Here is a 288,358-nt window from a genome sequence, read left to right on the forward strand (position 1 = left end):
AATCACTCTTTCAGTAACAAAATGTTTCCTAATATCCAATCTAAACCTCCCCTGAAACAACTTTAAGCTAGTTTCACTTGTCCTATCATTAGTAACCTGAGACAAGAGATTCATCCCCACCTCACCACAACCTCCTTTCAGGAAGTTGAAGAGAGCAGTAAGGTCTCCCCTCAGCGTCCTTTTCTCCAGACTAGACAACCCCAGTTTCCTCAGCTGCCTCTCAGACCTGTTCTCCAGACCCCTCACCAGCTTCATTACCCTGCTCTGGACATGCTCCATCAGCTCAATGCCATTCTTGTATTGATGAGCCCAAAACTGAACCCAGTACTCACAGTGTGGCTTCACCAGTGCCAAGTACAGGGGCACAATCACTTCCCTAGTGCTGCTGGACACAGGATTCCTGACACAGGCCAGGATGCTCATGTGCCTCTAGCCACCTGAATACACTGCTGGCTCATATTCAGCTGGCTGTACACCAGTACCCCCATGTCCTTTTCTGCCAGGAAAGAAAGAGGGAACAAACAAAATGTGTCAATAGCGATGGGCACAAAAAGGCACAACTTTTCTGGACTTGTGCCTGTGCCAGTCGCCGTAATTATATGGCAGGACAAAGCTGCCAGCAGCAATGTTTGTTTTCTGTGTAAGAGCCAGGCTGTGATACACATAATTAGTAAGCAGATGGCTGGAGCCTCACAGGGACCACAGTTTGTGAAGACTTTTGCACTCCACTGCTTGTGCCATAACATTCCTTTTAAAGTACTTCATGTGCTGGGTCTGGGTAATGGTTTAACAGATGCTTTATCCTGGTTTCAGGATAGCAAATGTAGAAAAGTTTCACTGAGAGCCAGGAAGGAAACGTTCATGAAACTATGGATGTTCCAGTATGTACGACCTTGTACAGCTCCTTCAGCCCTGAAAGTGCCAGGGACATATTGATTAAATGTGGAACATCAAGGAGGAGAAGGGTGTAGAAGACATTGTGCTCATCTTTTCTCTTGGGTGCCAGTACTTTGTGGCTCACCTTATACAGTGAATTGACAGATTTGCTTTAGATTTCTTTTGGACAGGGGAATTTGGATCTGAGATCTGAAGGCCAGATGCCGGGTTTTAGATGAAACGGGAAGGTTGGACAGGAACGGGCACAATGTACCTCATTTACATGGGCCCTCTTACAGAAATGTGAAGGGTCCTCCAGCAAAAGTGTTATTGATAACATCCTATGTCTAATAGTATTTTTCTTATTTTCAGAGTAAATTGAATTAATCAACTACAATATCTCTCAAGCAAATGATCTTGCTCAGGGAATGAGATAAGTAAGAATGAACTGGCAAAGGACAGTTAGTCAGGAGGTTTTGGCATGCTTTGATTCAATACTTGTGTACAACTACAGTTGTGGCCTCTCATTTAAATGTCTCTTTCATGTGCCAGTGTTAAATCTGACCTGTTCAAGCCATTTCATTCAGGAAACACAGCTATTACTGCAACCCTTACAGACTGCTCTACCTCTTATTTTTTCCTCACAAGCCTCTGTTCAAGCCCTCAGTTAACTCCTCATCTTTTCTTTGTAGCTGTATTCTAACCTCAGTATTATAACCTGAAGTTTCACTGTTTCTCCGTGTTCCTCACACTGCCCAAAGCTTTGAGGTTTAACTGTCTTATCCTTACCTTAAAGTCAGCATGCTTAATCTCTAAAGTGAGTTGAATAAGAGTATGAATTACATGAAAAAAGCTCTGAAAACAGACAAAATTTAAATATTCTGGGCAAGAATTCCTTCCTTCCAGCCTTGATCTTTTGCTATCAATTTTCAGTAATTTTACGGTTGTAACAAGCACTCAATTCAGCTGCATCACCAGGAAACGTCTTATCCTACAAGTCTCCTCTGACCCAGCTTTATTCAGAGTTTTTTCTGTCCTGCTTTGTGCCCAGCTCAGTATGGTCAGAGGTAGCATTTGAAAAGAAACACCACTCTGATTCTCACTCAAATGTACTGAAAAACATTTGCCGCTTCTCCAGACCAGGATGTCCTTACTCCATCCCCTCCTTCCCTTACTTTACTCCTACAAGGTCCCTCTTGCTGACCCCACATCATCTAGTTCCAATCCCTCTGCCACGGGCAGGAACACCTGCCAGTAGACCTGGCTGATTTAACCATGAACAAGTTATACTTCATGTTAGTTAGACAAATATCCTTTAGTTAAAGTATTTCCAGTTTGTAGAACTATCTACCAAACCATCAGACTGGTGTAGGTTTGCAGAATGGACCTGGAGCTGCTGAGAGGACAAGAAATTATTGATCTGCAAATCTGAGCTTGGTGCAGCTTCTGAGGTAAGAAAGGGTGAACTTTTAGACCAGCTACCTCTGTGTGGGGTAGGCAATAAGTATTTAATGCAATGGGAGTTTCACAGATGGCAGGGATGCTGAAGAAGTCATCTTAGGCTCCTCTTGCTCTACTTTTGACACCATCAAGTAAATTTCTCCTTCAGAATCATAAAAGCTGCACCTGAATCATTAACCAAGGCTTCATATGAACAATACAGTCCAACTCTCAGAATAAAAAAAAAAAAAGGAAGACAACCACTTCTCTTTGGGTATTTAAAAATTAACCTACCCATTTCTCCATCAGACACAAGGCCTCCAGTCCTAAGCTCATGGGCTGCAGCGACACCTGACTATGACCTAGTTTAATGAAAGTGAACTTTGAAAAACAACTCTTTTTTTCAGGAAAAGGTAGGAAGTTTACAACTAACAGCAACTAGCATTAAAGATCCTTAGAACAAAGGAAATATTATTAGTTTAATATTACCCACTGTCAAAACACCTTTTTTTCCTGCAGTTGAAAAATAAACACTTTTTTCTCTAATCGGTAGGAATTTTCTTGTCTCTTGAGCTACACACTGCAGAAAATAACTCAGCTCTGTCATTCCAAGCATGAAGTAGAACAAACCATCTGAAATAGTTAATATAATTTAGTGCAAAGCAATTACCTCCATTGCCATGAGAAGCACAATTTACTACCACAGGGAAGTGAAATAGTCCAACATGTCATAGTAAAATGCAATTTAAGCTGCATATAAATGAGACCTTTCTCACATCTCGGCATTTTCCTCTGGAAAGGGGACCAGAGATCAGGATTACACCTCCCCAGGTGGATGCCCTGCACGCCAGTTTACAGAAGTTTGCACTTTAATCTGTGCTTTGCCTGCCTCCTCCACTAAACAGCAGCACAATCACAGCAGGAGGCACATTCACAGCAACCTCTTGAGACAAAAGGCTACAGCTAAGGACATTGCTTACACTGAAGGGCTTTGGCCATCCTGCATTGCTGCTGCTGCTCAAAGGCCAGCCTACTTGGCACTGGTGAGGCCACACCTTGAGTACTGGATTCTATTTTCTGGCCTTCACTACAAGGAAGACATTGAGGTGCTGGAGCGAGTCCAGAGAAGGGCAACGAAGCTGGTGGAGGGTCTGGAGAACAGATCTGGTGAGGAGCTGTGGTTGTTTAGCCTGGAGAAAAGGAGACTGGTGGGAGACTTTATTGGTCTTTACAACTGCCTGGAAGGAGGTCCCTTTTCCCTAGCAACTAGCAATAGATAGGATGAGAGGAAGTGGCCTAGAGTTGCACCAGGGGAGGCTTAGGTTGGATATTAGAAGAAACTTCTTGACTGAAAGGGTTCTCAAAGAGTGAAACGGGCTCCCCAGGGAGGTTGTTGAATCCCCCTCCCTGCAGGTGTTTAAAATGTAGATAGAGATGTGGTGCTGAGGGACATGGTTTAGCACCAAACATGGTCGAGTTAGATAATGGGTGGACTTGATGATCTTAAAGACCTTTTCCAACTGAAACAGTTCTGTGATTCTACTATTTCAACTGTCTGCATTTAAAATACGGGAAGTAGAAGTGCTTCCACTTCCTTATTCCAGATTACAGACAAAGGCCAGATCCTGGCTCCAACTTGTCCCGTTCAAGACTAGGAATGCTTCTTATGTATCCCTGTCTCCATACCTTGACCTCCATGGCCAAAACAGGTCTTCATGGCTGAAGGAAGCTGCTGTAGTCAGGTCCCCTGGCCGATCATGAGGAGGACTGTGGGCTGCATTATGATCACTCATAGGCTTTGAGAGGAACTGGATCAAGCCAACAATTAATTATTAAATGGAAGATGAAGCGTGACTAAGCCCTTTCCTGATCAAATTACACAATTTTCATTTTAAAATGTAACAAACCCACCAAAACACTAATGATAAAATACAAACCTCACATAGCTGCTAAGAAATCCCTTATATTTATTTCATAAATGAGAAAAAAGCCCACCAATGAGCAGTATATTATTTATTCCAAAACATCTATACAAAATAACACTCTTGGAGATAAACACTATTACATTTTTAAAGTGCATCTCTTCATTGCTACAATTTTGGATTTTCTAATTTACAACTGTACATTCATAATTTATAAAAAAAATAATTGGTGAATATTTTTCAAGTATGATGTTAATGACAGTGACAGGGAGCACATCTTCCATTTTAGAAATCACTTTCAAAGTGTGTACATATACAAAGAAGTCATATCCAGATGTAAACACAACACTGTGACAATATCAAGAATATCACTAGAAAATGGAATTACAGCATACTGTATGATAATAGGTTCTCTTGTTATAAAAGGTTATTTAAAAGTGCAAAATATATACACTCTGCCTTTATATTACTTTCTAGTTTAATCTTTGCTACTTATTAAATCCCTTTTTTTGGCTTCCTGAAGTGAGTAGATAAAAGTACAGTAGTTTTATACTATGTAAATCTACAATCATGCACATGTTGCAAGGCTGCATTTACAATTAAAAAAACCCCACACAAACAAACAAACCCAACCAAACAAAAAAACCCAATGACAAGAAAAAAACCCAAGAAACCCCAACCCAAACCAGCAACACACCCCAAGACACAACCCCTCCCCAAAACCCCCAAGTCTACACATACAAAAAAAATTACATTTCAGGTGCCTTTTTTTAATTTGCTAACTGAAATACATAAAATGTATTTTAAAACACATTTAGATATGAAACATTACGTGTATGAAAAAATACTGTGAATTTGTCTTTGTTAACTACAGAATTACCTACAGGTAGTTCTCTATACTAAGATGATCAGACTTATGGCATCATGGTTTTGCAGAATATTTTGACCCTCAGTACAACCTTCAAAGAAGGCTGCAAAAATTTAAAGAAAGTGAGTTTTTCTCATTTCTCATAAGACCTGGAGAGCAGGTCTTCTGAAGAGTGGCTGAGGGATTGCTTAGCCTGGAGAACAGGAGGCTGAGGGGTGACAACTCCCTGAAAAGAGGTTGGAGCCAGGTAGCTGTTGGTCTCTTCTCACTAGTAACAAGTGATAGTAACCAGAGGAGATTTAGGTTTGATATTAGAAGAGACTTCTCAAGTGAAAGCTTTCTCACAGACTGGAACAGGCTCCCCAGGAAGGTGGTTGAACCCTCATCCCTGGAGGTGTTTCAAACAGGCAAAGATGTGGTGCTGAGGGACATGGTTTAGCACCAGACTCAGCAGAGTTAGAAAAAGGTTGGACTCTATTATCTTAAATTCTTTTCTCACTGAAATAATTCTATGATTCTGTAAACTCAACATTTAATTGCCACATGGTCAAGATGAACAACATTCAAACAGTCTCTATGTGTCTCCACAGAATTTTGATATCTATTTAGTTCTGGCTTTATTACGAACTGCTGAACTAGTGTATTTTTAGGACAAAGCTAATGAACTGTAAAGAAACATTTAATAAATTATAGATATTGGCTGCAACAGAGTATAATAATTAAAAGGTTGTTGGTTTTTTTTTTTTTTTAAGAAGAAAAAGTTTTAATGATGTATAAGACTTTCAAACTGAAAATCTTGTTATAATTACCTGGTGGTACCTGTTGATTTGTTTTCTTGTGCCAGAGATTACAGTATACTTGATCTTTCAAAATTTATGCTAATTATTAAAGGAAAGATGATCTTTCCTTTTCGACAAAGAAAGTTTTACAGGGTGGAAATAAGAACAAATGAAAATTACATAGGAAAACCTGAGCATTAATATCATCACTGATAATTTGATCCTAGAAGCCCTGAGTTCTTGGGAATTCCAATTCAAAGGCATTTCTGGAAGTGGTCTAAACCAGTTCCTATAAACTATTCACTGGATATTCATGTACCTTTTTCTTGTTTTGGTGAGAAAAAGAAGACATTAAAAAGAATGAGCTGCCCAGGGGGCATGTGGAGTCTCCTTCTCTGGTGATATTCAAGACCCACCTGGATGAGTTCCTGTGTGATCTACTCTAGGTGATCCTGCTCTGGCAGGGTGGTTGGTCTGGATGATCTTTTGAGGTCCCTTCCAACCCCTAACATTCTGTGATTCTGTGAAGAATATCTGAAATACACACTTTGCCCAATGATCAACAGTATATAGCAATCGGCTGTATGTGACTTGCTGATGAGAAGGGGAAGCAACTCTAGACATCATTGCCAGTGACACTTATACACAGGAGAAAAGCATCCATTCCATTAAAACCCTCCACATTTCACATCCCTAATGCATTTTGGCAAGTTTTCCCCAAGAAGTGACAAGTCTTTCAATTTCTTATGATGGAGGGGAGAAGCAATAGATGCATGATCAAACTGATCACTTTGGGACGGGAATTCCCCAAACTGTAGCACGTGACTTTGTTACTAATGGTGTTTGCCACCCACAGTGGATAAATTTATTGTGGTATTTGACATAGAAATTTCTGGTTTATATAAAAGCATGTGTGGGAATGCTATTAACACAAATTTCCAGGATACATAGCAACTATTTATTTCAAACAGGGAGAGGTCATTCAGCTTTTTCCACTTTCACAAAGAATAATTTTTTACAGCTAAGTGAACCCTGAGCACATTCTGAGAATTTCAAATTTCCCTTAATTTGAAATCATAAGTGATTTATGGAATGTTATCCTTACCAACTGAAGGCATTAGTCATGTTTCTATTGAAACAGGATTAGCATTAGACTAATATACTATGAAATATGCCAAAAAAACTTGAATTAAAGACTTCAATCTTATTGAATGTTTAATTAATTTTCTTGACTTTAGAAGTGGACATAAAGGGAAATACAGATATGGGTATTTAACTTCATAAATTGCTATTCCCCTTTTTTCTTGTTATTATAATCATGGCTTGTTTAACAAACACCATTTTTTTTAAATGTAGTAGAATTAAAATAATGCAATTAGCATAAATTATTAATCCTTTCTGTATACCAAGTGATGTTATTTGAAAGCAAAATTTTGAAAAATTCCATTTTATATTGTCAATACAGTGAGATACCAGAAAGTTCTAAAAAAAAAAAAAAAAAAAAAAAAAAGGAAGGGAAGGTTAAACTCCTATCTTTGAGAGATCTAAGAGCTCCAAAATATGGGTTGGAAATAAGAAATTTTGAACAAATTAATTATCAGAACATAACATTTGATTTCCAAAGGGAATAGACACTAGATCAGATATGGAAAACCCCCAACAACCCAAGTATGTTGGTAGAGGTAAAAAAAAGACAATAAACAGCAGAAATATGACTTGTGAACAAGCACCTGCTGCGGGATGAGCAAACACAAAGGGATGAGATGAGATGAGAAAACATTCAGTGCCCAGGAACGATCTGACCTCCTCAAGAATGGAATTTCATCATCTGAGAGAATGTGAATAACATTTCCCAAAAGGGATGGGAAATAGAACAGTGAGATATACACTTACATGTTTCAAGAACAAATACAGAAAGGACTTGCATTTGCAAAATCACTCACTAGCATAAATGGGAAAAAACCCTAAAGCAAACAAGTTATCAGTGTCACTGGTAGGAGTTCTGATACTTAATAATTGAATGGTACTTCTGCTCATGCTGAGTAAGGAATTTTTCCATAGTTCTTTCCTGCTCTTCTCATATTTGTAAATCTGTACACTGACAACTCTAGTCTGCAGAACAGCTTCCTAGGATGTACCCAGCATACTCCCAAGTGCCTGGCTTCATGTTATTCCAGTGGAGTCCACTGGTTTGCTTCTTTTTTTTCTGTTTACATCCCAAGTTTTTAATTTGAGAGAGTACTTTTATAGTTTAAACATGTTTTTTCCTCCCACCATTGAATTAACATTCAAAATTACTTCTGAATATTAGTGCCCTAACTGACCATTTATAGAGGGAAGGATGCAGTTCTGATCTCTATTACAATACTGCACAGCATGAAGAGCAGGAATTCAGCAGGAACAAGTTGCCCATGTGTAAGAGGAGAACCTGAGTACTTGTATTTTGACAAATCCTATGTTATAAAGACAAGAGCCTTGTGAATGTAGTTAGCTCATTTCCATGATGGTTTTACTCAAGTTTTGTCTTGCTGACTGTAATGAAATGCTGCATCACAAATACTGTTTTGTCATTAAAAAGATATTTGAAACTAAAAGTCATTCCAATACACTTGTCTGCTACTAAAAACTTCAAATTAGCCCCATTTTTGTTTGCACATGGTGAAAAAGAGACAAGTGCATGAATTTTAGGTAGTCAATTAACCCAAGAAGTTTCACTCTGTAGGTCTTCTGCTTGAGTAGATACCATGTTCAAAGCAGAGAAAACACAGGTAAAATTGTGGAGTAATATGGAGTCCAGATGATTTGGGAACACAAGGAGAAAAAAGAAAATCAAATGTCTCCCATTTTCATGCTTATTTTCTGCCCTGATCTGTAGTACAGGAATTTTTAAGTAGATCTGGATTTTCTACATGCCTGGCTGGCCACCCCGATAGTTCTGATATCACTAAAACAGAAGAACCTGAAAGCATCTTTCAATCCTTATAAACTTTTGTCTCCCGCAGAAGATCTGTGCTGTACTTGCTATTGTCAACAATCTTTCTGACCCTTGGCAGTCTTTCACTCCAGGACATGGTTTAGTGGCCATGGTGATTTTAGGCTGACAGTTGGACTCAATGATCTTAGAGGTATTCTCCAAATAAAACAATTCTATGATTCTATCTTGTTTGTGCTACAGAAAGCCACTGAACAAGTTCCTGTGCTTTTCTACTGTAAATGAGCTGTTAATTGAAACATTTTATGTAAAGTTCAGGCTCAGACTTCCATTCCTTGTATTTGTGTGGGGACAATTCCACTTGCCCTTTAAATCTAGTACTGTGGCATCAAGTTCGCTATTCCTTACTGAATTTCACCAGAATGGTATTAATTCATTTGATGAGAGAGAACAAGGGATCCAGCAGCCTGCTGAATACATATTACTGCTGGGGGGTGAAATTACTTTGTGTGTGTAGAAGACTGGGGCTCAGGCCACACTTGCTTGCTAGCACTTTGCTGTTGTAAATGCTTCTAATCCTTTTTGGCTAACCAAGGTTCGAGGAAGGTGTAGAAAAGATTTAGGAATGCTGTGTTGAAAGAAAGGATTTTTTTTTTTCCCTCAAAGAGAGCTTTTCAGAATATCTGCCCCATTTAATTTCATTTTTAATTCAAGGAAGGAAAGCGTTTTTCTTCTGGATCTAAATAAAAAACTGTTTCTCACCCTCAAACACAAATCCGAGACAAAATATTTATAAGAAATGGTGAATCTTTGCTTTCTGACATGGCAACACGCAGGAGGCTCTAGCAGTAAGAGTGGTGGTGGCTCTGGATACAGCCGAAAGCGGTTAGGCATGCATTTAAAAAGAGAAACATTAAGCAATGGTGCAACTGAACAGGTAAATGCTCTGAATGACCTCTCACATTTGAAAATGCTACAATTACAATTTAAAGTCTGACTTTCCTACTCTGCATGTTTGCATGAAAATGAATGCATGACTTGCTTTGATATGATCAAAAAATAATTAGAATTTAAAAAAAAGATTTAATAGACTTTTCAAGAGCATTGTGTTACTATTTTCTTATTGTTCTTCTACTCATAATGCAACTGCTTCTGCTTGTTCCTGTCATGCCAAAAATATGTTGCAGAAATTTGTCTACATTCTTAATTCCATTTCAAACCCACACTTCTAGTGAGGCTAATCTATTTGACCCAGAAAGTCAAGGGCTAGATTCCCAGATAAACAGCCACAGGTAACCAAGCAATTACAGCTTAATGACTGAGGCGCAGCAATCAGCTGTAGGCAGATATTAAATGAAACAGGCTCAGTAAACCACTGTGAGGATACAGGAATTCAAAGTGAGCGTTCATAGGGTGTAGATGGTTGCATGTTTAGCAAATTTTTACTATTAGTTTAATTCTGGAGAAATTTAAATGATGACTTACATGCAATAGTAGAGCATCTAAATCTTTTTCCCGCTGCAAGATCTGTTCACAGCAAGAGGGAAGCTAGCTATGGATATCTGTCTCCCAAGCTGCCTTTAAAAGAATCCCTAAAGATATTCAACAGCTGAGAGTCTGGTCTCCAATGCTGTCACTAACTACAGTTCACAGAAGAACTGCAATTTCATCCATACCTTACCCTGCTTCCTAGCTATGTATCCTTTATGTGAGTGTTTAATGACACCATCTTCCTGGGTTGTGTTAAGGGAAGGTTGCTCTCTGTGGTGAAATCCTTCAGGCAGTCTGCAAACAGATTGCAAATAGCACACAGTGAATGGTGCTGGGTTATACTGTTCGGTGCTAGAGTTCAGCTCTTAGAAATCTTATATACAGTAATTTAAAATGATGGGGATAAAAGATCTCTCTCTGTAAGAGAATTTTTGAAGAGTTGAATCAGTGTAGAAAATGCCTTCCAAAATATTGGATACCTCTCTGGCTTTTGTAGGTTATGCAAATCTTAGCCAGACACAAAACAGTAATTCTTACATCCATATGGTTTGGATACTGTCGTTATATATATAAAGTACATCTGATACTATCTCTCTTCCTTATGTCATTAATATCTTCTTAGTTTTTGCAATGCTTAATGAAGCACTTGTTCCCTCAGTTTCAACTTTATTTGGAATTCAGACTAATCCATGTGTATCTGCACAAAGTTCTGGCAATTTCCAAACCCTGTGGTGCTGAAGAATAGTGAACACTGACCTGCCCCATGTAAATATCTGTGGGCTTTTCTCACACAGTTTGAACTCTTAACATTTGAGTTTTGAAGAGAGGTTTTCCTGCCACAGAGACATAATTAGTCCAATTTGTCTTCTAGAAAATGCTGGCTGTGCTGTAAATGTGATATTTAGGAAAAAAAGGAATGTGGAAAAAGGAAGAGTAAGATGGAACATCCTACTAAAATTTAAAGTTCTTAACTTTCTACTCATTTTTAATTAAAAAGAAAAAAAAAGAAAAAATCAGTATCAATGAAGCAAATTGTTGGAGAACAACTAAAGAGATTTTTTCCTTTCAAGCAGTTGAATTTTTTCAGACCAAGAGATGAGAATGAACTATACAAGAACAAAGGTAGGTTGATTTTGTTAAAAGAGCTATGGCAAATGAAAACAACATATAACCTTTCAGCAAAAAAGACTTTGCAAAACCTGTGAAGTGGTATGATAAATCAAAGGGGAGTGTGTATCGCAGATAAAGATGCATCCACAAAATGGAAGTGAATGATTAGCAAGCCTTAGGCAAAAATGGGACCCAGTATTAGCCACAGTTTAACACAGGGACATTCTCATCCAAAATACTTTTTGCAAGCACTGTTGTAACAGCAGGACATCCATGGATATTAGAGAAAACACTGTGATTATTAAAAAGGATATTGAAAGTATTTTTTCTTTTAAATAACACCTATACATTGCCTACTTGCCTGTATTGTTACAAAACAAAATTACCAGTCATGTCAAACTAGGAGAATGTTTCCTCTGAGGGCAAGGGAGCTAAGCGCTTCTGAGTGCAAAGAAATTCTTGAAGATGTTTGGCAAAGCTATTTCAACAAAACAAGCAAACAAACAAAATACCCCAACAAACCAAAATGCATATTAAATAAAGTAAAATCATAATGGAACGTACCATATATTGGATGAAAGGGCATCCATTGCTGAGGGATGTACACAAAGGAACAAGGGAAAAGACGTACCACACTGCTGTGCCTACTGCAGTATAGCAGACAAGAATGAAGGATGGGGTAAGTAAATCAGTAAAAGAACTTAATGATTAAAACAAAGAAACTATTTAAATGTTTTTCATATGAGCATTCAAAAACTATGGGGTTTGGGATGATTGCAATTGCAGATCTTTCTCCACATGATATAAAAATAGCGTGTGAGATTTAAGAGAGTATAAAGAAAATGTTGAGAGAATCGAAGTGGTTAGTGTGGTAACAAAGGCATTAGAAGTACTTAGCTTTACAGGAGTAGGTGACAAAGACTGTAATGAAACAAAAAATATTTAAGAGTATTTTGAGACGTTAGTAAAACTCTAAAAAATCAAAGTGCAAACTAAAGCAATCAGCAAATAAACTCAGGGATTTTTAACAGCAGGACTAACTCTGTGTAGGTTAAAATAACTGTGAATTCAGAATCTGATGCCATCATAACAGCATTCTTCTCACCTACTCTATGGACAGAGTAAACTCTTCAGTGCCTTGATCCAAAAGAAGATGAAGAGCAAATTAAATACACATTTGGTTATGAATCTAATTCCTTTTCCTTTCATCCTGCAATGAGTATCCTGGTGATAGGGAGAAATAAATCTGTAATAATGCTAAAAATGCTGATAAAACCATCACTGACTGCCACAAAGAATTGAAGCCCAGAAATGTCATTGCTATTAAGCCCTGCACCCGTTTTGGGGTTACTAAAGTTTCCTACTTCTCTCTGGCTATTTCCCTATCTGGGTTCTATGAAAAGCATGAGTATATCTCAAACTCAAAGGTGCAATATGTGCTAGTAAGCGCTGGAGCCTTTATGGAAGCCACAGTGCTTTTAGTAGCAGGCATGTGGGAAAACTGCTACCTTTACTCTGAAAATTCTTCACAATATTGGATATAATTGAGTACAAGAAAAAGACAAGTCATAGCACTCCTCCAAGTCTTCATGTGAAACATTTGGACTCGACAATCTTAGAGATCTTTTCCAACCCTAAGGACTATGATTTAAGGAACGTGTTTTTTTCCACTTTTATCCAACACTAAAATTATCTAACTGAACACATTGGTTCAGCAAAGGATTTCTACTTTAACACACAGGGAAAGTCTTATCCCTAAAATCAGTAAAATACTGATACTAACTGTACTGGGGAATGTTTGTCCAGCTTCTGTGCAAAAAGAAAACAGTTAGCTCATTACATACTCTGCTTCTGGATTTTGTAGGGCAGCAATTTAGCTCAGTTCTGAGTGTTAATTGAGCAAAATGCTTAAAGACACAGTAGCTTGATGTTCCAAGAGTCAGTATATCCCCTGGGACACAGACCTCATTCATAAATTAATACCATTTCTACTGCCTCATTTTGGAAATGTAACTACTAGCTAGAAAAAGAGGCTCAGGCTTTTTCTCCATGCCTCTACCTGTTTTGGGGGATGACAGACTCCTCATTTACACTCCATTCACTTCAGGATTGTTTTGTTTTATTTTATTCTCATAATCCTTGCACGTTTTTCATGATTGCTACTTTTTATTGCATTGGTCTATAAATCTGACACTAATGCAATCTATAGGAAACTGAGCTATCAAAAGACTACGCTACAGCATAGGAAAATTTAGGCTGTTCAATGAAGAAAGATGAGTGCCTTGTCAGAAGCTGATTCAATATACTGGTTTCAGGCACCTTTTGCAGGAGGCAGTAAAGCACTCCCTGGAACTGCCAGTCTCTTTCCATCGATTACAGTGTTCATATTAACTGCTCAGCACAGGCTGGACACCTAATTTCTACATTAATTCATTAATAAGCATATATATATATTCATAACAAGCATGATGTTTCCATCGTAGTTGAGAATTTAGAGAGGTGTAAAAACCTGGCAACTACTTACAGCTAGAAATGTAACTGAAATAATGTTCCAAAAATAGTTTTTAACCAGGAAAGAAAAAAAAAGTTCCTAGAATCATAGAATGCACTGGCTTTGAAATGACCTTCAAAGATCATCTAGTCCAATTCCCCTGCAGGAAGCACAAGTTTCCCCAACTAGATCAGGTTGCCCAAAGCCCCATCAAGCCTGACCTTGAATATCTCCAAAGACAGGGTCTTCACCACCTCCCTGGGCAACCTGTTCCAGTGTTGCACCATACTTATAGTAAAGAGCTTCCTAATGTCCAATCTAAATCTAGCTTTCTCTAGTTTAAAACCATTGCCCCTTGTCCTAGTGTTATATACCCTTGTAAACAATCCCTCCCCAGCTTTCTTATAGGCTCCCTCATATTTAACTTCCTTTGTTTTCAGTTTCCTATGCCTGCTTGGTTGTCTGGCAGATAAATGCAGCAGAGATCCTCCTGCTACTCAGAATTCCTGATGTAAGTAGACCTGCACAATAGATCATGTTTTGGGGCTGAAAAAATTATTCTAAGATACATCTAGACTTGAGGTGGGAATATGTGCATAACTGAAACTCTTCCATGGTACCTTGGCAGCCTTTCCAAAACAAAGATTACAACTTTCAGACCAAACCATTTGAGTTTGATTCATTATTGAAAAGTCAGTAGCTTTTCAGTAGGAATGAATCCCTGACAATGTGGGCAGCTATGTACCAGCTGAAGCAGAAAAGAAGAAAAGAGCTTTTCTTCCCCTGTGGATTAGTTAAAATTTTATATCTTTTTGTCATTTTTCAGGTTAAGTACCATTAAAATCACTGGGACTTAAAACAGCAGTGGATTTTGGCTCAAGTCCATGGAATTTAAGAATTTAAAATTTAATGAAAAGATTTTACTTGTAGACTTTTTATATATAAACCAGATTAAAAACATCTTCAATTTCATCTTGCATGTTACACAAATCCCTTTTGTACTTCCTAACAAATTTACTACAAGGTCTTTTATTTCACATAAGAAAATCCCTTCTCTACATGCCTCAACACAAAAGTAGCTAAACATTTTTGAAGCATACGTTAAGAAAAAAAAAAGGGGGGGAGGAAGCATGATTATATATTTTACATTATATTCTTTGAATTATTTTCCTATTCAGCAGCCATCACTCAATTAGTAGCAATTGAAAGTAAGAGAAGAACACTGAAAGAAGAATTTCTAGATGAAATGCCAAGAGTGATAGGTTTTTAAGACTGCACAATCTGTCCATCTGCCCGCCCCTCCCCTGCTTCCGTTTTTGCACTGTTTGGTCCATTTCTCATCCCATTGGAATGAGAGACAGCAACCACCACTGACTTCTCTTTGCTTCTCACAAATGAAGGATGGTGAGGAGGTGTTCAAAAGTACTGACAGCATTTTAGTAGAAGCGTTTATAAGAAATGCACTTCAAAAGAAATTCAGGCATTTTTAAAATACTGCTTACACCACAAGGCAGATCAGACTACACATTAAAGGCTTTGTGGTAAAAGCATGCCTTGTCTGAAGTTACTTATGAATTAATGTACTTTGGATATAAGATTGGATTTTAGATTTATGGTCTCAAAGTTTGTCAGAGCTTAGCTCCCGCCTCCAATTCTTGTTTAATCTTCAGGCTTACTGGCTCAAGGGTGGAAATCACTTTGAAATACTTTTTCTAAGATCCTAGCGCGAAAGGAATTAAATCAGATTTCCAGAATCTGGGCTTTGGATCAGCCTCAATATTATAGTTCTATGCTTTATGATTATAAGAAAAAAAAAATACAGGTCAGATGTCAGTGACATTCTCTGGCAACACCTAAATTTGTAACTAAAAATGTTGTGGGCTTTATTTCTATGCCTGAGGCTATTTGGCAGGGTCTACCCACAAAGCCCTTGCTGGACACTGGTGTTTTAAACAGGGTAACGCAAGCAAGACAATCCCTGGGAACAGACCTGAGCTGACTCTAGCTCAGCTGTGCACAGGATTTTTTTCTGCAGATTTTAGTCATTGCAGAACAAAAAAATGCCTGCAATTATTTTATCAAACCAATAGTGTGATTCAAGTCCAGTGCCCAAGTCCAAGATATGTCACTGATGAGCCTTGCTCTAAGTCAACAGTACTACCCTTTTGCTCAAAATCATATGTGTAAATAGGATTCTTTTTACCCTTCACAATTTTCTGACTTTATGTTTGCATTCCAGACTGCTGTTTAGGGCTCTGCTGTAGCACATACCTGTCTTCTGCTACCCTTTATTTAGTTGTGGCTCCACTTCCTCTTCCTAGAAAAAATAAAACTATACACAAATTAATAATGAGGTAGTAAGACAAAAAGCTTAATATATCAGAAGTATATAACAAAGATCTGATTTCTGGTTTGATTTGCAGTTAAATAATTGATCCTGCTCTAGCATGGGGGGGGTTGGAGTAGATGATCTTCAGAGGTTCGTTCCACTCCCTACCATTCTGTGATTCTGTGACATTCCAGCTGCCCAACCACCATAAAGCAACCATCTTCTGACTCAGTGTGTGATTTCTGAGGGATTACTGTGGAAGGTGCCTTCCCACCAGCATCAAATCCTACTAATTTGAGGTCTTTAGTAAGCTGGAAAGTGGTGTAAATTCTCAATAATTTTGGTGGGGAAAAAATATCTGCATGTTTATATGCATATTCTGAAATTAATGGTTAAAAACAAAACCTAAAAACCTAACAATTGAACATAAGCAACCAAACAAATTAGAAGTGCAACATTTTCATATATGAGGTATATTTTATCCTGTGAAGAGAACTGCAAAGAAAAACAAAGGTGCTATGGAAGTTACATGCAATCTGTAGAATCCTATACAATCTATGTAACAGCTGAGCAACTAGCAAACTATTAACTTTTACCAGCTTTGGCAATTTTCATGAAGATTGGGCTCTAGTCTCTGCCTTGAGACTGTGGCAGGATCTAAAAGGAAGGAAAAAGAAGGTGAACTAAGAAGGATCTGCAGACTCTTCATGAAAGAATTATTTATGAAACATAACCCTAAGACCTTGAGGGTGAGTATAAGAATTTTTTCACTAGTGTTCCTTGAGATTGATCTGGACATACCAGAAGAAAACTACTAACTCAAAAAAAAAAAAATAGTAGAGAAGATAGCTCACCAAAAAACTAAAAGAATTCAGAAATTCCATGAAACAAATAACAATTACTTCTGATCAGTGTGAACAACTTCTTCCAAAAAATCTGAAGTTGGCTAATCAAAATGACCAAAATGGGCAACATTCAGTTGCTATTGCCAAAGGGGAAAAAAAAAGAAAAGAAAATGAATGTGTGTTTTGAATTACAGAAGGTTTTTGTAAGAAGAAAGTGTTATTTAATAAACTAAGTTAAATTTCTTTAAAATGTTTGTTTACAGTATCTGGGGAGATACACTGTGTTTTAGATCACTTGGTACTTATAAAGCATTAAGTCTGGAGTCCTGACTGTAGTATCAATGAAGTACTACCGGGTAGAGTTTTCTCATGCTCCCTCTAAATGTTGAATTCCACATACGAGAAAAGAGCATTCCTAAAGACATTGTCATTTATAATTGCTCATGCTAACAACTGAGAACTGATTGTAAGAATGTGATTCCAGTTCTAATACTATAATTTGTGAATGCTAAAAATCTCAGTAAATACAAAGAGCTGAAATTAAAACTGAAAGTTTAAAATGTTTTGAACAAAATGTTTGAGAATGACAATTCTTTGATTGATTTTTTGAAAAACTGTAATAGAGATTACATTTGCTAAAAAATAAAATATAATGGTTATAAATATTTATTTATAACTAAGAAAAATATTTTCCCCATTTGATAAATACTGTTTTAACATGAGTTGACACTTTTACTATACCTCCTTGCAAACAACATTAGACCTTTAAACAACACAGGAATTGTAGAATTCCTGTTGTTAAAATCAGTGGATATGTTATGTGGATATGCATATGTTATCTATGGATAGCATTTCGCAACAGGTAATTCTGACAGCAGGATCAAACCACTTACTTTAAGCACTTTATTTATGTCTAAGCTATAGGTGGAACAGAAAAACATCTATTTAACCTAAGTACCTGAAGCCCCATTATGGTCTCCCAAAGACATAAACTACCTCAAGACCCGAGGGGGGCAAATTCTCTGATCAAACTTAAGCATTGATGTTACAAAATATACCTCCTCACCTGAGAACTGCCAAAGGCACCTACCTCTTTTCCTTAAGATACAGTACCTTCAGGTTTTTACTTTTAGCAGGACACTTTACTAAACTCCTAAAACTTAGGGAAGACTGATGAAATTGCTCCATATCGCTTGCATCTGTTTAGGATATTCTTCTTACTTGATTTTTTGATTGTTTTGTTTTCTCAAAAAAAATAAAATCGCCTGATTCTGTGTCAAAACTGTACTTGAGAACTGAGACATCTATCAGAGAAACCCCAAACATTTGTTATTACTTAAAGGGAATATACCCCATGATTAAAATGTCTTATTTTTAAAGAATTTTTCAATAGCAGGCAGCATTATCTGTGCATATAAGAAGATGATTTCAGAAGGAAGGCTAGGAATATGTCAAAAGCAGAACCATATTATTTCCTTAGCAAGGACAAAACCATTTCACTTGTGTATAAGTCAGGGTTACAGCTGTAGGGAAAAAAAAAAACGGCAGATGGCCCAGAAAAATCTTTATGTTTTGTTATGTTCACCCTGCACTGGCAGCATCCATACAGAGCATCACATCAAAGGATAGTGTCAAGGCAATTTATGGATGAATAAATGAATGATTCACAGAAGCTTTATTAATAGATAAGAAAACCCTATGGCAAGTTTTCTAAAATTGAGTGCCTATAGTTAGGCTTCTTAGCAGAATCTAAAGCTCTTCAGTTGATCTACCACGATATTTAAACACAATCTGAACATTACCTTATGCATACACTGATGCTACTTAATATGCTTAGAGTCAAGTGTGTGCTTAGGTCTTTTCCTTGATCTGAAATAGAGTACTTAGTGCTTTCCCAGAGCTAAACTCTGAGGCGTCAAAAGAACTGGACCGTGGAACTAAAATTTTTCAAACATATAAAGGCGAGATAAAAGTTCAATTCCTAAAGTAGTTATCTTCAATAATTAGTTTTTTTCTTTCTACAGCTAAAACTGTAGAAATAGTCTGTGTGCTGAGCACTTTTCAAAACAGACATAGAAGCCAAATTTTGGACACACACTTTTGAAATGCTATTCCACATTTCTGTCTAATGAGGAGCATGTATGAACACAAGAGCAGAAATCAGAGTGACACCACAAATATTATCAACTGAAAATTCACTTAGAATTTCATATTAATGCTAAAGATGACAAACTGATTCAGTTTGACTTAATATTTGAAAACCTGTGAATTCAAAATGTTTAACAGATTGTGAAAACTCTTTGCGTTACAGATAATACAACTTTAGACCTCTTGTAAAATCACAAAGTTGCAATATTGTGCATGAAATAATTACTTTCTTTAAGAAAATAATTTATTTTCCATAGTCACAACATAAAAACTGGAATCAGTTAGTGTACATATACTTTCTTGCAATACTCTGACTGTCTACGAATACTGGATCCACAGACGCCACTTTTGCTGCTATAAAGGAGTGAATACAGTGCAAAACTGCCGTCAAATCCTGAAATTCAAGTTCCTAAAAGAGGAAGTAAGAGGAAAAAAAAAAAGAGAGAGAGAAAATGTGAAATCATATTCAGGTTGATAAACACTTAATATAAATACAGAACAGACTAGTCAGCAAAGGACAATGGACTTTACATGAAAATGTGAATCTTTATCCATGATGATGAAGTTAAAGTTGTTAAGAATAAAAGATTTATGTCTGTACCTTGTTCACTGACAGCGCTGCATGAAAATTTAGTTCTTACTCTGTGTTATTTCTTACTTTTCACTTAGCTTGGAGAATGAAAGAGTTGAACTTGCAAGAATATTCAAATATAGCAACATATTTTAAAGTATTTGATAAGTTAAGGATGCTTGTTGATGATGTGGTGTCAAGGCACAACTGAGGAGGGTGAAGAGGATGCATACTTCATCAGTCTCTGAAGGAGTCTGACAAGTAAGCTAGGAGGCCAATGGCAGGGTGCAGGCTAAGGTAAAGTCACTCCACAAGCTACATGTAGAAACATGGCTGGGTGTGAAATTCACATGACTAAATTCACAAAGGCAGAGTCAATCCTAACTAGTTCTCAGATTCCCTTGACTTTTTATAACATACTTCATCTTCTGAGCACAAGTTAAGTTTTTTTTCCCAATCTGCCCAGACAGAAGCCGTGATATTTTGACAATGACAACAAATACAATACGAGAAACAGGTTCAATTTACATGATACTACTAGCAGTAAAGTCTGCATCTGATAAATATTGTGGAGATGTTTGGGTCAGTTTTTGGTTTGGGGAGAAGACATTTGTTTCAATATGTTGGCTAAATTATGGTCCATCAAGGCACACTCTCTATGCTTGCCTTTAAACAAAAGGCAAAGCACTGGACTTCTGCTTTTCCTATAACAGTATTTTACAGTATCATCTCAAGAAAAATCTCTGCCTCGAACAGAATATTTAGATTTCAAGTAAATTCCCCCCCAAAAGGCAACAAGGCCAGTGTAGTAGGAGGTAGAGCAGGTACTACCACAACTCATGGAGGAGTCACGCTTCTCTAAAGAAGAAACGAGTAAGAAAAGAGGAAAAGAGAAACAGAAAGTGACCAAAAAAAAAAAAACAACAACACCCAAACAACCCCCCCAACCAACCAAACAAAAAACCAAACAAAAAACCCACCCCAAATATTATACTCTGACAATATTTGAAGGCTCTACTTCACTATAAGGAGATTCTACTGAATGGGGGGTTTTTTTGAATTGTGTACTTCCTTTACAACATCAGACATACATAGTTTATTATCTCTGGGATTTTATTTCCCACTAAGCAAATGTATTAATTCTCAGAAAAATGTAATTTCCATTACCATCTGCTCTCCTCAGCATAAGGGGACAATAACCCATATTACTGGACAATGAAAGTAATAGAATGATATTCAACAAGGTCCCAAGATATGCACTCTTCTTGTGGTGTCAGGGGTCTTACAAATACCTTTATCCTGTATGAAACATCCACAAAAACTATAGGGAAAGACCTTCTCGGACTTGATAGACTTACAACAGCAAACTGTCCTCATAGTGCTTGCTCAGTGCACAAAGAAGCCTAACAGAACAATGCCTTCAGCCCCTACATCTTGCAAAGAATATGCAAGCAGACATTTTTTGACTAGCACAATATTTTTTCTGGGTGGGTCATCATAAGACAAACCAATTTTAACTGCTTACAGAAGCTGGAAACACAAGAATTTCTCAATTAAAAAGATTTGAGAATGCATTAACATAAAGGAAATTACGCTTCTCTCCCTTGAAAATTCTTCTTTGAAATTTTGGAGTGGTTTTCCTACAACTTTCTAAGAAAAAAAAATATCTGAATTAAGAGACACTGCACAGCCAGTTCTAACACCAACAGTTGAAGCAATAAGCAATTCAAAACAGATTACTATGCCTTGACACATAATACAATATACAGACGTTTCCAGCGTTACAAAAGCAAATACAAAGCACTCCTAATTAAAAAAGATAGGGGTATAAACCAATATGATCAATAAGCAGAATATGCTATTTGCTATTATTCCTAAGTAGTTAAATAAGGAGAAAATCTGCTAACAATGTGGGAAGATGCAAAAGTCTCTCATACTTCTGCTTTTGCACTCCTGCTGCTGAACAAATTAAAAGATAATTACCCTAAAAGAAGGAAGATTGCTTGAGAACTTGTATCAAACTAAGCACTTAGGTAACTGCTAATAACTAGCATTTGGTTGCTGAAGTAATCATTTGAGCCTTACATTCAAAATTAGATCTCATTGTGAAAGAAAAATGAAGGGTTATTATTGGTTATAATCCTTTGATGAATTTAAGCCCCTGTAATCCTTACTCTGATATTTTAGATAATAAAACCTCTGCTCTTTCTATTCTGATTGATAGCTTTGGTATGGAGCAAGTTTCTTAAACATATTCTCTTGACAGTAGTTGTGTACTCTAAATGTTAGTATGAAATTAATATAAACACTTCCAGAAAAAGAAGAAAATGCCATTAATTAACTCTCATTGTCTAAGCTTTACAAAATTAAAATGAAGTACACTCTTGTGATTATTAATGAAATACAACTCAGTATGAAACTGAGGTCTCAGTATACCAATTCTCAGCTCAAGTAAAGGGTTTATCATACAATAAAATCGTTTTCATTGGAAAAGACCTTTAAGATTATCAAGTCTAACTACCAAGTCCAGTGCTACACCATGTCCCTTAGCTCCTAAATGACCATCTTTAAAAACAATACATTCTAAAGATATAAACCCACTCACATTAATCTTAGATTTCCTCCAAAATCAACTGAAGTCATCCAACAATTCCAGCTCAGGTTCTGATATTCAAGATTGACCAAATGTAGCCAAATGAAGTGACAGAACAGAGCCTTTCACAAAGCCTTATATTTTTCTACATTGGTTCTACACACTTCTAACTTATACAGAGTTCTTATCTGTGAGTGCTGCTTCTTTCTGTAATTAAATTAACATTGTCAATTTATTTTTGGTGTATTTAAAAGAATCTGTGCACATCTAATATTTCCTTAACCAAAGCTACTTCAGTAGTGGATTAGGTGCAATAAAAGCACCAAAAGGAAGGCAGGAAGAGGAGAACATAGAGGATTGGATTAAAGCAGTGGAAGAACAAGACTGAAAAGCTGCCTGCTGGTACTGAGAATATAAAAAATGTGCACATTGCACTGACCTCAATCAGCATATGTACACAGCCAAGTAAGAAAAATATATGTCCTTGTTTCAGCTGCCCACCTACATGAGATAGAATTATTACATATCATAAAGAGCTTGACAAGTCTTTTGCATCATTACCACACACACACTTAATTTTATTGATTGCTTCCCAGAGCTGTTGAGTCTTTGAACAAGCCTGTGTCACATAAAAAGCAGATAATGGAGACACTGAGAAATAGCGTTATTGTGCCAAGTGCATGTCATGGTTTCTTTAAAGATATGAGTAAGCCTCAGAGTTTATTAGTCATTGATAAAAGCACAACTATTACGGTATTCTTCAGCATATTGCTTAAATCAGATTGAAATGATAACCATATCTTTTGTTAAAAAAAAAGAACAAGTAAAGAGATCTAGGTTTTTGCTCCAGTCCACATGGAAGTCAGAATGGGAAAGGAAATCCTAAATTTGGTTCCATAGCTCAGCAAATATACCAGGGCTTGGTTGCCATATGATGGATGAGAAGAACAAATGCATTAGTATTGTACAGCTCAGTTAAGACTGTGATGAACATGAAAAGATAAATTATCTGCTATCTGCTATGGTATGAAAGTTTCTTCAGCTTAGAACTTATATTTAGCCTCCTCTTTGTGACAGTCGTTTGCACAAAGAACAGAAAGACAAGCTAGAAAGGTACTCTTACCCTGCAAGCATAAGAACTACATCTATGATGCCAACATTCGGTGCCAGCATTGCAACTCTATCAGTTGTACTTAAGTCTTCTAGCAGTGTTCTACAGGGATCTGGAAGAGCCAGATGGCTTTTGGCTTTCAGCTTGAATGATTCCAAATGCCACTAACTATTGTTAAATCTAAAACACTTTCAAATGTTGCACTGGCGGATGCAAACTTTGCTAATGCACAAGAAGCTCATCTGAGAAGTTGTTCTCAAGTCACTTGTCTAAGAGCAGCCAAGTAAACTCATTCATTCCAGCAAATATTAGAGTTGATTGCCAACAGCAATCAGACTGTCCAATACTGTCACACAGGTAAAACCTCAACTCTACCATCATCTTGCAAACATTGTCCAAGATCTCAAGATGTTCAGTAATAAATTGCCAAAACTCCAGAAGCAAAAGACCCATGTTAATAAAAATAAAGAAGGACTTGAGTGCTAGATTTTGGCTTATTGATGCTAGAGATTAATGTTGCTGGAGAGAGAGAACTCTGATTGCCCTCTCTGCAATTTGCTGTATGCCAACAGTACTAATATGGAATAAACATCCTCTCAGATGAATGCAATAAATCTAAAGAAAAAATATTGTTGTTGACCTGTCCTTGATCACCCTCCTGAAGTTGTCCTGTTTTAAAGAGAATAGGATTCACTGCAAATATGCTGCAGTCTAATTGCAAAATCAGATCACACCGCACCACTGTATTTATTTATTTTTTAAAGCAACCTTGAAAATTCTGGGTATATGTCATGTAGGCTAAGAATACCTACTACTATCTAGATTACTTGTAATCTGTATTCAGATACATAAATTATATACAACTTTGGCAAATTGAAAGTATTTTGGCTGATATTTACCACACCAGTTTCTGCAACAGATTCTTTTCAAGACCATGAGCCAGCAATATGCACTTTCAGCCCAAAAAGCCAACCATATCCTGGGCTGTATCAAAAAAGCTGTGGTCATCAGGTCGAGGGAGGATTTTCCCCCTTTACTCTGCTCTCATGAGAACCCACACAGAGTACTGTGTCCAGCTCTGGAGCTCCCAGCACAAGTCAAGGAACTATTAGAGTGAGTCCAGAGAAGGACCATGAAGATGGACAGAGGACTAGAGCACCTCTCCTATAAAGATAGGTTGAGAGAACTGGGGTTCAGCCTAGAGAAGGCCCTGAGGAGACCACAGAGCATCCTTCCAGTAATGAAGTTGATTACAGGAGAACCATAGAGGGACTTTTTACAAAGGCATGTAGTGACAAGATGAGGAGTAAGAAGCTCAGTTTAAACATTAGGAAATTCTTCCCCATGAGGGTGGTGAGGCACTTGAACAGGTTGCCCGGAGAAAGTTGTGAAGGCTCCAAGCCTGGAAGCATTCAAAGGCAGGTTGGATGGGGCCTTGAGAATCTGGTGTAGTAGGAGTTGTCCCTGCCCATGGCAGGTGGGTTGGAACTAGGTCATCTTCAAGGTCCCTTCCAGCCCAAACCATTCTATGATTCTGTAGTAGTGACTAGATGTCTCCACAGCTTAATTCCTGTGCAAAGCGCTGAGTGCTCTTAATTCATGGTAGAACCAATAGGTTTCAGGGATTGTTTGGCCTCTTGCAAGAATACTCCCTTTTCTAAAGATACTAAATATCAGACATTCTTTTATGTTATTGGCAAACCTTAAGCACATATTTTCTTAAAATTTTAAGTCTATAACAGCTTAAAACTGTATTTGGCATTTAAAAAGTTTTATTGTTCCTCTACTCTTTTTAAAATAGGTTTTAGATACAGTAAAGCACCATCATAACACAACTCAGCAACAGGCTTAAACAAACAGTGTAACCAAACTATAGATACTGCATCAACTTCTGTTTATTATGGAGTTTCTAGAGAATAGCAAGAAAAAAACTCTGTGATGAGGAGCTCCCCATATGTATGTCCAGCAGTAAATGAAATTTTGGATGCCTTGATAGTAATTGTGTGCCATTTTTTAGTAGACTGAGAATGAAGATGTTGCTTACCTTTGTCTCAATTTGTTTGGTGTCCAGATTCTGAAAAAGCAGTTTTACTCTTGTTTTCCCATCATCTGAAGAACCTTTGAGCTGAGAGAATTTGAACCTCCACAGGACGTTCTAAAGAGAGAAAAAAAACTGATTAAGGACTGTTACATGCTCTTATCTAGAACTACAGATTGATGATCAATGTTTATATATTAGAGCAATAAACATAGAGCATGATATCAGGCTGGTTGCGGAGCTAATAAAATTATCAACTCTATCATAGATGAAAGCAAAAGATGCAGCATTAGTGTTCACTAATTAATTATTTAGAAATTCTCTGTACATGTTTCAGTTGCCTATGTACTATGAAAATCCATGGCAAAAGCTTAATTCTAGAAAGATCCATGAGGATATTTGTATCAGTTTTACTATGAAGGCAATTCCATACCATATCTTCATCTTTCATATTTCAGCTGGCTCATCTGCATAACATCTTACACAGCTGTTGCAAAGCTGAATTTAGTGATGTGTGTAGTGTGCTTCAAAACTCTCAGGTAAAATAAGCCATAGAAATGCAAAAATGAATGTAGTCCCACAAAGCACAAAAACATGCTCTATGTTACTTGTAGTTGCTTGTAAAATATATAAGAATTTTAGCCTTCTTGGTCTCCTACAGGTTTATGCTCAGCATCTCAGTACTGTTGGCAAATCCATGATTGTCAGGTATGCATTAATAGTTATGGAGATAAATTAAAAAAAAAAATTGGGAAATTATTTTTGAAACCAAAGTAATTTTCTGTATTTATTTGAATGTTTTCTATTGATCCCTTGAAAATAAAAATTGTAAAAAAACACAAGGTAACAACTTGCATCCAGACTTCCTGCTGTTTCCTGAATGTCTATAATCTTGATGAAAATTCTCTGAATGTTTTGAAACGTGATTCAGTACCCAGACACTGCTGAGGAAACACAGGAACTGGAACTTAGGAAGTTCCATCTACACATGTGGAGGAACTTCTTAATTTTGAGGGCAACACAGGGGACAGGCTGCTCTGAGAGGTGGTGGAGTCACTGTCTTTGGAGGCATTCAAAACCTGCTTGGACACCATCCTGTGCAACCTGCTCTAGGTGAACTTGACCTGGCACAGGGTTGAACTGACCTGGCACGGGGTTGAACTTGATGCTCTTCAGAGGTCCCTTCCAACCCCTATCATTCTGTGATTCTGTAACTTACTTTAAAGGCTACTTCAAAAGCACATACAGAAAAGGTTTGCTATGTTCCTTCTACCAATATACATCATTGCAAAATACTTTTCCCATGTAGATCAGTGCTATCAGTGGCCTTCAGAACCCTACTCATAGTTTGAAAAGGAATATTCTATAAACAGAATAGAAGACACCAATTTCCTCAAGTCAAGACTGGTTTGCCCATGACAGTGACTGATGAGACATCTCACTGTTCTTACTGCAACTCATGAGCCTTGTGTTATATTTTCTCTCCCTCTTCCAGCTAAGGAGGGGAGTGACAGAGCAGCTTTGGTGGGCACCTGGTGTCTATCCAGGGTCAACCCACCACAAAAGCTCTTGTCCTTTTTATTTTGTCATTTGTAATAAGAAAGCCCTTTTCATATTACTTTCTAGTCTGGAAAAAAGAGCAGTTTTTAATGAGTACATGCATGAGCTGGTTACTCCACAGCTCAGAGTCATAGATGGGGGACTGACCTTCATTTTAATAAGGCTGTATGGCCACCTGCTGTGGTGTCAGAGCATTCTTTACATCAATAGGTGACTATAATTAGTCACCTATAGTCTAATTAGACACTGTGGGTTTTGGTCTCTTCTCCTAGCAAAAAGTGATAGGACAAAAGAAAATGGCCTCAAGTTGCACCAAGGGAGGTTTAGGCTGGATATTAGAAGGAACTTCTTGACTGAAAGGGTTCTCATAAACTGGAGGAACCCCAGGAAGGTGGTTGAATCCTCATCCCTGGAGGTGCTTAAAAGATGCAGAGGTGTGATGCAAAGGGACATGGTTTAGCAGCAGACTTGGTCAAGTTAGATAATGTTTGGACTTGATCTTCAAGGCTTTTTCCAACCAAAACAAGTCTATGATAATATGAAATTTATTATCTTGAGGAAAAAAAAAAGCCATCAAAATTTAGTTGCTTGACCACTTCAACCAGCTATACAGTGTTGGTAGGAAATATTCTGAAAAAGTTATAAGCATGGAGAAACACAGTTCTAGCTAACAATTATATGAAGGTGAACTGCAGAAGCCATCCATTACTGCCTCACTCGGTGAGAATGCAGAGAACATCTTTAGCTCTCACACAGATGAGCAATAAATGTACTTGAGGTCTCCAGATTTTCACAGTTTAACAACAGAATAAATCTGTCTGATGGCATTTCTCCTTAGGCAAGCAACAAATAACCTTCTCCTCATCAATACTGAAGGTAGGCACTTTAGCTCAAAGTCCTGTCAGTAGAGAACTGTATAATTCTAGAGGTGTGAGTACACCAAATCAGTTTTTTCTATAGGCTGTTTTCTATAGTCTAAACTGAGATTACTTTTTATTGTTAATTTCTGGCTACCTGCAAAATACGTACAATTGTGCAAACAGCCCAATTTCAGAATGCAGCATCACTTGAGGCAGAGAAGGGTATTCAAATGGAGTTCCTGAATTGATATGCTATCTCATAGGATAGCATACTTAATGAAATTAATCAAAGTTTTCAAACAACAACGAACTTCTAGTCATTAATTCCCTGCACAAAGATTTCAATAAAGTTGTGCAGCAGCCCAAAATAGCAACACACAAAACTTAGGTCTTGTGTCAATATTTCAAAATGCAGTATGTTTCCTCTTAACTCAGAATGACTGACTGAAATGTCTTTAGTACATATTTTTTAAAAAATCCTTTGAAGTTGAAGATCACAGAATTATAAAGGTTGGAAAAGACCTCTAAGATCCTCAAGTCCAAGTGACAAAAGTCAACACCACCATGCCCACTAAACCATGTCCTGAAGTGTCATTGTCTACCTGTTTTTTTGAACACCTCCAGGGATGGTGACTCCAACACCTCCCTGGGCAGTCTGTTCCAATGCCTCATATTTCAAGAGTGCTAATGTAACAGTACTATTAATGCAGAAACATTTTTCTTGCATGTATGTTTCCTTCTACTAGCAAATAAATTTATAAATCCATTTAGAATAACTTAAAGTATTGTCAAATAGCATATAAAATAGGAAAACTACAGAAAAGGCTTGGAAGTTGACACCTCATAAAACATTCCCTGTAGGTGCTTTATACATAGCCACTGTTTTGGAAGATAACTGAATTTAATCTTATAGATTATGACTTTGAAATGCATTTGCCCTTATTCTGTTTATTGTAGACATGGCCTAAATTCCTTCTGATGGAAAAAATTATTAATCCTATTTGATATCTGTAGCTTCAAACCAAATAGAATCAGGTAACACTTCTTTTGTTTTTGATGATTTATATTCTTTATAAAATTTTAAAGTTTCTTCATTATAAGAAACCAAGTTCTCTGCTAAATATAACCTTCCTTTGTTTTTAATACTTGAAAGAAAATTACCTTTTTAATATCTTTCTCTAAAATGTACCTTTGCTAAGGTAAAACTATAATTGTCTCTTTCAAGTCTCAAACTGACTACACTTCAATTTGTGGTATATAAATAAAAAGTACAGTACATTTGAATAAGAAATAACATCAACACAAAAATTTACTGTTACTGATCAACATAAACTAGCTACTGACAATTTCAGTAAAATCAAAACAAAAGTTTTCTTTTGTTTTTCCTCTTACCTTGGTTTTACTGTCAAAACAGGTAAATCCCAGAGCAAAGTCAACTGTGAAACACAGACTATCCCCTTGCCAACTGCACATATAAGTTTTAGACTGGAAAACAAAAGGCATCATGTTTGAGAGAACAATCATTATTGGCACTTACCATATAAAAATAAGATTTTATGCAGTGTTTTGTGTGATAAGACACTCAGCTGGCAACAGTGGTACTGCTTTATATTATTACATTTTACAACTGTCACAAAATCTGACTGGCAGTATCAGATCTGTCAGCCAAACATCTACTGGAGATCTTCCGTATCTTGAGTTGGTCTTCTACCAATTAAATACCATATTCTTGGAAACCATCCCTTAGAAAGTGAAACACAAAGCAAACAAAGCCAAATCTGACTATTTCAAACATCCAAGTGGGTTTTGAATGCCTCCAGAGAAGGAAACTCCACAACCTCTCTGGGCAGCCTGGTCCAGTGCTCTGCCCCCCTCAATGGGAAGAATTTTTTCCTTATGTTTACATGCAACCTCCTGTGTTCCATTTTGTGTCTACTACCCTTTACCCCACCACTGAACACCACTGACAAGTCTGGCTCCATCCTCCTGATACTTGCCCTCTAGATATTGATCATGATATTGAAATCCTCCCTCAGCCTCCTCTGGACTAAACAGCCCCAGCTCGCTCAGTCTGTCCTCATAAGGTTCCAGTCCCTCCATCATCTTAGTGACTCTCTGAAGTAGCTCCTTGTCTTTTTTGTACTATACAACAACTCTCTGGTCACCTCTCAGGCTAGAAAGAAAACAGTTTCATTAACAAAGCACAGAAATTATGTTTAAACTACTGAATGGATTTACAGTAAAAAGTAATTTTCATTCTTTATATGTGTTTTTAAGACCAGGAAAGTTTGGTGTATGATGGATTCTGAAAGCACCTGAAAAATCTTCTAAACAGCTTCACATTCACCATTCCCAGTTAACATCAAAAAGACCACAGCCTTCAGCACGAGTAGAGCTCAGATCCTATCTCCAGCTTTTTCTCACCTCACCAGCCATTGTAAGAATGATACCCTCATGACTTGGGAAAACTTTGACCTTTTTTTTTTTTTTTTTTCTTCCAAGGGAGTATTACTTTGCTCTCATTAATGTTTCATAAGCTGCAATGTTGCTTCACACTCAGAGATGTGATTTTATAAAAGTTTTGTATCTGGATAGTTTCTTTAAATTCCCCCTCAAAATGGTTTTAACACAAGAAGGGCCTAGGGGGCCTTGTTTAATAAACTTGCTTAAGTTGAAAATTGTCCTTTTAATTTAAGATTTTTAGCACAATCTCAAACATTTAGTAATTGTAAAGGTTTCCTCATTCCACTGTTACTAAAAATATTTACAGTTATAGTAAAATAAGCAACATACTAAAACAAACAAAAAGGATATAAAATAATTTTATATTAAGTTTTATTCAAATAATATTTATAATAAAATATGCATTTCTGAGTTACAAATATGACATTTTATAAAGGATTTTGAAAAAGGGTTGGAATTAATTTATTAGTATAGATAATAAATGACAAATATGTATATTGCTTTGCTTATTGGTGTTATATTTGGCATTTAAAAATTATTTTATTATTATTATTTGGCATTTAAAAGATTATATTATTTGGCATTTAAAAATATTTCAGTGACTGATATTCAATTGGAATATTCAAATATCCCTACATTTTATTCAGTAATTGTAAATGATATTAAGCATCAGTCACATATTATTCTTCATTATTTTCCACTTCAAAAGGTTATATATTAGCTGGGCTCTGACTTAGCAAAGCAATTTATGAAACATATTTGATTTCCCCAATGGGTAAGCATCTAATTGCTCAGCCACAAATGGTGAATACTAAAATGAACTATGAATAAATAATTAGCCTGGAGTATTTTACAAATAGTCAATATTTGCAAATAATAGAACTGATTTGGAAATTACTTGCAGAGAAATACTAGAGAAACAGAATATGTTTATATGGAAGTTTAGCATAAGAGATCTAGGCTTAGCTGTCTGTTAGAGAATCTTTCAGAACAGAAAACAGCACTGCATATCAGCCAGCTTGAGAACTCACAGTTTAAGCAACAGGATAGACTGTTAAAAAAAAAATCTTCCTTACCAAGTATAAATGACATTTTTTTCTGTGATTAGGTCTAATATAAGCTTATCACAAAAGATTTGGGGATTGTAAGCAGAGGTAGATGACAATATACAAGGTCATCAACCTTAAGACATGCATTAAAATATTTCCAGTCATATAGCTGTACCCTAATAGCCACATTAATTTATACAACTCATACATGTATGAAAATTTGCAACTTCAGCAAATGTGGTAGAGTGGCCATCTTTGGCTTGCCCTGCTCCAGACAGGATGAAAAAGTTTTTCCAGCTCTAACCTTGGTGATGGGGAGGTAGACTGTGAGTTTAAGCCTGATGAGATTCTTGAGTCGAAGCACTAAGAATTAAGCCATTAAAATGAAGACCTCATGCCTGAACTGCAACAGGTAAGAAAACTATACTATACTTTACATTTGAGATCAATTCTTCAATGTTTTCCAAGCAATGATGAAATGATGTGTAGAATAATTATTTGTAATAAAAGGCAATTACAAAACTCTTATCTGTGCAATTGTTCAGGTATCACAACATGTACACCTTTAACTCATGAAAAGATCATTAAGTTGACAAAGTTAGATCATCAGATGATGACTAATCGCTCAAGTAGCAGAAGAAGACCTGTTCAGAAGCATGGTCTATCTTTGGCACTGTTATCTGTCCTCTCAGGCTCTGATACAGGTTAATACTTAAAATAACTAAACTCCAGGAGTGTTAAAAAGGTGTAGACATGGCACCTTGGGACATGCTTTAATGGCCAATGGTGGTCTTAGGTTAATGGGTGGACACAATAATCTTAGAGGTCTTTCCCAACCTTAATGGTTCTATGATATACACACTATCTTTCCCATAGGTATAGAAATTTCACAGAAGTAATTCAGCTTTGGCCTATCCTCCTCATTTAACAGACTATCTCATGATTCTGGACATCTTGCCTTCACAGTAGCAGATTCCATTGAAGCCATCCTGAAGAAGCAATGGGTCTTACAGTTTCTTCTTCGGGCAGACTTGTGGTGTCCAGCATGACACTACCACAGTACCACTGCACAGTACTAATTCATCATGCACTAATAAGCATTATCTCACATACTGACAATACCAGGCCTGAGCAGTCCTGAACACATGCACTTTCTGCCTATCTCGTCCATGCCTCCACACTGGATCCCGTTGACCACTCATGTGAGAGTGAGCAAGCCTCTTTGCTCCAAAAGCAGAAGGGGAAGGTAAAAAGCAAGCCACAGTGTTTCCTTCTTGCTATAAAATCCCTCCCTGTCTTTGGTAAATCACAGATAGAAAGCTGAGCTCTTTTCTGTGCATGAACGTCAGGGGGCTGAGCTTTCTGGAGGAGGGTAAGAAAGCTGGATAAGGCAGAGAGGGAGGGAAAAGAAAGTCCTGGAAGCTAAATGGTGGGAATAGAGAGCCTGCATCTAGGAGCAGGAGGTGTTGGCAAAAGTGTGTAAGTACCTTTCTACTGCAACCTTCAGAAATAAATTAAGTCACAGAATCACAGAATGGTGGGGGGGTTGGAAGGGATATATGAAGATCATCTAGTCCAACCCCATGTTAAAGCAGGATCACCTGCTTTACAGGGAATCACACAGGAACAGGTCCAGGCAGGTTTTGAAAGTCTCCAGAGAAGGAGACTCTACAACCTCCTTGTGCATCCTGTTCCAGTGCTCTGGCGCTCTCAAAGAAAAGAAGTTTTTCCTTAAATTTAGGTGGAAATTTTGGTGCTCTAATTTGTACCAATTGCCCCTTGTGCTTTCACTGGGTACCACTGAAAAGAGTCTAGCCCCATCCTCTTGACACTCTCCCTTGAGACATTCATAAGCCTTTACATTTATCCTAGGGCAGAATTTCAGCCCTCTAAACAAAGTCACATCAGCTGGTCAGTAGCTTGTCTTTTTCACACCCATCTACAAAACTCTTGACACTTTGATTCTAGCATGATCCTATAGTTAACTAATACTGTGAGGCTTGGGGAACTTAGTACTTTCTGTTGTTGTTGTTCTTGCTATCCACTTTAATTAGTATCTTCCATGACTATGCACACATCTCAGAATCTGCAGAAGGTAATTAGCATTGAAGGCCTGGGTTAATTACCTCTTAATGAATAAAATAAAATTTTAAAAAGACAGGATTATTTTGTGTTTATATTATTAGCTCTCTCAATAGAGAGAGGTCAAGAGACAGGTTGCTTCAGTACTCTGAAACAAATGGTGATGCAGGATTTTGTCTAACAACAAGAGACTTTACAAATATGCTCAATGACAGGCCAGTTAATTTCAAACCCAGCATTTATGATTATCACTTATGATAACTCTTTTCCTCAGAAGAAGGGAATGTGTAGATCTGCTAACCTAAAAAAAAGGCATTAAACTTGGTTCATGGGTATTAGGCACCCAAGTGAAGAAGCAAGTAAAAATCTCAAACAGAACAACTGAGCACTTTTCCCTGTTAAAGGATTTGTCTTTTCAAAGTGCATGATCTTACAAAGACTTTGTGATGTATAGAAATGACTACAAAGAGAGGAATTGTAATGGGCTAAATGTATATGAAACTATTAGTTTTCATTCTTATTAAATTGTACATTAAAATAATAATTGGATTCAATTATGAGAGTTTTCCATAGAAATCAGTTACTGGTCAATGGATCAATTACATTAACAGAAAGCTCCAGGCCTGCCAATTTGAAGGGAAAAAAAAAAACAGAGAAAGCCTCAGAGAAAAGGAGGCTAAGGGAATACCTTCTCATATTCTACAACTACCTGAAATGAGGTTTGAGCAAGGTGGGGGTAGTTCTCCTCTCCCTAGTAACAAGTTATAGGACAAGAGGAAATGGTCTCAAGTTGCATCAGGGGAGGTTTAGGTCAGATATTAGAAGAAACTTCTTGACTGAAATGTTTCTCAAACACTGAAACAGTCTCCCCAGAGAGGAGGTTGAATCCCCCTTCCTGGAGGTGCTTCAAAGACAAAGAGATGTGGCACTGAGGGACGTGGTTTAGCACCAGACTTAGATAATAGTTAGATAATGATTGGACTCAATGATCTTAAAGGTCTTTTCCCGCCAAAACAATTCTATGATTCTATGCTGTGCTCTTTTATTATAAATTACAAATAAAATAATGCACCAACAGCATTTAAAATACAATGAGGTTAAGGGGAAAAAAAATACACCAACACAGACAGACTAGAACACCAATTCTTGCTCTATGACTTAAAGCAGCAACATTTTACAAGGTATTAAGCCATACACAAGTGGAAGGAGTAAGGATTTTTAATGCATCCACTGTACTTACCAAAACACAGAGTTTGGTAAGAGCCTTATTATGGGAGCAGCCAGGTCAAGACTAAGATTAAAAAAAAAAAAAAAAAGAAAAATCCACTTTTAATGTTAAAAACCTAGGAATAGGATGTGGAGCTAATGATAAGAGCAACCAGAGTTGCTACGGTTGGTTGTACTGGGAAATGTATCTCTGCCCACACACAGAGAGTGTACTAGGAGGCATACAAAATTAAATCCCTTAATTCTGAAGAAAGCCTAAAAATCCTCGTCAACAGACTTTTCTTCTCATAGAATTCCTTGAGCTACATAGAAGTGTTCTCAAAGTCATTGAAATTCCAAAATGGTTTAATTAAAAAATTAAAAATACTTCAACTTGTTCATATTTTAAATTTTTGATTGTTGTTTGTTTTTAAGCAGAACTTTTGGAATGCTTTTATAAAGTACACTGAAAGCATTCTCACTCTGAATCCACATTACATAAAATGATGATGAAATCTGAAATTCATCAAAAACGTAAGAGTTTTCAGAAATTTCATCCAGAACAGCTTTCTCAACCTCTGGTGTGTTCCTCTCTCAGATAACTGTGCAAAAGGATCTGTGAAATAATTTGTGAGAGTGAAAATGTGACAGATCCACTCACCTGGTCATATCTTCAAGGAATTCATCATGTCACAATTAAAATGTTATGGAACCATGGTAAATATGGATAGATACAATTAAATCCACCTTATAGAAACAAACCAGATCTGATTAAAATTCTTGTACATTCCTTTCAGATCTGCAGTTGCAGAAGAATGTACAAGTTCTCTTTTTACATACTTGACTGGCTCTTAGTATAAAAAAAAAGGACATTCTCTTACAAAAGATGGTACTGTAACCTGATAATTTCAAGAAGACATTATGGGTTTTTTTTAAACATTGATGCACATCTGTGATTCAGCATTTATGTATGCAAGAGACACTAGCACTAGAAGAAAGATTTTTCAGAGGACTCTAATGATGTCCCATTATAGTTTCACTGAAGTTCAAAGAAAGCTTCTATCGATTTCAGCAGCAGCGAAGCTAGCATGGGTCTCCATGCTTAAGAAAGTAACACCTATGTTGAGCACATTCATTTTTTAAATGCTGGCTTGCTCAAGATACTGCTACACTTGAAACTTTTGCCTTTAGGTCATCTATTACAATCTGAGGCAGGTTCATAAGTAAAATTCCTGCCACATGACAGCTGTTCTAACTGATATAAATATCTGATCTAATCTATTTACAATTTGTAATGCTCACAACATTATAGCAGCAAATCTCAAAAATGGTTTTCTCAGTAGAGCTCTCATTGGACAGATTGGCATTTCAGAACATTTAAGCATAACTGGAATTAAGCATTAAATCACTATTGCACAGAGACTAGAGCTACATGCACATGCAGCCTGAAGCAAATGCTTCTCTGCAGGAAGACAGATAGGTCAACTAATGTCTCATGAACTGTTGATCTCATGAACAAGATACTACTTGTCAAGGTGAGTAGATACTGCAGTTATGGAGATGAGTGCCCCTCTACTCAGCACTGGTGAGGCCACACCTTGAATACTGTATTCAGTTTGGGGCCTTTCACTACAAGAAAACACTGAGATGCTGGACTGTGTTCAAAGAAGAGCAACCAAGCTGGCGACAGGCTTTGAATACAACTCTTATGAGGAATGCCTTAGGGAACTGAGGTTGCTTAGTCTTCAGAAGAGGAGGGTGAGAAGAGACCTCCTTGCCCTCTACCTCAAAGGATGCTAGAGTAATGTGGGGGTTGGTCTCTTCTCACATGCAACAAGTGACAGGACAGAAAGGAAATGGCCCTAAATTGTGCCAGGTTCAGGCTGGATGTTAGGAAAAACTTCACAGAAAGGGTTAGTGGGCATTGGAACAGGCTGCCCAGAGAGGTGGTCATCCCTGGAGGTATTTAAAAGAGATGTGGATGTGGTGCTCAGGGACATGGTTTCATGGTATTGTTTTAGAAGTAGTCATTGGACTGTGAGCTCTAGGTGAGAGGTTGAATGTGATGATCTCAAAGGTCTCTTCTAAGCTTGGCAGTTCTATGATTCCATAGCCATATCAATCCCTCCGCAATGTGCACCCATAGCTAATGAAAATCTGACAGAACAAATAAGGGTTGTTACCTCCTCTGCTGAACAGGCAGACTATGGCTCAAATTGGTTATAGGAAAAGTTCAGGAGAAAAATGGAGGCAAGAGGACAAAATCAAAGGCAAGCAGCTTAGAAGTGGTCATCCTCTAGCACTGAAATTTCAAAGAACATTTTTTTTAGCCTTAGCTTATATGTCAGGAGCCGATTGTGCTTCCTCATCTCTGTGCCTGAGCAACATATTTGTGATTTTGCACCAACTCATTCTTCCATAAAGAAAAGCAAGATATAACAGTGATTTGAATCGTTAACAGTTCATACCTGTAGATTGTCCCAAGTATATTTTCAGATCATCATTAGCAATCACAGTAATCAGGCTGCAACCACTCATCTTAGTGGAAAACTGCTGGATTACTTCAGCAAAGGCACTGACTTGTTTTTTATGTAGCTTGTTATTAATATAATAAAGGATTTTTTTCCTTTTCTGGTGATCTATAAATTCTGCAATTTTGCAGCTGAAAAAGGGTTTTAATTAGAAATGTCAACAAGAAACATTACTGAGTACAAATTTAACATCTGAATCAATGATGTTTGCACTGGGATTCTGTTTTTCTGCCCTATTCTTAAAAAGGAATCATAGGTAGAAAATTAAATAGAGAACACTAATCTTTGAAAATATAAAATATAAAAAGGTAATATTACTCCATAAATCTGAAATTCCATGAGAGTTACTTTCTCATACCTTAGTAGTTTCACCCTTGCTCAAGCCTGTAAGACTGTCTGGAAACTAATAGCAAAGCTATATGTGCACTACATAATTGTTATCTAAATCTTTGAGGTTAAAAACAAATATAAATGTATTTATATATATATACATACACACACATATATATACACAAACATATATATATATGTTCATATATATGTAGATGTGTGTGTCTTTGGATTTACCCATTCAATATGAATAATTTTTAATTTTAAGAATATATGACTGTTTTCAGAAATATTGGTGTAGCTTCATGAAAATCAACAGCTTTGTATTAAACATGTTGAAAAATACAGAATACAAGATTTTGTTCAATAGCCTTGTAAACTGGTATATTCTCTTGTTTTTTTTTTTTTTTTTACAAATTTTAATAGGTGCATTGCTCAGTTCTCACCTGGTATCTGAACTGTTGAATTATTAATAATTTTTACAAATGCATTTACAATTAAACCATATGGTTCTCAGCATCCTGCTTTGAATTGTAAATTGGTGGGGGTTTTGCATCAATGCAAAAATTAATTAAGATCTAATAGCACTTCTAAAGACAATGGGTTAATTGGAAGTGTAACAAGCTTTCTGTAAATAATGAAGACAATCTAAATCTTAATTGCGTAATTAAACTGAGTGCTTCTGATAAGAAAATGACAACTATCTTTTAAATGATTGCATAAACCTAACCTAATCTAACTGCTATTTAATACCTCATCTGAACTTCAGGATTATTTTCACTCTGATTATTTGTTTCAGCAATTAGTTCTGAAATTTGGATATTCACAGATTCAGATTGCATCATGTTGGAATGGACCCTCAAAGGTCATCTTGTCCAACCCTCCTGCAGTGAGCAGGGACCCCTCCAACTAGATCAGGCTGCCCAGGGCCACATTGAGTCTGATCTTGAATGTCTCCAGGGATGGGGCCTCAACCACATCCCTGGGCAACTTATTCCAGTGTTGTACCACTCTCCTTGTGAAGAACTTCCTCCTATGTCCAACCTAAATGTACCCTACTCCACTTTAAAACCCCTTTAGGTATAAGGTCTCCTCTGAGCCCTTCCGTCTCCAGGCTGAACAGCCACAATTCTTTCACCCTGTCTTCATAGGAGAGGTGTTCTAACCCTTTGATCATCTTTGTGGCCCTCCTCTGGATCCATTCCAGCAGGTCTATGTCTCTCTTGTGTTGAGGTCCCATAGCTGGACACATTACTCCAGGTGAGGTCTCAGGAAAGCAGAGTAAAGGGGCCTCTTGATCTGCTGGCCGTGCTTCTTTTAATATGGCCCAGGATGCCAGTGGCCTTCTGGGTTGCAAGTGTGCATTTTTGGCTCCACATCCACCAGCTTCTCATCCACCAGTATCCCAACACCCTTTTCTGCAGTGCTGCTCTCAATTTCACTATCTCCAAGGCTGTATTGATATTGAGATTGCCCTGGGCTAGGTGCAAGACCCTGCACTTTGACTTACTGAACCTCATGAGATTGGGTGTGGTGAAGTTTCCAGTTTTAAAGAGATTCCTATATATAATTCTCTTTCACATATGCTTTGTCATTGACATAATATAAAATTAAGATAGCATTGCCAACTATGTTTCACCTTTTTGTATTTTAAGTACAAAAACTTGATTAATTTGGTATGAGTGAGTGGAGTCCAGAATCTGATCTATTTCAATCTTTGCACTAACTCTTACTAAACAATTTATTTTGTCCAAGCAAAGCAGAGTCTCATGAAACTAGGTTATTCAGCTTCACAAGGACTGCAAAGAGCTTGAAGCATCTGCATCACAGCTGGAAACACAAAAGGAAAACTTTTCTTTGTGTTTAGAAGTTGCTAGATAAATGAGGAGAGTATGTCTCTCCTCACTCTATATAACCTGCAGGTATTTTAGAGACACTGCAGTAGATAACTTTCCTCCTGAATGTTCTTTTGAGTCTCCTGAGAGCTCTTCCATCTTGTGAAGTAGATTCTTCTTCTCTGGCTCCTGACATCCATTTAACAACATTTTAAGATACCAAACCAGTAGCTGCAACTTTTCTGCAGCTGACAGTGGAATATATTACTATAATTCTTTCCTCTGCCCACTGCCAATACCCTCTTCTTCCCTCCTGTTGAACGATACTGAAGACCCCAAAGACTCAAATCACCCTTTCAAAATGTTTCTGCATTAATGTAACAATTGTATCCAAGACTCAGATTAGTCAAGATATTTTCCTTTGGAAAGAACAGCTTGAGAAGAAGAAAAAATATTGGGGTTTTTTAGATGTTGTGGGGGTTTTGTTTGGGTTTTTGTTTTGTTTCTATTTTGTTTTGGTTTGTTTGTTTTTTAAGAAAAGGCTCTACTTTATCAGAGCATCATTATTAGCCTTGTACTGTTTAGGATGCTCCAGGTGAGACAGAGAGGCTCACAGAGATTTGTGGGAGATGACTGAACTTCTAGTTATGATTCAGAGGACTTCACTGCCTCTTTCTCCATTTCAATGTGAATTTTCCACAAGCTCAGGGAAATACTTTTTAACAACACTTTTTCTGCCTTTTAGCTGCTTTCTTGCCCTACTTCTATTGTATATTTATTGCCCATATCTGTCAGAATTATGCCATCAGTGACTACAATACTTTTTCTAGGAAGAAAATACAGACATTTAACATAGGTTTGTTTCCTATCACTGCAAATAGATTTATTTCATCAGTTTCTGAGCAGACTCCTTTTTGGAAGCATTAGCAGCTCAAAGTATGCTTTAAGACAGCTGAAAGGGGAATGATACTGTGAGGGGTATTTCTTCCTGCTTTATTATATTCTATCATTCAATGCTGCAGTTTTCAGATGAGATGTATAAGTGTCACACGATATAGGCAGGCAAAATTCAAAAGCACCTTTGAACATACCATTGCACCACAATACTTTTCATAAACTGTGATGGGACAGAATATTGTCAGAAATACAACTCTTCTTCTAGAAACTCCTACTAGAAAGAACACGTACAGGGGTAATGGTGAAAACAGCTCCATCATATTCAAGAACTTGAGGGCCCTCAATGGTAAACTCATTTAAATGGGGATGTTTAGACTGGGTATTAGGAAAAATTTCTTTACTGAAAAGGTGGTGAGGCATTGGAACAGGCTGCCTAGGGAGGTGGTGCAGTGACCAACATTGGAGGTGTTCAGAACACGTGGAGCACATCAATCCCACACAATTATTAAACATACAAATAATCTAAAAACTTGTTGTATCGATTTTACCACTTAATTGGTTCCAGGATTTAAACCATTCATTACTTACCCCTGTTCTTTGAACTTCCAAGAAAATCGCTCTTTGAAATGATTTCTCCCACACTGCCAACTCACTGCCCAGCTCTACATTGAAATAATGACTCTTGCCATGTCCAACCATAACGCTGAAACAATATGGCCTCTGGTCTTCAAGATCATAGTCTTGATGAATACCTAAATACAAGTTTGCTTGTAGCCAGTAATCATCAGCAAGCCAGAGCTGAAAGACACGTTCCAGTATTTGATTCTTCATCTATCAAAAAGTATCTGGATATGTTATGTCATTATGTTAATAATTACCCTGAAGAAATGCTCTAATAATTAGTAACTTCAAAGAGAGCTTCTCTCTTTGCTTCTGATTCACTTTACCCTGTGCCCTGTAATCCAAGCTGCTTCAGTAGTTCCAAAATATTGTCAAAGTAACCTAAGTAATACATACCTAATCTAAAAGGAGTTTACAGTGAAAAGGAAGGAAATCCCCATGTTGGCTGAATACAACTCAAGAACTATGTACCAGCTTTACAGGAGAATATTATGCCATTCCAATAGGGTTCCAAAATGCTAAACACTAAGAAATGCATTCTCTTATCAAGCACCTAACTCTGGATATGACGATGTGAATTTTTAAATGTCCCCTAATAGCTGCCTATGCTGCTCTGCAACTGCAAGAGGGGATGAAGTTCAATCTTGCCGTCATCTTCAAGATGGAGAAATGTCACATTAGTCTTTCATAACAAAAAATATCCCTGTAACAGAATGCTTTGTAAATGGAAACAAATTCTTACAATGAATGTTCCTAATCTTTCAAGACTTCATTTATTTATATAAATATAGACAAAAAAAGCAAACCAAATAAAAAAAGCTACTGCTTATACATCTGACTAATTTCAGTGACTGAATTCCCATTCTGTGCATTCTTTAAATTTAAATCCCCATTTATCTAAGATTGTGGGACAGAGAAGATTGAAAGAACAGAAAAAGTAATTTGCAAAGTAATTCATAAGTAGATTTTTCTCTCTCTAACAATCCAGGTTGGGTTTAGGAAACCTGACTTCACCTGAAAAGATCTGTTTGACTGGACTGGTTTTGAAAAGGCTAGAATGCAGCTTTGTAGTAGTACCCAAGTCCTAGAATCTTACAGTCAAGATATGCCTTATAAAGATTTAAAGATTTATGTATGTTTAGATGATGAAGATTTAGAATTTAGTTTCCTAGAACCTCTGATATAATCCATTCATGAGGCCATAGTTGAAAGTCCATGCACACAATAACAAACAACTGGAATCTGAGCATCCAAATGTAACGAAAAATATTCTGACATATGTAAAAAAAACATTTAAATGTTCAGGGTCTTGTGTCCTTCCTGTTGTAGATGCACACACCACTGTCCTCATTGGGCAGCAGTGAAAATTCACTTTTTAGTAATGAAAGGCAGAGGAAACAAATACTCTGCTAGCACAGCTCACCATGTACTGCTTTCATATTCATAAACAGGATCAAAACACTCACATGGGAACTGAAATTTTACTTGTGCTGGTGAATTACTGATTATCATAAGCTGGAAGTTTAATCTTATGCAATTTAATCATGTTTGGTCTGGTAAACTTATGGATGGTGTTCTGTGGGGTACCTCAGAAGCTGCACATAATACCACCAGGGTACAAAGCACTTTGTTGTCAAAATGGTCCTGAAGCTACCTGAGGAGAGAACAGCCTTGAGGAAGTTCAGAGTCATATTACAGTGCTTCCTAGAGTGTTGAAAAGGAATTTGAACAAAATACCTGCATATAATCTGGTGTGCAGGACTGACAAGCATTGCCGTCTACATCTGCTTCAAGACCCAGTGATGCTCATCCTGGCTTGCAGACAGCTATATTAATATTTTTTATTCTGTATGTAAAATTGTGATGTGTGAAAACACCAGGCAATGAAAGAAAAAAATGTTTTTAAGATGGTTGCTTTTAAAAGTGCATCTAATATTCTTGCCCCTGAAAAACACAGATTTTCAGTAACAGTTCCAGAAAATATGGAATATGAGGCAAGGTATAGAAAGAAAAACATATGATAAAGGAGATTACATTCTCAATCACCTGGTTGTTACTACTACATGTCCATGAATATTCAAGTACATTTATTTATATTTATATATATATATATGTATGTATCTCTATATATATCTGTATTGTAAATATATATATAGCAAAGATATATATACACATTTAGTAAATATAGAAATATAAAAAGAGAGTAATTGACATATCTGAACATGTATGTTTGTATATGCAAATAACAGAATCACAAACTTGATATAGATAATGGTTGGACTCAATGATTTTAAATGTCTTTTTCAATCCAAACCATTTCTATGATTCTATGCAAACAGGTATTTTTATGTATGCATATGAAGAAAAAAAAAAGTCTAAAAGAGAATAAACATTTTGTTTTAAAATCTAATTTCCCTATTAGATTCTTATTTTTCACTTTTAACTTGTTTCACAATAAACATAGATGAGAAGTTTACGAGTAGGTAACACGCTCACCTCTCCTTAAAACTCACTTTTAATGAGAAGATACAATAGCACTCTCCATCACAGCTTTGCGCTTATTCTAACTGGGTTCTGAAAATCCTTACCAACACTCTCCCCAAAGGGAGGTTTTTACAACATAAACTCCACCATTCAGTCTGCAACACAGAAATCTGAATCTCAAGATTTTTTCCCAGCTTTTCGAATTTGCTCAGTTTGCCTTATTGTCATTTATACCAAAGAATCTACAGAAAAGAGGCGAAAGAGTTAAATCTGAGTTTTTGCACTTTAGCTAATGTATTCATGAAGACTGGTAATTAAGAATTCATTGACCAAAATGTCAAGAACAGTAGAGAGTTGAATCTTGGGTAGTTTATTTCCACTTATTTTTCTTAACAAACAAGTACCAGAATTTACTTGAAATTACCAGAATATTCAAGGAAGGACTGAGCTTCAAATCGGTAGTAACGTTTAAAGCAGAAAAAAAAAAAAATAACCCCACGCCCAATTTTCCTTATGTAAATTGTCCTCAATAACTGTGCTACAGCAGGAAAAACAAACAAACAGAAAAAAACCCACATACAAGCAAACAAAAAATCGCACCACTAAAAAACATCTAAACCCAAAAGCCAAGCAGTTCTCTTTCATCCCAATATTAACTGAGGATCTGTACAGGTAACAGAGCAACAAATTTTCTGCTGCCCAACATTAGTAAAATAGTTAAAGGAAAAACAGCAAAGAAGAGAGCAGTTAGTAAGAACTAAAGTTGGTCTGCAATTTTTCAGTGAAACAGCATTTCATCTGAAAAGACTATTTTTTCAACTTATTTGTCTGTGGGATTTTGTGTGGGGTGGAGTGGGAGGGGTTTGCCCCTTTTCTTTGCTCTTTCAGGCAAGCAGGCTCTCACCTAGCCTTACCTTACCTGCAAAGTGGCTTTTAAATAGATGGTAGACCACTAAATTAATCTACCTGATGCAACTTCTAAGAAAGTAACTTCTGTCAGATATTTAGTTAAACAGAGTGCTAATGTTTTTCCCATAATCTTTGCTTGGGAGAAGTTAAAAAAATCAAACCCAAACCTGACACTGTTTTTAGGTTGTGGGGGAAAAAAAGTGAAGAATTCCCTGGCACATAAATGCATCATATTGCCCCTTGTATGATAAAAACCTACTATAGTATTTGCAAATTACACATGATGAGGACATAATTTTATACTTCCAAGCAGTGATATTAAAGTACCTTCATACAGATTCAGGAGCTACAGTGAAAGCATTCCTTATCTCCATTCACTTAAAAATCTGACTTCAGAAAAAACAATATCCAGCTTCATTATGCCAAGCTGTATGTCTCACTCATACTTCATACAACCAGGTCTAACACCTAATATTTTCTTCACCATGGAAGCATTTTAGGAACTTGCTCACTTAGAACTTAATCACTTGCAGAACTTGACATTAATTGGACTAAATAATCTCAAAGGTCTTTTCCAACCAAAACGATTCTATGATTCTATTAATCTGTTTTCCATATTCTCTTACACTTGCAGAGCCAATGCACTATCAATTACACATAGGATTTTTTTAACAACAGATGAACTATTTTGATGTTACCTACTCTTAGTTATGGTTGACTTCAGCTTATTAAAAGGAAAAGGCAAGCTTTCTTTACCAAATAGCATCATTGTAATCATTAAGAAACCTACCTTGTGAATTTTAAATAGAACCTCACAGAGGTTGTAGATTTTTTCAGCTCGCACCCAGTCTAGTGTGCTTACCTATAGCATCAAAAGAAAATATTAAAAACACATTCTTTATTCTAAAATCATGGACGGATGAGAAAAATTATAAAGATTTCATGCATAATTATTCTATTGGATGCTCTAAATAGAAAAGACTGTCAAAATAGTGTTCAGCTCCTGAGATTGTGATACAGTATAAGCCTAAAGATGATCAAATCAACTCAAAATTGATGGCCCAAAGCAGACTCTAAAGAGCAATCAGGTCCTAGGAAATACATGAACAAAATCAATAAATACTTGTGTGTAAAGTTCACCAAAAGCATCCATGGTCAAGTCTATGCCCTGCAACTCATTGCCATCTCTTTCATAATATATTACATTGATGCTACATATAATGCAAATTACAATACAAGTTGTTAGAACTTATACAGCAGTACTTTCTAACATTCAAAGCACTACTAATGCTAATTACAGTATGCAAGCTTTTCCTCTCTGCATTGGTTTTCAAAGGTGGAATTACTTCTGTTACTTTCACATTATTCTTGTATTTATTGCTTTTCTTAAAACTATAAGCAGCACATGCAGTGATTGCTTAGCTGCTTTCATATGAACAGCTTTTAACTGTGTTGAAAAAGGTAGTTTTGTAATTAAGGATAACACAAGCTCCAAAGGTCTAGTTACTGGAAGACTCAAATTAAAAACTACACTGAACTACAAGGAAGAAAAATCAACCAGTACAATCCTCCCTTACACAAAAACCATATCTGTTTTGAAAATACTATTTTAAAAATTCCTGTGGGTTTGTTTTGTTGGGTTTTTTTTTTCATTTTCAGTGGCATAAAAAATAGTTTGGTTTTTGAATGAAATTTTCAATATTGTCTTCCAAATTTCTTGGGGGATATGAATTCAGAACCTTCTGAAGATCTGAAAATTGATGAGAAGGTATAAGATGCTTTTAGAATACAGTAAAATAATGCTTGCACATCGACATAAGAATAATTTCCATTTGTTCAGTGGTATTTTGTACATACACAGTTTTCAGAAACATGCCACAATTCTAACACAGCAATCTAAAATACAGCAAATGAAATCTGTATATTTGTTAAACCCAGTCAGATTAAACTCTTTAGGGATGCAGAAAGCCCATTTTCTGTTAATCACACTGTTCTTGATATTTACTTCTATAGTGAAGCTTTTACATTTTTGGAAACACCATCTGAGATATTATTGAAACAGAGCATAAATAGAATATTACTTGTCATAGTAATTTCTTTCATATTATAATATACACATTTTACACTATTTTCTTTATTTTTGCCTCTGGGTGACTGTTTTCCAGTCTTATGAAAGTTAGCAGCTGTATTTACATTCATATCATCTTTTATACACAATGAAATAAAATAAAGAGTAGAAATTGTACCAGATGGTTTAAGCAGTAGTTGTAAATTTATGTGTAAGGTCATTACAACTAAAGATAACTGCATGACTTGTAGGTTATCTACACTGTCCAAACTACAGCGATACACCAATACACTACATCAGCTCTGCATACAAACAGCAATCACATCATAGAAAAATCTCTGGGAAAAAAAAAAAAACAAAACAGATTAGACTCATCAAGAGTCTATATCAAGCAAGTTAATATATCTGTACTTCTGGGATAAAACAATTAATTCTTTAATGTTTCACTTAACATAGCAGAAAAAAGTGAACCAGCTCCACGCACGGCTTTGCATGGGGACCTGTGCTTCCAGCTACAGAGCTAGGACATGTGGCAGAGAACCTGTGTCAGGGCACAGTCTGGATTGGTGGCTTTCCAGGTGCCATGGGAGCTCCCCTGGAGTCTGGCAGGGAAGGGTCTATCAGGTCAGGGCACCCTGAAAGAGTGGTCAAGCATTGGAACAGGCTGCCCAGGGAGGCGGTGGAGTGACCGTTCCTGGAGTTGTTAACAACCCCCCTTAGTAAACACAATGCTTAGGCACACGGTTTAGTGGGCATGATGGTGTTGGGTTCATGGTTGGACTTGATCTTAGAGGTCTTTTCCAGCCTTAATGATTCTATGATTCTATCCTATCATTCTGCTGTGGAATGACCTCGTCCAACAGCTAAGCACCCACACAGTCATTTGCTAACTCTGTGTGTCCCTGCAGTGGTGTAGGGAAGAGGAAAGGAATACCAAAAATGAGGAAAACATGTGAGTCACGCTACAGACACAACGGAAAGAGGGAAAAAAACCAGCTGATGCAAAGGTGATTGTACCCTGCCTTCTCCAAGCAGACCAATGCACAGCCAGTCTGCAAGCAGTGGCTACTTTTGAAGAACAAATTCCTGGTTTTTATTGCTGAACATGATGTTTCACAGTGTGTAATATCCCTTTTGGACTGTTTGGGTTGCCCTTGCTATGAGCACCAGTTAACTCCCTGGGGAAAGAGGTGAGCAGAGGTTGGTCTTGAACATGGATCTGTGGATAGACCTGGCTTTTTGGGAGCCATGGCTGGGTAGGATGGGGGTATGGGAAGCTGGAGATAAGTCCTGCTGCATTGCTGAAGCAGAGGCTGACAGCCATGGGGCAGTTGCAATGGTGTCATGGATTGTGGAAAGGGTGAAGGGAACCCTAAGGAAGGGGATCATGGACAGCCATGGCTTGAGGTGCCCTCAGGACACTGATAAGCAGTTTCCAAAATGTGGCTTTAGGTCCAGGTTTGAATTCTCCAGGTGGGTGGTTGCTGAAAATTGCCAAATTCCTGGTTTAATTTTTTTCTCTGACATAAAACATCTGGGGAATGATTAAATAGGAAGAAAACTGGTCAACAGGTTTTATGATTTACTGGTATATCTGAATACACAATGACCAAAGGGGTCCCCTTGTTTTTTTTGGGTTTTTTTTTGTTTGTTTGTTTTATTGTTGTTCTTAAAGCTACTCTTTCTACAAAACAATTGTGAAGAAACAGAGTGTAGTAGATGTACAGGAAACACAGTATGAGTGCTACCAAACATTCATTCTCACTTTTCTGTTCACTGCAGACTGCCAAACATGATAAATGAAGTAATTTAGCTCCAATTAGTATCATGTAGATTGATAGTTCTAATTATATCAAAAATGTTTTTTCAAAAACTGGTCTGAAAATAATAATCAAAATTTATAAAGGAGAAACATGCATGTAGTGTGTTATTAATTTGTTTAATATCTTTGTATTCTTTTTGCATTTTAATTGGATTGTAGTAATTTAATCAAATTTTAGTTTCTTGACTTAACATATAGATGAATAATTGTTTAGAGGGGGAAACAAAAAACACTTTTCTCAGATTTGTTGCATCATTTAAAATATAATACTATTGGCCATTTAAAAATGCCTGAAATTAATAGGAATAATTTGATTTAGAATTTTGATTTGGAGAGAGAAAATGCTACTGATTTCTTCTCTCTGAGGTTCATAATTAAGGTTTGAAGAGTATGTATTTTCCAAAGGATTTGCAAATGGTACGCATGTTAAGAATCAGATTTGCTTTGGATCAGCTGATAAAATTGGTAGACTGATCACCTTCTGAGCAGAACCATGACCAACTTGTACAATGAAACAATTGCATTCTAATTCCACATTTTATTATTTTTGATTTGTTCAAAGCAAACACCCTCTGGAGAAAAAACAGAAGGATAAAACAATACCATGTGGTAGGCATGGATCGCTTTTAAAGAGTTTAGAATTTCACAGCTCATTTCTAATTTAATCTTTGGGGTTTTTTTTAGGGGGGTGGGGCAGGGATTGCAAAGAGGTCATCTTGGAATCCTTTTTCCTAGCTCTGTCAATTATCAAAGCAACATGATGTAATTTCTGCAAACTGAACATTTGGCATTGGATTCCCTGCAACTATTCAGTTCCTTTCCTGTGTGCACAATCCACAAGTATCTACTAACAGTATGAACCGTAACATATCTTGTCTTCGAGAAAACAGAGTAACTACCAACCTATTACATCTAGAAAATACTGTAGAATAAATGAGGAAAGAAATATTTAGCCTAATTAATGAGAAGGAAAAACACAAACTGGACAACTTTAAAAATAAACCACTTCTACCCCATTAGAATTCTTAGAACTACTCAAGTATGAAAATATTTTCACAGGACCTTGAAAGAGGTTTAATATCTGAAGCTTATTGAAATTCAGTGGCATCTATGTATTTAGCCTCTATTGAAATCTCAGCTAACAACTTCATTTGGTAAGGAAAACAAACATAACAAACAGGTTTCCATTTACAAACTGTCACAATGTAGTATTGTTTTACCGGTGGAGTGCTGAAAATGTAAAAGGAAGAACCCTTCAGCGCTAGAAATTTGGATTTGTAGAGCTGTGATGAATCAATTCCATCAAGTCTCTCATTTACCCATCCCATGTGTATGATCTGTAAAAAACAATAAGTGAGAATTAAAGCTCTGTTTTTCAGAAGAGCATAAGAGACAGACGAATAGGTCATTTCCACAATGAAGAGTGGTCATATGGGAACAGGATGCAACATCCACTTCTTCATATTTGCCTTCCCACTACTCCCATATTCTTGGAAGTGTATCATGCCAGTGTGCCAGAAGTTCTTGAAGAGGCTTACAGTAGAGATTGTCTAAATCTTGTCTGAAATAGCTACCATTTAAAAAGCCACCTATATATCTCAGCAGACTCTAACTTGAAGCAGAATACCTAGGCATGCTAAAGTACTCCAGCCAGCAGTTCATAAAAGCCATGCTCCTATATTATCTACCTACTGAAATTTCTGTTACATATACCTCTAAAGAAATACATTTGACCAAATCACCATATAAATCTGAGCTCTCATATTTATGAGCTGTCTTTATGCTTACCACACTTAACCAAGTGTCTCTGTCATGATCATCTTCTAGACTTCATATATTTTGTGTATATACTCTTTATCTCATGATGATTTAGGTTCTTGTAGAATTAGATGTCTAACTGATTTGTTACACAACTTTACCTTAATATTGCATCATCAACTTGAAATTGCTATTTGAAACTGCACCACTTTATCCACACATCCAAATTATCCACACATCTGAAAAAATTACCCACACATCATGGATGTATTATTAAGTTTCTAACATGTTCCAGTACACTTTCCAAAACTTCCAGTAGGCACGAAATTAATATCATTCATTATGAGGAGATAAAACAAGTCACTAACAAAATGCCAAAAGTTTGCATGCATTACCTTAATGGTTTCCATTGTATATCAACTAGATTTGGGACTCTCACTACAAGAGTGAAGTGTAGGTACAGGACCAGGGAAGGGCAACAAAGCTGATGAAGGGTCTGAAGAACAAGTCTTGTGTGGAGAGGCTCAGGGAACTGGGGTTTTAGTCTCTACAACTCCCTGAAAGGAGTCAGGTGGGGATTGGTCTCTTCTCCCTAGTAACAAGCGATAGGAGAGAAAATGGCCTAAAGTTGCACCAGGGGAAGTTTAGATTGGACATTAGAAGAATCTTCCTTGACTAAAAAGGTTTTCAAAGATTGGTTCCCCAGGGAGGTGGTTGAATACCTGTGTCTGGAAGTGTTCCAAAGAAGCAGAGATGTGGTTTTGAGCACGGTTTATCATCAGACTTGGTCGAGTTAGATAATGGTTGGACTCAACGATCTTAAAGGTCTTTTCCAACCATAACAATTCTATGATCTGGGATGACCTTTCTAGGTCCTGGCAAAGTAAAGGAGGATGGATCAAACTTTCCTAACAGAATTCATATCCCCAGATAATTTTCAAGTATTTTCACAGGATAACAGAAAACAGGTTGGAAAAGACCCTCAAGATCACCAAGTCCAACCAATAACCCTACTCTACAAGGTTCACTCCTAATCCGTATCCCTAAGCACCACATCCAAATGACCTTGAAACACATCCAGGGTTGGTGACTCAATCACCTCCCTGGGCAGCACAGTCCAACGCCTTACCACACTTTGCCCTAAAAAATTTTTCGTAATGTCTAGTCTAAACCTACCCAATTGCAGCTTGAGGCCATTCCCTCTTCTATCGCTGATTACTTGTGAAAAGAGACCAGCACCAGCCTCTCCACAACATCCTTTCAGGTAGTTGTAGAGAGTGATGAGGTCTCCCCTCAGCCTCCTCTTTTTCAAACTAAACAGCCCCAGCCCCTTCAGTCACTGTTGTTTCTAGTAACAACTTGCCCAGTTGTTTCCCCCATATACTTGATTTCTCACATATATTGGCTTCATCCTGTGTTTCAGACTCATTCTTCAACCTGTCAAGACCATTCTTATGTCTAACACCACATTTTAAAGCTTCATATCTGCAAAACTAGGAAGCCTGCTTTTGCTAACACACCATAAAGGAAGTATTGAAGGAAACTGGATCCAGGACAGACCTTTTGAAGACTTCTAGTCAATATGTCAATTTTGAAAGTGAACCATTTATACCTATTATTGGATTATCCAACAAAGTCTCTAGGATCAAATCCATATAATACTTAAAATATTTTAATGTCAAGAAATGTCAAAAATCTTACTGGAATCAAGACATGTTGCAGCAACTGCCTGTCACCCATTCATAAAATGTGCTATACTACCACACGAAGAAATTAGACTGATTGTCACTATTTACTCTGGAGAAATCCTTCGGGGCAGTAATTCCTTTTTTATCTCACAGCTGCATACAAATATTTTGGTTGTTTATTTCAAATTTCTTTCTAGAGATTGAAGTCAAATTGTCTAGTCTCTAATTCTTCAGGTTCTCTTTCCATTAACACTCATGATATTTGCCCTTTCCTAATCTTTTGATATACCACCTAGCAGGCACAAATTCCCTGAAATATCTTGATAATAGCTCTGAGATTACATGGACCAGTTTTTCAAATATCACCAGGCATTTTAATGCTGACATACTACCAAAATCTCCCTTTGTGTTTTAATCTGAGATTTTATTGGGTTTTGCTAGTATTATTTGCAATAACCATCTTTTGCTGTTGATCTTCTCAGTGAAGGCTGACCTCTGATAGCTGAGTAGAACACAAATATTTTGCTTTGTCTTGCTGCTATTAGTGCACTTAGAGAGTAGATTTTTGTTACTGGTCTACCTCTTGCTGGTTGCATCTTAATTTGTGTCCTGGCCTTCCTGGCACTATCCCTTGCTATGCTTTCAGAATCTTTCTGTCTAGATTTCATTTTCTGTATGTTTTCCTTTATAGCTTAATGAAGAGGGCACTGCAAAAATGAAAACAAACAAAGGAACGTATATCATAGAAAGTTGAAAAAAATCTGTTAATACAGCATCACAAGAAAAAAAAACATAGTCTTAATTAATATACTGATATAATGGAATTGCAGAATGGTTTGAGTTGGAAGGAATCTTAAATATCATTTAGTTCGAACCCCTCCTGCCACAGGCAGGGACACTCCCTACTAGACTAGGCTGCTCAAGGGACTCATCCAACCTGGCTTCTATCACTTCCAGGATTGGAATCTCTATAAATTTTTGGGTAACCTGCTCCAGTGCCTCATCACCTTTGTGGTGAAGAATTTCTTCTTAATGTCTAATCTAAATCCAGCTTCTTCCAGTTTGAAGCCATTACCTCTTGTCCTTTCACTACATGCCTTTATAAAATGTCCCTCTCAAGCTGTACTGTAGACCCCCTTCAAATATTGGAAGGATGATCTAAGGTCTCCCGGGGGCCTTATCTTCTCCAGGCTGAACAAGCCCAACTCTCTCAGCCGGTCTTCAGGAGAGCTGCTCCAGCCCTCTAATCATCTTCATGGCCCTCCTCTGGACCTTCCCTAACTCTTCCATGTCCTTCTTGTGCTGGGGGCTCCAGAGCTGGACACAGTACTCCAAGAGTGTCTTGAAAGGGCAGAGTAGAGGAGGAGAATTTCCTCCATCGACCTGCTGGTTATGCTTCTTTTCATGTGGTCCAGGATACGGTTGGCTTTCTGGACTGCAAACATGTTTCTGCAAACATGTTGATCTCATCAACCAGCACCCCCAAGTCTTTCTCATCAAAACTGCTCTATATCCATTCTCTGCACAGCCTGTATTCCCTGTGCTTGGGATTGCCCTGACCCAAATGCAGGATCTATCTGATCAATATTTTCCTATTTCTGTTAAGAAACTGTGTTGGTTTAGTGGAGGACAGGAAATATTCATATTCATATTAAAAACACAAAAAATTACCCAGCAAACAAAATAACAAAACCTTATTTTTCTCTGTATGGTTTTTCTGTACAGAGAATTGCCTAAGTTATTGTTTCATAAACAAATATAGAGCAATCCAGCATTGTGGATCTTTTGGAAAACTGAATCCCAAACCTAAGTGTCTACTGATAACACAGAGTCAAGTGCTTTCTAGTCTCCAGAGTACTATAATAAGTTGGATAAAGCAGAAGACAAAATTACAATATTTGAAGAACAGTGACTGTAAACATCCTCCACACTCAATATAATATTTTAAAACCTGGTTCAATCCCCCTCTCCTTGGTGGGCACCAATGTGCTCTAAAAGCATTCAGGGTGTAGATGCTGTGTGCTCTGTCATCTACACAGGTTACATATGTACTTGGAGACAGCTTCAGTGGTTGCACTCAGATATATATGGAGATAACTAGATCTCTTTTAACAATTCCCAAGGGCAGTAGTTCAAGGACAGTCCCACAGTCTGTAGAACAGAGATTGCTCAGGTATGTTTTTTTCCAAAGTACTGACCCCCTTGTGTAAGAAAATGTCAATGTTGCAATATTTTCAATAACTTCTAGAAAAATCTATAAATATCCAACTACTTTTTACAGATAAGATGACAAAATGGTGACATTTGAAAGAATACACAGGCTGTCAAACTAGTAAATGTTTATGAAAGAATACACAAGCTGTGAAACTTGTAAATGTGTATTTGATTCCAATATAGAAAATCTTTTGACTTGGTCTTTGACATCTACATTAAAATTCCTTAATAAATTTCTGCAGTAAGAGACTACAAAAGACATCTTGCCTCATTTGCACTTTTACAATCTACAAACCCAGCATTTTTAGAAAAAGAAGGGATTGGGCTCTGTTCTTGAGTAATGATTCCAAGCCAGACTGATGCAATGAAAGCACATGTGAGTGAAACTCATTACTTTTATATTGCAAGCTTCAAAGTGCTTCCCAGAATTACACAATTAGCCTGGAAAATGCTATTATATTTCACAAAGTAAATTTCTTTTTTTCAGTGTTACGAGAAGTGAGAATAATTCCCAATGCACTAAACTCATTTAGGCCTTCAGGACATTTGGCTAGTAGGAGCACAACACATCAAGCTGCTGAGCTCCAGAAGTCCTAGACAGTCATGGGAAATATAGTCTACACAGCATAACAGGTATAAATAAGATTGGATTAGCAGTACACTTCTTGTCTATCAGTGCACTATATGTGAGGTGAATACAGAGTTAACTTGTCACAGTTACTGCTTCAATATTGCATGCAAACATACATCACACTTTCCAAGACCCGGTTGTGAGTTCCATTGCTCTACTCTCATTTGTTTCATGGCTACATTGAATTCCCTTTTTACGTCTACAGGGGAGGATTCTACTCATTACTGTGGATTAGTAAGAATCTGCTATATTAAGTAGGTAACTTCAGAATTTCAAACCATAGAAAACTTGGGTTTAGAATTTTAAAACTGACTAAACATGTATGTATGCTCTACAAATTTTGCAACTTATCACAATGACAAGAACTAAAAATGCTGGACAATATAATGGAAGTCTTACCTGGTCTGAGGGAGAACAGCATTTATTTGCCATTTTCATCTATGAAAGAGAGATGGTATAATACACAGAGTTACTAAGATGCTGAGAAGCCTCTGTAATATAATTAGCATTGACTTATTAAAAACTGTATTAATACTTCCAAATCATAAGAAATTAAATCATTTAGTGCTTAAATATTAGACTTTTACTATTACACTAAACATACAGCAGTGAGGACTCAAAAGATGAAAAGTCTTTTATCATGGATTCCATTAAATCCTTCATATAAAGATTTGCATTTATGAATTTAACTGCTCCACTCTGAGTGAAAATAGTATACTGTACTGTATAAACCTCACTTGGGTTTCAGTGAAACAATTGCTTAAGCAGATCTATAAATGAGGTATGTAATTTAATCCCCATCCCAAGAGGTGCTTAAAAGATGCAGAGATGTGGTGCTGAGGAACATGCATTAGCACCAGACTTGGTAGAGTTAGATAATAGTTGGACCTCAAAGGTCTTTTCCAACCAAAATGATTAAGTACTTGTGAAATGAAGGTCTCAGACTGTAAAATGTATTTACAGATTAAAGGAATATTGTTTAGGCTTTCCTTTTATTCTTCAAGAAAAACTTACATCTCTTTCTTCTTACTGTTTGTTCATCTACTGAAATGTTTTATTGATTTTGGCTATTTTTGGCAGTCATAGTTTGCATAGATGAGTGGTGGTCAAACATATACCCTTAAAGTGAAACACTTCTTTAAACAGCAATATTAGTAAGTGCAGTAATACAGAATCTAGACAGAAAAAGTAAGAATAGAAGGACAGACTCCCCTATATTGTAGAATCATGCTGCAAACTGTCCTACAGATGACGAGTACTTCCAAAAGATCTAATAATCAAAACCTCTGTTTTATAACAAATGAAAGGCTTGTGATAGAAACTTGGCCAAAAGCTCTAGCTTTGCACAGGGGAATCGACAAAAGCTACAGGAAAAGAGCTTAAGAAATTCAGGGCTCATGTCCTGGCCATTCCAGATTTGTAAAATCAGATCTGTGGGTAATCTTTGGAAGCAGAACATGTCCACAGCCACGCAGCTCAGTAAACATGGTGATGACATTGCCTGTTGTGATGTGTTGACTCTAGCCAGCAGCGGAGCACCCACACAGCTGATTGTTCCCTACCTCCTTCCCAACAGGAAGGGTGAGAGAAGAAGAGCAAAAGCAAGAAAACTCACTGGTCAAGACAGAGTGAAGGAAGTAGGAAAATAAGTGACATAAAGGCATCACTCACTGCCTCCCAGAAGCAGACTGATGCTCAACCAGTCTCCAAGCAACAGCCACCTTAGAAGACAAACTCGCCTTTGTCCACTATGTCACTTCTTCCACTGAGCACAATATTATATGGTATGGAACATCAGTTTTGTCCAGCTGGGTCCCTTGCTAATTACTTGCTCATCCCTTGATGAAAGGATGGAGTGTGTCAGAGTGAGATAACAAAAAAAAAAAAAAAAAAAGAAAAAATCAAAGTCTTGATGCTGTAGAAGCAGTATTCAGCAACAGCCACACATTGATGTGTTACTAACACTGTTTTAGCCACAAAATACAAACCACAACAATATATGGTTGCTATGAAGACAGTTACCTCCATCCCAGCCAGATGCAGCATACCCAGACAAGGCTCTTTGCAGGGAGGTTGGACTAGATGATCCCCAGAGATCCCTTCCCTCCCCTGTCACTCTTTGCTTCTGTGCTAAGCTAATGACAAGCCTCTCAGTATTTGTCAAGGTTTCTCTGAACTTGTCTTGGATCTGCACTACAGCTTGTTTATCCATAAAACAAACATCTAATGACCAGGAGAATATTGCCTCCTTGGTTTTGGCAAAGTACAGGTGTGGGATGCAATGATACATAAAATGTACAGGTATATAAAGCATATAAAGTGTGCATGTGTACACAGGCACTCTTCTAACTAATAAATGGCAATCAAGTCATTATTCTGCTCAGAGCGAATTATCTACAACCATAAAAAAAAGTCACCGCAGGGCAAAATGCAATGTGGAGGAGCACAGGATGACAGAAGAAGCCCTCACTACATGGACACAGGGTGATAACAAGGCTCAGGGCTGTAGGAGCTCGCTATTCAGTCCTAACCATTAGGGCTCCCTCTTCCACATATGCTCATGTTTGAATTGAGAAGTGTGGTCAAACGGTGCAGGTGTGCTGCTCAGAGTTACTGCGGTTGTGAGGACAAGGTGGCCAGAGCTGCTGAGATCCTGTGGCATCTGCCAGACTCAGCTGTCACCTTGAGCAGAGTGCTGGGAGACCCTGCCAGCCCATTGGATGGACTCTGAAATGCTCCCTATCACCTCCCTGACACCACAGAGGTGGAATGAGAACACAACAGAGGCAGGTCATAGCTTACAGGTGCTGGCACCTGCACCATAACACAAATGAGGACCATTACTGAGGATGGACCTGACATACAGCTGCCAAATGGATGAGGGGCCCCCAGCAACGTTCCTCACAGTTCTTCCACAGACATCTGCCTACAGCAGTCTGACTCCAGGCTACATGGGCTGTACCACACCAGTGGTGGCCAGTAGCATGTTGGGAGTGGGAAGAGGTGGCAGAGCTTCTCAGTGCTCTTAGGCTCCCAACAGTAACAAACCAACAGGAATTCAAGAATCCCATTCTGTGACTTGGATAAAACAAACTGGTGACATGCTTAGTGCTGCAGAAGGTAGCAGACCTCACCAGTCTGTTTTGGTAATAGGCTTAATCCAGAGCAATTGTGCAGGACACAGCGAAAAGGCACCTGGAATACTCTAAGGTCAACAGGAAAGCCGTCACACCCTGCCGAGACTCAGCTCTAACTTTTCTCCAGTGCTTCAAACACAAATACATAGACAAGGTAACTGCAGAAGCTGTGTCATACACATAAAAAATACTATTTTCTTGCAGGCAGCAAAAGACATGCTCAATAATAAGATCACTACAGTATAAAGCATGGCAAGTAAACAGGGTTAGCTAGGATTCTGTCTCCTTTTACCCTCTTTTTTGGTTGAGTCAAGCTACTTAAGCTTACTCTACGCTAGGAAAAAAAAAATGTTATCCAACTTATTTTATTGTGCTTAGACGTTCCTGGAAAAATGTGTGTGAGACTAGCCATACAGGTTCTTTGCAGAATGAGGGTATTGCAAAGATCATCCTCATAAGTAATCCAGCTTCCTAATGGTAAGGGCAACAGGGAAGAATGCTTTGGACTCCACAGTTATTCACTGCACAGCTTCATCTCCTTCCTTATTCAAAGCACAGATGGCTGCAGCCTTGATGAAACTGGGGGGAGAAGAAAGATTCCTTCTGCACCGCATTACATCCCTACATCATGAGGTTGAAGTGACAGAAGTATGCACTCTCCATGTCACCTGGCAGATGACTCTACAGCTGGTGCAGAGAGAGAGGAATATAAATGGAAGATGCTACACCTTGCTGGCAGTGCCTGAGCTTTCAGCACTGCAGCACAGTAATGGGGGTTGGAGACAGCAGGGGAACTAGAACCAAAAACCTGGACCTGCAAAGCCTGCAGGCAACTTGGAAAAGGAACTATGAAGCAATTGCAATCCCTGCACTCTGTTCTAAATGAATACAAACAGGGAAGGAACAAAATGGGGTAGAAATGATTCAGAACCATATACCTAACTCTAAATCTCCCAAGCTGGGATTTATCTCACTTAACTTTGGCAAGCCATAAAGGAAATCATTACATAGCTAATATATCTATATTCTCTTTCCAGACAGGGAATAGGGGAAAGGATCTTGACAGACACTTATTATACACCTGGCTATTAGAGAATCTTATGCACATTGTGTGTTCCTTGGCTAAATTTAAATGATGAGATTCCTACCCTTACTGACTTCCCCAATATAACCTCAACCTCTGTAGTACTTCCAGATGAAAATGTTTGAGTTTAAAGACAACCACAAAACAAAACACATACAGCAGCTAAGAAATATTATCATATGCTTTCACCCTGGGAACAGACACAAGGATATTGTTTCCATCTACCCCACATTCTGCTGTGTAAAGAAAACAGTAACTTCTTTATTCTCTTGCTTTCTTAATATGTGTTTTCAAAGCTCATATTTAATATGTCTCTCCCTATTCAAACAGAAACTTCACTTCACTGATAAAGGGAGTATAACTTGGATATGTATGTACACAAAGGTATAAAAGAATGACAGATGATTTTATATGTCATTACACAGAATAACAGCTATCAAAGCTATCAAAGACAAAAATATGATCTGGATTAATAATCCAGATTTAAATATTTGAAGCCAAATTTTAAGTTTCTACAATCCTCCAATGAAACTGCTGGAATGATTCACAATGTTTAAAGTGGAATAACTGCATCTTAACTTGTTCTCCTACATGCTCATGAAATAGTATTTTATTAGGTTTTAGATTTTGTTGGGGAGGGGTTGTTTGTTTGGTTGGTGGTGTTTTTCTTAAAATTTCTTTTAATAACACAATTAGAATATACAGAGGGGGAGAAAAACCCTAGAGGAAGTTGTAAATATAAGTAATAAGTCTTTATAATATAAATGAACTGGCAGCATTACCTTTAGATGATTCTACTGATCATGACGGCATGAAAACACTTAAGATCCATGAGAAAAGCTGCACATATTTAATAGCTAGCTATCTGAATGGTGGAAAACAGAGAGAAGTAAGTTACTCTGAAGAACTTTGTCCCCCCAAAAAACCCAAAAACATCTCCAGCATATCATTGCTACTTCAGTCTACAAAGAACCCTCTAGCTGAACAAATTAAGAACAGGAGCAGCAAGAAGCACACACAGATCAACTTGTTTCCTGTGCTTGTTTTATCATGGCAGTTTCAATGTCAGTTTCTGCTCCCTCTCTCCCCTCAATTTCTTCAACTGTACCTCCTCCTGTGAGAAGAGAGGTGTGCTAAGAAATAAAAGAGATGTGCTGATTCATCTCTATTTATTTCTGCTAAAAGGAGATGTGAAGAGCTTTGAGAACATTGAGAAGATTTGGGATTGAATCACAAAAGAAGATGGTAGGGAAGTTTCATGCTGCTAGAAAAGTATGAGAAAAACAAGAATACGAACAAAGCGATGAATAGTTTGGGACAAGGGTACTTAGGGGAAAGAAAAAAGAATGTAATCCATCCTGCCTGCAAAGCTGACTGTTAATAGGAGATTTTATGAGTTAGGGATACAAGGTATGTATAACTAAGGAAGGTTGAAAAAACACCTTTACATCTTTCTCCATGTTGCAGTACTCCCTCTGCTCCTATGTCTTATAAGAACTATCTCCAAGCTAGTATCAGAGTCATTTCTCATCTACCAAGTAACACATATTAGACATGCTAACATCCAGAAGAAGCATTCTTAGGCAGTGACAATCTCTGACATCTTCATTATTGGAAGATGATTCCTCCCTTACAAGCACAGAGAGCTTGCCTTTGCACAGAAGTTAGATGTTTCAGTACTTCAGAAGCAGAGTCTGACACCAGCAGAAGTGTCACATTGTGGCAGAGCTATTTTTGTACTGTCTATATTAGGATTGTCTTCTGGTATCAGCAGGAGATCTGACAAAGAGCTGCCAGTAGATGAATGAGACTGGATTAGGGAAAAACAGCAAAATAAAGCATGTTAAGATAAAGTGATACATGAAAGATAGGGTGCACTGTAAGAAAAAATTACTATGTATCAGGAGCTCTTTAGAAACAAAAATTCTAGAAGAAATTATCCAAACTTATATACAAATGTATATGACAGTGCATGTATATAAGAATAGCACCAACAGGCACAGATGAAGTAAGAATGACTAAGATGCAGGAAAAGATGCTGAAGTCAAGAAACAAGTATCAGCACAAGATCCAAAAATGTGCAGAAGCAAAAAAAGTGAACAGTGGAAAGTATTGCTGAAATGCTTAGTAATAGATCAGGTGAGAATGCTGACATTCTTTATGCCAATAGTATCAGCAAGCAGGTCCATTGTAGCCACTTATCTAACAATTAATTTAGGTACAGAGATGATGGCATAGCGGAGAACAAGGCATGAATAGTTTAAATATTTGCAGAAGCAATTGAACTTGAAGTCAGCAAGGACTGAAGAAACTAACCCCTTAAACAGATAAGGAATTATCTCAAATAATCTCTCAACCAAAACCGTCTTCAGGTCCTACTGGAGAATGGAGAGGACACTCCACGGAAGTGGAGAAGCAAATAATCATGAAAAACCTCTGAGGACCTACAGATCCATTCCCTAACATCAATTTCAGTATAAGAGAAGAATAATTTTGTGAAAGGTAGAACAAAGGTAGAACAATGAGGGTATAACAGAACATTCAAAATGAATTTTCAAGAAAACTAATCCAAAGTCCCAAAGCACTCTGGCTGTTGGTTCTCTGGCCACCCAGAGAGCAAGTGCATGCTCCAGCCTTCTTCTTGCTGTGTGCTTTAGTTGCACTCCAGCCTTACAGCCTCACAGTCCTGGTCCAACATACTGGTTGCAACAAAAAACATTCTCACTGATTACAACATCTCCTGTTCTGACAGTCTGTAATTGAAATAATGCTCTGAATGGAATTTTCCAGTTGCACCACAGCCTACACATCTGGCAAAACCTGTAAAGCATTAAGTCCAAGCAAAAACTGTAATCGCTTCTCATATGATCCATGCACAGTTTACTCTGTATCTCATTAAGAACCAGTACTCGGTACATAATAACATATTATTGCAGACAGGTCACAACAGAGTGAAGATATGCTACAAGCAGGATCAGAGAAGTGATTGCCCCGATGTACTCAGCACTGGCAAGGCCACACATTGAGAACCGGTTCCGTTTTAGGGTCCTCACTACAAGAAAGACACTGAGGTACTGGAGCATGTCCAGAGAAGGGCAAAGATACTGAACAGGTCTTGTGAGAAGCAGCTGACAGAACTGGGGTTATTTATTCTTCCTAGTAGCAGATTATAGGATGAGAGTAAATGGCCTCAAGTTGAACCAGGGGAGGTTTAGATTGGATATTAGAAGAAACTTCTTCATTGAAAGCGTTCTTAAAGAACGGAACAGTCTCCCTCAGGGAGGTGGTTGAATCCCCACACCTGGATGTGTTTCAAAGACACAGAGATGTGGTGTTGAAGGGTGTTTAGCATCAGACTTGGGAGAATTAGATAATGGTTGGACTCAATGATCTTAAAGGTCTTTTCCAACCAAAACCATTCCATGATTCTATTATGTCAGGACACGTGCTACTGCAGATAGTACATTTGAAAAAAGACTTCTAGAATACTACATTTAAGGCCACTTACTATTATCTTATTCACCTATATCCTTGGAGGAAGTTTTATAAAATGGATTTCTTTCAAAAGCAAAAGAATTTGGCTCAGTAACTATAAACTGGAATTACTCTAAAAATATTGCTACATACTTTTTTGCTAGTCACAGAGAAGTTATGAAATTTGCTGAATAATTTGAATTGCTGTCTTACAATTGCCATGTAATAATAGCTTATAAATCATGTAAGTTACTAAATAAAAAGAATATTACTATAGAATTCATCACAAGAAAAAACGTTCAATTTTGTCAAAAATATTGCTTAAGCAATTGAATGTAAAAATACCCCAACAATCAGGATAAATGAACTATTGCAATCAAATTTTTGAAAACCAGAAAAATAAATTCAAATTATAATCTGTTTTGACCAAGGATTTTGGTTGAAATCCAATACAAAAAAGGAAAAATTAAGTATTTGCTCATATCTAAAGCTCTGTGAAATGACCAGAAAGTATTTTGCTTTAAAAAATTCTTTAAAATAATAAATGCAGTCTGATTTTCTCTGTTCTATAATACCACCATAAGTTTTGAAAACCTCCTTGTTCTTTTCATTGACCAGATTACCTCTCCCTGCTCTTTCCTTTCTCCTCCTCCTCCCCAAAAACATGCGTTTGATGTGTGGTATCTTAACTGTGACTTATTTTGTACCTTTGGAAAATTAGAAATAGTTTTACAATAGCACAGACAAGAAAATATGCAGAAAGTAACATACATTTTGAAGTGTCAAATCACTGATGTTAGTTGATATTGCTCTCAGCCAGTCAGCACTCTCCTGGGCTGTATAAAACTGAAGTATCCCAGTACTAACTCCATCGAGTGCCAGCACTTCAAATGCGTTAGATCTGCAGTAAGAAGAAATATATCCGTAAAGGAAGATATGTCAATTTGCTGAAACTGCCCAATATTTCTCAGTGTTTCAGTGATTTTTTTTATGTCTTTTGAGAAGTTTTGAGTCTGAACTTTACAGATCAAAAGAAAGGCAACAAGAAGGAAGATAATAATGGGCAGTTCCAGGAGCACCACATGCAAAATATATTTTCTCTATACCAGTGTATCTATGTGCTGATCATTTACTCCTCATGAGTATGCAAATTATGTTCATCATTATGGAACTTCAAGTAGTGCATTTAGGAAATATGTATTAGATTTTCTTTAACTTTTTTTTTTTTCTCCATGGAGAAAGTTCTTCATGGAGAGAGTTTTTAGCCGTTGGAATGTGCTGCCCAGAGAGGTGGTGGAGTCACCATCCCTGGAGGTGTTCAAGAGGGGATTGGATGTGGCACTTGGTGCCATAGTTTAGTAATCATGAGGTCTTGGGTGACAGGTTGGACTCGATGATCTTTGAGGTCTTTTCCAACCTTATTGATTCTGTAATTCTGTGAAAATCTATTTCTTTTATCGCATTTTGGTTTCATTTACTAAGAATGTATTAAGCTACAAACTGCCATCTCTGGCTTTAATTTCTTACATTTTCTACATATCATAGAATAGAATGCTAGGGGTTGGATGAGAGAAAATGGCCTCAAGTTGCACCAGGGGAGGTTTAGGTTGGAGATTAGCAGAAACTTCTTCCCTGAAAAGGGTGGGTTCCAAAAGACTGGATTTTGTCCCCCAGGGAGGTGATTAAATCCCCATCCCTGCAGGTGTTTAGAAGAGGCAGAGATGTGGTGCTGAGGGGCATGGGTTTTGCACCAGGCTTGGTAGAATTAGACAATGGTTGCACTTGATCTCAAAGGTCTTTACCACCTGAACTGATTCTATGATTCAACATACTATTGTGAAAGAGATTTTTAAGTATTTCAGTGATTGCACATGTACTTGTTTTGTGTACAATATAGAGAATACCACTGCTACCTACTACATTTACAAATTAGAGCTTTATACTTATATGCTATATTGCTATCTTTTTGGTATTAACCTAGAAGAAATGAAACTATTGAATTGAGAATACTGATCCATGAAATTGCTGGGTTTTCCTGGGATTCTCTGATGTAAGGTGAAGTCCTCTGGTGTATAATATATGATACATGCCAACATGAGCATTCAAAATGACACACAGAAGTTAATAAGCAGTTATTAATTCCTGATTTAGTGAAAAAGTTATTAACCTAACATTTGTCATTTGTAGGCATTTTGATGGTGAACATGAATACTGGAATCTACATACTTGCTAGTAAGGGTCATGTAAAATACCCATCACACATAATATTGAATAGACAAAGTGTCCTAGCAGATATATATCAGCTGATATGCTTCAGTGCTAAAGGAGTTGTAAAGTGTTGTATTTGCTCTTTGCAAAATAACTTTCTTGGCCTGAAGACTTGAACATATATCGGTTGATTTGCTTATTTTCCTTTCATGATTGAATTATTGTGGTAACTAATAAAAGCTGATGACAAGGGCACAATTCTGTGTCACTTTCATTTCAGAAAATCTGTTTGATCTCTTCAGAAAGAAAGAAAAGGTCAAAACAAATCCTTTTATTTTCTTCTGGTAAACTGAGTGGAATAATCACTTTTCAAGCATAGTGTTCCTCCCACCTACAACTCTGACAAAGATCCTAACAGTGCCATAATGGAATGACTTATGTTATGATTTCTTCAACATCCCACCAAGACAGAGAAGATCTCTATGCATTGATACAGAATGGAGCATAGACGTAATACAGTGCCATGAAGAGAAGCTATTCACAATGCCTAACTTAGATAAATTCAAATATCAAAGCTAAGATGCTAGAATCTTTACACACAGAGAGAGGATAATCCAGAGCATTTAAGAAAGCCAAGAAACTGTATGTGCTCTCCATTGAATCCACAGGGTGTCTAGATACTAGCTCAACTTGAGTAGATGAATAAAAGTTTGTATACGAATACCTCAGCTAAGTGGCACAAAGTTATACAAGTGGCTGATAAAATATCACAGAAAACAATTCCTCAGCTAACAACCAATTAAACCAACACAGGTAATCAAGATTAAAAAATACAAGTTTTATTATAAAAATGAACCAATTTTTCATAATTTGAAATATGGTAGTAGCAATAGGGCAGATTATACCAAAATTCTGGATTTACCTTAATGATGTCTTCAGAGATGATTTGACATGTCAATGGCTTTAATCTACATAAGTGTCTCAAGGAAGTTTTTTTTACATAAGTATTAGATTTGGATAACAACTACTGGACTGCCTGACACTGTAATGCTAGTTGAGGTTCAAGCTCTTGAAGTCTTTTGGCATGAGGAAAGTCTGTAACTCCCAGCAATAAATCCCTGTCATTACTACAGAGATCATTAGCATCTTTGTGTTTAAAGTATATGCAAAGATTATTTCAAGATGTTAAATTCTCCACATGGTTTAAATATCCAATTTATACTGTCTGTGAAATTCAGGCATGTTTATTACAGAAAAATAGATGTCCATGTGCTTGAGTTACATTTATTAATGTTGTGGATTTCTTTGAAATCTAAATAAATACACTCTGCCTTCTGAGGAAAGAGCAATATAGCTTGATCATAGGATTAGGCTTATTATTGATAAGACAAAACAGTGCAAATCAAGTTTTTTCCCCCATCACTCCTCTGAAAATTGGCACTTCTTGAACAAAGGTATTTTGTAAAATAACAGCAATAGAACTAAGTAATGAGCTTCACATACTTCCAATATGTTCAGCTCATTCCAGAATTTTTTTTTCCATGTTTTGGTGTCAAAGTTAGTGGGAAACAGGCATATCTGCTGTAGAAACTCAAGGCTATTTATCCTGAGGCATTCATTTATTGAAGGCATCTGGTGGCAGAGCCTTGCTGAGCTAATCCTGGTGGACTAGACTTTAGTATGTCATCAGCAAGCACAAGACACAGTAAGTCTCAACTTTTCCAAAAAGAAAAGAAAAAGTAATTCTTTCAACTCAGTAGTAATATTGATACAAACAATTCCCAGAGAGTTTGTCTTGTTTGGGGGACACAATTTATTTTGCTTTTCTTCTCCTTACTGGCAATATGCCATGGAGTGATCCACTCTACTGACTTCTAAGGGATAGTCTTCACTAGGAAAAACAAGAGTGAAGAGCTGTCACACCAATTTTCCAGAGCAACACATGGTCTCTGGGGGAAAGCAAAAATGGTTCTCAAGTACACATATCCTGACAAGAATGGCAATTCTTGATTCTTGCTTGTCTACTTAGTCACAGAACAGATTTTAAAACTGAAAGCTAAATACCATGAAGATAAAATACTAAAAAAAAAAAAAATCTCGTTATGTTGGTTTCACACTACTGAACATAATTAAAGAGATGCATTTAATATATGAATATTAACAAATAATATTCACATATTTATGTATATATAATATGTGAATATATTGCCTTTGAGGCAAAGAAAAAGATTTCCTTCATTTTCATGTCACTGTTTTTTGACACACTTTTGGACTGCAAGTATATTGCATCCAAAAGTATGTCTAATTTCTGACCACAACATTTTGTCTCATTTTTCACATATGGAACAGGTACCAAACCCATCTTAATCTCTAAGAATCAATATTCAGTGATGATCTTTTATTCTAACTGTGTAGGATAGGTCTCCAACTTATCAGCATGGCAGAAACCACAAACATTTTCCACAGTGAAATACATTGATTTTATTACATTGCTATCAGGTCTAAAAGCCTTTGAAAATGAATGTCACTTTTCAACTATGTAAAATTAAAAAATCCCCATGGTGTTAACATTCCTTAAGTGCCAAAGGAAGCCTCAAGTCTCAAATCCTAAAACACTACAGCTAAAAATAAAAACAGCAAGTAACACTACTACACCCGAGGAGGAGCTTCTTTACTTTGAGGGATGGTAGAGCACTGGGAACAGGCTGCCCAGAGAGGTGGTGGAGTCTCCACCTATGAAGGCAATCAAAGCCTGCTTGGACACTCCTGTGCAACCTGCTCTAGGTGAACCTGCTCTGGCAGGAGAGTTGGACAAGATGATCTCCGGTGTTACCTTCCAAACCCTAACATTCTGTGATTCTGTGACCTTTTGAAAAAAGATAGAGGTGTCCCTGGCTATCTCATGACACAAGCTAAAAGTATAACCTTTTTGCAGAAGTTACTGGAGAACTCAAAGGAAGTACAAAGGTTAGTACAGTGCATAGTTTAACCACAGAGGATGTAATATAGCCTAATCTGATTGTATCAGAATAGAAACTACACTAATAGTATACTACAGTCTAACAGACAATGCTATAGAATGTTTCTAATTGAAAACATGTCCAAAAAATTTATCAAGGTTGTCATGTGCTGACATGACATATATTATAATACTCTATTTTTTAAAAATGAAGGCCACAAAATGTTCTTCAGTAACACATCAAATTCTGCTAGACCTCATGACAAACTTTTCTTGTTTCTAAGTTTATCTGAAAGGCAAAGCTTTTTTGCACCACCAGAAAAGGAATGCTGAAAACATAAAGCAATCTTGAACATAATGGAGAAAAGTGAATGAGGTCAGAGAGGACATCCAGACTGGCTGACAGCACTTTACCACATCAGAATAGCAAGAGCAGTTGGATTTACAGATACTGTACCTAGAATATATAATACTAGATATTAAAATAATCAGTCTGTGATTGATTTTAGTAACAAAATATACTAAGTCAGCTGAAGACAAATGAAAGAATTTCAGCTCAGCTTTTTCTAGCATGGAAAAGAAGAATTGAGAAAGTAGAGCACACATTACCTGTAACAGCAAAATTATCATAATGCTTTCAGCATCTTTTCACAAGCCATACCATTTTGTGTAGTTACAAGGCAATGTCAATTAAATAATTCTGATGAGAAGAATGGTACGGACTTCTCTGAATTTAATTCAGGGAGGGAATAGAGATAAAAAACCTTTCATGTAGTCCATGGAAGAGGCACACAGATGTGCATGTGAAACTATGGAATATAGTTCAAATATCACATCAACACAGACCTCAAAAGTCATCTGGCTCTTCTGTTAACAGTACATCTTCTCAAGACTAACTGATGTAACCAAGACAATAAAATACAATGAAGCATTTTAACAAAAGAAAGTTATGACAAAACCCATGAGGGAGACAAAGTTACAAGGATGACATACACTCATGGATTAAAAAAGCAGACACGCTGCCTACCACCGTACGCCAAGAGGCTACAAGCAAATGCCCAGAGAATGGCAAAATGAGCAAATTGGTCAGAAGGATCTGTGAGGCATTCAGGGGAATTGTCATGAACTCATTCAAATCACTTTAGACTGATGGCTTAAATGTGACAGGGAACAAAGATGCGTAGATATGGTCAAAAGGAGGATTGTTACCGAGACTGATACAAACATTTATAGTTGTACCTGCTTGTAAGCTTGATTTCACGCAGCGCAGACACCGGATTTTAGAGAGCAATTACTGAAGACAAATGTTGTAATTTATGCTGATATGAACATAGAGACATGTAAACAGAAGGATACAAGTGGGATAATAGTAAAACTAGGTACACAAATTTCAGATGTAGAGAGAACAGGATAAGAGCAGTCTGGTGTCCCTCAGGAAAAACAAACACCTCAGGAAAAAGAACATGGGAAACACCTCACCCACAGTAATTCTCAAGATGGGATTCCTTTAATGCTCATATAGATGTTTCTGTTGGTTTACAAAAACAGTCAAGGACCGTTTAGTAGAACTATAGGATATGCTTTGTGGAACAATGTAATTGTCCTTTAGAGTGTTTACAACAAAATGGGAAAAAAAAAAAAGAAACCAAACCACTCACCCATAAAAAAGGACTGCTGTATATACTAAATATATGTGTCAGTGGAAGGCATAACAAGAGAGTATGTCTTTCCAAGACTGAAACTGAAAGCACTAAGCTCCCCAATCCTTACAAGAATATATATCTATATCTATGCGATGCATTGGCCCTGGGCCAGCAGCTAAGCATCCACAGTGCAATTCAACCCCTACTCCTCTCCAGTGGTACAGAAGAAAGAATAGTAAAAGAAAACTCATGGGTTGGAATTAAGATAGTTTAATGAGCAAAGGGAAGAGGAAAAAATTCCAACAAAGCAACACACAAACCAAGTGATGTTTGCAAAGGCAACCACTCACCATCTCTTGCCAGCAGAACGATACCCAGTCATTCTCCAAGCAATGACTAGCTCCCTCCAAACCCCCTCTTCCCCGTTTTTACTGCTTAGCATGAAATTACATGGCAAGGGATATCAATTTGGTTAATTCAGAAGTTTAGGTCATGCACTTTCCCAACTTCTCATTGAGTGGGAACAGAACAGGAAAAAGAGAAAGCCTTAATGTTGTGCAAGCATTGAACAGCAACAACCAAAATATTGGTGTGTTAGTATTTTAGTCATAACCCAAGACACAGCCCTGTATGGGCTTCTATGAAGAAAATTAACTCAATTTCAGACAGACTCGGTTTCAGAAGGTGCATTACTTCAACTAATTCTCAAAATGTACACACTGCTTATTTGGGAACAGTAATCCATTGGGATTGCTCCATCTAATGCATGCAGTGCACAGAACAGGAGTGAAACCGCTTCAAACTGTGAGGGTGATAACTGAACTCAGAGATTTAAATGTTGTATCTTCTTCAACTTATCCTTTAATTTGAAGAACACTGATGATAAATTGGTGATGAATTGATATAAACATCCAAACAGAGACCTGTTCAGTTAATTTACAGGTGAACTTCTTACCCTTCAGTGGTTGAAGGCTTGTGATAGATTGGGAAGGACTAGACCATATGAACTGATCAGCTGTAGTAGCAATGATAAAAGCAATGGAGGAAGCGAGACTAAATAAAATAGAATTAAGAATTCAGACTGTAGAAGAACTTAAAAGTTTTCTGGACAATTCGTAATTTATTTTTTCACCTATGATGTTTTAACACAAAGTTTGGGAGAGGAGTTGCCAGCAGATTCAGGAGACTAATTGCTCTAAGTTAAAGCAGCCTAACTGTCTTACTATAAATCCACTTTTCAAGTGGATTTTCAAGTTGTTCCACAAAAGGGCTAACACATCTAGCACAGATCAAGAAATGAACACATGAAACTCCTGGTAGCAGGTGACTTGGAATCCCTGTTGAAGCATCAACTATACAATTCTCTCATTAACACAAACTAAAAGGTAAATAGCATTCAATTAAAAAAATGAAAAATAACAGAAAATGAACTTTTGTTTTCAAACATCTGGAGAACTCCTTGCACTGTAGACTAATGGGAAGAGTAGTACTGACAGATTTGAGGCAGACCTCCTACATGAGGTGGTTTGCAGAAAAAGAACTGATGCATGCTGCAATGTGTTAAACCTTTCTCAAGCACATTATTTATTGAGGCTTTATTAAACTTCACATTTATTTTCATCTTCCCTGGAGTCCAGGAAAAATCACCTTTGGCAATCCATGGCTACGTTATGGACCATTACTTAGGTCTCTGGAAAAAAAAAAATCAAAAATACAGTATTTTGTACCAAAATTTTGTATTTTGTACTTTGCCAAAATTTCTTGTTAATATGAGTTTCTACATGACAATGATATGCAGCATAGTCATGATGATTGTGCAGTATGCTATCATTTGTAAAGAAAAAGAGGAGTTAATTTTCATCATAGAATCTGGGAATATAGAAGTATTCTACTAGAGATACAGACTGAAATGTTGTACCTTAAAAAAAAATAATTCAAGTAACACCAAGCATAACCTCTGTACTAGCTGCTGATGCTGAGTATCTAAGGTACAACAGATTACAGAAGCATATTGGGGGAGGGAGGGCTATATTTATTGTCTTTTGTCGGGGGTTTTTTGTTGTTGTGGTGTTTTTTTTTTTTTCATTTTAACTTTGATAATTGCCATTCATGCCATTAATCTCAAGAAGATGGACTGCATAGTTTTTAATAAGACTTTCATATCTCCACTCTGAGGATTCTTATGGAGCCAACACTCTGGAGCAAAAATCTTAGGTGCAGGCTAGCTAACCCAGTGTTTCCCACTTTAGATTACAAACCTTAGCTTATCCGTTCCAGCTTTGTACCTCGAGATGCGAGCCATTGACAGAGGAACTGATAAGGTGTCTAGCCAGCGCTTCTCGTACTTTGGCTGATTAGCTATGGGTGAAGAAGGCGACGAGGGAGCCTGTGCAGAATAAAGGAGAATCAGTAAGTGTAGTTTATCTGACAATATAGTGAGAAAAACATGAATGTGCATCTCTATCTCTGCTTGTCTCAGAAGTGAATGATTACATAAATAAAACTATTCGAGAAACTCAGGCTTTAGCAGAGAAATAAAAAGAAGCATTCAAGTAGAAAGGACCCCATCTGGGTATTAGGCTTATGGATTAATTTCACTACTACCTAAACATTAAAGACAGTTATTTTTGTTAGTATTTATAACTGACAATAGAAAAAAATAGTTTTTAGACATAAACATCCTGAAGTTCCTCTAAACACAACATAAAATACAAGTTTAAATTAATTTGTTCTTTACAACTCCTTTACATGCCTCTAAGAATCATCTGGGAAAAAAAATAAAATAAAATCCTCATGTAAAGACTACACTGGAGAACACTGGTTTCTTATTTCTTATTGTGACTTATGCATAATTTTATTTAACAGTAGACTTAAAAGTCTGTTTTCTGTGCTATCACTGTCCATATACAGACTGCTGAACTTTGAAATTTCAAAGTTTTCTTCAAATGCTGCTGGCAGAAAGGCAAAATAGTTGATATCATCTGCATGTCCTATACTGCTGTGATCTCAGGAGAATGAAAATATGCAATTATACAATCTACTCATTTCATGTAACTATGGCATACAAAAGAAATTAAATATATGCAAATATAAATTAAGGGAATTAGCCTGAATATAGAGCTACTGAGAAAAGGGTCTACTCAAATCTAATCTAAAGCTCATATAAAGACTGTTCAGCCTCTTTTCACAGACAGTGATATTTAGATCAAAGTTCATTGTTTGTGCACTCTCCAAACCAAAAACTACTTGTCCCATGTTGTACAGAAAACTTTCCTGTAGAGAAGGGAGTTGAAAGTTAGTTATTTTTATACAAGACTTAAAGACACATTGAATAGTACTTAGAAAAGCAAAAGATTCAAATAATGACGCAACTTCAACTCTGTTGTGGCCAACGTGTTCAAAAGCCATAAAACTTACTCAAAATAAAGAGCATTCTGAGAATTTATCAATTGTTCTATTTGCTCATAAGGACTTATTTGTAGTTTCCTACCCTTGATTCCCCTCCCCCCACCCCAACCCTTCTTCTTACAGACAGTAAAGGCTGATCTTTCTATTTACTTCTCTAAATAAATGAAAATAGTGAGTTTCACATTCTAACAGGACAACTGAGAGTTAGTGACTGATACACACTCTCCCAGTAAATGAAAAATTTGTAATGAAATTGCCAGAGTCAGTAACACTAAAGAATCTTTTAGACAGCAGAGTCTTTGGGGAAAGGAATTTCATTTAGCATATTTGCAATCCCCACAACAATCCAGCTTTCATTTGATTGAGATCTCCTGGTGTTGCAGTATGAATATTTCATAATCTAGTCCATAGACTAATTTTATTTCACAGAATTAGCCACAAAAGGCTGAGGTGTCCCCAAAGCTTAGTATAAATTTCATGTCATAGAGAAGAATCTAATACATATTTTAGAATTCTGTTAAAATGAAATTAGAGAACCATGCGCTACCTGAAGTTAAAAATGATCAACATAATCTAATGTGCCTCTCCAAAAACTGAGATAGCTACAAATAAAGCAGAAGATAGTCTATTACAATCAAGCACAAATGCTTGAATATGATAACTGAATTTAAAATGAAGAATCAGATAATAATGAAACAAAAATTGTTGCAGCACCTTCAGCTATCTTTCCCATCTTCTCAAATCTCAAGATACAGAAAACACCTAGACAATTTGAATATAATTAGACCCATAAACTGCAGTAGAAAAGACGACCAAAACTACTTAGTCAGTATCTGTTAATCACAAAGTTACGATACACTTCTAAAGAAAATGTGGCTTCTCCAGAAGATTTCAAATTTTATATATATTTGAAAAACACACTAGAATGACTAATTTTATTATTTTCCCTGCTAGTTCTGGATTTACTTTTACCTGAAGAAACCCTACTGCATCATCTGAACACTAATGACTAAGAACAGGGAAAGGATATGACAGGTTCAAACTGGTTCAAGTTTCAAATGTCTCTTTCTTACCAAGACATATTCTACTAAGACATTATGGTGGAGCATAAAGTTGGATTGACCCCTATTTATCTTAAGGGCAAAAGAGGGTGTACAGATGGCCATAAAAACATTGCATAGTGATAAAATATTATCATAGAAGCAGCAGTTTATTTTGTTCAGTTTGCTCTTAAATTTATTAACGCTTCAATCTGAAATGTATCCCCTTCAAACCTTATGGATAAAAACAACAAACTGGGGAAGAAGCAAGTTAAAACAGCATTTGCAAACAGAGGTCACGTGTTACAAATCTTTTAAAGTTGTCCAAAATTGCTAATTAACATAGGAAAAGCAATTGCTAAGGTATATATGGATTTCTCAAAACCTTTTGTTCCCCACAAAAGATTCTTAACTGATTTGCTGTGAAATAAGGTTAAATGCTTACATGAATTAGTAATCAGTTAAAACATAACAAGCAAAACCCACAACACTTAAGAAGAAGTTTTCACTGCAGAGGGGTACTATCTGTTCAGTGTATTGATTAATGATCTGGACAAGATGGTAAACACCAGAGTGATTATGAAAATCAAGTAAGGAAGAACACAGCAAACATCTGCAGTAGAAGCTCATGATACTGAGTGACTAAGAGATGAACAAACTGTTGAAATGATAGATAAATCTATAGTAATCACAGAATGGTAGGGGTTGGAAGTGACCACTGGAGATCATCTAGTCCAAGCTCCCTGCTAGAGCAGGTTGCAAAGGAACATATCCAGGCAAGTTCTAAAAGTCTCCAAAGAAGGAGATTCCACAACTAATCTGGGCATCCTATGCCAGTGCTCCAGCACATTTACAGGAAAAAAAGTTCCTCCTCAAACTCAGGTGAAACCTCCTGTATTCTGGTTTGTGCCCACTGCCCCTTGTCCTATTATTGGGCACAACTGAGGAGACGACCTCCACCCATTAGGTATTTATAAACATTGCTAAGATCCCCTCTCAGTCTGCTCTTTCCCAGGATAAAAAAATTGCAGCTCTCACAGCCTGTCCTCGTAAAAGAGATGCTCCAATCTCATGATCTTCGTGGCCCCTTGTTGAACTCTCACCAGTAGTTAGTTCCCTGTCCTTCTTGAACTGAGGAACCCATAACTGAACACAATATTCCAGGTGTGGCTCCAGCAGGGCAGAGTAGAGGGAGCGAAGAACCTCTCCTATACTCGTCTTAACGCACCCCAGAATACTGTTGGCCTTCTTAGACATGAGGGCTAACACTCATGAAGACAGACAGCATTAACTTTCCCTACACTGTAAAGGGATATCAACAGGAGACTAACACTGAAAAATAAGATCTTGCTGTTGTGGGAAAAGCAGACGTTGACATGAATACAATCGTTTTCATGCAAATAATTAAACAAACAAAGATACATTAGTCTGGAAAAGGAGCAGCTGAGGGAATTGTATGACAAAGGATGCAAAAAATAAATAACATAGAAAGGCATTAGGAAACAGTGCTTCACTTGTCCTTTTTCAAGGCATAGAAGCCCTTAGGCCCTCTTCAGAGCATAAGAAGCAGGGGTATGAATTAGAAGACAGTAGGGCAAAAATCAAAGAATGTATTTCCTTATATAACAAAGCTCTGGCTCAAAAAGCCCCTAAGCCAGAAATCGTCAGAGGTGCAGGAAATATACACTATAAATAATTTCACATAATTTCCTCTGGTTTTGTATTCTCTTGTGGGCATCTGCTGGGAACAAGCTATTTGACTAGATAGTCCTTTAGTCTGACCCAGTGTATTGAGCTGGCTGACCTTCAAGTGTTCTGTCTACTAAACAGCTGCTTCTGCTTCTCATGTTGAAAACTCTTCACACTGTTCCTCTAAAGCATAAAAAAAATTTAAAAAAAAAAAAATCGGCAGTTTAGAGATCATCTAATTACAGCTCTTATCCTCTGGTTCATTTCACACCTTTGTCTTTCTGCTGAGACCACCACCAAAGCTGCCAACGGATTTCAATTTGTTTGCAACACCTGTCCATTAAGAAGTGAAATGAACACAGAAATCTCATTTTTGGTAGAACACTGAACAAAAATCAGGTTATAATAATTGCTACCTACCCTGTGTACCCTTGATCTGAAGGACAGCCTGATTCTGTGTTCTGTTAGCAATCACTGACCCATGAAGGACAACAGAGGCAAGAGCTTTGTAAGTTTTAAAAACACCTCTATGATAACTCATTATGAGGTGGTCAAGAAATTTTCCCAAAAGTAGAATGCGTCCAGAAAGTTTTCTGTTAAGTGGGAGACATAATCAGATGTGTCTCTATAATTAAGTTTCTATTAAGAAAGTAGGAACAAAGGTGAAAGATCATAGTTGGCAGAAATTGTAATTTTTTCATCTTTTTGTGACATACAGTTTTCAGAGCTTGGGAAACTCTCTTATTTTATGTTGATTTTTTTTTTAAAACTGTCATTGATTCTAAATCTCTGCAAGAAAAATGTCATGTCCCTCAGAAGGAAGCACTTCTGAATCCTCCATGGTAATTTAATTTGCACCTTGAAAGCAGTCACAATGATATTTCAGGTTGACCTATCATTCTTTGGTTAAACACAAGCTTCAGGCAGGGTGAAGCTGGGTTAATTCCCTTTTGGAGTCAGAAATACTCAGGGTCATGTCACTCAGCATGATTAAGCTTGTTTGTAAATATTTTTCATCTCATATTATAAAGGCAAGTCTTCATAGTGGATGTAGATGAAAGATTATGCCTGGAGTAGCAATGTATCTATCGCAAGCAATGATAGCTGGACTCCATGATCTTAGAGGTCCTTTTCAGCCTTAATGATTCTATGATTCTCATACCACAATTAAGTAAAGAGACAGGAGTGAAAGTCCTTTGATGCTAAACTAAAAGAAACACATTATTGAGATACCTGTAGTAAACAGAAATCAATTAGAGCATTCGACTTGTCTCAGAATACAGAGGGATTTAATGATGCTATCAAAATACCTGTGCATTGCTTTGATGCAGCATCAATTCAGGAGAGGCTCTGTGTTTATTTATTTTTAATGGACTTCTTACATGCAGGTGCACAATTCTGTGGCAGCTTTAAGAAGACAGTAATTATCGGTAAAATATGCATCACCAAATCATTTAATAGATAAATGCTTCTATACTGGAAACAAGCTCTTCCACATGAAGTAACAATTTGGACAAGAAATTTGATGCTTTTAAAATTCAATGAAAGCGGCAGCTTCCAATTACACAGTTCTAGTCTACATTATTTTAATTGACAGATGCTTAATTAAATGGGAGGAAGGTGAAACATGTGAAACAAGGATACTACCCTTCCCTTTCTGTCACTGGAAAGAAACTTTTAATTCTAATGCTGTATCACATGCACGCTTTTAAAATCTAATGCCTGCTCTTGAAGGCATTTCATGGATAGTTTTGGATACATGAAAGGATAGTTTTGCACACATTGAGCACCTGTATGTGGAATTGACACAGAGAGTCTGTACAGCAGTACATGTTAGAGACTTAAATGGCCCTAATTCTGCAGCAGCTATGTGTTTAAATCAGTGGGATTGCTATTCTGTGAAGAATACATTAAATTTGCAAGGAACAAATTAAAATCCTTCCATTATATAAGTTTCTCTAGAAGCAATTTACAATGGAAATATTAATGAATATTTTATTACAGCTCTGCTGCTAGGTGCTATTACATTATAATTTTTTTAATGAACCAATAAGGCACACACCTGACTAAGATATTTTTAGAGAATACATATGGACTATTTGACAGAATCTTGCACCTTTTTCTTTAATTTCTTTCCCTTGGGCTAGCATGTAATTGGTTCCTGAGTAATCTCAATAACCTTGCCTGAAACACCTTTCCAGAAATATTCTTCCTTTAAGGGGTAGGGGCCAGTGTAGCTTATATTAAATCTCAGCATAAGAGCAAGAAGTAATTATTACTCATCTCAAACTATAACAGCAGTCGGAAATCAAAACACAATATTAAAAGTATATAATAAGGAGAAAAAAATCATAGAATAGAATTTAAAATGATATAATGCAGTAGGTTGGAAAGGACCTCAAGATCATCCAGTCCAAACCCCCTGCAGTAAACAGGAACATCCAGTGGAGAATATATCTCTTCACGGCTGCCATGGGTGTTGGACTAGATGACCTTTGGAGGTTCCTTCCAACCCAAACCGTTCTATGATTCCCAAGTAGATCAGGTTGCTCAGAGCCCCATAAAGCCTGATCTTGGATGTGTCCAGGTATGGGGCCTCCATCACCTCCCAGGGCAACCTGCTTCAGTGTTCCACCACCCTCATGGTAAAGAGCTTCTCTTCCTGTTGTCCAACCCAAATGTACCCTTCTCAAGCTTAAACCCATTGTCCTTTGTCCTAGTGCTACTAAATGCACTTCTAAGCTTTCTTGTAGGCCCCCTTCAGGTACTGGAAGGCTGATATAACATCTCCTTCTCCAGGCCAATCACCCAAAATACAATGTTGAATTTTATTTTTATGGTGTGACGTTATAAATGCAAATGTACTCAAACTTCAGCTGTTACAGACAGCTTTTGGCAGCCCTTCATATCCCCAGATGGGGCATGCTGTCCTTGCTTAGAAAAATAAGCTCAAGATTAAGGAAATCCTTAGAACTCCAGAGTCTGCACACCCCTCAGGATAAATCTGAGGCTTGACTCTTGCTTGCATCACTAACTAGGAGCCCTATTAAGTGTCAGAGTTTTGCAGGAACTTGTGGAATGACACATGATCAGAAGTTATTTTTAAAATATTAAAAAAAAAGATCTTTATCTCCTAAGCCATTTTCTTTTTACTGATGCTCCAAACTGAATAAACAAATTAATAAAAGCTATAAGAGACAATGTATTCACATGAAAAAGCTGTGGATGGGAAAATCATAGAATCAAGAAGGTTGGAAGAGACCTCAAAGATCATCGAGTCCAACCTGTCACCCTACTCCTCATGACTATCTAAACCATGGCACCAAGTGCCACGTCCAAACCCCTCTTGAACACCTCCAGGGATGGTGACTCCACCACCTCCCTGGCAGCCCATTCCAATGGCCAACCACTCTCTCTGTGAAGAACTTTCTCCTCACCTTCAGCCTAAACCTCCCCTGGCGCAGCTTGAGACTGTGTCCTCTTGTTCTGCTGCTGGTTGCCTGGGAGAAGAGACCAACCCCCTCCTGGCTACAACCTCCCTTCAGGTAGTTGTAGACAGCAATGAGGTCTCCCCTGAGCCTCCTCTTCTCCAGGCTAAACAGTCCCAGCTCCCTCAGCCTCTCCTCATAGGGCTTGTGCTCAAGGCCTCTCCCCAGCCTCGTTGCCCTTCTCTGGACATGCTCCAGCAATTCAACATCTTTCCTAAACTGAGGGGCCCAGAACTGGACACAGTACTCAAGGTGTGGCCTAACCAGTGCTGTGTACAGGGGTACAATGACCTCCCTGCTCCTGCTGGCCACACTATGCCTGATGCAGGCCAGGATGCCATTGGCTCTCTTGGCCACCTGGGCACACTGCTGGCTCATGTTCAGCGGCTGTCAACCAGTACCCCCAGGTCCCTTTCCACCTGGCTGCTCTCCAGCCACTCCCACCCCAGCCTGTAGCTCTGCATGGGGTTGTTGTGGCCAAAGTGGAGTACCTGGCACTTGGATTTGTTGAATGCCATCCTGTTGGACTCTGCCCATCTGTCCAGCCTGTCAAGGTCCCTCTGCAGAGCCCTTCTACCTTCTAACAGATCAACACCTGCTCCCAGCTTGGTGTCATCTGCAAATTTACTGATTATGGACTCAATCCCCTCATCCAGGTCATTGATAAAAATATTGAACAGGATGGGACCATATAATTAAACAATGAAACCAGATACTCAACATATGCAAGTTACTATTTTGGGCTTGGCCTGTTAGTTTGTGGCCAGTAGGTCAAGAGAGGCAATCCTTCCCCTTTACTCTGCCCTTGTGAGACCTCACCTCAAATACTGCATCCAGTTCTGGTGTCCCCAGCATAAAAAGGGCATGGAACTGTTGGAGCAAGTCCAAAGGAGGGCCACAAAGATGATCCATGGGCCAGAGGACCTCTGATATGAGGACAGACTTGAGAGCTGGGGTTGTTCAGCCTAGAGAAGAGAAGACTCTGTGGGGACCTTCCAGCATTTGAAAGGATCCTACAGGACGGCTGGAGAGGGACTTTTCATAAGGGAATGGTTTTAAGATGACAAAGAGTAAGTTTAGACTGGATCTTAGGAAGAAGACCTTCAGTATGAGTGAGGAGGGACTCCCTAATAGATTGCCCAGGGAGGTTGTGAATGGCTCCTCCCTGGGGGTGTTCAAGGCCAGGTTGAGCAGCTGAGTCTAGTTGAGAGGTGTCCCTGCCCATGGCAGGGAGGTTGCAGTGGATGATTTCTAAGATCCCTTCCAACCTAAGCCACTCTATAATTCTGTGGTCCTGCTTCAATGTTTTCTGAAAGACAAATAACAAAGCCATAAACTTTTCCCTGATCTTTGGTCTTTGACTTCTTTTTCAGTGGAAACAGGCTTGGACTTAGGCCAGCCTTACTTAAAAAACTGAAGCAACCTTTTTTGAAGGTGTGTGGATATCAGCTTAATTTTCAGTGTTCATTTATTTAGCAGCTAGGAAGACTTCCTTTGTATTTCCAATGCTATATTTCCTTTCACCAGCTTTTGTTAAGGCTCTAAATGAAATGAAAAAAAGAAATAGTTCCCAAACCCACATTTGACTTCAGCTTTACTTGGAAATTAAACAAGTATTTAACTTTTGTGCACAAGAAATGAGCAACCTCATCAATCAGATGTTAAATACAAGAAGAAATAAGTCTGCTGAAAGGATTAGCAGTGACAGTGAGGATCAATACAACTAAAAGATAAGACTTTTAAATTTTTCTTTTATTCACTTCATTAACGTCAGAATGAAAGTCCCAATCAACTCTAATTAGAAAAACACAGCACTTTTGAACAGTTAAGTCTAAGTCAAACAAATTCAATTCTCAATGTCAAAAGCACTTCCTTAGCAATCCCATAGTAGTGGAGGAGGAAGGTGTTATTTATTAGGCTTTGACAGCTTTTACAGCTATTATTTCTGGGGGGTGTAATCAGAAAGAGAAAATTTGGGTTATTTTCCCCTGTAGCTAGAAAGGGGACAGTCACTTCATATTTTACCAATTGAGGAAAACAGAGCACACTTGTTTGCAGTGTGTTTGTCATTTCATAAAGGTCTTCAGCACAGCAGCAGTCCAAAATCCTGAAGTGTAGCTAGCTGTGTGTTGTGTTCATCCATATTAAGTTTCTCTTCAGTTAGCTAATGGAAGCCATAGTGATGATTACTCTCATGAGAGTGACCAGTGCTGTACTTCTAAGTGATATGTCGTTTGTATGTTTTACCTCAATTACATTTTATGCACGTACGTTACCACATGTTAACACTCTGAATTGGAAGTCACTTTAAGGTTACTTTCATATTCAGGGAGAAAATCATAGACTTTCAGATGAGCAGTTGACAGTCTATTGGTATCACACACTAAACTACTCTAATAGAAGAGGTATTGATCTGAAATCCTGAAAATTTTCTTCTTTAAATTGAGCTACAGGATGATAAAAATGAAAAACAAAATGCAAGTTCAGAATGATCACTAGTGTGTTCATGTAGAGTTGGAAAACACTACAGGAATGTAAAACTGCTGAAGCTTTTGAATACAGGACCTCAATCTCAATTCAATAGCATGCTCACACACTCCACTAAAATATACATCAGAACAGCTGTTACTCTCAGTAAGAGGTTGTCAATCCCCTTGTCTGTGATCCTCTTCTCTTTTTTCCTTTACACACTTGAGACTGAGTCAGGTCATTCTCATAATCTGGAACCAGTACAGGTTTATAATCCTAGTGGTCCCACCAAGAGCTGGGCCTCCCTATTTTTCCTATTTTAAAATCCATACTTTCTGATGAAGTAGGTAGCGCCTTTTTACAAAACGAAGATTTTTAGTTTAACAGCTGAAATAAAACCACCAGGTAAAAATATTTTAAAGCCATTTAGAAAGTTTTAAGTGCCTGTTTAGTTTCATTTAACTAACTAAACTAAACACGGACTATCAAAATTAAATCAGAGTTCCTAAATTACATGAACACCAAGAAAATCATTATTTAGACATTATTTCTCACTTATTACAACATCACTTCTAGTCAATTCAGGGAAGCTGGATTTCCAAACAAATTAAAACCTGCTACCTTTGCACTGTAACAATTATATTATCCAATAGTATCTTAAAAACAATTTTATTTCTAGTCTCTCTTTTTTTTTTTTTTTTACCCTCAATTTCTCCAGAGATCTGGCCTGGATGTCTAGGAGAATATATGTACAGAATTTTCTTCGTTGTTTTGTATTTAGAATCCTGTAAATAACCTGTAATCATTAGCTTAGAGACCACCATCTCTGAATGTTTTATGTTCCCCTCTGAAATTTCACACTGTGTTTAATAAACCACTTATAAGATATTGATGAATGTATCTGCCACTACCAGTTTCTATTACATTTGTCACAGTGCCCAAGCACAAAATAATTAGGTGTGAAGAGAGCACTTCAGCTCATTTTTCCACGTTCCAGAGAACCCTGCTGAAATGCTATACTGCATCCTGAGGATGGTATCACATCACATATTTCAGATGCTTCACAGCAGAGGTGATAAAGTTACATCTAAGAGAGGCAAGCTAGCACCAGAACTGAAATTGGTATCAAGCAGAAGCAACTTGATGCTACACTACGCTCTATATGATACAAGCTGCCACCACCAAAACGTAGCCTATCACACCATGTGTATTAGCTCAAATGTATTATTGTTTTGTTTTTCTAGGACAGACATGCTGAATGACAGCTTGGTGAAACAGGCACAACAGTAATCCCTCACCTCCCATTTCCTTTCCACTTGGAGCATTGTTTACATTCAGAAATGTATGTCCATTGCCTTATTGTGGCATGGATCAGAGTGTGGTTAGGGAGGAACATACAATTGCAACACAAACTTAGAAGGTGCAATATTCGTCAGGTCTACCCTGCTAACCTGACATTAAAAAAGGATTGTAATTTCCTTCGCCTTACTGGGAAATACCATTATAGGAAATGTCAGTTCTGCTCTTCCTTTGCCATAACAATAAAAATATCCAACTCACACAAAAAAAAAAAAAAAAAAAAAAAGGTAGAAGCACTCACTAGCTGGTAGTTGAAACACATTTGAAACCACTTTTGAAGACTTGATAACAGCTAGTCACACTCACAGTTTACTCTGATAAAAGTCTGACCACACACCTGCAGCGGACCATCCCAAAAGCCAGTCATGCTCGCTCAGCACACTTACAACCTTGCTTTAGCATTTCAGAATAGGAGTATGACACTTTTTCAGTTTGTTTCCTATGAAGGGAGAATGAGACTTTTTGCTAGGCTAGATAAAAGATTGCTTTGCTTTATTTCACTTCTCAGCCTTACTGTCTGGTGTATACATAGCTCCTCCTGTGACTTTATGTCAAGTTTCAGAGAAACTAAGTGCTTTAAAAAGCAAGCTAGTACCTTAGTATTCCTCTTTTTTATTTTTTTTCTCTTTTATTGCCTGTTTTTTCCATGTATATTTCAAGCTAATGCACAGCCTGTTGTGTGCTACCTTGGCAACCAACTCTGCACTACTCTGTTACAAGCCTACAAAACTCCAGCCACTTATTTATGGTTTTATAATGCATTGAATTCAAAGTGTGCAATTCCCACAACAGAGTCATAAAAATTATTGAAAGTTGTTATGGCACACTCATTCTAGCACTTAATAGGCATTAATTTACTAAAATGTGCAACACAATTACGGGCAATTATCTGACCATAGTCCTCTTATAATGCAAGAAAGTTCTTTGCAGAACACCTGGTAGACAGCATTGCAGAGTGCTAGACCCTGAGGACAGATTTGGGTTCTTAAGTAAGATGACAATACAAGATAATTAAAGGTAATAATTATCTGAATAGTCAAAAACAAATAAACATGAAACCTTCTGTATTTACTGAGTTTGGACCTCAGGCACTAAGGTACGGGTACCAGGACAGAAAAGCGTATTTATTTTTACTTACTGTACATACATAATATTTATGTTATGATACACTTTTAATCAGATGAACACAAGCCTTAAAGATTAGTTTAGAGAGACACTGCTCGAAGCGCAAAGCTTGGGAGAAGTATAGTAAGCAGCAGACAGTGGCATCTCTGGCTGAGTAGGAAAGAAAAGGAAAAACAGAGCAGAGGAGAAACCTTTAGTCCATTCACTGGGCATTCCTTCTGTAAAATTTAATATCCAATGGAAAATAGACAGCTGTAATTTCTTAGGAGTTAAATAAGTTTGGATGATGAAGATCCATGTCCTTGTAGGGTTAGCATTTGCATCTTCAGTATTCATTTTTAAACGAGCAGTAGTGTCCCTTACTACAGACATCCTATCTAATTTCACTTTGGTAACTAATATTTTTCCTGGAGAAAGGTTGTCTTCTTTTTTTTCCCTGTAATGCTGCAATTCAATTACTCCTAATAATCACAGCAGAAAGTACTGAATATTCTGTGGATTAAAGAAACAGACCATTTTCCCCTTAAGTCTACTTTCCTATTTTAGTTCTTTCTCTTTTCCTCTTTCTCTCCAATCACAAAAGAGCTTGCTCCGATAATTCAACTTCATGTTACTTTCTGAATTCCATGTTCATTTCAGAATCTCTAGGTGGACTAAATTTAGTAGCCTAATACTACAATTCAACAAAGTATGACAGAAGTTCACATGAATTCATGCTTAAATCTTACTGTGCTCATTGCTACAGCTAATCACTGGTCTCACAACAAGAAACTGGCAGCCCAGGGCCTCATGTTGACTACTTTAAGTACAGAATTTTTAATATATGCACTTATAAAAAAAAGAAATCAGTCAGCCAATCAAACAAGCAACAAAATCAGGGTAGTCTTACAGTCCTACACCAGCACTTTGAGGCTCAGAACGGGAAAAGAAATTTTATAGCTTACATCATGTTTTTATTACGCATTTGCTTACAGTGTTAGTTGAGTTTCCATTTAAATGTAAGCCACTGTCAAAGAGAGGTGATGAAGCCCCACTGCTGTGATCACTGGATGGTCCAGGGGAACCTGGAAATCAGATCATGAAAAAAAATGCTTATGCTAAAAATATTTGTGTATCAGGCCATATCTATTCTAGCTGTGAAATACAGCAACAAGTTTTAATATAAATCACTAAACCAAACCAGAAGTACAGCTTGCATTTTAGAATGTCAACCAATATAATATCCATATGCTATACTTTAGAAAGAAAAAAGTAGTCAAATGTCATTTTATAGAAGGCGTGTTCATGGGAACTATTTGTATTTGCATGCTTAACTGTTTGCAAGATTAAGTTTTTTTCAATAGCTATAAGATATTTAAAATCAAGAATTCATACCTTAGATTACAACCATGGGCTATATTTATAGACAGAGTTGCTAAGAAACTCTCAGGCAAGTACTAAGTGTACACATACATACACACACTTCATTAATGGATATATCTTGGACTGTATTTATAAACATAGATAATAGAAAACTCTCAGGTAAGTACTAAATGTATACACACACACTTCATTAATGGACAGATCCTTTTCTTAAAATGCCAATTACTTTCATATTCTCAAATCGAGAAATTAGAAGCAAAGTCATTGTGAGATCTTGTGTGTTAAGATTATATAGTCATAGCCTTCAAGATATCTCTTCTTTTAGCAGCTACACACCATGATCTTGCTTCAGTAGATAAAATCACTTCAGGAAAGGTTAATACTTTTGTAACAAACAATAAAGGGAAGAGCCCAAAGTCTCATGAATGTGCAATTTTTGCTTAAATGTAAAATGTTAATATATAGCACCGATAATATACAATTACTATCAGACAGCATTTGATCTCATCAATAAAGCACACAAAATCAATTTCACATCATTACATTCATCATCATCAAAAACTCATTTTTCCATCTGAAGAAGTCACCTGAAATTGCCTGTAAATCATTTCATATTAATAGCTTTGTCAATTCTAACATCACAGAAGTCAAAAAGTCATTCTTAACCATATGTATTTTTTATGTATCAACTCCACACATCTGGGAGATTTAGCAAAACAGAACTTAATTCAGTAAAAGCTCATTTTCTCCATAACAAATGGGCCAGTTCACTGCTGAGGTCTCAGAATTATACCCCGAATTCTGAAGTTTCAGCATGTTTCCATTTGGAGTCCTTTCTGTACAGCATTAAGATGATGTCAACAGAAGGAGCTGTTATGCTTTCCTTCCATGGGTCTAAGCCAATCACTGACTTTAGTAGCTAGCCACAATATTTTGTAGCTAATGTAAAAAGATGGAAGAGCACAAAAATCTATCTGTTCCGACTTGAGCCTTGCAGTAACTTACTGCAACAGTAGTGGTGGGATTGTGAGCTCTAGGCGAATGATTGGATTTGATGATCTCAAAGGTCTCTTCCAATCTTGACAATTCTAACATTTATTTTTTTACTTCCTTTTTTTTTCTTTTTAATAAATAAATAATTTTTTAAGAGCTGGCATTCAATTCTCCACTGAAGAGTCTGCAATGTCTCCAGCAGCTGATGACTATGACAGATCTGTAAGTCAAATCATATTCTTAAAGTGGAATTATCCCACCTCTTCAGCAATTTGAGCATATTGAAAGACATGAATTTAGGTATTTTCAAATCTCTAAATCCAAATTTTACCATAATATAAGATATACTAGAATAATTAGGGGATTTTACCCACAAGCCAGCCTCCAAACAATCAAGTAGCCTTTCCTTCCAAGTAGCTCTTAGAACAAGACACAGCGTGTGCACACACATGATATCCATGGTACAAAATAGACTAATACACATGATGGGTACTGATGCCAGATCTTTCCAGCAACCATTATTGACTGGCTGCCCTCTCATTCCACCAAAATTCCACCACAGTTAGACAGTGAGCCTATGAGATATTCAAACATACACTATGATGGGTTTCATCTCTGTTTCCTTTGTTTATTCTCAGCTGCAGCTTTTTTTTTCCTTTTTTTTTTTTTTTTTTTTTTTTGAGACGATTGGGTAAGGAAGGAGGGTAGATGATCTTTGCCTGAGCATAGATCAGTATGCTCAGAGAAGAAAAAACAAAACACAACAAAAATCTTACCCTCTAAGATGAGAATGGGTCAGAGAAAGCTAGGGTATAGAAGCCTGCAGGTCATAAAATAGACTGAGATCTCCCTGGGAGTAGCAGGAAAAAGACAAGCAGGATGCTGAGGCAGGGCAAAGAAACTTTCTAAGGATCACGGGAATTTTTGCAGAACTAGCACTAACTGAAGAAATCACCAAGCCAGATGACACAAAACCTAAAGGACTCTTTTGCAGTGGTCTGGGTAGGAAGTACTTATAAATCATTTAACATTCTTTTTGCCAGAATGACTGAAATTAAAAAAATTAGGTATCCTACAACATGCTTTATTAAAGCTTAGATTTTATTTTTAACTTTAAAAACCTTAGAGCTTAGATTTTATTTTTAACTTTTAAAACCTTAGAGCTTAGATTTTATTTTTAACTTTAAAAACCTTAGGCTTTCTAGACCTACAAAAGCCTTTAATAAAGTTCTGGTCAACTCAGACTCCCATCAACAGGTGGTTGTTTATTTCAGTCAGGGCATTATGCTACATCTCTAACAAACAAAGCCCTAAAAAGGGAGGACAGCAGATCAGTGTACATCAGTTGGTCAGCAAAACCTTATCTTTTATAGCAATTAGTCTTATGAACAGCACTGCTGAATGCTGCTGTAACCCTCTTGCATACAAATAAAATCTCATTTATTTAACTTGTTAATTATGTCATAGACAACCTCCAACAGACAAAAGAGCCCATTCCAGAACAACCAAGAAATTAAAATCAAAAGGAAATACTCCTGGTGATTTTTAATTACACTGCAAACTGTACAGCTTCAGAATACCGTGATAATTTGGTATGACTATCAGAAAGAAAAATTCTGCAGAGAGCCTCTTTTAGCATAAAATGTCCTGAAGTCTTCCCAGCAACAGTAGTTCTTATTTAAAAGGATCCTGCAAGCCCTTCTGAACTCTGAGATCAGTAATGGACTTATTTCAAAAAAAAAAAAAAAAAAAAAAAAGAGTCCTTAATGACAATACTCAAGAGCTGATGGCATAATTATTATGTATCAGGCTAACAAAAAACCCTTATAGCCACTAATAAATTCCCAACCCAGCTTGGAAAAAAAAAATTCCTTCTTTTGGTTTCCACAAACAAAATCTATGTTCTCTCTAGCTGACAGTGACCCTAGGGCAAACCACAGCCCAGGGGCAACGTCTATGTGCAATGAAGCAGATAATTAATGACCCCGCTGGCCCATGTTAGCTTCTGATACAGGCCTGATAGGTTTTTGAGAAAGAGTTATTTGCCCTATGCAAAATTATGTCAAGCATTATGCAATATTGTATAAAACTGCTGCTCAAATTCCTGTGGCAGAGATTATTTGTTGGCATAATTTAATTCATGATTCTGAAGAGTCTCACAATAGTTTAATAAGGGCCAAGAGTCCCAGGCAGCTGTGAGTGAAACAACACTCAACACTAGCATAGCACCCAGAGTTAGAATCTCCTCCAAACAGAAATAAGCAGCCCTTGTACCATCTTTGAGTGTCAGTTAATCAGTTCCCACGTCTAAATCCATGCAAAACCCACTATTACTGTTCACAGTTCGTGAAGGAGAGAATCAACCAGAAAAACGCGGTGAGAAAATATTTACCTGTTGTGGCATCTTGTGCTTTTCCTAGCCATGGCACAAGATACTGTAGGGATGGAACCAGTATGGGAAGGAAGGAGGGAGGGAGATGCTACTGCTAAGATGTACTTATATGAAGCAATAATACTGGTTGTGAGAAAGAAACAATATGGTTGTATTTGAAGTGAACACACCACAGTACTAAAACTGCAAGCAGAGCAGCTGTTCTGACTGAATGTTTGAAGGTAGTGGGCCATGTGTCTGAGTCTTCTGGGATGCTAGGAAAGACTTGAGATACTTCAGATTTATATATGTACTCACTTAAATCTTGTCTGCAGTGTGAGCTGGAAGTCCTTCATAGCATAGTGCAATTGCTACTTAGGTTGTTCTACGTGTTACTGATGCTTAATGACAAAAACTCCTTTTTGTGCACAGGTTTGTGAGAAGCTCTTGAAATCAAAGAACTATAGAAATGTTTAGGCTGGAAAAGACCCTTAAGACCATTAAGTCCAACTATCAGCCTAACACTATCAAGTCTACTGCTAAACCATGTCCCTAAACACCACATGTACATGTCTTCTAAATATCTCCAGAGATGATGATTCCACCACTTCCCTGGGGATCCTGATCCAATGTTTGAAAACCCTTTCAGTGAAGGAATTTTTCCCAACACCCAACCTAAACCTCCGCTGGTGCAACTTGGCCACTTCCTTTCGTTGGTGCAACTGAGGCCACTTCCTTTCATTCTGTCACTTGTTACCAGAGGGAAGACACCACTTCACTACAATCTCCTTTCAGAGAGCTGTAGAGAGCAATGACATCTCTCCTCAGCCTCGTTTTCTCCAAACTAAACAACTCCAGTTGCCTCACGTGCTCCTCAGAAGACCTGCTCCCAGATCCTTCATCAGCTGGGTTGCCCTTTGCTAGATCTGCTCCAGCACTTCAATGTCTGTCTTGTAGTGAGCAGCCCAAAACTGAACACGGTATTCAAGATGCAGCCTCACCACTGCAGAGCACAGGGTGGGAATCACTTCTCTAGGTTGTCACTGAAGGAGAAAGAGAAGGTGCTCCAACTGTCAAGAGCAGAAATTCCCCTCCAGTCCATGGAGAGACCATGGTGAAGCACTCATTTCCCATCAGCTCATGGAGGACCACATTAGAGCAGATATCCACACTTCAGTCTGTGAAGGACCCCATGCTAGAGCAGGTGGATGTGCCCTGAAAGAAGCTGCAGCTTATGCTGGAGCAAATTTCTTTTTTCACTTCAGCCCATAGAGAAAACTCATGTTAGTGCAGTTTGTAAAGGACTGCAGTGGGTGGGAAGGACCCAGGATGGATTAGGATAAAAGTGTGAGAAGGAAGGAGAGATGCTGTGTTACTGACCCCAAACCACTCATTCCCCATCCCCCTGCACCACTTTCATGGGAGGTAGAGGAGTCAAGAATGAAGTTGAGCCCGAGAAAAGGTGGGGAAGGAAAGGTATTGTTTCAGTTTATTTCTCTTTGTTTCTCAGTGCCTGAATCTATTTTAATACACGATACACTTATTTAAGTTTCCCCAACTCGAGCCTGCTTTGTCTATGAGAGTAATAAGTGATCTTCTTGTCTCAAGAAGACCCAAGAGATTTTTCATTCTGTTTTCTTCCCATTTTCTGTATGAGGAGACAGAGAGCGCAGCTGGGTGGGAGTTTGGCTCTTAGCCAAGTGGCAGAGTCCAACTATATGTGATGTCAGCCAACAAGATAAAATTGCCAGTAGAACTGTCATAATCACAAATTAATATGGTCTATAACAGAAACTATTGATAAGACCCTACTAGCTTGCCAAAGTTATATCTAAGTTGGGATAGTTATCCAAGACATTATAGATATTAGTCTATAGTTGTCTGATGACCTAGGATAGAAAAACTGGAAGACAAAATCTGAAGTTTCATTATAAGGAACACCAATCAGACAAAGATCTCCAAATGTAAACATAAGTTTTCTTTGAATTTAGATTCCAATTTCAAATAGAAAGGGTATACAGTAAGAACTGAAATAATGGGTTTAGCATGTAATGTATAGTTCATCTCAGTAAAGGCTCATCAGGTCTGCTTCTAATAGGTGGATGAACCTAGATTAAATAACAGACACTGTTCTAATGACAAGAGGTAGATTTATGAGATCTATGATTCTGTTTAAAGCAAGGAAAAATGTACATATTTAAGCCAAACTTATCTAAATCCCCAAAACAAGGCACATTTTAAATCTATTTGGCTTAATTTGGAAAGAGATAAACTGATACAAAATTATATGGTACAATTAAATTACCTGATATATTATGTACACTTTTCTACTTGCAACATTGATTTAAAGTATCTTGAATATTTATATTTGCTAGCCAGATGAACAACAACAACAAAAAATCCCTTATCTGCATTGTTCATAAACAATTTACTATTGGTACTCTTAAACTACTTAGTTGTCACACTGTAATTCTGCTCTCTGACAAAAATGATCAAAATATGCAAGTAATTTATGAAATATGCACAGTTAATGTTATTCATATTTGGGAAGTGTCCTGAAAATAACTCTCAGTGAGAATGTACAGTTCAAATGTTTGCAAACACTATTTTATTGTATTCAGGCAAAGCTTCTGCAGAAAAACTTTTAGATACCACCCATGACTGTACTGCATTTTAGTGAGGTTTTCAATTTTATCTTGAATAAACTATACAGAAGCAGTCATGCAGTATGCATTAGATTCCTGTATGTTGAGCAATAAAGTAAACACACAATTTTTTGTTTCTTCCTGCAAAACACTCAAGGATTGAATTCCTATTTCTGTCACGGTCATCTTGTCATGAGAATACTGCAAAGAGGAAAACAAATTACTTCTATATGTTAATTTCCTCTTACCTAATGGGAGCTTTAAAAATGATGGAGCTTCCCTGAGGTACTGAACAGTGATGGTAACTTCATCGCCAGCATTTCGCAGTAGGTGTACCTGTCAGTATGACAAATAACAGCTACTTTAAAATGAAGAACCACCAGTCATGGAAAACACATTACTTATAATGAAATCAACAGCTTTGCTGATCTGTAAGAAACTCTGTGTGAACATTTCTTACTGGGAATGAAGAACATGACAACGTCATGAATAAGAATATGACAACCTCATGAGGTTCAACAAGATGAAATGCAAGGTCCTGCATCTGGGTCGGGGCAATCTGAAGCACCAATATAGGCTGGGCAGTGACTGGCTTGAGAGCAGCCCTGAAGAAAAGGACTTGGAGTTGCTGGTGGATGAGAAACTCAGCATGAGCCAGCAGTGTGCACTTGCAGCCTGGAAAGCCAATCACATCCTGGGCTGCGTCAAGAGAAGCATAGCCAGCCACCTCGAGGGAGGTGATTCTCCCCCTCCACTCTGCTCTGGTGAGACCACACCTGGAGTACTGCATCCAGTTCTGGAGCCCCTATTAAAGGAAAGATATGGACATGCTGGAATGTGTCGAGAGAAGGGCCACGAGGATGATCAGAGGGCTGGAGCACCTCTCCTATGAGGACAGACTGAAAGAGTTGGGGCTGTTCAGTCTGGAGTGGAGAAAGCTCTGAGGAGACAGATCCAAGAAGACCTTGTTGTGGCCTTCCAGTATCTGAAGGGGTCCTACAAGAAAGCTGGTGAGGGACATTTTAGGGTGTCAGGTAGTTATAGCACTAGGGGGAATGGAACAAAACCAGAAATGGGTAGATTCAGATTGGATGTTAGAAAGAAGTTTTACACCATGAGGGTGGTGAGACACTGCAACAGGTTGCCCAGGGAGGTAGTAGAAACCCCATCCCTGAAGGTTTTTAAGGTCAGGCTGGATGTGGCTCTGGGCAACCTGATCCAGTGTGAGGTGTCCCTGCCCATGGCAGGGGGGTTGGAACTGGATGATCCTTCAGGTCCCTTCCAGCTGTAACAATTCTAATGTTCTATAATATCTTTAGGGTCAAGCCACACCAGCAATAGTTAAGAGTAGGCAAGACCAATGGAATTACCTGAATAAAAATTTTGGCGTGCCACTTTATTTTATATATCAGCTGAACACCACATCTGCAAAAAAATTTGTTTTATAAAGCTGGCATAGGGAAGTATGGAAATATGTGTTTATGTAGATTGAACACATTAATTATGTGTATTCACATAAACATATATCTATATTAATACATCATAATTATCTAGATCGTATGTATTTGGTTCAATTCATTTAGGTGACACATTAAGAACATTTCTATGTTTCAAATATAGCCTTGATTTTTGTGATTGTCTTCATTATCTGTTAAGTATAAGGAAACACGTACACACACGTACACACACATGTGTAGACATGTGCATTAAAATATAAGAATTTAATTAAAGGTGTAGCACTAACTACTGCACAAGGAGCTTCAAATAGCATCTTTGATGGAACTTGACTCCTGTTACAGGGCAGTTTCATATCTATGTTGCCTAGCTTCATATCTATGACACTCAGGAGAGAGAATTTTATTTGGTTTGTATGTGACTGCAGCGCTGATCACATTTGTCAAAAATGGAAGCTAATACCTGTGGCCTCTAGTCTGAGCACAACTAGAGCATGCATGTATCAATTAGAAAAGTAACTAACCACAGCAAACTCTTACAGACGTATTTACTGGTAGATCTGTTTGCTGTTCTATTTACTAGTGACCACAGATCACTGAGAGTGAATGATAGCACTTTGCACTCATTAAATTAGGATCAGCTCTGCAGGGCAGAGCTCAGTAAGGTCAGAGAAAGCAGAAAATAGGCAGCCTGAGCAGATTAGTGAGCTTGGGACATGAAGGTCCAGAAGCAAAGAGGTTGGGGATACATAAGGGTTTAAAAGAAAAAAAAAAAAAAAAAAAGAAAAGGTATTTTGAAAAGTATTCACTATCAGACTGTTGCCTTACTGTAGCATTAATATAAAAGAAGAGTTATAAAAATGAGTTGTGTGGCTTTAAAAAAAATATTTGATTAAACATATTTAGTGGAGCTGTGTGTGCACTTGTGTGTTCACAGTTTTGAAGGAGAAAAGGGCATCAAATGAAGCACTTGCTTTTCATGCTGGCTCTAATTTGTGGATTTGACGTATCTCTAAGTGCATTCATCAAACCACAATTTATTATGCTTCTCTTTTTCACACACATTTCTCAAGAACAGAGTGGTGATAACGACAACTTCTAGATCTCACTTTGATAACTACAGTCTGGAGTCTACAGAGAAAAATATGACTCATTTTACGAAAACCAAATGACCTTTGTTGCTTCATTTTCACTGTCAACGCCCATTTTAGGGAAAGTCTATATACCTACAGGCAGGAAAATCAATGTCACAATTCATGGCTCATGTGCATTCTTTTAAAATTGTGGTGCCTTATTGTTACTGTGGCTTGTTCTAAACCTAAAACCACACTTTATCATTAATATTCACACTGCTCAGAGACTTAGACAGGGGTTTCACTGTTCAAGTTCTGTCTTATTCTAGACCAGAACTGTAACAGCAATTAAAATTGATGGCTTTGATGAATTAATTCCTGCATAGGGCCCTTTAGCCAAGATCTATTATGAGAGCAAGGGACACATCATTTAACTTCAGCCATTTAAAAGATTCAACTCTAAATTAAAAGGAATTTTCACTCACAGGTGTCTCTCTCTAAAGAAGGAAAGTCTGGATGATAACCTTACACTTCAAACATCTGAAGCTGGATGAAATGAAATACATTCTTGCACCCAGAGATGAAAAATACCTAGCTCAGGCTAGAAGTCTGAAGCAAAAATTCTGAATTAAAAGAAAGTGAATTTCCTGATGAATGTCTGAGCTTGGAAGTACATGTGTTTCACAAATAAAATACTTGCAATTCACACAAAGTACAAGTCTTGGGCTTGAGAAATGCCTGGGTGCAAGCCTGTAATGAAGCAGGCAGCCAGCCATGAAGATGTAGTAAAATATATGAGAACTAGATTATAACATAAAGCCAAAAAGTCAGTTAAATCCAAAGAAGTTTTTAAAAATTTTAAGCTCTTCTAAATGAAAAAGGAACAATAATCCCTAATACTTAAAATGCCTCCTAGACTAAAGCATGCTTGGCAGTTTCAGAAGTGAAAAATCCGATACTGGGCTTTTCTGTGTATGAGTAGGCAAGGAAGATGCACGAAAAACAGACCTCGTAGTACAAATACTCTTTAAAATGACAGTGAAAGCAAAGTGACTTTAAAATCAAAAGTTTACTAAATTAAAATTGGACTGCAGACAATATTGGGAAAGCTTAAAGTACAAGTAAGTTAGCTCAATAAGAGAGGCACTTCTCTCTTTTCCATAGGTCAATTACAAAGTGATTTCCAATAAATACTTCTGATTTTTATATCTTCCTTAGCTTTGCAGTATTCAATGCACAATAATCCCTTAAATTTAATTGGCTACTCCAAAATTAGCATTTGTGACTGAACAATTTATACAAATATGATAGGAAAATGTCAGTGCAGCCTATGGAAATTTTCACAGATTTAAATTAAACTGCAGTTTCTCTTGGTTCACTCAATTAGCACTTTCCTCTTATTTCTACCTACAAATACAGTAAAAGATGTTTTTAAATCACAACGCTTCAGTATTAGTTGAAACAAATAACACTGTTAAAGCATGATGTAATTACCATGAATTATAGAAAAAAAAAGGAAATTAGTTAATTTTTTTTTAATTGTGCACTTTTTTTAAAAACTTAATTACACACTTTAGTCTGTGTTTAAGCATTGTTTTGAAGTGAAACAAACATCTGGGATATGAAAGATGATGCTGACACATATTTTGCATTGTAAAACACATTTTGAGCTAAATCAGCTGTTTTCTGAAGCAATGCAAGTTTAAAATACACTTAAGGCCGACTATTACCTGAACAATGAACATCCATCCCTGAGAAAGGACTTTTTCCATCCTTCCCAAAATTCCACTATATCAGAGCATTACAGGGACTTCCCTCTATAAATTCAGGTCAGTCTCAACTGTGCTACAATTGAAAGGAGTTCAAAGCCATAGAAAGCACAATTTGAAAATAAACAAGATGTTGTATTGCTTATCTCCTCTTACCCATTACTTGTAAAATGAAATAGTTGTCTCAGGTATCAAAAAATCATGACACAAGTTACCAGAAAGCAAACACAATTCTTAGATGGAAATTGTATGAAATCATTACTGACACACCTGGTATGTCACACACTACAGGATCAAAGTGCCACTTTGAATTCAAGTACACATACGAGACCTGATTGAGCACGACTAGAAATGCATACGTTTAAGAATCTTTAGAAATGTAAACATTTCTTCTTATTCCAAGCACAGGCCTGTTCAAGCAAACAAATCATAGCTGTCTAACCCTCCAAGTTCACATTCCTCAAATATATTCTCAATCTTTCTAGATGATAGTTATGTGGTTGTGTTTATACAAACTCCAGTTGACACTGATTGTGCTGAAAAGGCTAAATGTAAGTCCTCATGTAGCCATCCCTGTTCCAATTCTCTTTGTCAGTTTTTGCTTGTATTCATAATATACCTGCGGAGTTCTCAGAAAAGGCTTTTATCTGTCTCTGAGGAGAAATACATCAGTCAGAAAACTTCTGCCATTGTCTACAGGCAATGGTATGAAATGATGATGATGAAGGTAATTTCATCTGGCTGACGGACAATATTTAATGAAGGCTGTCTGATGCTACTGAGTGCAAAAGCTAAACCAGAAGCTTTTAAAGTTATCAAACCCAGCAGGCTGCATATTCCTTTCTCTGATTTAGAAATGGCTGACAAACGTTTGGCCAATGCCTCCTTTCCTTTTGTCAAAGTTTTCCACAATGATCCTTTTGTACTAAGTCTTCCTACTCTAATAGGCATTCAACAGACATCCAGAGTTAATACAGGACTAAATGCATGAAGTATTAAGATTTGCTTTTGGTGTCTACACATTCACTGCTGAAGTACAAAACAGAAGTCCTAGACCTATGGACTGATAAGCTCAACAGACCACCCTATGATTTGGATAAAGCATAAAATTTATTTGTAATCATATCTATGTTCATCAGTTCAGGCTTAAAGAACTGGAGAAACTTGAAAATAAAAAACAAAACAAAACAAAACCAAACCAAACCAACCAAACCCAAACATTCTTCTTTCACACTGAAATCCTTAAACCATCTAGAAGAACATAACAAAGTAAGAGGAATACTTAGGGACAAAATTCAGCATCGTTTCACAGTAATTGCACCCTGTTATGTCAATCTTTAATGCTTTGACTTCCACATCACCCCCAAGCACGAAAGTGCTACTATCACCATAAACCAGAAGATCATCTGCCATATTAAGTACTCATAAAAAAGAAATTTGCATGATTATAGCCAGAGCCATATTTGCTTAAATAACAGGGCCTTACTTCTTTCTATTAGACTTTTTACTAATATCATATTAGACAAAAACAAAACAAAACAAAGAGAAAAAACCCCCAAAAGCAACTTTTGATCTCTTTATCCAATTCTTTAGTAGTTTTGGTGCAATCTGAAGTATATGAATACACTTCTGTTTGCATAATAAGGAGTAAGCAAAGGTGTCATTATCTGCCTTAATTCAGTGGCTGAACAAACATGCCTGAAATATTAGTGACAACTATAAGACACTGTGATCTATACACTTGTTTAGATCACATTCCTACTAGGTCAATGGCTTTGTGAAGAGAAACAATATTTATGTCCAGCTCACACAGTGATCTCAAAGAAGTTGATTAATTGTCCCTGTGATCAGAAATATAACCATTTAATTAATAAGTTAATTTTAATAATAAATTTTATTAAGCCCTCTATATAACACATTTTCCTTTCAATTTCAGGAAATTTACAAAATGAAAAATAATTGAGTTTCACTTACATAAACAGAGTAACTCTGGTCTTTGAAAAACATTTAATTAATCTACTCAATAGCACTAGTTAGTTCACTAACTCTTAATTAGCTTTCAGCTTGGTGCTCTTAGTAACACTGACCTAGAACAGATAGCACTCTGTAGCTCTTCATAGCCTGAAACATCATTTAAATAGGCAGAGAAAGATGTGGGAGGGAGAAACGAGGAGACGATGTTGCTTCAGAGAAGCTAGCTCAACAAGCAGGGAAACCCAGTATAGCAACCAAAAATGAAGACAGACTAGTCTGTGCACAGGATGCAAGGATCAAAAGAAGCAAGAGTGGACAGTTCTTCCTAGCACTTGTCAGGGATAACAAGGGACACTGTACAGCACTGCTCCTGAGGCTATCAAATCCCATTTCAAAACTAGGCAACCACTTTTCATATCAGCACTTTCAAAGACCCTTCAGACTTACCCACGGGTAGTTTATATCTTTTTGCTCTTATTCCAGTGCTGCTCTTGATGTGAAATATTTGGTCTCCTTCCATGGTGCTCAGGTTTATTGAGGTGGGAGGAAGAGGTCTGAGACTCTTTATTTATGACTAAAGAGGCTAGTGTAACTCATTATAAATATTTTCTAGGCCTTTAAACATTCATAAATGAAATAAATATAAAACGAAAAGGTTTAAAAATAGAGATTTTTATTTTTTGTTTGTTTGGTGAAGTTTTTGTTTGGCTTGTTTTGGTTGTGTTTTTTGGTTTTGTTTTCTTTTAGTTGTTGTTTGCTTTTTTTGTAGATTTTTTTGTTTGATTTTGGGTTTGTTTTAAATTGCTTTTTAACATCTTAACTCTTTTTTACACCTTAGAAAGCACTGCCTGAAATCATAGAATAGTTTCAGTTGGAAAAGACCTTTAAGATTGAGTTTGTAGTGATCATTAAGAAATCATAGCCACACTGCATGCTTTACCTAAGAAGTGCTACATTTTGTGTCCATCTCTGAACAAAGACTTAAATTCTTCCCAAAGCTGATTTTTGCCAGGTAGTTGAATTCTGCCATTACTTTTAATTATAGTAATTTTGTCTTTGCACTCAAAAATTATGCACATCGTATTATACACATTCTCTAAGCCAGCGAACTAAGTGACTGAAACAGAGGTAATATTGTGGCACTGAAATCTCAACTATTTAATTGTGGCTGATTTCTTAACATGTTTAGAGCTTGCAAAATAAGTAGATTTCCACAAGTACATTACAGAAATCACATAATATTCTTAAGTATTCATTTCACACAGTACCACAGTGTTACCCCATTTCTTAAAATCTTTCTCTGAAATGTTGCTGTCCTTCACAAAAGCACAGTGCAAGTGCAAAAGGCTGCAAACTTAAACGGCAAAAATGCGTTTTAAAGCATGTAAATTTTATCATTTGCATGAAAAGACAGTGGAGCCCAAAAGTATGCTATAACCTGCTTCTTAATGAGGAATGCTGTCATCCGCCTTCAGTGATAAAATAATCACATTTCACAGAGCATCTGGAAACAAGGTTGAATTGTACATCACAACAAGTTTTAGTTATAATTTGCTCCTTTTATGTAGTTTTATTTTTTTATGCGGTGCTGGGTTACAGAAAATATTTGAGAAATTAAATTAAACTCAGATCCTTTTCATCTAAGGAAAAACACTTATTTGGCTGATTGTCATAACAACAGGACTCCTGTTCTACTATCACCAAATCCCCAAGAAAATAGCTCTGCAAAATTCTAAAAGGTAACTGAAAGAACACTCCAAAGTCACAAATTAGCATTATTGCTGTTAAGGTTTATTTATTTCTCTCTTTCTGTTACTGCCCACCCACAGGGCAGCATGCAAATATTCAAAAATACATGGCTAGTCTTAACTAATGACAACAACTATGCTAAACACATTAATAAATGCTCCCTATTAAAGAAGCTGATTTACTACTTTCAGTTTCTGCTTCAGAATTTCAGTTCTGCAGCTACCTACTGACCATACAGGTATTTGCCAAGTAACAGTCATCTTAGGTACTCTTCTGGGACTGAGACAAAGGAAGTCTGTGAGAACTATCAAGATGAAGGTAAGAAAGTAAACTCTTCAGAAGTTTGTTGTTTTGTTTTGTTTTTAACTCTAGTCCTAAAAATATATTAAAATGCTTTATCCAAAGAGAAATTTATAGAATACATAATCCTGAGTTTTTTCCATGAAAAAAGTATTTATAGAAATGTGCAGTTTTTCATACAAGATGTATCTAAAAACTGGTTTGTGTTTGAAAAGGACTTAAAATAGCTTTCTGATCTACATAGATGAGGCTCTGAGCAACTTGGTCTACTTGGGGACATCCCTGCTTACTACAGGAGGGTTGGACTAGAGGACCTTTAAGGCCCCCTTTCAACCCAGTGCATTCTATGAGTCTATGAATTCTACATGCCTGCTTTGACTGATCCCAGCTGGAAATCTAATGATGGAGAAGACAAATAGCAAGTCTAAGATCATCTCAGCAGTTCCCTGTCAATAATATTTAGGGCTGAGGGATTCTGCTCATATTGTTTCTGTTCATATGCTTGTGTGCAACTGGAGATAGCCTCTTAGCCCAGAGCACATCTAAACCTTATACCAATCAAGGTACAATCACTCTATTCCACACCTCAAATTGTCCATTTAGATAAATCATGGTAACAGCATATTATCAGGAAGAACGTATACCTAATCACAAACTAAATAAATCACAGATCATACAGAGAAACCAATCAGAAAAGTTGATACACAAAGCCCACTACATTTCTTTTCCAACATATAAAGCCAATGTAGACCAGTGCTGAAAATCAGCTAGAGTAAGAAAAATATAATATGATAAAGGTTTTATCCTCGTTCTTTCCAAACACCATTTTTATTTACTTTTTAAAGTAAACTACTGTAATACTAAGAAAACTATTCAGAAAATACTTAAACTATCTTCAAAAGATTGAAAGCATTTGAAATAAAAAATATTTAGGGGAAAAAAAAAAAGACACTCAGAGAGTACCCATAAGGATGGATCCCACTAAGTTATTTCACAGCATAAACCTTGTCAAGTTGTCATCCACCATTTTCCCCTTCCTTTGGCTTCACAAAGAGAGAGGAATTAGAGAAGGGAATTGGTGAGAGTATATCAGGATTAGTGTGACCAGCAGGACCAGGGAAGTGATTGTTCCCATGTACTCAGCACTGGTGAGTACTGGGTTCAGTTTTGGGGTCCTTATTAACACAGATATTGAGGGGCTGGAGTAGGTCCAGAGAAGGGGAACAAAGCTGGTGAAGGTTCTGAGAACAGGTCTTCTGAGGAGTGCCTGAGGAAACTGAGGATGTTTAGTCTGGAGAAAAGGAATCTGAGGGGAGACCTCACTCTCTACAACTCCCTAAAAGGAGGTTGGAGTCATGTTGGTTATCAGTCTCCTCTCCTAAGTAACAAGTGATAGGATGAGAGGAAATGCATTCAAGTTGCACTGGGTGAGTTTTACATTGGGTATTTATTAATACAAACATCATCACTGAAAGGGTCATTAAAGACTGGAACAGGCTTCCCAGGGATATGTTTGAATCTCTGAAGGTTTTTAAAAGACAGAGATGTATTGCTAAGGGACGTGGCTTAGCACCAGGCTTGGTAGAGTTAGATAATGGTTGGATTCAATCTTAAAGCTCCCTTATCCTTACCAACCTGAATCATTCTGTTATAAATCTGTCACCTCATATTTCATTTCCTTTCACAATTTACTGTATCTTGAAAACTGAAGTCTCAACCAAGTAGACTCTGTGAGGAGTGTATGCAAACCATCTGAAGTAGAGGAATGCATATGTAAGAGATGTCCAACTGAAAGCTGATGGTTTATGTGGTCTCTGAACCTTATATGGAACAGAGAGGCAGGATTTCCTATTTTGCAATGCCTTACCATGCTTACATAGGAGAGGGGCATGTTTTTCAAGAAAACAGTTCTTGCAGTTCTGGATCTGTGTCATAATGGAAGTTTAAATACATCCACTCTCATCCAACAAAAAGTCGTAGGAATTCACAGATCCTCAAGAATGTAAACTGAAAGCACTAAAAAAAAAAAACCCACACACCAAAAAAACCAGGATTGTTGAAACTTATTCCTAAATTGAATATATATTTCACTTTAGAAGTTTATGCCATGTTTATGTGCAAGTGCACACACTCTGGGCATCTGTATTCCAACAAATGAGATGAGAAGTATTAACCTTCTGACAGGTAGCAGATAAGTGCATCTTAATTTATATATTTTATCTACAAATATCTACAATCTTCTGCTAAACAAATGATTCCTTCAAGCTGAAAGCTTAGGGTCATGAAGAGAACCCTTCTTTTTGAAGCATTTATTTTTAATTACAAACCCATCATATTCAAATAAGAGATTTTTATTTTGGGTAAGAAATTCCAACTGTTATTTCATAAAAACTCAGTGACAGAATCTTGATACAAATAAAATAAAACAGCAATAGACTAACTTATCTCAGATCTCACAGAATCATCCCCTTCCTCTACCACCTGACCCATTTATCTAGCTCCACTCTGATTTTGATATCAGGTTGTGATATTAGAAAAGTCTCTCTTGCAGAACTGTCTCCTGGCCCATTGAGATCTCTCCTCATGGAACTTTCCTCAATCATATGGCCTTACAGTTGTTCCAGGAAGTTTTGCTGAACGTTTCTATTGAATTCCCATGTACAGTGCAAAGAACAGCATTATGCATTCCTTATGGCCACACCATAGCTCTGCTACATCAACAGTTCTAGAGTGCTTCTTGGGATTGAAACCCAGTCCTTAAGGGATGTAACTTACTATTTTGTAAGGAATAATGTTCAGGAAGTTTAAAGTTTTCTTTATGTGGTAACAATAGAAGCAGCAGAAGTGTAGTTCACCAAAACACAATAGATCTGCTTCTGTGCTTTACTGGGATGGTCTGCAATTATTCTAGAAATCCAGTGTGATGGTATTAATCATTACCAAGAAAGGGACTGCAAGATGATGCAGCTGCACTTTATCTTGACCTAGACAGAACACCTCCAAGTAATGAAAGTAAGTTTAGTTCCTTTGTCCATGTAATTTCTGTCTTGCTGATAAGACTGTCAGAGCCCATGTCATTTATGGTTGCTACAGATGCTATTTTGAGATATGGTTGTCAGTGAATTGACTGAGAACTGCCAATACACAGGCAATGGGGTGAGTAAGAATTTTTATATACACTGCCTTGCAATGGAGACAGGAAAAGCACTGCATGTGGAGTGAAGGTGAACTGGTTTTATCCACATACAGCTTAACTGATAAATGAAATAAACCAGTTAAAAATTAACCACTACTCAATAAATTATTTTAGTTTGCATTAGACCAAACATTGTGGTAAACTGAATTTTGAAATTACATTGAATATGTGAAAGAGCAAAAGAGGAATCCTTGTCATCTCAATTTCTAAAGTGATATACAAAACATTTAAATCATTTTCCTTTCAAGCAAATAAACTGACTGAAAGACCCTGGTCCATTCCTTGAGCATTCATTTTCACCAGTGAGAGCATTCATTTTAGCATTGAGAGCTAACATTGCGTGAGGAATAGTCATTATAATTCCATTCTTCAGTACCAAGATTCCTCTAAACTGAACATCACCAGAGTCTAAAGCTCTGCAGAAACTGCAGCTGCATTCCAGAGTGTGCTGTACATTTGTGTCCCAGGGGCCTTTTCAGCGTGTCACAGCAATCCACATTTACTGGTTTTCTCACGAAAGTCAAGGCACAATGCATGTATATATATGTTATATATATAGCTTTTTATTTATATATATCAGATTTATTGGCAACCCCTGAAAGATTGTGATCACCCAGAGGACATTTCACTACTTATGAGCAGTATCATAACAAAGTAATGTTCAATTTTCATATTTTCACCATTCATTCTGAAATAATTAAGACCTTTCAATTTTTTTCTTTGCATTCCATTGAATTTTCATAGCAAGAAGCCCAGTGTGCAGTTTATGGGGAAAAACAAGACAAAACAAAAAAAAAAAAAAAAAAGAAAAGAAAAAAAGAAAATAAAAGAAAAAGAATAGACTGTGTGTTCATTGATAAAACTGACATAGTCCTCGTTCTGGGAAGAGGATTTGCACTCTGATGAACAGAATGGAGGTAACCTACTAGAATTTTGCATTTGTGTCTTATTTTGTGCTTTGAAACACTTTTTATCTAAAGGACGTAAAAAATATAATAAACAATGACAGAAATTCAACTTTGGAACAGTACATTTGTGCCACAGGTGCATGTGTCTTACTATGAAAAAGAGTCATGGTAAATGCAGAAACTGTATCAAACAGTGACAATTAAACTGTTAATAATCACACATATGAGAAACCTGACTATAATCAAACAAGAGTAAACTTGTATGTGGCAAGGCTATAAACAGAACAGTATGGACACAGAATATTCTATACACCATTAAAAAAATCCAAGTGAAATAACTTACCACTTCTTCATGAGTAGCACTTTCTACATTTATACCATTAACCTGAAAACAGATATGATAGGAAGAAAATTATTTGCAATGTATAAGTTTTGTTTATTGAAATAAACATAAAAGCAAGTACGAAACAAATGTCTGTAGAAAAAGTGAATTTTTACTGACCTGTATTATTGCATCTCCTATAAATAACATTCCTGTTTGGTCAGCTGTGGGATTACAGAAGGAGTACATTTTAATTGAAAGTAGTACTGCAAAATAATGCTATATACTCTCCAGCAACTGGTTTAGCATGCTGCTTGCAACCTTCATTCGAAACAGATTTTGTTGTGAAAATAACAATGGCACAGCAATCACTACTCATCCTATAAAGGTAATAGATTCCTGGCAATTTTAAACAAATTAAGAGAATTATCCTCCATGTGTAAAGAACTTATTGAATATAGAAGACAAATGTCATTTCTCACTAATGAAGGATTTCATTAAATTATGCAGAAAGTGTGAATCACACTTTTCATTATTCCTCCACAAAAAGGAAACAGCTCAGCAAGTCTTTTCCCCTTGAACAAATTTACAGGAGCCTAATTAATGAGGTTGTGCCTAGAACTTAATGTGACTCTAACATGATGTTTGAGTTAGATTTGTTCCCAGGAATAACAAAATACTTTATTCCAGGCTGTAATTTGCAGGTTTCCTGCATTGCAGAGTTAATGGAAATAATGTAATGAAACGGCAAAGAGTTCCACACACATACAAATGACATTTTGGAGATGCATTCTCTAGCTTCTAAATTCTGTACTTTTTACTGGAATTTGAGGATGTTTATCTCTTGGAAAGTATTACTTAACTGAATTTAATTTGATTCTGCAATGACTGATATGACTCAATAAGGCATATTAGTCTTCTATTTGATTTTATAGGGTGAGAGTTTAAGGTTTTGAAGAATGAAAAAAATGAACACAAAGGCAGAAGTTAGATGGAAATAGAGGCATAAAAAGAAAAAATGCATAGTGTACTGCTACCATTTCTGCAATACAGCTGTTACTACTACAAATGTACTTTTGGTATAAAACAGCCTTTTTAGTAATAAAATTATCTTTCTAATAGATTAGATGCAAGTTACTAGCTTATTAGTCCTACTTTTGTCAATATTTAGGAAAGATTTCACAATTTACTTTAGATTCCATGCTGCAAGTTGTACTGAAGGTCTTTATCCCACTTCTTATCCTGCTTTGTATTTAACAATATGCACCCAGTTTGTAACAGCTAGCATAGAAAAGACACATCCATGTACAGAAAAGCAACTGAATTCAAGCAGTTCCACAACATCATGAAGCAATCTGAAATAACCTATACTAGCTATATACAATGCTAAAGATGATGGACATTGGCTTTGGCATCTCAATATTAAACTTCTCTTCAAGGTGTCTGTAATAGATATGCCAATTGTGAAAAATACATGAAGAATTAATATTAATTGAATACTTAAGTTAGTCCCATTGGGTTGCTTTAGGAATGTGGGAGCATACTTGAACTGGAGAGAAAAGAGGAGGGTGTGTTTGACATTCAAGTGGCAGGAAAGCATGAAAGGATAAAGTCAAAGGGTACATGCCTTGCCCAGCGCATGTGATTGTCTCAGAATGGAGTGGAAAAGGTTTGACTGCGTCTGCATTAACAGGTGATAAGGCAGAACAGAGAATGAAGTAGTTCCTGTGGTTCCTTATGCCCACACTGTATGGATTTCAGGGATTTTTAACTCAGACCAGTAAGTGTTCCAGCCTGAATGCTTCTAGGTGATGCAGACATGACACTTCAGGGCATTAAGGGCCAGGCTGGTGTTAGGTCAACAGTTGGACTCAATAATCTTAGAGGCTTTTTCCAACTGAAACAATTCTGTGATTTTATGTACTACTCCACGCAGATTTCAGTCTGTAAATAATCTGATGTCCCTGATGTCATCTGATCACAATACAATTTCACTCAATTTTTATTGAATACCTGAAGCACACAAAAAAATACCAGCCACTATGTCCCCTGACACTATTAGGGCTGCACAAAGACGTGCTGCTTGAAACATAGTGATCCCTATTGACTCCACAGACTGCTCAATCCATAACCTTAAGTTTAAATATATGCTTAATTATTTCACTGTATAAAGAAAATCTAAAGGAATAGTTAAACTAGGCAAAATAAAAAGACTGGAGAAATTGGTATATAGAAGAGACTTCTCAAATTTATCAGGATGTATTTTTCCTTCCTCTTTCATGAATTCTACAGAACTACAGTCGTGACTGTAAAAATACACCTGCTGCAATTTGCCTTTTTTTTTAATTTTAAGACAAGCAGTTTGACATTAAAAATGTCTGTGTTTTAAAGCACAACCATATTAAACACTGAAAACTACCTTGTCATGGAATTATTTAGAACAGAACACATTCTTTACAGAAAAAAATCCCAACACTCCAAGCTTCTAATTTTGACCAAGAAGTTTCTTTAGTTTGGTTTTCTTCCTCTTTATAAGTGCCCAGTTTGTCATGTAAAGGGGAGTGTTACATCAAATGCCCGTGCTGTTATTCTAATGTGTCAGGTTCCCCATGTTAAATTAAATGGCACATGAGGAACTGGGACTTCTGTGTCACTCTTCAGGCCTGAGAAAAAGTGAAGCACAAAGAAATCATTTCATGTTCCTAGAAGTACTGTATCTACCCATGAAGAAGTCACTTCCAGATCTAAGCATATACAAACATGAAGCACTGAAGCTCAATGCATTCTAAGTACTGATTCAGTGTGAGAGATGCACTAGATGACAGACAGGTACTGAGCATAGGAGTAGGCAAGAAGCACAGGTTTGGAAAGAGAACAATGGACCTATGTGAATTAAGGACTAGCATATTCAGAAGAGGTAAAGAAATTGCCATTATCTTCCTCAACACCTTGACTGTGAATGCCTTAATGGCAGAATGATTCTCCTGTTGAGTCACAGGAGAGCAGTGAATAAAAAAAAAAAAAAAAAAAAAAAAAAAAAAAAAAAAAAAAACGCTACTCTGGGAATAGGTTATGGGACAAGGCTACAAGGATGATTAAGGGACTGGAGCACGTGCTCTGTGAGGTGAGGCGGAGAGACCTGGGGCTTTTTAGTCTGGAGAAGAGAAGACTGAGAGGGGATTTATTAAATGTTTATAAATATCTGAGGGCTGAGTGCCAAGAGGGAGGGGACAGGCTCTTCCCAGTTGCACCCTGTGATAGGACAAGGGGCAATGGACATAAACTACAGCACAGGAGGTTCCACCTCCACATGAGGAGGAACTTCACTGTGAGGGTCACAGAACACCTGAACAGGCTCCCCAGAGAGGTTGTGGAGTCTCCTTCTCTGGAGACTTTCAAGACTCATCTAGTTGCATTCCTATGTGACTGTGCTAGATTCTATAGTCCTGCTCTGGCAGGGGAGGGTTGGACTCAGTCTCTGGAGGCCCCTTCCAACCCCTAACCTCCTGTGATCCTGTGACTGTTGAAAGGCTGAGGATATCCTGCAGAAGAGATCTGGCATTTTGTATGGCTGCATAGAATATATCGTATCTGCAAAATTAACATAAGATAAAACTGATCTGTCTTGGCAAGACAGAACTGTTTTCTCTTCACCTTGAGCTATATAAAAAACACCACAAACTGCAAAATGCACCTTCCAAAGACAACACTCATCACAAAACTCTATAGGACTAAAGTACAATTTCCAGTAAGACTTTATATTTTTTATATAGCTGTGAAGAAACACAAATAATCTTTTACTGGAAGCTGATCTTCACATGCATAAGAATTTGATCATTAACATACTTTTTGAATACAGTTTCTTTAAACACTTAACAAAAAAGCATGATTCAGTAGCAGAAACCTAATGCACAAACATTTAGACACACACACACATAAACCCTCATTTTGGGAAAGTACATAAACAACTGCCTAAATCTAGAGCTGGACAGCTAACCTGCTGCTTCTTTTTTTTTTTTTTTTTTTACCAAACCAAAAGGAATGAAAACAAATTTTAAATTGACCTAAAATTGGAGCACTTTGTTTTTTTCTGTTAAAAATAAGTATTGGATTCATGAAGCTGTTAAATCCCATAAAAACCCAAAACAAACAAATACACACCATTAAGTTCTACAATGAAACATAATTTCCAAGTGAAACTTACAAGTATTTAATCCCAAATTTCATTATACCAGAAACTATGAATTATTTTAATGCATTTCATTATATAAAATGAAAAATGTTTCAGTGGCTGAATGTCCTGAGTCCATTCCAATCCTGCCAGGGTATACAACATCCCCAAACAGAAATGGATTAAACACTTACAATAGGTTTTCCAGTACAGCAGAATGTGAGACACAAGACTCTTACTTCCCACGTAGAAGGTGGGAAAATACTTTAAGATTAATGTTTAAACGAGTTTTGGCTCTCAAGAGTGGACATTTTTTGAAACTAGCCAAATGAAAGCTATCCCTGTTCTACTAAGATTTATTTACTTTTACTTAACTATTTTCCTTGTATCTCAGTGAACTAAACTCACTGTTTTGTTTCACCCTGGCTGCTTGTCTGACTCCACACATGATAGGAGATGTGAACAGAGCTTACGACAGTAGCCAGATTACTACAGCAGTTCTTCAGTGGAAAGTTGCAGAACTATTAAGTTAGCAACACAACACAGAAATTTGACTGCTTGATGTTTATACAATCAAAATATCCAATACTCTATGCAGTAAGTCACTTGGATGTATGATGAGGTTAGATTTCAAAGTCCATGTGGTCTTAGAGTCTCCACCCTTTAGATTCCACAAGTTCATAAAGAATCTTAATTATAAATGCAAATAGGAGACAGAAAAATGTAAACACATGAAAGCTCATCACTACACATATATTGCATATAAGGATTCTTTCAAATATATTTAAGAGATCTGACAGATGATCTTATGGATTCAATGCACAACAAGTAAGCCTAAATGATCTGATTCTTTCAAAGTTCAGTATGTTCAGTTACACATCTCTGAGAATGGGATGCTGCATCTATTTGACTGTAAGTCTACTGCAGTCTTTACTGTAAATAAACTGTTAATACTAATTAAAACACACGTAAAAATAACAAACAGCTAGAAGCCATTAGCACCAACTATTGCACAATGATTTACTCTGTCTTCAGCCAGTTTCAGAAGAAAAATAAAAAACAAAACAGGAAAAGCAATACTGTATTAAAACAAAATAACAGCTAGAGAAAGCATGAATCAAACTTAGAAATCTTACTGAGAAGCTTCAACATCAAGACTGTCTTTTCAGGCTTGATGGGGCTCTGAGGAACCTGATCTACTTGGGGATGTTCCTGATTATTGTAGGGGGGTGGACTAGAATGGTTTTAAAAGTCCCTTTCAACACAGTGCATTCTATGATTCTATGACAATCTGGGAGATTATTAGTAATGTTGCTAATATAGTTTGATATATAGGTATGAGGAAAAAAATCATTGCTTTGGAAGGAAAATAATTACTTATGGGATTAAAATTACTCTGTAGTTAATTATATAATTAACTTTTGAGTTCATACATATGATTGCATTTACTTCTCATTCTATTTGGCACAGTACTTAACCTCTCTGAAATTAACTTTAACAAAAGCTTTGGCTGGATGAAAAAACCCAAAACCAATCACCACTTTTTGTTAGAATGAAAAACATAATCCACAGAAAAATGTAAAAATGATGAGTCATTGTCATTAGCAAAACTTGCTCTTAATACTGACATGGAGCTCAGGAAAAACTCAGGACAACCTTACTGTGATTCATAATACACTGGTATTAGTCTCCCACACTGAATGATGACTTAAAATCATAGAATTGTTTTGGTTGGAAAAGGCCTCTAAGATGAAGTTCAACTGTCAACCTTAGACCACCGTGGCAAATAAACCATGTCCCAAAGTGCAACGTCCACACATTTCTTAAACACCTCCAGGACAGTAACTCCGCCACTTCCCTGGGCATCCTGTTCCAATGCCTGAGCACTCTTTCAGTATACTTTTTCCTAATATCCAACCTAAACCTCCCCTGTCACAATGTGAGGCCATTCTATCACCTGATACTAGGGAGAAGAGATTCACCCCCGCCTTACTACAACCTCCTTCTTTCAAGCAGTTGTAGAGCAATGAGGTCTCCCCTCTGCCTCTTGTTCTCTAAACTAACAATCCCAGTTCCCTCAGCCACTCTTCATAAGACTTGCTCTCCAAGCTCTTCACCACCTTCATTACCCTTATGTCTTTCAGAAACATAAAACTGCCTCTTGAACTGTCTTCATTTCAGTGAGCTTGTTCAGGAAAAGTCTCATTGAATTGAACTAGGATAACTTAATCTGAAAGTTATAAACATAGCAATCACGGCTGAGAGGTCTTTAAACCAGTCAAAACTGTAACAATATTTCTTACCTTTCCTATTGCCTGTAATAGATTTTATTACCTCTGTCACTACAGAAGTGCTTGTGTTGAATAACGAGATCAAACACAACTGAAATGTTCACTCTATTTCAAAAACCAAATGCCTTCATCTGCTGCTTAGGTCTGTCTAACAAAAATTACTTCTGCTTTTGAAAAATTTAGAGTACGAAGCTAACTGACTAATTACACAAAGGTCACACAGATAGAAAAAATAAGCAAGAACTTTATTATACCTACTTCTGATCTTTAGCACCTGCAGTGCTAAATGAATCACAGAATCCCTCAGGCTGGAAGGGGCCTCAGAAGTTCACCTGACTCAACCCCAGCATACCTTGAAAGCAAGGCTAGGATTCATTTCCTCACATAGGGTGCAACTGATACCACATAGACCACTATCTTCATGCCTTGTCTTATGGATCAGTGCCTGCATGCCAGCAACTGACTCAGACAGGAATGCTGCACATGGGCTTATTGTGTTAGGGCACTGCCTCTAGTTATAACCACTGCTCACTTTGGAAATTCCTAGGACAAAACATTACAAGAGCTGGAAACAAGTATCTTCTGAGGAGAAATGTTCAGATTTGAGGTAAATAGCTGACACCATAAAATTGTTACAGTTGTTACTCTACAAATAAGTGCAGCTTATGAAAAATTGCCTATATTGTACAAAACTCTGCACTGTAAGTAGTTAATATACAAACTTACTGCTAACCTTGATTTAAAGTACTACATCCTAAGAGGAAGGGAGATAATTTTCCTCATTGGCAATTAATTTCCTGAATTACTATCCCAAGACCTGAAAGTTTTTATTGAGGGTTTTCTTTCTTATTATTAGGTACTTATTTTCTTAGTGTGGTTTATTATTCTGTGTATTCAAGGACGCTATTATTGTTTCATATACAATAGAACAACTGACATAAATACACCTTATATTCCTCACTGCAGAAACAATATCATAAAAAGAACTATTGTACTTAAATATAAATATGGTACACAGAAACCTGAAGTAGTCTTTCCAACAGCACACAGGCATAGCCAATCCATTCAATATTCACAAGATATCTGCTGAAAATGAGTTATCAACTTTGGGTAATATATTTCAAGCAAAATAAGTACCACTGAAATAAATGCAGAGGAGGAACATGCAGTCTGTGATCTAGTAAAGAACAAGGCTGAACATGATGCTCAGCAAATGTTCATCTTCAATGCAACAAAGCAGGAAGAGAGGTTAATGAGTTCAAAAGATCACATCAGTGTGCCTCAGTCCTCTAAGGAGCAGGACAGGCACTGAGCATCACAGTGTTGTCCCTGTCCATGGCAGGTGGGTTGTACCAGACCTTTAAGGTCCCTTCCAACCCAAACCTTTCTGTGATTCTATGATTTATTTTCCAAAGCAATTCTCCAATTTTCCAGGATCAGTCCAATGTCTGACACAGTCCCCCAAAGGAGGTTCTCACATACAGAATCACAGAATGCTGCTAGGGGTTGGAAGTGACATCAAAAGATCATCTAGTCCAAGCCCCCTGCCAGAGCAGGATCACCTAGAGTAGGCCACACAGGAACACATCCAGGTGGGTTTTGAATGTCTCTGTGAAGGAGATTCCACAACCTCTCTGGGCAGCCTGTTTCAGTGTTCTGTCACCCTCACAATGAGTAAGTTTTTCCTTACATTTACATGGAACCTCCTATGCTCCAGCTTGCATCCATTGCCCACTGAGAAGAACCTGGCTTGATTCTCCTGACTCTTGCCCTTCATGTATTTATAAACATTAATGCAGTCACCTCTCAGTCTGCTCTTCTCAAAGCTAGAGACCCAGCCCCAGCTCCCTCAGCCTTTCCTCATAAGGGAGATGTTCTACTCCTTTAATCATATTTGTGGCTCTATGCTGGACTCTTTCAAGCAGTTCCCTGAGGTCCTTGAACTGAGGGACCCAGAACTGGATACAATATGCCAAATGTGGCTTCACCAGGGCAGAGTCAACGGGGAGAAGAACCTCTCTTGACCTACTAACTGCACTCCTCCTAACACACCTCAGGATGCCACTGGTCTTCTTGACCAAAGGTTACATTATTGCTGGCTCATAGTCATCCTTCTGTCAACCAGGACCCTTCCCCTACACTACTCTCCAATAGGTCATTCTCCAACATGGGGTTGTTCTTTCCCAGTTACAAGACTGCACTTGGCTTTGTATTTCATGAAATTGCTCCCTGCCCAACTCTCCAGCCTGTCTGGGTTGTGCTGAAAGGCAGCACAGCCTTCTGGTGTATCAACCACTCCTCCCAGTTTTGTCTCATCAGCAAACTTGCTGACAGTGCACTCTGTTCCCTCATCCAGGTCATTGATGAATATATTCACCACAACTCTCTGACTACTTTTTGCAAGTAAATGTCAATACTACTTAACTGGGTTGGACTACACTGATTTAGATCTCATCTCATCATCACCATAACATTACAAATCATTCTCTGTTTGCAGCTAGGCACAGTTAGTCATACCATAGAGCAGTGAGTTATTATGTGGGTAAAAACAAATCTACTTTATATTTTTTTTTTGTCTTCTGGGTTTTCAAAGTTACATCAATCAATTTGTTATGTCACAGTTTTGTTTTCATGAGTAACTTTAAATATTTTTTTTTTGCAACAGTCTTGCCACAGTAAAAGGTTTTCTGAAACTATTACTTCTCAGTAAAATTTCAAGTACAGGTCCTAAAATCTTGAAAATATTATAGACTTTAAATTCAACACAAAGGTACATGGGCCATTTTTTGAAATTTACCCAAAGTTTTAAAGAACAAGCCATACATGTATTTCAATTCCCAGTTTAAGAAACACTTGATTTTTAAACAGCCCTAACATATACATAAGTAAAGACCACAAATATACGTTACCTGCTTGGTCTTTAAATATTTTTGATACGACAACAGGCACTTTGTGCTCAGCACCTCCCTGCAAAAGAGGCGTATTAACTGTGAGAGCTCAATTAAAACAGAAGCAATTTATTCACACTGAAAAGTAAAAAGAGAAACAAGAAGTTATCCATACCTTTATGCTTAAGCCCAAGCCACCAACTGGTTGTCTATGAAGTGTAACAGTTCTGTGCTTTAAAAAATTGTAGAAAAAATAAATTTAGGTGAAAACACAGTATCTGAATAAGCACTAAAGATGTTTCTAAACTGGTTTTCACTTAAAAAAAATTCCAGCAAACTAATTCTCTGAAAGAATACTTTCATACATTTTCAAAATGTCTCTCTTCTGTTCCAAGAACATTACCTTAGACCAGCCTGAGCGAAACATGGAAACCTACTATATTATGATACACAGTACCTGATTTTTTTCAAAAGGTCTATATGACTCAATTTCAGGCCATAATTCATCTTTATTGATACCTGTGCTAATTAAAGTCGTTTCATAGGTTCTTTTCTTCATTTTGAACTGCATAAAAAAAACCTTTTTGATCCAAATTATCATATTCACTGGAAGAGTTCAGATGTGAACCCAATTAGAATGTGACTCTATCTTTAAAATCAGTGACTCATTCCCAAGAGTCATTTTCTATGACATAAATCCTTTCTGCTTATGTAATTCACGTTTCTCTCCACCTAGGCTTATACCCTGTAAACAAATTATTCCAATATATCCCATCATATAAAGATGAGAGAATAAATATTTCAACAGTTTAGATTTCTTTGGCATTTTTGGACACCTGATACAAATACAACACATGGACAGCTTAGCCATTTTACAAAAGCAAGGTATTATTTATTTGTGTCTTACAAATTCAGCTGCAACTAACATGAATTTTTACATGGTCAGTAGACACAGGTCAAATGATAATATTGACAGTAGTTGAATTTCTAGCCCTATGAAGCAATATTTACATAACATATTGCAGTGATATTTGCATGTTCACAAAGTTGCTTATTACAGAGCTTTGAATATTCCTATTAAAAGACACTCTGGAAGAAGATGTGAAACACATTCATAAATGTTGCCTATGTAATAGCTTTTTTTTAATTACTGCTACATTAAAAAAAGGGGGCAGAGGGGCCAAAAAATACTTGCTTTTAAGGATGTTCCAATTGCAAAATAAAATGCCAAAAGGTGAGCATAATCAAAACCACTTTAGAGAAACTTATTTTAATCCTATGACCGTACATCACCGTACATCTATGACTACCAGTCATACAACACCACACATCACATTTAACTTTTTACAGATAGATTTTTGTTATTGATTTTGAATGTAAAAACTAAAAAAAAACCAACAAAAGTGTACAATTCCGGAAGATTAGAAGCAAGCTAACACTAGGTCAGTATTAAAAACATATAAAGACAGCCATGGATCTTCACTTTACTGCAATGCTTTAAGGATAGATTATCGCAAATCTGCCAATGAACTATCTATTCCACTATGGAACAAGAGTAAATCTAGTTCTTCAACATTTAAAAGGGAGAAATGTTACGGAAATTACCTTTCCAAATGACATTAATATTTGCTATGAAATTTCCAAATCTCAATGAGAGAAAACCAGTGCTGCAATAACTTTTATAAGGCAGTGATCTAACATGCCACAAAAAAAATATTAAAAACTTAAACCTATTCAAAATAATACAGTGTATCTGAAGCACACGTATATCAGCTAGCTAAAAGATTCCAAATCAAATGTAATTGAGCTAAAGCTATTTAGTGGATATGTTACTCATAGGATAGTGACAGTAGCTGGGCTATTGACAAAAATCTTTAAAAAAAAAATCTAAATTAATTGCAATAGTGTTTGTAAGAGACAGCACATGATAAAGTAATGATGAACAGGACAGGTTCTAAGTATAGCAATTCAAAGTCACAGTCTTTCAAGGTCGTCCTTGTAAACAAGGAAAACAGAAAAGCATTCTATCCAGCAAAATGTTGTCTTGCAAAAAATTAATAAATAAATCAGACATGAGTCATGCTGAGCATGAGAGAAAACTGCATAATGCCACAGATAAAATCACCGGTGAAATCCTGCATCATCAGGAGACTATTAAGAAGGAGAGAAACTACAAGTTCTTTCTGTAACTGGCAGTGAAACACACATTAAATAATACACTGATACACTCATTTTGGGAATGGTGCAAATATATTGGAGAAGTAGCAGGTAATGGCCACAGGAATGCCAAAAATCCTGAGAGATTTGTGTAGTGGTGAAACAGATGCCAAGAGTTAAATATATTTGGCTTTTTAAAGTCCTTTTCAGAGATGATCAAGCAGTTTTAAAGTAACTTCCTTAGTAGAAAACCAAATCTTAGAGAGAAAGTGTAAATTTCAGTGACTTGAAGTGAAAAACACACACATTCAGACTACAGACACAGGATAAGATTTTAAACTCATGACACACCATAACTTTATCTTTAAAAACCCTTTTTCTACTAGCAACATGGCCTTGAGATGTTAAAAAAGAACAGATTTATTTTTTAGTTATTTGAAGTGTGATCTACCATGTTATTTCATGAACAGAATTTTAATTTAATTCTACCCATTGTTTTACTGAAATAGTCCTGGGCATTTTCAAATGCTAGGAAGCAGTATGATATTTAGGTACACCCATATAAATTAGTTTCACAGTCTGATTGAAATATCCTTATTCTAGAAAGCAAGAACGAAAACACATAATGGTTTACACACAAGTAGGGTCTAACAATTTTAAATACTTAAATGCTTTTTCTATTTATGTAAAGTTTCTCTGCTCAAGTATCTTGCTGACCAGCTCCAGCCCTAGTTTTAAATGTTCAGCATTTTAATGCATTGTAATTGAACACTAGATCAGATTCACCTAATTCCTGATCAGCAGTGTTAACTTTGTGTTAGCTTACCAATATGACATTATGTGTTTTATATTGTGCCCTCTATTTCAGGGCAAGGATCATTCACTACTAGATACTGGGGCTACTCTTTTCTTCCTGTAACCCCTCAACTCATTCTCCGCATATCTTCCAACATAAAAGACAACACAAAGCTACAATTCAAGAGACAACACCCTGTGTATTTCTAATTTTCTAGTATTTGACTTAGCAACTTCATTTTCAAGGAGGAAATTAAAGAACTACTTTGGCATAATAACCACAAACTGACATAGCTCATAGTAGGCTAGTTTCCATGTAGCCCTTCATTTGAACCCTTAGATTCATAACATTTTGCCTACCTGAGCCAAAAAGACCCCCCCCCAAAAAAAAAAAAGGTGGGTAAGATAGAGGAGATTCAATGTTAGGCATCTGCTGAAAGCAAGACACCGCTAAATTCTGTCTCAGGTTTTTTTGTAGGAAATATTCCAAACTGTAATCATTCTCTTTATTTGATCTCTTCTTTCTGACCCCTCTAACTGATCCTATATTGTGGTCCCATTCTCACGATTTTTTGTTGCTTTCAATTCTCTGGAGAGTTAAAAAAAAAAAAACCTTATACTGGGATGCAAAGTGTAAAAGAAAGGTGAAATAGGCTAAATAAACAGCAGAGTAAATGCCTTGTGCAACAGAGAACTTGAACATAAATAAAGCAAATAACTTACCTCAACAAGTGAAACACCAGATTCCAAGCAAGAGCCTGTATTAGTGACCATTCAACTAGGATGATAACAGTGAGATATGCAAAGAAGCAAGAGGAATAATAAATGCACTCACTTAACATCTAGTCAGAGTTACACATATGGATCTAATACAGTCAGTAAAAAGTGTCTACCGGCAAGTGCATGGAGCTCACAAGATTAGAGCCCACACTTGCCCTAGTCTAGAGTGTAGCCTGTAAATTTTAGTTTCAGTTTTTGCAGCTATGTACTTTATGTTTGATCATCCAACTGTGATCCCAAGATGGAAACTATGCAAAAGTGAGGAACCCTGTTGAAAGGAAAAATTAAGGGAGCAACTAAGAAAATTAAAACTTTCTAGGCAGCATAAAGAGTATTTAGGGGTATCACACTGGAAGCACAGAGCCAGTGAATGTAACTTAAGTAATAAAGTGGCCTTCTTGAGAGAAAAAGGAAAAGTGCATGGATAATGAGAAGGTTAAGAGATTACTACATCTAAAGACTGATGGGCATAATATTTAAATAAACACAGGAAAAAAAAATAAGCAAATAACTGAAAACTTATGCAATAACAGTAAAGAGTTTGAACAACTGCCAAAAAGAATTAAATCTATTAGGAGCACGAGGTCTGTGCAAGAAATCAATTTATGACCAAGACAGAAAAGGCACACTCAGAGAAAATAAGGTTACTGAAGGGAAGATAAGTGAGCTCTTTCATTAGCATGAAAGAAACTAGAGATGTTCCTCCAATATTCTTTGTAGCTAAAAAGATGTATGGATCTGTCTGAATTTGAAACTACTTCAGAAGCAAATAGACTAAGTAATAAGAGCAAATGACTAAGGTCAGAGAGCTTTCACCCTAGTCTTAAAGGAATAGGATGAATCAAAGCAGGAGGACTGGAGTGATGCTTCTCAATAAAGCCCAGATACATGAAGGCTACTACATTGCAGAGATGAGAACATCTCTATTATGAGAAGACCTGGGACTGTTTAGCCTGGAAAAGAGAAGACTGAGAGGGGATCTTATCAATATCTAAAGGATGGAGGTCAAGAGGATGGGGCTGGGCCCTTCAGTGCAGCCCAGGGTTAGGACAAAGAGCTATGGGTACAAACAAGAACACAAGAAGTTTCACTTGAACTTAGGGAGAAAATTCTTCCCTTTAAGGGTGCTGGAGGTCTGGAACAGGCTACCTCAAAAGGTTGTGGAGTCTCCTTTTCTGGAGACTTTCAAAACCCTTCTGGGTGTGCCCCTGTGCAACCTGATCCAGGTGATCCTGCTCTAGTAGGGATGCTGGATTAGATGATCTCCAGAGGTTCCTTCCATCCCCCACCATTCTGTAATTGGGAGCCGGGGGGGGGGGGGGGGGGGGGGGGGGGCAGGAAGGCAACAACAAATCTCTATACAGTGAGAGAAACCTTACCAAAGAACTGGCAGACACTTTGATGAACTTGATTATCTTTGAAGAGATTGTGTATTTGTTAAAGGCAAATGATAGAAACATAGGAAGTGGGAAAAGAACAGTCCTACACAGACTAGTTGAAATCAGATAGAAAATAGATAGAAAACAAAGGGACAGATTAAATGAGTAATTCTCACAATGGAGGAAAAATCACCAGTGAAGTTCCCCTGTTGTCTTTGCTGCAACCTGCATCATTGAAAATACTCATGAAGAAATGAAAAACAGGCAGGAGCAGCAAGATTAACTTCACTGCTTACTGAGACAGGAAAAATAACAGGAAAAACAGACAGGAAAAATAAGTTAACTAAAAACATTGCAGAATATCTTATCAAATAGAAACTGAGCAACAAAACAGCGTTACAAAACACAACAGCAGGTTAACATACCAGTCTTATCTTCCTTTTCTTTAGCAGCTCTTGAAGCTATGACAAGAAAGTTATGAGATAAAAAAATTACTGAAAAAACCAGATCCTGTGCAAATGTGAAACACAGCAAAGTGTATCACAGAATGCAGTCATTCTGCTAGTTACGTATCCAGAAAGAACAGAAAAAAAAAAAAAAACATGTTAAATCCTTCAGAAAGTTTTCTCCTTAAGATGGGGAGTTCCCATGATGAAGATTTTCTCAGGTTAAACCCTTCACCATCTCCAGACCAAGAGCAACCTCAGCAAATTGTTCTATGCATATTTAACAGAGATTTCCACTTCTGTTTACACGATTCTTACTAATATGTGGTGCAATTCCACCTGCCCAGTGGAGCAGATTGCAGTCCACCTGTGAATTTGAAACAATAGTGGGGGCTGTTCTCACCAAAATTATTTCCTGAGGAAATTCAGAAGAAAAAAACACGCTGAGGAAAGTGAATGTATGCAGCACTCTAATGAGAGATGGTGCTGGAATATGATTCATCACTAAGTCTAAAAAGTACAGACATATGTGAAGATACATCATACTGCATGTCAGATGAACTGCAGGGACATCATGTAGCCCTGGGACAGAGAGATTCCTTCTTCTAGTATATGGGAGTTCAAGGTCAGAGAATATTTAACTAGAAGCTCAAAATGACTGAGTTGTATCACAGTATCACAGTACATTAGAGGTTGGAAGGGAACCTCAAGAGATCATCAGGTCCAAGCCCCCTGCCAAAGTAGGATCATTTAGGGTAGTCCACACAGGAATGCAACCAGGTGGGTTTTGAAAGTCTCCAGGGGAGACTCCACAACCTTTCTGAGCACGTTGTTGTCCCATGGAGAACTTGCTGTCCACTAGGACTCCAAGGTCTTTCTCCATGGAGCTGCTTTCCAGCAGGGCAGTCCCTAACCTGTACTGGTGCCTGCTGTTATTCCTCCCCAGATGCGGGACCCTGCACTTGTTCTTATTGAACTCCATGAGGTTTGCCTGCACCCAGCTCTCCAGCCCATCCAGATCTTGTTGGATGGCTGCACAGCCTGACAGGATGTCAGCCAACCTCCACGGTGATTGCTTCCTTAATCACTTACTGTTACTACTTATATATGTTCCTCATCCTCAATTAAAAAAATCATCACACAAGTCTTAAGAAATCAGTGAAGCATGAGGAAAACATCAATGCCACACAGTTAGCCACTTTGATGAGAATGAATGTGTCATGCCTGTGCATTTCTTCATGTCTTTAATATTGCCCTCTCAGGAATTATCCAGGAAAACAGTCAAAGAACGCACTGAAAAAATAATGTTAACAGCTTTTCTGTAAAACTACACTGGGGTGAGGCATCAATCAAAGAACTTTATTACAAGTGCAATTTGATATATTGTTGGTTACAACATGTCTGCTTTTCAGGAGAAACGTTTTGCTCCAAGGGTGCCTGTATAAACTTTAGTCCCAGGTCTCTATCACTTTTAATAGAGAGACACAACCAGCTATAAAAATTGACTGAGGCATGTCCATTGCTACTGAGTTTTGTACAGAGAAAAAGTGAATTTTTTCACATGTTAGCAAAGACACAGGACATCTGCAGAGAATCCTTACTAAATATAATAAGATATTTGTATCAGTTTATCTTTTAACTGTTTCTATCACAGTAGATAAAAAGGTTTTGAGGGGAGATATTTTTTACTTTCTTTGGGGTTTGGGGTTTTTTGTATGTCTGGATGTCTGGGGGGTTTGTGTTTTGTTTTGTGGTTTTTTTTGTTTGTTTGTTTGTTTGTTTGGTTTGTGGAGGGGGCATTTAGTTGCATAGGGTTTTTTTTAGAGTAAAAAGAAGTCATTGATTTTATTTTCAAAGCCTGCCAGCCTGAAGCAATCAGATTGTTCTCACATATGCACAAAGAACAAGAGGCAACAGTCACAACTTGCAGCAAAACAAAGTCCAACTGAATGTACAACAAGAAATAATTTTACAGTGAAAGTAATTAAGCATTAGAAGGGGATACCCAGAGAGCTGGTAATATCTTCATCCTTAGAAATATTTTAAACTTAGACAAAGATCCTCGGCAGCTTGTGCAAACTTGGAAGCTATCCAAGTGGGTTGAATTAGATGACTATGAGAGATCCCTTTAGAATCATAGAAATATTTGAGCTAGAAAAGACCTTTAAGATCATTGAGTACAATTATTATCTAATTTTAACAAGTTTGGCAATAAACCATATCCCTCAGCACCACATTTCTGCCTCTTTGATACACCTCCAAGGATGGAGCCTATTCTAGTCTTTGACAACCCTCTTAGTCAAGAGGTTCTAATATCCAATATAAACATCCCCTGGTACAACTTGAAGGCATTTCCTCTTGTCCTATCACTTGCTATGAAGGCAAAGAGACCAACACCCACCTCACTCCAACCTCCTTTCAGGTAGTTGTAGAGAGGAGAAGGTCTTTCCTCAGCCTCCTTCTCTCCAGACTAAACAATCCCAGTTCCCTCAGCCACTTGGTGTTAAGATGAGTTCTGATAGTCTGTCATGGCTCCAGGTGTAATAGCTTAACTGAAATGTTAATAAAGGATGCTTATTTGTACACATCCCTGAGAGAGAGAACTCAGACTGATGACAAAGTCTAAGCAGATCATTTACAAATATGGATTTCTAATTACAGGTAACATGTAGAGGACCACATGTCAAGGTAAGATGACAGTTTGTTCTTTTCCCATTAAATTAAGCTGATTTCTTTCAATTAAAAAATCATCTCTTAACAATGAATTATAGCTAAATCCTGCCAAAACACAGCTGTTCTTTGAGTGTGTGAGTATGTGCATTCACTTTGCACATTTCACATTGCCTGGTGTAAAGACAGAGATGAACAGTAGAGGCTGCAGCCATCAATATCCTGCATACCATATGTTCATGCTGCTGAAGGTTTTAAACTGCTACTAAACCTCTCACAATATATACAAATTCTAACAGTCATAGAATCATTTTGGTTGGAAAAGACCTTTAAGAACATCAAATCTAATTTTTAGCATAACACTGCCAAGTCCATCACTAAACCACATGCCTAAGCACCACATCCACATGTCTTTTAAACATCACCATGGATGGTGACTCAACCACTTCCCTGGACAGCCTCTTCCAATGCTAGATAACTCTTTTAGTGAAGAAATGTTTTCCTAATATCCAATCTAAACCTCCCCTGGTGCAACTTAAGGACATCACCTCTTATTTTGTCACTTATTACTGGGGAGAAGAAACTGACACCCATCTTGCTACAGCCTCCTTTCAGGCAGTTGTAGAAAGGGAGAATGTCTCCTGTCATCCTCTTCCTCTCCAGACTAAACAACCCCAGATCCCTCAGCCACTCCTCATAAAACCAGTTCTGACAGTCCACCATGGCTCCAGATGTAAGAGCTTAAGTGAATTTCTCATCGAGTACGTATATTTGTACATATCTCTGATTTACCAGAGTTGTGTTGCCTTTTTTCTATCATGTCAGTACGAGCACTTATCTTCAAGCTGGACTCTTTCCATGTCTCAGGGAGAGGATGTTTTTCTGGCTAGTATCCTGGCATTCTTCTGTTCTGTTAAATTCATCAGCCTTTTTACTTAATGAAGTATAGAAATGAATGCCTCCCTGTTTCTCCTTTAACTTAAAATTGATCTCTCCCTTTTGTCATATAATTAATGTCCTCCTGAAAGTATTGCTAAACTTTAAATCAGGGGATTTTTTTTTTTAAATCTGTTAAAAGTACTCAGTGAAATACGTCTGTTTTCCATACACCATTTCTGTCAATACCTTCATGCTTGGCTTCTGTGAGCATGCACCAGTCCTGATGCATCCACACATCTCCTTTTTTCCTATAAATCTGGACACCCCAATCATAACACTACATCATTAATACCTCCTTGTAATGCTTGGATTAGTCAAACCTGTAGTTCTGAAATACATCTTTGTTAAAAGATCACATAAATATAAAAGCATTTTCTCTCTGGCTTGAGAGCAGTTTTGAGGAGAAGGACCTGGGTGTCTTAGTCAACAAAAAAATCAACATAAGCCAGCAATGTGCACTCACAGCCCAGAAGACCAGCTTTTTCTAGGCTGCATCAAAAGAAGTGTGGCTAATATGATGAGGGAAGTGACTCTTCCTTTCTACTCTGCTCTCCTGAGACCCCACCTGGAGTATTGTGTCCAGTTCTGATGTCCCTAGCATAAGAGGAACATCTAAGTGCTGGAGTGAGTCCAGAGGAGGCCACAAAGACGATCAGAGGGCTGGAGAACCTCCCCTGTGGGGACAGACTGAGAGAGCTGAGGCTGTTCAGGCTGGAGAAGACAAGGTTCTGGGGAGACCTTCCCATACCCGAGGGAAGCTTACAAGAAAGCCAGGAAGGGACTTTTTACAAGGGTTTGTAGTAATAGGACAAGAGGGAATGGATTTAAGCTTGAGGAGGGAAGATTTAGACTACATATTAGGAAGAAATTCTTTACAGTGAAGGTGGTGAGGCATTGGAACAGATTGTCCAGGAAGATCATGGATACTCGCCCACCCTGGAGGTGTTCAATGTCAGGCTGGATGAGGCCTTGAGCAACCTGGTCTAGTGGATTGTGTCCCTGCCCATGGCAGGGGGGTTGGAACTAGATGATCCTTAAGGTCCCTTCCAACCCAAACCATTTTATTAATCTATTAATTATGTATATAAAAATTATTTTCACCAATCCCATAGTATGTAATAAAATATCAGAAAATAGTATTTCCAAAAATGGTGCCACTTTCAGAAGGTTTTTTGCAGGTTTTAATACAGAGGAAAAGAAATAGTTGCCTTTACATTATTTCTTCTGTACACATCTTGAATTTCACAAACCATGCTGTTCTCTAATTACATCAAAGCCTATGAGAGCAAGAACTACTGAAACAGGTTGAACTTAAAGTATAGAAAGTTACACCTAAACACCCAGCAGAGAGCAAAATACTAAGCAATAAATCTAGATTATGGTAGTAAAAGGTATTTTACAGTGAGAGTTTTTGGTCCTCAGGAACAGTGCCTACTGATGAAAGCCCAGCATATGTGAGTACCACTAACAATCACTGATGTCTTTGCGAGTCCTCACTGCATCATTCACAACTGGACAGCACTAGTGTGGCCCACCTAAGAAAAGTTACTCCAAACCCAAAAGATGTTTTTCCCCTTCCTGTGTGCAGAGGGTGACTACAGAAAGAAGGCAAGCAAGTTATTTCTAATTTTTTCACCAGGGAACTAGTTTGATGAATGACCATGCATAAAATAAAGATTAACTATGAATAGCCAAGAAAGAAAATATATAGAACAAAGGAGAATAAATCAGTCAGCAATATGATTGTTTATCACTGCCACAGAATTGACTTTCAGGTTACAATAGTCTATTAGAATTATTAATTATACAGCACAGGGATGAAATTATTTTCTTGAACCATTTGAAAAAAAAAAGCATTTATTTCTTTGGAATTTACCTTGTGTAGCTGTAAAGGTTCAGAATTACCAAAAAACTGTGCTAGAGAACTAAGAGCTATTTCAGTCTGATTTCAGATTCTAGTTTTGAGCTCCTATACACTAGTAATTTACGTACTGCAAACAAGACTTTTACTTGTCTTCATGCTACACTTGATTTGCCTTTATATTAAATGCTAGGGTTTCAAAAGTTTGTTTGGTTCAAAGTATAAAATAGAAAAAGCAAATATTGCCATGAAGCCACAGTTTAGTCAATTTATCTCTCATTGGAGTTTAACAACAGAAGTTCACAAGGATTTAAAATAACACTTTCAGAAAGGGACATCATGGAAATCTTACAAGGGACAGAGAAAAACAACAGATGAAAACCGTAAAATTTAGTTTTCAGTGAGAAAAATGTTAACATTTTCCAAGAAAGGTCAGCCTAACTGGACTACCCTATGTAACAACGATATGAGGTGAAATTCCTTCTGAATGGATTTCATAGCCAGAGCCACACATTCAAACCTAAATTAACATGTAAATTATGCTTGAAATTCCCTCCTTTATACGTATTTACACTATTTCTATAACCTGGAAAAACTGCCTGTATTTTACATAGTGTGAGGAGTCATTCCTCTCCAGGCTTACCCACTTTGTACTCATTACTGGTGATGAAACACAACCAGGAAACTTCAGCTCATTTTGTACATATGCCAGCTCTGCCTCCGCTGTAGGGACTCTTACTGTCATAAATTTCTTTCAAAATCCAGCTCTACAAGTATTATGAGAGCTTGCCTTTCTGTCATGTCATCCACCTGGAAATACTATTTTTGAGTACTCCAAATGTACAACCAAAATTAACCAAAATCAAACCAAATCTTGATTTTAAAAGGAAAAGGCAGACCTAGTGGGGTGGTTAGGGTGGTTTTATGAACTGCTTCAGTTTCAGGTTTGTGCTGGGGGAGAGGTTTGGGAGTTTGGGTGTTGTGGTTTGGGATTCTGTTGCTGCTTTTTATTTCTTTATTGTTTTGGGGTTTGTTTTGATTACTTTTTTCTTGTTCTTTCTTGAGTGATCGAGTGATGACCAACGCACACATATATAGAGAGAGAGATTTGACATAACATTTTCTCAGATGCAGTCAGCCTATGCTGATTCAATCAGGAAGTAATCTGGGACTAAGTAGGACAGAACTTTTGATTCTTTTTCTATGGAAGTTTCTACAGAAGGCATTTAAATACCGCTGAGTTCAGACCACTCATGTATCCTTATGTACATAGCCAATACATATTGCACGCACATGTATTTTACTATGATTCTTGCAGGCACAACTTGTATGCAACTTCTCAGCACTACCAACAACGTCTGTAGTTAAAAGCTGCATTTTTCATGCTTCTCAGTGAAGCAGAAATTACATACAAGCTGACCATTTTTGACTGAGGATTGTATTTATTTCAAACCAACCAGAAACAGACATGACTAACTCCACTAAATGACCTCTCACTAGTTGTCAATGGATGCAACATTTTTGAACGTTTTTTAAGAGTAAGTCACATTCCACAGAGTTCCAAAGACGAGTTTTAAAACCAACAGATAATGTTTCTAACTACTAGAGGCTATTTCAAATTATTTTTGTATGATATCCGATTTATATAAATGCTTACTACAACAGGGATGAAACATGTTTTGTGTTTTATAGGCAGATTCTCTCTGATATACATGTAAGGATACCCATTAGATATTTTTTTGGCTCCTTGTTCTTAGCAGGATATCACAAACTCTTTATATGCCCTAGTGCCAGATTATCTACATGATGTGCAATACAGCAACCAGACAGAAAGGCTCCATCTTGGCCACCTCTGAGGAGGCTGCCATGAGTTGTTCACTCTAGGAAATAGCAGTACAGTTCAGGAAATTTATTTCAATTAGTGAAATCTGGGATACTTACACTAAGTTTTAAGAGGAATGCTGTGTATATGAGGAAATTCAATGCACTCATTGGAGATGTTCTAGACACCACTGCTGTATTGCTTATGCAAAATGCCACCAGTTTTTCTAGTGACATTATTAAATGGTAATACAGAAGATCCCTCATAGCTTGGGGACACCACACATTTTGAAAAGTGGCATAACTGAATTTTAGGGTGGAAAAAAATTACATACATGCTGACACTGATTAAGCCCCATCTGTGCATGAACCAATAAAGTGAAATAAGTGTCAAGTGTTCTCTCAGCCAGCTCAATGCCCTTAAGCAGACATCCTGTCAGTGTTTGATACACAAATGAAGAAAACTGGTGTATTAGTTTACTCTTAAAATGCTTTCAATGGGAAATACTTCCCCTCCCCACCTTCATTTAATGGTCTAACAGTACTTGGTGGAAGAATACTGTAATCTCAGTTATTAAAACATTTTCTTTGTTAAAGTTACCTACGTCAGAATAAAGGAAATACAGCATTGGCAAAACAAAACAAAACAAACAACAACAATAAAAAAAGTTAAGGTTCTATATTCAAGAATGTATGCACAAACACCCCAACGATGTATTTCTATTACTCACTAACATCTCTCACACTCCAATAGCATAAACTCATCTCTGCAGAAGACAATAAAGTACACAGTGGAAAGCACAGAAATATAGAAGCACTTACATTTGTACTGTGATCACTCCCACTAACACAGACGACATCTTGTTTTTGAATTGTTAGTACCTCTTTTGTAAGCTTCAGTCGGATGTCATAAGCATTTTGGGATACTTCTTCATACAGCAAGGCAATACCAGTTTTAATCTGTGAAAGTAAGGCACAGAAAGAAAAATATAATGATATGAACATTTTGCAATGATAAATAACAATCTCTATCCCGTTCAATACATAAAATGTAAATAAAAGATCATTTTCTACAAAAAATGGAAAGTCTTCAAATGGATTAGACATAAAAAGCCTTTCTGTACTTTAAAATATGAGCTAAATGGTCTTTGAAGAAGACAATAAATACAAAAAAGGAAAATTCAAAAAACAACTCTCCATTGTAGTGTTGCAGAGGAATGCTGAAATTGAATGATGTCCTCTGTTTAATTGCACAACTTACTATGAGACGGTATAGGAAGCAGATAGTTAGGTATAAATGTATGTGAACATTTTCCAGTTTCAGCAAGAAATGGAGAGGTGCAATGTGGCTCCTGACTTAGACTTGTTTTTCCACTGTGTCAGAAAAAATGCATGTACACTTCATAAAAGTTGCCTTTAAGATACAGACTTCTGTTACGATAAACCCCCCCCCTACGTTTTCGCATTTTAAAACATAAAGATAAACACAGGTGTTACAGAAATTCTTTTTCTGTTTAATTTTCTGTTCAGGTCAAGACAGATGTACTTAGGTCAAGACTGAAGTTACATCATCACTGGACTCATAACTAGTAAACTATATAGGATAGTCAAGTTTTTGGTATAAAAGTAGTAGAGAAGAAATTCCATTTTATTTTCTTATGCACAAATTTTCCACTACTGGTCAGTCAGATAATTATCTGACTTAAACTGTAGAATTAGGACAGCTTATAGCTATTTGTTAAAATAAGCAGACTAATGTAATTTCAGATCTTTACAGTCATGGCACAGAAGAGAAAAACACCTATTCTGAATTGAATGACAATTAGGATACCTAAAGACCTGCACACATGTAAGGCTGACACAGGAGGTCTTTTGGGACATCCAGGTCCTTCTCCAGCTAGAGGTGAGACCAGGTTTGCATGATTATAATGAGATACAGACATTGGCCATGCCTACATCCACATGCAGGCATCTTCAGCTTGAAATGAATCTTGCCAAAGGGTTACAGTGTAGAAATCCACACCTGAGATAGTTGTTTAGATTGTAAAGCCAGGGTGAGCAATAGACATCTATGAACCAAGATTTACCTGATATTTTATACATCCATCTGCAAGGGTCTCTACTTTGATTTAAACACGTCTAAAAAAAAAATCAGACAAGTGTCTAATTCCAGGCAGATAAACCTTGTTCTTAGTGTTTGCTGGGAATGTCTAAAGGAAACAAAGTTCAATGTTCACTTGTTCAGAAACTCACATTTCACTTTCCCAATATTTGGAAATTTTTACAAATTTCCAGCACGTGTGTGTGTTTTATCACCACAATTTTATGAATGATAAGCAGATGAAAACTGTGCTAACATCATCTGCTTAAGACATGTTGCAAAGCAGCAAGCAATTTCAAGCAGCAGAAGTGCCTTTGGAAACGAACAAACAAACAAACAAACAAAAACCCCCCAAACCTCTGTCCCCACATTTTACTGCTCTTCAGAGGTTGTGCCATCACTATTCCACTTGGACTTGCATCTTTTGTTAATTTTGCTGACCTACCACTTGCGTGTGTGCTTCAGAGAAACAGAAAGCAGAGCTCTAGAAAGCTCTTTATACAGCCTAAACCCAGAATATTTCTCCGGCTAACAATCACAACATACAGTTGGAAGTAGCACAATGAAAAACACCCTGAACTTTCATCTGTATCAGATGACCAAGTAAGAAATGAAATATGTAGTGGCCAATTAAATAGCTTAGAACTTTCCATCACACTTTTTATACTGAAAGTCTCACTGCAGCTCATCTATTCCTATTAAAATGCAATACCTACCTCACACTCCATCTAACTCCTGACATGATCCAAGATGATGCACAGCAATACCGTATTTGCTTTCAGAATCAATAAAGATTAATCTAGATTTCTCTCAGCCTTCCAAGCCCACATTTTTTAGACCACTATAAATGGCTTTCCACATTTCCTTATTCTCTCTTTTGTGTTAGAGACGGCATATGTTAAGTCTAGCCAGCAAATCCCAGTCCAAAAATGCTTCTTCAAACGTGAATCTTTCAATGAGAACTGTCTTTGCATGTGTATGTATATCCAGGACTACCTATACAGTAGCTGTTCTAAATTGCTATAAGAAAGTGAAGACTGAAAAGTAGAAATAATTGCAGTAATGTTGGAGATGACATACCAAATTTACACCTGTTTTGTAATTAAAAAAACATGCAGAAAGTACACAGGGAGTTGCATCTCAATAGGATTTAAGTGCTTACAAGTGGGCATAGGGGGATATAAACTTAAATTCACTTGGGCAAATAAGCAAATTAATGTTGATTTTTGTATCTCTGGCAGTTTGCTAGACACTTGCCTCTAGAAGAGGGGCATGTGGCATGCACGTTCATATATGTAGTGGAAGGAAGAGAAAAAGATCAGTGGCACAAGCATCACAGTAACTGACCTTTAAGAAAGCTTAGTCTCTGCTCTGCTTTTGAAAGAAAATACACTGAAACCTACTTTCTCAAGCAAGCTCAAAACCTGCCAATATCACAGAGAAGAAAACATCACTCCTGGGGGATTGCAGATAAATCATTTTATTAGCTTTTTTTAAAGGCAGATCCCTTGACAGTGTACTTGCTTCAAAGCACTCCTCATTCTCTGCCAGCAGTGTACTGACCGTGTCTTCTAATTTGGTGTCATCAGCAAACTCGATAATCAAGCTCTCTGTGACCTCCTCCAGGTCACTGACAAAGACGTTAAAGGGGACTCCCAAAGAACACCATTTGACACAGGAATGTGGGTAGAGGACAAGCCATTAACCACTACTCTCAGCCTGAGCATCCAGCAGTTATCCAAGCATCCTCCTAAACTGAGGCTGTAGCAATAGATCAGCAAATGACTATATTTCTTTACTCATGTCAGAATAATAACAAACCAAATAATAGTATCAATAACAAAACTGAGTTTTTTTTATTTGACACATCAATATATAAAGAACAACATTCACACAGCTTTCCACTTTCTGCCTTACTTTTCAACAAGAACTGCAGCAGGAACCACAGCTCCAGCATCTTGCTGCACTATTATAGCTGATGGAACTTGTGGCAGCCCCAGTGGTCCAGCCATTCACCTTTCATGTGTGTCTGAAAGGAAGTGTTTTAAAGTAGCTTGAAGGGACATATTTCTAATTTAAGTAAAACCAAGTTAAGTCTGAATTTCATTCCAGCTGGAAAGCAACTGCCAATGTCAATTTTTAACAATGCATTATTTTCAATATTGAACAAAACAAAACAAATCAAAAGACCTTTTTTTAGCCTAGAATAAAACCAAATTGACGTAACTTTTAAGAAGTACTTGGAAGATATACACCTTCTTTCACCTCCTATTAAAAACAAGCCATACTCAACAAAAAATAAGGGAAGAAACCAGCCAGTTGCTTTGTAACCTCGGTAAGTAAGCCAATAGTAAGAGTCCTTATCTGGCTTAATATTTTTTTTAATACTCCTGAGCACTTCAAGACTGACATTAGATTGTGTATTTTTATTAGAGCTGTAACCCCATTCCATAGTTTCATAGTATGTTCTCAGTGAAGAAAATCACAAATTCCTGACAACCTGGTTTAAAGAAGTGATTTACATTCACAACAATGCCAGTGGAATACATCTGATGGACATCACTAATTCTAAGGTAGGTCAATTAGGACTAGAGATACTGAATTACAGTGCAGTAGTAAGTGATAAGAATCAGTATAAGAAAAATAGATGGTCAAAACCATTTATTTTTGAGTGCATTTTTTTCCATAAAGCACAGATTATGTCTTAAATATGCACCTTAGAAATTACTGTTTTCATAGACTGTATTTTTTTCCATGTCTGCATTCATTAATGACAATACTATGCACTGACATTTCACTACATACACTTGTAAAAGATATATTAGCATTACAAGCTTTTAGAATATTATCTGTGCTGTGAAAATATCACTTTCCAGCAACTCATAACAGAGTTTTTCCTGAATTTAAGTGGCATATAGAAGTCTAAAAGCAAGAATATTAACTCAAGGTAAAAGAAGTTTGAAAGGTTGCTTGCAAAATTGCAAACGTTAAAGTCTATTTTGTTGCTTACATCACAGCCTGTCCACCAAAAGCTCTGTTAAAAAATAGCCCTTGGGGTAAATTGTTGGGATTCTCTGTTAATAACATTAGGCTTGCAACAAAAGTGATTAACAGCTGGCTCTCAATCTGTGTGATCTTAATCTTTAGAAAGTAAGCAGTAATGTTTTGTTTAATTACTGCAGGCTCAGTGTGTCATGAGCTAATTAGATATGATTGATTACTGTCATTCGCATGCACTTCTCAAAACATCAGGCACATATATTCCAATCCCATAACACGTTTGGAAAATGAACTTTCAGAATGTCAGGGTGCATATAAATTGGCTGCTTCAAAATTCTAATCAACGCTAAATAGTAGTGTCACGTAGTTGAACGTGTTACAACACAGATTCTATCCCACAAAACAGCCAAAGTATTAAGAAAAAAAATGCTTAGTCTGATTTAGATAATATCCTTAACTAAATTTCTGTTTTATTACTACACCTCCTAAGAATATAAAGATATTTTTATGTTTATGGAAGGTTCATACCAGTTAAACAAGAAAGCACGTTTCAGATGTCAAACTAAACCACTTAGCAGAAGACAAGAAAGACCACCAAAAAAAAAAAAAAAAAAAAATTTAAATTGATTAAAATGTGGAAGCTGGAAAAAATATTTGCAAGTATCAGAGATGGAAAATAAAAACTCCAAGTAGGAAAAAAGTACTAAAGCTTATTGTGGGGGACAAAAAAAGGCCAACTAATCCAACAATAACCAGATTCAAGACTTTAAACAAGTGTTCTTCAGGAAATAGAAGCTTATAAAGAAAATACCAGAAATCAAACAGGAAATCTGAGAACAACTGAAAGTTTTCTGGAACATCCTGTGACTGAAAAAAAAATGGCAGGTCATGTGAGTATTGCAAATTAAGTGATTTCTCTGAATTAAACTTCTGCAGACAAAGATTTCTTAAGACAAAGCTTGAGTTTTCCAAACTACTCTTCAAAAGGCAATAACAACATATCAGAGGTGGCAAGTGGAGAGATAGCTCGTGTCCAGTTTTAAAAACAATAAATGATCTGGGATGAACAAATTTATCCAGAACTCAAACTCACTCTTGTTTTTAAAGCATACAGAGATTAGTCTCAGGATAAACAAGAAGATAAACAAGAAGATTAGTGCTAAAATAATTATTTCTGGAGCTGGTGCTAAGTCTGTTTTAGAAGTTGCACCCAAATCTTATTTCATAACTTGCTCATCCTAAAGATCTTGCTGACTGACCACTAGTGCTTCACTGGTCCTGCTGGCCACATGATTCTTGATACAAGCCAAGATGCTGTTGGCCTTCTTGGCCACCTGCGCTCATGCTGGCTAATGTTCAGCCAGCAGCCCATCAGCATCCCCAGGTCTTTCTCTACTGGGTACCTTTCCAGCCACTCTTCCATAAACTTGTAGAGTTGCATGGGGTTGTTGCAACTCAAGAGCAGCTCCCAACACTTGGCGTTGTTGAATCGCAAACAATTGGCCTTGGCATAGCAGTCCAGCCTGTCCAGGTCCCTCTCTAGAGCCTTCCTGCTCTTAAGCTATAGCTAGACTAGTCGAATCACTTCAGCTCTGCATGTAGGAACTTTTGTATAACAGCATATGGGGGCAGGAATTCTCATGTTTGAATTAGTCCTACAGACTCTTGTGGATTTTTTTTAACCGTTATGTTTGTTCCCATTCTCTTACATGAAGAGAGTGCATACATACATTAGAGAATTGATTTAAGTTCTGAAATTACTCAAAAACATACAAAATATATTATTGAAAGCAAACATGTTTACAGCAATTTCATTTCTAAAAGACACATTAAGTTCTTAAGTTTCCTGACAGCCTGTAAGTGGAAAGTAGATTTTTCTTCTGTATTATACTGCTGTACCATTGTGCAGATATTTTTTTTTTTCTCAAGGGTCACAAAACTGACTCCTGTCATATAGAAAATAATGGATACGATGGATAATTGGCTCCCTCTGAAATGGCTCGAACTACATTATGAGATGAAGGACAAACCAACTGGAAAACAGGAACCTGAATAGTCTTTCTTGCACTAGAATAATAGCTCAGATTGTCAGGCAAAATGTAAGATACAGCAACCACAAAGAAGATACTACTCAGTTCAGAGCAGATTAGACATCTCAGTTAAAGTCTTGTAAGATCTTGGTGGAGTCTTGGATTGTGCTAAGCAGCCCAACTCCTACTGACCATTTTCCTACCTCACAGACACTCTAGGGCAAAATTCTGAAAAGAAACCTGCAAGGAAGAATAAGGAGATTCAGATTTTGCCTATTTGCTCTGACATCAGCAAAATCTGACTAGTCGGTTTTACAGACAGATGTTTTCTCTATAACATTTGAGCATAGAGAGTATGGAAACAAACCATAAGGGTGCTCCTTTGCCCTTAAAGTTCAGGTTTTGGAAACTCTGGCTTGAGGGAAAACTTAGAACAGCTTATTTACTGTTAGACAGCAGCTTTAAAACAGATGACAGATAAAATTGCAGGCTTCTAGGCAAAAGAGAGGCACCAAAATGACTTTCAAAGTGTCAGTGCCATCTATTTTGTCCCTTCTGACAAGTATTTATTTACATTTTCTTTAAAAATGCTTTCAATATAAATGAGTATTTGATTAAAGGTGGGAACTTGGATAAGAGTTAGAAATTATTAAAAATATGTAGGAGCATATTCATAAGTATGTATCTTATAAAATGAAGTTTTTAATTAAACATTATTGAATTGTAGTTAAAAACCTAATTTTTCATATTCCATTTTGTGATCAACATCTCAGAACAGAAACAGTTAATTGTGAACAACTTCAGTGCCTTTTGCAGTCAAAACCAACATGAACCAATCTTAAAAGTTATGGAGATAGAAAAAGGGATTATTAATGATCCTGCCAAGCAGATTTACTGATTGTACATTTTTTGCAATAACGGGAACCTTATGGACTAAAAGACCTTGTTCTGTCTGTACCAAAGGTTCTAAGATAATATAGCCCAAACTCATCACATCAGATTCTAGGTACTTTGGTGACATCATTAAGATAAGAACGTATTTATACTAACCTCCCTGAGGTTTCAGTGAACAAAGATAGCAAACTTCAAAGTACTCAGATTTTATCCACCTTCTGAAGGTGTCTTTCATTCAGCTAAAGATAGATCTCAAACCAGTAACCCAACAAAGAAATACTGTAATAGAAATTTTGGTAAACATTTCCCAAATATTAAAGAGTTGAACTTTAAGGAAGATAGTTTTAAAAATAATACCATTTAAAAATAAAATTTCAGAAATTGTAATTTGAAAATACACAGTTGTAAGGAAAAGGGAAGTTGACATTATGATCTCATGATAGGGAAAGGCCAGCCTCATTACCAAGCAGGTGGAAACAGAGCTTAGACAGCAACAGGCAAAGAACAACGTACTCTGACATGGTAAAAAGAAGGTAGAAACAGTATAGAATAGAGAAGGGGGAAAGAAAGCAATGGAGTCTCACAGTATATTCATAAATTGCTGGTCTCACAGAATATTCATAAATTGCTGGCCTCCCTAGCACAACCACTTTGTGTCCTCTTCTCATATCATCCATCTGACTTGCATCTGTTGCTGCTGAACGTTCCTTCACAGAATAGAAGAGGAACAAACCCTGTCATAACTCCAGTTAAATCAATACAGCTATGCCAGTTCCTGGAAAAAAATCCGTGAAAAAAAAAGTTTAGCTGGAGATGGGGAGATGCAAGTGAAAGCCTGAATATTCAGTACTGCCCCAGCTGTAACAGCCATGCCATCACTGGGTCATAAACATACAGTCCTAACACATACAAAAGCCATTTTTTTTAATTATGAAAATTAGCAAAAAGATCATACATTATCTGTAAATTACATGCATAAAGCTAGTCACTGCCTACCATAAATGTAGCTTACATTTTTAGCTCTAAGGCCTTAGGTACTCTGAAAATGCAGGTTTCCATAGAGTTTCTAAAAAAAAACTAGCTATGAATTAAAACATCGTGTAATTCTGATACTAAATTTGCTTATACAATTTCCCAACTGCATTGTATTCAAAGACATAAAAGTGATGGGAGTCAGATGCCATATGCATGTGCTAAATAAAAATAAGCATTCCCCAAAAGATAAAAATTCTCTGTTAAACAGGGCAGGGGGGCGGGGGGGGGGGGGGGGCGCTGCGTCCTTTATTGGCAGACTTCTTTCCACACTGTAAAAGTTGTTTAAGAAAAGATAGATATTTTTTACCTTTCAACATGCTGGCATTTCCAACTCAGTCCTCCCCCTGTTAAATTAGAGATAATTTATATTTCAGGAGTATAAAAAGTGAAAGTTTGTTTATACCTGAAAAGCATCACAACTTTATGCCTGGAAAGATTTCAAATTATTATGTAGGCAGAAATAGAAGTATGAGCATTTTTCTGAATATTTACATTTCTCATGCATGAATTCAGACATAGAGGTGCCAAACTGGAACATAAACAAACATACTTCTAATTTATTCTTGCACACTGTAATACTGAGCTTTTGGCACTCTTCACTCTGCTCTACTCCTACTGCCTGAAGGTGGATATTTTCTTAGAGGTTTTCTTTGTTTCTTCCAAGGAAAAACAATGCCTGTTTGTGTGTTTGATATCTTTGTATGGCCATGTTTTCATGTACCTTGAAATAGGAAGTAGTTTGCTAAGACATCCCCACTGAAAAAGTCTACAAACAGAGGAGACTCACTTCTTCACGGAGAAAGAACTGATGAGGAAGCCTCAAGCTGGCAAACCCACCATTGAAACAAAGCCACAGGGAAGTACAGATCACACAGAATCAACATGGTTGCAAAAGACCTCTAAAATCAAGTCCAATTACTATCTAACTCTGCGCCAGGGCCACTATTACACTATATCCCTGAGCACCATATCTAGACTACTTTTAAATATATCCAGGGATGGCAATTCAACCATTTCCCTAGGCAGTCTGTTCCAGTGTCTGAGAAGCCTTTCTGTATAGAAGGTTTTCTAATGTCTAACCTAACCATCTCTTGGTGTAACTTTGATGCCATTTCCTTGTCCTATCAGTTGTGACTTAAGAGACCAACACTCCTTTCTCTACAACCTCCTTTCTGCTAGTTTTAGAGAGTGAGTCCCAGATCACATCTTCTTGGAATCACTAAGCTTAAGCTTATTGTTTAAAGATGTTTGTGTGAAGGGAAAACAAGATCTTACTACAAGATAGTAAGCACTGCAGACATGAATTGTGTTCTCTTAGGGTACATCAGTGCCAAAATACTTCTTACATTTGAGGCTGGAAATAATAGAGATTTAGAATAGTGAAAAAAAATATTCTGTTCTCTGCAGCCTGATTTTAGGCTCATGAAGCTCATTGAAAAGCTCATGAAAGACCAATAGTAGGATGTGGCCCTTCACATTTCTGTTATTTTCAGGTTTTCTGTTCTAGGCCAATGCTCCTTTCCAAAGTGAGGCAGAAGAAACATCATTTGATGAAACAAGTAGACAGGTTACTTAACTTAATGACTTATCTGACATTATTATGCATGCAACCTCATTCCTACATGGCAAGACGGCCAACAGTATGTAATACTGCAACATGTAATACCAGCATCCACAAGCACACAGCAAAATTAATGAAAACGAAGCTAACAGCTCTCTGCTGCTCTCACTAATCATCTATTCCATTTCTTCCTGTCTGGAACCACTTTGCTGGTTAAATTGCAGTAATGTTTATGGAAGCACCTCATGGCACTAAGGAATTGATTACGAATATTTCTCTGTAAAAACTACCTCTTGATTATATAATAAAATTTAAGTATTCATTATTTGACATTTATCTAACTTACAACAAATGTATCAAATTGTCATTAAACATACAAGTAAATACTTATTCCTCACCATTCCACACAGCAAACATTTCAGCAAGCCTAGTTTTTCTAAAATGCTTCTGCTCTAACAACAGAAAATTTACTTGAGGTATTTAAGATTACTTTAAAAATTATTACAAAAACATTTCATTACTAAAAGGCATAACACATTAGTTCTTAAAATATTTTAATACATCTTAAAACATTAGTAAAACTGATGTTTTACTGACATTTTACTATGTCAGAATATGACAAGATGGCCAAATTATTTACTGGGGGGTTGAGGGGAATTAAACATTGAGTCATTCTTGTACATAATACAGATCAGACACTAGTTTATTTAATTTCTCAGTGTTCTAATACTGGAATGCTGAAAAATAAATTAAAAAATCAAGATATAAATGTGGTCCAAACTGCCTTGCCTCAGTGCCTCTGCTGTACTTTCAGAATCACTAACTTGATAATAAAGGTTTCATGAGATGCATAACAAAGGATCAAGAGAGATTCTCCAAGATGCTATAACTTCTGTATGAAACAAGGAACAGGCAGCAATGACAGGAATGTATAAAAATATAATTAAAATTAAAGGTGGCTTCTAACATTTCAGTAAACCTTTTATTGTGTTTCTACTTTGAGCAATGTGCTCAAGAGAAGTTGAATCACATTCCAATGTGCAGTTTCAACACTTAGCTTCACTGCCTGCCAACACCTCCACAACTGTTTTCACAATGCCTTTAGGTAGCCAACAAGTTAGCTGGCAGCACTAACCTAAACACTTAATTGTTCGTACACTGCAACTTCTAGCACTCACAGAATGATAGCATTTGGAAGGAATCTCTGGAGATTCTCTAGTTCAACCCCGCTGCCAGAGCAGGTTCAGCTAAAGCAAGTTGCATCCAGGTGGGCTCTGAATGACTCCAGAGATGGAGTCTGCCATGGCTGGGCACCCTGTTCCAGTACTCTACCACCCTCATGTTTAGATGGAACTTCCTATGTTCAAGTTTGTGCCCGTTACCTCTTGTCCTGTCACTAGGCACCACTGAAAAAATACTGTCCCCACCCTCCGGACATCCACCCTTTACATATTCATAAGCATTGAGAAGATGTCTCTCAGTCTTTTCCCTAGGCTAAAAGGCTCAAAGTTCCTCAGCGTTTCTTCATAAGGGAGAGATTCTCTAGTCCCCTAATCATCTCTGCAGTCCCTTATTTCACCCTTTCAAGCAGGGTACAGCAAAGAAGACAGGGTAGACTGCATGAAATTCACAAATTGAAACATATGGATTTAGAATGGGGAGCAAAAGCCACCTCAGATCACCTACATGCTCCATCCTCAGTCTTTCCCACACACATCTACTTCCAAACAGGGTAAAGCACATCACTGTGATTGATACCCCTGTATCAGTGCTTCATTTGTGCAGCAAAACTTCATATATTTTCATCAAGTACTGAACCAAAGCCCAGATCTGATATGTAAAATGACCATAAAGACACAGTATGTGTGCTGTCTGGAGATCTGATTTTTGCAAAGCTGCTTCATGGTTTTATTTCAGGAGTTTAATTATAACACAAGGATAGCTTACTGGGTGGGTCAAACTGGAGGTCAGATGGAGTGTGTGTTGACAAATGTATTTTACATTATATATTATATTATTTCAGTGAATTAATTTAAAAACAAAATTAGCATTATAAATTTTATATAACAGTAACCTTAGAAGGTCAGGTTTTACAGACAAGTAAAAATTATTCCTTATACACAGAGGCAAATCTGTAAAATCAGGGGAATTAAATCAGCTCTTAGGGGGATATAAACAGCTAATATGCAGACATGTCATCACCCTGAAAAATACAATTAGAATGTATTTACATTGAATTGGAAAATAAGATGACCTGTAAAAAAAAATAACATTAAACAAATAGGTGATCTAAATCAATGTGACCTGTCAGTGAATGAAAATCTGGTCAAGACTTAACTTAGCAAATCATTTTAGTAAATATTCAGGACTTAAGAGAATTGCTGAAGTCTAACCACACATGGGGACCTTCATCTTGGTGTACCTGCAGGACCTCAAGAAGATTTTGGCACCTGAATGAATGCCAGAGGGCTGTGGGCAGCAGTGGGGGGCACATAGCATAAGAGCACTCATACTTCCATCTGGAGATGTAAATATGTGGTGTGTAAATAGGTGCAGCTTGGAAATCTCCCTGTGGAGCCCACTACAGTGTTTGAGAACCCTTTCAGTAAAGAAGTTTCATCTAATATCCAGCATATGCAACTTGAGGCCATTTCCTCTCATCCTATTACTCACTAGGAAAAAGAGACCAACAACTGCCTCCTTCCAGGTAGTTAACCTATGCATGTTTATATTGCATCAGAGGACAAGACTTCTACAATCTTGTATACAAGATTAAAAAAAAAAGACTGAATTCCATATGAAGCCCTCAAAACCTGTCACATGAAGCTTCTGCTTAATAAAACACCCCATTAGTTGTACTGAAGAGCAACTCGAGCAGTAAAAAAAAGAAAAAATTAAAAATATTTTTGAAAAGGAACATTTTGAAATTACTTTGCTCTGCTTCTACATGCTTTGAAATAAATTCATAGATGGGACATACTACCAAAATGTAGTTTTGGACAAGTTTCCTAATCTTAATTAATTCACTTGCAAGAATCTTCCTATCGTAAAGGAAAATAAAGTATTTTTTTTAATTACTTCATTTCTTTCCAAAATGAAGTGGTCAAAGAGACAGGAAAACGTGTTGTCCCTTAGTTGTCCAATAGCACTTATTTGCTCACAGTATGTAAAACTTCAGATCATTACCTATTAAGGATTAATTCGGTTTGATTTTATGAGCTCAGTTCTGTTCATACATGTTGCTGATAAAGCAGGATCATTATTTCCTACCTTTGGAGTCCAGTTTGGTTTTACTTCAAAAGGTTTGCTAGCTTGTCCACTGGGCTTACAGTGTGGTGACTGGAGGCACCCAGAAGCTCTGAACTTTCAGAAACACTTTTTGCTGTAATTGGATTAGAGATTGCAGAGATGTTATTATGGACTGTAGGCATACCCTATTTAATTAGCACAGATCTTAACAATACTGAATGCTTAAAGACAGAAAACACCTGAGAAAAGCTGGTAATAGTCTTCTTTAGGAAATTTATTCCTTTTCTCCTGTAATGCAAGTAGTGGAATTGTCTAAGGAGTGAGGAGGTTGCTTCTTTCTTTTTTGTTCTTTTTACCTTGGTTTTGAGTTGTTCTGACAGTCTTTTTTCATCTGGTTCCAGCCACCTTGCCATTGGGCTGGGACATCTTCTACTAGATCAAGTTGTTCAGTGCCCCACTCAGCATGGCCTGAGCACTTCCAGGGATGTGGTATCCATAACCGTCACTCATTCAGGAGAGCTCAGGAATATCCAACCAAAATCACACCAACCAACCAAAAAACCCAAGCAAACAAAAACCCCAACCTAAACACATAAAACCAAAAATTGGATGTTTAATATTTCATCAGTATTTAAATCCCTCTATGAAGTGATTTATCATTGATATCTTTTTCATTTTCTGAATTTCTTAAATAATTTTCATAAGGAATTTTGCCTTGCCTTATTTTGCAATCTTTATCTTTTCCTTTTGTTTCAATTAATCTTCAATTAATTTTGCTTTCATAAAAAATAGAAAATAAATTAATATTTGAAATCAGAAAGTCAATTAAATTTTATTTCTTCCTAACTCAGAAATAAAGCCTAATTTTTGCTGATAAATTTTCAAGCACACCTTCAATTTGGAGGGTATTCCTCACCAGCATGTGTCAATTCTAACTGAAGTCAAACCTTAACAAGGTTGACAAGTGTAATTTTCTCAGTAATAGCTATTTGAAATATATATTACTTGGACAAGGCATTGAAAATGTATGCTGCAGAAATGAAATTTGAAATAAAGATGGAATTTTAAAATTTCAAGTGACAGGTAAAGTGCTGTACTACAGCCAAAGTACACATTCAGGGAGTGAAGAAAGCCAGCAACTAAATGGAACAGACACATACTCCATAAAACACCTGCCCATTCACTCTCATTTGTAAGACAGATGGAAAATGAAATATGGCTGTACCAGACTACTTAACATCATTGAGATCTTAAAAAAATGTGTTTTGTTTTGTGTTTTTTCTCATTAAGATCTTGCCCTAGGAAGAAGAAGGAAAAAAAAAAAACAACAAAAAGCAACACCCAAAGACAGCACTTTATGAAAGAATCTGTTATTGTGGTTTAGACATTTAGCAAGTATGAAAAGCAGCTGGAAAAGAAAAAAAACTCTTCATGGCTATTATTGGGTTTTGCAGGTTTTTTTGGTTGGTTGGTTTTGTTGTTTTGCTTTTTGTTTATTTGTGGGGTTTTTTGTTGGAATTTTTGTTTGTTTTGTTTTTGTTTTGCAGAACAACAAAAATATGCCAGGAGGTGTAAAAAAAAAAAAAAAAAAATCACATTGAGTAGCCAGTCCTGTACATTTCATAGAACCTATGTTCACCCTGCAAGGTCATTATAGTGAATATGGATTAAAGAACCCTGTAACTGATCAGGACAATAGAATGTACACAAAATGTTAGTTAGGCACTTGAATGGATTGTGTCCACTGCTTCTCTTAACAGGGCAGACAAAATATGTCAAAGTAGAAGGAGGACCAATGTTACATAAATAGTATTATCATGACCGCAAAAAAAACCCAAAACAAAGAAAACAAACCTGTAACAGGAGACAAAGCTAGGAAATAATTTTCTGATCTGCTTATAAAACACCAACAAGGCAGTGCGTGGAAGGAACATAGCTGAGTTTCATACTGCTATAACTTGATCAATTGTAAACATAGAATGGTAGAGTTTGGAAGAGACCTCTGGAAATCAAGTCCAATCCCACTACTAAAGCAGAATCACCTAGAACAGGCCATACAAAGGCATCCAGGTGGATTTTGAAAGTCTCCTTGAAAGGGAGACTCCACAACCTCTCTGGACAGCCTGGTCCAGTGCTCAAGCACCCTTTCAGTAAAAAAGCCTTTTCTCATGTTGAGGTGGAACTTCCTGGCTTCCAGTTTGAGTTCGTTGGGCGGGTTAAAAAAAAAAAAAAAAAAAAGACAACATTATGATCCTCCCCTCCCAGTTGGGTCTTGACTGAGAGATGTTATTCTCACCATGCGAAAACAAGAAGTCTAGAGAGGAGTCTCCAGCTCAGCAGCTGCTGCCCAGCAGTTTGCTCACCATAAGATACTGTTATCCTCAAGAGATGTATAATGAAAAGAGGTAAAGCCACCACAGATTCAACACAGTGCAGAATGATGATGATGTTACTGTGGAATAAAGTATGACAATTTCAAATGGATGATGTTTGCACCTTCAAGATAAAACACATACTTGATGATCAATAGTTGGTCATATAATAACAGTTATTATTCCATTAGGGAAAAAAAAAAAAGGAAAGAAAACAGTATTTCATAGAACCATAGAGGGTTTTTCCCAAGCAAAACAATTGTAAGACCATGGAGTCCAGCCATCAACCTCAGACCGCCATGGCCACTAAGCAACGTCATGAAATGCCATACCCACATGTTTCTTGAACACCTCCAGGGACAATGACTTCACCACCTCCCTGGGCAACTTATTCCAATGCCTGAATACTCTTTTAGTAAAGAACTTTTTCCTAATATTCAAACTAAACCTCCCTTGCACAATTTCAGTCCATTTTCTCCCTAGTATCAGGTGACAGAACAAGAGGAGAGACTGACCCAAACCTCACTATAACCTTTCAGGTAGTTGTATAGAACAAAGAGGTCTCCCATCAGGAGTTCACTATTATATAGCAGAAAACAAATCAAACAAGCAAACAAACACACACCCCCCCCCCAAAACAAAACAAAATCAATGATGCTGGTCTCAAACATCATTTAAGCCTTTTATCATTCTATCTGTAGCTATCATTTGCAAAATTAGTAATGCCATTATGGGGACTATTTTAAAATAATTTATTAATAAAGCTGCTCTGTTTATGTGTGACATCTCCACAAGCTATCATTAAAGGTCTGGAGTTGACATCAATGTAAATGCAGGCACATGCACTCTATGAAGCCCCTCTCCCACAACACATGTCCATACAGCCTCCAAAAGCTTACATAAACCAGTCAGAAATGCATTATCTGGTATTTGAGTGATTTGCCAGCAAGTTACCTATTTTAGACCCATCACTCTAAATAGCATCAGTGAGAAGCAGCAAGTACTTGATTGACAGAAGAGAGTAAGAGCAGCAGAAGAGCAGCCTACCAGAGGGAAAGCAGCATGTTTCGAGGTCAAGAGAGCAGCTCGAGTTCAGATGGTTGATGGTAGCATCTTTTACACACTGAAGCTGTCAAGAAGTTCTGTATCTCGTTTAATATAAGCCATGCATAACTGTAAAGCCTTAAGAATTAATTTTGGTTGTACAGGGAGGCCTTGCTCTCTACAGCTTCCTAAAAGGAAGCTGGAGCAAGCTGGGGGTCAGTCTCTTCTCATTAGTACAAGTCATAGGACAAAAGGAAATGGCCTCAAATTGCACCAGGGGAGGTTTAGGTTGGATAGTAGAAGAAAATTCTTGACTGAAAGGTTTCTCAAAGACTAGAATAGGCCCCCCAGGGAGGTGGTTGAATCCTCATCCCTGGAGGGGTTTCAAAGAGGCAAATATGTGGTGCTGAGGGACCTGGTTTAGCACCAGACTTGGTACATAATTCTTGGACTCAACCCTAAAAGTTCTTTTCCAACAAAAATGATTCTATGATTCTAAGGAGGAGATACGGTTTTATGGTTGGGAAAGTCTCTTTTATTCTATTTTCTTAAAATGTGTATGTTGTATATCCCAAAGAACTCACTAGTTTTTATTATTTCCTGACAAAAATGTGCTTAACATATGTAGCTAGTACTTTCTGCAAAATTGTGCCATTTACTCAAAAAGCCTGTCAAATTTTCCATTTAGAAAAGAGGAAAGAGCTGTTTTGACAGGTTTATGCTGTAACGTCTGATTAACTTACACAGCAGATAGTGGCACTATGGAGTGATTCAAGTTGCATTCAAGACCTGGAAGGAGTTTAAAGGATTTTTTGTTCCTGTTTAAGTAACAACTTACTTGCCCCCCCCCACCCCCCCGATACTTTTGGTAACTTTTTTACATTTTAAAGTACCATTTCATAAAGAGGCAATCTCTTTGTGGAAGTTAACTTTTTACTTCATTTCTCTGGGGGAGACTCAGCACATGAATTCAAAGGACTCTGTGATGGTTGGAGTGGGTCAGGAGGTAAAAGACTGAGCAATATGGGCTTATGTGGCCTGGACAGCAGCCCTGCCATGCCTACAGTGAGATTAGTGCATAAAACTAACCAAGTTCTTTAGTCATACACAGCAGAACAAAATGAAATGAGCATAAATCAGAATAAGACAGTACAAATCCCTGAGGGACACCACTTGGTACTAGCTCCCACTTGGATTTTGGCCATTGACTGTAACTCTCCAGATGTTGCCATCTAGCCAATTCCTTATCCATTTAACAGTTCACCCATCAAACTCCTATCTCTTCAACTCCCAGAGGGTTAGGAAAAAGAAAGAGGTTCTGGAGCATAAATTCACCAACTCTAGGAACAAGGTAACTGCATTAACAGAACAGGCCCAGATGCATTTAAATACACAAAGTTCTACATCAGCTGTTAATAAAAATGAATATATTAAATGAAAAAAAAAAATCATGCCCTTATACAAAGCATCACACTGAAAAACTGAAGCATGAACTGTTGCCAAATGTTACTCAGCTCAGCTACATTCATCTCCAGCAGCCAACGTTTATCTTTATGGTAGTACTGCTCAGTGGAGCACTCCTCCTTCCCCATCTGTCTTTGTTTCCCCATTGCAACACTCTGCTCAGCCCTATTTCTTCATCATCGGTGTTGAAGATTTTATTGCTCCCTTTGGTCCTTGAACAAACCTGGGAAGAACAAGTCTTGTCAGCCTGACTGGAGCAGTTGAAATGTGCCTGTGGTGCATGTTGTCACCTATATTTAACTGAACCTCAGTAGGCATTTTGTAATTAATTACTCTTAAACACACCCTTCAACAATCTAATCATCCATTTTATTGCTCTTTAATCCCCTGCATCTAACTTACCAATGATATTCTGCATTAATATTTGCAATTCTTGTTGAGACAGTGGAAAATACAGACCAACTCAAGCAATGGCTAAGGGCACTGTAGAGGTAGTACACTTCAGAAGCCAAACTTCACTTCACGTCCGTTTATGACATTTGCCTCTAAAGCAGACAGTACAATAGGAACCATGGCAACTGCTCAGCTATAGAAAAAGAGGCAAGAGCACAAGCCATAAATATTCAAATGGAATGCTTATAATTTTACTTTTAAGTGAAGAACTATTTAACTTCATACAATGCATGCTTTCCTGTCATTTTCACTAATGTTAAAAGCCTCCAAGTTTTCAAATGTTTCTGAGGAAGAGCCAAAATGACAATGAACTAAAGTGGCAGTGAACTTACAAAAGCCTTAACCATAAGAAAAACTAAACATGCTTTACACATTAAGTTCTAAACCTTTGAACTCCACATGCAGCACTCTAGGACATCCCAGCTACTAATTAGCTAAGGAGTCAGTTTCTTCCCTAGCAGAAGGCAGCAGTTCAGCCTTTGTCCACCCTAGTCACTTGCTGTAGAAAATGAAATCATCCTCTGAATTTGAACTAACTCTATTTACTTGGCCTCTTCCAGTTTCTCAATATTCTAGAAATAAAGAGCTTCCTTTAAAAGTCTTCTGACCACATTCTTTAGAAATTGCGTCTCTAATCACCCAACTGTGTCTCTACAACAGCTTAAATGTATCTAAAGCATTCTACTTCTACTTGCATATTCAACTTCATCCTTCATACTAAACACTATTGCTTTGCCATCAGACTGGGGAATGAACACTTGCAAATTTTTCTAGGTATACTTTTCACCCAGATACATGTCCTGGACTGTCCGGGACAAGAATTCCATGATTACAATAGCGATTGAAAGAAACTAGCCCCTGTATTCGGAAATAAGAGATAATATTCTCAATTTGTGATTTTTGTTTTTCTTGAATTTTTATTTCTTAAAGCAATTGAGGTTGTTAAAAAAAACTACATAAGTTTATGCAGGGAAGGACAGCATCCCATATTCTAATATCTGCAGCTGCTAACATAAGAATACAAAACGAGACTCATGTTCCTCCTGCAGAATGAGATTGCAGATCACCTCTTTTAACAGATGGCAATTCATCTTTCAAAAGGTGCATGGGATGACTAGGTTAGACTTAGAAAAAGACCATGTAGATGCCTAAATAAAGATTACATACAAGTCTGGGAAAATTGTGTGGGATTAAACAGGGGAAAATAGCACCTTGCTTTGCCAAAAGGACAAACAATAGAAAACTGGTAGTTTTATTTCCTGCTTGGTGTGAAGCATTTTCAGTTAAAGAGGCAGCATCATGTTCAAATGAAACAATAAGAAACTTATCATCATCCCTGGAGATATTTAAAAGACACAGATGTGGTTCTAATGGGCATGGTTTAGCAGTAGACTTAGTAGAATTAGATAATGGTTGGACTCAATGGGCCTTCTTGAAAAACAGAACCCTATTTTTGAAGGATTACTTTCTTACATTGCTAGCAATTGGCTATTTAAAAGAATTGTCTTGAAACATTTGTTCTTTAAATCTTCTAGGACTTTTTTTTTTTGCATTGTTTCAAAGGAGTACTGTCCAAAATGTAATAATGGCATTTCCCTGTTTTTAAAATATAATATTCATTATCAGTAACATTTCTCATTTTTAAATTATCACCAAGCTATGTTGTACCAGTAAATAAATTTATATGATTTCATAGAACACTTATGAAACTCATGGAAATAATTCAACATAATGAAGGACTGCAAGCAATTCTTATTATTACTTACTGTCAGGCATGCAACATTTCTCCACTAGATATACACTTTCAGCAGGAATGACTCACTATAAATAATTTTAAAGTACAAACACTCCACCCTAAGAAGCTTTCTGCTCAAACATAATTTGCCCAGAGATTATAACAAGGAAAAGAAACACCATGGTATATACACTGATTTAACACCTAACTCTTGTTCAGTAATTAGACATCTGCATAAGTGTTTTATACAAACACCTGTGAGATAACTCAATAAAAACATTGTCAAAACACTTACCTCTGAGAATCTGAGTTTCAAGAAAGATGAGAATATTTTTACAATCTGTAATTCAGTATACAGAATCAGACTGACAGTCTCAAAATATTACATGTAGCTAGATCTGTAGGGACACATGCACTGAAAGATAATCCATCACTTAATTCTTCACCTAAGAGGCCTCGGATACTTCAACGCCCAAATTTCACTTGGTCCTTAAGCTCAGTAAGTGACCACAAAAAAATGAAGCAGATAATCAAGTTAACTCTTCAATTTGCTTTGATTTGATTTACAGTACATTTAATACAAAAGATCCTGAATTGTGTTCTAAGTACTTTTACCTATTTCTTTTTTCCTTTATCGTTCACAGAATAGTTTCAGTTGGAAAAGACCTTTAAGGTCCTCAAGTCTAATCATTATCTAAATCTAACATGTCTGGGGCTGAACCATGCATCTTAGCACCACATCTCTGCATCTTTTCTACACCTCCAGGGATGGGGATTCAAGTACTTCCCTAGGGAGCCTATTCTAGTCCGAGAACCCTTTCAGTGAAACAGTTTATTCTAGTATGCAGCCTAAACCTCCGTGGTGCAACTTGTGGCTGTTTCCTCTCATCCTGTCACTTATTACTAGGGAGATGGAACCAACACGTTCACTCCAACCTCCTCTCAGCTAGTTTTAGAGGGTTTTGTGGAGTCTTTTCTCCAGACTAAACCCTAGTTCTCTCAGCCACTCCTCACAAAACTTGTTCTCCAGTCCCTTCTCCAGCTTCATTGTCTTTCTCTGGACTCACTGCAGCTCCTCAGCGTCTTTCTTGTAGTGAGGGCCCCAAAACTGAACACAGTACTCACCAGTAGTGAGTATAGAGAGACTGTCACTTCCCTGATCCTGATGGACACAGTATTCCTGATACAGGCCAGGATTCCTACTCTCTTATGCATTTCCTTACATAAATTATCCAACTCAGCTTCCTCTTACATTACCATAATAACCTACAACATAGTTCTAGATCATTATTATAAAGATATTCACCTGCTATAATACTAACAATCCCCATTAGACATCAGCCATATTATGTTTTTTGACAGGAGTCAGGCAGTAAATCAATACATAATACACTTCTAAATTAGTAGTCTATAGCACAGGAGCGTTAATGGCTGGCAGTTCTGCAGAGTATAATGTATCTTCTACTTGTGAATGCAAATCTGACTGCTTTTATTCTAATGCTTTCTTGTACTCATGTATGTAAAACTTGGTTTCTATCGAGTTTATGCAATTTTCTGCCTACAAGTGATTTGCCCTCCTGTTACACACTTCAACAATACTCTCAGCCTTAAGGAAACTAGGCAGTGGACAAAACAGTTGGGTGATGCTGATGGAGAAGATTTCTACTTAGTTGCAGAACATTGTTTTCAGAGTCCTGCAATGTGTCTCTATGCATCACTTAATTTACTAAAAGCATAATTCTAGAGAAATTTTTTCTCCAGCACACTATAAGGCTTCTCCCTCCCCCAGCCCCAGCCCTGATACTTTAAGAGGGAATGAGGGTAAAAAAGTGGATATATATGTAGTTAAGTAGAGGAGGAAGATTTTTCTGGTTTTATTTGCTCGGGAAGTATAGTATCAACTAATTAACATGTCAAGAAACTCAACACAAGTATCCAGCTCTATTAACCGCCTGTACTCCACCTGCACTTTCCAAATGCTAGCTAACTAATAATTTTTAGTTCTTTTGACATGCAAGCTTGCGTTGTTTTGGGATGTTTCAGTCAAATTATGCTGCTCCACAAATAATTTACACATCTCTCTGCTTGTACTACTAAGCTCTTGCCCAGACACAGCTTAGTTGTTACAGGCAATAATGTAATTTTATTTCCTTCAGATAGATTTGGAGAGACTATCCTGTGCAGAAAGCCCTTATATTACCTTCAGGAGAAAGGTAATGGACAAGGATGACATCTCACTCTGACCTCCCTAATCATACAAGGAAACAGTACAATTCATAAAAGCAATATATAAAGGACACGGTAAACAAATTATGATAAATTGCATCATTATAGCAAATTAAGTTATATAAGGTAGTTGTTGTTACCTATTCTATCATTATAAATAAGAAATACTTGATACATCTAATGTTCCCAGCTGTCAGCAAAACAAAACAAAACAAAACAAACAGAGGGAAAATAATGACATGCTGCGCTGAAAGGTAAGGTATAAAACTAGCAGGGGGATAACTGGGGAATTCCCTAAAGGATATTCTTCTGTCCAAATGTACCTGATGCTACACTTATAAAGGTTTTTTTAAAAGGAAACTGATGGATAGGAGATATCAATAGATGAAAGGCTTAAAATATTAAGAGCAAGAACTATACTTCCTAATGATATAGGTAAGATTTGGTAGTACAGTTATAACTATGAATGTCAAGACTAGAAACATTAAGAACTCCATGACTGGAAGAGAAGGAATGAGGCAGAGAGTTGCTCTGAACCATGATTGTAGCACCATCACAGAACAAATGAATGTCACAGGGAGGTTTCAACTAGAGCACAACAAAGAATCAAATTTGTGCTTAATTCTAGTCACTTGTCTTCAAGGAGGACTGACTTCGAGAACATTAAATTTTCTTGTATCCTTTTTGGGAAAAAAGTATTTTCTTTGTGTGAGTTATTATTACCAATCAGAACAGTGCATTAAAGAGACACTAAAGTCAGCAGCCCTCAGGAAATTTTAGATGTCATGTTTGAAAATGAAAGCTTAACTGATAAGAAAATAAAACAGAAACAGTTTACAGTTTGAACGTACTATAAAAGACTAAGACATTTTTAACTGTATCAAACCACATACTGCCATTTTTCATTTAAGACAGAAGAAAATTTGCATCTCTCAGTTTGGAGAAAGAATACACTACTACTGAAGTTCATCAAACCAGAATGTTTTTTGTTGGAAAAAAAAAAAAAACATTTAAAGATCATCTAGATCAACCCTTCTACAGTGAGCAGCAACATCTTTAATTAGATCAGGCTGCTCAAAGTCCTGTCCAGCCTGGCCTTAAACTCTTCCAGGGATGGACCATCTAACCATTTCCTTTCATCCTTTCATCACTTGTGACTAGGGAGAAAAGACCCACCTCGTTACAACCTCCTCTCAGGTAGTTGTAGGGAGAGAGAAGGTGTCCCCATAGCCTCCTTTTCTCAGACTAAACAAGCCCAGTTCCATCAACCACTCCTCGGGAAACCTCCAGACCCTTCAGCAGCTTTGTTTGCCTTCCCTGGACCTGCTTTGGGATCTCAGTGTCTTTCTTGTAGGAAGGGTGTTTAGTTTAAAAATCAGTACACTCTGTCCGCTTGCTACATGCCTATCTTCCTTTTAAGCCTGCTTTAAGTACTGAAAGGCTGCAGTAAGGTCTCCCCAGAGCCTTCTCTTCTCCAAGCTGAACAACCCAAACTCTTTCACCTTTTCCTCTTAAGACAGGTTTTCTAGCCCTCTGATCATTTTAGTGGTGTTCTTCTGGACATGTTCCAACAGGTTCATGTCTTTCATGTCTTCTGCTAAGAAGCTCTCCTGAAGAGGTTCTGTTCTATGTAATTCAGCAGCATTTAAAAGTTGACAAGCATGTGGAGGACCGTGCGAGATAGCATCAAGTGGTCCACAGACAGTAATTTTTGCCCATTTTTCCAAAGAGCAATCTCACCTAAAACCAAATCAGATACAGAAAGAATTTCCTGGTCATTATTCAGTTGCTACTGCACTTCCAAGAAGCTGTTAGCAGAGACCCAGGCAAGCCTAAGAAAAGTTCATACAAGGAATGCCTGACAAATCCTGTTCAGAAGCCAAAGGTGGTAAGTCAAGCCTGTCTGTCATGAAAAATGAAATTACTTCTTGTGATACAGGCATGAGTTTGCCACTCAAACAGGCTACCTGTGGGACTGCAAATGGCTCGTCTTGCAGTAGAGCAAGAGCAGAAAATAACACCACTGATATTCAACAACAGTTGAATACCCAAAATCAGTCCTATCCACTTTTAACACTGAAGTGCAGTTATATGTCCCATAGCTGTATTCAACTGAATGCCTACAATCCCTAGCCACTAGGTGCACATTTAGTTTTTCAGCCAATTAAACTAAAATGTTGAAAGTTTGGCAGCTATTCTGACTGCAACACAAACCCCAGAGTACTTCTAGTAACTAATTCCAATTTGAATCTATGGTAGCAGCCAGAAGGAGTTACAAATCAGTTTAATTTTGTTAAAAGGCCTAAAATGGGAATACTTCTACAATTAAGTGCCTCTTCCTATGCCCTCTCTACCCCCTCTGTCTTCTGGATTGATTCATCTTGCAGTCACGTATCTATTTGACTGTTCCAGTGCCTCATCACCCTCATGGTAAAGAATTTCTTCCTAATGCCTAATCTAAGTCTAGGTTCTTCCTGTTTGAAACCATTGCCCAGAGATGCTGTGGAGGTTCCAAACCTGGAAGCATTGAAAGCCAAGTTGGTTGGGGCCTGGAGCAACCTGGTATAGCAGGACATCTCACTGCTGATGGCACAGGGATGGAAAGAAATGATCTTTAAGGCCCTGTTCAACCCAAACCACTGCATAAATCTATATTAATCTAAATCTAGATGTATTCAGAACTTGAATTTCCCCACAATGTCTGCTGAATACCAGTAGTCTGCTATATGGTGTCTGCTATATGGATTTTGGCCTTTGAAATAAAAATAGATAAAAAAATAAAATAATTCAATTAAAGGATAAACATACTTGTTTATCAAAAATGAGTACTTGTTTGAACTAGAACTAAGGGATTCATTAGAAACCTAGTTCTATACCTAGCAAATCTGTCAAAATTGTATTAATTCACAGAAGGCTGGGTATGCAAGGAATGCAAAACCATCGTTTAGAGAGATTATTGCTCTGAATCATGTAAATAGCCACCGTCCCTTTTTAGAGCAGTTATGTTTGGTCTTCAAAGAATAGCTAAGTAACAATTATATCTAGTTCATTAAAATTGATTTTTTTTTTAACTATTCAAAAGGGGCAGCTAGTGTACCTGTGAAACTAAAGCATTTACATTTATAAACCTACAATTTAAGCAATAAATTACTAGGTCAGAAATGACATGCACGAGCAGCTGCTAAATGGATCATATTCTCACATGAAAATACTGGTCAGGAAAACAATTGTTTAAAGGCAGCTCTTAATGTTTAGGTTTTCATAAGGAGAAATGAAATAATTTCATTTTATGTGTTACAACCATGCAACTTGCCAAGGATCGAGTCACTTCAGCATAAAACAAAATGTATTTCACTGAATGCCTGAAGCTTTTCTATGCTTATTGTTATTCAGACAAGCATAGTAGTCACCAGTATGCACCACTGCATATGCTAGACACAAGTGGGCTCTGAGAAACTACACTCCATGAATTTAGATAAGAAAAGGCAGAATGTCTGAAAAGAAAAAAAAAAAAAAAAAGTACATTATTTTGAGAATCAGATGTTTACAGTATTAGAAATCTGTTCCTCCAGAGGATCAAATGACCTCATAGCCTTCTGTAGCACAGAAGACAGCATTCCTGCTCTCAGGTCCCATGTCCAACATCATAATAATCTCTAAGAAGAAGGCACTTAGAGATGTTAAACTTGCTCAACTCTTTCTGTTACTCCACAAGAATGCAGAAGCACTTTTTCTCCCAGATATTATGCTTCTCAAAATTCAAATAACTGAAAAAACACATCTTCCCCAAACAAGCATCTTCCCAGTAGTTTTTAGATAAAATCCATAAGTGGGTGGCAGCCTTAATTTTGTGATGTCTGCATGAGCATTTTGTGACAGTAGATATGCATTCCACAAAAGCATAGATGCTTCCTCAGATTTCAAGACTAGTTAAAACTTGCTGTTTACACAAACCAATTTTCTATGAAAGGATTTTTTTTAACATAACTAGATTTAATTTTTCATCTTGTTTCCAGTCTGAGATTTTGCTGATGTAATCAGGAGCCATAATTTGGCTGCACTGCCCCCACACAATCCATAAAATAAACAGGAGCCTTTCCCTGATGTCTTGTCTTTACCTGTTTTTCTTTTGTCTGCATGCTACTAGTTATGTAAATACATTCTTCAGCACCTGCAGATTTCTAAGCAAGTGAAAGATATTTTGCTTAAACTACAAAGTGACACCAATCAAGAGATAAAGTTATATTGAAGATTGGTGTTTACCCACTGCCCACATCCACTGTTTCCACAGGTGCTCTGTCTCCATTTAAATGCCCAGTATTGCCTTACCTGTACATCCCTGTTACTGCTGAGGCAGTAGCTATACCAAGGGAAAATCAGAGCAGATCACTAGTAAATTTAAAAATAAATAACTGGGGGGGGGGGAAATCAACACTTATTTTCCACTGCAAATACTGTGTGCCTCTACAGGTCACGCCTGATATGGGAAGACCTGGGAATACATAGCTCTGGAAGGGAAAGACCATGCTGACCCCACTGCTTCCTATGGGAGCCCACTAAAGAATACACCGAGCTGAGTAAACACATGGTTAAGCCCTGGCTAATCCACTTCAGAATTCAGATGCAGGAGCATGAAGCCCTTTGGAAGTCTCCTGCCTGACCTTGAGCTTTAAGTGGGAGTATGTCCAGCATGAATCAATTCAGTTGTTGCTTTGTCTAACTCTTGAAAAACCTTACTTGAAAGAGAGCCATAGAATAATAGAATAGTTTCAGTTGGAAAAGACCTCTAAAATCAACTTCAACTGTTGATCAAACACCACCAAGGCTATTAAATCATGTTCACACCTATTTTTTTTTTTTTTAATTCCAAAGCCTGACTAGCCTTTCAGTAAAGAAAATGTTCACAATATGCAATCTAAACCTCCCCTGACGCAAAAGGACATTTCCTCTTGTTCTAGAACTTGATCCTAGGGAGAAGAGAGTGACCCCACTCTGCAGGTCATGAAGAGAAGGAGCAGCAAGGAATTCCAAACTCACTAAAACCTTTTTTTAGGTTGTTGTAGAGGTTTTACCGTCTTTAAGCAGCCTGCTCCATTGCTGCACTAGCCCATCCCTCCAGACAGATTTTTTTTTTGAACCTTAAAACTCAAACAATCCAAGCTGCAATCTGTGCCCTTGTTACAGTACCAGCAGTACTGATAGTTTCCACCTTGTAATTACCCCACAAATACTTGCAGGCATCTACTAGATCACCCTTTTGCTTTGCCTCCATCAGTGTCTAAAAGTACAAAAGCAATGCAACCAGCATTTTCTAAGAAGTTGAATTTAGACCCTTCAGAATTTTAAATGTGCATCTGCCTACTACAGAACCTGGGAACATACAAGTTGTTTAGATATATTTGGAAACTTTTACCAAGAGTCATCAGGAAAAGGAAGGTTTGTATCTCCCACAGTCTTGGAAGAGATCCATGCCAAAACCATTTGAAAATCTGAGGACAAACAGCACTGTAATTGGAGGTTTTAAGTGAACCATAACAGCAGATGGTTATACATACTGGAAAGGTGACCTAATTAGACATTGTGTAAATTACTAGGACAATTTTCTCCAGCCACAGAGGCTGTCTCTTCATTGGTGAGATCTCTCTCTACCCTGGAGAAGCTTTTGCTGATTTCCACTACCTTGCAAAGAATCTCTCCCGAGATCCTCTGCAAAGATGCAGCTATTCACTGCTGCTAGAGTAAGACTGTGTCAAACTGTACAGGCTTCAGGCAGTCTTTTCAACTGGAGTCACTGCTTGATTTTCTAAAGTAAAAAGTAACTATCTCAAGCAATACCTTTCTTTAAACAGACATAATATTAATATATATATATATATATATAAAATCATAAAATGGCTTTGGTTGGAAAATTTAAGATCAAGTCCAACAATTATCTAATTCTACCAAGTCTGGTGGTAAAACATGTTCTTCAGCACCACATCTCTGCATCTTTGAAACACCTTGAGGGATGGAGACTCAATCACCCACCTGGGGAGCCTATTCTAGTCTTCAACAATCCTTTCAGTCAAGAAGTTTCATCTCATATCCAACCTAAACATCCTCTGATGCAACTTGAGGCCATTTCCTCTTGCCCTATCTCTTGTTACTTGTGAGAAGAGACAGACCCTCACCTTGTTTCAACCTCCTTTCAGGGAGTTGTAACAAGCAATAAGGTCTCCTGTAGAGAGCGATAACTATATAATTACCTATAACAAACTTTGTAGAAGGGCTCACCAGAGAACATAAAAGCAGACAGTTCAAATAGTGCTTGTAGCAGATGTATCTAAAGCAGAGCTGCAATTTATTTTTTGGTAAGGAAAGGACACTTCTGCCAAGGCACAAACAAAAGACAGTACTTGTATGTTATGATGGCACATACTTCGTGGTCTTTGTCACAAAGTGAGGTAGCATTGCCGTCATATAATTATCACTCAATACATCGAGTACCAAATGATCAAGTGATCATTTCTGCTGAAAAAAACCCAAACTTTAAAAATAAAAATTCCAAATCTGAACTACATAATTCAAATTAATATGGGATCAGCTATGTAGCATGCACAAACAATCTTGGGAAAAAGATTGTTCTCAAGGTTTTTTTATTATTATTTTCTATGAGGAGGTTGTTTATATGGCAAGAATGGTTTGTAGCCAAGTTTAGAAACATCAAATAAAACTGGAATCTGTGGAGTCTGTGTTCTAACATTTATTGCTCTAGGACATTTTGCCATTACTAGTTGGATGGAGACAATCTTACAACCATCTCTTCCATAGGAAGAAATTTTCTGAAAGCATTGGAAATAAAACTTATGTGACAATTAGTTCCCTTTGTTCTCATCTTCTGCATTCCCACCAGTCAATTTCCCTACATAAAATGAGCATAGATTTAGCAAGTCAGAATTCTTCCTCATTCTTCTTCCTTGTATGAAGTCAGAGAGGAAGACCATTCAAGTATTCTACTGAAAGCAAACCAAATAAATTTGTAAAGAACAAAGTAGGTTAAAATTTGACAATTATTACAATACATTATTTAGACTATACCATTAGTTGTAAAGATTACTTTTGTTCTTTTGTATTAGAGTATTTTTACTGACTTAAGCAGAAGGCAGAGACAAAGTCTGGGTCACTGACATCTCAAGATGTGGTGTATCCGAGAAAAACTGAAATATAAATAGGATAGAACCTCAAACACATTATTCATTTCAGCCTACTGCCCATATGTTATTGCCAAATCAAACAATATTCATGTGATAAATGAGATTTGAGAGCATTGTAAGGGGCAATTGCACATTATATACGTCTGACATTAGACTGTACAGGGAAAATAATTGCTGTAGCAGGTCTTATGAGAAACAGATGAGGGAACTGGAGATCAGTCAGGAGAAAAGGAGGCTAAGGGGAGACCTCCTCACTCTCTACACCTTCCTGAAAAGAGGTTGCATTGAGATGAGTATTGGTATCTTCTCCCTAGTATCAAGTATTAGGACGAGGGGAAATGGCTTCAAATTGCACTAAAGGAAGGTTTAAATTGGACATTAGAAGAAACTTCTCCACTGAAAGGGTTCTTTAGACAGTGGAACAGGTTGCCCAGGATGGTGGTTGAATTGCCATACCTGGAGGTGTTTCAGAGATGCAGAGATGCCATGCCAAGAGACATGGTTTAGCATTAGACTAGACAGAGTTAGGTAAGAGTTAGATTTGATGATCTTCAAGGTCTTTTTCAGCCAAAAAAAATCTGATTCAAAATAAAGCATGCAAATATTTTCTGTTTGAATGCAATAGTCCTCTATCAGTTTATGTAATCCTTAGCTTTCTGGACAATTAAATTATCCCAGAAAGAAAGTTTGTTGTAAAGTAGCCAGCAGTGCTCTCAGGGTGGGAGCCAACTTTTTAAAGAATTGTTTTCTTCTGAAAATAACTTCATCAGCATTCCAAACTGGCTTCTTAAATTTCTGGCTATTCAACTGAGAATTTTAACATGATCAGAAACATCACCCTTGTGTATCAACAAAAATCAGCTTATCACAGAAACAAGCATTTAACAGTCTGTATATCTTTTCAGTAAACAATATGACTAAAGATCAATTCAGAATCTACTGGGAAAATAAATATTATTTTAAACAGTCTAATCAAATTCTTCAGTTAGATACAATAGTTCTCAAAAGCCAATTATGGGAATTTGTATTGCTCTCATACCCTCTCTTCAATTCTTCTGTTCAGGAACACAATGTAACAACAAGAAAATTCTATTGCTATTATACTGTTAAGATTTATTATACTCATCAAGGGTATCACACAAACCAAAAAACAAGTTAAATAAATACTACACCTCCCTAAGCATAAAGAGTAGAAGTTCTTACAGATCCCCTCCACTACTTCCACAGCAGCCTCACTGACACACTGGGATAAAACCCAAATTAATTTAATGGAGCCACAATTATCCTCTGTCACTGAGGCTGAATGGCAGAGAGCAGCTCGGGTTCAGCCTGACAATTTATTTCACTCCCCTCCCCCCAAAAAAATAGGAGGAAGACACAGAATGGCTTCAGTTGGATGGGACCTCAATGATCATCTAGTTCCAACCACTGTACCATAGGCAGGGATGTCTCCTACTAGACCAGGTTGCTCAAAGGCTCGTCCAAGCCTGGTCTTAAAACACTTCCAGGGATGAGGCATCCACAACTTCTCTGGGCAACTTGTTCCAGTGTCTCACCACCAACATACCTGTTGTCTATTGGAAACAGCCCCTCTGCCAATGAACTCTCATGCCAAACACAGCATGACAGATGGAGAAAGATGTGTGGCCCATGCCGAAAGTAAGCCCAAGATCCCTCAGTAACCTGTGAGAGCATACATCTGCCCAGTCTGCCCAGATGCACTCCTTGGGCCAACTCATGTTCCTGTAGCAGATGTCCTCAACAGCAGAGATGTGACATGCTGGCAGAAACCACACAGGATTCAAGAACTTTAGTTGGCAGATGTGTAACAACTTCCCTTGCTTATACAATTTTCCTTCACTTCATTAATATCTTGTTTTCTTTGTCAATCTATAAGTCTTCTACCATATCATACAACCTGCATGCAACTCCTGAGGAAAAGAATCTTAAAAATAAGTCTAGTTTGATTTCATGTAGGTCCTAATAAATGAAATTGTACCTTGATCTGACTACAATAACAACATATGAAACAGATTTTTTTCCTTCCCCTCTGCAGAACTTCTTCACAAACTAAAACGTGTGGAAAAAGCTTTTAGCTCAAAATGGTTAGAAAGATGAGTTTTAAGCCATTTCTCAGCATAAAATTTTCTAGTTGTCCCCCTTATATTACATTTAAAAAATAACTTCTACACTGCAATATTAATAAAGATTTCTTATTCTTATTGACCACTTTTCCACATTAAAAAGGTACAAACCTCAAATGATAAGAAGTTATGATAATTTAAATTTGCTTACATTAATTAATTAAGTCTTGCTAACTGACATCAACACTTACTATTAATTGTTACAGTGTGGAGAGCTGGAATCCCCCTCCCACACTGACAATAACCAGGCTAACTCAGTTCGGAAGCAAATGAAGCTGTACAGCAAATTCAAAAGACTTCAAACTACTAATACTGAAGAACAAAGCAAAGGAATACAGATAAATTTTAACGTACATGTGCATGTTCTGCCTCAAGTTCGTTAACTGAATTCACAAAACTCTAGTGCTATGGAGCAAAAAGAGGGAGACAAAGATGTCAGTAATCATGCATTCTGATAAGAAACCACATGATACAGAAAACATCAGCTGAAGATTTATAAATACCTCCTATCAAATCTGGAAAACCACGTCAACCCTCTTTAATACAGCTCTTCCTGTCCTCTTCCTCCTTTCTTCAACTGAAAGCAGAAAATTACTGATACTATTAAGACTGGTCTACCTTTTGAATTTCTAGTGCAAGATCTCTGTATTTCTATCCTGTCATTCATCAGCAAAACACCTTCGCCACAGAAGATGAGCTTGATTAAAATGAACTTGTGCATGCTTCTATTGCTATCTTCTTTAGCTTTTTTTTTTTCAAGTCAGAAATATTAGAAAAGTATTTTCCCTCCACATTTCCACTATATAGTACTATATAGACACTGATCAATACAAACACTGAGACTAGGGTTATCTCTTAGACATAAATCATCACAAACTTTTACTTTCCCCGTTACATGTAAAAACTCTTTGGCAAAGAAATGTCATTCTCTATTTGAGGTCATTTTAGCAACACAAAAACCTAGCTAGAAAATTATGCCTATACAATTTTTTTTCACCTCCAAAAATAGCTAGAAACAATGTTAAAACACAGTGTGTCTATACTAAGTCAGATCCTCATGCTATCTACACTAGCATTCTTACTCTGAAAGTCAACCAAATACTTCAAAGGAAGACACGAGAATAAGATGAGATAATTAAAAAGACAGTTTGAAACCATCACATCCATATAGACCACTGCCTACTGAAAATGCTGCAGTCAAGATCACTGGGTAGAGCTTCATTGCCTTCGGAAGAATTTGCTAACTGAGTCTATGTATTTCCATTATCTTTTAAAGTATAAGGTATAAAGCCCAGACTCTTGAGGTCAAGTGCAACAATAAAAAGAATCAGCTGTGCAGAATTACAGGCAATGATATTAACTGAAAATAATTGACATTTGCCATGCAATCCTGAGCTTCAAACTTGTATTAAGAAATAAGCTTTGCCAGATTATTACATAAAATTAATGTGGATCCTTCTTGCAATATACAAGGCCCAGCTGGATGAGGCTTTGAGCAGCTGATCTAGAGGAAGGTGTCCCCGCCCATGGCAGTGGGGTTGGAATTAGATGATTTCCAAGGGGTCCCTTCCTACCTACCCAAATCTATGACTTCATGAAACTGTTAAATCATGTTTATTACTTGAGACATTTCTGATAAAGCAGCACTGAGAATTTTTGAACTCGTTCTTCAAAAGGAACAAATCTGGCTTGGCATTATTTTCATCCCTGTTCCTCAATCTATTAACTGCAAGATCTCAAAGGCAAAGTGAAGCACTAAGATACTGTCCTCACAATTTTACTCAAAAAACACCCAACAGAAAAATATCGAGCAACTTTCTGTAGAGAGCTAGTTTCTTATTTTCTGACATTTTGTATGTTTTGATACAGTCATCTGAAAGACATTACAGGACAAAAGAGCCACACATTAACATTGAACTGCATGACACTACAGAAGATCTAACACAGAGTTACAGAACACCTACTACATACTCAATGTCATCAAATGACCTCTGTCCTCCAAATGCTTGTCAGTATTCCCTGTATCTAAACACAAAATGGTAAGACTTGAGAATGAAACTACTTTTCAATTTTCAGGTTATATGAGGTATGCCCAGAGAAGACAGTACATATTTGGCTTTTGTTCCCTTGAAGAAAAGGTTCATACAAAGACTCAAATCTTCAAGAGGCACCAAGAATGTCAGAAAGGAAAAGGCTACAATAATACCATTACCTTAATGAAGAGTAAACCAAAACAGTCAAAAAAAAAACCTGACATCAACCGAGCAACTGTCAGGGAACGGCAATTTATGTCATCTACCTGGACTTGTGCATAGCGTTCAACATTGTCTCATATGGCACTCTTGTCTCTAAATTGGAGAGACATGTATTCGAAGTAGACCAGCAAGTGGTCCATCCATAAGGAACTGTCTGGATGGCTGCACTCAGGAGTTACAGTCAACAACTCACTGTTCAAGTGGAGACCATTGACGAGTGGTATTCCTCAGGGATCAGTACTTAATCTCACTTGCACCTCACAACCCCAGCAGACATGATTGCAACAGCCGCAAGCAGGACACAAGAACTATTAAATGTACTACCTTTCATTTTTAACAGAAATTGGAAGTTAAAATGTGCCCAAGCACACCATAAATTTCAGAGTTAGTTACATTTTTCCCAAATTTTTATGAAGTAGCTGTTGTTTCAAAACAGAAAACTATAAAATACTAGGAACACTTCCCTTCTGTGAGGCAGTAATAGAAGTAAAATGGAATTATAATCTCTAGTATGTTGTATAGCTAAATAAATATTTATATTTTAGCATTTACATTAAATGTTAACAACCATTATGCTCTCTACTTATAAAAAGGTCTTGTTAGACAGCAATCACATCAGAGAATACGAAATCTCATTGCACTATATTAATGAAGTATATCATGCTTAAGCCTTATAAAAAGTAACATAATGATTTTGCCAAACAATTCTGAAGTATCAGTGTGAACAATTTACCCAGCGGAGACATAGCAGGACCCAAAGCTGAGGAAAAAAAAAAAGGCAAAAAAACCCCACAGAGTGCTAGTCAAAACAAAATCCACTTGCATTTTTAATGGCTCAAAGTTTTCTTCAAAAACCCAGTCCCTACTAATTAACATATGCCAAATGTTCCAAAGTCACTATAGATCTGGACTACTAAATGTTTTACACACTCCATTAGCAAATGCAGTCCTCAAAACTGCAAGTGAAAATCAGGCTAGAAGTCAGCATCGACATATGTCAGCTTCATTTGCAATTAATGTTTTCTTGAGGACAACTCCAATCTTTATTTTCCATTTAATTTTAAGAGTAGTTTGTAAGCAAGGATTATTTTTGAATTCTCTAAGAAAGTGAAATGGGCATATTTCAACAAGAAAGGAGTTCAGCTTGCCAAATAGCTTTGCAGCAATTTATCTGATGTGTCCCATTGCCAATTAAAGCCTAGATTCTGTCATCCTTTAGTCTGACTGTAGACATTTTCAGGCAGTCCTTACAAAATATTTTATTAACATCTCTTAATTAAGCCCATAATTTCTTTTAGAGTCATTTAGTTGAAATGAACCAAGAATTCCACTCCTGTACACTGAACAACACAAAATACATTATAAATGTCCCCATTGGTCTTAGACTCCAAAAAGACTCCCTTCAAACATATAAATATATATAATTATAGTGGAAGTTGCAGTCTGAAGCAAAATACTGACATTTTCCTTGTCTACACACTGTCTGATCAAACAGCACAACATATGGCACCAGCTTTATGTTTTCCAGATTAAAGAAAATTAATGAAACAGATTCCTGCTAAAAACAATGAATATAATGATGCAGCCATTAAAGGAAGATATACGGAAACTTTTTAATTTACGGTATTGCCACTCCTAATTAGCACCACATTTATGTATACCACAGATGCCTGGAAAGAGCTGCCATTCTAACATATTTTCCCATCACTAGGTTTTACCACCCAGCTACAGGGTCCAGACAAGGGCAATTGAGATGGTGAAAAGTCTAGAGAACAAATCTACAGAGCACCTGAAGTGAACTGGGGTTATTTATTCTGGAGAGAAGGGTGAGGGAAGGCCTCCTCACACTCCACAGCTACCTGAAAGGAGGCTGGAACTGGGTGGGTGTTGGTCTCTTTTCCTTAGCAACAAGGGCTAGGATGAGAGGAAACAGCCTCAAGTTCACCCAAGGGAGGTATAGGTTGGATATTAAAAGAAACTTCTTCACTGAAAGGTATATCAGACTGGAACAGGGAGGTGGTTGAATCTCCATCCCTGGAGGTATTTTAAAGAGGCAGAGAGATGTGGTGCTGAGGAACATGGTTTAGCACCAGCCTTGGTAGAGTTACATAATGGTTGGACTTGATGATCTTAAAGGTCTATGTTTCTGCAGGCTGCTATCCAGTTCCATAGGACAACTCCTTTTCCTGTTATCATGTGTTCTATCTTTCTTTATTTTCAGCTCTGGGAAGAGAATAGCACTTTGAAGAACTGTCAGTATCTTACAGCTGTACTGTAAATCCAGGGGAAAGAAAAGCCTTATCATATTGCTTCAGGGATTATAAAGCTGCAGAAGGACAAAACAAGATCCTCACCATGGGAGGCCCATCAAGCAGCCTTCAGTCCCCTGCATCTAGAAAACATCTAAATAACCAAATGTCAGATGATCTAATACTGGGGGTTTCTGGGACAGCCCAGGAAATAGGCTTTTGTCTTTTCTTTCAAAGGTCACGAGATCAGCGGTAACCTGATAGTATTGAGTCTCTGCACTTCTAAGAGTTTGGATTTGTCTTGGCCTGGGCTTATTTGAGCTTTCAAATGTGCTCACCATCATCTAGCATTGAGGTGATTATATTGCCCCACTTGTCCTACAGATTAACTCGGAATCACCATTAGAGCCAGGGTCTAACAAACCTGATAGAGTTTGCCTTGGCTGTGGCAAGCTCCTGGGCAGTGTAGTAGGTGAATATGGGTCAGGAATCATTCCCAGGAGGCATCTGGGGAAGGAAGAGTTTCCAGGTCCAGACACAGCCCCAATGACCACGGCTGCTTGAGGCACTGGTTTAGACGGAAACTGATACCAGTGCAGACATGCAGCCTAGGTAAGATCAAGTTTGTCTTCCTTCTCCTGTGGATGTTTTGGAAAATGTATACCTAAGGAGTCTTGCACACTGACACATTCTACAAACTACAACCTATCATGAAAGCAATTTTGGCCCTGTCTTCATTCACACCTAAGCTGACATGCACTTTTCATTCCTTTTAAAACCATCAATACATCACACCAACGTGAAAAGTCAATGAAAAAACATTTATCTGACAGACAAGCTATTTGGATGTCTACATGAAAACAACAAAGCAGCTCACAGTTCTGTTGGCATGTAAGGAACAGAAGACTAACACTTCAAGAAATTTGTGTTTCCTTCCATTTTGGTTTTCCTATTGGTTTTTCGGGTTTTTTTCAGTTTTGAAATCAGTTCAGAAGAATACTTTTCATCTAATCCTGCTAGATACTGGGGGGAAAAAAAAATCACTCAGCTGCAAAGCCCACTTAAAGCTCTGCAAGATGAGGTATTACCACAAACTTGCTCATAAGCAAACTCTGCTGGGTAACTTAATGAAGATCAGAAAGGAGTCAAAACTCTGCATGCCACTCAAGTAGGATTTGTTCTATTTTAATGAATGATCTGTTGGAATATAACCCAGGTAATCTATTTAATTTCATAATTATGGAGGGTACCATAAATGCTTAGCTGAGAAAAATTTCCAGAATAAACATTTTAAGAACCCAAGGCCTAATTTTAAATGTAGGCATCTTAAAAACCGGTATTTGGTATTCTACCCAAAAACGGTGCCCTGGAATGAGAAGTCAATGCTCAGGTCCTTAGTGGAATTAGAGAGAGCACTAGCTTGGCTCTGAGAAGCAGCATAATATTAGAGGGGCTCCAAAATGGCTGAAGTACTGCATTTGTCAATATGGATTATTGGTTGAAGCACACTTACAGAACCATATTTCTTCGGGGGCTAAAGTACCTGATTCAGCTAGACCAGACATGTCTTCAGCAAACTGCATCATAATCTCTTCAGAAGCAGGGTTCACACAGGCTTTGCTGAGCTACACCAAGATGCTGTAAAATGCTGGGGTTTTAACATTTACAAATAAACGTGAAAGGCTATTCCACCTCTAAAGCCTGATCATTTTCATCCTTCTTAATTCCTTTTCCTACCTTCAGTTACTCTGAGACTTTTGATCCCAAAAGAAAACAGAGAAGAAAGCCTTCGATCTGTAACATATTGAACACACAGTACTGAACTGGGGGGAGTAAGAGTCTTAACCTTAAATATATGGAGGTGCAAGATGCTTACACAAACACAGACTAAGAATTATTTTGATAATTTTTTTCTTCTGGAAGCAAGCATCAGACAAGTGGTACACCTTTTGCTACTTAAGTGATAAGTCTATCTCTCCGCAGTCACTTCTCTTATCTACTTTTCCTACTCATTTTTCTTTCTCGCTGCCATGCTCATCATCATGCTTTTATCAGACATCCAGACAAAAATTCAAATAACTACTTTCCTTGAAATCAGTGATAACAATCTTATCCACTGAATTACTGACTTTTCACTTACTGGCAGGACTTTCTCTATGCTTCTTACAATCAACTTTTCAGCCTATTTTACCAGTTTCTTCAAACAAAACAATTCAAACTAGCAAAAAATCTTTTCACTTACTAGTCTGCTCAAATCAGATGCATCCAATATAGTTCAGTTGTTTTACTAGGACTAGTGTATCAGAGTATTCTAGAGAGGACTACACAAGGCCTGAAGTCAACAATTCAATTATCACATCTACTCCCAGCCATGTCATACAAAGCCATGCACATTTTGTACTGGTTCTGAGCTGTCATGCTGAATAAGGACTGTATCAGTCATCATGAAATGATGCAGCTATTCACAGCGCAGTCATCCTCTGTGTTTCAAATTTTATGTGATTGATCTTATTTTTGAGAATTCTGGGAATCAGTATTCACTATTCTATTGATTTAATGTAGTATATACATTTGATACTTTTGCATATTTAAGTTCCCATTCAGAATTTATTTTAAAAATATTATTTTTCTTGCATATGTTTTTAAACATCCTTTACATAAAGAAACTATGCAATGCAAGAGAAAGTTGGAAAGAAAAAGTGAAGAATAACAGCTTAACACCTTTTCATAACATTCTGCTTATTCTTTCTACATATTAATATTACTACTCTCCATATATATTTCTCTCTTATTACCCACAGCTTCGTTTTAGGTACTACATACAGCATTAAACATACACTGTTAAGTACTCTCAACCTTACTCTGCAGCCAGCACGTTGTTGTATCTCTTTCGGTTTATTACAGGAAAGGCTGAGGGACCTGAGGTTGTTCAGCTGAACTTAGAGTGGACCTTACACTCTCTACAGCTACTTAAAAGGAAGCTGTAGTCAGGTGGGGATTGGGCTCTTCTCCCAGGCAACTAGTGACAGGACAAGAGGGCATGGTATGAAGCTGTGCCAGAGGAGGTTTAGGCTAGACATTAAGAAGCACATCCTCACAGAAAGCATGTGGCACTTGGTGCCATGGTTTAGCTGATGTTGTGGTGTTAAGTCATAGGCTGGACTCTATGATCTCAGAGGTCTTTTCAGCCTCAATAATTCTGTGAGTATTTAGAAATTTTAGATTATTAATAAACTAGTTTTACTTTTCTCTTGACATGTTTGACGGTTTTCAGAAAAGAAATATAACTTTTGTTTTCATTTCCATGTTAAATAAAACATTTTTCGTCAGGATTGCTTGAAAAGGCTGGACACAGTAGAGTCCAGAGCTTAGGCATACAATGACATGTTCAACCAGGATAAAAGTAGCAGGAGAAAAATAGCAGATAGACTCTTTAACTGAGAACTTATTTTCCATAAAAATCTAAAACTATGTAAATCAAACCCACTATAATTACTTTGGGCAATATAATTCAATAACTGACAAAAACATTCTAAATTTCAATCGTCTCATACTTTTGAAGTCATGCTGAAATTACATTTTAAACACAGACAGATGATCCTCAGAGATTCAGATCTGAACCTCAAGAACAGATCAGAAATGTATTTTCCTTGTGGCCATGTTCAGTGTCACTTTGAGGCTGCTCTCTCAGCTACTTCAATACTAGAAAATTTCGAAACTGTCCCATGACACCAAATGCTAAAAGAGAACATAGAGGCATAGAGGTTTGCCACCTCCACTGCAACCCTCTTAACACAAAAGATTTTCCCATGCTGAAAGGAAAAAAAGGAAGTGGTTTTCTTATTCTGCTTTTAGCCTGTATCCAGGGCTAAACTATAGCAGTCACTATCACCTGATGACCCCTCACCAGCAGAGGAGGGGAATCAGAAAAAGGAGTGAAGACCCACAGGTTGAAATTAAAACAGATCTAATGAAATAGCCAAATTGATACCAGTGTCAATACAACAGAGTTATACTCAGCCCAGCAAAGGTGCAGCAGCCACAATAAGGAAGTTAGTCCTGAAAAGCAGGAGAGAAAAGAGGATCAGGTTGAGAAGCCCTATCAGGAGGCTCCCTTCTCCTTAAGCTTCTATCTTTATATTGAATGTGATGCTCATGGTCTGGGATACACCTGTGAGCCAACTCCTGTCAGCTGTCCTGGCTGACTCAGGACTGCTAATGGCCCGCAGCCCATGGATGGCCTGAGATTCTGTCCCAGCAAAACCAGGACATCAATGTTACTCCAATTTTACCTTAACCAGTATTTCAACTTCCTGTCTGTTAAGACAGTAGCCTGACAAGTAGGTACATGACAGGTATGCTCTTACTCACACCATCTGCCTTTGTGATAAACTGCTCTTTCAAAATAACAGAGCTTTGAAAACCAGTAGTTTTGGAAGGTTCCTTGCAGTGTGAAAGTTCTGAAAGAGAATTTAAAGAACCACTATCATGTCAAACACTTTCTATTACCCTTCCTCTTGAAGAAAAGGAGGAGGCCCCAGGGATATGAACAATACTTGAAAACACACAAAAATAGCATGCATGTTTCTGTTTTTTCTCTTCTATCTGAAGTATAATAACTTTATAGTGTGATTATTGCAGCTCTTTTTCTTTTTTAGATTCTTGGCACCCAAATTCCTTCCCCCAAGCATGTTAGAAATGCTCTGTTTAAAGGTTCTTGTTTTCCTTTCATTCTGACTTCCAAGAAACATTAAAGCTTTCCATACTCCCTTTTCACAAGAAAAGTATAAAATTTTGTCCTTATTCTTTACAGTCCTAACTTTTTTCCTCCACCAACTTAGCCACTCAGACTTCTATGCAGCCTCCCTTTCTGACCTGCTCTACCAGAGCTCTAGCAACAAAAGATTGTGTCTAACAGCATAAAGAGGTCTCCACATGTTTCCCTTTACTATCCACAAGTACAAGAAGGTCTTTCTGGACAAAGCTGCTCTCCTCTGTGATGACAAAGAATATTTGACTAGTTTGATGTTACCACTTTGTGGACATGAAATCAAGCATGAGACCCTCAGCCAATGTGAAACACTGACATCCCAATAAGGATTTAAAAGGATCACTCTGGTAAGCCTTACTGTGTATCAGGTAAGTAGCAAGTACAGTCAGGGATTGCTCTGGCCCTACTTTTGTTCATATGGAGATGTACCACCAAGAGTTTACTGTGTGGGTGGTCCAGCAGGGGAAGAGGGTTAACGAATGAAGCTGTGGAGTGTATAGGCTTGCAGATATTCGAGACCTAACTGGACACGGCCCTGAGCAACCTGCTCCAGATGAGTCTACTTTGAATAAGGTGTTGGTCTAGAGGATCTCCAGAAGCATCTTTCCACCCCAATGGTTCTGTGACTCTAAGAACTGACACAACTTCAACCACAGCCTGCCTGAAAGACCTCACTGGGTTGTCTTCCCAGTAGCTCCAAGAAACTGCAGTTCATATCTCTATGATGAGCTCCTGGGACGCCTCTTCCCACCTCCTCCACCCCCCTGCTTCTACAATGCTTTGAAGTCCTTTACACCATTCTTTTCTCATTTGTGTTCTTAAAAGGTTTAGTTTACAGGCCACTAAGATGTTAAAATAACTGCTTTCATGACTGTATCACCAACAATTTTTCTTTCTGTACTAGAATTTAAATTCTAATCTGAAAACGTATCATCTGATAGTCAAGATCAGATGTTCATGTGTTTTGCATATAAAGAAGCTATATGTAAAAAATTCAAAAGGTAACAAGAAAAAATTTAAACAAAATTAGTGCTGAACAGACAACATGAAGATGTTGCTGTATGATTCAAGTAGTACAAGCAAACAAATAGCTAAGAATAAGCATTCATTATGTATCTGGATAGAAAAAGTCAATCAACATTCACTCTAACTCAAACTTAAATGTTGAATTGCCAGAAACCTGGCCTACTTTCATTTTTGGAACAATTCATTTGTCTAGTGTGCATAAATTATAATAACTCTCCATTTACATTTCCCACTGCAATATAAAATAGCTTCATATTGACTTAAAAACTTTGGAAATTTGTAGAGTAACATGTGAGAATTTCATTCTTAGTTTTAATTTTCTAATATTACATTTTGTAGTTGCATATAGTCTATGATCTATCTTACAAAATGTTGAAAAATTGAAGATCTAAAAGCGTAGTACAGAAGCGTAGTGAAATCTTCTCTTAGAAAGATGTTGAATTTTGTCTAGTCACTGTGGTGGACTTTGATCTCAGAGGTCTATTCCAGGCTCAGTAATTCTGTGATTATAGAGTGGGCACGTGACAAATGCAAATCAACAAGTTTCTGAGGCATTCATATATTTTCATCATTTAACAAAGTAAAGAGGGACCACATGCTCTTTCCTCAGCACTGAAGAGTGACATTTTTCATGGTAGCATTTGATTTTGCACTGAATTTTAGACATGCTAAACTGGCATTGTAAAAAGTCAAATTACAAAAAAACCATTTGAACACATCAGTTGCTTGATTGCATATTGAGTATAGCAGTACAATATAGATTAAAAAAAGACAAAAAACCACCCAAAAAAAGAAATAAACACACACACACAAAAAAGGCAACAAAACAACCCAACCAAACAAAACAAAACCCCAACCCACCCAACCAATTACATATAGATAATTTCATATTGTTACAAGGATCATAACATGTAATGTGTAATGATGTATTAATGGCCTTACAGAAGTCTCTCAATATTTCACAGCAGTATATACATTACTTAATTCTTCCTGACATGATACATAAAAAATGTGTTAAAAGATTCCACACTCCGGTGAATCTTATGACCATTCATAGCAGCAAATTCTCCTGCCTGAAACTTCCAGAACTAGCCAGATGGCTACCACTTCTCTCTTTTCACAAAGTCAGAAACCATTTTGAGAACATCTGTACATACCTATGCTTTCCGAAAATTTAAAATTCAATGGTTATCAGAGTCAACAGAAAGATTTATACTGATGCTGGCTATAGACAAAATCTGCAGTATCAAGATTAAGCATCAGAAGTTTCTGATATCTAATCCTGAAGTTAATCATAATTATTTGTGAAAGCTAGAACATTTGGTGTTCCATTGTGGTTTTCCCTTTGTAGCTCGTGCAAGAGAAGCAGAGCCAGAATAATAAGAATATATTACAAGGGGGAAAGAAAAAGAAAAGCCATCAAAAAAAGACAAGAGCCGTCCCCACCCTAGGAGTAAAAATTGACGCAATTCCAGGGCAACTCAACCAAACATCATTCATCACCACCCACCCAGAAATCTATTACAGCCAATGCTCGGAAATCTGTGGCACAACCACAGCTATATACCAATCGTAACTGAATCTACACTGCTCAATTACTTAGAGACCTGATCATCCACGCTATCATCCTAATCATTAAGAAGCTATGCACCAGCACTAGCCTTTTAAACTAGAGCAAGTGGGATTCCCTCCCTCCTTTAATGGCATGCCCCAGCTCAACCCAAAACCACGATTCTTCATCGTACTATTATCATGATTAACCTTCTCCCTGCTAATCTGACCCAAACTCCTACCATTCACCTCCACTCATCTACCATCTAACAAAACCTCAACTGCTACAACCAACCACTGAACCTGACCATGAACTTAAGCTTCTTTGATCAATTCACAAGCCCATGCCTTTTAGGAATCCCCTTAATCCTCCTATCTATACTATTTCCTGCCATACCTCTCCCCTCTCCGGGCAACCAATAAGTCACCAACTGCCTATCTACCTTATAATCATGATGTATTCACCTAATCACCAAACAACTAATAACCCCATTAAACAAAAGCAGCCATAAATGAGCCTTAATCCTAACATCCCTAATAGTCCTCTTACTCTCAATCAACCTACCCTACACATTCACCCCAACAACTCAACTATCAATAAATATAGCTCTAGCCTTCCCACTTTGACAAGCAACCCTCCTCACCAGCTTACAAAACCAACCCTCAGCCTCTCTCAGACACCTTCCACCTGAAGGAACCCCCACATTGCTAATCCCAGCACTAATCTTAATCAAAACAACTAGCCTACTCATCCACACCCTAGCCTTAGGTGTTTGCCTAACAGCCAACTTCCCAGCTGGCCACCTGCTCATCCAACTCATTTCCATTGCCACCACCACACTTCTATCAATTATGCCAGCAATTTCAATCCTAAACACCATCATCCTCCTAGTGCTAACCATCCCAGAAGTAGGAGTAGCCATAATCCAATCTTACATATTTGTTCTCCTTTTAAGTTTATACTTACAAGAAAACATCTAATGGCCCATCAAGCACACATACCACACAGTCGACCTCAGCCCATGACCCCTCTTTGGTGCTACTGCTGCCCTACTAATAACCTCAGGCATAGTCATATGATTCCACTACAACTCCTCCCACCTACTAACCCTAGGCCTACTTGCCACAACTCTAATTATACTAAAGAAAAAAAAAAAGTTCTATAAAGAAAAAATAAAAGAAGAAAATGCTAACTTTGGCAATACTCATTCTTTTAAGGTGTCCGGTAAAAACGTAACATTTTTCAAAGACTTCATCTAAATCTACAAAAGACAGAGCAGAATGTGCACTGATGTTATGTTTTAATGAACTTAATTTAAAGGAGCATTTTATTTTTAAAACGGACTGAATAATAAAATACTTGTCCCACACTCATCAAGCAAAACCATTTTGCATGTTGCAGTTTTTTAAAATTACAACTCAGTACATCCAAACTTCTACTCTGAAATCATAGAATCACAGAATCATGGTTAGAAAAGACATTTAAGATCAAGTCCAACCATTATCTGACTCTACCATGTCCCTCAGTTCCATGTCTCTGTGGCTTATAAACACCCCCAGGGAGGGGAATTTAAGCATCTCCCTGGGCAGCCTGTTCCACTCTCCGAGAACCCTTTTAGTCGAGAAGTCTTTTCTAATACCCAACCTAAAGCTCTCTTGGTGCAACTTGAGGCCATTTCCTCTCGTCCTACCATTTGTTACTATGGAAAAGAGACCAACATCCACCTGGCTTCAATCTCATTTTGGGTAGGTTTAGGCAGCGAGGTCTCCCCTCAGCCTCCTTTTCTCAAATAGAGTGGTGCTTGTGAGCTCCTTAGCAAAAGTTGTTTTCTCATAAAACTGTAGCCTTAAAAATAATTAAGCATTTAATTTGCAGAATGTTGCTAAATAGGCTTTCCACTCCTACAAAAATAAAAGTTTAATGGAAAGTACATAAATACAACTAAACTGTCCTCCTTAGACACTATTTAACATAAGCACTTTTGGAGTTGTCCAAGCTGAAAGAAAATAAACCCAAAAATCAGAATGTAGTTATGCAGAACAAACAAAAATTCATCCACGCCTTCTCTTCTAGTTCAAGGTTTAATATTTGCATGAAGTTTGATGTGACTTAGCAAGGGAGCTACCTTAGCTAATTTTAATTCACCACTAAAGAAAGCAAAATTGACAATAGCCCTCCCTAAACTGACAAAGACTCTCTCTTCCAGGAAGAAAAAGGAACAGAACTGACAAGAAGTGACAGAACACAGTTGTTTGTCTGTTGTGTCATTTTCCTAACAGAGATGGATTGAAATTTAACAAAAAAATAATTTTTTGAGAAAAGGCTTAGTTTTTGACAGCTTGCAATGAACTTCAAAACCTAATTGTATAAACTGAAGTAGCTTTAGTAGCTTTAGAAATAAAAAGGCTTGTGAAAGAAATACAAAAGAACTGGTTTCTACATCAAAAATATCCTAAGTTATTCCTGCCATTAAGAACATGTTGCAAGGCAGTGTTTTAGTGTGCATTAATAGAGGGATTTCTCTGTCAAACCACCAACAGCTGGAATAAAACACAGGTCTCAACAATGGCTTTCCGACTTGAGCTGGATACCTCTGTTTACAAACCTGAAGAACCACAAATCCAGCCCCTGACAGTGATTCTGAGCAAGTTGGAGTATCTGCACCAATTCTGCAGGGGCTTCCCCACTAGCATCCTAAGACGGAAGACCAGAATTTACCACAGGAGGAGAAACAGCAAAATGAACATCTCTCCAAGTAGCACCTTACAGATGGATCAGCTTTTCTTTGTAACACATTACCTCTCTGTATGTTTTTTCCCCTTTTTAGCTCTTGAGTAAATATACAGGACCTCTGACAATTAGGAGAATGTTGCACATATTCTTTTTTTGTCCTCCTTTTTCTTTTTTTTTTCCATCTCGTAAGAAATATGTTGATGGAAAACTAGAAGTGGCATGAATTAGGCTATGAATCTTTTTAACAGCTTGCACTGTCAAAAGCAAATTGTTATCAATGTTATCTTGACGAATGACATTACAAGCATGAATATATCTTTTCTTCCATAAAATGTGCATTTTCCTATTTTATCACTATTAAACAATACAGAGCTTCTGTTTATTACCAGCATCTAAAGTATAACTCCTAAGCCTTTGAGATGCATATTAACTCAACAAGTTTTACTAAGATTTTATTGCTCTGTTCTCCCCAAAATTATTGTGATGTTCTTCTTCCAAACCTAATTTAAATATAAAAGAAAGTCTCTTTAGAGCATTCTTCACTACAGAGATTTTTGGGGGTTGTTTCTAACTGAAACAGAATGGCATTTTTTATAAAAATAAACCAGAATATTTTCATAACTAATTTACTTTTAGTCAGAATATGGCCTTAAAGGATTGCCAGAAGTATTGTACTTAATCATAACACATTAGCCTTTCATTGGATTAGCAAGAAAAGCCTGAGTGACAGCCACAATAATACAGCATTACAGGAATTGAAACAATCATATTTTTCATCTTCTTGGAAAAGCAAGACTGGCCCATCAAGAATTAATTTAAATGTTTCTATTTTAAGCTGATTAAGACTCATACCTGGAACACTCAATTTTTTGTCTGTCTATGCAACATCAGAAGGGCAGTTCACTAATCAAAAAGCAAACTCTGATTAAAAGCACAAAAGAGATAGAGAAGTGAATAAGAAAAGTACCGTCTTCCTGAATATATGAAGAGTACAAACACATCACATATCAGCAATCCCTCATGCAAGGTACTTTCTAAATCCCTTTCACAAAACATCTAATTGTTTTACAGTCTTGAAAGAATTACACAAAGCCTGCCCATGCAGAGCATTGTTTGCTGTCTGAGTAGATACCTAGACAGAGAAGGAAAGGAGGGTCATGACTAGTGGTTACCGAGCAGTCAGCAGCATTCTATTTTGGCCCAGAAAAACCTACCACAAGAAAGTTCCAAGCACAAAATGGTACAGATCTATCTGACCTCAGAGATGTTCCAAGGTTTTAAGCTAGCTATGGTATCAACACAAGCACTAACACAGGTCTCCAGCAAAATGCATCTTTAGTATGAAATAAGGCTGTGCTGAGTAAAGCAGTTAACTCTCAGTTCTCTGAAGTACTTGGGATATAGGCTTGCCAAGGTAACAACACTCTTCCTTCCTTTCTTCTAAGTGGAAAGGCTCATGAACCTTGCACAGCTACTATCAGATTTCATTTTTAAAGTAATTTTTGATTTTCAGACACATAAAACTGGTAAGCAGCTGACTTATAGAACTGCAAAGTCTGAGAAACTGAACCTGCATTACCACAAATAATTTGGGAGAATTTCTATGCAAGGAATACTGGAATTTTCAACTCTACAAGAGACACTGACTTTAATGTTTTGGTTCTCTTTTTACAAATATCTATTCACTCAGTTCCTCTTAAATCAAGACTATACAGATTGAGCATAAACTTTTCCCAGTGCTCATCTATTTTAATCAAATATCCATGCCTAATATATCTCAGACATGTTCTGATATGACATACAAAATCCTTGAGAGCAGGGCACCAATGGTTAACCTTAGAGTCATTAAATAAAAAAAAAAAAAAAGAGAAAAAAAATTGTAGCAGCAGCTAAAAATTTATTCTCCACATTAACCTTGTTCACAAGTTCCAGAGGGCTATAAATCCAATTTTACAAGTAGAGATTTCTTAAGTAAAAGATACGATGTTTAACGTCTATTCTGTCTTTAATTTTCTTTGAAAAAGAATTCTTTTTAAGTCTTTCATGTTAATATCACTCTAGAGAGGCTAATCCTAGAGGATGCTACCAGTGCATATGAATGTAACAGTGCACATCTCAGTATAGCACACACATACTAACCAGGGTTTCTGTGAAAGATTCAAGAAAAGTGCAAAACCAAAATGCTTCATTTTACAAACCTCTCCCGTTACAGGAAGTGGACACCTTCCCGGCAGTGCCCAGCCTGGCTGTCACCATGAGCTTCATGTGCAGCTGCTCACTCTCCTGGCCTCTGCTGCACCCAGGCTGAAGCTCAACACACTGCTGCACCAATTCTGTGTGACTAAGAATCATAAAACGCATCAGATTAGAAGGGACCCTAGAAGGTCATCTTGTCCAATCCCTGCCCTGCAGTCAGCAGGGACATCTTTAACTAGATCAGGATGCTCAGGGCCCCATCCAGTTTGACCTTGAATGTCTCCAGGGATGGGGCCTCCACCTCCTCTCTGAGCAACCTGTTCCAGTATTTTACCACTCTCATTGTAAAGAACTTCCTCTTTACATCCAACTTAAACCTACCCTGCTCTAGTTTAAAACCATTGCCCTCATCTTATCTGCGCATGGTCCAGCAGGTACATGTCCTTCCTGTATTGAGGGCTCCAGAGCTGGAGATTAAAACCATACTTGAATGATACTGCCTTAAACGGATTGTATATATCTCAGTGATAGACCATTTTGTCACATACCACTTGCAGTAAATAAAGCAGCTCCTGGCATCCACTCCACACATCTCTGAATTTGGGTCATTTCACAGAATCACGTAAATAATGGCTTTCATAGTATGCATATGAACTGTCAAAATACCCATATTCACAATGTTTTATCAAAGTAATGTGAATTGATGGAAATTAAGCTATTCCAGGGTGAAATATCTGCAGCCATACATGGTCAAAGTGAGGACAGTCCTGCGAGGACACAAGGAAATACCTGGCCAATGAAGTTTTCAATAAGCACTGTTAAACAGAGGAATATCTGACAGTGAAATAGAAGCAGCTCACTGTGTATCACCTTAAGTCAGATCTAATTTTGTTGAAATTAGAATTGCATAATTTAGAAAGAAATAAAGCATCATAATTCTGTCTCAAGACATTTAAATAGAAAGTACATGTTGGGCTTCTATAGATGTTACTTTAACAGATGTTATCATTTTCTTTTCTTTGTCTTACCCTCCCCACCAAGACTACAGTTCCCAAAAGACTCTGAGTTGTGAGTATCAACCTATTGCTATTCCATGACATGACTGATAAAGTTAATCTATGGATATACATTTCCTCAATTTAATCATGTCAAACTCAGCTACGTGTATTATGAAATGAAAACAGCTCCCAGGAAACACAGCTTTAAAAAATGCTCTGCTTCTTTCAGATAGCCTACAGCATACAAAATTACTCAGCAACTCACTAGGGATAGAAAACAAACAGAAAAAGGTAAAATCTTGCTTCACTTGCCTGAGTCTATCCCTAAGAACTTTTTTTACTTATCCACCTTTACTTTGTCTTTTTCAGTAATTATGTTAGTAAAACTTGCAACTATTCTGCAAAAAAGTACAAAATATAAGCACTGGAGCCATCCCTTAAAACACTTCTAATTGCATGTTAGCTACTGTTACACACATTAAGGAAGCTCATTCCAAAGACACTGAGTCAGCTTTAATTGTTTCTGTAGGGTTTTAGCAACACCCTCTGAACCTAGATAGCAACTCTTTGATCTTTAGAAGCTTAAATAAAAAATTCAACTGTATGTCCTCAAACCTACAGTTAATCTGAATTAAGATTCAAAATGAGGGACTGATGCACATTTCAAATAAATCAGGCATTTTAAGATGACACCAGCTAACTGATTAGTTCCTGAAATAAGTCATTCTTAAAGAGAAATAAATCCTAAGCAACATTTATCCTGGATTTTTTTTTTAACATTCTGATATAAAGACCTCGTTCTGTTTCACACTTAAAGGGAAGCAATTTCAATTCTTCCTGGAGTCAATAGATGCTAAAAAGTATTCAACTATTCACATGACAGAAGAATTAACTTCAGCTTTGCTCTTCAAACACAGCTAAAAGAAGGCAGCATTTCAGAATTACATCACATTTCACATCAATATAGAAAATTCCAATATAACTGAAAAGTAAAATACAAGACTAAGTGTTTTTTTTTTCTTTACACAATGGTGGTTTGATTTTCTCCATATTACTTTCAAAAGGAAAGGTTTCTTCATCTCTTTCCTCTTCCACTTCCCTAATTATATTCCAGCACACACCTACACACACACACACACACACAAATCTTTTTAAAATGCTTTAACCAGCCACATCTAGGTTTAAGAAAAGATGAAAATAAACTAGTACAATGATTCCTGAAAGTTCACTAACATCACATAATACTCTTGTTTCAAAAGGACAACACGCAGAAGATGTGCTGCTCTATTTAAACATATGCTTGGTAGGCTCAAAGAAAGCACATTCAGATACCAGGATTTACAAATAAGTCTGCAAGCAACTTTAACACAAGAAAGTTGAGCCTAAGAGCATCCTGCCACAATTTAACTCTCGAATCTCAGGGAACTCACAACCCCTCATCAGTGCAAGCAAGAGAAAGTTAGTTAGACTTTATCAGGCAGCCACAAACAGAGCTCAGGGTATGCAAATGCACAAACTGAAACACTGAGGAACAAGGTCTGTTGAAGAGGATGCTCGGATATATAGATACATGCACATACTGAGCTGAAACTGCAGAGCTGTTGGCCCTCTCTCAGTCAGAAACACAAGAAACATCTCTCAACAAATGAGGAGACCACATTTACTGTCTTATACTGAACAACATGAAAAACATTCATCTGATTTGAAGTTTAACACTTCAGGATCATACTGTAGGATCTTACAACACTGTAGGATCATATAACGCTACTAAAATGTAAATACTTTGGAAGAAAGAAGGGTATACACTAACACTCAGCTCAATCCATTCTCAGTCTTTCATCACCTTCACTGGAGGAGTATCACAGAACTTCCCTCAAATGCATTTAATACATCTGCACCTACTTAATGCTAGCCCTTGTGTTGTCTTTTTTTACATGCACATGTGGGACAGTAATCCTGAAATCCTCAACTTAGTGTCATCCCAGAGCCAGCAGTTGGCACTAATTTGTGCTACAGATGCCTTACATGCTCAGCGCTAGCTGTAGACGCCAACTTTTAATGATATCCTGACTGCAGAGCCATGCTAATAGAAAGCGTAACCTTCAAAATTGAGATATAATCCCTTTATTTGCCAGTTACTGCTAAAATTCTAAGAAGCTTCGAGTGTTTCTTTCTTATAGCTAGTTTCCCCACATTCTCCTCTTTATTTCAATACTGAAGCCTTATGAGCCTGCCAAATTGAAGACAGAAAAATGCTTAGAGTATCCAACCAAGTTCCATTGGCCATTGGTTATAAAAAACACATGCTCAGCATAAAAGTTGTATTATCAAATACAGGAAACACTATTCATAGAGCCATATAATGTTTGGGGTTGGAAGGGAGCATTTAGTTCCAATTCACCTACCATGGGCAGGGACACCCCCTACTAAACTGGGTTGCTCAAGGTCCTACCCAACCTGGCTTTGAATGCTTCCAGGGTTGCAGTCTCCACAGTTTCTCTGGGCAATCTGTTCCAGTGTCTCACCACACTAGTGGCAAAGAATTTCTTCCTAATGTCTAATGCAAATGTAGCTTCCTCCAGTCTGAAGCCATTACCCCTTGCCCTGCAACTACATGCTTTTGTAAAAAGTCCCTGTCCAGCTCTCCTGGAGGATCCTTTGTATACTGTTGAAGGCTGTTTTAAGATCTTCCTGAGTCTTCTCCAGGTTGAACAACGCCATCCTTACACATAACTGATTTCTAAATAATTAATTAATGTTAAAATTATCACTGTGTAGCTTCTTCACACAAGATAAAATAATTATTTTACTACACAGTGAGACTTTTTTTGGAACTTCTGTCCTGCTAGCTGACAGTCAGGTGCTACGATTGTCTGAAGTGATTGTGGCCTCACAGTCAAGGTTCCCTACTTCTGTCACTACTTCCACTACATCTGTGCAAGGAACATCTGTGCAAATGTAGATGCTTTGAGCCATGAGAGAGATTTAAACAAAAACCTGAACAAAACCTGCAAGCAGGTACTGTTCATCTTGATGGGAAGGTAGATGGTAATACAACATTGTCACTGACACTGGACCCTATAATCTTAAAGGTCTATTCCAACCAAAACAATTCTAAGATTCTATGGTTACTAGGTTTCAGAACTAATTTCCTGCCGCAAATAGAAAGATTATCCACTATAGCACTGTCCTCAGTTGTGCTGCTAACTTGGGCTTCCAAACCCAAACACTACCCTATTATCTGCTCTAAATTTTCTCATTTGCATTTTCCATCTCCAAATCTATTTCATGATGAACTTGTAAATTTTAGAAGTGTTACTGTCTACAGAAATAACCTGAAATGATCAAAAGAGATATGCTATATCACTTGCAAATTTCAATGAATGCTAATTTCCATTACTTACATGATAAAAAACCAACAACATACAGGTTGCTTTTTCCCTGGGTCAAGCTTCCTCCAGAATACAGAAGATTCGCAATCAGATATATCACTTCTTTATGCAAACACAAAGAGGAAATATTTCTCATTTTACTCCTGGTCTCCCACTGTGGTTGTCATTTTATCAGACCCTTTACTGGATAACACAGACACATTAGAAAGTAAACTCTGAACGGTTGAGTTGACAACTATTTTATAATGTATTATTACAGATTTGAAAGAAAATCAGAATCAATTAATTTCATTTGTTCTTAATGACAGAACAAGAGGCATCACTTCAGGCTGTAGTAGGGTACATTAGCATCCCTACCAGAAAGAAAAATTACAGCCACCAGATCATTAAACAAACTGCCAAGTGAAGTTACAGACTCATTATCACTTGAAACATGACACCTATCAGAGGAGCCAGAAATAAGAAATCTCTCTTGCCAAAATGGTAATGGCTTGTCCATAAATTCCAGAAGAAACACACTCAAAAATTGAAATGGTTTGATTAGGTTACAAAAAATTACTTGTTATTACAATCTGCATTATTTTGTTTAGTCTGTGATAATGAACATAAGGAGTGCTGCAGCAAATGGCCTCCAGACAGATTACTCAACTGGCAGTGTATTTAATAAACTTTTTGTGACAAACCTTCATTTCCTTCCTTACTGCTTTGAAATTCCTAACTTTGGAGAATATAATACAATTTGGGGCAGAAAATAACATTCCTTCAGTTGTGTTTATTTCATGTATTTTCTATATGTGTAAACCAAACCAGTATCATTTGCTTCCCATTCACCCTGTTCTATACCTTATCTGAGGAAAGCCACCAGGCTGGTACAGTATTAAAGGCAGCCTCAGGCAACCACCGATGCAGTGGCTGCCACAGCCAGCTCCCACACGGTGGGCACTCTGTGTTAGGGAGCAGCAGGAGGAAGGAGTCTTCCTGAGGGAGAGGAAAGCTGGCAGTGAGGATGGTCCTGGCCACAGAGTGCAGAGCATCAGGCAAGAGATCAAGCCAAGACAATGCCAGGAAACCCAAACAAGTCAGAAGGAAAGCTGGTGGGAGCTGGTACCACCATGACTCACGTGGGGATGGACTTTGCTGGGCTGGCCTCAAATGGAGCTCCTGGGCCTTGGGCAGTGACCTCGGGGTTTGGACGTTCAACACCAACAACCAAAACGTATTGCTTCTGGTTTTGAAGGCACAAGGGCTTTGTGAAATACCATACTGTACCTTAGATTTTACATTCCGCTCTTTCTCTCAGCCTTAAAATCAGTTCTGTTTACAACAGCCCGCTAACTCTGAAAATAAAACTATTTCAGCACTAGGCTAACCTCTGTCAGCATGGCATAGCCATTATAGTACAGAGCCAGGTTGTGCTTAAAAAGAGTATCTTTGCAGAATTCTTCCACACTGGGAGGAGGTTTCCTGCATGCTTTAGTGATTTAAGCACATGAAACAGAAGTCTAGAAGACACAGAATTAGAACTGTGAAAATACAAACTTCAGTGGCATGCATATGTTAATTTCAAGGGAAATAAATTAGGAAGGGCAGTAAGTAGCACCACAGCAGTGACAAGCACCACACTGCCTTTGCACAAGTTTCCAGAGTTTAGGAGAGTGAATATGAAGCCTAGTCTTTAACCCTAAAACTCAGTTTTATTACAGATATTTCAAGCCACGTATTAAATAGTTTTCACAAAAAAAAAAAGCAAAGAAAAAAACCCATCAAAATACAGGCATCAAAGCTTCAACACCGTTTCCCTCCCAAACAGAAAAGTGATTGGCAAGTTGGCAAAGAATCAATCTCAGTCCAGCAGATCATCCACTTCTGAAAGTACAGCCCAGAATAACATTTTGAAAAGACCATGAAAAGAAAAATACATGGGGGAAAAAAATTAAAAGATAAAATCTTTTGCATAAAAAAATTGCTAGCTGTAAAATAACAACCAAAGTTACAAGGATTGACAATTTAGCAAGGCTCATTTTTCTTCTTAGATATTAAAGTTAATTAAACTTGGTGAAGTCATGGAGTCATATGTGACCCATCCTAAATGTAATATAATCTCATTTGAAAAGCATGAAATTACTCTGCCTATATCTATTACTTCAATTCTTGATAACTACTATAGTCTTTCAATAATCCAATTACTATAAATTACACTGCAGAAATAGGTCTGCGCCATAGCCAAAACAGGAAAAGGTTTGTGACATTGTCTGCATGACATTAATGGGCCAAAAGAAACTTATTGGTAAAACAAACTGAACGAAAACCAAACAAAGTTGCTTTGAATTCCCATGATACATATCTCTGCTGCAGAATAGGACATCATGGTGTGTGTATATATATATATATACACATATACACACATATACAGTTGCCATATTCAAATACAGGAGTCAAAATAGATAGCAAATCTAAAATGTAGTGTTTTTTTCATGTAGTTAGGAAGGTGTTAATTTTGACATCAGTATATAGGCACTGTTGAACAATGGCCAAACAAACTTCCTGGAATGCAGGAACAATAGGCTCATTCATGTAAAGCTCCATCTTCTGGTGCCCAGCAAAGGAAGACTTCATCTAGGACTTGATCTAAATAACTAAGAATATGGAGCCCTTGACAGCCAAGCTTTACGTGCTATCCCCAGAAAGAAAAAGACTCCCAGAGGAAGCAACAGTAAGCAAAGACAAACACTGGTGGCCATTGACTACTTCCACTGGTTCTGTTTTCTGTTCAGAGCTTTTGAACACTAACAAATATTTTTCTTACATGATAAACACAAGGAATACTTTATTTTCCCCAGAGTCTAGCCCAAATGTATGAAAACATTCTGGTATTTCAGTGTCACATCAGGAATCAAAGCCAAAATCATGTTATAGGAGAAGATACAATCCTAAGAGTACCAGAGTGCAAAATGTTTGACTACAAAGGGTGAATAAAGGAAGGAGAGTAAATCAAAGATAGTTTTGCTTTCCAAACACTTTCAATCAAATTTAAAAATGCAAATATCCCCAACACTAGCTAGTGAAAATGCTAATTGGAAGTATGATCCCACCTCATATGCAGCAAGTTTACAAAAATTAGTAGCTGTCATGCAAAATTAGAGGAACACCAAACAGTAAGAAACAACATCTGTCTATACCTTCAGTTCTACTCTTCCAGTTGTGAGGATGAAACGTTCAAATGAACAGGTCACCGAAAGTGACGTAAATCTACTGTCATTGATGTCTTCAGGCAGTTGGGATTCATGACCTGGTGGATCATATCTATGATTAGACTCCCTATAACCCAGTGTCCTCACCCATATCTATACAGCACTATCTTTCCTACTGGTGCAAAAAAAAAAAAAAATTAGCAAATTGCTCTCAATAAAGTTAGGACCATCCACAATTTCATCTCAGGTAGGATTTGCAGAAGAAAAGCACTTTGTAAAATATTAAAAATAGCCCTGTGAAACAGAAAGAAATTAGGATTTATTTTGTTCACAGATTAATGGAATATAATGATCACAGAAATAACTTTTCACTATATATTTCACTACATGTCAATAATGAGATTTGTTAAATCCATATCAAATATAAGAAAACCTCCAAACACATCAGGGAATAATTACCATTATTTGCAACAGTAATAAATAAATAAATAAATAAATATTTGCTATTTGAAATTATGAGTATTTCAGGCAAAAATTGGAACTGCAAAAGAATTTTTGAAAAAGGAACTTTTCAGGATTTGTTGAGTGTTGCTTAATCTTCTGCTCTGGACTAAGCAACCCAGAAAATTAACTGTTCCCATACATTTCTTCAGAGTATTTACATTCTACCATCATAAAAATCACAAATTATATCTATAATTCATGGAACTTAGAACCATACAATCATTTCAGCTGGAAAAGACCTTTAAAATCATCAGGTCCAACCATTTTCTGGTTCTGCCAAGGCTGGTGCTAAACCATGTCCCTCAGCAGCACCACATCTCTGTGACTTAGAGTCCCTTCAGGTATGGGGGATCCTCCCTGGGGAGCCTGCTGCAGTCTTTGAGAATGCTCTCAGTCAAGAAGTTTCATCTAATATCTAACCTAAACCTCCCCTGGTGTAACTTAAGGCCATTTCCTCTTGTTCTGTCACTTGTTACTAGGGAGAAGAGATCAACCCCCACCTCACTGCAGCCTCCTTTCAGGGAGCTGTAGAGAGCAGTAAGATCTCCCCTCAGCCTCCTCTTCTTCAGACTGTACAACCCCAGTTCCCTCAGCTGCTCCTTCAAGACCCCTGTTCTTCAGACCCCTCACAAACTTCATGGCCCTTCTCTGGACCTGCTGCAGCACCTCAATGTCTTGTTTATAGTAAGGGCCCCAAAACTGAACACAGAGCTCGAGGTGTGGCCTCACCGGTGTGGGGGGACAGTCACTTCCCTAGCCCTGCTTGTCACACTATTTCTGATACAGGCCAGGATGGCATTGGCCACCTTAGCCACCTGAAAGCATGAAAAGCGTCTTCACTGAAATTCTTCATAAATGCAAAGCAGAGTCAGGCTCTGTAAATCTCCAGAATGACTAAGGGGTGAGGTAGGCAGGAAAGAAATAAAATATGCATATGCACACTCATGCATAACAGAAAATAAGACTCAGGCCTAACTTTGGCACATGAGTTATAAAAAAATCGTGCAAATTTACATACCGTGCACCCTCACTGAATTAACGCATCCCACAAAACTGCATTTATATTCATGAGATCCAGTGGATCTAAAGTTACTGCCACAAAAGCATGTGGCATCCATGTGGAATGACTGGTATTACAGGCATGGAAATGAAAAAAATAAATAATTAAGCTTTGGTTGTTGATGTAAGTTGTGAAATAACTGCAGATGTAATTTACTTGGATTTCCATGTTGCATTTCATATAGAGAAGAGATCTGCTTACTGTTTCATTGCTTCAGATAAATATTTCAGTTATATGATCTAGAAAATCAAGACAACCACATCTGCAGAAGGAAAAAATCCCACCAAAAACGTCTGCTGCTAATTGTCTAGCTTCTTGTTCTTTCCTGCTATTTCCCTTCTGTCTTTTGTTCAGCCCCTTTTTCCTTTTTACATTTCTGCACGTTTCAGTCACTTAATTTTTTATTCTGTTTTTTTAAAAGCATCTGATTTTTCTCTATGGTTACAAACCAGGTTTGTTTGGTTTCTATCCCAAGTTCTGTTCAGTTGGTTCATGATTTGAGTACTTCTAATGAACATTCTGAACAGCACAATATATTTATAGCACTTTCTCAGCTACTATTTGCAAAGAGCTGATATTAAGAAATTAAAAACTGTAACAGCAAAAGCTGAGTTTGAATTTGAAATGTAATGTAGCTTTGTTTGTCCCAAATAATATATCTTTAATAAATTTTTCCTACTTTGAATTGCTAATATGAAAATAAAAATTCATTACTGAAGGCTGGCATTTTCAAGGTTTTAATAAATGAATTGCTGCAGAAGAGTATCATACATGGTGGCTGAATCACCATACCTGGAACTGTTTTTTTCAAAGACGCAGAGATGTGGTGCTGAGGGACATGGTTTAGCACCAGACATGGTAGAGTTGGATAATGGTTGGACTTAGTGATCTTAAAAGTGTTTGCCAACAGAAACGATTTTCTGATTTCATACTAGAAAAAAAATGAAAATTATAGCTTTCAAAAGTCTCCTAGAAAATACTTTCTCCATCCCATTGAAACATCTCTAATAGTTAAATCTTTATACAAGAAAATAAAATGTTCCTAGTTGTTATTGAATAACAAGTCTTACAAGGAGTGGTTGAGAGGGATTGTTTAGTCTGGATTAAAGGAAGGTGAGGGGAAATCTCACTATCTACAACTCTCTGAAAGGAGGTTGGAGCAAGGTGGTAACAAGTGACAGGATGACAGGAGATGGCCTCATGTTGCATCAAGGGAGGTTTAGATTGGATACTAAGAAAAACTTATTTACTGAAAGAGTGGTCAGGCGTTGTAACAAGCTGCCCAAGGAGGTAGTAGAGTCACTGTCCATGGAGGTGTCCAAAAACATACAGATACGACACTTCATAGTTTAGTGGGCATGGTGGTGTTGGGTTAATGGTTGGAGTTGATGATCTTAAAGGTCTTTTCCAACCAAAACGTTTCTCTGATTCTATGAACACAATGTCTACCTGATGTGATATTTCTATGGTATTTTAAGAGGCAGACTCTCCTGAGGTCCTATTGAAACTTAGCTCCCCAGACTGGCAAAGCAGAAAAACGTCAAATATACCCACACATGCACATGTTAGTGTGAGTAGCGTCCTGAAAGGTTTCTGATTCACAAATCCCCACTTTACTTTGATGATATAAAAATTAAGGAGCAATTATGCAGAGTAATTTTCCCACACAGCTCAGGAGATAAATGTAACACCAATTAATAACCTTGTTCCTCTCACATGTACCAAGCAAGCAAGTGTTGGAGATCTGCAGCCTTGGTTGATATGTCTAGCTCTGAATATTCTTTACTGTAAAGGGCATACAGAAATCACACACGTAGTTTCTACTCAATATTCCTAACTCAGTAACACTGCTGTAAAAAGAATTAATTTAACCCTAATTTTAACTTATGTAAGTATTTAAACTTCATCCCGATAAATTCAGTTGTGAACCTGTTAATAACTCCCAGAATACGATGATTATCCACAGAGTGGTGTTTGCTTTAAAATCACATAAAGGGAATCTGCTGTCAAAAAGACTGTAAGTCTGGATGCTAAAAAGCAACAACCTAACAGAAGAAAGTACACAAAAACATTTTAATGTAAAGAAATAGCTACAAAAACATTGGATCTTTTTTGTCATAAAAGAAATTGAAGGATTAGGGAAAAAATCACAAGTCAAACGTAAGTCAACCATTTCATGCTCCATGATGTGCAATTATGAGTATTTCATGAGACACATCTAGTGTCATCCTGTTCGATTCAGCATATTGACCAGGCCATCACTGGAGTCCTGTAAACAATTTTTACAGACAGATGTGGACCAACTGGAAAAAGACAGTAACAAAGGAAATGAATGATTCAAAGAGTTAGGGGATTGATGCTGCCTGGACTACAAAAGACATGCTGACAATCTTCAAATAAGACAAAAAGCTGCTGCAAAGAGCAAATACCGTACTATGAAGACCAACCAAGTAACAGCAGGCTTTGACTGCAGATTAAAATAAATAAATAAAAAGTAAAGCCAAAGAGTAAAGAAATTAAGATTAATCAATTCAAGATGATTCTGATCAGCTCAGATCTCCAGATGCCAGGGAGAAGGAAGAGTGGGCTGCAAGGAAGTTCATCAGGGAGCTCAGGATGGTCATGAGGCAGGTAGGAGTAGTGTCCTTACCCAGCAGACATGGTTCCACTGTACCTGAGCAAGAAAAGCAGAGCAAAATGCCAGCCAAAGTATTGTATGAAACCTGACAAAATAGCAAGGAATGTTTATGAACAGACACAAGCAATGCACGAAGAAGAGGTGTGTGTATCCTCCTTAAACATCAATGTATCAGAAAAAGTTCCCTCTCCTGCCATTCAGTTGATTCCCAATGAGAAAAATTTCATGTCATATGTTTATTCTTCTTCACTATCACTGTATTTCAAATTGTTGCCAAACCAACAGTCAAGATACTAGCAAGACCTGGCAACCTCAAACAGGAATGGAGAATAACTGGGAGTTAAGTTGTTAGAGCTCTGGGAACTGCAGTCACATTTCTGTATTGCTTTTCATAGGCAGAAAAAGCCTTACATTACTACTAGGTTATGGGTGTTATCTCTTGTTGAAGGATGTTTTAAGCCAGACTAAAGTGCCTGAAATCTTATTTTCAAATGATATTTTTTACCTCTAATCTCACCCCAATCTTCAGTTTATTTCTTAACATTTTCTGAGGAATTAATAGTAAGAAGAATTTCCCCTGACAGAAAAATAGAGAGTGTTTGGCATGATTCAAAGATTACTGCCTGGAATATTCTACACTAAACTGTTCTGCCTCAATTCTTAAAAGAACCAAGGCATGATGAGCACTCTGCAGGTCACAAAGAACAAAACAAGCAGCAGAGAAGTTCTTTCCTGAACAGAGTTCCTCAGTTTGTGTAATTCAGGGCATTTTCAAATTGAGGAATGTTTTCCATCTTAGTTCCCATAGCATAATTGAGAATAATACTGCAAATCACAAACCTTCTCAAATGCAAGAATATTGCTCAGTAGTAAGGAAAAAGAGCTGCAACATTTATTCTTTCAACCCAATCCACAGTGCTACGTGTTACACTAGAGCCTAAATATCCTAAGGAAATGTGGGTTTAGGGGGGGAAGGCAAGGAAAAGACAGGTACTCTCCTCATTTGCACACTGCTAGAGAGAGAGGGAGTGCAGATAAGTCTGCATCTTTTAATCTGTGAATTTGGAATATAAAAACATAGAATCAAATTTACTGAGTCTATATCCAGAGAGACTGGTAATGCATTACAAGAGACGTAGAACTGCTTCTGTGAAGGATGCAGCACTCCTTCTGCAGGCATTTTGGGGAGCTTTTATTTCGGACTTGCTGTAGGATGGTCTCCTGGTCTGAACCCTCGTTAGTGGCTGCAATTGATCAGGTGCATCTGTGAAAACCCTTTCAGATTAGTTACATCTGAATGACACTGAGCACACAACTGTATCAATATTTTAGTTCACACTAGCAGTATATTTTGGAAGCAAATCTCCTTCAGTCATTCCCACTTCTCATGCTGTGGTCTGCACTGTGTGGTCTTGGAGCACTCACTCCAGAGGTATGCTCTAGGGCAAATCTAGAAAGCCCAGCCACTAACAGGCCTTCAGACCACAGGATCAGTTTAGAGATAATCTGAAATAAATCCCCCGAGATTCACATCACAGGAATGTTCAGTCCCTCTGTTTCACTCCACAAATCTATTTGCATTCAACTGTGCTATTTACCAACACAGGGTATACCCCTGGTGCACTCTAAACCACAACACAGACTACATTGTAATAAATAGGGACAATAACGAGATTCACTTGAAAACCATGTCAGTGATCCAAGGCAAAATAGTAAAGCATGTATCATAAAATGAAATATAGACTCCCTGGAATGGAATGTTTTCATTCCATCACCATTTTATGATTTGTTGTGAGAGTCACAGGGTATATGTTTGTTTGCTTTGAAAAAGAAACAAACACAGTCTTTCTGTCATAACTGCTGGGAAAATCCCCTAAATAAAAGGGTCAGCAAGTTTCAAAACATTTCTGAGCACATCAGGTTAGTATCAAAAACAGGACAGTGAAGAGGACAACTCTAAGCAGTAGCATCTATACTAGCACATAAAGCAGCTGAGATTCTGGAAGCCAATTGGTACAATTTCTATCAGTGAATCTAAATGCTTTGGCCTTCCCTGAAAACACAGAATCATAAAGGCTGGAAAAGACCAAAGTGCCATGTCTACACATTTCTTGAACACCTCCAGGAATGGTGACTCCACCACTTCCCTGTGCAGCTTGTTTTAATGCCTGATCACTTTTTTAGTAAGGAAACTTCTTCCTAACACCCAGCCTAAGCCTTCCGTTGTGCAACTTGAGGACATTTCTCCTTGTCCTCTCTAGTTACTTGAGAGAAAAGGCCAACCTCACTGAAACCTCCTTTCAGGGAGTTGTAAAGAGCAATAAGGTCTCCCCTCAGCCTCCTCTCTTCTCCAAACAGCCCCAGCTCCCTCAGGCATTCCTCGAGATGTGTTCTCCATCCCCCTCCCCCCCACCCCCCCACCCCCCAGCTTCTTTGCCCTTCTTTGGACCAGCTCCAGCACCTGAAAGTCTCTCTTATACTACAGCACCCAAAACTGAACCCAGTACTCAAGCTGTGATCTCACCAGTGCCAAGTAAAGGGGCACAGTCACTTCCCTATTCCTGCTGGCCACACTGGTTTTGATACAGGCCTTCTTGGCCACCTGGACACACGGCTGGCTCAAATCATGCTGCCCACAGGAATGGTCCAAAGTTACACTCTAGATATTGTCTAGAAGACTGCTAATTAGCTAAAGATAAAATTAAGCTAAGGAAAATGTAAATAGTTTAATAGCATGACCAAATGCATTTTAGTGCTTGGAATTATACTATGGTCTTTATCCTGGAGTTGGTAGCCAGTAACTCCCACCTACAGAAGGGAAAGGACACCAAAACCTATCCTAAGATTTTACCTAAGGGTACAATCTGAATGCAGTATTATTCTACTTTTACAGCAGTTACTTGGCCACATCCAAGTGAAGCTCCTTAACCTCAAGGTATGGATGTACCTCTGAATCATAGGTTACCCTGGACCACCAGTAGAGAGACTGGAAGATTATTAAGTCTTGAAAAACTGAGACAATTTTTTATGTTCCAGTGAAACTAAGGATTCATAAAAAGTATCTGCAGAGCTCATTAGTGAAAGCAACTTGATGTCACAGAAGAACATGAAATTAGTTCCACAAGGTATCTGACCTGTAAATATCAAGCAAACTAATAAGGGACTATATAGATTGCAATCTATAATTAGACTATCTACATTTTTACTCTGTGCAATAATGTTCAATTTCCCATTATATTAAAAAAAAATTAGTGTTTCTTGCAGACTGTACATAAAGAAAATAGTCTACTGCTTGGATTGTTCTTTTAAGTCATATCCAATTAAATATAAGCTAGAGAATCAGCAGCTGTCAGTGATCAGAAGCCCTCTTAATGAAACATCACCACCACAAATAAATGCAGAGATTAGTCAGACAAGTCAGTTACAGAGAAATACTATCCTTTTTCCTAAATAATGTTCCATCCATCTTTCATTTTGGAGGATGCTTTGATTACTTAATTTAAATTGAAAAGATCCCTTCTCCTCCCTAGGACAAGAGTTTTTCAATTTATATTGATAATAGTCTCTTGGCTGGCCTCTGTTTGCCTGAGTTTCAAAGAAATACCTGAAAAATAATAATGATGCTCTACAGAACATCTAATCATTACCATTCATAAACTCTATCCAATAGGAATTTCTAGAATTGTATTACGTTCATCTCACACTTCAGTGTCATATGCCATGGCACCGGGTGTTTGTCTGAGTTTTATTTATCTTCTGCTATTATTCTTCTGCTGGGCTAAGTAAGGCAGCATAGTCTAATTTTCAAAAGTAGAACTATTTTCGTAGTCCTCCTAGAGCAGACATCTCTAACAATAATTACTTTAAAATATTCATGAAGCACTCCTTGCACTTTTTTTCTTCTGGCACTTGACAAAGAATCACATATTGTACTAACAAAGGCGGGATCTTTTAAGTTTTCAAAGCAGAAGTCTTCATTTTGTGCTGTGAATTGGTGAACTAAAATGTTTTTGTAGAACAGAATTAGATTGACCCTGGTCAGCTTAAAACTACACTAGAATTATGAGAATTACAGATTCAACTCAAGCAGGTTTACTATATTTAATTATATTTAGCTATGAAAACTACAGCTAATAGACATTAAATTAACCTCACTGACATTTATGAAAGAGTGTCAAACTGCTGGAAGCTGAAAAGAAGAAATAGAGATAGTGAGACTTAAGCATGGACTATCCCTACTATACACAGATACAAGTAATCCAGAAGAAAAAACAACCCAGTGTCACCTGAGGTCTAGGTAACATTTGTCTGCCTACTTACTCCTTTCACATGCATCCCTTTTAGTAACCACCCTATAATGTTTCTGTTCTTTAAAAAACAAATAAACAATAAAACACCACCAAACCTAAAAATACCACCATAAAAACCCACAAAAAACAACAAACAAAAAACAATTAAAAAACCCCACAAAAATATTTCCTCTCTCTTTATTTTTGTTTACTTTTTGTCAACTGGTGAGATAAACTGTGAAATACAAAGACTACCTGTTCAGCTAACGAGAAAGTCTGATTTTTGTTTTTCTATTTTTTGGGGGATAAAGATTGTAAAGAAAGAGGAGAAAAGAGAGAAGTACAGAAGTAAATGGGTCCACAAGCACAATTAGTCACACAATGAGATGAAAAACGAAGAGGTGACAAAAACCAAATCAAGTCAGATTGTTGATTGTAGTTGGTTTGGGTATTTTCCTGATTGGGAGTACCCATTCTCTCTTCTCTCCTGACATGTGAAAGAACTATTTTTGAGGATATTAGTCACAGTTGGTTCCAACTAGTTACACGGTTGACCTCAGTAAGAATTACAAATCTAATTTTTGTTTTCTTACTCTAAAGGTTCAATTACAGGCAAGAGTAGAAGACGGAAACATTCTTCCAAAATACAGTTTATTTTGTCTGACTGTCATAAACAAGAAGCTCTTTGGAGCTGTGTATGCAAATCAAAGCTAAACAATTTCAGTTCATTAATTCTCACCAGTAGGTTGCTGTGGCAGCATTTTGACAATTCAGACTTCAGACTTATTTCCTGGACCACATACCTTTATGAGTACCCACATATTCCTAAGCTAGATGTGGTTAAAGCAGACTGCTTTCCTTAAACTGGCTCAGTTGGTAATTTTGGCTGCAGTAGATTTCAACAATTTTCTACTGTAAAAGGAGTATGAAGTAGACCAAGGAAATGGAAGGCTTCTGTCCAGTTGAATGTGAGTTGAAGTATTATCTATTACATATAGATTATCTGAAGACTGAGGTCTTCTTTTAATGTTTGATAACCTTGGGGGATATATTTTTATAGACAGCAAGAATTAAAATTTCTTTACTTATGAATTGTAAATGGTACTATCCACAAATTATTCTATCATTATCCTTTGGAACATGTATTACATAACTAGTCCAAGTATAATGAAGTTTTTGTCAGAATATGTTGTCTTTTTTTCCTGCCTATTTTGAACACATAAAAATTAAACTAAACTGAGAACAGATCTTCTGAGGAACAGCGCAGGGAACCGGAGTTGTTTAGTCCAGACAAAAGGAGGCTGAGGGGGGGACCTTCTCACTTTCACTCTCTACAACTACTTGAAAGGAATTTGGACTGAGGTGGGTATTGGTCTCTTCTCCCTAGTAACAACTGATAGGACAAGAGGAAATGGCCTCAAGTTGCACAGGAGGAGATTTAGATTGGATGTTAGAAGGAACATCTTCACTGAAAGGGTTCTCAAACACTGCACCCCAGGGAGGTGGTTGAATCCCCATCCATGGAGGTGTTTTGAAGACGCACAGATGTGGTGCTGAGGGCCATGGTTTAGCACCAGGCTTAGTACAGTCAGTTGGACTTGAAAGTTCTTCTAACTAAAAGCTATTGACATGCTATGATTCTAAGTATGGACACATACAGGTATAAACATTTGTTCCAGTAGAATCAAAGATTCCTTTAATGATCAGAAAATCCTGAATGAGAGACTTGGACATTTTAGTACAGTAAGTTACTCTTCAAAGTACTCTAAAAAGGTTAATCCTTTCATGTAATGTCTTTTTTTTTCCTTATTATTTAAAAAAGATTATTCTGTTTAGTGCATCTAGCATATGCACCATATGATGCACCAGATGCCTTAGTAATTAATTCATCTTTTAAATGAAAAGTACAATAAATAGTTGCATAAAACACTGTTGATGAATCTAACTACACTGACAATTCAGAACTAGAAAAGGAAAAGATTTTATAAAAAGAAATAACATCACAAAACAAGACTGCCAGACTGAACTGGCAACATATGCTACCTTATGCTTCAGTGGTATTCTGAAAATGAGCACACAGCACAAATAACTGTATGTCTTTAGGTTGCCATTCCATCAAGGAGAGTGAAGGGTGGCAGGAGAACACCCAAATGCTACTTGTACAAAAATGCTGCGTAAGATAGCAGGACACATTCAAAAAAGAAAGGAGAAGATACATGATATAAAATCTTCATCAATGACATTGATGAGGGGACAGAGTGTCTGCTCAGCAAGTTTGCTGATGATACCAAACTGGGAGGCTTGGCTGGTACACCTGAAGTCTGTGCAGCCATTCAGTAAGACCTGGACAGACTGGAAAGCCTGGGCAGAGAGGAACATAATGAGGTTCAACAAGGATAAGTGCAGAGTCCTGCATCTGGGAAGGAATAATGAACTGTACCAGTACAGGTTGGGAGGTGATCTGCTGGAGAGCAGCCCTGTGGAGAAAAACCTGGGAGTCCTGGTGGTTAACAAGTTATCCATGGGTCAACAATGTGCCCTTGTGGCCAAGAAGGCCAATGAGATCCTTTGTAGGTCCCTTCCAACCCCTAGCATCCTGTGTGACCCTGTGATACTAGATTGTAGTGCCTGCTGGAAGAGAGTAGGATATTTTAATAGCATAGAAGAATCTGGCATTTAGGTAACACAATACCACCTATGAGTAATTCTTTAAGCCTTCCTAAAAACATGAGTTAATACAGTCAGACAGGACTTGTACAGAAAGATTTGACTACAAATTTCCTTGCAGTAGCTATGTCTTAGCTGCAGCCAGTGAAACAAATGAAATTTTTTTTTCCTTGTTGATTGAAGGGATTTGCTGGAGGGTAAGATAGCAATACATGCTTGTGATAAGCAGATTTCAAAAATGCACGGGGCCTCTTGATATCCAACATGAGATCAATTCTTCTGATGCTTTCCCCCAATAAATTCAAGTTTTACATACACTTAGAGGAAAAAGCTTCTAGAGAGGAAACAAATATTCATGGCTATCTCCCATGTCATTTAGTGCTCATCTGGAATACTGCATGTGGTTCTGGGCTGCATAGTTCAAGGACAAGGAACTACTGAAGAGAGTCCAGCACAGAGCCACTAGGATGATTAGGGGCCTGGAACATCTATCTGAGAGGAGAGGCTGAGAGAGCTGGGGCAGCAAGTTTTTGCATTGATTTTCCTGCCCAGAACTTCTCTAAATACTACAAATGCAGATTTGTCCCTACTACAACCTAAACTTCACAAGCAGATGATAAATGAGATTATATTGATTAGATTGTACTAAAGGCTTCTTAACTCTTCAAGGTTATATCCTTTAGAGAGTTTATAAATCTCATTACAGAAATCTGCCTGCTGATATACATAAAGAGTGGCAGAAGGCTTCTATCATGACAGCTTTCACTGGAGTCACACTGTTCTTCAGACAGAAAGTTCAGACAAGCATGTACAGAGGAGTTCAAACCAGTAGAATCAGCCTGCTTTTTTCAAAGAAAACAGACACACACACACAAAAAGATCATATCTGTATTTAAAATGAGTGTTACAAAAGGTGTCTGGAGTGAAACACAATCTTGAGCCTCTGTTGGCTTTAACTGCCTGCTTCATTGGGATTATGAAGGATGAACAAATTCCCTAACTTGTTCCAAGTACTTTACTTTAACACACAGTTTTTATAGCAAATGAATCTTAACTTTAGATGAAAATCAGCATCAGCCTTTTCCCCGCTCTTGATGGAGAATAAAAAAATTTACATCAAACAGCAGACAAAAACTCCAAGTACAATAATCTTCTAAATTCCCCTCGAGTGATGCATTCATTCTTAACTAGCAGAGGAAAAAAAGAGGCATTTTCACTAGGCATCTGCTTTTTAAAAACTTCCATTGCTTAGGATTACTCTGAGACATTGGAGTGGAGGGGAGTAGAGCAGGGAAGAGCGTAATACTGAAAAGGACTAAGGATCCTTCTGTCCTGGTGGACAGAGTACTGTACAGAGACATCAGTGCATGCTGACAACCACGACGGGTAATGGCATCAGCAACAGAAGGGACAATCTATGTAATCATTTCCCTTTACTTCGCACTCATTAGACCATATCCAGTTTTTGGGACCCACAACACAAGAAATACATTGCTGAACGGGCACAAGTCCAATTTATGTCCACCAAAATAGTCAGGGGGCTGGAGTACATCCCCTGTGAGGAGAGGCTGAGTAAGGTGGGCTTGCTTGAACCTAAAGAAGTGGCTTTTGGGAGGAGCTAACCGAAGCCCCCAGCTTCACAATGAAAAGAACCTATCAGGGAAGAGGTTGTCCAGCTAAGCTGAACAGTTTCCACCCATGGAGAATATAAACATGCAGTTGGAAAAGACATGAGCAACTCAGTCTAAATTCAACACAGTCACTCCTTTCAGGAGAAGCTTATACTCATGGACTACCCAAGGTCTCTTTCAATCTGAATGAGTGATTTGTATTTACTGTCTCTGTTATTGTGATGACACTGACAAGCAATATCAGATGTCAAGTATTGTAGGAACATGGTCATGCCCTGCTCCTTCTGCTGAGCTGTGCTATGATTTCTATTCTTGACAGTCTCCACACTCCCTAGAGAGAGTGATTCTATTTATATTCACCTCATAGAATGTTTAAAACATTAGAGGGAAAAAAATTGTTTACAATACAAAACACATATCTGAGCTGTAAGAAGAATGCCAATGCTGTTCTTTCTCTGAGCTCAGACATTGCTTTTCAGAGCAGCAGGTAGGCACAAGTCTTATTTCCATTAAGATATTAAAGTCATAAGCTTGAATATGTATTTTATGAATTTGTTAACTGTTCTCATGGAGATACATGCAGGTAAACAAGGCTTGGATTTGGACCATGATGGTAGGGAAGCCAAGAGAAGAAATTTGAAACATTTGCATACTCCAATATTTAGTAAGTGTTTAGTAAATCTTTTTAATAGGATCTCCAAACTATCAACTTTTGGATTTTTTTAGGGGAAAAAAAAAAAAAAACAACAAAACAAACCCCAACAAAATCAATTAAACAAAAATTCATCTTCCCAAATTAGTGGGAAGTCAACAAAATTTGCACTGGAAAGTGATTATTAACTTTTGCATAGCAGAATACACAGACACTCTCTCCCTACCATGAAGCTTCACCGTCTTTTCTTTTTTCTTGTGTTTTCTATCCCCAAACCAAAAGACAAATTCCGTTCAGTTCACAACAAAAGTTGTATGAAATCAGCTGTTGCTCAGCAAGGAATTTCAATAGAAAATGAGGGTGTGGGAAGAAAAGCTTCAATTAATAGTATACCCTATCCAAGAAAGATCTTGGGAAAAAAAAATCTTGAATTCTGAGTGCTGATGGAATTTTTAATATAAAACATAGGAAAATTAAAGCTTCTTCCAGTCACATACAGTATGACTGAATATAGTCCAACCCGACCAAAATACTGGCATGGAATATTAGTGGTGGTCATCTCTTTTAGGAAAACGGCAAGGTTGACCCTGAAAAGATAAGACAGGAAAAGGCAAGACACGGAAGTTTATGGTAATACGCCACCTAGTGCTCACTTTCAGGAAGCGTCTGTGTTGAAGGGTGACAAATTCTGAAAAAAAACCCAACCAACCAACCAACCCACCCACCCAAACAAAACCACACACAAAAAAACCAAAACAAAAAACACGAAACAAAACATCATGCCAGAGGACTTGCTTTCCACAAAAATAAACAAAATTTTTTAAAAGGTAGATATTTACATTATGAACTCTGCCCAAGTATCTAAATTACATAGACATGGTGAAACAAAGAGAAGGAAAGGAACAGAAAATCTGCACATGCTGCATCTCCTCTTCTAAGTGAGTACATAATTTGTATAATTTGGGTAACTCCAAGAAAAGAGCACTAGCCAAAAAAAGTTCCACATGATCTTTTTTCTGTTAGGTCTGCAAGGCTCTCATTCCTTTTCATGCTTCTACAAACTTAATGAAAACCACAAAATCTAATGCATAGTAGACCAATGAGACCAGAAAATCCGCATAAAGTGTATGGCACAGGTACTCTGGCATAGTGATAAATTCCTAAGGGATTTGACCTCTTGAGTATTTCCAAGGTGCAAAGAGGGGAAGAATCATATGAGAAATCAAAAAGTTCACTACAGATAGAGGAAGCATACACTGTTTTCTGAAATTAGCTCAGTAAAGACCTGTGTCTGATCCTGAATGAAGCAAGCACCAGAAATTATGCTAAGAAAAGACTGGCAAAATATTAGCAACAAAGTCCAAATGAAACTTAAAACACAGTTCTATAGAACAGAGGATAAACAACCACACTTCAAGACGTGTATAGACACATTGCCAGAAACCTTCTTAAAAGAGCTTGTTATTGTGAAACATACAAGCACACAAAAATACATTATACTGTATTTCAAATCTAGCTTGCTGCCTTTAACTTAAAAGTATGTTGAATTATTTTACAGGGTGTAGTACTTCACTATCATCCTCCTGAAGAGAAATAAAATAAATGCACCTTTTAGTATTAAGACTGCTTAGCTATCCCAATCCCATATAGAGTCAGACTGCAATATTTAGTAGTTATATGGTCACCTGTGTTATATCTTACTTTTGAGAAAAATATGCACACATTCAGTACACTGGTGTGAAGGTAGACATTTTTCTTTGAGCAAGGGAAACAGACCTAGATTCCAATACTATTAAATAACTTAAGAAGATGCAAGTCAAGCATTTATCACACTCTTAATTACAAAAGATGAACTTATTTTTTAAGACATTTTAAGCATAGTTCTCAGAGGATGAGTACATGGCATATCTGGAGAGCCAGGCAGTTATGAACTCACCTAAATAAACATCTACCGTAAGATGTCCCTGTTCAGTTGAAAGTCTATACAGATTTATATGTAGATGCATTCTTTCAGTTGTACACCTCTATTTAAAATGCTCTGGAAAGCGAGGCTAAGCTGCTCCATGTTTATTGAAAACAGCTTGCCAAATCTTTAAGTACTTGGACCCTACATGGGAAGAAGTGCTATCTGGTCACAAGCTTTTAGTTCCTACTACTCTCGTGCAAAAGGTCAGTTCACCATTCATTCCATATTTAGTTCAGCCCCAGGCAGAAGTCCCATGCTTATCTGCAGAAACAGCACGTTTTATTGGCCTTAAACATATACATTTAACATAACTACAAGAATACCAGTCATAAATTTCACCTAATGATAGTGATTATCCCTCACCTTTAACAATGAAATATTCTGAACTGCCATACAACCTACTCAGCTGTTAACATTTTAGGTAACTGCTGCACAGATAATTTTTGCAGTTCGGGAACAGGTCTTTAAAAATTAAGAGCCATGGGACAGCTTTAAAACACAGAGGATTCTAAAGTAGGTTTCATTCAATTACTTCCTTTTAAATTACAGAAGTTCTAAAACCCCACAATTTTAGTGTTTGCATCTCTTCAAAAGAGAGATGAAAATCTACAGTGTATATAGTGGAAAACCCAACAAGGACAACAGTTTGTTTCCCCATTTATATGCAGGTGTTGTATATGCATATGATTTCAAGTAGCCTCTAACCTTTGCTCCTACACTTGCATCCTTCAAATATTTATTCTATGATTACAGAGGCTGTGAGGGGTGTGAGGGGGAACAGGTCTTTGAGCCATCCTTCGTGCAGCTGAAAGGAGACACCTTCTAAACAACACTCTGGATAAAACATGAAGAAGATAACGGTCCTTTGCTTTAAAAACTGCAAGGCTGTGGTCACAGAAATAGCTTGGAAGACGGTGGGGGGAGAAATTAAAAGGGCTGTTTATCACTGCTCAACTATTTTATAATAAACTCAATGACTAACTTTTTAGATACTGACTGACAAACACGGCGATAAATAACTTTACATGCCAACAAGAGAGGCACATGAAACCACAGAGGATTTTTTAAAGGTATACAGGGCATATCTACCACACTTCATACAAACCAAGGACAGCCGAGAACTGCCGTCAGAGGGCATCATTCATAGATGATTTTCCAACTACGCCGCCATGAAGTAGCAAGTTATTTTCCAACTCCCTTACAGGCTTGTATTTTAAAGTGTCTGTTTTTGTTGGTGGTGGTGGTGTTTATTTGTTTTATCGGTCAGCAGAGGCTTGCCTCTGGGTTACAAACCAAGACATTCCAGGCTGTCCGCCGGTGAACTCGACCCTCACACTGCAACCTGCCATGGTGTGTTGAAAATCGCGATCGCAGCAGGTACAAGCCCCAAAGCATGGAGGATAAATCCCACCCGAGCGCTCTCGGACCGCCGGTGCCCGCCCGGTCCCTCACCCCCGCAGCCGGTACCGGAGCGAGGGAACGCGGGCGCCTCGCCTCAGGAAGCCGCGCGGAGTCCAGGCAGTTAACGCCTCGTCCGCGCGCCGGAGTCGTGCGGGGCTGCCAGTCCGAACCCCTGCTTGCAGGGTCCTCCTGCCGCTACCCTATGCCACGGCAGCCCGGCCTGCACCACTCCGCTTCTCGCTTCCGGCACCCCTTATGCCGACACCTCCCTCCTGCCCTGCGGCCACCGCCGCCGGCGGGCGCCTTCCATTCCCCGCCCCGCCGCCGCAGGAGTTGATACTGGGACAGGCTGGGAGGAAAGCAGGTACTTGCCCAGGTGGGGACGAGGAGGCTGCCGGGGCGCTCGAGCAGTGCTGGAGGAGACTGTTTCCCTGCCACGCTCATCTCCTCCCATGCAGCTGCCGTAGTCCTCTCAGACGGGCGGCTCGGCGGGACGCGGCGCCTCGAGGCACCAAGACTCCCAAACGCCCGCCCTTACCGGCAGCGCCGGAGTCCCGGCTCCACGGGGTAGACTCTCACCGCTCCGCACTATGCCCTGCCGCCCGGGCGGGACGGGCAGGGTGCGGGACGTCGGGGAGCTCGCGGAAGGCTCGGAGCCAGGAGGGCGGAGGAAAGCGGTGGAGTCGTGCTGGCTATTTAACTTCGCTCTTCTCCGAGGGGAAGGCGCCGCCGCTCTCGCTCTCCTCCCCTCTGCGGCCGCATCCCGACAGCCGGGCTCTGGGTGCTGCTAGGAGCGCTGCCGTGCTCCTCCCCGGTACGGTACGGCTCGGTTTGGCCCGCCTGCACCGTCCTGCTGGGCTGCCGCCCGAGGCAAGGACGGGTTGGGCTCCAGCCTCCTTCAGCCTTCCTCCGGTGAAAGCTGCCGGCCAGAAGGCGGGGGACTGTGATGTGACAAGGGACTGATGATGCTGCCACACCAAAAGGCAGCGTCCATTCCGCTCTACTCAGCCTGCGGGACATACCGGGCAATTCCACCTGACATACAACTCATAACCACAGCCACATTCCACCAGTGCCACAGTAAAGTGCACAGCTCTTGCTTGGTTTGATAACCCTTGAGTGTTCTCGGTACTCTTGACACTGGGTAACACAGGTGGGAAAAGTCCCTATCGCTGAACATAAGTTTTTGCTCTTTGATTGATCTTTGGCTTCAGTTCATGTTCCTAACAATAGGACATGGCCTGGGCCATCTTGCAGGTCTGTGGTGGCAATGCTGAGGTTGATCCTAAGAAGAGGTTCAATCTGAGCCTCGACATACTACTGTATTAGCAGACATAATTATCTTCTCTGAGGGGAAAGCTCTTAACTTTTCACATTGGTTTATCTAAGATAAGTGATTCATACAGGTACACTTCTTTTTCTTATCTAAGCGTAATTTGAAAAGTCATCTCTGTTCCCGTTTAAAGCCTCTGCCTTGTCAGGCAAGGATGAGAAGATATGGCACAGAAACATATAGTTAGTTTTAAGGGGTTTTCATTAATTTTACTATTTTTTGTTTGCAAAAGCTTTTTTTAAAGTAGTACAAGAGTTAAGCAGGAAAGAAACGTGCATCTTTCACCTGGGCGTAACTCCATATGAAACTGCCACTGCTACATTTTACTCTAGTATAAACTCTTAGCTCCACAGGTCTTGTCAAAAACACCTGTGTTCTCCATAAACCCACATCTTATCACAAGCAAATGCTACTTGCCCTCTTTGTTTATTCGTTCATTTTTGCATGTACCAGGGCCCCACAGAGGATGAGGAGAGGTTGACAAGGGAGTGGTTTATTCTGGGGACTGTGGGGTCTCAGCTGTTCTCCAGGGGTGCTCAGGGCTCTCTGTACTGAGTTGTCTTCTCTGCTGTGCAAGGAGACTTGGAGTTTGCCATGGAGCAAGAAGTCAGAGTCATTCTTCTGAAGTGGGGGGGCTCATTTCAAGCCAACCTGCCCCAATCCACCCTGTACGTTAAAAAAAAAACCAGTTATCTCACTCACTTCATACCATTAGAAAAGTGTGTGACAATATGATGGCAGTATGAAATGTTAGAGGAGATGAGGATGGTGAGTCTAGGCCACAGCCTAAGATGACAATACAAACTTATGTGCATGCAGAGTATGCTGGCACTGTGAGAGGCGTGAGTCTTTCTGCTTAAGGTTAAAGACAATCAGGGAAAGCAAAGCCACAGAGATGAGCTGACACCTGTTTGGAGATGGATTGCCCCAGGCTCCAGGAGATAGGAGTTGTTAGGAACCGGCAAATAACAGCAGCTGTTCTGATGGATGTTTGCTAGTAAGGATAAGAGTTTTGTGGTGATTACAAACTTGTTATCACATGCAGCTTTTCTTATAGTTATTCTTTATGCTCTCCTTGCATAAATATGGTGCATAAGTAACGATTAAAAAGTGGAGATGGAAGTCAGTGTAAATACAAAATAAATGGCTTAGAAGTATGATAATACACAGGGAATACATATGGGAAATGACTTACAGAGAAAAGTGGAATAGAAAGACCTTACATTTTCAAAATATTTCCATTTATCTATAAGCTGTACTTCTTAAACTTAAAAATCTTTGTCAGTAGGGTATAACAAGTCTTGCCCACAGTATATAACTTCCTGAGAAGCTAACCATTGACAATTACGTGACTGATTTATGGAATTCACTGAAAACTGGCAAACATCATACAGCAAAGAACTGTAAAGGCTTAGTTCTTTTTGGATTTAATGAGTGCACCTCACAAAAAACTATATTCTCCTACTGTATTTCTGTACTGAGTAAGTGGGTACATATGATTTGGGAGAGGATTAGGAAAAACAAATTCATTATTTTGTATGTAATTTGAGCTAAGCCAATTTGTGATAGTCTCATTTAATACATTTCTTTATTTCAAGAGACAATCAGGTTTAACAGCTAAAGAAACCTATGAGCTTGGTTGGTTGATGCCTCCTTCAGTTTGTTATTAGTGAAAAGCTTATACACATTTTCCCCTTTCTTCTGTTCATAACTTTTCAATTTCACTGCCTCCTTGATGCTGCAAAAGGTTTTGCCATTCCTGAAAATAAAACAAATGAAAGGTAACTGCCAAGTAGCTATTTTGGTGATGACAGTTTTTATTTTTCTGGATTATATTAAATCCTATAATTTGAAATAACGCAATTATTTGAAATTTTCTAGCCCTTGAGAGTTCATAAAAATCCACAAAATATCAAGAACATAATCATAGTAAGAGACAGTGTGTCAAGAGAATGCTAAATGTTTTCAATATTATACCACGATTTTAATTTAAACTCGTGATTTTGGGGTTGTCCTCCCCCTGCACTTAGCCATGGTGATGATTTTGGGGTTATCCTCCCCCTGTGCTTTGCCATGCATCTAAAGTACTCTGTCCAGAAGGACAAGGAACTCCTTGAGAGGGTACAGCAAAGGGCTGCAAAGATGATTAGAGGACTGGAACATCTCTCTTATGAAGAAAAGATGAGGGATGTGGGGCTTTTTAGCCTAGAGGAGAGAAGACTGATTGGAGATCATATCAATGCTTATAAATACTTCAAGAGTAGGTGTCAGGAGGATGGGGACAATATTTTTCCAGTGGTGCCCAGTAACAGGGCAAGAGGTAATGGGCACAGACTTGAACAGAGGAAGTTCCATCTAAACATGAGGAGGAACTTTTTTACTTTGAGGGTGATAGAGCACTGGAACAAGCTGCCCAGAGAGGTGATGGAGTCTCCATTTCTGGAGTCATTCAAAACCCACCTGAATGTAACCTGTGCAAGCTGCACTACGTGAACCTGCTCTGGCAGGAGGTTTGGTCTCAATGATCTCCAGAGGTCCCTAGCCCCTGTGATTCTGTGGTGTTGTAATACCCAAGAGGTTTTATTAAGATCTGACTGGACTGACACTAGGAGTACGGCAGATTGTGCAAAAGACATGAATAAAATCAGCACTTATGAAAACAGAAACGATCTGCTGAATTCAGAAGATACTGTATTACAGACCTTCTGTTTTCATATACACACTTCCATTTGTACATACAAAAACACACCCAGAGATGATACTTGACTTTGAGAATGGAAACCACAGACTATTACCACTAAAATAATAAACAATTTATTTTACTAAGCCAAATAGATGTTGAGGTTAAAGCATTTTAAAGAGAAGTGGATGAAAGAGTAGAACTAGATTTTCCAGGAAGTGTAGGTGTTTTATGCAGACATTACAAAACATTTCTCTGTCTATCAAAAAAAAAAATTCAAACAGCTGTTGAAATCAAGTTGTCAACTTAAAATAAACTAAAAAACGTTGAAAATGTTCCAGGTTTAGTTTTAGTTTTTATATGGTAATGTTTGTTGTATTCATCGGGAAAAAGACTCTTTTGTAAAACTTAATTGCTTTGTGAGATAAATATTTCACTAGCAAAATAAATGCTCCTTCATTTCATTTTGCATTGTGGGAAGAGGCCAAAGCTATGGGGAAATAAACCACACTTTTTTAAAGAATACAAGATAGAAGCTCCTGACTCGGAACTCAAGTAATTTTGTAAGGCAAGGCCACATGCCCAAGGGGAACTGCTGCCTGTCTTGATGAGGATGTTATCATTTAGCCACTAGTATCCCCCAGTGTAGGAGAAGGAGCAAGACACTAGTACACTGACAAATCAGCGTTAGACCCCTATCTCTATCTACACTCCACTTACCAGTTTTATTATGCATTAAGCTCATCAATAAGGGGCAAATTACAGGAAGTAATAACAGCCCATCAGAGGACAGTAGTGTGCCAGAGGCTGCTTAAAATATACAATGATAAATGACTCAGATTTTGCAGGTATGTTATTTTGCTTCAAAAGACAAACACTTCTTTGCTCTCATGAATCTATAATGTGCATAAAATAGCCTGCAACTTGCTGTCCCAGAAATTTTCTCAGTTCATTGTGTAGGGTAAGAAACTGTAACTGTACACATGGCAATAGCAAAATGGAAAGAAGCAGTAAAATTAGCTGTAATATCAGATTAAAACAAGAGGCTTGCTGTACTTCAAACAAGAAACAAAAACTTTCCTTGAACAACCATTCACTGAGAAAAGGTGACTGAAATGAGCATCTCTTGCTTTTACAGTAGGTGGCTTGAGCAGAGGAACTGTCCCTTGCTGAACTGTCCCTCCCTGATCCTGACCCCCTTACTGAGGTGCAAGTACACCTTATCAAGACACCCCTCTGCCAAAATGAAGGACTGACTACAGCCAACTAGTACTGTTTTGGCTGTCACTGTTGCAGGAATTAATATTGACTGCATTAGTTAGGAGTTCAGCATTCCAGGCTAGTCAAAGGAGCAATTTGTCATTGCTGCCCCAAATAGGTTATGATAAAAGATGATCAAAAATAGATGTCTGAACCATGGTACATTTGAAAGGTGTATTCCTTACAGGTGTTTGTAGAGGAATATTGGCCTGAGCAGTTTGTATTCTTCAAAAATCAAGCCATTCTAATAACCCTGAAAACATCAGTGTAGACTTTGACTGTGAATCACCAGCTGAGTAAAAGAAGCAAGCAGTATGTGGCAAGCAACTGGCTAAACAGCTGTGAAACCAAGCAGGATTTTAGTACTCTTTGTTGCAGCAGCTGTTAAAACACTTGTTCTTAAGAGCTTTTTTTTTTTTTTCTTGTCTGTCCTTGGAATCTGCCTTGTATTACCAAATGGAGGAGCTGATGTTCTGTAAACTGTAATATGTGCTGTTCCTCTACAGACAGCATGTGCCAAGATGTTCTGTAGAAGCTGTGCCAATATACAAGACAGAATACAGCATTTCATGGTGAAGAAAGCACAAAAATGTGCTCAGCTTTTGAGGAGGGGAGAACTAAGTTCTGGAAACCTACTGCCATTACTCAGTTTTATCCAACAATTGATTGGCACCAAAATAACTACCATCCTGAGAGCAGGCACTAGGATACAGAAATCCTGTTTTCTTGAGAAGTGTCTGTGTCACTGTGATAGTGTGTGATCATAGAAACATAGAATCATAGAATGGTTTCGGTTGGAAAAGACCTTTGAGATCATTGAGTCCAACCATTATCCAACTCTACCAAGTATGGCAATAAACCATGTCTTTAGCACCACATCTGTGCCTCTTTTAAACACCTCCAGGGATGAAGATTCAGTCACCTCCCTAGGAAGCCTATTTCAGTCTTTGAGAATGAAGTTTCTTTCTAATATCCAACCTAAACCTCCCCTGAAACCTCGCTCCTTTCAGGTTTCCTTTTCACTCTGTTTCTGCTCATTACGTTTGGTAGCCAAGGTATAAGCTTAACTGTGACCTATTTGTCCTTTCACATAGTTTGTTTCCTTAGATTCATTATTTAGTTTTCAACAATACTTAGCCAAAGTCTATCAGATCATACAAATATATACAAGTAGTCTAGACTCATTTAATTAAGAAAGAACATGTATTTCATGAGGAAAAGAAACCTGTTTGTAAGTTGAAGCACTGGTAAGTTATAATCAATAAAGAGAGGCAATGTTCTGTGGCTGCCAATAAATAAATCAGATCAAAACTTATAAGTACATAATTCATGGCCTACTTCTGCTAAAAAATTCCATAGGCTTGTGTGTTGAATAATTTCATTACTTGAAGGACATGAATTTTATGGATCTGTTGATTCATTTGTGTGTAATTTATGAGCAGAGTAAGGGTTGTAATGCATTTCTTGAAATGTTCAAGTAGCTGCATTTCTGTCCTATCCTATCCTATCCTATCCTATCCTATCCTATCCTATCCTATCCTATCCTATCCTATCCTATCCTATCCTATCCTATCCTATCCTATCCCATCCCTTCTTGAATCAATTTTCATGTCATGCAGCTTCATTTTACACAAACATGCCCTGTTTTAAAAAAAAACCAAAACACCACAAGACCAAACCAAGCCAATCAACCAAACCACCGAAACAACAACAAAAAGTAGAAAGTAGAAATGGACAATTAGAAGAAAGTAAGAATTTTGCTACTGGTTTTATTACCTGAAAAAATGCTTATGAGAGTCTTTTTTTTTTTAGTCCCTGTGAAAAATAGAATACAAAATAAAAAAATTCATTGCAGCGGTAATATCCTTTTTTTCCTCACTTTTCTACAAAAATGCAGAAATTTGCTGTGTGCTCTGGCACAGCAAAATACTCAGTATTTTTGTTTAATCTAATTTTTCTCTAGTTTTAGGGCTCTGAGGTTTACAGTCATACTTGTATTCTAAGATACAGGGGGAAATGTGCCAAATATTCATACCAAATGACTTTTCCAAAGACTTTTAGCTACCTTTACCAAGTTATTTTTAATTTTGTTTCTACATTATTCAGTCATACTTACAGAATGAACAAATATAGCATTGATTAAGCTTATTTCCTGTCATTACAGAGGAATTAAATAAAAACTTGAAGTTAACCTAAACAACTTTGTGTTGTGAGCTTCTGTCCACAGACTTTCTAATAAACTTAACAACTAACTTCAGTACTTTTCAGCAGTTATTTTGGGAAGCTATGGGTCTGTAACAGCAAAATGATGTAGGAGTTAGGAGGCTATTTCCCAGCTTGGTTTTACTTTAGCTTGACATTGGTTCTCTAGTTGCATAGTCTTAGTACATACAATGTTGAAAAAGTAAGTGGTCATTGCTTATCTATCCTAAAGGAAATAAGAAAACTCATGTCAGTCAAACAGACCTACATAAGAATAACCCTGAGCAAACCCAAAAGCAGAGAGAAACACAATAGGAACCTCTTCCTAGCAGAGAACTCAGGTCACTGGTGACTCAGTGCAAACCCTTCCTCTTGGTGATGACAATGTCAAATTTAGGATCCCAAAGGTCATGGAAAGGGTAAGCACTAATTGGATAATTTGGAATACATGTATGTGTTTGTTGTATTAGGCTTCCAAGACACTAATTAGACTACTAATAAATTCATGGCTCTGCATATGATGAGTGTTCTGGTAAGCCAAAATAAACTGCTTGCAATTTAATGCAATAAGGTCTCTTCCAACCAGATGTATTCTGTGATTCTGTGATTTTGTGATACTGTGATTCTGTGACTTGCTGAAAATTTGAGAGAGCAAGATGTCTGCTTCATTGATGATGAGGAGTGATCAGAAGAAACCCTTTTAAATGACCTCGTCCAAGGAGCAGAGACATCTGCTTCTTCCCTTAGAAGAGAAGAGCTCTGAATTTATGGAGGAGCCAACAAAGCTCAAACAGATAAGAAATTAAACCCTATAGCTCTACGGTGGGGATAAAATTTACAAAGGGAGAATCAAGCTCAAGGGGATAACCACCCTGTCCAGTGAAGAGGAAATAAAACACTGCTGGACCAGTATTTATGAAGAAGATTTAGGAGATTCACTCTGTCTCATACACACACATGCATGCACAGATGACCTGATTCAGTCTTGATGGGAGGGATGAGGAGAAGATTTTCTTCTGGAGAACAGGCGTTTTGTCTAAAGTAAGGTAAAGGCCAAGTTGCTGAGCCTCAACTGAAGATGCTAAAATGTCTTGTACTAATAGTAATTGGGGTGTGTATGTGAAGCTACCAAAATAAATTTACATGCAAGCAAGATGGCATCTGGTTTATTGGCATTAAAAATAATGTATGGCCCATTATGTCTCCAATTAATCTTAGCCCCGCAGTGAAGGTATAACCAAAACTACATAAAGTAGAAATAACTTTGATAGTGGTGTATCAGTGGGGAAAGGATCTCTCTCAAATTCAGAATATTTAGACTTCTACCACTTCAAGAAAAAGATCTGCATCCAATATGCTGCAACTACACAGATTTCCTGTACGAGGAATGTAAAACCATATGTTTTTTCTAGATCACGAGTGGGATTAAAGTAGTAGAGGCAGGACTTAGATGGAATTTTGAGTGTATATCACAGCAGAAGTTCTGAATTTAATCAATATAACGAAGTGTGTCTATAATCCTGTTATTTGCTTTCTCCCTTTCCTTTCTGTATTTTACTTTACAAAACTGGAATATTCAATAACAAATTCACTCAGTTCCTTCAGATTTTCTTGGCAATTTTGTTTTAATGTACTGAAAGACATTGCATAAAACCAGCAACTGATTCAGCCGCTGCTCTTTATGTTATAGGTCAGCTGTTTTCTCTGAATTCTTATTAACATTTATGTCCTGGGGAGTTTTCAGTGAGCTTCAGTGAGATGAAGATCCAGCTGTAAATGTCACACTTCATGTAAAAATGCTGTTACTATTTGGATCAAGTCAGTGGCCTCTTCTCCATAGGTGTAAATGTATTTTTTATTCAGCAAGAGATAATAATTTAGTTAAAATAACTTAAACGGTCTACATATATTTTAACTGATCATTCATGACCTTGAATTCTTCTGCTTCTTGCAATCATCATCTGCTTTTGTGGCCTCTTACCAATTGTTAACCTCCTTCTACTTTTGATACCAATTGCAATTTGTGGATATTGACTCTGAAATTCAACCCAATTTGTAATATATGATGGGCCGTACACTGAAAAAGGAAATCAGAGTTGGAGAATTCTCCACTCACCAAGGATGCATTACAGAAGCCATTGTTAATGTTTCATGCAAGACGATCGTTTGAGCAGAAGGTAATTAATATAAATAAGGTTCTTTTTTGACTTTGAATTTATCTACTGAAGAAAAGGGATTGTATGGATTGCAGTTTGTATAGTAAGCAGAAAAATACTGCTGCAAAAACATTGACAACACTTTTTTATTTACTTGCATCTAGCAATCTTCATTCTATTTAATTTTGTTTCTTCTCCTTTGAAAGTGAACTATTCTATTTTAGTTACTATAAATTAAGGAACGACTTTAGTCATCCATTGCAATATTCTGCAAGAATCAGATTTTATTTGGAATTGAAATTTTTTGTCTGTCATATATAAGACTTCCAGGTGTGTCACTCATAGACAGAAGTCAGTTCCAGTAGAATTTCCCCGTAGAAAAAAAAAAGTCAATATGTGGTAAAAAAAAAAAAAAAAAAAAAACAACACAAAAAACCCCCACCCCAAAAACAAAAACAAACAAACAAACAAAAAAAAACCAACAACAAAACAACCCAAACCCAAACAAACACACACAGAAAAAATCCCAGCTTTTTTGGTTTTATTTTCTTCATTCAGTTTTTTGCAGTTGTTATTTGTTTAAAAGATACATTTAGTCACTTATGATTTAATCTATAGTAGCATATTTAAACATGGTTCTAAAATTCCATGGGAGGGGTGAGGAGATAATGTCACAATACATGGTGAGCTGAAGAAGAATAACAAAGTAATCTCACTTAGAAAAGTGTCATTGACTTTGTAAGTGCCAGTGGGCAGACTACTCGTCACTATTTCCTTATTTTCCTTCTGTACAATCAGGTTTACTATTATTAGAGGAGTGTTTTTGGGATAAATAAACTAGAAATTGTGATTAATAAACTACCTTCAGGACACAGGTAACAGAATTAGGTCGAGGCACTTATTACATTAACAGAAATTAATCTACTCTAAGGCAGTCAGAGAATAGGAAAAAGATCAATAATATATTATAAAAGGAGAAAAGACATTATCTTAGGCTGTTTAAAATTAAGAATAGAAAAATAATGTTAAATAGGATGAATTACTAGGTAAAGTCCTATGATTCCTTCAAAAGCAAAAGAACAATCTATTATTTTGTGTGTGTATCCTATATATGCAACTCATCTGAAAAGGAAAGTTTTACTTCTAATAGCTGTCATAGATGCTGTCATAGCTCCACAATGAAAGCACTGGATAAGAAACTCCCACATCCATCCTGTGTGTGTGCTACCTCTTTAGTCTGTGCCAAAGCAGTTTTGTTTGTACTGCTGTAGACCACGTCCCTGAGCAAATAACCATTAAAAATTATGTACCAAAGGGGAATGAGCTGCTATGGGAGCAGAAGGAATAGAGAATCTCCAAAGGCAGAATCTCCAAATTGCTAGTAAATCCCTCATAAATTGATGCTTGGGAAAAATTATTTATGTCCCAGAAAATTGAAGATTTGAGATGCTGTAAAAAAAACCCACTCAACCCAAAATAGCCACTAACATTCCATCAGTCCTTGAATTCACCAGCTACAATTTGTGTGAGCATTAATCTGATTAGTATGGTCAAAAAATATGGTGCAGAAATAGAGAACAGTTGTGAGCATCTTATGCATACACATTAGATGTTTCAAGAAAAGTAATTTTCCTCTGGTCTCATGACCTGAACACTCCAGGAGTTGGAGAGCAAATTTCTCTATATTTCCAGACAACACATCATCATGCTGTATGAATAGCCAAAAGCAGTTTAATGACTTTAATACCACTCAAGCATGGGTTGGACTTGATGATCTCAAAGCTTCCAACCTCAACAGTTCTATGATTATATGGTAAGTCAGAAGATTCACTTCATAAGTAAATCCAAACTAAAACTAATGTAGATATATCTTTCTTCTTCCAGCTCACTCCTGGTGAAGTTTCAAAAGATCTTGCAATTTACTTAGGGCTTTTCTTTAAGGTAGGAAGGAAAATCCACAAGAACAACTCTGCACGGTCAATAGCAAGCCAGTGAGAACTATCACTTCAAGCTCAATATCATCACTGTGCAAAGACCTTTGATAAATATAAAATACACTAGTAAACCTCTAAGCTTGTCAAAATTAAATGCCATAATTGTGCTCTGGCCTTGACTGAGAAGAAAATTCCAGAGTGAAGGGGGCTGCCTCCTTTACTTTCATCATTATAGCATATGACCAAAGGCCATCTCCAGTTTTGCAATGTTTCATAGGAAGAGTGTTACTTAAAGGTTAAACATTTGAAGCATTTTAATGAAAATGCTGGAGTCCAAGTCAGTGTCTTGGGCAATGACTTTAACCACCCAAAAGAAAAAGATTTTGAACGATCTTGCTACTCTGTTCTGTATAATCTGCAACCTATGTTTTGTGCTTTATAATTAAAAATATGGTGCTGAATAAAAGATATAAAATCACTTTGAACAAATTATAAGTTGGTCATATATATATATATATAAAAGTGTATATATAAAGAACTATAGCTGTAAAACTACTTCTCCATATACCTGTGCAGTAGCTGTAGGGCAACATATCTATCCAGGGTACTTTAGTAGGAGTTTCCATTAACCATACATTTATTCGTAGAGAGTCAGTCATTTAAACTTTTAAGAATCTATTCATGCAGTGCAATAATTCATCAACAATTCCTGTCACTGGGATTTTCCTAATTTATTTGTGTAACTGCCAACATCAAAGATTACTCTGGAAATAAAAGATCATCCCATTTCACAGCAGAGAGAATTAAAACATCAAAGTTTGCTAGTGGTTCAGTAAATTTGTATGTTAATTTTTAGTGCCTGACAGAAATGCCTCAGTAGGTCAGAATTCTGAAGCTTTTCCAGAAAGGAACAGTTTGCCTTACAGAAATATAAAATAATTAATGCTTTCATAATTAATCTATTAGGTAAATATTTTACCCAAAAGAGTTGATGACAACCTATGCCGAAGTGATCTGATGTACTAAAAATGCATTTGTTTAGTTTTAAACTAGGGAACGTTATTAAACACTGAGTACATCTTTGATCTCAGAAGCATATTCTCTATAGCATAACAGGAGCCTTTGTGTATCCTTAAAGAAAATTCAAGACACAACATTGAGAGAGACTTCTTACAGAAAGGTCAGATGATTTTGTTAAGAAAACAAACAAACAAAACCAACTTCCCCCCACTTTTCCCTTTATGTAAAGACATCTTGCATAGACCCTGCACCACAGAATGGTGGGGGTTGGAACAGGTCCTGGAGATCATCTAATCCAACTCCCCTGTTAAAGCAAGTTCACCTAGAGTAAATCACACAGGAACAGGTCTGGGCTGCTTTTCAAAATCTCCAGAGAAGGAGACTCCACAAGGTCTGTGGGCAACCTGGTCCAAGACTTCATCACCCGCAAAGTAAAGTTTAACTTAGGTGGAACTTTCAGTGTTCTACATTGTGGCCATTTACTGTGTCCTATCCCTGGCCACCACTGAAAAGATTCCAGCCCCATCTATTGACACCCAACTGTTAGATATTTATATGTATTGGTAAGATCCCCTCGCATTGTGCTTTTCTCCAGGCTAAACAACTCTAGGTTTTTCAGCCTTTCTTTGTAAGATGCTTCAGTCCCCTCATCATCTTTGTGGCCTTCCATTGGACTCTCTCCAGTAGTTTTCTGTCCTTCTTGAGCTGGGGAGCTCAGAACTGGACACAATACTCCTTGTATGTCTTCTCCACAACAGAGTAGAAGGTGGAGGAGAACCTCTCTTGACCTGCTGGTCACGCTCTTCTTAATGCATCTCAGGAGCCCATTGGCCTTCTTGGCCACAAGAGCACACTCGTGACTTGTTGAACTCATCCACCAGCACTCCCAGGTCCTTCTTTACAAAGCTGGTTTTCTGCTTTTCCAAGCAAATTTCTCCATTGTATCATAGAATGAGGGGTCAGCTATAGTTCCTACAAATACAGTATAGTGACCTGTTCTTGAAGTTTTGCCCACATTATGTTTCAGTGTCACTTAAATCTAAGACCTTCAAAGTGAACAGTACCTATAGCTGTTTTGATTCCCTAATCACTTCTTTGTATTTGAAGCTGTTCTTAGTTGTCAAAGGATCCAGCTTTTGTATCACTGAGAAGTAAAAAGCAAAATCTGAAGCAAATGATCAGCTGCTACTCTCTTTACTTTAAAAAGTTTTTAGGAATCTGATATTTCCCTTCAATATTAGAAATCTATAATATGAGACCATTCTACTAAAATTCATCAAGCTAGTCCGCTATGAGCATATTTTGAAATGGACTAAATTATCAAAAGGAATCTTTAATTTTCAGGCCTAGTTTTGTGTTCCATTGATAGCATTTCTGAACTTGCAAATAGTTTTGACTTGTGAAGTCCTCTATTGCCATTTTGAGTAAGTGCTGTTGTTGGTCATAAAATCCTTCCAGGGTCTGCGTTTGGAAACCCAGGGAGGTAAAATGTTAGAGGAAATGTATTAATTGTAATTAACATTATCATTTTTTAAAAATGATTTCTCTGTTATTTCACTTGAAGCAGACCTTTCATGGAAAAATAAAACATAGGAAAAAAGTATGAGAAGACTGTTCCTATTTTGAAATTCCAGTGTTATTTTTAAAAAATACTTCTGGGCCTCTGTGTTCAGTTGCTGATGTGGTCACAATTTGGTGTGAATTACAATGCAGATTTAAAAGGTAAGGACCTTGCATCATTACTCCATTTGCCAACATTCTATCTCAACTGAAATAGTGAATTAATTTGAATAAATTGGAAAGAATCTTACAGAACTTTATAAATTGGGCACTAAATGATGCAGCAGTAAACCAATGTGAATATTATAAAAAAGAACACCAGGAGTTGTTTTCCTATTATCTAGTATAACTAAATTAATCACCCTAAGCAAGATTGCTTTTGTTATTTAGGCAGGTCATGGAGATATTACCCCACCTAGCTCCCATTGCCTGGCCAAGGGAGTTGACAAAGAGAATTGCAGTCCCTCTCAGGACTTCATATTCTCCATCCCTGGGGAGTATATGGCAACTTGATGTACACAGGTAGAATCATAACTATCATTGTAGCTATGGGTAAAACTGGCACTGAAAAAGAGAATGTACATACAACCTCTGGGCCTTGCAATTTTTCACCATGGCAGAATACCTTTTAAAAAACACTGTCATTTTTGTAGGGGAGAAGGGAAGTGGAAAACCCCAGGGCTGGGTCTTTTTTTTCCTGTTTTAACATGAGACGTTGCCTCTGCTTCTGCTACTGCTGGTCATACTTCATCTTTTTGGCAGCATAATAACATTTTTTTCAGTGTTGTTACAAGCAAAGATGCTTAATGATGAACACAGTATCAGCTGCTGACAAGAATCTGGAGACTTACAGTCTTCTTAAATCTCTCTCATTTGGTGGATTTAGAATTATTAAAATCTTGTAAAAGCAGTCACCAACTTAAAACCGTTCCTGGCTTGTTCTACTTTGAAGCTGCTCTCCAGTGTAGCCAAGATACATATTTCTGTGTGTGAGAAGATTTGCAGGGAGTTTACTTTTCCCTTTTGGTACACAAAAGCTCAAGTAAACAGCATCTGTAATATCTGACCTTCTGTGTACAGAACCCCAGTATGCCTTGAATAAAACCGAAAACTCCAACCCCTTTGTATTTAGATCCCTCAAAGTGCAGGGGTATCCTCTAAGTCAATCAAGATGAAAAAAAAAAAATCTGATTATTTGAAGACTAAATATACAGAGTAAAAATCCATGGATTTTCTTACACTTTCAGAATTTGTATTGTGTTTCAGAAAGCTCTGCTGAAAATGGATTTTTCATTGCAGAAAGAGTAACAGTAATATACTCTCAAAGCATTTGCCCATCACTTTCCTAATTTTCAAACTCTGAGGAACAGTTTCTTAGACCTGATTGCATCCCTTTTTAAATATAAATTAACTAAGTTTTAGAGCACTATGAAAAAGATCAATGAAATGTGTTTTTCTCACACTAAGAAACAAAGCAAAACAAACAAATGAAAAACAGTTGCAATTTCTTTTTAACAAAACCATTTCCACTGCTGCTGGTATCAAGTGCTGAAACTTACCCTGTAAAGACCTCTTCTGTGGAACAGTGCCTCTGCTGTTCTGATGCAAAGCTCATTTGCTTTGAGTTGTGAGTTTACAATTCACATGCTGGGTATGTACCATGGGTTTACTTTGTCCATTTTTTGCTGGGTCAGTAATATATGAAGGTTATATCCTGTGCTGCATAGTTAAATGTACACTACAGGTGTACAGATCTGAGGAAAAGCTTCCTCATGAGTCCTGCTGTTGGTAGCATTCATCAAAGAAAGTCCATTAACTACAATGCATACTGTGAGGTCTGCAGCAACTGCATCAAAAGCTCCCTTTTCTCTTCACAGAATCATAATTGTTTTGGTTGGAAAAGACCTCCAAGGTCATTGAGTTCAATTATCAGCCTAAGACCACCACAGCCATTAAACCATGTCACAAAGTGCAATGGCCACGTTTCTTGAATACCTCTAGGGATGGTGACTTCACCAACTTCCTTGGGAACCTATTCCAATGCTTGACCACTCTTTTAGTAAAGAAATTTTTCCTAATATCCAACCTAAACCACCACAATTTCAGGCACAATTTCAGGCCATTTCCTCCCATTCTATCACTTGATACTAGAGAGAATACTTCCTTCCCAGGAAGCCTCAAATCTCACTGAGCTGCCATTCTCCTCCCTTCCCTCTTGAGTAATGCATGAGTCTCATGGATGAGAAACATTCTGGTGTCCCTTTGCTCAGTGGGAATAATTTTTGTCCTTATGGACACCTCAGCCCTCACTGAACGTGCTTCCCGTCTTCACAGGTTTCTGCAAGCATGCTCACATAAACCAACATGGGACACTTATTTCAGAGAAATGGAGTGATTGCAGAAATTATTCCTGTGTTACACCAAGCAATTCACCTGAAGTGTCTGCCTAAGCTTTCTTCAGAGATACTTGTAATCTCTGATGCCAAGTGTAGTCTTGAGACAACTTTCAGAATATATTGTAGTGATACCTGATGCAAAGGCAGGCACAAAAATTATAATAGATGCAGCAGGACTAATGAGAAGTTTTCATTAATAAGGGTTTCCTTTCAATAGTTTTCTTTGGCAAAATATCTCTTTCAAAACTTTTCATTCCTGGATGTATCTTGACTGGAATTTTTTTCTGTGCAGCTGGTGTTGTAAGATAGTCGAAATATTGCAGCAAAAATGTACAAAAATTTCAAGTAGCTGTTTGAATGTATGACTTGTCAAACTGCTTTAGACATGCTCCTATCGCTCTTTTAAGGACAAGAGGTGTGTAACAAAGGAGGCCTGGAATGAATGAGAACCCACATGTGAAGTGTATTAGGTAAGTGGAAGACTTCAATAGCATTGACCACTTCTGTGCTGAGTACTCAATGAAAAATTTTGTAGGGCAGTTTTGAATACTTTGCTGACATTTACTAAATTCTACAACAATGTTTCATCATCATCATTTTGAAAGCCCCATCAGGGAAAATGCTTACAGTAAGGGAATATATACCCCTGACACTAAAAATATGGGAGTTTAATTCTATCTCTTACAGAGTTACAAACTGTGTTCATCTCTAGCTACTGAGACTTTTCACAATGTAATTTTGACTTATCTGGATATTGAGATTTTAAAAAAATTATTATGGTGGTGTATAGATGGTTACAATCCTATGTATACCTGTTTTAATACACATCATATGGGAAAATGCTGCTCTTGAGTCTTAAATAAAAGGCAGACAGACTTGGGAATAAAAGTCTTGGCAGAAAGAACTTTCAATAAGCCCTTAATTGACTTAGGATAAGAGGTCCATTAATAGTGAAAGGCTTATGCATTTTCGGAAATTACATATGCGGCATTTCCCTAAGGTTAAACAGAGGGATAAAAAAAAAGTTGTGAAGTGTACCCAGACCTTGTAACAGATATTAAAATGGTAATTTGACTGAAAAACTCTTCATATAGTTCACACATGATCTGAAAAATCAGTCAGGAACTGTCCCTAATTCATTGTAAGCATGACATTAGTTAAAGTTGACTTGTGCTATCCTTATCTCCTTTTTTCTTCTCCACATGACCTGTAAAAGCCACAAAGATCTTGTGCACAAGGCACTACATGGCTATTCCCGGATAAGCCTTCAACATAAATTGAGTTGGTTTTATGGCAGCTTTGTACACCTGGAGTGGCAATAGAAGAAGCAGTCTTTGTATTCCTGACCTGTAAATTCAACCCTGCAGCAAACAAAGATGATTGCCTGCCAGTTAGTAACATGTTAGGGGCTCTTAGCAGTTCTTTTTTTTTCTGGCTGGAAAGCAAACCAACTATCCAACTGTTCTTTGTTTTCATACTATTGCTGCTGCTGTCTCAGCACACATAACATATGCATTTATGTGAATCAGTTATTGCAGTGACTGCAAGCACTAAGCTTTCCAGGCATCTGTGCTTATATACTAAGGGCTACATCTCACAGGAAACTGCCTGCAAAACTAGCTCTAACATGTTTAAGGCAAAGGTAAAAAACTCTTAATCTTGGAGGCATCAGCTCCTCCCTCTTTAAAATACGTCAGAAAGCTAACAAAATAATTTCTGAAGAGATTAAGTAGTGTCTGTAATTTGAATTCTAAAGCCTGCTGTAGCAGAATATTTGAGCAGATAAGGAGACTCTGATCTGAAACACTGAACATTTTATTTAAGGAAGTGATTTAAGTACAGTATTATTTTTTGTTTGTTTTTTTTTTTAAAGATAGCAAATTCAAATATTTCAATATTTCATGCAAAGAAACATTTTCATGTAGAGATAATCATCACAAACAGAGGAACCTGATAAGCAGAAATGATAAAAAAGTCACCAAAATAACCTAAAAAAAAGTAATTATAAAGCACCAGCAATGTGAACTAATTTTAAACTCAGTGTCTCAACAGTGGAATGCCATTACTCATGCTGGGATAGATGCCATGCAAGAGATTATTATTCTTTGTCACACTGGCTCACACTCAGAGCTGGAAGGGTTATAGTAATGTTCAGAATACTACAAGGTTTAAGAAGAGAAAAAAAAATGAGGAAAGGGAGATTAGTGCTGTGAAAAACCTGCATTTTTTAGTTTTATAACAATGAAGCAGCAAGAAGAAGCATGAAATATCCAGAGAATATGCAGAGAAGAAGGAAACAGAATGAATTAGGAAAGAAAGATGAGATGTATTTAGTGCAGCTCTGTGACCAGACTGTATTTGTAATCCCATGAGAGCAAACAGACTCATAGGTGACCTTTGGGGAAAACAGGTAATGGAAATCATAAACAGCAGACTGAGAAGTCTAAGGACTTTAAAAATACTGAGATTATAAATTCTTTTGCTGGTACTTTGGACACAATAAGGAAATTATTTTTTTTTTTTTAAGATGATCTGTTTAAATATTTGGAACTAAAAACCTCTTAAAAACAATGGAAAACCAAATCCATCAGAAAGTACCTGAAATTTTTGTTGTTTATTTTTACATATGACTACTTTTTTATGACTATTCTTAGGGCAGTAGTGTAGTCCCTGTCCCTGGAAGTATTTGAGAATCATGTAGACTTGGTACGTAGGGATATAATTTAGTCAAGGACTTAGTCAATGACTTAATTGCATGGGTTAATAATTGGATTCCATGATCTTAAAGGTCTTTTCCAGTCTAGGAGATTCTGTGATTCTGTGACTACAACAGAGCCATCAGTCAAGGAATTTAGTTCCTTTTTGCTATAGTCAATAGAGCAAAAGGAATGACAGTAAGCAGATTGTTGTTTTTTTTTTCCATTTTTTGTTTATTTTTTTGTTTATTTTTTTGTTTTTTAAGTAAATCTGAATGTGATAACAAGCTTGATAGGCTTGAAAGAAATATACATGCAATGTCTACCAGTTCCTTTCAAAATGTTTAATTATTCCCTGCCTTCTTTTTCCAGCACCTTGCTCTAGTATCTTATTGGTCCTTATTCTGGAAAATAATTGTCATGAATTTAGTTTTAAATATCAGATTGGAACCACTGAGTGGTAAAATAGAAGTGTCATTAAGCCAAATACTTATTGTTAGATTAATGAATTTCTAAAGGTATGGATCTCAGAAGATGATGGGTTTGTATGGTGTTTGCAGAGACTCCATGTGGTTGCTTTGAGATAACTAAAGGTAGGCTGCTATAATTGTAATCTCCCTTCTTTGATAGCAAATTGAGCTAGGACAAAACACAGATCACAACCAGAGTTTCTTAAAACCTCCTTTAGTCCTGCTGTTGTTTGTAGCAGACAGGTGCTCACACAGTACCTGTGCTTCTTCACTCATGTGCTTCAGTGACTCTTGGTTATCTGCTGATGCACAGCAGAGAGGATGATCCCATCTGTTTGCTCAGAAGCACAGAGTTAAGTTATTCTGTAGCAGAGAGCAGAAAATGGCCATAGTAATGCAAAACCACCTCTCAGTCATAAAGATACTTCTCATGAAAGAAAGATAAAAGCCTACACTTTGATATTCATATATGCAGTGTGTGTGTGTGCTACCCTCTGTTGATTATCGAGACAAATGCCTGAGCACAGCTAGATGTATGACAGTATCTTTCACAGTCAGTATTACATAAATAGCATGCAAGATCAATGATACAGCAACCACAGCCTGTATCAGCTGGCCCAAAACACATTTTTTCCACCAAAACTGTGTAGCAGCTAAAACATTTTCACTGAAGAGTACTTTAGAAGATATATAGTCCATATGTAGGGTCCTGAGCACCAGGATTTTCCCTGTATGTTCACTACCCAGTTGCTGATAGGGACACAGCCATTGTGTTATGCTTAAAACCATTCTCTTTTGCAAAATATTTAAACCCTCAACAATCTAATTCTGATTTATTTCCTGTCGTTATCAAAGCATTACACACTTGGCCTACTTGTTCAATAGTTGCTTTTTCAGGTCTCTAAAGCAAAGTAATGTGAGATAATGGAAATAATAATTCAGAAGCAGGGTGTAATTGTTTCTTCAGCATAAATAAACCTACACAAAACTTGCAGCATAGATCTGACATTTCTTGAAAGCATTTTCTCAGAAAAGTTAAGATTCCAACAGTTATTCTTTGTCATGGGCTTTGGCATGATCTCGCAAACCTATTTATTATGGGATTGTGTCTTTTTAGTTTCAGGCTTTAAATTTCTTTCATTTAGTTTCCTTTCATGCTATTTGTTGTGTTAAACTGCATTATTGTTGTCTCTATGCCTGTGTTTTCTTTCTGTCTTCATAAGCTCTTGTGATGCCAGAGTTAGAAGATATTTGACTAATGTCATACAATTTACCTAAACTACATCTTAGTGGTTCATATGGACTTTTGCAGTTGAAGGAAAGGTGGAAAGAAAGTCATGTGTCAGGTGGAGTTGATCTCTTTTTAAAACAGGCATTTAGAAGGAATTGAATGAGTTCTGTTTTTAAGAGTAACTCTGCAGCACTGACTGTTTGAGTAATCTGGGGGACCATCTCAGAGGTCTAGCAGGTAGATTTACAGTTGAACTTGATGATCTTAGCGGGGTTGTGGAGTCTCCCTCTCTGGAGATACTCATGACCCATCTGGATGAGTTCCTGTGTGACCTGGTATAGGTGATCCTGCTTTGGCAGGGGGGTTGGACTAGATGATCTCACAAAGTCCCTTCCAGCCCCTGATGTCTGTAATTCTATGATTCTGTGATCTTAGGGATCTTATGATTCGATGATTCTGTGACTCTAAGTATGCACCTAAAACCACATCAGATATATCCAACCCTGAAAATTTTTTGAACAATTTCTGTGAAGAGGTGCTGCTGATGCGTCTAAAATCCTTCCTGGTGATCAGGACTTACCTTGACTGCAGCTGCTGCCATCTTTGTGCAGCCTGCTGCTGTTCTGGACGGTGCTGCTTCCTCTACAGAAAACTTAGGCTTTTGCTTTTTTGTATATTGTGCCAGTCTCAACATTTTAACAGTTTTCTTAGAGCGTTCTGTTTCAAGGCAGGACTCTGAAACCATGTCTTATTCCACACCTACTGTATTAATTGTCTCTTGTTGAAAAGGGTAAGCTGTTTTTGTGCACTTACTGGAAAAAATGGATGTGAGGCAGTCAGATTTTCTGTTTTGCAGCATACTCCTCCTTTTTGCCTTGCCAGAACATGCAATCCAAGCTGAGTGAATTGCTCTGGCTTCTAATTCACTACGATATAGTGAATTTACATCAGCTTCTTCAACATCACTTTCCTAGTCTTAGGCCCATTAATATCTGATCCCAAACATGATCTAAAGATTCACCAAAAATGGGATGTTTAACTCATGAACACAAAAAATCTGGTTTAAATATTCGAAGTGCTTCTTACCTTTTCTTGCTTTGTGAAATGAAAGTAGCATCTTTGAAAGGCTTTATTCTTGTAAAGAATGCAATGATCTGCAAACTGTTGCACACTTTGGTAACATTCTTCCTGACTTGATTGAAGGCAGGTAAATGTCTCAGAGCCAGAAATTTATTTTTTAAACTATGTTTATGCTGTTGCTTTTTGTGAGTCCTCTCACCTTCATGAACAGATTAGTGGGGATTTTTTTTTTTCCAGGTCTTTATTTCACCTGCATTCTCAATACTACATTTGAATTCTGTGTTGCTTCCACATTGTAATTGGGTTTTCTTCTGTGCCAAAATTTCAAGATGCTTTCTTCTTTTTCTACCCTTCCCACTTTTGCTCTACCATTCATTTAGTAATGAGGTTTGAGGTGCTTATGAATGAAAAAGGACTGCAATGTACAAACAGTTAGGTTACCAACATGGATAGCAAGCTTTGAAAATGGAGAGATAAGATCAGTGGACCATGTCTTCGCATATTACATCTTGTGTAAACAAGGAAACTAATTTTAAGAGGCCATTCAAACACTTCACCTACATATATTGCCTCCTCAGGTCCCTGAAGCTGCTGAAGCTTACATTTCAAAAATCCATTATCCTGTTTTCTATGCACTATTAAACAAAAATACCAACTGTTATGTATCTATGCATTATGAATACTTGAGGGATTATTTCTTCAGCCAAATGAAATGAAAATACTTTAATTTGGGAAAATACAGTAGCTCTATGCTCTAAGCAGCTCCAAAAATATTAAGCCATTTTATTTCACTCCAGAGGGACAATGTTCTGAGCTCACTAATTGTCTTATATTCCTTTCCCAGAAAATTGAAGTTGTAAGTATTGGTAAGCCTATTGCTGGTTTTGTAATTGCATTATGTTTCTGTTGGAAATAATCCATTGGCCAAAGTACAATTAAAAATTTATCTTTAAAATCGAATCATGATATGATGTTTTAGTGGGCATGATGGTTTGGAGTTGACAGTCGGACTTAATCTTAGAGGTCTTTTCCCATATTAATGATTCTGTATGTGGGCTGTGTACTTACAATGCTATAAAATAAACTTTTTGAAGAGCTACTGTGCTTTACTTTATTTTCCTTTAGAGTTGTGTTCTTCCGGTTTCTAGTCAGCATATGTTGATTTTTAAATAAATCTGTAGAATTTTGAAGTTTTCTTACATTTAATTATTGGGTGTGTGTGTTGCAAGCACTATAAGCTTAAAGGATCACAGTAGTTCAGATGATGTCTGAAATCTGTTGTATTTCTGACAACACTGCAGAGGCCCTTTGGCTATACCTATCCTAGCAAATTCAATGTGCCAAGTACCACTCTCTGGCACTGAGGCTTTTAGCAAACAACAATTAAGTTTCACCTCAAAATTGGGAGAGGGAATAGGGGAGGCACAATTCTTTCAAACCCTCATGAATTCTGTGGGAGATCTGATCAAAAAAATTGCGAAAAGTATTGTAGTTGGTTTTGTACTGACTGTACTGACTTGGAATCTTTTTGATGGTAATATAAATGTGTCCTCTGAATCCCACATCAGGCATCAATTCTACCTTAAATATGTTGGGCTTTTTACTGACTTTGAGGAACTATTCACAGCATTCTTCTTTCTGGTTTAACTGCCTGCTTAGGAGGACTACCACATGGCTATACAACATAAAAAGGATTTTTCTGTGGCTAAATCTGGTATTTTTAGAGCTTTCACATATCTTTCCAGAACTCCTCTGATCCTTGCTAATAGGAGTCCACTTTGACAGCTATAAGCTTTCTGAAGAAGCAGGATAGCATCTACTTTCAAAATTCTCTGCTGTGTGCAACAGTTGTCATACAAGCAATAATGGTTTAGCAGGAGAAAGTGTGAGTTCAGATTCTTCAAAACCTCATACAGTCACATGTTAAGAATGAAGTCAGAAGCAAGTATTAAAAGGTCTAAAAGTAGGGATTTAAATTGAAAAAGTGAAATAATTCTCATCACAATGAGGCAAATATGACTGAACCTGTGGCTCCAGCAGTTTTTGAGGATTCCCAGTAGGCATCTGCTTCTGTGAATGTGTACATTGTGTCCTGGTGCGTTGAGGTGCTGGACTCACTGCTAACACGTGCCAGCCCATGCTCAGCAAGGAGGAAAACCAAAACACAGTAAGATTTTACTGAGGGTTAGGAAATCCCCATGGGGATGGACCCAACTGCTGCCCAGAGAAGAACTGCCTCTGCATTTGAGTGAATTTCTAAAAAAAAAAAAAACAGTCATGAAGGTTCCAGCAAAATACAACATTTCTGGTGATGCAGACACCTACCTCTACTTATGAAACAAAATAAATGGTGTTCTTAGGCTCCTTTTTTCATTCCTGATGCCACATTACTGTTAGTGATAATGAGTCCTGGAAATTGGGGAAAGTACTGAGGAAAACCTATGGGAATTGCACACATAAATTGCATGACAACTTATTTTACTTCTTCAAGCACACTGTCATTTGATATGCCAATCTAACAGCTGAGGTCAGCACACTTCCTAAAATGCCAGTGCTTTACATGTGGCATAAAAATATTCATATTTTTAGATTCATCCATTGCAACTAATCTTAAGTAGCAGCTTCTCCTGGAAGATGAGCTGTAGCACAAGCATCTAGTCTGAAACGAACTCCAAGGAGCTCTAGAGGGATGATTCTGGATAATGTCTTTGGGGACTTCTTCTCTCTAACATGTGTGAGTCCTGTGACAGGATAAAAGCTCTGCTGTGGTCATGTCTGTTAAATCCTTTAAACACCAAATTTGAAATATATGTATTTAAATATATATATATACACATACACACACATGTATTTCAGATAAAGTTAGTACATATACTTGAAATATATATCTATGTCAAATTCAGTTAATATATTAAATATATTCCAAATATATATATATGTAAAACTCTCTCAATATATATTTACATTTATATATTTCTCTCATAAATAGCAACATTTATTTATTCAGCTTCTTGTCTAATAGGTGTATATTTCTTAAACACACCCAACAGCTGGTCTCTTGAGAAGAGAAAGACTGTGATTAATGCTATTTATGGAAAAATATTAACCAACAGCTTCTTTCACTTAGTGCTCTTGGCTAATTTTTGCAAGCATCTCTGTTTTCAGCAATGGGATTTTCTTTAAAAGAGCAATGTTAAAGCAGCAAATTTTCAAACCCCAGAGCTCACAGCTGAACACTTAAACCTGAAGCAGAAATATCAGTGTAAGGAGGTTCCTGCCTACTGCTAGTTCTCTAAAAATAAAGCACACAAGAAATAGCTATGAGCACTTACTTTAAGCAAAAGAAATACAAAAAAGCAAATATACAGAAACAAAAAGGGAAACTTCTCAACAGAAGATAAAAAGAATACTTTATTCCTGACAAGTACTGTAATCTTTTTGCCTCCAAGTCTGAGACCAAATGTCTTCTCCTCCTGTTGTTCCATGTAGTGCTTCCTCACTTTTCTCACCTTAGTCCACATATGTTGCCCCTTTTCTTTCCTGCAACCACTATTATTGACATCCCACTCTCTGCCTAGCTTGCACTTCTATTCACATCAATGTTGTATGTCAAGATGCCACATTAAATTCAGATTGGTAACCTGACTTCTGTATGAAATAGTTTTATGCCTTAGCTATATTTTTCCCTGGGAAAGTTTTGTTTGTTTGTTTGGGTTTTTTTCTATTTTTTTTTTCAATATATACTAAATACAACAACTAAAGAGATGAAATGAAATTTTAGATCACATTGCAAGTCTAACATTCTCATGTTCCCTAAAAGAAAGTTTGATAAATAGTTTCGATCAGTATTTTAAAAGCAAAGCTGATGTTATTCTATTCAATTCCAACATAACCCATAAATGCTTGCTATACATGCCAATATCCCTTTTTTGGGGGAGGGATGGTTTCTAGAGATAAATAATTTTTTAATCTCATTGCTTGTGGAGTCCCCCCTTTCACCACGGCAAGAAACACAGGCCAGATGACTAGAGCACTTCAGCTGAAACAGGGATTAATGAGCTGCATCACTTTGTGAAGGAGCAGGACTGATCAAAACTGGACTGTGAGTAAAAAAGGTAAGATCCTGAACAACAGATCAGGTTGCATAACAACCTTGTATTAAGCAAAGCAGTCATCTACTTAGAGCAGAAGAGTTCATGTTCCAAAAACCGTTGGGACATAGGTCAGGAAGCACAACAAGCTTCACCCTCTATGTTTGTTCCCAGATTCACGATAAGGAGGAATGAAGACAGTCAGGGACAAGTTCTCCTTTTACACATAGTTAATTCAGTGGCAGAATGAAGTGCAGAGAATTACCTGCCTGACATATTTCTTCAAGACCACAGAAGCTTTCATCAGTTCTGTCTCACAAGTTGCCGAATCACTGACTGATCTGCCAATTTTTTTTTATTTCTTACTGAAAGAAATAGTTTCCAAATATCTTAGTTACTGCAATAATAGTTAAATATAGTTACATGTTCTAGAACTGATTAATTCAGAGAGCAAATCTGAACTTGGATCCATTTAGCATCAGACTAGAAGAAGGACTTGTACCCTAAGATACTTCTCTTCTGTGGTGGACTGTCACCACAATAGTTACCCAACCACCAATTTAATGCAAAATTGCTTAAAATTCCAAAATTTCGGTTAAAAAGATGCAAAATATGTATTCCAGGTTTTATGCAAGGCATTTTCTTTTCTTTCCCACTGCCTCTTATTAAGAATCTAAGAGATTAGACACACAGTTACCTCTGAAAATATAGACTGAGTGGAAAAAATAAAACAGTGTATGGTCAAATAAAATAGTAAAAAAATAATATAGCCAAGAAAAAACAGCTATTGAAGGTATTAACTTTGAAGAGATGATATTTGAAAGAGGGTTTTCACCATAATATTTTCTTTTCTTGAATCTTGTCTATTTCAATTTCAATGTAAGTAAAATAAGTTAAATTTCTAAAGTATAACTTCTCATAAATTGCTACAATTAGCATGGCTTAAGCAGGTGAAAAATTCAGAAAACACATCCCTAAAGGCTAGAAAACTGTGAAAAGGCTAGAAAACTGTGAGTCAAATTTGCCTAGGAGTGCATAAAAAAAATATTTCCTTTCCCTCCTTCCCTCCCTCTCTCTCTCCCTTTCCTTCCTTCCAAATTCCTTCCTTTCTTCTGAGTGCCTTCCTTTTTCCCATATATTGTTCAGAGTTTCATAAATTAGAATTAAACACTTCTGATTCTTTGATGATAATAAACATAGTTGAAAGTCAGGGTACTCCTGTATTCTTCTCAGTGGTGTGCTATCTATGAAAGAGAAAAGGTGATAGATTTGCACCAGTGTTGTGTTTATATATATATAGTTTGATTTAGACAAAACTGTATAATTACTAAATGCCAAGAATCATTAAAAAGTATATTTCAAGTTGATGAAATGGAACATACAAATCTGGTTTAAATGACTCTCATTTAATATTGAATTCTTTTGTCTGAAGCTTGATAGGATCACATTTTCTGTAATCTTTGGGTAGAATAGTTCCAGAGTATTTGAAATTTCTTAGGTCATCACAGCCAGAATTGGTAGTGGCTGTGAAAAATCAATGGGAAAAAGAAATGGCTAAAAACGTGTCACTGAGCAGCTGCTGCAGGTAACTACAGAAAACAAGGGCAGAAGACATTAAAGGGACTGCCTTTATAAAATCGTGGCACCTGTATGGAATAGTTTCCCTATATTTCTTCCTGATTTTTTTTTAATATGCTGCTTAATAATAATAATAATAATAATAATAATAATAATAATAATAAAGAACCAGTTTTGCATGGAATAAAGAAAAGGACAGTTAGACAACAGCGATCCCATGCATTATAATCATAAAATTGTTTTGGTTGGAAAAGACCTTGAAGATCCCTGAGTCCAGCCATTGTGCCACAACCACAGCAAGCACTTTTCCTAAGGTCAAAGTTATCCAGCAACAAAAAAACCCGAACAAAACAAAGCCAACAAAACAAAACACATTGCTGGTTCCAGTGTTTACAGAATGTAATGTTTCTATTTGAAGAAAAATGGGGGGGAAATAATTGCTTTTAATAGATCCTGTGTCACAGAAGTAAGATGTCTACGGTTCAAGCTTTCTCTGGATCTATTCTCTAGATACAGCTATTGATTCTTATATGTAGGTCAAAGGCCCATCTAGAATAACTCAATATCCTACTTCAGATATCGATTATCAGCAGATATTGAAGGAAAGAGTATAAGAAGCATGTGATATTGAGAGCTGAATAAACCTTCCTGTCTTTGAATTCACCAGTTTTGGTGAATTTACAATCCAGAGGTTTCTCTGGACCGTCAGTCTTCAAAGACGTGACAGAGTCCCATCTTCTAATGAACATCTCATCCCCTTTAGATGTCTGCATAGTTTTGGTTAGTGGCTATGAGTTCTGCAATTTGATTATGCACTATTTGAAAAAAAACAGACAAGCAAGCACAATGCCTCTTGAAGATTCTAAACCTATTGCCTGACCTCTTCTTTAAGTGCCATCTACTTGCGTTACAAAAAGAAAAAAAAAAAGAGAGAGTATTTTCTTTATCTTTTGCTTTCTTTATATTTTTGTTGTACCCTGCATTTTTTTCCCCCCAGGTACAGGATTCTGATGGTCTTTGCCCATACAGAAGCTTCTTTGTAGTGCTGACCTCCTTTGTTAACATTATCTTCACAGAAGTAGTTTCAGATTTTAGAAGTCAAATAATTGTCACTTGTATAACATTGCCTTTGTTAGATACAGCCCTGATTCCTGATTGTTGTAGCTCCTACTACAACTGAGGATGTTTCAAGGATCCTTCGAGGATCCAACACTTGGATCAGGGGAACTGAGAAATGAAGGATGGTGGAAATACCTGTATCGAAGGAAATGCTGATGGGCCACCTATTTAGAACAGAGACAAAGGCAGGGAAAATGAAGTTTCTATTTGGAAAACATTGGCCCATATGGCCTGAAAATACTTTCCAAACCCGTTCATCCTAATGTAGGTGAGCTGCCAATGAATACTCACATCTTGAGATAGTCACCTGGCTTAGAGGAAGTTGGAATCCAGTTATCATTACTGGCCAAGGCCAAAAGTAACGATTATTTGCTGTTACAAATTTTATTCAATACTGTAGAAGACAAGCTTTCTACTTTGCTCACTAACTAAAATAATCAATAGTAAACTCTTAATAGTTATCTTTTTAAACTGTTTTAGTTTATCTGCTCACTTTTATCCAGTTTAATTTCAAATAAATATTATTACTCATATGATTCCTGTGAATTCATCACATTTATACAGTTACTCAAGTCACAGTAATTAAGCAAGTTAATATTAGAGTTATTTTGTATTCAATCCAAAGTGGTGCTATGTCCCAGAGGAAATCCTCCAGTGCTTATTGACTGTGCCAGGATTTGTGATTCTGCTGCACATCAGAAATACATAAGGAATCATACAAAAAGCAGCACTAATTAATTTTAAAAAATTAGAAAATCTAAATAGTTGCAGCACTGAATAGCCCTGCACAACAGCCTTGAACAATGCTTCAGTGACTTTAATTTGCATAGCGGTTGGCAATGCAGCCTCCCCTGTTAACTAAAATTTTATTCACCATGAAACTTCCATTCTTGTACATCCAAAAATATGTGTATAAATTAAGTTACTGATGATTTGTTGATAAGCTCTTATTAGCTACTGATGATAATTGTAAGACAGCAAAAGAATGAACATAAATTGTATTATAGAAGGGTGAATACAAAATCTGGCTACAATCTCTTTTCATGCAACCAAATTAAATTTCTAGACAGTTCAATTACAACTTGCCTAGGCATGGCATTGAATCTTCTGCATTCTGTGACACACCACTAAAATGAGTGACATCTCCAGATCATTAGATTTCATTTAAAGTAGAATTTCAGGAGTGTAAAATCTCTGCTATGTCTATATAAGTATCATTACTCATTATAGAGTAGCAGGACATTTATAATGAGGTCTTTAGGATATGTTAATTAAAATAATATAGATAGCCTCTACTGCACAACAGAACAAATACCAGAGTTAGACAATTACAAAAGCCCAATGTATTTTAAAACATGAGGTAAAGTTCACTTGTTTTCCAGAGCAGTCTTTTAAAATAAAGTGGAATTGTTGGATTATGTAGCTGTTAGGAAAGCTAGCTGAATCATGGACTAAACTTTATCATGGTGATGGAGAAAGAGAGAATTTCACAAAATCATAGAATTATAGAATCATTTGGATGGGAAAAGGCCTTTAAGATCACTGAGTCCAACCATTCCCTAGATCCACCAGGTCTGGTGCTAAACCATGTCTCTCAGTATGACATCTCTGCCTCTTTGAAACACTTTGAGGGATGGGAATTCAACCATCTCCCTGGGTAGCCTATTCCCGTCTTTCAGAACCCTTTCAGTGATGATGTTTCTTCCGACCTAAACCTCCCCTAGTGCAACTTGAGGCAATTTCTTCTCGTACTGTCACTTCTTACTAGGGAGGAGACACTGACACATAGAATAATTCAGTCCGTAAGGGACCTCTGGAGATTGTCTAGTACAACTTCCTGCTTGAAGTAAGGTCATCTACAGTATATTCGTCTGGGCCTTTTCCTGTTGAGCTTTGGTTATCACCAGAGTTGGAGATTCCACCAGATGCTTGGGATCTCTGTGACGATACTTAACCACCCTAATGGTTAGCTATAGTCAAAATTTCCCTTCTTGCAACTTGTGTCCATTGTCCCCTACAAAATCTCGAGAAGTACCTGCCTCTTTGCATCCTCTTATTAGAAAGGTGAAGACCACAGTAAGATACCAGTGATTGCATAGATATTTATTCATTATTGCAGTTCAATAACTGCAACTTCCTTAGATTTTTTTGTTTATATTTGCAAAATAGCTCCTTGGCTTTTGTCAGAAGATGTGTGTCTCAGCCCCAGATACTATGGAATATGCTCTTCAGATATCACCCTGCCTATAAATGATGAAGGCAAAATAATCTTTCAAATTCCTTCTCCATAACCAGAAGGAACTGCAGAGCAGTACTTTTTTCTTGTAGTCCATTTGCATCCAACAAGAAAAAAAGTAAAATAGGATGCTCTGGAAGGCTACATCTAGAAAAAAATAGACTGGAAGAGAAGGGAGTAATATGGGAGATCTCAATATTAAAAAATAAAAAAGAGCTATGCCACCTCACCAAATATAGCTATTAGTCAGACAACCACAGGCAGATTTTTTCCTATTGATACTCCTTAGCTGGAAAGTTCTAATAATGGTTTTAAAGATATATGTAGAGAGATAAGGACTTTGTTTAGATGTGATAACTTTCTAGGTAAAATACTATTAACAGTAGGGATAGTGTACTAGCAATAATTTGGTTAGCAAAATATTCTATTTGAAAAAAAATGAAACACCCACAACTAAACATACTTGTAGCATGTTATAATAAGCACTGCATTATTTCAAGACAAGTTCTATATATCTATGGATTAAAAGAAATTATTTTAATTCTTAAAGGAACAAACATAGATGCAGAAAAGTATATACATCGATTGCACTATGAAAATAATATATTTGAGCACTAAGCACACAGGCAGAGCGTCCCATAGTTCTTGTCCTCTTCCATATACACTGAGGAGTCATTCTGCAAACCAGGCATCCTTTGCCCAGAACAGAATTCGTTTCAGTTTCTCAGCCTGTGCATCTCTGTCAACTTGATCCCCTTGCCAGTGTCTGAACATTCAACGATTTAGCAGGTATAGGTACAGCCCAAGCAATCAAGGCTGTCACGGTGTCTAACTGAAATAACTTGGCTACAATGTCCACCAAAGAGGGGAAAAAAAAATTATCCCACTATGCACAAAAAAACCCCAAACCAACAAACCCAAACTCAACCCAAAAAGCCAACCTATTAAATTCCTATTACTACCATCTTACTGGTAACAGGTATACTTCTGATGGATGAATGATTCATGAAAATGAGTAATTAATTATAAAGTACTGTCTCTGTACTTAGCAGATGTCATTACGATTACTCAAGTGCCACTTCTAAGTGAGTAGCATCAGCAGTCTAATTATCCCATGGAAAAAACTCCAAGTTAGTTAGTCTAAGTAGCTTATGTTGAACTTTGTAGAGCCTGGCTGCTGGGCTGGAAGTATGTTCTTCCATTAACCTTTAGACAGCTCCTTGCATAATGCTCCCAGATGCTACACATAGCACTAGAAAAACTGCTTCTCGGAAATGTTTCCCAGGAGCAGAGAGAAGATGGAAAATTACTCAAAATTCACTCCTGAGTATTTAACAAATCTTGTGGCATTCCAATACAGTACTTGTGCTGTCTTAATACAAAGAATTTGATGAAATAAATTATACTTACTAATTTTAATGCCTACCTGATCATCAGTTAGACATCATCTGCTCCAGGGCAAAGTTGAAGAGAATAGAAAGCAGATCCTGTCCAAGGAAGGAGATTCCTTCATTTTGGTCATTTCAGCTGTTATGTAATTATCTTAGAATTAAAAAAGGTCTATTCATAAAAGATGTTCTCATGAGAATTTCTTGCTGTACCTTATATATAAGGACAAGGATATGGAGGAGGCAGAAATCCTGCTACCAGGTGGGAGCTGCCCTCGGGCTCATCTGTTATAAGGCAGTGAGGTTATCATGCAGCAGCCAAGGGACATGAGCAGCATGACACAACCCGAAGGCACAACACAGGTTCACTCAGGTTAACTGCTATGTGGACCACTAAATCAACCATAAACAGTGGTCCTCTGGTCAGGATCCCTACACAGTCACCTAAGGGACTTTTATTTTGTGCAAGTACACCAGACAAACCTGGAACTGTGGTCTGGTATTGACAATGACATAAGGTTGGTTACTCCCTGTTTACTCACCAAAAGATTAATTAAGGGCTTTTGTGTCTTGGGAGCAGGTAGTCAAAGGTGAACAACCTTCCCCATTATGAAATGAAATATTTTTTTTCTCCTTGTGTATGTCAGTACTTTCTCCTGCTATAGAAATATACACATTAAAGTGAACTTTTTTGGGGGCTGAACAGTTTGTATAGTCGGGTCTAATTTTTGGAGATAGAGGGCGGTATCAAATAGCTACTAAAAAAGATACAGAATATTCCAGTATATTAAATATTCCAGCAACTCCAAGTCAGACAATAACTTCCCAAAAAAATTGTGAGAAAATACACCTGATTGAATATTTCAGTATTAAGATCATGAACAAATGATGATGAATGAAGGAGGCAGAGACAGTAAAAATTGTTTGAATTTTTAGGGTTGAGGAAGCCACAGTTCATTTCACGTTTTGAACTTTAATGTCATCATGTGATTTGATTTCTTTCAATTGTTTTTTATGCAATATATTTTTTTGTCAATACTGTCTATCATAAGGTTGTTCAGAAAAAAATAAATATCATTTTACAATTACAGCTAATAATATTCTAGTGATCCTCCAAGTTTGAGTCTATGGATCTACTTTTTGATTAATGACTTTATAGATTCTACAGTCTTGCTGTGAAGTCAATCTTTGTTAACACATCTAGATCCCCAGGATGATTATTTGGTTCAGTGATCATAGTTCTTGTCATTCAGCATTTTCTATTGCTGAATATTCAAATTCTAAGATTCCAGACTCACAGTGGCATGCAGTATTTTGTCATCTTCATTCTGAATGCATAAAAAAGCATTATAAGTGTACAATGCATTTTTGAAAGACTTTCAGAGAACTGTTGGAGAACTACTTAAGAAATAAATTATAGTGTGTGATGGCACAGTACATTAAAGGTAGATGTGAAGCTGGTATCACAGTCTGAAGTAGCTACAAACCAGAAACCACAAAAATGCATTTGTTTAGCCTTGTGACTAAGCTTCTGCAAAGTGGTACAATGACAGTGAGCAGACCCTAGCATCCATTTTCTTGGTCGTGTTTCTCATTTGTATTTGTACAAATTCTACCTGAATACTATTTTGCTCCTTATCTTTTCAAGGTGTTTAATTTCCTTCTGTAGAATGCTTACTCTTTTCAAACTAAAGAACCCACTATTTTCCACTGTGAATGTGCTGTTTCGTTTATCAGGTATCTTGCTTTATCTATGATCAGACCAAGTTCAGAAGTCAAGTGTAATGGCAGATCTTCTGTGCTTATGAGAGTGTCTGCTAGCACTTTCACAGCTTGGTTCTGATTTATGTCACCTGTTCTTAAAAAAAAAAAATTACAAACTGCCTCCAAGTCAACCGAAGTTATATAAAGAAGATAAAGACCACAAGTAACAGATGTGAAAACAAAACTGTAGTACCTATTTTCCATGTTGTTGGTAATTATGGAATATCATTGAGAATGGGAAAAGATTCTGTTTGAGCTTGACATAGCTGTGTCTACATGTGTAGGATGACAGGTACACTGCGTGATTGACTCATCCTCATCAACACTCCTAGTGACACCTGAAACGGCCTGGAGTTTTCCGCTGGTGTACAGCTCAGAAAGGCTCAATCTACCAACCCAAATCATTCTGTGATTCTTTTTTTGTTTCTAAGAGTTGTGTATCCACACTGAGACAAATTCCTTTGATTAATAATTTCAAATAGTATTTTTCTTCAAGATCTTTTTTGATCCTATTCCAACTCCACAAGGAGTTACAGTATAATCGCAGATATACATTTCATATGTAAAATGCAGAAGAGATGCTAAAACACAGCTTGAGCGATGTGAGCTTTCCACTGATGGCAGCAACCTCAATTCTAGACTGAAGAATAACTTTTTGAATTATTCATTCATCTTTTGTTTTAACTGGCCCAGAAGAGAGCCTCCATGTTTAGCATCAGACATCTCTCACTTGAAAACTTAGTGATGATGTCAGAGGCAATTGCTCTTCTTCTGGAGGTGCAAACTGCTGTCAAAGGTCAGTGCTTTCCAGTTTACCAACTCAAGGAAGTGAATATTGAATTTCTGTAGTTCTTTAAGGGAAGTAAGTGCAACATGGCACTAGAATACACCCTTGGGATAGAAGGTGTTGATACCACAATATCTATAATAATAACAATGAAGCCTTACCACATATTCTTCAAGCAACACTAAAGTATGAGTGGAAAACAATTTCTGGATACCAGCTATAGGTTTTATTTGCCATAAATTGTCCAATGAGATAGTGCTTTATGAATTGCTCAAAAGTTTGCAAGTCTCTGTTCTATTGATGGAATGAACAAGCCATGTGTATCATTTTCTCTAGTAATTCAAGTTAAAAGCTTCAATTTCAGTACTATCCTGAAGGAAAAAAACAAGTCAGCCTCATGTGTGTATCAAGAACAGATTATTTGTAAAAGCATAAGCAATTATAATGTAGGTAGTAAGTATATTTAAGTGTTTTTACTGAACTGTGGTCATACAACAAGGCAACAAGAGCCCAACTTTTGGCAAGTCTCATGTAGGAACTAAGAGGTGATATTGCTGATGCAGTGGACAGAGACAGCTGAGAAACTGAAAAATCATTAATGAAAGCTTAACAGTTTTCTTTTCTTTCTTTTTTTTTAATCAGTTGAACAAAATCCCTAAGGCAGGTAACAGTGAAAACTTTCATGAAACAAGGAGAGCTGAAGACATGATTCTATTTCATCACTACGAATAGCAGTAAAAACCTGAGCCTTATGCTGATATGTCATAGCATAATATATTAAAAAGAATTCTAATGTCTTTTCCTCTTTCATCTTTTTTTCAGGTTTTCAAAGATAAGCACTGTAAGAGATTAATATTAGAATGACAGGGACACTGACTTGGAAATTCATGGTGGAGTTAAAATGCCAGGTTTCGGGATCTACTGCAGTAGAGTGGTGAACTGCTGATATATTGTCATTGAAGTTAAAATAATAGGCAAAGCTAAGTAGAAGATCGTAGTAGAAAAAAGGCCTACTAAAGGATTTTTATAATTATTTATTTAATTAGTCATTCAAGGAATGTTTAGACTCCTAGAAAGATTAGAATAATGGTAATAATTCAAAGTAATGCCTTGCAAAGAAGTCAGAAATTTGTATCACCAGAGGCTGCAGTAGTCTGGATTTGTGCAACATTTCTTAAACAGTGTTCATAGGGTGAGGCAATTTTAGAAACAGTCACAGATATAAGGGAAAAAAATCAAGTACAATGGAGGAAAAATGAATGGTGGGGACAGATAAAGGAAACACACACTGCTGTATATGACAGCTCTCGAAACCAGCTGTGTGGAGGCATAAGGATGCAATAATCTAAGCCATGCTCTGCTGTGTGTAGATAGCTAATGCTTTTCATTCTAATGTTCATCAGAAAACCACCAGAAACTCAGAAGGTAACTCAGCTTAGTTTACAAATACCTCACCACCTATTGATGATGACGATAATGATCAATAATTTACGTCATTTTGCCTGCCCTTATTGCTGACTTACACTCTATAACATATCTGTGTAAAAATTATGGTCATACATATTCAAGAGTTTACTGGGATTCTTTAAGAACAGTCACAGATTCACAGAATCACAGAATGGTATCAGCCCCTAACCTGTCCTGATACATGTACAAAACACTGTTCTGTATTTACAGCTTTGTAAGCTTTTAGATAGGGATTCTCTGAAGATATTAGTATGCAAAAAGAAAAATGAAATAGTAAATGAAAAAAAGCTGAGAATATATACATTAACATATATAAATATAAAATGTGCATATGTATCTACAATACATACATGATGTTAATATAATCTGTATATATACATACATATACGTGCATATGTACATGCATCTGAGTTTTGTTAGTGTATGAACAGACAGAACACTGAGAGAAACCCCCTTGACTGAATTTTGACTGAATTACTGTTTGCTACAGTTCTTCAAATGTCATTGGTGCTGCTTGTTAAATTATTGTCTGGAAACCAGTTCTTGGTTGAATTTAAGTCATCTTGTTGTATTTTTTTTTTTTTGTTCTTATTTATAAAGATTATGCAAAACTACCCTCTCCTTTTGGTTTATGCATTTGTTATTCACTCAGATGAAACATGATTCCTCAAAACTTTTCCAGCTATGTATTCTTTGTAAACTATTTACATTGACTACTCAGTGAGTGTGATGTCTCATAAATCAGATTGTACTTTGATTTCCTTTAATTGGATGACTGAAACTTTTAAAAATTAGAGAATAATAAATGGCAAGTAGTGAAGGAAAACAAAAGACAGCTAGAGTAAATTTTTGATACATGTTAGTTTGTGCTTAATTTCGTAACGCTTTAAGGATTTTGAATATTTTTGTGAATAAATAACTAGTCATAAATTACAAGTAATATGAACTAACATATAATATTAGACTGTTTCTTCATTATAATCCTAGTGAATTACTTCTTTCTGCATTTAACCAATCCAATCTACTCACAGAGAATGGAGCTTCTCTATATCCCAAATCCTTAAACAAAAACTATTAAGATTGTGGTGACTGTGACATCTGAGGAAGGTTTATTGTGATTTAAAAAAAAAGACTACTTTTTATATGCTAAGTATTTCCACAATAGTTTTTAACTTATCTTAACATTCTTCTTAAAAGTCTATAACACAAAGTGTGTTTGCCAGGATATCTTTAGCTGGTACATCTGACCATCTTAAAATCCCTACAAAAAGTTGTCAGAGAAGCATCTTTAGCATGCCTGCTCTTTGTTATATTTTGGGGTTATTTTTGGATTGGTTTGTTAGTTAGTTTTGTTGTTGTTGTTTTTAATATGAATTTCTGTACGATGTAAGATGATACCTCACAGGTATTCTTGAATTTCTGGAACAAAAAACTAGCATCACTTCCAAAGATGGAACAAAAGTAACCAAGAGGGAAAAGCTTGCATTTGTACAATGCAGGTCAAAGGTTGAGTTCTTCATGGACTAGTCCCTCATAACTTCAGAGATCAATTCTCTTTCAAAGCTGCAGTTGCTGGCCCAAGTGTAGAGGTCAGCCAGTCCTGGTAGCCTTCTGAACTTCTGAGGACAGGAATCTCATTGTGGACAAGAATTGATGGCCATTGATGCATCAGATAAGAATCACTTCAATTTTACCATGTCCTACAATAAAATGAACTTTTCTTTCTTTCACTGGTTTTCTCTTTGTAACTTCCTGTCTCAGCAACTCCTGTGTCTTGTTCAGAAGGGAGATAAAAGGAGAAATGCAATTAGATATGTTATTCTGTTCAAGTAATTGGGGAGCAGTTAAATATCAAGATGATGATACCTATATGAATGCTTGCATAGATTAATATTTTAATGTATATGGTAAAGAACAGTATTTTCATTATATGTGGTTTTTTTTTCCTTCTTTAACAATAACACTACCATATTCCCTTCTGAGAGTTATAGTTTGTGAAGGTGCTCTTCAAATCTTGAATCCAGGTTAGCCAAGCTTTTCAACCTCAGTGAAATATTCATATGAGGTTTTCAAACTACAAGCTGTCTGCTGAGTAGAAATAAAAATGACCAGAAGAATACTAAAAGGAGAATCAGGGACACAAAAATACACTAATCATTGAATTGTAAAGTGCTTTTCAGCTAATAGTAAATTGTTTTTCAAATATATTTCTGGGAGACTGAAGATGAAAAAAGGAAATTACTCCACTGAAATTATAGCTGAAAAGGGACAAAAAGGATAAAAGAACATCAGATTTCTTGAACTTGTGCTTTACTTATCTCTTTTTGGAGGACAATAAAGATGGGGCACAAAGACAGGAATATTTGTTGATATGGCCAAGAACAGAATTATGAGGTACAGTGTGGATAATAACTGAAATAGTGTCAGATATAAGATAGATGACTTTGCGATTGGTAGTTTATTTGGTTTCTTTTATATATGCATTATCATTTTACACAGCTTCTAATTAAATTTTGAAAAAATAAGAGTAGTATTAGCAAAATTACAGTTGTATTTAGTAAAGTTCACATATAAATTTTGTTTACCAGTTGGAAATATCTAGAGACAGGTACAAAAGCATGTAGTAAGATTTCCCTGTGTACAGTTTTTTGCTGACACAGAACTAATTTTCTTCATAGTATAGGACTATGTTTCAGATTGATGACCATAAGCATTGCTAGCACACTGATTTAGTTACTGTTGAGCAGTGCTTGCACAGCTTCCAAGTTTCTTGATTTTGTGGCCTTCCACAGAGCATCACCTGCTGCTGAGCTATGCCTTTCACAGATTCACGAAATCATTGAGGTTGGAAGGGATGTCTTTATGCCATACATACAGGGTCCACCTGCCCCAAGCAAGTGGGATCAGATACTGTGTAGCACCATGTCCAGCATTCTTTTGAATGTCTTCAAGGCTGAAAACTACACAACCTCTCTGTGTAACCTGTTTCAGTGTTTGATCACCCTGAGCAGTCAGATAGATTTTCAAGTGTTTTTATTTGTGCTCATTGTTTCCATGGGCACTATGAAGGTTCCATCTTCTACATTGCTTTCCATCATGTATATGACCCTGGCATGTATATGACCCTGGCTTTTCCAGCTGAACAGTGCCAGCTCTCTCAGCCTCTCACATGAAAGATACTCCAATCCCTTCAACCTATTCATAGTCTTTACTAGAATAGCTCCAGTAAATCCATATCTTTCTTGCACTGTGAAGCTCAGAACGGGACACAGTCCTTAGATGCAATCACACCAGCACTGAGCAGAGGGTAAAGATCACTTCACTTGACCTGCTGGCAATTTTTATTCTAATGCAGCCAGGAAGCTGTTGCCCTTTTTACCACAGAGGTGTATTGCTGGCTTATGGAGAGCAATCCTGTTTTCTCTACATGAACATTTATTTCCCCGTATTTGTTTCCCAGGGAAGCTGCAGAGGAGCTTGTAGGCCTCTCATTAGTCAGTACAGGATGCAACATATAGGTATGACCATGCCACAGGTCCCCTATAGCTAAGGGTCTGCCTTTCAGGTATGCTTTCAGAAGAGGGGAAGTGATATTCCTCCTTGTATGCTGTCTAACTTCACCATCCTCTTGCCTTCTCTTTGGATCTCTCATCCTTCATTGTGTGTGGCAATTTGGGCACTTGATGTGGAAGTGAAAATTGGGCCCATGGTAGGATTTCATTTTATAATGTATTGGAAAATTCAATTTTATTGGGATAGAAAGTGTTGATAAGGAGGAAGGTCCCATGCTATTTTTTCACCTTTCAGAATTGAAGTTACAAACATATGAACCGAATGAGTCAAATTATATTAAGCTTCTGTAAATAAAGAGAAACAAAAACATTGTCCTTAGGTGAATGTAGTTCTGTCCCAATTGGATTTTACACCAGTAAAATTGGAGACACTTCATGGAGACTGCAAATTTTCCTGTAGCTGCAGTCAGAAGAAAGGCTGGAATTCATCTTACAGTCGCATATCACAGAGAACAATTGTGTCACTGTGTAACAACTGAGACAAATGTTACAGAATTTTACAAGAAAAAATAACTTGTTTCATATTCAAAGTCTTTAAAAAAATGTAATCTACAGTGAAACATAAATAGTCATACAAGTTTAAAAGAGAAGACAGAAAGCCCTTGAATAACAATGAAGGCCCCTGAAGATCAGGTATAATGAGCACTTCAAATTCTGGATAGTTGTCCAGCTTATCTAATTTTTTTAAGTCTAAGACCTTTCCGAACAGGTGGTAAAATAATTCTTCCTGACTTCTCATTTTGTGTTCACTGAAGGAACATAATAATCTGGAAATAATCAAGAGCTAGCTTTGACTCTTCCCTCTTCTGGGAACTTTATTGTACACAAATATACTCTGAGTACACTTTGTTCTTTTCATTTTCTTGGTCATTTGTCCCAGCTTGTTAGAAAATAAAGCAAAGAAGGTGTTTATTTTGCTGCTTATTGAAAACCTCCTCCTTTTGAATGCCTTTAGTCCTTTGAAGTACTTTTAAAACTACGTCATATCTGTTTACTGAGATGTTTTGGAGAAGCAAGGAAACTCAAAGGATTCATCTTTAGATCTCTGATCAGATAACTAAATGTGAAGGTTCCGGCATGGCCTTGTGGTGCTCAGAATGAACCTGAATGAGTTATGATGGAAGAAGATGCTAGGCTCAATTCCAAGAAAAGTTCCGTATTGATTGTGACCCTGGGAAGAACGATTTTCATTAATTTGTAGATTCTTTGAATGGACAGGACCTTAAAGATCATCTAGTTCCAACCCCCACTGCCATGGGCAGGAGGACTCTCTACTAGACCAGGTTGCTCAAGGTTGCTTCATCCAGCCAGCCTTGAACACCTCCAGGGAAGGGGCATTCGTGTCCTCACTCGGCAACTTGTTTCAATGTTACACCACCCTTACTGTAAAGAATTTCCTTCTAGAATTCAGTCTAAATCTATCCTTAAGTCCATTTCCTTTCTTCCTGTCACAACAAGCCCTTGTAAAAAGGTCTCTCCCTGGCTTTCTTGCAGGCCCCCTTCAGGTACTGGAAGGGCTCTGTAAAGTCTCCCTAGAAACTTATTTTCTCCAGGATGAACATCCCCAACTCTCATACCCTGTCTCCATAAGGGAGGTATTCCAGCCCTCTGGCCATCTTCATGACTCTCCTCTGACTTGAAACCTTGGAGAAATGAGTGATATATATATATATAAAAAAAGACGGATTCTGTGGATCTGAATTTCAGCAATTAAAGTCAAGAAGATTTGGTATGCCTTTGCCTTATCCACCCTGCATTATATATTAGAAATGTTTTCTTAGGAAACCCGATCAGTCTGGGGAGTGACTACAGTTTGTGACTTCATTGACAGCCTCAGTGGAAGCCTAACAATTCCAAAAGGTCATGCATATTAGTCTGTTGTTTAGGAGAAAATGTAAAGAATTCTTAGCAAAGATAATTATGTATTCTTTCACATTAATAATTCCAATGACTTTCTAATAATAAGGTCTATATATAATCTTCATCTACTAATGAAATAAGTGATATTTTAGTGATTTCCTGAAATAACATGATTTCGAAGTTTGACTGAAACATATTCACACTACCTGGCACACACCTTGCATGAAACTGATTTTTACTGCTCTAAACTTTTCAAATAGTTTTGAAAAACATAGCAGTTGTTTTCTCCAATCAGAACACTTTACCAAGAGCATAAATTAAACAAAATTTCCTTGAAATTAATTATCTTGATTTTAATCTCAAGCTTTTCCCCACAGTTTTCAAGAGAACTCCATCTAAATAAGATTGTTTTGAATAGGTACTAATTATTCTATCTATTGTTATTAGAAATTATTTCTAATTATATGTGTTCCAATTTCTTATGAATGATATTTTCTAGTAATATTGCTGTAATCTCACCTGATTGATACCTTGCAGGAAGATTTATGTTTTGCTATAATCCTTAAAGACAAAAGTCAAGGAAGCCTAGAGGCAAAAAACCCAAACAAACAAAAAAAAGGTTTTAAAGTAATTTAGATTCTATGACTGATTTCAAAATACATAGTGAATATATTAAAATAGTTTAATTTTAAATTTAATTGTCAACAAAGGTAGTAATTTCATTTGTTAGGAGAGATAAACGATTTTTGCTTGATAACACACTAAAATGACTGCCATACCATACTTTTTCACACATGACACACTGTATAAATTGGAATATATTTTTTGTTTAAAATGATGAAATCAATTTATTTCTTTTATAGCAGGCCTTGTTGTAATTGCTAATTGTCTCTTATTTTTAGAATAGTGTTTATCCTGTGTGAATAAAGTCTAAGAAGGTTAAGTTCTGTTTACAATTTTGAAAACTAAAATAAACTTGAAGAAGAAAGAGGAATGACAAAACATGTTTAAAGCAAAGCTAATGCTCTGTCTCCAGAAGCTTTTTCTTTAATAACCAAATGTTACGGTGTATCTGCAAAGAATAAATCACACAGCTGCTCAGTTATGGGCAGTAATCTTCCCTGACAGTACAACATTAATACTTCCAGAGAAAGATTGGAAGACTTTTGTTTTGAACTTGCAAAAACAAATAGTGTGTTACTCTCCAAAAGATACATTCTTATCATGTAGGAAGAGGGAAATATTATGTTTCTAGTTCCATTCAAAGAATTTTTTTATCTATTTGTGTACCTACTAATATAAAGCCCACTTGCACATCTTGGACAGTGATAGTGCAAATGTGAGGAAAATGAGTAAAAATTTATAAATGGTCTCTATTTGCTAAGAATGAAATATTAATGATAAGTTTAAGAATGCTTATTGTCCACTTAATTTATCTTTAATGGGCTAATGAAAGAAAAGTCAGTAAAGAAGTGTGTGCAGGGACATATCTCTACACACTTGTTATAATGGTGCCAATGATGTTTTTTTACCACGTTTTTAAAGCAAAAAGAATCAGCTGCTATTGAAAAAGGCAATTCAGACATCAAAATTCTATTCATTGTTACTATAAGAATTTAAAAGGAATTTTTGTTTCTGAAGATAGGATTAAAAACTCTAATTACAAAATCTTTGCTGTTATTTGAATTGGGGTTTTTTTGGGTTATGTTGAAAGACGAGCACTTTCTTCAATTTCAGTACTGCTAATGAGCAGAAATTTTTGAAGTCTAACACTTCACAGACAACAACTGAAGACAAACTAAATAGTTATGATATCTTTCTCATCAGTTCTATGATGATCGCAAATACTGATAGCAATGAACATGGAAGAAAATGAGAAACTTACATATGTGCAATACTTAAACCTTTGAAATACCTGCTCTGTGTGAGGGGTAGAATCTTGGGGCCTGTGGAGGTAATCTCATCTCCATTCTCTTTTCTGATCCATCCATACCTCTTTGCTACCAGCCACTTGCTTTCCCAGTTATCAGAGCTCTCCTGCAGCTAAATGTTGCTGATAAGAGCTCATGCTCAGCTACCTTCAATAGTGAGAGTGATTAGAAATCAAGTGAAAAGCAGGGAAAAAAACCCCAACAAAACCCACAAACCAAAACCACAAACAAAGAAACAAAAACAGGAAAAGGAAAATATAGACAAGAAGGACTACAGTGACATATGGCTGCCTACTTTCCTGAGGGGCATTTTCCCTGTATTTGTCTGTGACAAACTGATCAAGGAAACAAGAAGTGTTTTTCTGGGAAACTTTCACCTATCCTACTGCAATTCACTTCTAGTTATGTCTTTGTAGTTACAATGGCAAAGTTTCTGTCAAAGTCATGTTGGAGAAAAGTGTGGAGCCACTGAACGTTATCCATAGATGTCTGGTCTGAAGTGAGAGGAGTTACAAATTCACCTGTTCTAGGCAGCAATACCAACCTTCTCTGTGTTGCTCAGAGACATTGTATGAAGTCGTGGATCCTTTCCAAAAGATTTCAGCAAATTTTCACTAGTAGTATCTATAATCTCTACTAAACAATGGATATGGTATGCTCAGTTCAAAATCTAGCATATGGCTTTTTGTAGACAAAATATTTCCATACAAAAAGGCTCTTCTGACAATAAATCATTATGTCAATACATGGAATAGTCAGTGAACAAAATGCTTGGGCAGGAATCTAAAAGTGGAAATCAGAGGAATAAGAGAAGAATAGACTACAGTTAGTGGCAAGGTTCTTCCTAAGTAATAGCTCCTATTGCCTCTGCCTGGGTCTGACTACTGAGCTTTAAAATAACTGTGACAAAAATTCAGGTGTATTCTTTTAGGCTGTGACAAAATGTTCTCTTTTTTATCTGTGCTTTGCTATGTTAGTAAGTACAAATGTAGTATTTTTTTTTTTCTTTATTAGATGTGGACAACTTTGATGGAACAACTATGAGATTGCGTAGGATAATAGAACATGCTAGTGCTGGAAAAATGTGTTTTCTCCTACTTTGTTTAATCCTTAGTGTTGAAGAAAGGAACTTCTCTTGTTCTTTTAAACAAAGTAATTTGTCTTTAATATTTTCAGCAGCAAGAATGCCTTTGCCATTTGATTATTGTCTGTTATAAGTGAAGAGAATTTGTAATGTGGAGTACACAAACCGGGCAATAATGTCAAGAAGCAACACATTAGAGGTTGAATAAATTACTGAGCTATTGAATGTATAGCCCATTAAGACACTAAATAAGTTTGTAAAATTCTGTTAAGGTCATTGAAAGGAGTCAATGCCTATAGAAACAAGCCAATTAGTGGAACTAATGAAATTGTCAGTGAAATCAATAGGTATATAATATATTATGGGTGCAAAACACTAATGTATAACAGTGTGTTCTATTATTCTAAGAGAGATGGCTACATATTATAGAACATTGACATTGTTAACAGACTGACAGAAATTAATTCATCAAACTGTGTGTTTTGTAGTGAAAAATAATGTCAGTCCTAATTATACAAATTGATGCATATGCAGCATGGACAAAGTATGATGGTGTCCCAATTCCCAATGTTGTGTTGAAAATCTGGAATTGTACATGCACAGGGAGCCATCTTCTTCACCTTCATGTCTGAAGTGTTCTGTCCAGTTCCAGGCTGGAAACAGAGCAAGAACCATGGAATTAAGGAATCGTGTCCAGCATAGAGACACAAAGAGCATCTGTTGTGTGAAGAGAGACTGAGAGCTGAGACTTACTGTATGACAAGTGGCAGAACCATGAGGGAATTTCATCAAAGTAAGTAACTGATTGGGAGGGAATGAAGAAGAAAACAGATTCTTCCCAGTGTTCCCACTGGCAGGACAATCTATTTGAATAAAAGAAATCCCTTCTTTATGTGTGCTTGTGAGGAGGTTGAACACTGGCACAGGTTGTTCACAGAGGTTGCATAGTCTTCCTCCTTGGAGATATTCAAAATTTACCTGGATTTGGTTAAATAGTGACCATTGGATTCTATCTAGTCCATTTACTTAAACTGCAAGAGTTCCTATTTCCACTTGGGAAAAGATACTTACTTGAATGACAATTATAGTTTTATAGATCAGGACTTCATGAAGTTTTGCATGTGCACGGAACAATTTTCTTGTAGCCTCTTTTCCTCCTTAATGATTATCCAACAGGCACTCAACTGGATCTGTATGTGAGGTTTTAATAAGTTTAATCAAATATTGTTTCTTAGACTTGTTTTATCTGTTATACTGTTCACTTTCAGCTGTTAACTTGATTTAGAATTCAGTATGACAAAGTGTTTTTTTCTTTTTAATATAATTGAGCTTTTCCACAGTAAATATCTCAGATTAGTTAATTAATAAAAAGCTGATCTGCATAGACTTCCTTACCATGACTGAAAATCAAAACCTGACAGAGACCCACAGGGTTATTCACTTTATATCTGGCTTTCTGAAGCAGTGAGTATTATTATCAATTATATATCAAGCCAATGTAGGCTGTGGCTGCCCCACATCACAAGTATTCATAGAATATTAGGGGATGGAAGGTCATGTAGTCCAAACCCCCAGCCACTCTCAGTGTTATCAATCTCAGTATTATCAGTCTCAATATTCTAGTGTACTGCTTTCTATACCATAAAATAATGGCCATAGAACTAATTATATGGACCAGTGGATCTTTGAATACGTTTTGCCTCTGAAAACAAACAAACCAAAAATCCCTTTATTTTGACAACAAACTAAACTTGATTTTAAACTGCTGTTTAAAGATACTTTCTTTGTAATGGAGACTGAAACAAACTTGCCTTGTCTTGTGGTTCTGTCTTGTTTGCTACTTGCAAAGGGACAGGGCTGTTGGTCTGCAAGTGCAGGAGCATGTTGTGTCACCATGGGACAGAAAGTAGCAGTGGGATGGCAAAGAAATGATGATACCTTCAGGCATTCTCTCTTCTTGCTTATCTATAAGGACCCATGGGCCTGAGTGATCAGTGATCTAGTAAAGAGTTAGAAAATCGTCCCTACAGTAGAATTGTCCTGAACAAAGCCAGCTGGAAAAACTTCCATAAAATGATGAGTTTTGTCCTAGAAATGTCAGATGTCTTTGAGCCCTTGGGGTCTGATGTGCTTCAGCTGAGAGGCAGATGGGCTTCTGACAGAATCACTTAGACTTTTTGACTGAGTGCATGAAGATGAAGTGCTCCAAAGACACCTTGTCCTAGCAGTGGAAACAGTGCATCTGGTGATGGCTCACCAGCGTTTATGGCTCCAGGTTAGTTTTGGCAGTGTGACTGCAAAACAGAGGACTCAGATGGTACACCTGTGACCCAGCTCCCAGACTGCCTGATGTGATGCCAGGGTTCTGGAGACCCATCAGCTGCGTTGGCCCAGGTGTTAGACCTACATCACGGATTCCAGCTGTGTTGTATTTGTAGACTAGTTAATAAAATGGTCCCTGCATCATTCACTGCTTCTGAGGATTTACAGAATACAGCTAAATGCCTTTTTTCTCTAGAAGAAGTAGACTCACGATGACCAGAAGCTTCCCATAATTGGAATCTGTGCCTTGACCCTGTTCAGGCTGTTAACAAATCTGTCATTACTAAGAAGCCCAGGCAAAACACTACTGACAGCATTTCCCACTGTGGCATGAGCTCTGGAGCTGGGGCTCTCTGTAATGGAAACTCAGAGCCCACCTCTCTGAAACTGGCTTCAGAGGAAAGGTATTCTGGAGCCAAACCATCTGGGTAGAAGGAACATGAAGAATGTTCCCAGCAGACTGCTACTAGTTTTTCAGGTCATAGGAAAAGGACAAGACTTTCAGCAGAGTATTACACTTATAAAGACTATTGAGAAATTTTTCATGTTTTAAGGAATAACTTCATGGAAGTCTTAAGATTTGTCTGTCACTTGAATTGTTTCCAGGGAGAATGAGAGAATTAATAAAACTGATACATAGAATGTGTTTGTGTGTGTATTAGATGCACATAGAGTAAGAGCAGCATTTGTTTTTCAGCCTTGAGTTTGTTCGAACCCTGAATTTGTTCAGCCTTGAGAAAGCAAGGCTTAGAGAACACCTTATCACCGTGTTCCAGTATTTAAAGGGTGGCCACAAAGAAGATGGAGAATCCCTTTTTACAAGGAGCCACAGGGGAATGGCAAAGGCTAATGGGTTCGAGATACTCCTGAGGAGATTGTGACTAGACAGGAGAGGAAAGCTTTTCACAACTAGGACAATCAGCCATTGGAATAATATCCCCAGGGAAATCGTGGAGTTCCTTACACTGGATAATTCTAAGATTTGGCTGGACGGGGTGCTGGGCTGTCTTTTCCAGACCCTGCTTTTGCCAAGAAAGGCTGGACCAGATGATCCTTGAGGTCCCTTCCAACCTGGTATTCTATGATTCTAGGATTCATTTATTGGTGAAAAGGAGCACTAGAAAGTGCATTTACACCTTTCCCTGTATGACTTTTCCCTGTCCTTCAAAGGACAACCTAACACTAACAATTGTTGTGTTGTCTTAAGTACATGTATACATCTTCAGTTAAGTCAGTGGTTTTAAAATGCTTTTCAATTTTAAGTATGTGGTTAAAGGGCTATAAGAATGCACTGTTTTTTAACAATCTTTGTATTTTCTTTTGAATGATTACTAAATGCTCTTACATAATGAAATTGCTACATTTTAAGCAATTCTATTGAAAGCAGCTGTGATCATAGGTCTTATTTGCAACAGTTTTAATTAATTGAGATTAAAGAAACCAAACTGGGCTTTTTTCATTAATATCTTTGTGCTGAATGTGCATTTACTGAAACAAAGCACAGACCAGGTAATTTGAAATTTCTTTACCTTTCTTTTGATCATTTACTGTTTATTCTTAGCAATATTTCAAATAATATGCACAGGATATATTCTACTTCCTAGTTAAAGAATATGTATTTTGTTAAAAGAAGACCAAAAAAAAAAGGTGAAAAAAACTATGTAATAAATCACTGAATAACTTCTTTAGAACATAAAGAAGATTAACCTGTTAAAATCTGTTAAAATTACTAAGGTTGTGACAGTGTTCTGGTGGTCACCTGGTTACATATTGCTTTAGAAGTAAATTAGTTTGTTTATTTGTAAATACTGGTTTAGAAGTAAATTAGTTCATTTATTTGTAAATATTCTTAAATTACTTAAATTTTTTAACCAGTCTTAATTCTGAAATTATGTCTCGTTTTGCAGCTTTTTGAATTATCCCTTGATCTTTGAAAAAATTCTGTCTCTGCACTAGGAATGAAAAAAAATCTTGAGGAAACAACATGCAACAGTCATTTATGAGATGTTTATGCTTAGTGGGTATTATTTACTTTAACAAATGTATATGACAGAGACACACAAAAGTCTATGAAATGCTATTAATCCTTTTCAGTACATCCATAATGGCCAAAATATGAGAATAATACAAAGTTAAAACTGACGTGAGCCATAAACCTGAAAAGTAGCAAAATTAAGATTTTAAAGTTCTGTATAAACTTTTTTAAATAGCATGAATGACTCAGTTGGTCAGTAGACTTCTAAGTCATCAATATTCATTTTTCATTAATCTGTAGTCAGCTCTTTGGGCAAAGGAGGACAGAGAGAGACAGAGTTATTTGTACACAGTTTGGTACAAATAATTGTCATAAACATGACACTCTAGGAATGCATTGTAGGAGTGCTTTTTGTAACAGATTAGTTATCCATTTATAGAGTAGAATCGTTCACACATGACTGAATCCGTGCTAGACATCTAATAGCAAATAACTGAAGTGATATCTGAAAAATATATATCTAAACTTTTTAGTGAATGGCCATGAATAAAGCACACAATGAAAGGCAATCAAGCCTGGTTTAAGTGGTTTGTATATGGGTTCCTAACCAAAGAAAAGGATGTAAATTGATAACATATAGAGCAATTGCCTCAGAACAACTTGACCAATCAAGATGTTATCCTTTCTCTCAGAAACTAGAGATGGAAAGATTGTCTCCTAATTTTTTGGCTGTTTTGATTGCTTTTTATATAGAAATTTTGTCTACTGAAGTTGAATGAGTTCCTTTCAGAGGATGAACTCCATCCATTGAGTAGAGAAAATGGTAACAATGTAAGATTACAGATAATTCCATGAAGTTCAGTCGTTTTATTTCTGTTACAGCTCACCTTCACTATAAATCTGGTCTGAAGAGCTTTGCTCATATGCTCCTAGCTAATTTCCAGCTGTCCAAAACAGGACTAAATTCAAAAGTAATCTCTTTTTTTCCCCACATTTTCCAAGTTTCTGTGGATTTTGTATTGGAAATTGGGAAATCTAAAGGTAAATGAAGTATCTGGTTATTCTATCCATTGTATTCTTCTGAAATTGGTGAATTTTGAACTTGTGAATTCTGAAAGTAAAACTTTCAGGAAATTTTAGCTTTCTAGAAGGTAAGATATCTTATTTCATTGTTCATATTCGCTAATAACAGGTAGCCTACACTTTATTACTAACTTGTTTGGATTTTTTGCTTTTGATTTCCATCTGACTTGGCTACATCCCTAAACATATATGGACAAACTGTCAACTCTTTAGCTATAGAGACATAAAGAAGTGGCTATATGTGGCACAGTCAGAGAACAATAGGGCAATATCATAGCATTCTAAGTTGGTGAATTCTTTGTATTGTTCTACTTGTATTTTTTTTCTTAAAGATACACACATTTAGGTTGGTATAAACAAGAAGAACTTACCTCTTGAGAGTCCACTCATCAGTGTTTGTTGTTACACTCTTCCTAAAGAGCCTGAAATTTATCTCTTTTTCTGAAAATCTTTCTTATGAACTCGTCATGACTGAAAAAGAAATCAACTCCATATCAGTATAACCAAAAGAGAATTATTATGTATTTATGATTCCTTCACAATAGTTACATTTACAAGTCTATTCTTAGTTTTTGAGGATGAGAAATGTAAGATAGTTGAATTTAATCAAACATATTATTGCACAGACTTGGGTAGAATTACTTCAGTGATAAAAACTGTGGAGATTTATTAAATGGAAACCTTTCTTGAGATTAATAAATAAGAAAAGGTCATAATAAAATTAAATGTTTTACCAGTAAGTTGACTGTAACTGAATTGATGACACTAATTATTCTGCCCTTTTTACTCTGAAATATTATTCAATATTTATTCATTTATTTCTTCAATATTGAACAGTATTTCAGAGTAAAAGGAGCAGCATATCTCCACATGATAGCATAGAGGAAGCTGCATGCTTGCTTGGCAAAGAAATAAAATTATAAATTCTTAACTTGCTTAACAATTTGTGCATAAACTGCACAATATCCCTTACCCTTGCTTTCTCCTCACCCAGTCTTGCATCTTCAGAGACTTAACAAAGGACTCTCTTGGCCATAAATGTAATTTTCAGTGACATTGAGTTGTTCAATATATTCTGTAAGACTGAGACATAGAATCATAGAATGGGTCAAGGTGGAAGGGATCTTAAAGATCATCTTATTCCAATACTCCTACCATGGGCAGGAACAAATCCCACTAGAATAGGTTGTTCAAGGCATCATTGAGCCTGCTATTAAACATTTTCAGGGATGAGGTGTTCACAACTTCTCTGGTTTTCACTGAAAGGAAACATAAATATTGTGTTAGAATTGTAAAGATTAACTATTCCAGAATTGATATGACAAAATGTCAACAACACTGTATTCAGGTAATAATGTTACACCACCTGAAATATGTTTGAAAAGGTGTGTGTAACTTCCATGTGAAAAGCTGAGTGTGTACAATTTGAAGGTGATATGGAGCTCATTAGAGAATTTAGCCTGGGATAGTACAGGAGGTTGAGACATATTATTCAGAACAGGTAAATGTGCAATGTTTTTTACATTCAGGTCCTACAAGTATAAATCATTATTATAATGTGTGATTCTGAATTCTCTGTGGATATGGTTGTTAGTTCCTCAGACATCTTTTGCACAGTCTCCTGATTTTTACTTTTCTCCTCACAGCATAAACTGCTTCCTTCAAAATGCAATTTGTAACAATTTGTATTCTGAAGCCAAAGACAATTCACTGCTACAGAAGCATATACCATTAGTCGAACAGGCAGAATCCTTCTTATGCCATTTAATGAGCCCTTCTGCCTCTGGGTCCCATGGAATTTTCCTCAGCCAGTGGCCGATTAAAGCTATTCTGGTTGAATAAGGAAAAAACCCAACTAATTATAATAATGCGATAATTTTGCCTTTTAGGTTTCACTGAAACCATTTGGAATACTTTCTTGGTTGTTAATGATCCTTAATAGAACAGATGGAATTCTCCAGCCTGAGCAGAAGCTCCAAAAGAGCCTCTGAGGTGTGTGTCGTATCGTTTGGTTCACAGCCGGCACAGTAAGCCAGAAAAACTCTAAGCTTTGATTGTGTTGCTGAGCTATTCCCTATATAACATGTGTTGTGCTGCTAATTTGCTGACTTGGAAGCACCACCAAAGGATTGTACTGGGAGTTTGAAATTTTAAGCACTACAATATTAAAGTGGTGACATGCTGAGACACAAAAGAAAAAAAAAGAAAATAAAAAAGAAAGTCTCCCTCTAAATTTCAGCTTTAATGCATTCTGAAGACTAATATCTACAATCACTCCAAAAGCCAGCTGGCTGATTAAAATTGCTGGTCAAGACCTTCATAAATAGATGAAATCGCTTTATATTCAAAACAATAAAATCATAAACATAATTTTGGAAGAATCATATAATTTTTAAAATTGTGACTTCTAAACTTTTGTAGGTCATAATCCACCACTGAATATATATCCAGATTCTCAGTTTGTGTCTTTCTTGTTAGATACCTAGATGTTTAAATATCTTTCACATTATAACTGCTGTGAAGTAGTTCCTTTTTAAAGACCTGAGCACCTAACTTCCCTGGGCAGCTGCCTTTTATTGTCCAGTTCTACAACCTCACCAACTTTCTTGTGGGGCACCAACAAAATCTTCCTGGAGATCCAGCCTTCAGATCACGAAGAGAGATTCTCAAAATAGGTGCATCTACTCCACCTGGACAGACCCTATAGACAAACTTACCACAACAAAAAATGTCTATTTAAGAATTGGTCTTTGATGTAATTCTAGGGAAGGTGAGGGTCAAATTTTTCTTATATAAACCTGAGTTAGGGTTCCCATAATCTGACAAAATAATTTCTTAGTCAATACCTCAGCCAATCACTGAACATCACAGCTACTACAGATGTATTGAACCAAATAGGTAACCCAAGAGTCTTAGTACCAGTGTTCAACCGCCCTTGGAGTAAAAATGCAGTTATATTGTGTTCAGATGGAACAACATGTTTTAACCAATGTGTTTTCATTTATGTCTGTTGCTTCTTGTCCTTCCAGTGAGCACCACTAAGAAATCTAATTTCCTCTTATTCATTCCCTCCCATCTGGTATTTATACACATCAATAAGATCCTCCTGACCTTTCTGGGCTTGAGGCTGAACAGTCCAAGCTCCTTCACCTTTTATTCAAATGAGATGTGCTCCATACCCTTCAACAGCTTTGTGGCTGGACTTGCTCTAGTAAGTGCATACACTTCTGCTGGGGATACAGCACTTTTCTTTTCTTTTTTTTTTTTTTTTTGTCCCCACAGGGGTGCATTGCTGCTTTACGGCCAGTTGTCCACCAGGACTGTAAGCTCTTCTACAAAGATGTTTTCCGAATGGTACGCATTCTGTGTGTGTAGGTGTTTGGGCTTATTCCTCCTCATGTGCAGGACTTTTCATTGTTAAACTACACGAGATTTTTTTTCCAGTCCTCCAGTCTATCCAAGTCCCTTGGAAAGGCAGCACAACACAGGTGCTCCACATTTTGCATCATCTGCAGACTTGCTGAGGGTGTATTCTGTCCCGTAGCACAGGTCACTAATAAATATATGAATCAGTACTGAATTCAGTATCAATCCCTTGGGTACAACTGCAACTTGCTTCCAAATGTACTTTGTGCTACTGGTCACAACTCTCTGGACCTGGTTATTGAGCCACTTTCCAATTCACCTCACTGTCCATTTATATAACCCATAGTTTCTCAGTTCGTCTATGATGCTTTTTAAGGGAAACAGTGCCAAATGTCTGTCAAAAGTTTTACCCAACTTGAGATAAACAACATGCACTGCTCTCCTCTCATCCACTAATCTATTTACATCATCAGAGAAGGCTATCAGGTTGGCCAGGCATGATTTCCCTTGAGAAACCCACAATTTTGCCTTGCTCAACAAAGCAGTGACTTCAGATTTATAAGGATTTAAAAAGTATGTCTTTTCAAGAGGAAATTGCTTAAGTATCTCTGATAATGTTGGCAGTGGTTTCTATGAGAGCTCCACATAGAATCTTCTCTTGTTCCTGGTCAGAAGCAGGATCCTGCATCACATGAACATTTAGTTGGTCTTTTCTTATGTTATGAATTTTAAGGGCCATTGAATGTTTCCCTTACAGTATTCAGTCATACTTATTTACACAGTCCAAGTTTATTTACTTACAAATTCTTTAAAAGAATGCTTTTATGCTATGAACAAAAGATCAGATATTTCACTGAATCTGAATCAGTGCATCCTGTTCTTGGATAAAGTACTTCATCTCATCAATCACCCATTGAAAATTTCCTAGTAATGCATTAAAATTTATTCAAGACTGCAAGCCTGCTTTGTTTTCAGATAGGTGGCTAGTAACAGCTGATATCCTCAGCCCAAGTAATCAAGGTTTATAATGGAAATGTTAATGAGCCCTGAACTATAATAGAGTGAATTGAAGAGTCAGCTATTATAGAAAGTAAAGTTAAAATACCATACCTGAGTGAGCTTTATGTTTGTTGAATGCCTCTCTGATAAGAGGCTTAAGCCATAAGCACTTATCAAAGAAATTATTTCCAAAAACTTTGCTGTATTCAAAAAATATTTAAAAATAACATTTATTTTGTGTGGGATTGTTCTGAAGTAACACCACGAAGAGTTGAAGGCTCTGCAAATCCAGCTCCAATGTTAGAGATGTAAAACTTTTAAAAGTTACCTAGAGTAGCCCTTTGTCTTACAATAGTGCTCTGGCCATGAAGATGTGAATCCTGTCAGCTTAACATTTTGGAAGGAACATGTATCTTGGTGAACCTGCTTTAGCAGGGGATTAGACTGGATGATCTGTGAAGATCTATTCTGTGGAAATCTAGGCATACCTATTCCTGCCATACAAGCTTTGAAGTGTATGACCTGTAAGTGGGAATGTGTGTAGTTTCCCACAGGAAGGAAAATATTAATAAACAGTAGACTTGCATAACACAGTTAATGATTAAATCATCAGAAAGAACACTGTGCTCACATGGGACTCCTTCCTGGTCCTACTCTTCCCATGGATATTTGGAGTTTCTGCAGGGTCAGCTGGGACAGAAAATACCCTCAGTAAGTTTGCAGATGACACAAAATTGGGTGGAAGTATTGATATATTTGAGGGCAGGAAAGCTTTGTAAAGGGATCTGGACAGGTTGGATCGATGGGCCAAGATCAATTGTATGAGATTCAACAAAGCCAAGTGCTGGGCACCGTGCTTGGGTCACAAAACCCCCATGAACACTGCAGTCTGGGGCAGGCTAGATGGAAAGCTGCCCGACAGAAAAGGATGAGGGGGTGTTGGTTCACAGACTGCTGAATAGGAGCCAGAAGTGTGCCCAGGTGGTCAAGAAAGCCAACAGCATCCTGACCTGTATCAGCAATATGGCCAGCAGGACCATGGAAGTGATTGTTTCCCTCTACTCAACACTAGGGAGGCCATACCTTGAATACAGTTTGGTTTTGGGCCCCTTATTACAACAAAGACATTGAGGTAATGGAGAGTGTCCAGGGAAGGGCAAACAAGCTGGGAAAGGGCCTGGAGAACAGGTCTTGTGAGGAGTGGCTGAGGCAACTGTGATTGTTTAGTCTGGAAAAGAGGATGCTGAGGAGAGTCCTTATCACTCTATAACTCCCTGAAAGGAGGTGGTAGCCAGGTGGGTGTTGGTCTCTTCTCCCTAGTAACCAGAGATAAGACAAGAGGAAATGGTCTTAAGTTGCACCAGAGAGGTTTAGGTTGGACATTAAAAGATATTTCTTGACTGAAAGGGTTTCCAAATACTGGAATATGCTCCTGAGAGAGGTGGTTGAATCCCTCATCCCTGAGAATGTTTAAAAGCTGCAGAGATGTTGTGCTGAGGGACATGGTTTATCACCAGACTTGGTAGAGTTAGATAGTTGTTGGACTTGATGATCTTAAAGGGTTTTTTTCAACCAAAATAAATTTATGATTCTATGAGCTTTGATCTTTCAAATAAAAACTCCTTTCCTTTCAAAGCTTGCTGTCCTGTATGATTATATATTCTGTTTTAAAAACAATAAGAAGTCTACGTTTCCCCCCAGCACTAAAAGGAAGAAAATACCTTAAAAAAAAAATCCAGAACTACTTTCTACACTAAGACTGTTTCCAAGTCAGATAGGTGGTGTGTCTGCATCTTCCAGGAGGAGTTAGTAAAAGCACCTGTCAGGTTAGTACTTGTCCTGCTTTCCCGTGTAGTCAGTAAAAAACTGACAAATAGCATGTATACAAGTAAGTAAGCCTGAAAATGTGTTATTTCAGTCATTTTCTTATGATGAAGCAAATAAACTTAAACAATGAGTCATACTATTGAGGGGAGCCAAGACAAATAACTTTTCTGAGCAATGTCTTGGTGCTGTTGGGTAAGAGCTGGGAGGTGAGGAGGAGACTGCAGCAGCTGACGATGCTGTGTAGGATCAGAAAGGAACAGTGTGGGTGGTCTACAGGGTGACAATCCAAGGAAATACTCCAGGAAAACAAAGTTTACACTGAAATGGAGCAGGAATGCTGGAGGTCTCTCTCTACCCCTATCTTGCTGACTAGCCTCATGTGCTTAAAGTCTATGGAGACTCATCTTCTCTGCCTAGCGTACCTCACGGTACATTCTCTAAATGCCCCAGGGTAGGTTCTACAGCTTGGTTTGTGCACAATAGTTGCCAGATCACAAAAGCAATTTTATTTTTACCTTGTTTTTTTCTCTGTGATTTAGAGCAAATGGCCTCTGTATCATTTTTTGCAAATCAGAAATATTTTCTTTCTTTTCTGGTAATAGAAGGGGAAGACAATGAAATTATCCAGCACATTGAGAAAATACCTCTGTACACATAAATATGTAGATAGAAAAGATGACATTTCTTCAACAAATACCACCATGCCCCTACTGTAAAGCAGTGACAGCTTAAGTCAATCTGGCCTTTTTAAGGATATTTTACAATGTCTTCTTTCAGATTTTAAGTTAAAAAAATAGTTTTCAGATTAAGTTTAAGCTGTAGAAGAACAGTGAACTTTGTAAAACGTGGTGTTTGCGTTTGCCAGTTGCAGTGGTGTTGTATCTTGGAAGGTTTTTTCTTTGTGGTAGAGTGCAGAGCTATTTGACAAAGAAAAAGAAGGGCTGTATGAGAAACAGTCAGCACATTTAGTACCTACATGCTTACCTGCTTATGCCATTTAACATAAAAACAGGTTAAACCAATAGCATATGTTTGCAAATTGTTTGGTGAATAATCATGTCTCAATAAATGGCCTCAAAAGGCTTTGAACAACAGTGCCAAAATTGGCATTTTCACATTCTCTTTGCTGATAGATAAGCAGATCTCAGGGGTTTTCAAACCCATCCATTTTAGCATCTAATTTGAGAAATGATGCAGCATTTGATTTCTTACATTTTCTCTTAAAGGAAAATAAACAGGAGGAAAATTCTGATCTTTTACCATTCTCCTGTTCCATTTGTAAGCTATTCCCAGTCTAACAGATGGCTCACACCTCATTTTTGGGGAAAAAGAAAAACAAACAAACAAACAAAAAAAAAACAAAAAACAACCAACCACCACAAAGCCAAAATCAAAACTACCAAATACCCCCACCCTCTGCCTTCTCCCTCCCCCCCAAAAAAAAACAACCGAAAAACAAATGGAAACCAATCCAAACAAACCACCAACAAAAAGAACACAACACCCAAACCCACATATTTAGAGTTTGTAATTTTACGAACAGCATATTCAAATTAGGCACCTTGAAAAGTTTTCATTATGCTCTTTTTGGGGAAAAATCTATAATACCTTCAAAGGAAAAAAAATAAATCCTGTCATTAGAAATCTAACAAAATATACATGCATACTACCTGAAAGGAGGTTGTAGTGAAGAGGAGGTTGGTCTGTTTTCTTTTGTAACAAGCGACAGAATGACAGGATATAGCCTCAATTTACAGCAGGAGAGGTTTAGGTTAGATATTAGAAGAAACTTCTTCCCTGAAAGGATTCTCCAACACTGGAACAGGCTCCACAGGGATGTGGCTTAATCCCCCTTCCGGGAGTTGTTTCTAAGATGCAGAAATGCGCTGCCGAGGGACACTGTTTAGCACCAGCCTTGGTAGAGTTAGAGAATGGTTGAGCTTGTTGATCTTAAAGGTAGTTTCCAACCATAACAATTCTATGATTCTCCATCATGAAAAAAATGATTATAAAATAATTATGTAAAAGTTTGTATATTTTCCTTGTTTTTTTCTGGAAAAAAAGAAAACTTTCTCAGAATCATTCAAAGGTAAGGAAGAGCAGACAAAATATTTTTCAATAAATAGAAGCTACAACAGGAATGAGAAGCACATAATGAAAAATCTATCACACTATCAAAAATAAGTTTTATTCTGCCAAACCAGATATTAGTCTCTGGAAAATAATGTAGAATTTCTCTGAGAAGGTCATGCAGGGTCTGAATATTTTGTTCTTTTTAGCTTTCTTTGAACTGTATACAGCAATTCCTTTACAGATGTGACTGTCTGCTGATTGTCCTGTATCTGTCTCTGCTGGGAGATATCAGATATGCATAAGGGAAATGAAAATGGATCTGCTTTTAGAAATTTACAGTACTGTGGTTTGCAGTGCTCAAGCATCCTCAGATACTTAAATAATAACAACAAAAATGATTATATGAAAAAAAACAACGAACAGTGAGGGTGATGGAGCACTGGAACAGGCTGCCTAGGGAGATTGTAGAGTCTCCTTCTCTGGAGACATTCAAAACCCCCCTGGATGCATTCCTGTGCAGGCTATCCTAAATGATCCTGCTTTGGCAGGGAGGCTGGCCCAATGATCTCTTGAAGTCCCTTCCAACCTCTGATATACTGTGATACTGTGACACTGATATTCTTCACTATGCCCCTCTCTTTGCCTCTTACTGTAGAAAATAATTTATCTATTACTATTACCGGTGAAGAATCACTAAGCAGAAAGAGGAGTTATTAACAATCATCTTGGTCCTACAAGCCCTGCTATAAATACACACAGAAAATACTCTTTGTGGTGAGAAAGCAACAAATAGAAGTTTTCACATCACTGCTGCAATTGCCTTTCTCCAAGGAGAAAGATACAGCGTCCATGCCTCATTGAACATGGATCCAATGTAGTTCTATTACAAGAAACAAAAACTTCATTATTCCTACTGCTATAAATTGATGAGACAAAAAAAAAAAAAAAACTGAGTTTTTAAAATGATGCTTTCTGAAAAGAACCCTGAGGTCGTTACGGAATAAGAATCTCTGTCACTATTTCTGCCAATCAGTGTCAGCAGGCTGTTAAATAAAATTGCCTTGGTTTTGTTGGGTTTTTTATTTTTTGGTGTGTGTGTGTTGACATTTATTATTTCCCACTTGATAAATCAGGCTCCTTTCCTCTAGAGACTGATGGTCCTTCTGGAGTTTATGTCAATGTAATGTGAAGGCAAATGATAAACGTGCTACACTTTTGATAGCACAACTAGATGATTCCTTTGAATAAATTCTTTCACACAAAAACTTTGAAACCCTGTATATATGAGATAAATTTTCCTTGAAAACTACATTAATTCATTATTTAAGTTTCTCTCAGCAGAACACCGTTTTTTACTTATTATGCTGCAGTGGGTCTGACTTTACAATAGAGTGGTTCAAAGCTGCCTATATAGCCTTCCTTGAAAGTAATTGATATGATGCATCTTTTTAACATGACACTACAGCCTCATTTCCTATCCTTTTAACTGGCAAATCTCATTCACTAAAAGGTGCAGGTAAAGAAGATATTCACAGTTTTATATTTTTTCCCATTTCATTTGTTTATGTTAATGGATCAACATTTTACAATCTACTGTGAAAAAAAAATTATGCCTGGAAATGGGTCCTTAAAAATTGTTTCACTCATATGATGAGGCAGCACAGAAGAGGTCCAGTGCCTATTTACTATGTGACTTTGTGCAAGTTCCTCATCACTCTGACCCTCTGTTTCTCATGTTCCTGCTATAGTCTGTGTCTGAAAAAAGGCTGTTTCTCGCTCTGTGCATGTGTGTGATCTGAATTCCCAATACAATGGAGCACTGAGGTGCTTTTGCATATCTGCTCTGCTGTAATGCAATAATTAATTACAACTGGGCAGGAATTGCAATGGCCTGAGATATTTTTATGGCTTCCCCCTTGCAAGAAATGTTTTGATAAAAAACAAAATACTTTTGTTAAAAGAAAATAATAATTTACCATGACACAGGTATTTTTTTGAGAGTCTTTAAATATAAAAGTCAATAACACTGGTTCCAGTAAAACATGAGTTCCATTTTCTAATATACTAGACTCACCTATGGATATTGAGATTTTAATATATTGTTCGCTTTCATTAGCTTTTATTTAACCTCTGTTAAAGACCCAAAGAAAATAAAGTTTCAGCCATTTGTCTGGAGTCATATAGGTACTAATTTACTTTTCTTGAATTGCTTTGTTCATCTGACAGCCATACTGTTTTCTGATATCTCCAGGGTAACTATTTGCAGTGTTCGAATGCCATTACAGTAATAACAAACATTGTCACCTTTAGCTGCCAAGCAGATTTCTGACAGATAGCTGCACCTCTTCTAGCAAACTCCATCACATCAGTGATAAAACCTTTCCTGCTGTACAAGGCTTGAACCAACTATGGAAACACTCTCACATTTTTTTTCTGCTTCAGTAGTGATGAATCTGGTGAAGGGAGATAAGCAGAGGTAATCAGTGACAAGTGAGAAGACCAGGTGCCTAGGAGCAGAAGCAACTGTGGGAGAGGGGCTGCTGCTGGGAGGAGAGCAGAGGGAGGGCTCTGGGGAGGGTAGATATCCCAGTGACATGTCTGGCATGCTCTCCTCAGCCTAACTACATCACGAGGCCCCTCTGTTGTCACACATAGATCTTGCCTCAAGCTTGTGTAACAGAAAGCCTGTGTCAGGAGTTTCAGTCCAATTTTCCTTCTGTTAGTTATCACTGATGTTAGTGAAATGATGACAGTTTGTGTAACCTGTGTCCTGTCTTCCTTTTGAACATCTCATGTTTCAAAAAGCTTCATCCTGAGTAGTGCTGAGTGCCACCTCTCCCATAGATGCCATCAATGATTAAAGGTGTAGAAGATCCAGACCTTGAATTTGCACCATGCTACCTCTATTGTCTCCTTCCATGGCAGTACAAGGATCAGGAGCAAGACGGGCACACTGAATAAATGCAGTGTTTAATACTCCTATGTTAGCTCTCATAGAAAACTTCTCTCACCATCTCCAAAAATGAAGAGTATTAAAACATCTCAGGGAGCTTTTGAGCATTCATGCTTCGAGCAATGCTAGTCAGAAAATACTGAACTTTTGCACTGTGTCGAATTCAACATAAAGCTTGTTAAGAATTTTTTCACTATCCAGTTCCTGTGATAAAATGCCAGTCTGACAAAATGAATACCTTTTTTTTTTCAGAGGTGACAGTTTCACCAACAATCAAATAAGGAACAATTTCTCATGTTAGGATAGAGCTTTCTGGTCCAAACAGCAAAGGGTATCACTCCAGTCCTTACTAGTTTAATGGTTAACTTCCCATCTAGCAAAAGGAAGAGGCATTTTCAAGATGTAAATAAGACCAAGTCAATAATATCTAAGCAGCATATTTGTACAAGGAGCTCTCTTTCTGTCATTTTTTGAAATGTTCTATTTTATAATGTAAGAGTTAGATATTGAGTAGCTCACAAAAGCTCACTTGACTCTAAGTGATGGTAACTAAAACTACATTCCTGCATCTTTTTTACTTTTAATGGGGAGCGGAGAACTGCAGTGTGAGAAGCTGTTGTTGGCAGTAGCTAGGACCTAATGATGAGTGACTGAGGAAAGGTTTCATCTGGGGCCTCCCACATCTCAGAGGAGTAGCAAAAACACCTCTAGCAGGAGGCTGATCCTTTGAATAGTCCTAGAGATGGGAAAACTGCCCAGATCCATGGGATCATCATCTGTTACATTGTCCATAAAAGTGCACTTCGGTATGCTTGCTAACACTTGAAAGTCTGTCCAAGCCTAACTGGACTAATTTAAGTGCCGTAAGAGCAGATGCAGTGTAGATAAACTTCTGTTCTGGTATGAAATGAAAATAGCAACATGGGTACAGCAAGAAATTAAAATTCCAGCTCCCTCAGAGTCAAAGATTGCAGCAACCATTTATAAGTTGTTTATAAACCTTAAAAATGTTTACTATTCCACATTTTTTGTTAACAAACTAGTCTGTCAGACGTGATCAGTGAGGTGACATAAACTAATCTTTTCTTCCATTGGATACCCTCCCTCAAGCCAGAGTGGCTGAGAGAAGAGTTTTCCAACGAGAAATGGGTAGCATTTTCCTTGACAGTTATTTTACTTTCCCTATTCACAAAGCTACTTATCATCCCCCCCTGCCCCTTGATTTTCCTTTTTCACTTGTACTTTCAACAACTGAGTTTTCTTTGAACTGAATTAATTAGCATATAAAGGATAACTTTTTTCATTCAAGAGAATTTTTAAAATTAGTACTGCTGTGCCCTCTGGAAACAAGCCTGCTTTTTACAGGTTCTTTGCTTCAGTACTCCATCTGAGCTCATGTTGCTTTCCTGACTCTTTTGTATCAAGGTGAGCTGTTTGCTCTTCAGCTTCTTGGGCAGATGTAATAAGTTTGATTCATAGAATATTTCTTTTGTCCTATCAATTTTAATGAACACCTTATTAAAAAAAAAAAAAAAGTGAAAAGAAAAAAAACGATCTAATGCCTTCTTGAGACTCATCTAAGGTTTTACTGTAGTAATATATTTTCTACTGCTATCTGAAGCAACAGGCAACAGAAAAGCCAGAAATAATGCACACCCACTTTAACTCTTTTCCTTAGCTATTCTGGTTCTTGCTTCAGCATTCTGAATTTCAGAATGTTTTAATTTGAAAGTTAGGGAAGCTTTTTTAAGTCAAATCTTAGAATAAATAAAATTTAAAAAAATATGTAATCACTTTAAAAATGTGTTATTATTAATTTGGAAGATACTAAAGAGTCTGCAGAAAAGTTTTGATCAGTTGTTTTTTGGGGTTTATATTTTAATAAAGCCTGAGTTTTTGTGTTTCTACCCATAAAATGTCATTTGGCTCTCAAGGACTGATAAAGCTGGGATTTAAGGTGACCACAGATATGTTTTATGTAGGTAACCCTGATATCATGAATCCCTAGAATTAGCTAAAGGTGTGAAGGAGAATTGGAAAAAATATCCTCAATGCATGAATTTCTTACTAAAACATCATTTGTGGCCTTTTTAAAAGTCTCAAAGAAAGCCAGAAAGAGGTATTCAGAGAAAGCAAATGTTACACTTATTAAAGTTGAAAAGAAAGTAGTAATTACTGGGCACAACAAGGGGAAGCCCACTGGACACCCTTGAAAAGCCCACAAGAAAGGCAAAAGTTCTGCTTGCTAAGCTGGCATTTTGTAACATATCAGTGAAGAACAAAGAATGAAGATGTTAATAGTGCTTTCTGTTACTGAAGCTGTATTAATATATGAGAAAGGGACCAGAAAGACAGTCATGAGCATAGCAAGTATTCTGCCTTGGAGAAAGTGAGAAGGTGCAAGAGGATGGAAGGAAGATGATAAAAAAGCTGTCCTGGAGTCAAGGAAGTCAAGGGGCCAGAGTGCTATTGAACAGACAGCATACCATATTGGTTTAAATTTGGTGAAATCTGGAACAGCCAGGGAGAAATCCAAGGTCTAAGGACAAAAAAAAAAAAAAAAAAAAAAATCTTTAAAAAAAATTCTTGTTTTTCTAATTTTTCAAATTTTATAATCATATAAAAGGTTTAGAAATTTAACCTCTTCCTTCTCAATCGAAACATTTTTATTTTAAACTTGTCTAGCTATTAAAATGAATCTGACAAATCTAGGGTTCTCTTCCATGTGATGGAACAGAATATAAATAAAGCGAACTGTGAAGACAAATCCTTTTTAATGTTTCAAGTGAAAATTTAGAGCTTCTCTGTGGACTGGTTGTGCAACTTCCCATATTCATGAGAGCAAAATGGACCTTCAGAGAATGAACTAGGAAATACTAAAAATTCTGCAGTTGTTTAGTCATTTTAATAGCATTTACAGCATAATTGTCTTCTGCATTTTTAAAGTGTGGCATTTAAGATTTAATCATATTCAGATAGGACTTTATTATAACAAAATGATTTTGTATGTGATACAGATGAAGACACTATTCAGATTTAACAGAAAACTGAACTTGATCAAAACAGATCACGGTAAATAGAAAATAGCAGTTAAAACTTAAAATAAAAATGTATAACAGTGTATGCAATAAGAAATTATGTTAGAAGTTTGTGCATAAATTGGGCCCACTCTAAAGAATTCTGTAGTAAAATTCACAATGCCTTTTATCAAACTCTTGTTCTTTCTGCCAAAATATTGCAAAAATGCGTTTAGAATGAACAATATGGGCATGACCCTAAATTCAAAATTCTTATATTTTCTTTGTGTTTATCTACTTCCTTTGATCAATAATCCAAGGTGTGCCTCAGTTTCTGTGTGTCTGATCACTAGAATGTGGCTGTAGTGGTTTGGCCCTGGCTGGGGGACAAATGCCCACCAAAGCCTCTCTATAACTCCCCTTCTTAGATGGACAGGGGAGAGGGAAAAATATAACAAAAGGCCAGTAATAAGGTAGAAGCAATTTGATAACGCTAAGCACAAGCAAAGACCACGCAGGGAAGCAAAAGTAAAGAGAGAGTTTTTCTCTACTTCCCATCAGCAGATGACCTTCGGTCACTCCCTGGAAGCAGGGTTCTAACACGTGTAGTGGTTTCTCTGGAGGACAGATGCCATGGATGAAAATCCCCACACTTCCTTCTTTCACCTAGTATATATATGAGCTGATGTCATATGGCATGGAATACCCCTTTGGCCAGTTTGGGTCAGCTGGCCTGGCTGTGTCCCCCACCATGATCTTGCCCACCCCTCACCGTACTTTTGGGATGGGGAAATGTTGGAAAAGCACAGCCTGGGTGCTCATTCAGCAGTAGCCAAAACACTGGTGTGTTATCAACACCCAGCTACAGGCACTACAAACCACAAGATGGACAATTAATTCCAGCTCAGACAAACCCAATACAGTGGTTTGAAATTAGTCTGAACCATGAGTATCTAATGCCTTGCCTAGTCATTCTCTTGACTCTTTCAGATTGTTCTTGCAAAAATCTTCAAAATGTTCCTTCAAAGATCAGCATATCCTTTGAAGATCAGAATAGTTTCTCACAGTTTGGTTAATTGTATGTCTTTATTGACTTTAAATAATTTAGCATTTTTTCCTACTATTTTAAATTCAGGTTTCTTCTTCCTGCTGTATATTGTTACTGGTGCTAGTAGGTAGGTATACCGGTAATCCAGGTATAATTCTTTGCTAAGTAGAAAGAGTATTTTCAACAAAAGCTGTTTTATGGAAGATTACATAAGAGGGTTTTGCAGAATATTTATCTGCATCTTATCTATAACAGTAGCTCCCTTGAAATGTCATGTACATTATCTATGCACATTTTCCTTCACTCCCATGTGTAAGTCTAATTTAAGAAACATACATTTGATCTTTAAAACAAAATATTGGAGCAGTTCCATTTTCTCTGAAATACCTTTAAGAAATTTATTTTAGCTAGTCTAGTCTGGAAGATTTTACTTCTCATAGTGTTCCACTTTTTGTTGAAACACTGAGGGTAGACTATTTTTCTGATACATCATTGAGCTTTTTATCATGTGTCATGGAACAATAAAATCAGGGTCACTGAACTGTATTAAGTTTTCGTTTATCACATCTGTTGCAAACATGGATTCATTACACTCAGCAAATGTGTTATAAAAAACTATTGTAATTTGGTTTTGTTCTAATTGCTATTAGGATAACAAGTACTTCATAAGCTCTATGAAAATAACATTTTTAATTATAAATTCAGTGTACTATTTCTGTTTTTATGACAGATCGAGCATTCATTTTTGATTTAAGCAAGGAGCTGAAATTGGCATTTTATGTATTGATTTTTTCTCATCATATCAGGCTGCTCTATGACATGATTAATTCTCTTGCAGTGGAGAATGAAGATGACTTTTTTTTTCTTAACCAAGACATGTGATTGTGCTATAAATGGCTCTTAGGAACATCAGACACTTCAGTTTCCATAAGAAATGTTGTCAACATTATCTCTTTAAAACATATGGAAGAAGAAGAGTCTTTGTGGTAGTTCCAATACTGAGAGTTGTAATTCTGTACCACTTGTTGCATTTTTTTTGGTTTCCTGAAGCGTTCTCAAAGAACTGTACATTATTTTTCAATTCAGCTAAAGATATTTCCAAGTGAAAAGTTCTAAAGAAAGGAAGCTGCCAAATAGGGACAGTTAGTAAATTAATCTCCTGTCTTGTTGTAAGAGCCCATGGAGATTATCAGTTGTGTGAATAATAATTGCTGTGAAAACTGAAAACCTTAACATGATCTAGCATAGGAAAAAATCCCAAACATCTCTGGCTTTTTAAGGTATTATTTATAAGATAATGTCACAAAAGTATTCCTATAGGACTATTTTTCTTGATCCTTTGAAGACTGTTTTTCAAATTTGTGGTATCATTTGATTTACACTGACAATAGTTTCAACAAAGTACCTTGTTGCCTCTACGTAATCAAAATTATCAAATTTATTAGCAAAATCAGTGATTAAATGATGAAAATTTACGTGTATATTTTGAATTCTTCAAGCGACTGAAGTTCACTCTCTTTCTAACACATTATTCTATGTTGTTCTTTTCAAATTAATGGTCGTCATAACTTATCAGAGGTTTTCGATGTCTCATCTATGGGAAACATTCCAGGTCAGGTTGGATGAGGCTCTGAACAAACTGGTATAGCTGAAGATGGGGTTGGACTAGATAACCTAAAAGGTCCCTTCCAAGCCAAACCATTCTATGATTTTATGATGAGTCTGTGATAAATAGCTAATCCACCACAGATGTTAATAGACACAGTTTGCATGAAAACTATTTAATATCAGGAAGTGTAACACAGTATCTGCTCATGAGGATAGTATGCCTTATTCAGTGGATGTGAACAGTAAATTACTCACAATAAACCCAAACTCCATGTAGATGAGAACACCAAAGTGTATTGTAATAGGTAAAATGAGAATAATTAGACGTTATGCTGGCAAAAAACAACTGCATAAGAAAAAAACATACTGCCTGTAGAAAATGCTGTTAATACTAATGAATATTTTATTGGTACAAATTCTGTGTCTGTCTGGATACCTATTTTCTCCTAAAAATATATTTATGTGAAGATTTTCACACGCAGCTATTCATACTATTTTTAATACATCCTTTGAATTCAAACACACTGGGGGAAAATGTGATACTAACATTTGTTGGGAAAGCTTGTTGCAAAAATAGCATAAACTTTATGCATACACACAGAACCATATAAAACAGATTTGTCAACACTTGTTTGGGGGTTTGAGTAGAAACTACTGAAGCCAAGAGAAGGGAAGACAAGAAAAGGGGGGAAAAAATGTTGGTTCAAAAGAAGTGATTTTCAGACTCCTTGTTTTTCCTGTATTTATTTATTTGTTTGCTTGTTTAGTTAGTTAGTTATCAGCGTGTTTCCCTTTCGCCTCAACTAAAATACTTTTGTCATTTTGAATAAAGGAGACAAAACTGACTCCAAATGAAACAGTTATTTAGGCACTTCTCAAGATGTGCATGATAAAACATCACCACTGGGATTTTTTTGAGACTTTTTTGGTTGGCTGGTTGGTTAGTGGGGCTTTTTGGGGGGTGGGGGGTGGTGTTTCTTTTGTTTGTTTGTTGGGGGGATTTGGGTTTGTTTGTTTGTTTGTTTTCTTTTTCTCCTTTTCCCATTTTCCCAATTCCTTTATTTTTACTTTAAGCTAACTCTTCTGCCCTGAGCTTTCTCTGATTCCACTCCCAATCCATGCATCTTGGCACTCCAGGGTAGCAGTTCATTCTATTCATATGCCCAAAGACAGCTGCTTTGTGCACTCCCAGGATGCTAAACTTATTATTAAGGACAATGATGCTATGCATCTTCTTGGTTTGAGTCTGGGCTTTATTTTTTTTTTTTTTTTCTGCAGAAATGCCAAATCTATCTCAGTGATACAGCCTTAAGAGGAGCAAGGAGTGTAAAATTGTTATTATGGGTGAAAATATGGAAGATGCAGAAGTGCCTGAGACCTCTATTAATGGTCCCTTTACTGGCTCCTGGGAAATGCAGCATCTCCATCCTTCCTGAAGATACCTTAATGCAGAACATTTGAGAGATTAACTAGGAAAGATCAGGAAAAAGCTGCAAATGAACATACCAGAAATATAAGACAGAGTATAAAAATTAAGTCAGCTGTGAAACAGTGAACGCAAAAGGAAAATAAAAGGAGAGAAGAAGGCACCAGAAACATCAAGAAGTCAGGTATGTGTTAATACTCATAGGTGTGTGATATCCACATGAGTGATGGTAATGCAATACCATCACATTACCACCTTGATTTCCATTCAAAGTTTCACTGAACAAGAACATACTCTTGACTGTACACTGTGACTGATATAATCAGTGCTTATTTCTTCTCTTATCTTCTCTAGCTTCTTTTTCTTTTGACACTTAAAAGAACTATTTTTAGTATTTTGAGGTAAACAACTAATGGTTTCTTTAACTACTGTTTTGCTGAGGTGCCTCAGGGTGGGATAGACTTTACAACACAAACACCTACAGAGCTCCTGTCCTGAGCAGGAGGGATTGGGGTAGCTTCCCACAAATCCCATTAGCTAAAGTCAGAAGGTTTCAAGTCCTCATTCCAGCATTTTCCAGCTGCTACATGGGATCTGTGTTGTTTTAGTGATGGCAACTCAGGGCTTCTGTGTGCTTGCTGCAGCTTGTGATTTTTTTGACAAAAGTCTTGGCTTTGTTAGCATGTATCATCACAAGCTCACGATCTTGAGTGTTAAAACTGTGAGCTTTAGAGAGAAATAATTTGTTGAAACAACTTCTACAGAGCTAGTATTTCATACCTGTGGCTTGTATTCACAAGGTAGGCAATGAAGTAAACATTTATTCCCTTCCACCTGTGAATAATGCAGAGAATTGTTTTGCCTCCAGATGGAAAATTGCCAGGCGAAGTGCAGTAATCAATATTGAGCTAATTAATACACAGTGACTGCACTGAGATTCTTTGCTTTAGATCTCCACAGATATAAATTTCTTCTTTAACTTCTACTTACATCACAGGTATATACACATGTGTGTATATATCCACACATGGCCATAAATATTAATGATTACTTAATCTGATACTTCTTTAAAAAACAATTTCCCTAGCTTTAATTCGATGGTGGTCTATGCATATATGGTAGGGTTTTTAGCAGTACATTATCCCAAATAGCAATTAGAAAAAGCTATTTTTTCCCCCACATCTACAAATTCAAGTAAAATTTATCCAGAAAGTCAAAGCAAATTTTGTAGTAAGCTTAATAGTAGTATGTAGCTAAATAGATAAATATTAAGTACTCTGAAATATAAATGCACATTTTTGCACTGAATTGCCCTGAAAATGATGAATATACTAATGCAAACTTATTTTCATTTAGATATGGGGAATGAATGTTAAAATAAAAGCTTGTATTAATAAAAGTGTTATATTAAAATACATTATTTAATTATTTTGGCTTACTGATGTACAGAGAATAATTTTTAAAGTTACTATATGCATTCAGAAGAAAGCAGTAAACCAACATTAAATATTCATATCAATACAGTGATTAATCTGCTAAGCATTTACATTTAAATTGAAAACTATCTTACCTTTCTTCTTTATAAATAGTAACAGAAAAAAACAAATCCAAACCCAAACCTTAAAAGCAGAACAAAGAAATAAGAAACAAAGGTGATAGAGAAGATTAAAGTAACCCTACACTAAAAAAAATAAAAGTGAACTACAAGATAATTTTCATTACAATTACAATTATTACTAGAACAGATTCATTCTTTAGACTATTTAAGCCACTTTGATATCATGATGATTATTTAAGGAGTGAGTTATTAATTATCTATAATTGCCTTCAAGTTCCTTTTAGGAAATCAACAGTAGATACATTTAACCTGCATAAATAAAACAGGTCTGTCAGCACCAGATTAGTGTGATAACTGAAAGAGGATTTGTCCAAATTAAGAATCCTTTCACTCACGGCTGGGTTGCCAACATGCTTTGAGTTGTTAAGAGAGCTGAATTTTCAATGGGACTTTTGAAGTGTACAGAAGGAGCAAAAAGAAAGTCCAGTGTAAAGTTAGAATTGATGGTAAAGATGCTTCACATACATGTTTCTGCACATATTCTGCAGTTATTTAATATGTCACTTCCTCTTTCTCTTCTTTTCTTGAAATATAAAATTGAATTAGGTCAGAAATATTAATGAGGGTTAATTTATTGAATAGGGTTATGAAATCACTCAGCTTTAAGATATACATTATACAGTTCCTTTCTAGAACAGAGGATGCACTGGGTCTTACTATACTTGCTGACTTCTCTCAAGCAGGTTTTAAAATCACTCTAAATGGTACTTCTGATACCCTTATGCTTTCCCTGGGTCCTCCCCTATGTGACTAATTGTACAACGGTCTGACTAGGGGATTCTTCGGCATGACCACAAGACATTGAGGTACTCTGAAACCAAGAGTGTTGAAAATGGAGACACTCCAATATCTCAAGGATCTCTCAGAGTAAGTTAGGTTAAAAGGGAGCATTGAATTTGGTTGCTGAGCCTTTTAGATATGTGAGCATTTATGCTGTATTTGGATCCCTACTGTTCAAGAACAAATCAGTCTAAATTACTTGAATACTTTTTACTGCAGTATTTTCTGTAGTCATAGTGTACAAGATACAACTGCACTTTTTAACATGATGAGGATTATTATTCTTCTTTTTCTCTAACCTATGAAAGTCTCATTCAGCTTAATTTGATGAATGATTTTCCTGACACATCAAGATAATTGCATAAAGTTTCAGTAAATGTTACTTATTTTCGTGACACCAGTATCTAGCAATGCAAGAGTAAGGAAGTCAAGGTTCTGGAGTCAAGTTCTGTTAAAATGCCAGTCTAATGAAAATGGCATACTAAACATAAACAAAAGATTGTTGATCTGTGGGCTTCTTACTTTGTATTCAAATACTTTAAGATCCTGGGTACCAGAATTCTAAGACACAGTGATGAGGTCTGATACAGGCAGAGAGCTACACAGTACTGAGAAATAATTGGTTGTAACAGGTACTCAGTGCAAACTGTAATTGTACAGAATAAAATGTATTTTGTGCCAGCGGTGTTAGACAGTGAAAAGTTTGTAAACTGTGAAATGACATGTAGAGCAGCAAGACACTATAAAACATCAAAAAACATTGCAACACTCATTAGAAAGAAAAAAAATAGAATAAGTTGACAAGAATAAAAATAGTTGCTATATTAAACCAGTATACAACGTGACATCTATATGACTTATGAGTGCAGCTCTTTTGAAAATATGATCAAAGAAAAAAGGTGGATTATACTCTGCAATAAATCTCATACACATTTTTTTTAATCTGACAGAAAAGTTGTAAAATGCAATAAATACTGTAATGATACCAACATCTCTTTTTTTTGTTTTTCACACTGGACTAGAATAACAAGATGTCTCAAGGTCATTGATGGTTTACAGTTCTATGGCTGCCAGTTCTATGCTCTGTGCAGAGAAAGTCTGCCTGGCTCAGACTCTATTCAGTCATGTCACTGAGGGTGAGATTCATCTGGCCAAATCCAGACATCTCTTTGTACATGTGGCTAGTGATCTCAAACTCTTTAGAATCAAAGGAGTGATTGACACCTCTAGGGTGTTATTCATCTCCTCCCAAAGTAGCTGCTTAAAGTAGGTCATCAATGAATCATGCCCTAGAGTGTCTGTTTCTTTCTACTAATTATGAAGGGATCATAGAGGGGGAAGGTCACAAGCAGATATCTCCGCAGTAGATATCTAAAGATAGGTTACATGAAAAGCTCCCAAACATCCCCCCACAGGAATAAGTGATTGTAGTAAAAGGCTGTTTATCACTGTTTACAGTGTGAGTGGATTTTCAGTGAAGTTGGTCCAGCCTTGATATTAAAATACTGGCATACACACATATGACAGTGCTTTAACTAAAAACATCAGCAAATTGTTGATACAAATACTGCCATAATGAAAAAAAAAGGTATATTGTCATAGTATGGCCATCTTTGAATAGCAACAGCTAATGAATCCTCTGTATTAAATCATCAAAACTTTGTGATAAAGCACAATATCTTGATAGCTCAAGTTGATCATTAAGTTTTCTGAAACTGCTGTATTTTTGCTGTGTGAAATATTAAGATAGTTTGTGATGTTTTGTAAAATTGTACTGGGTTATCCTAAACACAGAATTTAAGGCCTTTTTTAATATTTATACCCTCTAACTGCAGAAGAAATGCAAAGGCTTATTGAAAGAGTGAAGGATTTAAGAAGAAGTCAGTAATCTCTTATTCCCAGAATTCTTAATAAAATGAAATGAGGAACTGTTTACTACTGTGCTGACAGCTGGAGATTGAAATTGTAAGAATTTATAGACAAATAGAGAGTCTAAACATACTTAGGCAACAGCATATAACACTGGTGGAGGAGCTGACATTTATTTCAGACACATGATCTCCTATTTTTCAGAATGAGTCATATAAAGGAACGTGCAAATTCACACAAGGCTGTAATGAAGGAGAATTAACTCCTAGCTTGTACATTATTTGTTTGGTTCTAAAGTTTTATACCGCTTTTTTTTTTTGTTTGTTCACTGTGTGTATTTTCAGGGGCAGTGTATGTTGGCAGCTCCCCAGGGCCAGTGTGCTGGGAGGGCATGGAGGATGCTCACAGCAGCAGGGCAAAGCCTGTTGGTCAGGATGTGTCCCATCTCCAACAATCCATCTCCCAGCCACAAACAGAGGAGTCGAGGGACTCTGAGGCAGCTCCAGCTGGAGATAGACCAAGCTAAGGCTGGGCCTCAATGTCCTATGTGTGGGCCCAAATTGGTGGGGTCACGGTCAAGGAGAGCCAGGTTGTGGAGAACTGCAGACTGTCCCTATTGTAGCATCAGTGGGGCAGGGGCTGATGACCCCAAGGGTCCTGGAAATAGGAAATAGGGTCCTGGGCTGTGTTCAGGGTGGGAGGATCCTATGAAAGGTGCAAGGGTCAGTTAGGACTGGTGGTTACTTTACATTCTCTTCATTAATTTATTGCACTAACTTTTTGTCTAAACTCAATTTTATGTTTCCTATGACTAATGAATCAGTTTTACAGCATTCTAGAAGTTTTTGCCTATAATTATCTCAAATTAAATTTAATTGTCTTTAATAAACTTAATGGACTTAATTTATCTTCTTACTCAGCTTTCAGCTTTGTCTCTTTTCTGTTGGGGTTTGTACACTCAAAGGCTGCAGTCACTCAAATACACTGAATTCAGGCTAATACTTATACCACAGACAGTTTCAATGTGTTTTATTATACAGACATTTTTAGCTTTTGATGTTTACAAGAGAAAATCTTCCAGTATTAATCTGTCAATCCACAAGCAGTTTAAGGAAGTTCTAGGATGAGAACAGAATTGTGTCAGCTGTTGAAAACTATTCTTTACTAAAAGAACTTGGTCAAAAAAAGAGCCCTTGCTGGTTTCTGTTATATTTGTGTAACTAGGAGTCATGGAGCATTTTTTCTTAAAATATGCAATGTGCAATATTTTCTTTCATTGTCTTCACAAATAACATTTTCTTAAAATAGCTTGTAGCATAACTATATCCATTTCTACATTTCATAGAACAGTGAACTTCAAAATCAGGAGAGTCTATTGTGACATTCAATAAAAACAGAATAGTTTTAGAATTTGGGGGAAAAAAAAGAGGTATGTGCTGCATGGAGAAAAATATGAAAAAAAATGAAAACCAATGGGAAATTCAACACACTGCCAACAGGTCTAAAATTTCTGATAGTGCTATAAAAATAATTATCAGGAATTTACAGGTAATGTGGTAGCAGTGAATAATGCATTAACCCTCTATTATGGACCTTGAACATTGAGAAAATTCAAGGTACAGTTTATGCAGAATCTCAGCACGGTGGAGGTTGGAAGGGACCTCTGGAGATCATGTAGTCCAAATCCCCCTGCTAGAGCAGGATCACCCAGAGGAAATTAGATAGGAACACATCAGACAAGTTTTGAATGCCTCAGGAGAAGGAGATTCCACAACCTCTCTGGGCAGCCCATTCCAGTGCTCTGCCACTCAAAGGGAAGAATTTTTTTCACACTTATACTAATGACATCTAGATGTTTTGAACCTATGGGTTCTGTTGTCTAATTTTGTAAAGTACAAGATATAAATAAGACAGCTTAGGAAATTATCTACTTTATTGCCTATCAATAGTCATCTGATGTGACTTACCGTTGTCAAAATACCTTAAATACTTCTTCTGTTATCTGGTTATTTCTTCAAATATTTGTCAGATACCAGGGTTTTGTGCACATTGCCTCTCCTCCATGATTTCTTATCAAATCCTTTACTCAAACTTTTAGCCTATCCTGCCCTCCTCAGAACTTATCTTAATACATGTTTTTGTGATATTAATTGCCCACCATGGGAATCTATTTTTAAAGTGACAATAGGAAGTATATATATATATATATATAAATATATGCATTTTCTTAATATATATCTTTCTTCAGAAAAAGAGATGCCATGAGAAATTTTTTTTAGTTGTTATCTGTCACACTTAACTGGACGGTAAGAACATCCATTGTAAAGTCAGAATACAACAGAAATCCCAGGGGTGTAATGGAGAAACAGAAATGAAAAGTAAAAATGATCACTAGAAAAAGCTGGATAGTGAATATAATCAAATGAATTTGAGTGACACTGCTAATCATTTTAATGCAATTTTTCTCATTGCTAAGTGGTCTTTTTGTTCAAGCCAGGTATGGTTGTCTATTCTGTTATAAACTAATCTGGAGAGGGAACATCTGATTCTTGGAGATTAACCTTCAGCACAGTGTTTTAGGATTTGACATACATTTCTCAGTGACAATAATCCACATTTGCCATCTATTGTCATTACTAAGCACTATCAATTACAAAATACTTGTGTGCCTACTGCACAGTCTATTCAGCCTGGAAACTGCTTGTACATAAACACCAGCATCCTACTTTGAGCAGAATTCACCTAAAATGATAATGAGAAATGTTGTCTAAAGAGTCAGACATTTGTTAAATTCTCATTAGAGTTTAGTTTGACTTTTGTAATTTAAAATGAAAATAAATTTGGCTCGTTTCCCCAGAAAAACAGAAAGGGAGTTCCCCAAACATGCTGCAGTAGCTATGACAGCAGAAAGACTCACTTCAAGTGGAGGGCAAATATAGCATTCATTATTACATTCTCTCTCTAATTAATTCTCTGTGAATATCATCAAGGCAGTTATGATACTGTCTTTCCTTCATTCTTTTCCTGGTATAATCAGAAGACATCAGGCTTCAGTTTTGGCTTAGTAAATACTGTACACTTAGTTTCTCTTCAAGTCTTGCCATATGACTTGGGAGCTTCTGGTCAAATTTGGTTTTGTGGCTTCTTGTGCTGCTTTCCAAAGTACTGAAAAGGTCTGACGTGATAGTGCTGCCTCAGGAACCAGATCCTAGACATTCCTTCCAAGACATATCTGCCTTTTCTTCATCTCTCACAACTCTTTTTTTTCAGAGGTGCTATAGAACATAAAGGTCCAAAGACTAAATATAATATTCAGTACACACTGGGGGATATTGCTGAGATTAACTTCAGTACCTAAGGTTAAGCATCTTGTCAAACTTACTCATACTTAATCATACTTCCTATGCTCACTTTAAAAATAGATTCCACCAGTGGGCAATTAAAATCACTAGAAAAACGTGTCTTGGTTGCAGAGAGACCTCTACTCCCCCAGCTTAATTTAGATTATAGGTATAACTTTTAAATAGTTAAAGTCTATTTTTTGTGAGTTGAGCTCTTTCAAGTGCTCTAGGGAAACTTTTATTTGCAAAAGCATCTGTTTGCAGAAAGTTAAGAAAAGTGACATTGCTTTTCTGCAAGTTCAACAGTTTTATGAGACCTCTGAGAATTAGTAAAAAAGCCATTCTCTCCAAGAACATAAGAAGATTCACAGAGGCAGACAACTACCAAGTAAAAAGGACACACAAAGGCTAAAGGGAGAAGAGTATTTGGTATTTTTTCTAGGTTATGTTCATACTGTTATCCAAGAAAGAGGAGTTTCAAAGCTGTGTCAGTTTAGAAGGTTAATACTGACCTATCTTGGTGGTCCATACTGTCAGTTATAGACATGCATTTCAAGTTCAGGCTACCAGCTGCGCACATGTAAACACACAGACTGGACCTTGAACACTAAGGAAATTCAAAGTATATATTACACAGAATGGTAGAGATTGGAAGGGACCTCCAGGGATCATCGGGTCCAACTCCACTGCTGGAGCAGTTTCCCTAGATCACATTGCACAAGAACACATCCAGATGGGTTTTGAAAGCCTCTGGGCAGCCTGTTCCAGTGCTCATCCATGTTCAAAATAAGAAGTTTTTCCTTGAGATTAAGTGAAACATCCTGTATGCTAGTTCACAATGAGACTTCAATATATCAATTGCATCAAAATGAACCAATAAGACTTCAAAAACTACAGGTTAGAAAAATAAAAAATAAAAGAAAAAGACAATGCCAATGAAAACAGGATGAAATTCCTACTGCGTATCAACAGGATGATTAGGGATGGTATGATGCCAAATATTTCAGTAAGGCTGAAATTCACCCACTTAGAGAGTGTCCTAGAGAATCAATTGCTTTTCTTTACTAGTCACGTGAATATTAAGATGGACAATTAAAGATGTAGTTCATATCTTTGCTTAGGGGACTCTGACACAGAAAGTTTCTGATATAAAAATCTCTCGTTATCTCTGAAGCGTTAAAAGTAGAAAAGACCCACAGGTTTCAAAGGATACTTTTTTGGTTTTACTTTTTCCCCCCCCCCCCCCCCAAAGAGAAAAACCTGTTCAGAATTATTTGTCTAAACAATATTCACTTACATGTTTACTCAGCTGTACCCAGGGATAACATTTTCTGACAGATTCTAGCAATGGAAGTGAAGAGAAATCCAGTATCTGCTAAGTGTGACTCAAGATTTGTAAAGGTATCTGCACATTTTGTTCTGAAATATTGATGAAGAGCTACTACAGTATTGAAATTCATGTTGTAAAGATCCCAGAAATTATTTCACCTACAAAGAAGCAATATATCCACATGCTGGATTGTTTTTTTTCTTGTTATATATGACTCTGAGGCTTATTTCTGTTACAAAAAACCTATTGCCATTGTTACTGATGTAATCATACCTATCTTCAGTATTCAGGATTTCTTTCAGTGTTGGAAGTGTTTTTACTGAAAGAATAAAGTCCAGGAAGATCTGCCTGAAAACTAGGATTCAGTTTCATGAGCTCAGAGTATCATACAAGACTGGAAGGTAGGAAGTGTGAGTAAATTCATTTTTCTATGCCTTAGAGACAGATTTTGAACATCCCTTGCAAGATCTGAAGGGAAGGCTGGCAGACAGCGCAACACAAGTTTGAAAAACTGTTCTTTGCAGTAATTTGGAACAGTCTCTTGCTAAAATTTGAGTACAAAGTTTTAATATAATACATAAAAGCAGACAAAAGTCTCTACTGATGCATGGAAGTTGCCAGCTTTGTACAGGTGTAATGAAAATTGTCCATATGAAATGAATTTCATGGGTGAAGAGCAAACCTTCTTGGTAATTCTGACCTTGGGATTCATGAAGGACAACATAAAGTTATTTCTAGGGTGGCTTGTTATGAAGAGAGTCTTCTAACTAATACTGAAAGTAAAGCTAAGCACATAGTTCTCATTATTTTAACTGAAAACTGGCACAAATATAGCCACAGTGGCACAAGGATCAGCTATTTATCCAGCTTTCTTCTGAGGTAGTTTGTCTTTGCAGGATGGGAAAGGAATTCAAATTTGCTTAAGAAACTCAGTACTGGAAATTTACAGGTTCGTATCTTTGGCTATTTGGGGAAAAAGAGTTATTTTAAATTATATGAAGTAGCAACAAATGCAGAAAGAATTTTGAGTAAGAATTTGAAAAAAAAAAATGTGTGGACATTAGCAAAATATCCCATTAGCAAATCAATTGATTATATAAAGTGTGAGTGTTGAGAAGTATTTCTGTAACCAATAATTGCCTCTCTCCTGCACAATTAGAGAGAAAAGGTCGTTTTTAAGGGCATGGCAATTTTAGTGGGCATTGTGTGATTGTGCCACTACTTTATTAAAAAAAAAAAAAGTAAAGAAATGGGAAAAAGGAAAAAGAAATATTTTCTCTGCCCTGTATCCCTAACAACTAAGAACATCAGTGCGTTATCAACATTATTTTCATACTAAATCCAAAGCACAGCACTCTCCCAGCTGCTCAGAAGAAAATTAACTCTATCCCAACTTAACTGACATATACTCATTCAGACTTCTTCAAACCTTGTAAAGGTTTTGCCTCTTCTTTATCCCTCCCACACATACCTTCCATTTACTCTTCTGTAATTCTTTTACTTTATTTCAAATGTATAACTTACATCCTTCCTCAAGAAAGCTTATGTGAATTTAGTTGCTTTGGCTTTGTGTGGCATTAAAAAAATAGGAAAAACTAATAATATGGGTTAAAATCTATGAGAGGAAAGACAAAAGATTAATGACTCTGGAATTTTCTCAGCTGCATACTGTGTAGTGATGCTCTGAAGGATTGGAGTGAATAGCTGGTGGATTTAAGGCAATTACATTGGGCAGCTCTTTCATTTGACAACATCTGGTCTCTACAGCAGAGAAAGGCAGGGAGACACAGACAGAGTTCTGTGAAACCAGGGTTGGAGGATAGCTGCAGTAACATCTGAGTGCAGCCCCATAGAGGAGGAAGATGCACCTCCAGAACTCAGTTTAGGGCACAAGACCTCTTATGTTACCTGAATTGCCTTCTGGAGGAGCTCATTGCTCTCTACTGGCCATAGTGAAGAACTCATCTTAGGCTCAAAGGTTAGATGGCAAAAGACAGGCAGAATGAATGCTTCTTAAGAGAACATCTGGACTACTTTCTATGCATCCTGTGCTACAAGCAGAAGTTATTTGGTGGGTCTTACAGATACCATGACCTTCCTAGTTACTGACTTTCATTTGCAAAACCAATACTGTTTTTCTGGATGACCCGGGGTAGCTCTGTTGGGTTTAGTGGAGTTGTGTTAATTCAGGTGAACTATGGCTATAGCCCATAGAGCACTGAGAGTACTGCAAGATTTTCTGTGGGTGTATAGTGTTAGAACAAGGCTTGATCTAGTCATTGAAGGCACCTACATCTGTGCTGGTTGGTTGATATCCATCATTTGCCAAAGTTCATGTAGCTGCTGAAAACAGCAAGCCTTCACTTGTTCTATTCAGAGATCCTCACCTTCCTGTTCATGCTGTTAAATAGTAGAGTTTTACCTAAACCCTCAAATTTTTAACACTTCATCTCACTGATGTCTTTAAAAAACAAGGGAAAGAAAAGGAACATAATTTTGCCAAGGAAAGTTTCCTACTTTCAAACTCCTAAAGTTATCTCTGTGGCCTTGTTTTGAACTGTCAGACATGACAGGAAAGAGAAGTATAAGATTTTAAGAGTTGTTTAGGATGATTAAGACATTCAATACTCATCACAATGTATGGGTTTTATGTATTTATTACAGTCATTTTGGAAAATCAGAACCATGTGTACTTTCAAGGTTCATTACCCAGAAATGCTTTGTGTTGTGGTCTGAACAAACATTTCTTCCCTGTTCCTGTCCCCAGTTACAGTCATAAATAATAGATGGATTGTTTTTAGTGCATATGTTATTTGTCTGTCAATTGACAGGTTCCCAGATTCACAAAATACTTTTACGTAACTTGAGACATCTGATTTATTCACACTCTTGTCAGAAGTATCAGGCATATTTTTTCTAGGCATCAGAGAAACACAGCTTGCTAAGGAATTTGTATAGTGTATATTTGCATATCTACTGATCCTTTTGCAGTCTACCTCAACTAATAATAAGAGGTATTTTATTATATTTTGTCTCACCTCTACTTTTTATTTTTCTTTCTTTTTTCTTTTATTTTTCACATTTCCCTCACTCTTCCTGTTTTCCTCTTCATATTAATACAGGGGTTGATTTACATTTTAAAAGCAAATTTTCTTTTGACATTCTCTATGGGAACAGAAACATTCTTTTTGTATTTCTGAGTTGCATTTTCTTCACAGGAAGATAAATGGCAAATGTGGAGAAAAGGAAAAATAAAAAGAAAAGCAATGACTTTGATTTGGTTTGCAGTTTCATCATCTCCAAAAAAGGTTTTGATCTTTCTGTTCCAATAAAAGGGTTCAATGCCTTTCAGTAAATACATTGATACCTTATGGCAAAGCATAACACTACACAACATTCAGACTACTCTTTTTCTGAGTGCTCCAGAATACTTTGCAAAAATACCACAGGATTATCAACAACTGCACTGTTCCCTATGTTTACCTATGCTTTCTACCATTTGGGGTGCAGGCTTTAAAAAATGAGCCATTTAGGGCTATATCTTGCAATTAGAATGCAAACCACAACATCCACTCATGTCTTCCATCCATGTTCACGCACTGCCTCGGAATGTAAGCTCTTTGGGACAGCAAGAATCTTTTAATGTAAGAGAAGGTGTGAAGCAGAATGGGCTCAGGGTTTGTGGTACCTGCTGTCTCAGTTCAAATAGCAAAGAAAATATTCCTGGTGAAACTATAGGTTGTCAGTTTTGTTATTATTTTCAGAGATTCTCTGGTCCTGTGTTTTCCTAGCGCTTTAAATACTTTTCCTTCTTTAGCTTTCTTGTCTAGTTTTATGGTTTATGGTCAATTAATAGCTTCTACTTTATTATTTTATACAAATGTAATTTTAAATAATAGTCCTAATTGCCTAACACTGATTTTTTTTTTTTTTTAAGTATTACAAATTGAAATGCATGAACACGAACTTGTCTTTCTTTTATGTTCCAGTGGTTTCCTGAGATCTTTCAAACAGATCTGGATTCCATTAGGATTTGTTTCCAATTTCTATATTTAAGTGTCTGTGTAATCTTGTTACTGAAGTGGGAAAACGTTGCTATTTATAGCCACCATACATTTTAGGAAGTTTGACTTGATGACTTGTATTACCTCATCTTCTGTGCTTCCCTTTAGACTATAAAAATGCTGGAATTTAATCTGTGTCCATGAAATTCAAGGACTCAAAGTAACATCAGCCACAAATATCAAACACTTCAGTTAAGACTGCTGAACTTTCAGTTGAACTACAAAAGCTACATACATTGCTGTCATGAATGGTCAAATTCTTTCTTTACTGTAGTGTATTGGCCTGTAAAATCTGTGTACCTCTGGCTTCTGTATGAAATTCACACTCATTTTCAGCAGTTCATTTGGAGTAAACTTGACAAAATTTGGAGCTCTGGGCCATTGTATATATTTTATATTTCTTTTCTGTATCCCAAAAATACTCTTATGGTCTCCCTGGTATTGTACCAAAAACCAAAAGGTAAATGTACTCTTTAGTGGAAATTAACAGAAGCAATGAAAAAGACCAAAAGGAAAGCATAAGTAACTTCATACTACAAAAACCTGTGGTGTTTTTGCCTTTTGAGTTGTTTTATTTTCTGTTCTCTAGTCTCCTGTGTTGACAAGCATGCTACAGAAGGGTTATAACAACTATCACATCTGTCATATTTCTATTGAGCATTACTGGAAAGACTTTTACAATTATGAAGTAGATGGAGCTGTAGAAGCAGACCATTTTCACAGCACCATAGAGTAACTCAAGGTGAATGAAACCTCAAGAGGTTTCTAGTCCAGCCTCATGTTCAAACCAAGGTCAGCTATGAGTTCAGAAGAAACTGCTGAGGTAAGACCTTATCCAGTTTGGTCTTGCAGACTTCTAGGATGGCAACTGCATGACTGTTAACTGCTCAGCTGCTGTACTCTCTTCATGAGAAAAAGGTTTCTTATAGTCAGTCTGAACTTCTCCTTTCAACTGTCACCCAGCTTTCCAACACACACAACAGGTTCTGTGAACAGTCTGACTCCATCTTCCTGGTGATCTTCTTGTGGGTAATGAGAGTGCTGCTCTAAGGACCCTCTCAAAGTCGCCTTTTCTCCAGGCTGAGTTGTTCAAAGAAGACTTTGTGCACTTCCCCAGAGTAATCAGTTAGTCAGTAATACGCTCCCTCCAAGATGTCACCCTCGCTGACCTCTCCTCTGGTCTGACCCACAAGCTATCACTCAGCTGGTTCCATGCAAGACATCCATAAATCTGAGCTTCTCCTTCACATGGAGGGCAACCACTGTCCCATCCTTGTTTTCCCACCCTGTCTGTTATGAAGAGGTTGTATCCACCTACACTAGCACTGCAGTCAAGTGAACAGTTCCACTTCATCTGAGCTATACCTCTGTGGGAGCTGTGCTTTTTCTCCTTAGATACTCCTCTGCTCTGTCACCCTCCTCTGTGGTGGGTGGATGGGTGCATGAGACCACCTCACCTGCAGTCACCTGCAGATAAAAGGTATAGACACTCCCTAATCAGTATTATCAATGGTGTTAACAGTGATAGTGCTCTGGGAAAAACAGTCTGACAGTGACTTGTTGAAGTGAGCAGCAAATAACTAATTTATTAAATTATTTTATTGTGTAATTAATCAACAGTTCAGTGTTGCTTTTGAGACAGGTCTATTATGCTCTATTTTGATTAAGACTTTGTGGGGAAATTTTCAATATCTTAGATGATTGTTGCAGAAGGTATGTAATAAAGGTGTAAACCAAAACTACCTTCTGTTCTTGGAAAATTCTTACTGATAAAATATGGAAATATTTTTTGCGTAGTTACTAAGAAAAAAACGTTTCTCTTTTTCTGATACTAATATGATATTTCAAGCAAAATGTTCCAGTCTACAAGTTCCTAATGTATGATTTGCTCTGTACTATAAAATCCCCTTGAGCAAGTACTTGAAAGAATTGGTCATTGAAGCTGAAGAACTTGCAAGATGTATGATGACAACTAGAAGCAAGGGCTTTTCTAACTTCCAGGTACTGGAAATAGTTCTTTGGAAACAAGCTTCTGTTGATTGAAGAAAGGAAAGTAGAGAATCTCCTGGAAAGGGAAGAACCTCTTGGGAAAGAGGTTTTGAAGGGGTAGAAAAAGGTTTTTTAAAATACAGTTGAGTTTATTAAGGTTCTGTCACTATAAAGAGTGGTTGTAGGTCCTTGTCTCATACACAATAAATAAGATTTTCTTTTACATGGCATAAAATACTTTGTACAGCTGTTATAAATCACATCTAGAGGTCTAGACTACTATGTCAGTCATTGTGGATGTAAGTCACCTTAGAGAGAGAGAACTGGGGAGCTGAAGAGCTCTCAGCTCCTTACCTGATGTTCAGTCTGGATCCTAATTTTGTTTTAGTGCAGAGTCAACAATGCTCTTTCTGACATATTTCTGGAGATTCCAGTGATCTTTAAGAATTCTTTTATGGTTTCACCCTCAGCCACCTGCTGAAGTGGAATTCCACAGAGCTCTGGAGACAATGAAATGGATCCCTGCAAAAAACTTGGGGCTCTGCCTGATCTTAGGTGTACAACATCAGATTTGATTATCAAACACTTGTTTTATGGCAGATGGGTTACAGTAGGTATGACATAACTTTGGGATAGAAAAAACATTAGTATGATGCCATCATACCATCTGGATATGATTTATAAATCACACTTAACATTTCAATGTCTCTGGCCTCCTTGGACATTACATATGATACACTTTGGGGAAAAAACTATTTCCTGGTCCTGTAAAAATGCCATCAGGATATGGCTTATTCAAGTGAGTGAATTTGCTTGTGAATTTGCCTGCAGTGTGAGAGAAGACTGGGAGTCTATCGCACCTTTTTAAAGCATCTCTGAGCGAGAGCAAGGGATTCCATCTTATCATTCATTACTTCTAAATGGCATTACAAGAGATACTTTTCCTTCAAGCTAGTAGCTGAATGTTTCCTTTTGAGGCTAGACATGTGCCAATAGAGAGCTGGAGTAACTGCTGCTGTGGTACCAGATAATTTCTCCCAACAAAATTTCTCCCAAAGTGATAACATCGGAAAAAAAATAGTCTTGAAATCCCATTCTGCTCTCTCAAAAGAGAGATTTGTCCTTTTCCCTTAGATTGATTTCTAGTTGAGATTAAAATATTATATTATATCCAACACCAAAATATATAACTTTATTTCTTTTAAACTATGATAGGAATATAAAAAAACACTAAAAGACAAATTTGGCTGTGAATTGGAGAATGGCACATTAAGGAAAATTCTTTATTTTATTTTTTTTCATTTTTTCCTCACTTTCAAGTGCAATTATGTTATGCATCATACTTTAGGATAGGTTACTGGCTTTAGAGCTGTATAATTGAGAATGGGATTGTTAAATATGAGTGCAATGACCAGTGTATGCAATATTTTGCAAGCCTTGTTCCTATTCCAATCTGGAGAAACCTAACCACAAGAAATGCGCCTTGGCTGAGGTGAAGGAAGTATTGTAATACCTCTGAGCCAAGCCTGAGATAACAAAAAGATGTGATAAAGGCTTCCATCTTAGCAAGAGGTGGGTTTTCACAGCAGTCAGAAGGAGCTTGGAAACCAAGAAGGGCTGCCCTTTGAAGAATCTATTTGACACTGTGAGAGCCCAAGACTCCTGCAGAGTTTTGAACTGTATTACTGCCTCCCTGAGCTCATACAGGTCCTGCTGAATTCAGAAAGAACTGGGAATTGCTGTGTGGGAGCAATTTGCTTTAAAGAGTGATGAGACCAAACCTGCCATGTTCCTGCAGGGAGGGATTCTAAGTAGAGTATTCACTTCTGAAAAAGTTAAGGAGTGAATGTCCACCTCTAAAAGTGTGTGGGTAATGAGAGGTTGAGGGACAGTAATAGCATGCCTCTTCCCATCTCTCCATTAGGATCACTGGCTGCAAACACATGTAAGAGAAATCCTCGTGTGCAGAAATGAATGTATCCTTGATATTAATGCCTAAACTGCACAGTATCATCAGCAGTCTCATTGTGTGACAATCAGTTGCCAGCAGTGCTAAAATAGAGACTAAGTCACTCTAATAGACCCTCCTTGTAATCTTTCAGCCCCACAGTATATCCATACCTGGAACAAGTAGATATTTTCATGTTAGTTTTTAAAAAAATAAATAAAAAATAGCTTCCTCAATTTATCTTGGAACATTTAAGATTTTTTTTTTTTAATTAAGCAGAATACATTACTCTTGGTATGGAATGAAAGCATCTAACTCTGTGGTTTATATCTGTTTAGCCAAAAAAAATGATTTAAGGTTAATTCACTTGAACCTGGATGAAATCAGACTCATATTAAAGAGCTGGATGACTCTAGAGCTGTCTCTGCCAATGGTTTTCTTTAATTTGTCACAAATGAATGAGATAAGAGAGTAGGCAGCCATGCCAATGGAAAAATTCTGGCTGGTGACTCTTGTGTGCATTTCTCAAACTAAAGCACAGCAGTCCGCTATCCCAGATCATTTAACTCAAAATAGTCCATCTATCCTGGCAGTTGCTAATGTGATTGCCTCTGAGACCAAATAATCCTTGCTCATCTGACATATTCTTGCTTTGGGGCGTTCTGCCTTCTGCTCAGAACCTTCTTTTATTAGTCTGCCAAGAGTGTGATGGAATTTAGCTTGGTAAAGATGATAGCAGAGAAGACAGTTAAGCTTCCTAGGGAGAGCACATCCTTGATACATCTTCTTCACTTGGTGAATGGAGCCCAGCAAACTTTTGACATAGTGCCATAACATTTCCTGAAGAAGGATCCCAAGAACACAGAGCTGTGGTCTGCAGTGCAGTTAAGGATGCTAGACCCAGATTATTATTAGTATTTTCTTGTTTATTTCCTAGTTCATTAGAGATAAAGTAAATATTTGTTATACACATCCTCACCCAGTTTAAAGTCCAAGGGCTGAAATCGAACTCCAGTAAGATCAGGGGGAGGGTTGGTGACCAAGCCATGTAAACAAACAAGAATATGGCTGTCAGGATCTGTGGGAGATAAAGTGAGTTCTGACATGGATGCCACTATACTTGTGTGTAGCTTGGTGCGATCTGTGCAGCTTTAAAGAACTAGTCACAATTCAGGAGAAGATTCATAATAATCACCACACCAAGAGCAACTTATCTCTGAGTGTCAGTGGTAAAAACCTGCAAAACCACGTATTTTTTCCTGTCAAGTTGAAAGAAAAAAAATACTTCCTTCTGGACACCTATGAACCTTCTATTTTTCATCTGCTGACTCTGTATTTTGTTGCAAAAATTCAATCTGAAAGGTACTGCCTGCAATAGGGCAGTAATCTTGGCTGTTAATATGGAAGTTTTTGATATGAAATATTTTCAGAGGTCATTTACACACAATAGATTTGAACCCAAGCATTTGTGGTTTAACCTCAGCCAGTAACTAAGCACCATGCAGTCATTTTCCTGCCTCCCAGTAGGAGATATGGAAAAAAAAAAACAGTAAGGCTTGTGAACAGTTTAACAGCTAAAATAAAATAACATATAATAATGTCAGTAACAATATAAAAATAATAATTATAATTAATAATTAATTAAGAGAAGGAATGCAATAAAAGAAAAAGTTCTGAAACTCGAGGATTTTACTAGACAAAACTAATTTTGTTTCCAAATGTTTCTTGCATTAAGTGAACACCTTAATTGAGATGCTTGAAATATTGATATGAGTATACAGTGAAAGAAAAACATGAAGTTTATTAATACAGTAGTTTTCATTTTTACACTATTTCTGGAAAATTGAAAAAGAATAAGGAGAGTCTGGGGAAGGGCAAAGATTTACAGAACATGTCAGCCTTAGTGCAAGAGGTCAAAACCCACTCTGATCATTATAGAGTGGTTTATGTACAATCCAATTTGTACTATAATTGCATTTCTGACTGGACAAGATATATATATACTTTATTTTTTAAGAAAAAAACCCACTTGCTGTCATTTATATCATGAGGCAGATTTTCATTGTCAGAAAAATTATTCAGCAGGCACTGAAAAAGGTTTTTGTCTAGGTCTATTTAATTTGTGCTAAATAACATTTTTTTTTTAAGCTGAATTTTTAAAACCTCTTTATATTTCCTGAGGGAACCTTCATTGCTTAGTTCAGCCTCTAGCCACATAAGCACTACCTACAGATTTTTGCTTTCGCCTGTCTCTAACACTCAAAATTACAGAAATATTTTTTGTGTTCCTAATAACCTTGAAAAAAAATCTTATTTCCTTTCCTGGTAAAATACCTAGAGCTTGTTGCTTACAGAAAAACCCTGCAATTCATTTTTTTTTAGAACAATGTTATACACTAGGTATTATAAAAAAAAAAAGAGTATGAAAATAAAGTAGTAAAAGATGCTGCCTTATGAATGTATGTTTATTTTCTTAAGAATGGACACATTTCATACATACATGTTCATTAATATTTAGCTGGCAGAATGAAGGGAAGAAAGAAGTTATGCTTATATTGCTTGAAAAAAACACTATTAATTGATGTTGGTTAAACTCTTTCCCTCTGAACAATGCTCTGTGCAACCTGCTCCACTGCTGAACTGTAAACACAGAGAAAAATGTTTCTCCTTGTGTCCCATGAGAAACTTTACCATGACAATTTGTACTTTCTACGGTGCACCACTATGAAGGGTCTATTTCCATCTTCCTCATAATCTCCTTGTAGGAACTGAGAGGCTGAGAGTTTTGAACACCTCCAGGGACAGTGACTCCACTCCCACCCTGGCCAGCCTGTTCCAATGCCTGACCACTAATGTCCCAGGGAGAAACATACAGGGAGAAGAGACTAACACCCACCTCACCACAACCTGCTTTTGGATAGTTTAGAAAGCAATGAGATCTCCCCTCAGCCTCCTATTCTCCCAACTAAACAACTCCAGTTCCTTCTGCCACTCCTCACAAGACCTGTTCTCCAGACCCTTCACCAGCTTTGTTGCCCTTCTCTAGACCCACTCCAGCACCTCAGCATCTTTACTGTGTGTGCACACATGCATATCTTTAAAGGTGATACTGTGATAGCAGCAATCAGTAAATATAAATATTCCCCAACTGAACTGTCAGTATCAGGATGTCCCAGTTTCAGGTATGTGATCCTTCCCTTCACAAT

The 288,358-nt window shown here is 37.2% G+C and overlaps 1 protein-coding gene across 1 annotated transcript; it reads right to left on the reverse strand.

Moving 5' to 3' along the window:
• Positions 1–19,508: 19,508 nt before the first annotated feature.
• SNTG2 (syntrophin gamma 2) lies at positions 19,509–200,065 on the reverse strand. The gene is made up of 17 exons (XM_054383622.1): positions 199,994–200,065; positions 126,772–126,909; positions 113,277–113,333; positions 113,123–113,180; positions 103,932–103,975; positions 103,773–103,814; positions 91,255–91,342; positions 84,608–84,699; positions 71,316–71,443; positions 63,019–63,148; positions 54,952–54,990; positions 49,482–49,598; positions 45,162–45,233; positions 40,946–41,188; positions 29,357–29,449; positions 25,551–25,661; positions 19,509–19,640 (listed from the first exon to the last, which is right to left on the reverse strand). Exons 1-17 carry the CDS (start codon positions 200,063–200,065, stop codon positions 19,509–19,511), a joined length of 1,656 nt encoding a protein of 551 aa, XP_054239597.1.
• Between the last annotated feature and the right edge of the window lie 88,293 nt (positions 200,066–288,358).

Source organism: Indicator indicator, chromosome 9, assembly GCF_027791375.1.
Source record: "Indicator indicator isolate 239-I01 chromosome 9, UM_Iind_1.1, whole genome shotgun sequence".
NCBI lineage: Eukaryota > Metazoa > Chordata > Aves > Piciformes > Indicatoridae > Indicator > Indicator indicator.

Bases quoted from the DNA above. Each gene is read 5' to 3' on its own strand.
- SNTG2 (XM_054383622.1), bottom strand. From the start codon at position 200,065: ATGAGCGTGGCAGGGAAACAGTCTCCTCCAGCACTGCTCGAGCGCCCC. The intron at 113,181-113,276 runs GTATGGATAACT...CCTCTTTTGCAG, and splicing joins GCTTGGGCTTAAGCATAAAG to GGAGGTGCTGAGCACAAAGT. The intron at 29,450-40,945 runs GTAAGTAATGAA...TTTGTTTTCCAG, and splicing joins TGGAAGTTCAAAGAACAGGG to TCTAAAACTTATATGTGCAG.